Source organism: Cherax quadricarinatus, chromosome 62 (genome assembly GCF_038502225.1).
Source record: "Cherax quadricarinatus isolate ZL_2023a chromosome 62, ASM3850222v1, whole genome shotgun sequence".
Taxonomy (NCBI): Eukaryota; Metazoa; Arthropoda; class Malacostraca; order Decapoda; family Parastacidae; genus Cherax; species Cherax quadricarinatus.
The window spans coordinates 8,586,767-8,862,238 of record NC_091353.1 but is presented as its reverse complement, the minus strand read 5'-3'; the positions used below and the strand labels follow the sequence as shown (position 1 = coordinate 8,862,238).

The following is a 275,472-nucleotide window of genomic DNA, read 5'->3' as shown; positions in this document are numbered from 1 at the left end:
CCAGACAGCCACATACATCTAGACACTCTTACCTCCTCCCAAGAACTCGACACTCCTTTCACCAACACAGACATTAAAACTCTCCTCAGACACCTTCCTCCAAAGGCTCCTGGTGCCTCTGGCCTAAACCATATTATCCTGAAACACCTTCCTGACTCTATCATTACTGCCTACACAAACCTCCTCAATGCCTCCCTTGCCTCTGGATACTTCCCTTCCCTCTTCAAAGCTGCTACTGCTATCCTCCTTCCTAAACCCAATAAAGACCACTCTGACCCTAGAAACTATCGCCCTATCAGCCTCCTCGAAACTTTAGGAAAACTCTTTGAAAAACTCATTAATCATCGCCTTCGCAGATACCTGGAACATAATTCTCTACTTTCAGATGGCCAGTTTGGCTTCAGAACACACAGATCCACACAGGATGCCATTAACATCATTCTCAACTACATCCACATAAACACAAAACAAAGAAACAGGACAGCCCTGGTTGCAAAAGACGTTGAAAAAGCTTTTGACACTGTGTGGCACGAGGGGCTCAAGTACAAACTCTGCACTAACTTCAACCTGCCTCTCAATACTCGTAAACTCCTCTGCAACTTTCTAGACGGCCGTACCATGAGAATCAAATTCCAAGGCTGTTACTCTGACTACTTCACACTAAATGCTGGAGTACCCCAGGGATCTGTCCTTTCCCCTACCCTCTACATTTTATACACTAACGACATTCCAACACCTGTATACCACAACTCCATCACACTAGCCTATGCAGACGACATTACACAACTTATCACTCATGCCAATATAGATACACTCACACACAAAACACAAAATGAGGTTGACACGATAGCCATCTGGGAACAAAAATGGAGGATCAAAACCAATGCAGCAAAATCCAGCATTACGTATTTTAACTACAGGAAACGTGATCCTCCATTACCTGTCGAACTCAGAACAGCTGACACCCGCACTTACTTCCCTATCACACAATCTGTCACTGTCCTTGGCGTTAATCTTGACTACCTTCTTCGTTTACACGGACACATTCACTCAAGGCATGCAATAGCTAGTAAGGCCCTTGCGGGCCTCTACAAGCTGAAACATGCCTCTCAACGCACCAAACTACACCTCTACAAATCCCTAATACGTCCTCTGATAACTTACTCTCCTCTAGCCCTCTCTCTTGCAGCAAAAACAAACTTGCTTAAACTGCAGCGTGTCCAGAACAAGGCGCTGCGCTGGGTGCTTGATGTCAGATGGGAGGACTTCGCCACAAGCGAGTCTCTCCATGCCCAGTTAGACGTCCCTGCGCTGAATCTGTACTGGAAGAGGCTCAGTGACAGACAGATAGACAAACTTGAAACACGACATGACTACTGGACCTCTCTCCTTGACGAAGACATTCGCAGACCCACAAACCAACACAACCTTTTCTACTCCTTGCATGATCCTGCTCCTAACCCTACTTACAAATAACCTTGGATCCGCTGACAGGTACCTTCTAAGACAGGTACCATGGAAAAAAATGGTATAAAATACCGACACAATGGAAATATAAACACAAATGCAGTATAATGAGATCCTTTATTGACTACGTTTCGCCCACACAGTGGGCTTTTTCAAGTCACAAACAGAACTGTTTGTGACTTGAAAAAGCCCACTGTGTGGGCGAAACGTAGTCAATAAAGGATCTCATTATACTGCATTTGTGTTTATATTTCCAAGACAGGTACCATTCTCTGACCCACGTTCGCCTTAGCTTTTTTGGGTTAAGACATGACTCAGTTCTGCACTCCTCTCTAGCTCTAAAGGTCGCAAGTCCCTTACTCCCAGCTCACCCCACCGGAGTCCCAACAGAAGAACCGGAATTTCTCTTTTCAATATCTGTCCCACGATCGCCTTTGCTGCTGGGTTAAGCCCTGGCTCTATTTCTACGACTAAGAACACTCCTCTCCAGCACTATTCTTCGTCTGTCCCGTCTTCCCCGCTCATCCCATTTGGGATCTTACCTGAACTTTCGTTCGTTCGTACTTCAACTTCATATTGTTTCAGACAACGGAACAATGCTCTTCTCCAGACTGAGGGACTGACCACCTCAAAACTTTAAGGGTGATGGACTGATTACATCGTCTTCAAGTATCTTCTGCTTCTATCAACTTTTCTGTACTCGACTGAAGAAGCCTACTGTGTAGGCGAAACGTTTCAAATAAAGATACCTAACTGTTGCATATGTGTCTTACCTAACAATCTGTCGGTATTTTATACCATTTTAATGTTCAAGTCCACTCCTTCAAATTACCGTCCAATAAGCCTGACATCTATAGTGGGCAAGTTATTAGAATCAATTATAGCTGACATTATCAGAAGTCACCTTGAAGAGCATAACTTGATAAATGAATCTCAGCATGGATTCACGAGAGGTCGTTCCTGCCTGACAAACTTACTGACGTTCTTCAATAGAACATTTGAGGCAGTTGACAGTAATAAGGAATATGATATTGTTTATTTGGATTTTAGTAAAGCCTTCGACAGAGTACCTCACAAGAGACTCTTAAGAAAAGTGGCAGCTCATGGTATAGGAGGTAAAGTTCTAGCATGGATTGAGGCATGGCTTACCAATAGAAAGCAGAGAGTTACCATTAATGGAGTGAAATCTGAATGGGGATTAGTCACTAGTGGCGTTCCACAAGGATCAGTTTTAGGCCCTCTCTTGTTCATAATTTACATTAATGACCTTGATGAAGGGATTACTAGTGACATGAGTAAGTTTGCTGATGATACAAAGATAGGCCGTATAATTCACTCTGAGGAGGATATCAATGAACTCCAGGACGATTTGAACAAATTAATGTCTTGGTCTGAGAAATGGCAGATGAAGTTTAATGTGGATAAGTGTAAGGTACTTGCCCTTGGTAATGAAAATAACCCTCGAAGCTATAATCTAGGTGAAGTAGAGCTTGGTCATACAGAATGTGAAAAAGACTTGGGAGTCATGGTAAGCAGAAATCTAAAGCCAAGACAGCAGTGCCTCAGTGTGCGCAACAAGGCCAACAGATTACTTGGATTTATCTCAAGAAGTATAAGTAACAGAAGTCCAAAAGTTATTTTACAGCTCTATACATCACTAGTGAGGCCTCATTTAGATTATGCTGCTCAGTTTTGGTCCCCTTACTACAGGATGGACATAGACTCATTAGAGAACATACAGAGAAGAATGACTAAAATGATTTACTGTGTAAGGAACCTCCCGTATGAAGATAGACTTAAAGCCTTAAATCTCCACTCTCTGGAGAGGCGTAGAATGAGGGGAGATATCATTGAAGTGTATAAGTGGATGACGGGCATAAACAAGGGAGACATTAATAAAGTACTGAGGGTGTCGAACCAGGAATAATGGATTTAAGTTGGATAAATTTAGATTTAGAAAGGACATAGGTAAGTACTGGTTTTCTAACAGAGTTGTAGATGCGTGGAACAGTCTTCCCAGTGGGGTGATAGAGGCTAGGACCTTGGGTAGCTTTAAGAAGAGACTGGATGAACATCAAAATGGTATACAATACCGACAGGTATTGACTATGGAACTGAACTTCTCCAGGCCGAGGGACTGACAACCTCAAATTCTACGACTTTAAGGGTGATGGACTGATTACATCGTCTTCACATCTCTACTGTTCCTGCCTACTTTCTGTATTCGACTGAAGAAGCCTACTGTGTAGGCGAAACGTTTCGGAATAAAGTTGTCTAACTGTTGCATATGTGTCTTACCTAACAACAAGAAGAGACTGGACAAATATATGAGTGGGAGGGGCTGGGTTTGATTGGTGTTGGGGGGTGCGGGAGTTGTTTCTTGAGTAGCTTTAGGTAGAGATCGTTTTGATAAGGACCTGCCTCGTATGGGCCAGTAGGCCTTCTGCAGTGTTCCTACATTCTTATGTTCTTATGTTCTTATTAAAATGGTTTGTTAGTGGGATGAATTGTAAAGGACCTGCCTAGTATGGGCCAGCAGGCCTGCTGCAGTGTTCCTCCTTTCTTATGTTCTTATACCATTTTAATGTTCAACAGTTAGGTATCTTTATTTCGAAACGTTTCGCCTACACAGTAGGCTTCTTCAGTCGAGTACAGAAAAGTTGATAGAAGCAGAAGATACTTGGTGACGTGTACTTAGCTCAGTGGTGACGTGTACTTAGCTCAGTGGTGACGTGTACTTAGCTCAGTGGTGACGTGTACTTAGCTCAGTGGTGACGTGTACTTAGCTCAGTGGTGACGTGTACTTAGCTCAGTGGTGACGTGTACTTAGCTCAGTGGTGACGTGTACTTAGCTCAGTGGTGACGTGTACTTAGCTCAGTGGTGACGTGTACTTAGCTCAGTGGTGACGTGTACTTAGCTCAGTGGTGACGTGTACTTAGCTCAGTGGTGACGTGTACTTAGCTCAGTGGTGACGTGTACTTAGCTCAGTGGTGACGTGTACTTAGCCAGTGGTGACGTGTACTTAGCTCTGTGAAGACCTGTTTGTGTGCTCTTGAGTGGTGACCTGTACTTTGAGTGCTGACCTATACTTAACTCTGTGAAGAAGTGTCTTGTTTGCTCCCGTGGACTGAACCAAGATGCCCTCCATCGAGCAACTTTACCAGCAACTTAAGGAAGAATTGAGGGCAGCGAAGATGGAGATACGGCGACTGACCGAGGAAAACAAGAGGATTCGTAGTAGTCCTCCTGTTTCGAGTCCTCAGGTCAAGAAGGGATCGTGGTCAGTGGTTGGACAGCAGGGGACGACGAAGTTGACGATCAAGAAGACGAATGGAAAGCCAGAAACGATGAAGAAGAAAGAGACTGCTGTGGAAACTCCCGTGGAAACCTCCAACGCATTCTCGGTGCTACCCGACGAATGTGAGTCTACTACTGGGATCGTCACGACGAACGACAACAAGGAAGGTAAGAATATTGTTGTTGTTGGGGATAGCCAGGTTAGATACATGGATAGGGCATTCTGCTTGAAGGACAGGAGTAGGAGACAAAGGGTATGCTTTCCTGGGGCTGGGATGGAGGACATTGTTAGCCGGCTTGACAACATCATGAACGGTAATGGGATCAATCCTATTATTTGCCTCAGTGCTGGAGGCAATGATGTAGGCAAGCGTAGAAGTGAGGATTTAGTTAGAAAGTTCAGGACAGCTATAGACATGATTAGGAAGAAGGGGGGGCGCCCTGTTATATGTGGCATTTTGCCAAGAAGAGGTGTTGGTAATGAATGGTTGTCCAGAGCAATTGGTATTAATTGTTGGCTGGATAAACACTGTAAGGATAATGCAGTACCATTCATTGACAACTGGGACAACTTCTATGGCCGAAATGACATGTATGCCAGGGATGGGGTTCACTTATCCAGGGCAGGTGTGGGTTTTCTTGCTAACTCAGTTGAGGGGGTTGTTAGGACTTTAAACTAGGATTAGTTAGAGGTATGGGTTTAGAAATGATTAATAATGAGTATGGATATATTGACTTATGCTCTGATATTAAGAATCTTAATAGTAACTGTCATGGAGTAACTCTGGGTAATGATAATTTCAGAAATTGTGTAAAAACAAAGATGAATAGGAAAAATGTGCAGAAGAAAAAACATATGATGGTATTTTATGCTAACAGTCGAAGTGCAAGAAATAAAATTAATGAACTACGTTTGGTAGCATGTGCTGGGAACTTTGATATCATTGCATTAACTGAAACGTGGTATGATTTGTGTACGAAAGGTATATAATACCGACAAGATGAGAGTAAGACACATGTGCAACATCTGGGTATCTTTATTGTAGACGTTTCGCCATCCAATGGCTTTATCAATACAAATTCCAGGACATAACTTGAAGACAGTAGAACTATGTACAGAAGATGAGGTAATCAGTCCCTCAACCTAGGAGTAGGTGCGAACAGCACCATAGTCGTGGAGATTCTGATTCAGAATCTCCACGACTATGGTGCTGTTCGCACCTGATTACCTCATCTTCTGTACATAGTTCTACTGTCTTCAAGTTATGTCCTGGAATTTGTATTGATAAAGCCACTGGATGGCGAAACGTCTACAATAAAGATACCCAGATGTTGCACATGTGTCTTACTCTCATCTTGTCGGTATTATATACCTTTCGTACACAACTTGTCAGACACTGCAACATCATGGAATCTTAATTCTGAGGACATGTACATAACCTTCACAACTACGACTACTACTACAACTAACCCATTTCTTTGGGAAGGACCTACTTCCACTGGGGAATCCCGCCCACCAGTGAATTTGCCCTCGTCTGCTTCACCTGACGTTACTATATAAGCGCCAGGATTCTTTCTTCTGCTTCAGAATCTCCACGACTATGGTGCTGTTCGCACCTACTCCTAGGTTGAGGGACTGATTACCTCATCTTCTGTACATAGTTCTACTGTCTTCAAGTTATGTCCTGGAATTTGTATTGATAAAGCCACTGGATGGCGAAACGTCTACAATAAAGATACCCAGATGTTGCACATGTGTCTTACTCTCAACGTGGTATGATTTAAAGAGTCGGGATATGACTGCTGAGTGTAATATTCAGGGATTTAAGTTATTCAATGTGGATAGATGTAATGGGAAGGGGGGAGGAGTTGCATTGTATGTTCGAGAAAATATTAATTGTTGCATAAAAAAAGGTATAAAAATAGATGGAGCAGTAACAGAGTCTGTTTGGGTAGAGTTCGTGGAGGGTCAAGAAAAACTAATTCTAGGTGTAATATACCGACCTCCAGGCTTGGATCACGATAGAGGGAGACTTCTTTGGGACGAAATTGTTAGGGCTTCTGGACACAGTAACGCAGTCATAGTAGGGGACTTTAACTTTAGCCAAATTGACTGGAATTCTTTGACAGGTAATCTAGAGTCCAGTGACTTCATGGAAACAGTTCAGGACTGTTTTCTGAAACAGAGTGTAACTGAACCTACCAGGGGTAATAATTTGCTAGACCTAGTCTTGTCAAATAAGGAAACACTCGTGAATAATCTGGAGATCACTGAAGAGCTTGGCGCAAGTGATCACAAATCCATCACCTTTAGCATTAATTGGGAATGCAAGAATAATGATAATACAGTAAAAATCCCCGATTTTCGTTCTGCCGATTATAATGGACTTAGGGAACATCTGTCTAATCTTGATTGGGGTTATCTAGCTAATGATTTTATTGACGATAATCATACTTATGAATATGAAGGGATCTGCTTTTATGATTGTTTTCTTAATAATGTACACAGTGCCCAGAGTATATACATTCCCCAGAGAGAAATTAGGTCTAATAATAACGATCCCAAATGGGTTAACAGGAGGCTAAAGCATCTATTAGGGGAGAAAAGGGGAATTTATAGGCGCATCAGAAGAGGAGAGGTTAACCTTACTGACCAATATGTTCAGCTTAAAAGAGAAGTAAAAAAGGCGATTAGAAAGGTTAAACGTGACTATGAAATTAGAGTTGCTAATGAATCAAAGACTAATCCAAAGGGGTTCTTTCAAGTGTATAGGACGAAGGTGAAGGAAAAAGTAGGACCTCTGAAATCTGGGAATGGACAGCTGACGGATAATGAACTGGAAATGTGTTCCTTATTTAATGACTATTTTTTGTCAGTTTTTACACAGGAAGATGTAAATGAGATTCCAGTAATTAACAATTATTTAGTTCCTGATGAATTTAAGTTAACTAATATTACTGTCACGAGGGACATGGTTATTAAACAGATAGACAAACTGAAACAAAATAAGTCCCCGGGACCCGATGAGTTGTTTTCAAGGGTACTTAAGGAATGCAAGATGGAGCTTAGTCAGCCATTAACGAGTGTATTCAATGCGTCCATCCTTACCAGTGTTGTGCCAGAGATGTGGAAGATGGCTAATGTGGTTCCTATATTCAAATCGGGGGATAAGTCCACTCCTTCAAATTACCGTCCAATAAGCCTGACATCTATAGTGGGCAAGTTATTAGAATCAATTATAGCTGACATTATCAGAAGTCACCTTGAAGAGCATAACTTGATAAATGAATCTCAGCATGGATTCACGAGAGGTCGTTCCTGCCTGACAAACTTACTGACGTTCTTCAATAGAACATTTGAGGCAGTTGACAGTGATAAGGAATATGTGGAAAAAGACACTTATGTACAGTTCAGGACATTTATTAAAGGAAACGTTTCGCCACGAGTGGCTTCTTCAGTCCTAATACAGAGAAAACTAAGAAAACACACATATATATAGTGGTGGGAGTCAGGTGAGGTGAAGCGTGGGTAGAGGTGGTAATAGTAGTAGTAGTAGTAATGGAACTAAGGAGGTGAGGTTAGAGAGGGACCTGCTGGCATCAAGTAACACCAGTTCCCAGGATGGGTAATATCCTTTTGCTTAGTAATTTTGAAATACTGTAACTACCGGATTTTTGCTTTATAGTGTTACTGACAGAAATTAGTGCAGCTTCAATGCATTTTCTCCGTCTTAAGTCGTCTTCTTTAGTTATTAAAGAAGACGACTTAAGACGGAGAAAATGCATTGAAGCTGCACTAATTTCTGTCAGTAACACTATAAAGCAAAAATCCGGTAGTTACAGTATTTCAAAATTACTAAGCAAGAGGATATTACCCATCCTGGGAACTGGTGTTACTTGATGCCAGCAGGTCCCTCTCTAACCTCACCTCCTTAGTTCCATTACTACTACTACTACTATTACCACCTCTACCCACGCTTCACCTCACCTGACTCCCACCACTATATATATGTGTGTTTTCTTAGTTTTCTCTGTATTAGGACTGAAGAAGCCACTCGTGGCGAAACGTTTCCTTTAATAAATGTCCTGAACTGTACATAAGTGTCTTTTTCCACATCTTGTCGGTATCACCATACCATTTCCTCATAAGGAATATGATATTGTTTATTTGGATTTTAGTAAAGCCTTCGACAGAGTACCTCACAAGAGACTCTTAAGAAAAGTGGCAGCTCATGGTATAGGAGGTAAAGTTCTAGCATGGATTGAGGCATGGCTTACCAATAGAAAGCAGAGAGTTACCATTAATGGAGTGAAATCTGAATGGGGATTAGTCACTAGTGGCGTTCCACAGGGATCAGTTTTGGGCCCTCTCTTGTTCATAATTTACATTAATGACCTTGATGAAGGGATTACTAGTGACATGAGTAAGTTTGCTGATGATACAAAGATAGGCCGTATAATTCACTCTGAGGAGGATATCAATGAACTCCAGGACGATTTGAACAAATTAATGTCTTGGTCTGAGAAATGGCAGATGAAGTTTAATGTGGATAAGTGTAAGGTACTTGCCCTTGGTAATGAAAATAACCCTCGAAGCTATAATCTAGGTGAAGTAGAGCTTGGTCATACAGAATGTGAAAAAGACTTGGGAGTCATGGTAAGCAGAAATCTAAACCCAAGACAGCAGTGCCTCAGTGTGCGCAACAAGGCCAACAGATTACTTGGATTTATCTCAAGAAGTATAAGTAACAGAAGTCCAAAAGTTATTTTACAGCTCTATACATCACTAGTGAGGCCTCATTTAGATTATGCTGCTCAGTTTTGGTCCCCTTACTACAGGATGGACATAGACTCATTAGAGAACATACAGAGAAGAATGACTAAAATGATTTACTGTGTAAGGAACCTCCCGTATGAAGATAGACTTAAAGCCTTAAATCTCCACTCTCTGGAGAGGCGTAGAATGAGGGGAGATATCATTGAAGTGTATAAGTGGATGACGGGCATAAACAAGGGAGACATTAATAAAGTACTGAGGGTGTCGAACCAGGAATAATGGATTTAAGTTGGATAAATTTAGATTTAGAAAGGACATAGGTAAGTACTGGTTTTCTAACAGAGTTGTAGATGCGTGGAACAGTCTTCCCAGTGGGGTGATAGAGGCTAGGACTTTGGGTAGCTTTAAGAAGAGACTGGACAAATATATGAGCGGGAGGGGCTGGGTTTGATTGGTGTTGGGGGGTGCGGGAGTTGTTTCTTGAGTAGCTTTAGGTAGATGTCGTTTTGATAAGGACCTGCCTCGTATGGGCCAGTAGGCCTTCTGCAGTGTTCCTACATTCTTATGTTCTTATGTTCTTAATCAGTCCATCACCCTTAAAGTTTTGAGGTGGTCAGTCCCTCAGTCTGGAGAAGAGCATTGTTCCATAGTCTGAAACAATATGTTTCAGACTATGGAACAATGCTCTTCTCCAGACTGAGGGACTGACCACCTCAAAACTTTAAGGGTGATGGACTGATTACATAGTCTTCAAGTCTCTTCTACTTCTATCAACTTTTCTGTACTCGACTGAAGAAGCCTACTGTGTAGGCGAAACGTTTCGAAATAAAGATACCTAACTGTTGCATATGTGTCTTACCTAACAAGTGCTAGGGTGAACATTAAAATGGTATAAAATACCGACAGAAACAAGTGCTAGGGTATTGGACACCCCCGAGCATCAGAACGTTGCATTTATCTACATTGAACTGCATCTGCCACTTTTCTGACCTAAATCTGAAACTGCCCAAGGTTTTAGCTAATATAAACAGTTTAATAAACAATTTAACACAAACTTAGATTGCGAAAAAAATGGCTTGCAAAACCGACACGTTGATGAGAAAGTTGTGCAACATTTGGGTGTTCTTATTCAAGATTGATGGACTGACCACATCGACTCAAGGTTGAGGGACTGGTTACCTCATTCTCCTCCTATTCTTCAAGATTCTCCTTTGTATGGACTGATGAAGCCACTGTGTGGCGAAACGTTTCCTCAATAAAGATACCCAAGAGTTGCACATGTGTCTAATTTACCAACATGTCGGTTCTCTGAACCATTCATCTACAAATCTTATTCTGGAATAGAGATAGCCAGATGTTGCAGAATTGTGTCACCTTGCACTGGGACGGGCTATAATCATTGTGCGAACTCGTCCCATCCATGCCTATATAAACAAGCCTACACTGGCTCTCACATCAGTAGTCCAGCCTACGGGAACCCAGTAGATATTCACTAGATAGACTGCCATACGCCTATATAAACAGGCCTACCCCGGCTCTCACAGGAAACCAGTGTTATCGTGCTTAGGCCTTCAGAGGACAGGAATAATTCAAGTGTGCCTTATTGTAACTGATATCAACAGTACAGGTAAGAGGTTCTCCAAACAGTACCCCTCGTGAAATGAATGTGTGTGTGTGCCAAATATAGCTCAGATTATAAGAAGCCATCTGGATAAGCATAATCTGATTAATGATACTCAGCATGGATTCACGAGAGGCCGTTCTTGTCTTAACTAATTTATTAACTTTCTTCAGTAAAGCTTTTGAGGCTGTTAACATAAGAACATAAGAAAGGAGGAACACTGCAGAAGGCCTGTTGGCCCATACTAGGCAGGTCCTTTACAATTCATCCCACGATAAAGAATTTGATATTGTTTATTTAGATTTTAGTAAGGCTATTGATAGAGTACTGCACCAAAGACTGTTTTAAGTGGCAGATCAGGGCATTGGGGAAAAAGTGCTGTCATGGCTCACAGACAGGAAGCAGAGTGTGCATAAATGGGATTAAATCCGAGTGGGGATCTGTAACAAGTGGCGTTCCACAGGGATCTTGGTCCCGTTGTTGTTAGGTAAGACACATATGCAACAGTTAGGTATCTTTATTTCGAAACGTTTCGCCTACACAGTAGGCTTCTTCAGTCGATATATATAATATATATATATATATATATATATATATATATATATATATATATATATATATATATATATATATATATATATATATATATATATATATATATATATATATATATATATATATATATATATATATATAATATAATATATAATTATATATATAATATATATATATATAATATATATATATATAATATAATATATAATTATATATATAATATATATATATATAATATATATCAATGATCTTGAAGGGAATTACTAGTGAAATAAGCAAATTCGCCGATGACACAAAGATAGGTAGGATAATTGACTCAAACGTAGATATCAGGGCAGATGCAGTTCAATGAAGGTAAATGCAAGGTTCTGAAGCTCGGGAGCGTCCATAACCCTAACACTTATAAGTTAAATAATGGTTGGTAGGTAAGACACATAGGCAACAGTTAGGCAACTTTATTCCGAAACCTTTCGTCTACACAGTAGGCTTCTTCAGTCGAATACAGAAAGTAGGCAGGAACAGTAGAGACGTGAAGACGATGTAATCAGTCCATCACCCTTGAAGTCGTAGAATTTGAGGTTGTCAGTCCCTCAGCCTGGAGAAGTTCAGTTCCATAGTCAGGAACTATCTGAAGATCAGGCGAACGAACGAACGAAAGTTCAGGTAAGATCCCAAATGGGATAAGCGTTCTTAGTTGTCGATCGTGGGACAAACATTGAGAACACACATAGCAGGCTCTTCTGTTGGGACTCCGGTGGGTGAGTGGGGAAGTGTGGACAGACGATGAATAGTCGTGAGAGGAAGGTCTTGAGTTGTAGATGAAAGAGCCAGGGCTAAACCCAGCTGCTTGGCACTACGAGGCAGTGTAGAGAGGGCATGAACATCAAAATGGTATACAATACCGACAGGTTGGTAGGTAAGACACATAGGCAACTTTATTCCGAAACGTTTCGCCTACACAGTAGGCTTCTTCAGTCGAATACAGAAAGTAGGCAGGAACAGTAGAGATGTGAAGACGATGTAATCAGTCCATCACCCTTGAAGTCGTAGAATTTGAGGTTGTCAGTCCCTCAGCCTGGAGAATTTCAGTTCCATAGTCAGGAACTATCTGAAGATCAAGCGACAGTGCAGAGACTTAAATACTGTCGGAAGGAGAGGTGCAGAGTAGTAGTAGTAGTAGTGAGAATGTAGCAACTGAGAGGTCAGGTCCCTCTCAGATCCAACAGTTCTCACTTGAAAGGGTTGTCCAAGGTGTTTTCTGTACCAAGAGGCCATGTGTTGCAGTGTCTGACAAGAGAGGGCATGTTGAGGACAGTGCTCGCTGGCTGATATGCTTCAGGCTGAGGTGAAGAGCTGGTTTGGACGTCAGGTGTCGGGAGGCTCACGTTATGTGTTGCGGAAGTGTGTTGTGTGTTTGGCTACACTTCGCTGGTGATGGAGCCACTCTTGAGTCTTTTGAAGTCTCTCTTGGACATGTGGAATAGTTGCATTCTGAAGTTGGAGCAGTTCAGATTCGTCACGAGGTAAGATAGTACGTTTTCAAAAGGAATTTGGTGAGGTTTGGTGCAGGTGTACTTAACAGCTCCTTCTTTCATTAAGTGGAGCATATCAGCTGCGCTCATTTCGGTTGGGAGGTTGGGGGTGGTGTAGAAGGTTAGAGACCCATTAAAGGCTTGTTAGGTAAGACACATATGCAACAGTTAGGTATCTTTATTTCGAAACGTTTCGCCTACACAGTAGGCTTCTTCAGTCGAGTACAGAAAAGTTGATAGAAGCAGAAGATACTTGAAGACGATGTAATCAGTCCATCACCCTTAAAGTTTTGAGGTGATGGACTGATTACATCGTCTTCAAGTATCTTCTGCTTCTATCAACTTTTCTGTACTCGACTGAAGAAGCCTACTGTGTAGGCGAAACGTTTCGAAATAAAGATACCTAACTGTTGCATATGTGTCTTACCTAACAATCTGTCGGTATTTTATACCATTTTAATGTTCAAGTCCACTCCTTCAAATTACCGTCCAATAAGCCTGACATCTATAGTGGGCAAGTTATTAGAATCAATTATAGCTGACATTATCAGAAGTCACCTTGAAGAGCATAACTTGATAAATGAATCTCAGCATGGATTCACGAGAGGTCGTTCCTGCCTGACAAACTTACTGACGTTCTTCAATAGAACATTTGAGGCAGTTGACAGTAATAAGGAATATGATATTGTTTATTTGGATTTTAGTAAAGCCTTCGACAGAGTACCTCACAAGAGACTCTTAAGAAAAGTGGCAGCTCATGGTATAGGAGGTAAAGTTCTAGCATGGATTGAGGCATGGCTTACCAATAGAAAGCAGAGAGTTACCATTAATGGAGTGAAATCTGAATGGGGATTAGTCACTAGTGGCGTTCCACAAGGATCAGTTTTAGGCCCTCTCTTGTTCATAATTTACATTAATGACCTTGATGAAGGGATTACTAGTGACATGAGTAAGTTTGCTGATGATACAAAGATAGGCCGTATAATTCACTCTGAGGAGGATATCAATGAACTCCAGGACGATTTGAACAAATTAATGTCTTGGTCTGAGAAATGGCAGATGAAGTTTAATGTGGATAAGTGTAAGGTACTTGCCCTTGGTAATGAAAATAACCCTCGAAGCTATAATCTAGGTGAAGTAGAGCTTGGTCATACAGAATGTGAAAAAGACTTGGGAGTCATGGTAAGCAGAAATCTAAAGCCAAGACAGCAGTGCCTCAGTGTGCGCAACAAGGCCAACAGATTACTTGGATTTATCTCAAGAAGTATAAGTAACAGAAGTCCAAAAGTTATTTTACAGCTCTATACATCACTAGTGAGGCCTCATTTAGATTATGCTGCTCAGTTTTGGTCCCCTTACTACAGGATGGACATAGACTCATTAGAGAACATACAGAGAAGAATGACTAAAATGATTTACTGTGTAAGGAACCTCCCGTATGAAGATAGACTTAAAGCCTTAAATCTCCACTCTCTGGAGAGGCGTAGAATGAGGGGAGATATCATTGAAGTGTATAAGTGGATGACGGGCATAAACAAGGGAGACATTAATAAAGTACTGAGGGTGTCGAACCAGGAATAATGGATTTAAGTTGGATAAATTTAGATTTAGAAAGGACATAGGTAAGTACTGGTTTTCTAACAGAGTTGTAGATGCGTGGAACAGTCTTCCCAGTGGGGTGATAGAGGCTAGGACCTTGGGTAGCTTTAAGAAGAGACTGGATGAACATCAAAATGGTATACAATACCGACAGGTATTGACTATGGAACTGAACTTCTCCAGGCCGAGGGACTGACAACCTCAAATTCTACGACTTTAAGGGTGATGGACTGATTACATCGTCTTCACATCTCTACTGTTCCTGCCTACTTTCTGTATTCGACTGAAGAAGCCTACTGTGTAGGCGAAACGTTTCGGAATAAAGTTGTCTAACTGTTGCATATGTGTCTTACCTAACAACAAGAAGAGACTGGACAAATATATGAGTGGGAGGGGCTGGGTTTGATTGGTGTTGGGGGGTGCGGGAGTTGTTTCTTGAGTAGCTTTAGGTAGAGATCGTTTTGATAAGGACCTGCCTCGTATGGGCCAGTAGGCCTTCTGCAGTGTTCCTACATTCTTATGTTCTTATGTTCTTATTAAAATGGTTTGTTAGTGGGATGAATTGTAAAGGACCTGCCTAGTATGGGCCAGCAGGCCTGCTGCAGTGTTCCTCCTTTCTTATGTTCTTATACCATTTTAATGTTCAACAGTTAGGTATCTTTATTTCGAAACGTTTCGCCTACACAGTAGGCTTCTTCAGTCGAGTACAGAAAAGTTGATAGAAGCAGAAGATACTTGGTGACGTGTACTTAGCTCAGTGGTGACGTGTACTTAGCTCAGTGGTGACGTGTACTTAGCTCAGTGGTGACGTGTACTTAGCTCAGTGGTGACGTGTACTTAGCTCAGTGGTGACGTGTACTTAGCTCAGTGGTGACGTGTACTTAGCTCAGTGGTGACGTGTACTTAGCTCAGTGGTGACGTGTACTTAGCTCAGTGGTGACGTGTACTTAGCTCAGTGGTGACGTGTACTTAGCTCAGTGGTGACGTGTACTTAGCTCAGTGGTGACGTGTACTTAGCTCAGTGGTGACGTGTACTTAGCTCAGTGGTGACGTGTACTTAGCCAGTGGTGACGTGTACTTAGCTCTGTGAAGACCTGTTTGTGTGCTCTTGAGTGGTGACCTGTACTTTGAGTGCTGACCTATACTTAACTCTGTGAAGAAGTGTCTTGTTTGCTCCCGTGGACTGAACCAAGATGCCCTCCATCGAGCAACTTTACCAGCAACTTAAGGAAGAATTGAGGGCAGCGAAGATGGAGATACGGCGACTGACCGAGGAAAACAAGAGGATTCGTAGTAGTCCTCCTGTTTCGAGTCCTCAGGTCAAGAAGGGATCGTGGTCAGTGGTTGGACAGCAGGGGACGACGAAGTTGACGATCAAGAAGACGAATGGAAAGCCAGAAACGATGAAGAAGAAAGAGACTGCTGTGGAAACTCCCGTGGAAACCTCCAACGCATTCTCGGTGCTACCCGACGAATGTGAGTCTACTACTGGGATCGTCACGACGAACGACAACAAGGAAGGTAAGAATATTGTTGTTGTTGGGGATAGCCAGGTTAGATACATGGATAGGGCATTCTGCTTGAAGGACAGGAGTAGGAGACAAAGGGTATGCTTTCCTGGGGCTGGGATGGAGGACATTGTTAGCCGGCTTGACAACATCATGAACGGTAATGGGATCAATCCTATTATTTGCCTCAGTGCTGGAGGCAATGATGTAGGCAAGCGTAGAAGTGAGGATTTAGTTAGAAAGTTCAGGACAGCTATAGACATGATTAGGAAGAAGGGGGGGCGCCCTGTTATATGTGGCATTTTGCCAAGAAGAGGTGTTGGTAATGAATGGTTGTCCAGAGCAATTGGTATTAATTGTTGGCTGGATAAACACTGTAAGGATAATGCAGTACCATTCATTGACAACTGGGACAACTTCTATGGCCGAAATGACATGTATGCCAGGGATGGGGTTCACTTATCCAGGGCAGGTGTGGGTTTTCTTGCTAACTCAGTTGAGGGGGTTGTTAGGACTTTAAACTAGGATTAGTTAGAGGTATGGGTTTAGAAATGATTAATAATGAGTATGGATATATTGACTTATGCTCTGATATTAAGAATCTTAATAGTAACTGTCATGGAGTAACTCTGGGTAATGATAATTTCAGAAATTGTGTAAAAACAAAGATGAATAGGAAAAATGTGCAGAAGAAAAAACATATGATGGTATTTTATGCTAACAGTCGAAGTGCAAGAAATAAAATTAATGAACTACGTTTGGTAGCATGTGCTGGGAACTTTGATATCATTGCATTAACTGAAACGTGGTATGATTTGTGTACGAAAGGTATATAATACCGACAAGATGAGAGTAAGACACATGTGCAACATCTGGGTATCTTTATTGTAGACGTTTCGCCATCCAATGGCTTTATCAATACAAATTCCAGGACATAACTTGAAGACAGTAGAACTATGTACAGAAGATGAGGTAATCAGTCCCTCAACCTAGGAGTAGGTGCGAACAGCACCATAGTCGTGGAGATTCTGATTCAGAATCTCCACGACTATGGTGCTGTTCGCACCTGATTACCTCATCTTCTGTACATAGTTCTACTGTCTTCAAGTTATGTCCTGGAATTTGTATTGATAAAGCCACTGGATGGCGAAACGTCTACAATAAAGATACCCAGATGTTGCACATGTGTCTTACTCTCATCTTGTCGGTATTATATACCTTTCGTACACAACTTGTCAGACACTGCAACATCATGGAATCTTAATTCTGAGGACATGTACATAACCTTCACAACTACGACTACTACTACAACTAACCCATTTCTTTGGGAAGGACCTACTTCCACTGGGGAATCCCGCCCACCAGTGAATTTGCCCTCGTCTGCTTCACCTGACGTTACTATATAAGCGCCAGGATTCTTTCTTCTGCTTCAGAATCTCCACGACTATGGTGCTGTTCGCACCTACTCCTAGGTTGAGGGACTGATTACCTCATCTTCTGTACATAGTTCTACTGTCTTCAAGTTATGTCCTGGAATTTGTATTGATAAAGCCACTGGATGGCGAAACGTCTACAATAAAGATACCCAGATGTTGCACATGTGTCTTACTCTCAACGTGGTATGATTTAAAGAGTCGGGATATGACTGCTGAGTGTAATATTCAGGGATTTAAGTTATTCAATGTGGATAGATGTAATGGGAAGGGGGGAGGAGTTGCATTGTATGTTCGAGAAAATATTAATTGTTGCATAAAAAAAGGTATAAAAATAGATGGAGCAGTAACAGAGTCTGTTTGGGTAGAGTTCGTGGAGGGTCAAGAAAAACTAATTCTAGGTGTAATATACCGACCTCCAGGCTTGGATCACGATAGAGGGAGACTTCTTTGGGACGAAATTGTTAGGGCTTCTGGACACAGTAACGCAGTCATAGTAGGGGACTTTAACTTTAGCCAAATTGACTGGAATTCTTTGACAGGTAATCTAGAGTCCAGTGACTTCATGGAAACAGTTCAGGACTGTTTTCTGAAACAGAGTGTAACTGAACCTACCAGGGGTAATAATTTGCTAGACCTAGTCTTGTCAAATAAGGAAACACTCGTGAATAATCTGGAGATCACTGAAGAGCTTGGCGCAAGTGATCACAAATCCATCACCTTTAGCATTAATTGGGAATGCAAGAATAATGATAATACAGTAAAAATCCCCGATTTTCGTTCTGCCGATTATAATGGACTTAGGGAACATCTGTCTAATCTTGATTGGGGTTATCTAGCTAATGATTTTATTGACGATAATCATACTTATGAATATGAAGGGATCTGCTTTTATGATTGTTTTCTTAATAATGTACACAGTGCCCAGAGTATATACATTCCCCAGAGAGAAATTAGGTCTAATAATAACGATCCCAAATGGGTTAACAGGAGGCTAAAGCATCTATTAGGGGAGAAAAGGGGAATTTATAGGCGCATCAGAAGAGGAGAGGTTAACCTTACTGACCAATATGTTCAGCTTAAAAGAGAAGTAAAAAAGGCGATTAGAAAGGTTAAACGTGACTATGAAATTAGAGTTGCTAATGAATCAAAGACTAATCCAAAGGGGTTCTTTCAAGTGTATAGGACGAAGGTGAAGGAAAAAGTAGGACCTCTGAAATCTGGGAATGGACAGCTGACGGATAATGAACTGGAAATGTGTTCCTTATTTAATGACTATTTTTTGTCAGTTTTTACACAGGAAGATGTAAATGAGATTCCAGTAATTAACAATTATTTAGTTCCTGATGAATTTAAGTTAACTAATATTACTGTCACGAGGGACATGGTTATTAAACAGATAGACAAACTGAAACAAAATAAGTCCCCGGGACCCGATGAGTTGTTTTCAAGGGTACTTAAGGAATGCAAGATGGAGCTTAGTCAGCCATTAACGAGTGTATTCAATGCGTCCATCCTTACCAGTGTTGTGCCAGAGATGTGGAAGATGGCTAATGTGGTTCCTATATTCAAATCGGGGGATAAGTCCACTCCTTCAAATTACCGTCCAATAAGCCTGACATCTATAGTGGGCAAGTTATTAGAATCAATTATAGCTGACATTATCAGAAGTCACCTTGAAGAGCATAACTTGATAAATGAATCTCAGCATGGATTCACGAGAGGTCGTTCCTGCCTGACAAACTTACTGACGTTCTTCAATAGAACATTTGAGGCAGTTGACAGTGATAAGGAATATGTGGAAAAAGACACTTATGTACAGTTCAGGACATTTATTAAAGGAAACGTTTCGCCACGAGTGGCTTCTTCAGTCCTAATACAGAGAAAACTAAGAAAACACACATATATATAGTGGTGGGAGTCAGGTGAGGTGAAGCGTGGGTAGAGGTGGTAATAGTAGTAGTAGTAGTAATGGAACTAAGGAGGTGAGGTTAGAGAGGGACCTGCTGGCATCAAGTAACACCAGTTCCCAGGATGGGTAATATCCTTTTGCTTAGTAATTTTGAAATACTGTAACTACCGGATTTTTGCTTTATAGTGTTACTGACAGAAATTAGTGCAGCTTCAATGCATTTTCTCCGTCTTAAGTCGTCTTCTTTAGTTATTAAAGAAGACGACTTAAGACGGAGAAAATGCATTGAAGCTGCACTAATTTCTGTCAGTAACACTATAAAGCAAAAATCCGGTAGTTACAGTATTTCAAAATTACTAAGCAAGAGGATATTACCCATCCTGGGAACTGGTGTTACTTGATGCCAGCAGGTCCCTCTCTAACCTCACCTCCTTAGTTCCATTACTACTACTACTACTATTACCACCTCTACCCACGCTTCACCTCACCTGACTCCCACCACTATATATATGTGTGTTTTCTTAGTTTTCTCTGTATTAGGACTGAAGAAGCCACTCGTGGCGAAACGTTTCCTTTAATAAATGTCCTGAACTGTACATAAGTGTCTTTTTCCACATCTTGTCGGTATCACCATACCATTTCCTCATAAGGAATATGATATTGTTTATTTGGATTTTAGTAAAGCCTTCGACAGAGTACCTCACAAGAGACTCTTAAGAAAAGTGGCAGCTCATGGTATAGGAGGTAAAGTTCTAGCATGGATTGAGGCATGGCTTACCAATAGAAAGCAGAGAGTTACCATTAATGGAGTGAAATCTGAATGGGGATTAGTCACTAGTGGCGTTCCACAGGGATCAGTTTTGGGCCCTCTCTTGTTCATAATTTACATTAATGACCTTGATGAAGGGATTACTAGTGACATGAGTAAGTTTGCTGATGATACAAAGATAGGCCGTATAATTCACTCTGAGGAGGATATCAATGAACTCCAGGACGATTTGAACAAATTAATGTCTTGGTCTGAGAAATGGCAGATGAAGTTTAATGTGGATAAGTGTAAGGTACTTGCCCTTGGTAATGAAAATAACCCTCGAAGCTATAATCTAGGTGAAGTAGAGCTTGGTCATACAGAATGTGAAAAAGACTTGGGAGTCATGGTAAGCAGAAATCTAAACCCAAGACAGCAGTGCCTCAGTGTGCGCAACAAGGCCAACAGATTACTTGGATTTATCTCAAGAAGTATAAGTAACAGAAGTCCAAAAGTTATTTTACAGCTCTATACATCACTAGTGAGGCCTCATTTAGATTATGCTGCTCAGTTTTGGTCCCCTTACTACAGGATGGACATAGACTCATTAGAGAACATACAGAGAAGAATGACTAAAATGATTTACTGTGTAAGGAACCTCCCGTATGAAGATAGACTTAAAGCCTTAAATCTCCACTCTCTGGAGAGGCGTAGAATGAGGGGAGATATCATTGAAGTGTATAAGTGGATGACGGGCATAAACAAGGGAGACATTAATAAAGTACTGAGGGTGTCGAACCAGGAATAATGGATTTAAGTTGGATAAATTTAGATTTAGAAAGGACATAGGTAAGTACTGGTTTTCTAACAGAGTTGTAGATGCGTGGAACAGTCTTCCCAGTGGGGTGATAGAGGCTAGGACTTTGGGTAGCTTTAAGAAGAGACTGGACAAATATATGAGCGGGAGGGGCTGGGTTTGATTGGTGTTGGGGGGTGCGGGAGTTGTTTCTTGAGTAGCTTTAGGTAGATGTCGTTTTGATAAGGACCTGCCTCGTATGGGCCAGTAGGCCTTCTGCAGTGTTCCTACATTCTTATGTTCTTATGTTCTTAATCAGTCCATCACCCTTAAAGTTTTGAGGTGGTCAGTCCCTCAGTCTGGAGAAGAGCATTGTTCCATAGTCTGAAACAATATGTTTCAGACTATGGAACAATGCTCTTCTCCAGACTGAGGGACTGACCACCTCAAAACTTTAAGGGTGATGGACTGATTACATAGTCTTCAAGTCTCTTCTACTTCTATCAACTTTTCTGTACTCGACTGAAGAAGCCTACTGTGTAGGCGAAACGTTTCGAAATAAAGATACCTAACTGTTGCATATGTGTCTTACCTAACAAGTGCTAGGGTGAACATTAAAATGGTATAAAATACCGACAGAAACAAGTGCTAGGGTATTGGACACCCCCGAGCATCAGAACGTTGCATTTATCTACATTGAACTGCATCTGCCACTTTTCTGACCTAAATCTGAAACTGCCCAAGGTTTTAGCTAATATAAACAGTTTAATAAACAATTTAACACAAACTTAGATTGCGAAAAAAATGGCTTGCAAAACCGACACGTTGATGAGAAAGTTGTGCAACATTTGGGTGTTCTTATTCAAGATTGATGGACTGACCACATCGACTCAAGGTTGAGGGACTGGTTACCTCATTCTCCTCCTATTCTTCAAGATTCTCCTTTGTATGGACTGATGAAGCCACTGTGTGGCGAAACGTTTCCTCAATAAAGATACCCAAGAGTTGCACATGTGTCTAATTTACCAACATGTCGGTTCTCTGAACCATTCATCTACAAATCTTATTCTGGAATAGAGATAGCCAGATGTTGCAGAATTGTGTCACCTTGCACTGGGACGGGCTATAATCATTGTGCGAACTCGTCCCATCCATGCCTATATAAACAAGCCTACACTGGCTCTCACATCAGTAGTCCAGCCTACGGGAACCCAGTAGATATTCACTAGATAGACTGCCATACGCCTATATAAACAGGCCTACCCCGGCTCTCACAGGAAACCAGTGTTATCGTGCTTAGGCCTTCAGAGGACAGGAATAATTCAAGTGTGCCTTATTGTAACTGATATCAACAGTACAGGTAAGAGGTTCTCCAAACAGTACCCCTCGTGAAATGAATGTGTGTGTGTGCCAAATATAGCTCAGATTATAAGAAGCCATCTGGATAAGCATAATCTGATTAATGATACTCAGCATGGATTCACGAGAGGCCGTTCTTGTCTTAACTAATTTATTAACTTTCTTCAGTAAAGCTTTTGAGGCTGTTAACATAAGAACATAAGAAAGGAGGAACACTGCAGAAGGCCTGTTGGCCCATACTAGGCAGGTCCTTTACAATTCATCCCACGATAAAGAATTTGATATTGTTTATTTAGATTTTAGTAAGGCTATTGATAGAGTACTGCACCAAAGACTGTTTTAAGTGGCAGATCAGGGCATTGGGGAAAAAGTGCTGTCATGGCTCACAGACAGGAAGCAGAGTGTGCATAAATGGGATTAAATCCGAGTGGGGATCTGTAACAAGTGGCGTTCCACAGGGATCTTGGTCCCGTTGTTGTTAGGTAAGACACATATGCAACAGTTAGGTATCTTTATTTCGAAACGTTTCGCCTACACAGTAGGCTTCTTCAGTCGATATATATAATATATATATATATATATATATATATATATATATATATATATATATATATATATATATATATATATATATATATATATATATATATATATATATATATATATATATAATATATATATAATATATATATAATATATATATATATAATATATATATATATAATATAATATATAATTATATATATAATATATATATATATAATATATATCAATGATCTTGAAGGGAATTACTAGTGAAATAAGCAAATTCGCCGATGACACAAAGATAGGTAGGATAATTGACTCAAACGTAGATATCAGGGCAGATGCAGTTCAATGAAGGTAAATGCAAGGTTCTGAAGCTCGGGAGCGTCCATAACCCTAACACTTATAAGTTAAATAATGGTTGGTAGGTAAGACACATAGGCAACAGTTAGGCAACTTTATTCCGAAACCTTTCGTCTACACAGTAGGCTTCTTCAGTCGAATACAGAAAGTAGGCAGGAACAGTAGAGACGTGAAGACGATGTAATCAGTCCATCACCCTTGAAGTCGTAGAATTTGAGGTTGTCAGTCCCTCAGCCTGGAGAAGTTCAGTTCCATAGTCAGGAACTATCTGAAGATCAGGCGAACGAACGAACGAAAGTTCAGGTAAGATCCCAAATGGGATAAGCGTTCTTAGTTGTCGATCGTGGGACAAACATTGAGAACACACATAGCAGGCTCTTCTGTTGGGACTCCGGTGGGTGAGTGGGGAAGTGTGGACAGACGATGAATAGTCGTGAGAGGAAGGTCTTGAGTTGTAGATGAAAGAGCCAGGGCTAAACCCAGCTGCTTGGCACTACGAGGCAGTGTAGAGAGGGCATGAACATCAAAATGGTATACAATACCGACAGGTTGGTAGGTAAGACACATAGGCAACTTTATTCCGAAACGTTTCGCCTACACAGTAGGCTTCTTCAGTCGAATACAGAAAGTAGGCAGGAACAGTAGAGATGTGAAGACGATGTAATCAGTCCATCACCCTTGAAGTCGTAGAATTTGAGGTTGTCAGTCCCTCAGCCTGGAGAATTTCAGTTCCATAGTCAGGAACTATCTGAAGATCAAGCGACAGTGCAGAGACTTAAATACTGTCGGAAGGAGAGGTGCAGAGTAGTAGTAGTAGTAGTGAGAATGTAGCAACTGAGAGGTCAGGTCCCTCTCAGATCCAACAGTTCTCACTTGAAAGGGTTGTCCAAGGTGTTTTCTGTACCAAGAGGCCATGTGTTGCAGTGTCTGACAAGAGAGGGCATGTTGAGGACAGTGCTCGCTGGCTGATATGCTTCAGGCTGAGGTGAAGAGCTGGTTTGGACGTCAGGTGTCGGGAGGCTCACGTTATGTGTTGCGGAAGTGTGTTGTGTGTTTGGCTACACTTCGCTGGTGATGGAGCCACTCTTGAGTCTTTTGAAGTCTCTCTTGGACATGTGGAATAGTTGCATTCTGAAGTTGGAGCAGTTCAGATTCGTCACGAGGTAAGATAGTACGTTTTCAAAAGGAATTTGGTGAGGTTTGGTGCAGGTGTACTTAACAGCTCCTTCTTTCATTAAGTGGAGCATATCAGCTGCGCTCATTTCGGTTGGGAGGTTGGGGGTGGTGTAGAAGGTTAGAGACCCATTAAAGGCTTGTTAGGTAAGACACATATGCAACAGTTAGGTATCTTTATTTCGAAACGTTTCGCCTACACAGTAGGCTTCTTCAGTCGAGTACAGAAAAGTTGATAGAAGCAGAAGATACTTGAAGACGATGTAATCAGTCCATCACCCTTAAAGTTTTGAGGTGATGGACTGATTACATCGTCTTCAAGTATCTTCTGCTTCTATCAACTTTTCTGTACTCGACTGAAGAAGCCTACTGTGTAGGCGAAACGTTTCGAAATAAAGATACCTAACTGTTGCATATGTGTCTTACCTAACAATCTGTCGGTATTTTATACCATTTTAATGTTCATTAAAGGCTTGGCTTAGGTAACATAAGAACGACGGAACACTGCAGCAGGCCTACTCGTCCAAGTCTCCTACCGGCTTAAGCCAATGCACCCAACCCAGTCAGGTCAGGTCACATTGACTTAAGGGAGGAACACGGCAACCGACCTGGTAGCACAAGCTATCAGGTCCAACTAACACCAACCCACATCCTCTCATGTATTTATCCAACCTATTTTTAAAGCTACACAACGTTCTGGCCTCTATAACGGTACTTGGGAGTTTGTTCCACTCATCCACAACTCTATTAACAAACCAGTCCTTTCCTATATCCTTCCTGAATCTGAATTTTTCCAACTTAAAACCATTGCTGCGAGTCCTGTCTAGGCTAGATATTTTCAGCACACTATTTACATCCCCTTTACTTCGTCGTTGTCCGAGGGTTGTTCATAATGTCATGGTACTATTTCGTCTTCTGTGACTATGTTGAGAGGAAGCAGGGAGTGTTGGTCGGTTGTGGTTTGTTGGGCTGGTGGTGGGTGGTGAAAGGTGGCAGTAGACGGTGGTGTTGGTTCTGGAGTAGAGTCTTGGTCAGAGATACGAGTAGGACCAGGGGTTGAGGTGAAGTTAACAATGTCTGGAATTAGCTTGAGGAGGTCTTGTGATGGTGGCGAGTCTGGAAAGTTGAAGTTTGGCATGTTGTTAAGGCGAAACAGTTCATTGATTGTGGTGTTGAATGAGCCAGGGTTTGCAGCATTAGTGAGGTGTGTAGATGAATGGTTCAGAGAACCGACATGTTGATAAATTAGACACATGTGCAACTCTTGGGTATCTTTATTGAGGATAAAGATACACAAGAGTTGCATTTGTGTTTATATTTCCAGTTGCACATGTGTCTAATTTATCATTAGTAAGGTGTGCATACATCATACAGTATAGCACCTTGGATGGAGCAGAGAGGGACTGGCTGGGTGGAGATGATTGTTGTGTAGCTTGAAGGAGTTCGGTGGTATCTGATTGATTTTTTGCAATGGCGGCGTATGTTAGTGATTTAGGGTTGTTCTTCTTGGTTTCCTCAATGATTTTCTTAGACAGGACTACTTTACGTAGAGGGCATTTTGCTGCAAGGGTGTGGTGAGTACCCTTGCAGTTGAGGCAGGTAGGAGAGGTAGTGGTAGTTTACATGGAGTTTACATGGAGAGAGTTCCGGGGGTCAACGCCCCCGCGGCCCGGTCTGTGACCAGGCCTCATGGTGGATCAGAGCCTGACTTGTCTCTGGATGACCACCAGTACTTCTTCCCTTTCAGAGGACAGTCAGGCGTTGAGTGGTGATAGGAGTAGCAGGTCCAGCATGGCGAGATGTGGGCGAAACGTTCGGGTTCTATGTGACTTGGATGGATATGATATCTTGAAGACAGGAGAACTATGTACAGAAGATGAGGTAATCGCACCTACTGTTAGGTTGAGGGACTGATTACCTCATCTTCTGTACATATTTCTCCTGTCTTCAAGTTATGTCCCGGAATATGTATTGATAAAGCCACATGGATATGATAGTACGAGACAGCTAGGCCGTCAGACAGTGCTCTAGTAGCCATATCGATGTTGGAGAAGGTTAGCTTGATCATTGTAGAGGCGTTGGGGAGCTTGGTGATATGGTCAATCGACGCCCAGGTATTTTGTTCCTCGATAGAGGTCTTGAGATCCTCAGTCGATAAAGAAGTGACGAGTTTGTCCAGCCGTTTGACGAAAACGGAACGTTTCGCCAGCAAAAAAGGTGAAGGGGAGATGGTGAACTGTCGGTCTCTGAGGGTTTTCATAGAAGTGTCGGCGATCAGCTTTGAGGCTTCATAATCGTCAGTACAGATGACGATGAATGAGTCCTTCGTCGAGTGGATGGCCGTAAATTTAACCTGTAGGCAAGTCTTTACAGCGGCAGCAAGGGCAAGCTTAGTAGAGTCATTTATTACTCCACTGTTGGATTTGATCCATACACGGTTTGCAAACATCATGAAGGAGTAAGGCAGGCGCTGGTACGATGATTATAGGTTCCCCTCCCCGACGGGGATCGAAGGAACACTTCTTGAGGTGAGGAGCGACTGTGTCTTACGATGATGTGTTTGGAGTTCCATAGTCAGGAACTATCTGAAGATCAAGCGAACGAACGAACGAACAAGTTTAGGTAAGATCCCAATGGGATGAACGGGGAAGACGGGAGAGGAGTGTTTCTAGTTGTAGAAATAGAGCCAGGGCTTAACCCAGCAGCTGAGACGATCGTGGGATAGAGCTAGAGAGAACAGGACTTGGCTGAGAATATGGATGACGTGGGCATGCTGTGCAGGCTGCATCATGGTGGTTGATCTGAAGTTCTGGTCGGCGATTGGTTGCTGGAGATCGGCGGGAAGCGGGATGGAGAGGTAGGCATGTTTCAACATGATTGGTTAAGTGTGGAAAAAGACACTTATGTGCAGTTCAGGACATTTATTAAAGGAAACGTTTCGCCACGAGAGGCTTCTTCAGTCCTAATACAGAGAAAACTAAGAAAACATTATATATATATATATATATATATATATATATATATATATATATATATATATATATATATATATATATATATATATATATATATATATATATATATATATATATATATAAAATGTTTTCTTAGTTTTCTCTGTATTAGGACTGAAGAAGCCTCTCGTGGCGAAACGTATATATATATATATATATATATATATATATATATATATATATATATATATATATATATATAAATGTTTTCTTAGTTTTCTCTGTATTAGGACTGAAGAAGCCACTCATGGCGAAACGTTTCCTTTAATAAATGTCCTGAACTGTACATAAGTGTCTTTTTCCACATCTTGTCGGTATCACCATACCATTTCCTCATGATTGGTTAAGTATGCAGAGAGGAGAGAGGATCAGCGTTGATTGGTGGATAACACTCTTCATATCTGCGTTTTGTTAGTTTTTCGTTCCTGTCGTAGAGCCATTTTGAAGTCTTTTGAAAGCAGGTTTTGATAATAAACTAAGTTTGAGCAGACTTTTGCTGTCTTTTTCTACGTCTGCAATTATGGCAGTTTCAGTGTGGGGATCGCATCCAGGAGCAACAGTGTACTTGATACTACCATGGTGCATGGAATAGATGACCTGAGGTGCACACAGCGACGGGGTGTGAGGGTTGTATGTATAGAAGGTGAGGGGTTCAGTTGGTCTAAATATTGTTTCCTCTTCCATTTCTACAGATCTTCGAGTATCTTGAGGTGGATTTTCAGGAGGAAGTGTCTTAGCTTTCTTGGCTTTTGATGGTTGAGTTGGAGATGAAGCAGGTGGTTCGTTAGTAGTAGTAGTAGCAGAGGTGGAAGACTCAGGTGATTGGTCCACAGCGGTGGTGATGTTGGAAGTCGCTGATTGGTTGTTTCTTGGAGATGGAATTTCAGGTGTTGTGATGTTGCCTAATTCTTTGGTGAGCTTGATGATGTCGGCAGATGATGGAGAGTCTGGGAAAGTAAAATTTGGCATGTTGTTCAATCGGAAGAGCTCGTTAATAACAGTGTTGAAGGAGCCTGGTAACGCCATATTATGCATGTGTGCATATAGCATACAGTAATGAATTTTCGTAGGTTCATAAGCTGATGGAGTAGTGGTGGAGGGTTGGGTAGCTTTTAAACGTTTTGTTGTGTCGGCCTGGAGTTTGGTGATGGCAGCATAAGTAGGTGAGTTGTGGAAAAAGACACTTATGTACAGTTCAGGACATTTATTAAAGGAAACGTTTCGCCACGAGTGGCTTCTTCAGTCCTAATACAGAGAAAACTAAGAAAACACACATATATATAGTGGCGGGAGTCAGGTGAGGTGAAGCGTGGGTAGAGGTGGTAGTAGTAGTAGTAGTAGTAATGGAACTAAGGAGGTGAGGTTAGAGAGGGACCTGCTGGCATCAAGTAAGGTGACTTGGAAGGTGTCTTCTTCTGTTCTGCTTCTTGGCTTTTTCTCAGAATTTCACGACGAGTGGGGCACTTTGCAGCGAGAGTATGGTGATTGTTTTTGCACTTAAGTGGGGCAGTAGAAGTACAAGTCTTGGAATAGTGGCCTTCAGACCCGCAGGTAGAGCAGAACTTTTTGTCTTTTGTGGGGCAGTCTTTTGTAGAGTGTAGGTAAGAGTAGCAACTCCAGCACTGAGTAAGGGTGATGGACTGATTACATCGTCTTCACATCTCTACTGTTCCTGCCTACTTTCTGTATTCGACTGAAGAAGCCTACTGTGTAGGCGAAACGTTTCGGAATAAAGTTGCCTAACTATTGCCTATGTGTCTTACCTACCAACCTGTCGGTATTGTATACCATTTTGATGTTCATCAAGTTAAATAATCCAGAACTTAGCCATACAGATTGCAAAAACGACTTGGTGGTTATTTTTTTTAGATTTTGCCAAGCAATAACCTTGGTTTAGAAAGACACGTAAGCACACACTATGACATATTTATTAGAAAACGTTTCGGTCCTGGGACCTTGATCACTTCTAACATACAGATGTATTTATGGTAGGATAATTGACTCAAACGCAGATATCAGGGAACTTCAGGAGGATTTAGACAAACTCAGTACCTGGTCAGAAAAGTGGCAGATGCAGTTCAGTGTAGATAAATGCAAGGTTCTGACGCTCGGGAGTGTCCATAACCCTAATACATGTAAGTTAAATAATGTAGAACTTAGCCATACAGATTGCGAAAACGACTTGGCGGTTATGATAAGCAATAACCTTGGTTTAGAAAGTTCTAACATACAGAACGAACGAACGAACAAGTTCAGATAAGATCCCAAATGGGATGAGCGGGGAAGACGGGACAGTTAGTTTAATATGTTTATTATGCATCCCATACCCATCCTGTGGGCGGTAGTCAAAAGATTACAGAGGTACATAATTGGTCCAGGGACTGGACTCCAAAGTTTTGATAGCTGAGCAAGTTACAGAGGTAATGAACTCACAATTTACAAAGGTAATGAACTCCAGGTAGGTCTGGTCACAATCATGACAAGTTACAAAGGTATTTACAGATTACAGAGGTACGTAATGGGTCCAGGGACTGGGCCCCCAAAGTTTTGATAGCTGAACTAGGTACAAAGGTAATGAACTCACAAGTTACAAAGGTAATGAATACTGTAAGAATGGTTACTTACGTTTATACATGGCTACAATCATGAACAAATTATAGTGTAATGAGCAATTCACACTTCCACACCCGGTCACAACTGTAGTGAGTTATTGGTGCAAATATTGATTGTTGAGTCACACACACACACACACACACACACACACACACACACACACACACACACACACACACACACACACACACACACACACACACACACACACACACACACACTCACACTCACACACACACACACTCACACACTCACACACACACGCAACCACAAATAGGTGAGTACACACACACACACACACACACACACACACACACACACACACACACACACACAGTTTAGTTTAATATCTTTATTATGCACCCCATACCCATCCTGTGGGTGGTAGTCAAAAGATTACAAAGGTACATAATGGGTCCAGTGACTGGACCCCAAAGTTATGATAGTTGAACTAGTTACAAAGATAACGAACTCCAGGTAGATCTGGTCACAATCATGGCAAGTTACAGAGGTAATGAATCAGCTTCACTCCTATACATGGTTACAGTCATGAACAAATTACAAAGTAATGAACCACTGATACGTCCACACCTGGTCAGACGAAGAATAGTGCTGGAGAGGAGTGTTCTTAGTTGTAGAAATAGAGCCAGGGCTTAACCCAGTAGCTAAGTCGATCATGGGACAAACATTGAGAACACACATAGCAGGCTCTTCTGTTGGGACTCCGGTGGGGTGAGCGGGGAGGACGGGACAGGCGAAGATTAGCGCTAGAGAGGAGTGTAGAATTGAGCCACGTCTTAACCCAAAAGCTAAAGCGAACGTGGGTCAGAGAATGAACAGCGCAAGGTACCTGTCAGAGAATCCTAGGTTATTTGTAAATAGGGTTAGGAGCAGGATCATACAAGGAGTAGAAAAGATTGTGTTGGTTTGTGGGTCTGCGAATGTCTTCGTCAAGGAGGGAGGTCCAGTAGTCGTGTCTCAAGTTTGTCTATCTGCCTGTCACTGAGCGTCTTCCAGTACAGATTCAGCGCAGGGATGTCTAATTGGGCATGGAGAGACTCGCTTGTTGCGAAGTCCTCCTATCTGACATCAAGCACCCAGCGCAGCGCCTTGTTCTGGACACGCTGCAGTTTAATTAAGTTCGTTTTAGCTGCAAGAGAGAAGGCTAGAGGAGAGTAAGTTATCAAAGGACGTATTAGGGATTTGTAGGTGTAGTTTGGTGCGTTGGGAGGCATGTTGCAGCTTGTAGAGGCCTGCAGGGGCCTTATTAGCTATTGCATGCCTTGGGTGAATATGTCCGTGTAAGCGAAGAAGGTAGTCAAGATGTAAGGGATGCAAGTGCTGGTGTCAGCAGCTCTGAGCTCGACAAGTAATGGAGGATCACGTTTCCTATAGTTAAAATATGTAATGCTGGATTTGGCTGCATTGGATTTGATCCTCCATTTTTGTTCCCAGATGGCTATCCTGTCGACCTCATTTTGTGTTTTGTGTGTGAGTATATCTATATTGGCGTGAGTGATAAGTTGTGTAATGTCGTCTGCATAGGCTAGAGTGATGGAGTTGTGGTATACAGGTGTTGGAATGTCGTTAGTGTATAAAATGTAAAGGGTAGGGGAGAGGACAGATCCCTGGGATACTCCAGCATTTAGTGTGAAGTAATCAGAGTAACAGCCTTGGAATTTGATTCTCATAGTGCGGCCGTCTAGGAAGTTGTAGAGGAGTTTACAAGTAGTGAGAGGCAGGTTAAAGTTAGTGCAGAGTTTGTATTTGAGGTTTTCTTGTCTCTTGTGCTGAAACGTCGCGAACGAGGTCTGGGCGAAGCGTGGTCTTGTCTTTCTTGGGAAATTCTGCTTTCATTAAATCATCCTTAAGGGAGCTATCCTTCTCCCAAGCCAGCATCGGGGGACGTTTGGGAAAGTACTCTGCCCATGAGGCCTAGTCGAACTCGTCTCGTACCCATGTCCAGAGCTGGTCCAGCTCGTCCCTCAGTCCTGATGCCCAAGTTTCGTCGAATAGTGCCGTTAGGATCATTCTGTCATCCTCAGTTTTGATCTGTGGTACCAGCAGTTCCATTCTGTCACGCAGCTTCAGTTTTTCCTCTGCTGCTGTCAGGATAGCCGCTGGGTAGTCCCTCTGCCTGAAGAATTCCCACATTTCTTGCAGCGACTGTTGGTACTCTGTTTCTTCGCTGCAAATTCTCTTGATTCTGAGGGCTAGGGAGTACGGTAGGGACTGCTTCAGGCTCCTCGAATGCGAGGATTCTCAGGTTTGTAGTACGACTTACTGTGGATGAATCTTTCTGCATTCAGATAGACAACTGTATCAAGAAAAGGAAGGTTATTATTATGGAATTCATGTGTAAAGCGAAGTGATGGGTGAGCTTCATTCGCCCAGTTCACCAAGCCTTGTATGGTATCCTCCCCTCCCTCTAATAAACAGAAAAATGTCGTCTATGTAGCGTTTATACAGGACTAGAGCCGGAGCTTTTTCCAATCTCCCCAACTCTAGCTTACAGTGAACGAAGATTTCAGCTGTTCCCGTCCTCTGCCTGTATACTACGTTATCAAATTTGAGAATAGTATCTTGCATAATGTGTATTAATGAATCTTTAACTATGTTTTTAGATGATGGTGTTCTAATCCCCAACTGGGCTAGGTCTTCTCTGATCTCGTCCAAGTTGTCTTCATAGAAACTTGCCACCGTTTCTGCTGCTTCAAGCTGTGGAATAGAAGGGTATAAAGATTCAATGTCAAAAGATATTAGCCATAGGTTGTCTGCTGCTCTCCCGACTTTCGTTTTTACTTCTTCAAGGATCTGCAAAAAATGGGTGGTGTCCTTCAGCCTGTCTGGTAATAGTTTCAGTAGTGGCATCAGGACTGCAGTCATCATCTTGTCGACCGGTCTAGTCGGGGCTGCGCAGCCCGACAGTACCAGCCTTGTCTTGAATATCCCCAGTTCCTCGTCCAAGCTTTTGTGTGCTTTGGGTAGGAAGTACATGCTGGGGATCTTTGACTGAAAAGTAAGAAGTGAATCTTTTAATATTACATTCATAAAACCCTTCTGTCCCTCATTATTGCATAACCTGTATAACTTGTATAACCTCATTATTGTATGGCCTGTACATTGCAGAGCCACTTGTTTGCACAGAACTGCTTAATGCCTCAAATGATGTAGTGGAAGTTTTAGCAGTAAAGGTCGAGAACCAAAACCTAGTCATTGTGGTAGTCTACAAGACTCCGGATGCAACATCCCAGCAATTCCAGGAACAGCTGTTAAAAATTGACCACTGTCTGGAAAATCTTCCAGCTCCTGCACCCAACATCTTGCTCCTGGGGGATTTCAACTTAAGGCACCTAAAATGGAGGAATATAGCAAATAATATTGTTGCAGTAATAACACCAGGAGGCAGCTCTGATGCAAACTCACACTCACACGAGCTTTTAAATCTCTGCACAAAATTCAATTTAAACCAGCAAATAATAGAGCCTACTAGACTGGAGAATACACTAGACCTCATCTTCACTAACAATGATGATCTGATAAGAAATGTCACCATATCAAAAACAATATACTCAGATCACAACATAACTGAGGTTCAGACATGTATGCGTGGAGCCCCAGACCGACATAATGAGATTAGTCACGAGGGAGCATTCACCAAATTCAACTTCAATAACAAATACATAAAGTGGGACCAAGTAAACCAAGTCCTAACCGATATAAGCTGGGAAGATATACTAAGCAACACAGACCCCAACTTATGCCTAGAACAGATTAACTAGGTGGCACTCGATGTATGCACAAGGCTTATTCCTCTAAGAAAAAGGAGGAGTAGATGTAAAATAGAAAGAGACAGGCGCTCCCTTTACAGGCGACGGAAAAGAATAACAGAGCGGCTAAAAGAGGTCAATATATCTGAAATGCGTAGGGAGACACTGGTCAGAGAAATAGCAAGCATCGAACTTAAGCTAAAAGAATCCTTTAGGAGTCAGGAATCGCGGGAAGAACTAAAAGCCATAAATGAAATCGAAAGAAACCCAAAGTATTTCTTCTCCTATGCCAAATCAAAATCGAGAACAACGTCCAGTATTGGGCCCCTACTTAAACAAGATGGGTCCTACACAGATGACAGCAAGGAAATGAGTGAGCTACTCAAGTCCCAATATGACTCAGTTTTTAGCAAGCCGCTAACCAGACTGAGAGTCGAAGATCAAAATGAATTTTTTATGAGAGAGCCACAAAATTTGATTAACACAAGCCTATCCGATGTTATCCTGACGCCAAATGACTTCGAACAGGCGATAAATGACATGCCCATGCACTCTGCCCCAGAGCCAGACTCATGGAACTCTGTGTTCATCAAGAACTGCAAGAAGCCCCTATCACGAGCCTTTTCCATCCTATGGAGAGGGAGCATGGACACGGGGGTCGTCCCACAGTTACTAAAAACAACAGACATAGCCCCACTCCACAAAGGGGGCAGTAAAGCAACAGCAAAGAACTACAGACCAATAGCACTAACATCCCATATCATAAAAATCTTTGAAAGGGTCCTAAGAAGCAAGATCACCACCCATCTAGAAACCCATCAGTTACACAACCCAGGGCAACATGGGTTTAGAACAGGTCGCTCCTGTCTGTCTCAACTATTGGATCACTACGACAAGGTCCTAAATGCACTAGAAGACAAAAAGAATGCAGATGTAATATATACAGACTTTGCAAAAGCCTTCGACAAGTGTGACCATGGCGTAATAGCGCACAAAATGCGTGCTAAAGGAATAACAGGAAAAGTTGGTCGATGGATCTAAAATTTCCTCACTAACAGAACACAGAGAGTAGTCGTCAACAGAGTAAAGTCCGAGGCAGCTACGGTGAAAAGCTCTGTTCCACAAGGCACAGTACTCGCTCCCATCTTGTTCCTCATCCTCATATCCGACATAGACAAGGATGTCAGCCACAGCACCGTGTCTTCCTTTGCAGATGACACCCGAATCTGCTAGACAGTGTCTTCCATTGCAGACACTGCAAGGCTCCAGGCGGACATCAACCAAATCTCTCAGTGGGCTGCAGAAAACAATGTGAAGTTCAACGATGAGAAATTTCAATTACTCAGATATGGTAAACATGAGGAAATTAAATCTTCATCAGAGTACAAAACAAATTCTGGCCACAAAATAGAGCGAAACACCAACGGCAAAGACCTGGGAGTGATCATGTCGGAGGATCTCACCTTCAAGGACCATAACATTGCATCAATCGCATCTGCTAGAAAAATGACAGGATGGATAATCAGAACCTTCAAAACTAGGAGGCCAAGCCCATGATGACACTCTTCAGGTCACTTGTTCTATCTAGGCTGGAATATTGCTGCACACTAACAGCACCTTTCAAGGCAGGTGAAATTGCTGACCTAGAAAATGTACAGAGAACTTTCACGGCGCACATAACGGAGATAAAACACCTCAATTACTGGGAGTGCTTGAGGTTCCTAAACCTGTATTCCCTGGAACGCAGGAGGGAGAGATACATGATTATATACACCTGGAAAATCCTAGAGGGACTAGTACCGAACTTGCACACGAAAATCACTCACTACGAAAGCAAAAGACTTGGCAGACGATGCACCATCCCCCCAATGAAAAGCAGGGGTGTCACTAGCACGTTAAGAGACCATACAATAAGTGTCAGGGGCCCGAGACTGTTCAACTGCCTCCCAGCACACATAAGGGGGATTACCAACAGACCCCTGGCAGTCTTCAAGCTGGCACTGGACAAGCACCTAAAGTCAGTTCAAATTCAAATTCAAATACAGAAATTTGGTTATTGTTTGGTTTACATGTAGTAAAATTGTGATTACAGAGTGTACCACTAGAACGCTTAGCATGGCTAGGCATTTCGGGCAGACTTAGTTTTATTCTTAATTGTAAGTTGGTATTATGGCTAAGTGACTAAATACTAGTTTGTGAGTTTAGCAATGTGAATGCTTTTGTTTTGGCACAGTACATAGTTTCAGTATTGGAGTATCACAGGATTCATTATTTTAAGACTGAGATTAATATTTCTGTTTATGGTCAAATGGGTGAGTGAGTGTAAGTGTGAACCACCAGGTGGTATTCGTGTAGTTAGTTGACGGGGTGTATCAGGGAGATAAGATGTTTTCTAATGGTAGTTTTGAAGGTGATGAATGTGTCTGCAGTTCTAGAGTTCTCAGGTAGGGTATTCCAGATTTTAGGGCCTTTGATCAGCCGGGCTGTGGCTCGTACGTTGGTTTGCGTGCAGCCAGCAGCAACAGCCTGGTTGATCAGGCTCTGATCCACCAGGAGGCCTGGTCACAGACCGGGCCGCGGGGGCGTTGACCCCCGGAACTCCAGGTAAACTCCAGGTAAACCTGAGGATTAGGTTGCTGCTTGTGTTTTTGATTTCAGCAAATGTCTCCTCTGGGTTATCTAGTTTCTAATGTTTCTGTATTAGCTACGTGTTTCAGGCCTGCCCGTCTATAGTTTTCAGCCTTAAACACCACAATTTCAGACCCTTTATCTGCGTCAGAGACTACTATATCTTTTCTCTGTTTCAGGTTTTTCAAGCTCACCCTCTTCTTCAGGTTCGGGCGGTAGTGCTTAGGTCTGCTCTTTAACAAGTTGTCTTCTATTTCATTAATCTTGTTGTGTAGGCCTGGGAGCTTCCTCGCAGGTGCCGATTGCGGAATCGGCACTTTCATGTATTTTTGCGTCGTCGAAGCTTGCTCTCTTCTAACGTTCTTGCTCGGTCTCCCATCCATATCCTGTTGAAATGCTTGTTCAAATTCCTCATTCATTAGTTTCTCAAGTTGGTTACATGTCTTTTTAATATGTTTTTTCCCTGGTCTGTTTGTTTAGTGGCCCCGGTACAAAGGACAGTCCTTTACTAAGGACTCTTTCCTCTTCCCTAGTGAGCTCTACTTCTGAGATTACCAGCCGTTTGGGTTTGGGTAGTGCTGGTTCGGGTACCTTCAATTTTGATTCATGTCGTACCTGTACCTGTATGCCCCCCCCCCCATTCCAGTTTCCGTAAAAAAATTCCCATATAGTTATTTCTGTTTCTATTATTATAAAAGTTTTTTTTTTTTTGTACGTCTTCTGGGGCCCAGTGTCATTCTTAGATCGACACCATGCCCAGCCCTTCTAGGGTAGGGTAGGTGCCTGAGCCCGAGCCTTTAGCTCATAAGACTGTCATTCCCATTTGACCCCTTGGGGCGGGGATGGCAGACCAAAGAGGCCTAGCTTGTGGCTAGGCCTGGGGACAGTTGGTCCCAAAGATGAGGAGGTACTTGTGCCTCCTCCCATGGGAGACTTAGGTCTCAGACACTCCCTAAAGAGGGAGTCAAGGCCGGGCCACCACTTGGACAAGGCCCGGGCCGGGAGAATACCGGCTAATATTTAACTAACTAACTAATGTCATTCTTATTCTTATTGTTATCCTCTGTATTAATTTTTATGTTAGATTGAGTCTCTTTCTTCCTTTCCTTATTATTATTATTATCATTTCTAGTCTCATTCTTATTCTCTGACCTTATACTGTAAGGTTAAGTTATGACGAAACGTATTTAGGCAACATTTCGCTACTTGTGGCGAAAGGTTCCCCATAATTTTTATGCTGGTCATCGCCACGGGAAAAAATAATTCGCATGTTAATCTAATTAATAAAAAAAAGAATTGAAAGATTATTTTGTTGTGTTGTTGATCAGCTGATGACAACAACAACAACATGGCGGCCACCTGGGTGATGTTTGTCTCACATATTTAGCCTCAGCCTGGGCTCTACAGCCCAGCTACAACATGAATAGAGGTTTATGTTATAGTATATGTGGTCGGTTTATCTTTTTTCGTGGTTTAAATTTGGTTTATTGGTGATTTTGGGAGGGTTTCTTGCTTCCTCGGAGGGGGGTCTTCGCCCCCCCTTTGTGTAGGCCTGGGGGCCTATTTTATAATTGTGCTTTTGTATGCCTTAGTTGTGCATGTTTTATAGGCCTACTTGTGGTTTTTGGGTGTTTTGGGGAGGCTTTTGATACCTCGGGGGGTCAGTGCCCCCCTGGGGTGTGTAGGCCTTGTTTCTTGTAATTGTGGTTTTATAGGCCTTAGTTGTGGGTATTTATAGGCCTGCTTGGTCATTTGGTGTTTTTGGGAGGCCTCATGTAATACTTTTATAGGCCTTAGCTGTGGATATTTTATATGCCTATTTGGGATTTGTGGTTTATGGGATGTTTTGGGAGGCCTTATTTACCTAGGGGGGGTCTACCCCTCTCTGGGGTGTGTAGGCTGTACTTTCTGGCCTCTGTCAGCAGATTTAAGTATCAATTCCACAACAGTATAATTGCAAATTACTAATTAGGCCTATAAAAATACAACTAAGGCCTATACAAATATAAAAAAAGAGCCCAGTGCCTACACAGAGGAGCATTATGGGAGGGAAGCTAAAAAAAACTATAAAGCACAAATAAATCCCAAGTAGGCCTATAAAATATCCACAACTATATGAGCATCATTACAAAAAATTGGATTACCAATCATTTCTCAGGTGCCATTTGGTCCATGTGAGTTTTGAGCTTCTTGTGAATCTGTTACTGGTAGAAACTATACATAGATATTTTTATGATAACTTAACCTAGAGTATCACTAATTTCTCAAAAGTTAAATTGAATTGTAAAATCTGGTACGTTTTCTGGAAATGACATAATAAGTAATTTTGAATTGTACTTTTGGTCTTGTGATTCCAGTTTATTTTTTGGGGGCGTGAATAGTTTTATGTAATTTATTTTGGAGATTTAATGTCTCTTATTTTGTATTATATCATCAGATTCTCTAGGTAGTGAGCGTTTTCTATTTAAAGAGGAGTATAAAACCAGCTAACAAATGCTCGGGTAGTGTAATAATGTAATAATAATATCTATTTCTACCAGTACATGTACAAGGTATACAGGCCTTAGTTGACATCAATGACATACTACTATATAGAAAGTCCTTTTTTATGCTGAACATTTCCCGCAAATTAAGTCAGTTTTGTCCCAGGATGCGACCCACACCAGTCCACTAACACCCAGGATGTGACCCACACTAGTCCACTAACACCCAGGATGCGACCCACACCAGTCCACTAACACCCAGGATGTGACCCACACTAGTCCACTAACACCCAGGATGCGACCCACACCAGTCCACTAACACCCAGGATGTGACCCACACTAGTCCACTAACACCCAGGATGTGACCCACACCAGTCCACTAACACCCAGGATGCGACCCACACCAGTCCACTAACACCCAGGATGTGACCCACACTAGTCCACTAACACCCAGGATGTGACCCACACCAGTCCACTAACACCCAGGATGTGACCCACACTAGTCCACTAACACCCAGGATGTGACCCACATCAGTCCACTAACACCCAGGATGCGACCCACACCAGTCCACTAACACCCAGGATGTGACCCACACTAGTCCACTAACACCCAGGATGCGACCCACACCAGTCCACTAACACCCAGGATGCGACCCACACCAGTCCACTAACACCCAGGATGTGACCCACACCAGTCCACTAACACCCAGGATGTGACCCACACCAGTCCACTAACACCCAGGATGTGACCCACACTAGTCCACTAACACCCAGGATGTGACCCACACCAGTCCACTAACACCCAGGATGTGACCCACACCAGTCCACTAACACCCAGGATGTGACCCACACCAGTCCACTAACACCCAGGATGCGACCCACACCAGTCCACTAACACCCAGGATGTGACCCACACCAGTCCACTAACACCCAGGATGCGACCCACACCAGTCCACTAACACCCAGGATGCGACCCACACCAGTCCACTAACACCCAGGATGTGACCCACACTAGTCCACTAACACCCAGGATGCGACCCACACCAGTCCACTAACACCCAGGATGCGACCCACACCAGTCCCCTAACACCCAGGATGCGACCCACACTAGTCCACTAACACCCAGGTACCCATTTTACTGATGGGTGAACATAGACAACCAGTGTAAAGAAACACACAATGGTATGGTTTGTTTGCAATCGTGTCATTATGATTTCATGAGACACCCAATGTTTCTACCCTCGCTGGGAATCAAACTCAGACCATGTGAAGTGAGCTTTTTCCACCAGGCCACAAGACTATTTGTGGTTTATGGGATGTTTTGGGAGGCCTTATTTACCTCGGGGGGGGAGGGGTCCTCTCTCTGAGGTGTGTAGGCTGTACTTTCTGGCCTCTGTCAGCAGATTTATGTATCAATTCTACAAGTATAATTGGAAATTACTAAATAGGCCTATAAAAATGCAACTAAGGCCTATACAAATATATAAAAAGAGCCCAATGCCTACACATACCAGAGGAGCATTACGAGAGGGAAACTAAAAAAAAAAATTATAAAGCACAAATAAATCCCAATTAGGCCTATAAATTATCCACAACTAAGGCCTATATGAGCATCATTACAAAAAATTGGACACTGTGGGAGACACTGGACCTGTTTCTTGACAAGGGAAATACATACCACCACTTTGTAAAGGAAATACTTCAGTGGATGAGAGTTGCAGCTTTCGTAAGTTACAGTCTTAGAGTGCATGGACAGAGCAGTTTAGGGATGATCCACTCTTTTCTCTTCAGTGCGTGATTGTACAAGTATTTTTGAAATACTTGTACAATACGCAGATAACTGCATAAGTTGAACCAAAGCATCGTCGTGAAATTTCTTTCTCCCATGTGTGGGTTATTAAATATTTGCTTTAAGTTTTGGTTAGGTTAACGTATAACTTATTAACCTTGGATTTTGCTGCATGCAATCCCCTCTAGGGAGGTTCCTTGATGCTGGTGAGGGGCTCTTGATCAACGGATTTATTATTCTTTTCTTTGTTTGCCATCATCAGAATTTAAAATTCAAGCCTTTTCACACCTCTTTTTTATGTAGTAAGGTCTCCAGGTATTGTACTGTCCATGGCCATTCTTACTGGTAATCTTAACAACTTTAAGATACCTTTCATTTAGATAATGATATAACCATTGTTGTGCTTTCTGGCCTTATCTATCATGTTATCAAAGGTAATCTGTTGTATAGGCATTTGTCAATTAGAATTTATAAAGGTAATCTGCTGTATAGACATTTGCTGCTTAGAATTTATAGAGATAATCTGTTGTATTGGCACTTGTCACTTAGGAATGTTCACATTTTGCAGTCCCTATGTTATTTGTTAGAATGGAAGTTAATTAAACCTATTCAAATTTGATGGTTTATCTTTGGTTAAATGATCATCACTTACCATAACATTGTATCAATCGCAGCTGCTAGAAAAATGACAGGATGGATAATGAGAACCTTCAAAACTAGGGATGCCAAGCCCATGATGACACTCTTCAGGTCACTTGTTCTATCTAGGCTGGAATATTGCTGCACACTAACAACACCTTTCAAGGCAGGTGAAATTGCTGACCTAGAAAATGTACAGAGAACCTTCACGGCGCGCATAACGGAGATAAAACACCTCAATTACTGGGAGCGCTTGAGGTTCCTAAACCTGTATTCCCTGGAACGCAGGCGGGAGAGATACATGATTATATACACCTGGAAAATCTTAGAGGGACTAGTACTGAACTTGCACACGAAAATCACTCGCTACGAAAGCAAAAGACTTGGCAGACGATGCAACATCTCCCCAATGAAAAGCAGGGGTGTCACTAGCACGTTAAGAGACCATACAATAAGTGTCAGGGGCCCGAGACTGTTCAACTGCCTCCCAGCATACATAAGGGGGATTACCAATAGACCCCTGGCAGTCTTCAAGCTGGCACTGGACAAGCACCTAAAGTTGGTACCTGACCAGCTGGGCTGTGGATCGTACGTTGGTTTGTGTGCAGCCAGCAGTAACAGCCTGGTTGATCAGGCTCTGATCCACCAGGAGGCCTGGTCACAGACCGGGCCGTGGGGGCATTGACCCCCGGAACTCTCTCCAGGTAAACTCCAGGTACCACTTATGCCTAATTTAATTGTGGCTGAAAAATGAAATATCTGTTTAGCTTATAGCCTATGTTTTACAATGCATACCTAGAGTATACCAGGAGAGGGTTTCAGGGGTCAGTGCCCCCACAGCTCGGTCTGCGACCAGGCCTCGTGATGGATATCAACATTAACTTAAATATTTTTTTTATTTAGAAGCATCAAGATCTTCATATTGTATCAAACTAGGCAAGAGGATAAGGTTTTACAGACAAAAATACTACAGCCATATTAGCTATGGAAGACATATACGTGTATTTAGAAACTTGTGTAACACTGAAAACGATAGTGTTAAAGCATTAAAAACTGTGGTTTGAGGTGCTCCTATAGCTGTGCTCTGAATAACATATCAGGTACACTCAGGCTGTGTGGAGACGTATAGGGTTACGGAGGAAGGAGTCGCCTTGCAACTCACGTGAGCAGAGACTCAGGAAACAGATAAGGGATGACAGGTTGTTTCGTCTATCAAGGACTCATCTGAGTAGTGATTAATGTGTATCTCTAGGTGTTTGGCCTGTCTGAGAATGTTAGTGCATATCTAATTTTATCTGGTATCTAAACTAAGTGTTCTTTATGTTAAAGAGGGTAGTATGCTTCAGGTCAGTTGTGGTTTAGTCTTCATCCTGTAAGGATGTGCTAGGATGTGATTTTGCAATGTTAGCACAAACTGATCCCGTGGTGACAAAATTGTGGGTTTGGACTGTTTTCATTATGCATTGGTTTATATTGGGTGCTTTTTTGCATGCATGATTAAAGTAAATTAGTGATTTTTATAACAAAATTCACCTTAAAATATGTACTTTCCTGTAGTTGACTGCTGAAATTCTAGGTTCGTGTATTGTAGCAACGAGGAATGCTTGTTCTGTTGTCTTCTAAATTATTATACTGTGTCATTAGCATTAATTTTCAACTTTTGGTTCTTGTAAGTGGTTGTTTTTTACCTGATTTTGTAAATAAAATTCTGTATGAACGTTAAGTACTTATGTAGTTTTATCTTTGCAGGCAGATGCGAGGGAGAACGAGAGAAGGATGAGATTCCACACAGAAGTAGCATATTGGTAGAGCAGAAAACAGAGAAACAGTGTTGTCTTTATCACAGAAAATTCAGTATACACACTGCCAAATACTGTACTGAAAAGCTGCAATACGTAAAGGATTTGCTAAAACGAAATCATCTTCATGATAAGAATTATTGCTGAAGAATAGTCTATTGATACGGCACTCCAACACCAGTGGGTGGCACGACTCTGTAATCTGAATACAAAATACAAGCGCTTCAAAATCTAGTCACCATGGATCCTGCCTCTTTCAACATGACAGCCTTTTGTGGCACTTCAGATTTTAATCCCTGGGATAAGAAGAGACTCAACTTTGGTGTGTGCTTCCAGAAAGCTGTGATTATTGTGCCAGTTTTTGCTTTTCTGGCAGTCGTCTCGGCTTTCTTTATGGGCAGAGAGTCTGCATGGGTGGTCCGCAGACGCAAGCAGATCCTGATAATTTACATGAGGATGGCAATAAGTGTTCTCTCCCTTCTGATGGTTATTTTGGAGCCCATTCTGCTCTTCTATGTTGGCCACACCAACATATACTGGGTCGATGGCCTCGTTATTGGAGTCCAGGTAATTTTGAATTTATTTTTGTTTGAAGGACAGCACCTATATAATCATAATTTTAAAATACTTGTGCTATTATGTTCAGTCATATAGTGTAGGATTTTTTTGCATGTCTGCCCATCCAGACATGATATGTTCCCATTTTGTAATTTGAGATATGCTCATGATGTCCCATCTTTAATAATTTATTAATCCAGTTTTTTTTTTTTAAATTCAAATAATTTAATGTGTGTTTCAAAATGATGTCACACATTAGTGTTTCAGTTATTATAAATGGATCATAAGTAAGGGATGAGTATATTTCAGTCTCATTGAAAAATTAAACAGGTAACATCTGCTGTTACCTGTTTAATGGTTCAATATAAGTAGTTTTGACCTAAAATTGTTCACTGTAAGTGAACTATTCATGACACTATTATCCAGGCATTTCGGACTGTTTCATTGTACTGTATGAATTTTTAGAAAAATTATTGCATTCTCATGATTGGTTTAACCCTTAAACTGTCCAAGCAGATCTACATTCACATGCGTAGTGCTCCAAAAGTAGATCTACGTTTTTTTATGTATTTTCAAATACATACAGTGGACCCCCGGTTTACGATATCATTTCATTCCAGAAGTATGTTCAGGTGCCATTACTGAATGAATTTGTTCCCATAAGGAATATTGTGAAGTAGATTAGTCCATTTCAGACCCCCAAACATACATGTACAAACACACTTACATAAATACACTTACATAATTGGTCGCATTGGGAGCTGATCGTAAAGCGGGGGTCCACTGTATAACAAAAAAAAAGTAGATCAAAGTTTTTTACATGTTTTCAAATGTACAAAAAAAAAAGATCTACTTTTTTTACATACTTTCAAATGTTGAAAAAACATTTATATACGTTTGGACCGTTTGCGGGTTAAAGACACATGAAAAATTTTCAGGACATAGTTGGAAGCAATCATGGTCCCAGGGCCAGAATATTTTCTAAATACGTATGTCCCAGTGGACTTAGATTAAGTTGTAATAAACAACTGTCAATGGACACAGGGCACAGATCACTCTTTGATGTTCCTCGAGTCCATCTCACACTATGTAAAAACTCAATGCACATAAAAGGCCCAAAAATCAGGAATTCATTATCTGTGAATATAAAAGAAACAGTCTTTTTATCAATTCAAGACATCTTAAAAACCACTTACTCACCCACAATTAAATAAATACTGATAACTGTAGCTCATAAATGTATAACCTGTGACCCTATCAAACTGGTTTTTTTTTCTTGTAATTACATTACCTAATAGAATACTCCATTCTCTTGAATGCTCTTTAACTCATCAAAGGTGCTACAAATCTGTACAACTATAAAGCCTCTTATTTGAAATACTTATTTGTACTTCATGTTGTAATTTGTCTACTGTAATTTTTACCACTGAATATATCATTGCTTAATTAATCTTAAGTTAATTTTAAACCTGCCCACAGTGCTCTGCATACAAGGGGCTTTTGGCATGTACACTCAACCACTGTATTTCTTTTGTACAACTATGTATCATATCCAAATAATAATAATAATAAATAGAAGGGCGAACGAGGGGCTTGAAATGCATCAGACTGTCAATTTACAGACCACGGTTTGAACCCCCTGTCCACCCTTCTGTTTATTCATGTGTCCCAGTGTTTGCTGTCTTTTGAAATGTCAATTTCCAAGATTTATATTCTTTTTTATGATTCTCAGACAGTGTCATGGCTGGTTCACCTGGGTTACCTCAATTCATTGCTGAGTCGGCTAAGTATTGGCACCCGTGGCCCCACGATTGTCATCATTGCCTGGCTGCTTACCTTCCTCTGTGCCATTAACTTAGCAAGAACTGCTTGGTATGACATAAATGGCATGTCAAAAGTCACCGAAAATATTTCAAGATACATGGCTTTAACTCAGCTATGTTTGCAGGTAAGTGTCGTCTTTTGCAGGTAAATTGCAGCAATTTTTTTCTTTTGCATGCTGTCCGAGGCCTGATGATCTGAAAAAGAAATGCTTTCACCATCATTCACACTGTCACTGTCCTGCCAGAGGTATACAGATACAATAGTTTAGATGTCCCTCTAAACAGCAGATATCCCAAACCCCTCCTGTACTTCCCACCTCCAGGACTCCGGTCAGGCTAACCAGTTTCCCTGAATCCTTTCACAGAACATTAACCGGTTCACACTCCAACAACTCATGAAATCCCCAAAACCATGTCGCCACTCACTCCAATCAAACACGCTTACACGTATCTGCTGTATATCCAAGCCCTTTGCCAATTTTTTTTTTTTTTTTCAACAAGTCGGCCGTCTCCCACCGAGGCAGGGTGACCCAAAAAAAAGAAAGAAAATCCCCAAAAAGAAAATACTTTCATCATCATTCAACACTTTCACCACACTCGCACGTTATCACTGTTTTTGCAGAGGTGCTCAGAATACAACAGTTTAGAAGCATACACATATAAAGATACACAACATATCCCTCCAAACTGCCAATATCCCAAACCCCTCCTTTAAAGTGCAGGCATTGTACTTCCCATTTCCAGGACTCAAGTCCGACTATACGAAAATAACCGGTTTCCCTGAATCCCTTCACTAAATTATACCCTGCTCACACTCCAACAGATCGTCAGGTCCCAAGTACCATTCGTCTCCATTCACTCCTATCTAACACTCTCACGCACGCTTGCTGGAAGTCCAAGCCCCTTGCCCACAAAACCTCCTTTACCCCCTCTCTCCAACCCTTTTGAGGACGACCCCTACCCCGCCTTCCTTTCCCTATAGATTTATATGCTTTCCATGTCATTCTACTTTGATCCATTCTCTCTAAATGACCAAACCACCTCAACAACCCTTCTTCTGCCCTCTGACTAATACTTTTATTAACTCCACACCTTTTCCTAATTTCCACACTCCGAATTTTCTGCATAATATTTACATCACACATTGCCCTTAAACAGGACATCTCCACTGCCTCCAACCGTCTCCTTGCTGCTGCATATACCACCCAAGCTTCACACCCATATAAGAGTGTTGGTACTACTATACTTTCATACATTCCCTTCTTTGCCTCCATAGATAACGTTTTTTGACTCCACATATACCTCAATGCACCACTCACCTTTTTTCCCTCATCAATTCTATGATTAACCTCATCCTTCATAAATCCATCCGCCAACACGTCAACTCCCAAGTATCTGAAAACATTCACTTCTTCCATACTCCTCCTCCCCAATTTGATATCCAATTTTTCTTTATCTAAATCATTTGACACCCTCATCACCTTACTCTTTTCTATGTTCACTTTCAACTTTCTACCTTTACACACATTCCCAAACTCATCCACTAACCTTTGCAATTTTTCTTTAGAATCTTCCATAAGCACAGTATCATCAGCAAAAAGTAACTGTGTCAATTCCCATTTTGAATTTGATTCCCCATAATTTAATCCCACCCCTCTCCCGAACACCCTAGCATTTACTTCCTTTACAACCCCATCTATAAATATATTAAACAACCATGGTGACATTACACATCCCTGTCTAAGACCTACTTTTACCGGGAAGTAGTCTCCCTCTCTTCTACACACCCTAACCTGAGCCTCACTATCCTCATAAAAACTCTTTACAGCATTTAATAACTTACCACCTATTCCATATACTTGCAACATCTGCCACATTGCTCCTCTATCCACTCTATCATATGCCTTTTCTAAATCCATAAATGCAATAAAAATTTCCCTACCTTTATCTAAATACTGTTCACATATATGCTTCAATGTAAACACTTGATCTACACATCCCCTACCCACTCTGAAACCTCCTTGCTCATCCGCAATCCTACATTCTGTCTTACCTCTAATTCTTTCAATTATAACCCTACCGTACACTTTTCCTGGTATACTCAGTAAACTTATTTTTTATTTTTTTTTTTTTTTTTTATTATCACACCGGCCGATTCCCACCAAGGCAGGGTGGCCCGAAAAAGAAAAACTTTCACCATCATTCACTCCATCACTGTCTTGCCAGAAGGGTGCTTTACACTACAGTTTTTAAACTGCAACATTAACACCCCTCCTTCAGAGTGCAGGCACTGTACTTCCCATCTCCAGGACTCAAGTCCGGCCTGCCGGTTTCCCTGAATCCCTTCATAAATGTTACTTTGCTCACACTCCAACAGCACGTCAAGTATTAAAAACCATTTGTCTCCATTCACTCCTATCAAACACGCTCACGCATGCCTGCTGGAAGTCCAAGCCCCTCGCACACAAAACCTCCTTTACCCCCTCCCTCCAACCCTTCCTAGGCCGACCCCTACCCCGCCTTCCTTCCACTACAGACTGATACACTCTTGAAGTCATTCTGTTTCGCTCCATTCTCTCTACATGTCCGAACCACCTCAACAACCCTTCCTCAGCCCTCTGGACAACAGTTTTGGTAATCCCGCACCTCCTCCTAACTTCCAAACTACGAATTCTCTGCATTATATTCACACCACACATTGCCCTCAGACATGACATCTCCACTGCCTCCAGCCTTCTCCTCGCTGCAACATTCATCACCCACGCTTCACACCCATATAAGAGCGTTGGTAAAACTATACTCTCATACATTCCCCTCTTTGCCTCCAAGGAGAAAGTTCTTTGTCTCCACAGACTCCTAAGTGCACCACTCACTCTTTTTCCCTCATCAATTCTATGATTCACCTCATCTTTCATAGACCCATCTGCTGACACGTCCACTCCCAAATATCTGAATACGTTCACCTCCTCCATACTCTCTCCCTCCAATCTGATATTCAATCTTTCATCACCTAATCTTTTTGTTATCCTCATAACCTTACTCTTTCCTGTATTCACCTTTAATTTTCTTCTTTTGCACACCCTACCAAATTCATCCACCAATCTCTGCAACTTCTCTTCAGAATCTCCCAAGAGCACAGTGTCATCAGCAAAGAGCAGCTGTGACAACTCCCACTTTGTGTGTGATTCTTTATCTTTTAACTCCACGCCTCTTGCCAAGACCCTCGCATTTACTTCTCTTACAACCCCATCTATAAATATATTAAACAACCACGGTGACATCACACATCCTTGTCTAAGGCCTACTTTTACTGGGAAAAAATTTCCCTCTTTCCTACATACTCTAACTTGAGCCTCACTATCCTCGTAAAAACTCTTGACTGCTTTCAGTAACCTACCTCCTACACCATACACTTGCAACATCTGCCACATTGCCCCCCTATCCACCCTGTCATACGCCTTTTCCAAATCCATAAATGCCACAAAGACCTCTTTAGCCTTATCTAAATACTGTTCACTTATATGTTTCACTGTAAACACCTGGTCCACACACCCCCTACCTTTCCTAAAGCCTCCTTGTTCATCTGCTATCCTATTCTCCGTCTTACTCTTAATTCTTTCAATTATAACTCTACCATACACTTTACCAGGTACACTCAACAGACTTATCCCCCTATAATTTTTGCACTCTCTTTTATCCCCTTTGCCTTTATACAAAGGAACTATGCATGCTCTCTGCATGCATTCCTCTATAATTTTTACAGTCTCTTTTGTCCCCTTTCCCTTTATATAAAGGGACTTATTATTGTTGGTAATTCCTTGGGTAGCTTTATTATTATTATTAATGATAATAATAATTAATAGTAATAATCAAAGATTGATGATAATACCCAAAGATAGATGATAGTAATATCAGTAATAATTAAAAACAGGAATGTCTGCATTGTTCATTCTGGACCTTATTTTGAAATTGTCATATTTTTTATTTTTTGTGAAATTGGCCAAATTGCAAATATCTGACCATGTTATTGGGTAGTTGAAATTGGTAAATGGGCAGTTTCTTGTACTCAATTGATAGAAAAAATGGATTGCTAAAGAAATAGCTATGAATTTGGTCAACTGGAACAAGGGAATTAGCCAAAAATAGGGCTCAAAGTGGGTGAAATTGCTGATTTGTAAATATTGCCGAGGTCGCTAACTTCGCGAGAGCGTAATTCTGTCAGTTTTCCATCAAATTTCGTTTTTTGGTGTCATTACAGGATTGGGGTTGTAACAGTCAAGGGGTTAATGCTCAAGATGTCATTTGTGAAGAAGATAAAGACAACGTTAGAGGTTTATAAATGGTCACTAATGCAAATTCTTCATTTTTTTTTTTTCAGATTTTGTATCTGTTTACACTGTTCCCAAAAGGGAGTGCAGGAGTGTCCCATTACCAAGAGTTGTACAATGAAGCCACTGAGACCACCCCACTTATGGATACATCTTATAATGACTACAGTCGGTGTGTATTTTATCCTATTACATTATATTCTAAGCAGTAGAAAATTGGGAGGGGATGCAGAGGAAGTCAAAATATACAATATTTTTCCTAATTTTCTTAGTTTTTTAATGTTTCACTTATTTTTAAAAAATACAAATATTCAACAGTAATATACATTTTTACTGACTTGTGATTTATTTAAAATATATTCAGAATTTCAGTCTGGGGAAGATAGTTCTAAGGCATTATTTTAATCTTAGGGTTTATAGATCATAATAGTATTAGTGAAGGAAGGGTTACAGAAGGAGGTTTTGAACATCCTACAGTCTTGTGTAAGAGCATTAGATTGCAGTGAGTGGAGACAGGTTGTTCTTGTGACTTAATGTGTTGTTGGAGTGTGTGCAAGATCATGCATATGAAAGGATTCAGGGCAAACTGGTTAGCCTAATCGGGTTGTCATATCAGCAAACGTGGAATAGACGGTGATCGAGGGAATGATGGTGAGTGTTTTCTTCCTTGGGTCACCCTGCCTTTGCAGATGGCTATCAAATTAAAAAAAAAAAATACAAAATGCATGGCTTTATGAAAATATTAATACTGTACGTAGACTACATTAAGATTTCTTTTTATAATCTACATAATACTGTATGTAGATTACATTAGGATTTCTTTTGTACAATTATGTTTTTTTTTTCTGTCCAGTTTTCACGAAGCCGCTGACCCTTTCAACCTGGGTATAGCGGAAGAGAGAGTCAACATGCTGTCATACATAACCTTCCATTGGGTAAATGCCCTTATGCAGAAGGGCAGCCTGGGTAACCTCCGCACCCAAGACGATCTTCACGACCTTCCTGTACAAATGCGTACAGATGTTATAGCCCAGAAGGTACTTATAAATTTTTTCAAATATTTTTAGAAGTCTCATAACCTTTCTTTTGGTTTTTTGAAGTTATATGTTACGTATCCAAGCATTATGGAGTGGAGAGTTTCTAAAGTGTATTAAACAGTGATCATTGCAACATCATAAAAAAACTGATCCTTTAATTGTTTTCATCAGGTTCACAAAACTATGATGATCAGCCAGCCATTACCAAGTTATGAATCAGAGAGACCTCCTCAACAGAAGCACTTCTTCCTCAAAGCTCTCCACAAGTGTTTTGGCGTGCAGTTCTACAGTATTGGTCTGGTGAAGCTGGCTGGTGATTCTTTGAGCTTCTCAGGGCCTCTTCTGTTGCATGAACTAGTCACCTTCATCGAAAACAAGGACGAAGACATCTTGAAAGGTTATGCATATGCAGGAGGGCTGTGTGTGGTAGCCCTTATAGGTGAGAGTTTGAATTTTTTGGATGGTTCTTAATGATTTTTCCCTTGCACCTTTCGCTGTGAAAAATATCAAACATACTTTACTTTTTTTACACAATCATTACTGTACACAAATACCCTGCACACAGGAAAGAGCTTAGGACTGTTTTGGTACAACACAATATCATACTATATTTTGTCTACACAAATAACTTGCACATAGGAGAGAGAAGCTTATGATATTTTGGTCCAGCTTGGACCACATTAACACATGACAATGAGGGAGCCATTATATATATAGAGAGACAGGGATGGGACAGAAATAGCAAGAAAGGACATGCAGTAGTGGTAGAGATAATGCTGGTAGTGGTAAAACTTACATTTCTTTTCATATTAGCTAAATATCATCTCCTTGTGTAAAATAGGGGTCAGTTAGTACAGGACTAAATACACCTCTCTTATATAAGAATACAACACCATCACTACTTGCTACAAGGTTCATATTTTGAAGTTTGCCTAAAAGTACTCTTGGTAAATGTGATTTGATAGTAAGTCAATTAATGTTAAATATGGAGGGATAAATTGTAAGATTGAGTGGGGCAGTGTGAAATTGAGTGAAGAATTGTGTGATTGAGAGAAAATGTGAGATGTTGATTGAGAAAGGGATATATTAAGTGGGAGAGGAAAGAATCGAGTGGGAGCATGAGACTGAGTAGGATAGTGTGACGGACTCAATATATATGACTGTTGGCTTTTATTAATTTTTTTTTTTTCAGCCACTTTCTGCAGTATTCACTTCAACTACTTGCTGGCTAAGGTTAGCTTGCGTGTCCGCGCTGCTGTAATATCAACTGTTTATCGAAAGGTTCTTCAGGTGAGACACAGGATTAACTAAAGACGCATTTTCCATTACTTAAATGTAATGTAGGATTAATTTTGCATGCTTTGGCGGCCGACTTGTTGAAAAAAAAAAAAAATTGATTTGTGTGTTTTGTGTTTGTTTGCTAGATGAGTGAATGGAGACAACTGTTCATACATGTACAGTATATGTTTTTGTATTTTTTGTTTTTGTGTATGTTTGCATTTGTTTGCTAGATAGGAGTGAATGGAGACAGTGTTTTTATTAATGGATGTGCTGGTAGAGTGAGTAAGGCAAGCCAGTTACCGAGACTTGAGTGCTGGAGTAAGGAAGTGCTGTGCCTGCACTCTGAAGAATGATCGTGATTGTGATGTAAAGACAGTGATTGAATGAACAGTGAGTGGATTTTCTCCTTTGGATTACTCCTGCCTTGGCAGGAGATAACCATTGAGTTACATGAGCAAACATTAGAATATATTTATTAGAAATTTTTCTTTCCTGGGACTGTGATCAGGGTCCCTGCACCACAACATTTTCTAAAATGTCCTAGTGTTTGCTTACATGTCTTTCTAAACCAATTTGTCCGTTTATACCAAAAAAAGCACGTGTTTGTCCAACTTGTGTATATTTGCATGCATCTGATTATGTTGACCAGTTTCATTTTTGTTTAACTATACTTTCTTGTTTTAGGTCAACGCTGCTAACCTGAGCAAATTTTCAACTGGCGAGGTGGTCAATTTAATGAGCACAGATACAGACAGAATCGTAAATTTCTGCCAGTCTTTCCATGCCTTATGGAGTCTGCCTCTGCAGGTGAGCTGAAAAAGAAACAGTTTCACTATCATTCACATTATCACTGTCTTGCCAGAGGCACACAGATACGACAGTTGAGACGTTCCTCTAAACAGCAAATAGCCTGAACCCCATTTGCAAATGCGATTGGAAAAGTGGATATAAAATTGAATCACGTACTGTGAAGTCCTTTCTTGCACGTTATTCAATTTTGGATGTACCTTTTCAATAACATTTACAAAAACAAGAATTGCTCTCTAGATGAGCTATATAAAAGAACCGACTGTATAGTATTATTGATTGAGTGGGTGAGGTGCTAGTACTTCCCAGTGCTAATACTTTCCAGTGCTAATACTTTCCAGTGCTAATACTTTCCAGTGCTAGTACTTCCCAGTGCTAATACTTCCCAGTGCTAGTACTGGGATTGCTTAACTGCGAATATATACATTACTTATACAAATTGCATAGCTTAATAATTAGCACCGTAATTTCCCTCGAGTAGAGTTAGTTTCGTGCGTTATAATGTTGAAATTGACCAGATATAATTTCTACTTTAAATTTCACCTTTGTTAAGTTGGTCAGAAGTAAATGATTGAATAAGAAATAGGAACATGAATAAGAATAAGAAATAGGAACATGAATAAGAAAAAGAAATAGGAACTTTAATAAGAATGAGAAATAATGAATAGAAATAAGAAATAAGAACAAGAGATTACATAAGGAACTGTGTCTTGATAGTTGTTACAGAGATTTACACTGTTCTCATATAATTTCATATTTTTTATTGCAAAGGCCCTTTTTAAATTGACAAGTTGCTTCCTCACACTCACGCAACTCAATCTTGCAGCTTGCCGTGACACTCTACCTGCTCTACCAGGAAATTGGAATTGCCTTCATATCAGGTGTCGCAGTGATTATTATCCTAATTCCCATCAATAAATGGCTTGCCTCAAAAATAGGTACAGTGTATGTATTTTTTTGAGACAAAACCTAGATGATTAATTGGTCTGTATATTTTGATCCTCTTCTGGGATCGTCTTCAGCAGATCTGAAGAAGATCCCAAAAAGGGATCAAAATAGACAGACCATTTAATCATCAGGGTTTCTGTCTCCATGTGGGTTATTAATGAGTACTGACAAATGTTCATTACACTTTAGTTATCCATATATTTTTTTTAGTATAAAGGGTGGAATGCTAAAATGTACAATTGATACATAAGAGTAATGACCACTGGTTAATGGCACAATTGAACTGATGCAGAGATAATAAAACAAATTGATTGCTATAATATTTTGAAAAGTTTCTCTGCAGGCTTACTGAAGATGTTCATATTATAGTTTGGCCTCTGTTGTTCTGCCTGGCATGAATCCCAAATATGCATTATTCATCTCATATTTTCTCTTCATATGGGTTCATTTATTCCAAATAGTAGATTTGTTTTTTTTCAGTACACTGGTCATCTTCCACTGAAGCAGAATGACCAAAAAAAAAGAAAAAAAAAGTTTTTAATTTTGCATGTAGTAATTTATACAGAAGGTAAATTAGCTTTTGCATGATTTAACAATCCAATATTTTGCTGATGGTGAGTGATTGGTGGAATGATGAAGTAAAGGGTGTGATAAAAGAGAAAGAGTTAGCTAATGAGAGGTTTTTACAAAGCAGAAGTGTTATAAGAAGAGCAGAGTATATGGAGAGTAAAAGAAAGGTGAAGAGAGTGGTGAGAGAGTGCAAAAGGAGAGCAGATGATAGAGTGGGAGAGGCACTGTCAAGAAATTTTAATGAAAATAAGAAAAAATTTTGGAGTGAGTTAAACAAGTTAAGAAAGCCTAGGGAAAGTATGGATTTGTCAGTTAAAAACAGAGGAGGGGAGTTAGTAGATGGGGAGAGGGGGGTATTAGGTAGATGGCGAGAATATTTTGAGGAACTTTTAAATGTTGAGGAAGAAAGGGAGGCGGTAATTTCATGCACTGGTCAGGGAGGTATACCATCTTTTAGGAGTGAAGAAGAGCAGAATGTAAGTGTGGGGGAGGTACGCGAGGCATTACGTAGAATGAAAAGGGGTAAAGCAGTTGGAACTGATGGGATCATGACAGAAATGTTAAAAGCAGGGAGATATAGTGTTGGAGTGGTTGGTACTTTTGTTTAATAAATGTATGAAAGAGGGGAAGGTACCTAGGGATTGGCAGAGAGCATGTATAGTCCCTTTATATAAAGGGAAAGGGGACAAAAGAGATTGTAAAAATTATAGAGGAATAAGTTTATTGAGTATACCAGGAAAAGTGTACGGTAGGGTTATAATTGAAAGAATTAGAGGTAAGACAGAATGTAGGATTGCGGATGAGCAAGGAGGTTTCAGAGTGGGTAGGGGATGTGTAGATCAAGTGTTTACATTGAAGCATATATGTGAACAGTATTTAGACAAAGGTAGGGAAGTTTATATTGCATTTATGGATTTAGAAAAGGCATATGATAGAGTGGATAGGGGAGCAATGTGGCAGATGTTGCAAGTATATGGAATAGGTGGTAAGTTACTAAATGCTGTAAAGAGTTTTTATGAGGATAGTGAGGCTCAGGTTAGGGTGTGTAGAAGAGAGGGAGACTACTTCCCGGTAAAAGTAGGTCTTAGACAGGGATGTGTAATGTCACCATGGTTGTTTAATATATTTATAGATGGGGTTGTAAAAGAAATAAATGCTAGGGTGTTCGGGAGAGGGGTGGGATTAAATTATGGGGAATCAAATTCAAAATGGGAATTAACACAGTTACTTTTTGCTGATGATACTGTGCTTATGAGAGATTCTAAAGAAAAATTGCAAAGGTTAGTGGATGAGTTTGGGAATGTGTGTAAAGGTAGAAAGTTGAAAGTGAACATAGAAAAGAGTAAGGTGATGAGGGTATCAAATGATTTAGATAAAGAAAAATTGGATATCATATTGGGGAGGAGGAGTATGGAAGAAGTGAATGTTTTCAGATACTTGGGAGTTGACGTGTCGGCGGATGGATTTATGAAGGATGAGGTTAATCATAGAATTGATAGGGAAAAAAGGTGAGTGGTGCATTGAGGTATATGTTGAGTCAAAAAACGTTATCTATGGAGGCAAAGAAGGGAATGTATGAAAGTATAGTAGTACCAACACTCTTATATGGGTATGAAGCTTGGGTGGTAAATGCAGCAGCGAGGAGACGGTTGGAGGCAGTGGAGATGTCCTGTCTAAGGGCAATGTGTGGTGTAAATATTATGCAGAAAATTCAGAGTGTAGAAATTAGGAAAAGGTGTGGAGTTAATAAAAGTATTAGTCAGAGGGCAGAAGAGGGGTTGTTGAGGTGGTTTGGTCATTTAGAGAGAATGGATCAAAGTAGAATGACATGGAAAGCATATAAATCTATAGGGGAAGGAAGGCGAGGTAGGGGTCGTCCTCGAAAGGGTTGGAGAGAGGGGGTAAAGGAAGTTTTGTGGGCAAGGGGCTTGGACTTCCAGCAAGCGTGCATGAGCGTGTTAGATAGGAGTGAATGGAGACGAATGGTACTTGGGACCTGACAATCTGTTGGAGTGTGAGCAGGGTAATATTTAGTGAAGGGATTCAGGGAAACCGGTTATTTTCATATAGTCGGACTTGAGTCCTGGAAATGGGAAGTACAATGCCTGCACATTAAAGGAGGGGTTTGGGATATTGGCAGTTTGGAGGGATATGTTGTGTATCTTTATATGTGTATGCTTCTAAACTGTTGTATTCTGAGCACCTCTGCAAAAACAGTGATTATGTGTGAGTGTGGTGAAAGTGTTGAATGATGATGAAAGCATTTTCTTTTTGGGGATTTTCTTTCTTTTTTGGGTCACCCTGCCTCGGTGGGAGACGGCCGACTTGTTGAAAAAAAAAAAGAAGTATAATTCGGATGCTGTCTTAAATATATGCTTAATAATTTTAATAATTTTAACCATTTATTGTTTGTGTAGGTAAATTAAGTGTGGAAATGATGGCATTCAAGGACCGCCGTGTTGGCCTCATGTCCGAGATCCTGAGCATGATCAGGATGGTGAAACTCAATGCCTGGGAAGGAACATTTAAACACCGTATAAATGGCAAGTACACAATTTACGGGCAATATTTTGTTCCTTGTATTTCTTATGACAATACAGCATTTACACATTACATGATCATACAACAACCATATTGGTCATATCTGCACACTCAGAATGTTTCGGAAATATTTGCTAATCTTCAGAAATGTCAAACAGTTTCCTGATTCCTCTCACCATACATTATATCACCTAAATTCCTACTACACTTCTTCACATTTTTTATTCATTCTTGTTGTTTCACTGCCCTTGAAAATATTTTTTTTATATGTACTCATTTTTTTCCCAAACTTTTCAATCAGATCAAGTTTGTATCCAGCAGTACAAAGATCACCCCATCACATTTATTCTATTCTTTTCAGTCATAGTGCTCACAAATGTGCATTTGCAGTGCCATATTTCAACTTTATACAATTTTGCACTATTGCAGATGAGCGTTACGGTGAGGTGAAGGCTTTGGCCGGCCGCAAGTACCTGGATGCTGCATGTGTATACTTTTGGGCTGCCACACCAGTCCTCATACCCATTGTTACCTTCACAGTGTACATTGCTCTGGGTAATTATTTGTGACTTTTTTTCATTGTTTGAAATATTTGAATCTGTTGTTGTCTTGCTGTCCTGAGATTGCCAGTCAATCTATATGCTTTCCCTATAGCTCCCACTTAATTAACAGGCATTTTACATAATCTTTCTTTGCTTTAATTATTAATTCCCGCCATCTACCCAATTGTGACGAAACAGGCCTGTTTTGGAGGAAAATGCCAAACAGGACCTACATTACTCAGAAGGAAAAGGCACTGCCAGGACACAAGCCTATGAAAGACAGGCTAACTCTCATGTTTTGTAGTAATGCTAGTGAGGATTGCAAAGTGAAGCCTTTGCTCATGTATCAGTCTGAAACTGCCAGTGTTCAAGAAAAACAGTGTCATCAAGACTAAATTGTGTGTGATGTGGAGAGCAAACAGTAAGGCATGGGTCACTTGGGACATTTTCCTCGATTGGTTCTATGACGTGTTTGGCCCCAGTGTGAAAAAATACCTCCTGGAAAATAAATTGCCACTCCAATGCCTCCTGTTAATGGACAATGCTCCTGCTCATCCTCAAGACTTGGAAGAGCGAATTGTGGGGGAGTTTAGTTTTTGCCTCCTAACAGCACTCCTCTCCTCCAGCTCATGGACCAGCAGGTTATTTCCAACTTCAAAAAACAACTGTACACCAAAGCAGTGTTTTAAAAGTGCTTTGAAGTAACCTCAGACACTGAATTGACCCTAAGAGAGTTCTGGAAAGATCACTTCAGTATCCTCAGTTGCATAAACCTTATAGGTAAGGCTTGGGAGGGAGTGACTTCCAGGACTTTGAACTCTACTTGGAGAAAATTATGGCCAGAATGTGTACAAGAGAAGGATTTTGAAGGGTTTGGGGCTAACCCTGAGGAGCCTATGCCAGTTGTGGAATCTATTATGACATTGGGGAAGTCCATGGGGTTGGAGGTTAGTGGCGAGGATGTGGAAGAGTTGGTGGAGGATAACGATGAAGAGCTAGCCACTACAGAGCTGCAAGAGCTTGAGGTTCAACAGCAACAGACCACAGCTCAGGAATTTCCTACAGAGGAGGAGGAAGAGAGATGGAGGAAGTTGCCTTCGTCAAAGATTAAGGACGTTTGTACAATGTGGACAAAGGTGCAAGCATTTACCTTGACACATAGGAGGGAAAAACTTGACTTTGATAAAACTAAACTCCCCCACAATTCGCTCTTCCAAGTCTTGAGGATGAGCAGGAGCATTGTCTAATAACAGTAGGCACTGGAGTGGCAATTCATTTTTTGGGGGCCAAACACGTCATAGAACCAATCGAGGAAAATGCCCCAAGTGACCCATGCCTTACTGTTTGCTCTCCACATCACACACAATTTAGTCTTGACAGCACGGTTTTTCTTGAACACTCTGAGTTAGCCTGTCTTTCATAGGCTTGTGTCCTGGGAGTGGCATTTTCTTCCAAAACAGGACTGTTTTGTCACAATTGAACACTTGAGCTGCTGCTGTTTAGGACTTGTATACATGTATAGGGTTTGCTACTGTTCATGGTTTCAGTATCCACAGCAGGTACTTGGACCGTATTGCTACTGAATAACCAGCATTTAATTTATACCACGTATTGCCCGAATTATTAATTAATGCCATTTTAATTCATCATTGATAAATATCTTAAGGGTAAAATAACTGTCTGGGTTTATATGTGGTAAGTATCGACACACTGAGAAATTGCTGCAGTGAACAAATTATTTATAGCCTCTTCTTAAAATATGTACCATGTTTTTTAAAAATTTCAGGCAACCCCTTAGAACCAGCACGTGTGTTCACAGCTGTGGCACTATTCAACATGCTAATAATGCCACTGAATTCATTCCCATGGGTGATCAATGGGATAGTAGAGGCCTGGGTCTCCCTCAAGCGTGTGGAGCGCCTCATGCAGGTATGTCAAAAGAAATTGAAAATAGATAATACAGTTTTATTGAAGGCTATATTAAAATATTTAAAGCAAAACTAAAGATAAAAAGCAATATTAAAGAAAATTTGGGAAATACTATGAAGGCTGTGAAACATTTTTTCAGTACATATCAAAATCCACTCAGTAAGTGGGTGATATATGCACCACCTCCTAGTATTTCACCCACATGTATATTCAGCAACCAACCATATCCCACTGAGGCAGTGGGCTAATAACAGGGGTTACTAGCCCCTTGCTAGTCACCTTTAAATATTTTTATGATACTTTAATGATACTATTGTTAATTGGCTTTTACATTTCAGCTTCAAGAATTAGATTTGATGAACTACTATACAGTAGTGCCAGAGATGGGCCACAAGGACTCGGAACTGCAAGTTCTCATTAAAAACGGAGCCTTCACTTGGAATGGTTCTGTTAACCATGAGAACCAGGAATACAGGTACTACCAGACATCGGATGGAGCCTACAGGAGTTCACCCACAGAATCTGATGAGTCTCTTATTGAATCTCACAGCGGGAGTGATGATCAAGACCAAGCAATGCTACCTATACTTAAAGCAGTCAACATACAGCTCTCTAAGGTCAGATTAAAGTACTTAAATCTTGTGTGTTTGTATGAAAACTACATGCTGAATAACCCACATGGGTTATTATTGACAGGTGTTTATTGCACTTTTGTTACTTATTCATAAAAACACATCTTGTGTTTATAAAATTGTACATTTTTTTTTTCAACAAGTCGGCCGTCTCCCACCGAGGCAGGGTGACCCAAAAAGAAAGAAAATCCCCAAAAAGAAAATACTTTCATCATTCAACACTTTCACCTCACTCATACATAATCACTGTTTTTGCAGAGGCACCCAGATAAAACAGTATAAAGATATACATGTATAACATATCCCTCCATACTGCCAATATCCCAAATACCTTCACTAAATATTACCCTGCTCTCACACTAATAGCTCGTCAGGTCCTAAAAACCATTCGTCTCTATTCACTCCTATCTAACACGCTCACGCACGCTTGCTGGAAGTCCAAACCCCTCGCCCACAAAACCTCCTTTACCCCCTCCCTCCAACCTTTTTGAGGATGACCCCTACCCCTCTTTCCTTCCCCTACAGATTTATATGCTCCCCATGTCATTCTACTTTGATCCATTCTCTCTAAATGACCAGACCACCTCAACAACCCCTCTTCAGCCCTCTGACTAATACTTTTATTAATTCCACACCTTCTAATTTCCACACTCCGAATTCTCTGCATAATATTTACACCACACATTGCCCAAGCTTCACACCCATATAAAAGTGTTGGTACCAGTACAGTGGACCCCCGCATAATGGTCACCTCCCAATGCGACCAATTATGTAAGTGTATTTATGTAAGTGCATTTGTACGTGTATGTTTGGGGGTCTGAAATGGACTAATCTACTTCACAATATTCCTTATGGGAACAAATTCGGTCAGTACTGGCACCTGAACATACTTCTGGAATGAAAAAATATCGTTAACCGGGGGTCCGCTGTATACTTTCATACATTCCCTTCTTTACCTCCATTGAGAATGTTTTTTGTCTCCTCATATACCTTAATTATAGGTAGTAGGTTGGTAGACAGCAACCACCCAGGGAGGTACTACTGTCCTGCCAAGTGGGTGTAAAACGAAAGCCTGTAATTGTTTTAGATGATGGTAGGATTGCTGGTGTATTTTGTCTGTCTCATAAATATGCAAGATTTCAGGTACGTCTTGCTACTTCTACTTACACTTAGGTCACACTACACATACATGTACAAGAACAGATATACCTTATTTTATGGTGAACAAGACACTGGTGTCAAGGAATATCCCCCCCCAGATGCTGAGTAAATATATGAGACTTATTTTGGGAAACAAAATAGCATCTGAAAGAGAGGTGTTAGTGTTGCCTCTCGCAAGACAGTGATGGAGTGAATGATAATGAAAGTTTTTCTTTTTTGGGCCACCCTACCTTGGTGGGAAATGGCTGATGTGAAAAAAAAGGTGTGAAAAAAAACCTCTCCCATGCAATAAAATACAATATATCTCATATAAATATGAGTTTAGCATCACCTTAGCTCTGAAATATTTTGTTTATTGTAGACCATTTTTAATATTTACTATACTATTTATTATACTATTTATTTATTATACTTTAATGGTTATATTGGTAATGTGGTTAAAACTGTTTAATTCTGTGGTGATCCTGTATTGTTTTTTATTATTCAGGGCCAAGTGGTGGCTATTGTGGGTCGCGTTGGGTCAGGAAAGACGTCCATCATCAATGCATTACTGGCAGAAATGGCCAAATCTCATGGAGTTGTGGCAGTGGCAGCACTTCACAATGGTTAGTGTTTCTGTTATCCTGTTATCTGATATTTACATTGAGATGTTGCTAGGCAAAAAAGAATAAGAGTCAGCCAAATCCAAGCAATAGCAATAAATATAGAAATAGGGGAGATCCGAGCTGTGAAGCTCAGGTTACTGTATTCTAGTATGGGGCTCTGAGCCTAACTTGTGGATGTGGTGGCAGTCATCGGCAGTCATTATAAATGAGGCACTGCACTGTTGTGCAGTGCCTCATTTATAAAGAGATTCAGGTAAACCACTTTATCAGTCCTTAGTTCTGGAGGTGGAAGAGTAAGGATGTTAGAGCTCGGAGGGTCTGTAGTAGTGTACAGGTGCTTCTCGAATTACGATGGGGTTCCACTGAACCCAATATAAGTTGAAAATATTGTAAATAAATAACTACTTGCCACCTGGAGGTGGGAAGTACAGTGCTGTTTAGAGTTACATCTAAACTGTCATATCTGTGCACCTCTGGTAAGTCAGTGATAGTGTGAATGATGGTGAAATTTTTTTTTTTTTTGAGTCATCCTGCCTAGTTGGGAGGCAGGGTGACTCAAAAATGTACAGTACTGAATGGACAATGCTGTTGCACCATCGTAAAGTCAAAATATCATAAGTCGCACCATCGTAAAGTGAGAAGCATCTTTACGATTCCTTCACAGGGACACCCCATCTTGGTGGGTAAACTTAATGCATGTATATTTCTTAGTATCAGTTACTCTTTGACTGGATGTAACAGCTCAAATCATTTATTGTAGTTGCAAAAGACACTTGAGTTTAATGCGGATTAGTTTCTTTCAGGTTTTGGCCTTGCAACACAACGTCCGTGGATTCAAAATGGATCAATCAAAGATAATATTCTTTTTGGCAGCAGTTTAGACATCAGTCGATATAGGTAATTGGATTTGAATGTTTGTACAATTTGCATATTTGTGATAATCGTGGTCAGGTTTACAGTATAAAACATATGAAATGCAGTTTTGAATAAAAGGTAATTTTTTTCAGCAATTTTCATGTCCTGTTACAGCATGGATTTCATTGTAGCATCAATAGTGAACCTTAACTAATGTCAACACCTCTTTTACAGAACTGTGCTGTCAGTCTGTGCTTTGGATGAGGATCTCTGTGGTCTTCCTCTAAGAGACAACACACTCTGTGGTGAAAATGGATCATCATTAAGTGGTGGCCAGAAAGCTCGCGTTGCTTTGGCTCGTGCAGTCTACCAGGTAGGGTGTCCTTTACATTTTGTGTGGTTTATCTGGAGGTGGGAAGTACAGTGCTTGCACACAGGAAGGGTTGGAACCCATGGCAAGTGAATCATAAAACTCCAGGCCAGCGCATAAACCACTACTGGTGTGTTGAGCTGCTGGAGGGACATTGGAATTGTCATATCTGTGTGCTTCTGGCAAGACATTGATTGTATGAGTGATGGTGAAGTGTTTCATTTTCAGATCACCCTTCCTCAGTGGGAGACAGCATGTTTATGGAGCGTGTCTAAACAGTAATCTTTTGTTTTGCTTTGTACAGTTAGTCTTTTATTAATTTAAAGTGTGCACAAGATGCCAGAAATGCTTATTAACGATAACTTTTTTCACTTACAGAACAAAAGCATTTACCTGCTTGATGATGTTTTGTCTGCCGTTGATGGTCCAGTAGCCCAGCACATCATGCGACACTGTATCCATGGGTTCTTGGCAGGCAAAACAGTGTTGCTTGCCACTAACAATGTCAATCTCCTTACCAAGACTGACTGGATCATTAATGTACAGAATGGCACTGTTGAATCTCAAGGTAAGACTATTATTAAATAAAGGTGGGCCCCACTTTTAACCCCACAGTGGGTTAAATTTTGGGCTACTGTAGGGCCCCACTTATACAGCAGGTTAGGTTCTTGGCTATTGCTGTGAAACATGGCCTTTTTAACTTTCAAATGAATGTTTACACTTTCATATATTAAATGAGCAATATAGCTAGGCCTAAAAATTCATAGACAGTGCACATATTACTTACCTTAAAATATTTTTTGTCCTTAGCTTTTACTGAGTAGTGAATATATTTATTGTAGGAAGTCTGAATAAATGAAGAATGTGCATAATTGAAAACTGCTTCATTAGCGAAATGCTGTAAAGCGGGGCCCCTCCTGTACAGGTTTTAAATATGCACAAATTTTAATCATTGCAGTGAAATCAGTATACACCTACCATCCGACTTACGACCGCTCGACTTACGACCATGTTTTTTATGCCAAATTTCTGGGAAATAAACAACTGTTTGTGTTATGCACAGTGCTTATCCTAAACCCTACAGTATAAAATACAGTACTAACAGCATAAAAAGTAAAATAAAAAATGAAATACCAAAATAAAGCAATAAAATAAAATCATTACAAAAGTGTGATGTTGATATTCAGTAGTAAAGTTCGACTTAAGTTCATTTTGACTTACGACCGGTTGGTCGGAACCAAGCTTGGTCGTAAGTCGGATGGTACCTGTACAAGTTTGGAAGTAATAATTTTATAAGTTGGGAAGTAAAAATATCAGTTGGTTCAATTTTTTATCCTAGATAGGAAATGGCAAATGTGTTGAAAATTCTAACCACATTCCTTCAAACCAATTTCAATACTATTATTTGTTGCAGGACCTCCAGCAGTTATTTTACCAAAGCTGCTGTCAGGCGAGGAACTGTCAGATGACTGGTGGGACGAGGCAACAGATCCTAAGTTATCTGGAGCCATCAATCGCAGACTCTCGGTGGATATATTTGCTACAGGATATGGAAGGAGCACCGAATCATCACATAGGGTATGACAAATGATGTGTTCAGCATATTACGTACAATCATGATAGATAAGATAGACTCAAAGTAAAGCCATTGATCTTAGTTTTTCAAAATTGAATATGACAAACATTTTTTAGGTATTTCCTGTCAGTATTGTTTTCTGTTATATTATTTTTTTAAGCTCTAGGGTCACAATTACATTGGTATCAGTCAGCCCTCACAAGGAGAGGTGAGGATGTTACAGTTTAGAGAGTCATCTGAATTGTGATTTTAGCACTACTGGCAAGACAGCAATTGAATAAATAATGGTAGATGTTTCCTTTTTTTTGTCACTCTACCTATCTACCATCAGAAGAACAAACACAAATACAAGTTTATTTCAGCATGGGTGATGATTGTATGTTGAAAGCCCATAGTTATGCAGAACATTTCAGACAAGCTGAAGGGCATACCATTAAGCAAAATAATAATAACAAGTAGCATAATAGCAAGTAGTCACAGATAAATAATAATGCAACTAAGCATACCAGTACTCACAGAACATAAAATAAGCATTGTAATATACTTTACCAGAGTGATACTGAAGAAGAACGTGACTTTGGCGAGCTGAGCGGTGCAGTCTACTGGACTTACATTTCAGCAGTGGGTGGATTACTCGCGGTTGCAATCTTTATTGCCATTATACTAATGCAGACCTCCCGCAACCTCACTGACATGTGGCTGGCACACTGGGTGTCACATGCCACTGCTGGAAATAAGTACGTATGTAGTGTGTGTGTAAGCGGTGTGTATCATAAGATTTTTTATTTCTTTTTTATTAACACATTAGCCATTTCATAAAACTGCAACATCCCCACTCCTCCACCAGAGCGCCAGCACTGTACTTCCCTTCTCCGGGAATCAAATCTGGCCTGCCAGTTTCCCATTTGTCTCTATTTGCTCACAAACACTTGCTGGAAGTCCAAGCCCCTAGCACACTAAACATCCTTCACCCCCTCCCACCAACCTTTCCTAGGCCGACCCCTACCCCACCTCCCCTCCACTAGTCATTCTATTTTGTTCCATCCTCTCTATATGTCCAAACAATCTCAATAACCCCTCCTCAGCCCTTTGGATACGAGTTTTGGTAATCCCACACCTCCTCCTAGTCTTCAAACTACGGATTTTCTGCATTATATTCACACCACACATTGCGCTCAGACATGACATCTCCACTGACTTCAGCCTTCTCCTTGTTGCAACATTCACAACCCATGTCTCATATATAATTATACTCTCATATATTCCTCTCTTTGCTTTCATGGATAAAGTTCTTTGTCTCCACAGACTCCCCAGTGCACCACTCACCTTTTTCCCCCTCATCAGTTCTATGATTCACCTCATCCTTCATTGACCCATCTGCTGACATGTCCACTCCCAAATATCTGAACACATTCACCTCCTCCATATGAATATTTATGAGAATATTTAGATATAAATTAAGAAGACCTACCAGCCAAGTTATTATATGGTCACTGAAATTCAATTTGTATATGGAATAGGTAGTAAGTTACTAAATACTGTAAAGATTTTTATAGGTAGTAGGTTTGTAGACAGCAACCACCCAGGGAAGTACTACTGTCCTGCCAGATGACTGTGAAACAGAAACCTGTAACTGTTTTGCATGATGGTAGGATTGCTGGTTTCTTTTTCTGTCTCATAAACACGCTAGATAACAGGGATATCTTGCTACTCCTACACTTTGGTCACACTTCACAGACACGCACATGCATATATATATAAATACATCTAGGTTTTTCTCCTTTTTCTAAATAGCTCTTGTTCTTCTTTATTTCTTCTATTGTCCATGGGGAAGTGGAAAAGAATCTTTCCTCCGTAAGCCATGCGTGTCGTATGAGGCGACTAAAATGCCGGGAACAATGGGCTAGTAACCCCTTCTCCTGTAGACATTTACTAAAAAAGAGAAGAAGAAAAACTTTATAAAACTGGGATGCTTAAATGTGCGTGGATGTAGTGCGGATGACAAGAAACAGATGATTGCTGATGTTATGAATGAAAAGAAGTTGGATGTCCTGGCCCTAAGCGAAACAAAGCTGAAGGGGGTAAGGGAGTTTCAGTGGGGGGAAATAAATGGGATTAAATCTGGAGTATCTGAGAGAGTTAGAGCAAAGGAAGGGGTAGCAGTAATGTTAAATGATCAGTTATGGAAGGAGAAAAGAGAATATTAATGTGTAAATTCAAGAATTATGTGGATTAAAGTAAAGGTTGGATGCGAAAAGTGGGTCATAATAAGCGTGTATGCACCTGGAGAAGAGAGGAATGTAGAGGAGAGAGAGAGATTTTGGGAGATGTTAAGTGAATGTATAGGAGCCTTTGAACCAAGTGAGAGAGTAATTGTGGTAGGGGACCTGAATGCTAAAGTAGGAGAAACTTTTAGAGAGGGTGTGGTAGGTAAGTTTGGGGTGCCAGGTGTAAATGATAATGGGAGCCCTTTGATTGAACTTTGTATAGAAAGGGGTTTAGTTATAGGTAATACATATTTTAAGAAAAAGAGGATGAATAAGTATACAAGATATGATGTAGGGCGAAATGACAGTAGTTTGTTGGATTATGTATTGGTAGATAAAAGACTGTTGAGTAGACTTCAGGATGTACATGTTTATAGAGGGGCCACAGATATATCAGATCACTTTCTAGTTGTAGCTACACTGAGAGTAAAAGGTAGATGGGATACAAGGAGAATAGAAGCATCAGGGAAGAGAGAGGTGAAGGTTTATAAACTAAAAGAGGAGGCAGTTAGGGTAAGATATAAACAGCTATTGGAGGATAGATGGGCTAATGAGAGCATAGGCAATGGGGTCGAAGAGGTATGGGATAGGTTTAAAAATGCAGTGATAGAGTGTTCAGCAGAAGTTTGTGGTTACAGGAAAGTGGGTGCGGGAGGGAAGAGGAGCGATTGGTGAAATGATGATGTAAAGAGAGTAGTAAGGGAGAAAAAGTTAGCATATGAGAAGTTTTTACAAAGTAGAAGTGATGCAAGGAGGGAAGAGTATATGGAGAAAAAGAGAGAGGTTAAGAGAGTGGTGAAGCAATGTAAAAAGAGAGCAAATGAGAGAGTGGGTGAGATGTTATCAACAAATTTTGTTGAAAATAAGAAAAAGTTTTGGAGTGAGATTAACAAGTTAAGAAAGCCTAGAGAACAAATGGATTTGTCAGTTAAAAATAGGAGAGGAGAGTTATTAAATGGAGAGTTAGAGGTATTGGGAAGATGGAGGGAATATTTTGAGGAATTGTTAAATGTTGATGAAGATAGGGAAGCTGTGATTTCGTGTATAGGACAAGGAGGAATAACATCTTGTAGGAGTGAGGAAGAGCCAGTTGTGAGTGTGGGGGAAGTTCGTGAGGCAGTAGGTAAAATGAAAGGGGGTAAGGCAGCCAGGATTGATGGGATAAAGATAGAAATGTTAAAAGCAGGTGGGGATATAGTTTTGGAGTGGTTGGTGCAATTATTTAATAAATGTATGGAAGAGGGTAAGGTACCTAGGGATTGGCAGAGAGCATGCATAGTTCCTTTGTATAAAGGCAAAGGGGATAAAAGAGAGTGCAAAAATTATAGGGGGATAAGTCTTCTGAGTATACCTGGTAAAGTGTATGGTAGAGTTATAATTGAAAGAATTAAGAGTAAGACGGAGAATAGGATAGCAGATGAACAAGGAGGCTTTAGGAAAGGTAGGGGGTGTGTGGACCAGGTGTTTACAGTGAAACATATAAGTGAACAGTATTTAGATAAGGCTAAAGAGGTCTTTGTGGCATTTATGGATTTGGAAAAGGCGTATGACAGGGTGGATAGGGGGGCAATGTGGCAGATGTTGCAAGTGTATGGTGTAGGAGGTAGGTTACTGAAAGCAGTGAAGAGTTTTTACGAGGATAGTGAGGCTCAAGTTAGAGTATGTAGGAAAGAGGGAAATTTTTTCCCAGTAAAAGTAGGCCTTAGACAAGGATGTGTGATGTCACCGTGGTTGTTTAATATATTTATAGATGGGGTTGTAAGAGAAGTAAATGCGAGGGTCTTGGCAAGAGGCGTGGAGTTAAAAGATAAAGAATCACACACAAAGTGGGAGTTGTCACAGCTGCTCTTTGCTGATGACACTGTGCTCTTGGGAGATTCTGAAGAGAAGTTGCAGAGATTGGTGGATGAATTTGGTAGGGTGTGCAAAAGAAGAAAATTAAAGGTGAATACAGGAAAGAGTAAGGTTATGAGGATAACAAAAAGATTAGGTGATGAAAGATTGAATATCAGATTGGAGGGAGAGAGTATGGAGGAGGTGAACGTATTCAGATATTTGGGAGTGGACGTGTCAGCGGATGGGTCTATGAAAGATGAGGTGAATCATAGAATTGATGAGGGAAAAAGAGTGAGTGGTGCACTTAGGAGTCTGTGGAGACAAAGAACTTTGTCCTTGGAGGCAAAGAGGGGAATGTATGAGAGTATAGTTTTACCAACGCTCTTATATGGGTGTGAAGCGTGGGTGATGAATGTTGCAGCGAGGAGAAGGCTGGAGGCAGTGGAGATGTCATGTCTGAGGGCAATGTGTGGTGTGAATATAATGCAGAGAATTCGTAGTTTGGAAGTTAGGAGGAGGTGCGGGATTACCAAAACTGTTGTCCAGAGGGCTGAGGAAGGGTTGTTGAGGTGGTTCGGACATGTAGAGAGAATGGAGCGAAACAGAATGACTTCAAGAGTGTATCAGTCTGTAGTGGAAGGAAGGCGGGGTAGGGGTCGCCCTAGGAAAGGTTGGAGGGAGGGGGTAAAGGAGGTTTTGTGTGCGAGGGGCTTGGACTTCCAGCAGGCATGCATGAGCGTGTTTGATAGGAGTGAATGGAGACAAATGGTTTTTAATACTTGACATGCTGTTGGAGTGTGAGCAAAGTAACATTTATGAAGGGATTCAGGGAAACCGGCAGGCCGGACTTGAGTCCTGGAGATGGGAAGTACAGTGCCTGCACTCTGAAGGAGGGGTGTTAATGTTGCAGTTTAAAAACTGTAGTGTAAAGCACCCTTCTGGCAAGACAGTGGAGTGAATGATGGTGAAAGTTTTTCTTTTTCGGGCCACCCTGCCTTGGTGGGAATCGGCCAGTGTGATAATAAAAAATATAATAATAATAAAATAATATAATTATAATAATAGATGACTTCAAAAGCCTGTCACTAGATGGCAGTGTTTACCACAACAAAGCAGGAGTGGGTGTGGCTGCCTCCACCTGTTACATAATGACATATTTTATTCATTTTAGAGTATATATCAGGTTTCTGTGTTATTTATATTGTTTATTATGTCATATTAGATGAATTTTGATAGAGAAATAAGTTGTATAGATGATAAGTTGTATAGATTATTGAAGCATTTTCTCGTGCCTGGAATTCCACTGGAATGGATTAATTGCATTTCAGTTATTTTAAATGAGGAAAACTGACTCTGCAAACAAGCAAGTCCAGATGCGAGCAAGGTCACGGGACGGACTAAACTCCTGAGTGGAGGTTCCACTGTATTACCATGGGGTAGTGAAAAAGAATCCTTCCCCTGTAAGCCATGCATTTTATAAAATCTTTCTAAAATGCTGGGAGCAAGGGGCTAGTAACCCTGGCTCAGTGGGAGACAGCTGGTGTGTCAACCCTTTGACTGTCACAACCCCAAATCCTGAGGTGTCCCCTGGAGTCACAAAATATTTGAAAAAAATTATTTTTTTCTTATGAAATGATAGATAATCTTTTCCCAATGGTAATGACATCAGAAGTACGAAATTTGGCGGAAAACTCACGAAATTACGCTCTCGTAAAGTTAGCGACCTCAGCGATATTTTCAAATCGACGATTTCCCCCACTTTGAGCCCTATTTTCAGCTAATTCCATTGTTCCAGCCGATCAAACTCTTTTAGAACTCCATTTGTTCTATTGATTGAGTAGAAGAAACTGCCCATTTACCGATTGCAACTACCCAATAAAGCGGTCAGAAATTGGCAATTTAGCCATTTTCACGCAAATTAAAAAATATGCCAATTTCAAAATAGGTCCAGAATGAACAATGCAGACATTCTTGGCTCTAAAATAACATTTTCTTTGTTCATCAGTCATGTCTCCAGGCCCCTCTGATATTACTTTTGCTTTCTATTTTGAATTTTTATTCAAACAAAAAATAGAAGATTTACTGTTATGCAGACTACTGCAATATTGTAATAATTGTTTGAATAATGTCAACCCATTCATGACTGCATATTAGAATGGCTAGTTGGACATTTATTGGACAATGACGTCATTTGTTTACTTTTGAACATCGGCAAAAATCAAACATTTCCCCTAATTTGAGTTCCACTTCAAGGTCGTTTTTATAGTAAAACCAATCAAAGTCACCTCCATTTCTATAATATGTTCTTCATTCTATCAAATGTGACTATGAAAACAAGAATATAACCATAAAATCTATACGAAAATACACCTCAAATTCGGTGTTTTCTCATTATGCACTGCTTGCTGCAGGATTTTTTTTTATACTGCACACATTGACCATGCAGACCCATTCTCTCATTCTCTACATACAAGTGAATAATAGTGATGGATTCGCATTGTGCCATATACAGTTTATTGTTAATTTGCTACTTTATCATATGTGAATCATTCAGGGTATCACCACTGAGGCAGGGTGGCCCATAAAGAAAAACGAAAGTTTCTCTTTTTAAATTTAGTAATATATACAGGAGAAGAGGTTACTAGCCCCTTGCTCTTGGCATTTTAATAACCTCATATGACACCCATGGTATCACCTTTTCATTTTCGTAAATTTTTTAAATTTTATAAATTCATAGGGAAGTGCTAAACCTGTAAGGGTTATAGTGTGCATAGGGCATGCTTCAGATTATGTCTGAGGAGGGCTTGCACAAGTTTAACATTGCTATTTCTTTGCAGCTCTGGTTTGTCTTTGTTCGCTGATGGTAGTATAACTTCATGGACAGATACAGGAACTAAACCTCTTCCCTCAAAATTAGCCGGGTCGATTACGGATAATATACACTGGTTTACTTCCATCAACCCCATGAATCAGGTATTGATCATGACATTTGCAATTACAGACAAGATTATTAAATGAGTGAAATTTCAGTTTGTGTTTGGAACAATTCACAACAAAATTACTAACTTGACAAATAATTTTTTCTACTAAAATTGATATATTTTTCTCTGAGAAGCATGAATTAGGAGTAAAAGTGCTTATCATGTACATTTTAATAACTTTTAAATATATAACTTTAAAAATTTTTATAAAAGGACAAGAGAATACTAGTTTGACCATTTTCAAAAATTTTACCATTGATTACTTGTGAGTTTGTATAATGACTTGGGCCCCTCAAGTTAAAGTCTATATCACAAACTTAGCAACACATTTGTGTTCCACACTGCATATTCATTTTGCTCCTTTGAACTGATAAGAATATGCTTGCCAACAGTTTCTGGCCGCACAAGGATTATCCAAGTCTGATCCTTCCTCGAATGTAGATCCCAGCACCAAGTTCTACCTTACCGTTTATGGTATTTTGGCGGCTTCCAACTCTATCTTTACATTGATGAGAGCTTTCCTCTTTGCCTATGGGGGTATCTGCGCTGCTAAATTCCTCCACAGACAACTTCTGGATGCTGTTCTTTATGTAAGTGTTTGATGTGTTTATGTGATGAAACTATCTTATGGTGGTTATAGTTGAGGATTTCAAATTTAAAATTATGGTATGTAATATTAATGCTTAACCCTTTCAGGGTCCGTGCCGTAGATCTACGGCTTTACGTTCAGGGTGCAAACCGTAGATCTACGCCGTGAGCTCAGCTCACTCTCATAAGCTGTGAGCAGTAAATTTTGGCCTTGATATGAGAGAATACATCCATGTGGTATGTGTAAACATTAAAATGGTATAAAATACCGACAGGTTGTTAGGTAAGACACATATGCAACAGTTAGGTATCTTTATTTCGAATCGTTTCGCCTACACAGTAGGCTTCTTTAGTCGAGTACAGAAAAGTTGATAGAAGCAGAAGATACTTGAAGACGATGTAATCAGTCCATCACTCTTGAAGTTTTGAGGTGGTCAGTCCCTCAGTCTGGTGAAGAGTATTGTTCCATAGTCTGAAACAATATGGAGTTGAAGTGACAGGATGGAGCCTATATACCGCCAGGAGGTGAGATGTAGGCCACTAGTAGAGGTAAGAATGTTGTCGTTGGAAGGTCAGGTCCCTCTCAAATCCAGCCATTCTCACTGAGGGACTGACCACCTCAAAACTTCAAGGGTGATGGACTGATTACATCGTCTTCAAGTATCTTCTGCTTCTATCAACTTTTCTGTACTCGACTGAAGAAGCCTACTGTGTAGGCGAAACGTTTCGAAATAAAGATACCTAACTGTTGCATATGTGTCTTACCTAACATGTGGTATGTGTGCACCACATAAAACAAATCCTGGAGCACACAGTGCATAATGAGAGAAAATAAACTGAGACAGTAATTTTCGATTAAAACATCAACTTTACAGTGTTTTTTCGTATGTTTTTTATAGTTGTATTTGCAATTTCTTGGTCTCATTTGATAGAATGGAAGATATGTTACAGAAACAGAGATGATTTTGATTGGTTTTAGTACTGGAAATGGCTTGAAACTGAACTCAAACTAGCAGAAATGTGAAATTTTTGCCAGTGTTCAAGAGTAAACAAATGACTTCACACGTCTAATACATGACAGTTGATGGGTCTAATATATGTTCACAAATGTGGTGATATTATTTATACAATTATTACAATATTACATAACAGTAAATATTCTATTTTTTGGTTTGAATAAAAATTCATTATGTGATTAAAAAATCAAAATGGAATTTATTTGTAAAGCCTGAAAACATAACTAATGAACAGAGGAAATGTTAGTTTAGTGCCAGGAATACCTGCATTGTTTATTCTGAACCCTATTTTGAAATTGGAATATTTTGAACTTTGCATTAAATTGGCCAAATTACAAATTTCCGGTCACTTTATTTTGTTGTTGAAACAGTTGACTTGGTGATTTCTTGTGCTCAATCGATAGAATAGAAGTAATACTAATGAAATAGCTAAGAATTTGGTTGACTGGAATAATGTAATTGGCCTAAAATGAGAGTCAAAGTCGGCAAAATTGCCGATGCGTAAATATTGCCGACACATCAAAATTCGCAAGAGCATAATTTCGTCAGTTTTCCATCAAATTTCATACTTTTTCTTTTATTACCTTCAGAAAAAGATTCTCTACCATTTCATAAGAAAAAATAACAAAATTATTTTTTGAAAATTCTTGGACCCTGGTGCACACTTTGAAATTTGGCCTCTGGACCCTGAAAGGGTTAATGATGGTGGCCTGAAGCAAGCCTTCGTTACGAAGGACTTAGGAGTATGTCTGTAGATTGTATGTTATTTAAACACTTTGGTTACTGAATCAGCAGTTTTAGCTGCGATAGGTACTGACTTGCTTCATGTGTAATGGTCTATGATCACACACACACTAATTGATCAACCAGACTGTTGTTACTTGCAGGGCTACAGAGCTGTCACAGCTTGGCACTTTAAGCATCTCCTGCAAGGACTTGCATAATTTCTTTTTCAAAAAATATTCTAGAGATATTTTTTATCTTTATAAATAGAAGTTCAGTAAGGTATTTCAGTGTGCACATTAGGGATCTGACTCTCATCTCTTCCATGGAGAACAAGTGGTTTGTGGTGGTCCTAGTCATTATGATAATTGAATTCTAAATGTTAGTAAGATAATTGAAGTTTCTAACATTGAGTTTTAAATTTCTTTTCATTTTTCTACAGGCCAAGATTTCATTCTTCGATAACAACCCAATGGGTCGCATCCTCAACCGATTTTCGTCTGATCTCTACACAGTAGATGACTCTCTACCCTTCCAGATGAACATATTCTTTTCCCAGGTTTTTGGATTAATAGGTAAACATGAATATTGCTTATTGATATTAAGGATTTATATTTAAGTAATTACTGTATTACTCTTTCTTTATTGCAGATTAGAAAATGTGGGTATTATATCATGTTAGTGTTGCATATAGAAAAATAAAGAAGACGACATTGCGTGAGGGGTGTTAGATAGGTGTAAGTGGAAACAAATGGTTTTTATGGCTTGATGTGCTGTTGGAGTGTGAGTGAAGTAACATTTATGAAGGGATTCAGGGAAACCAGAGGGGTGGAGGTATGTTGCAGTTTTTGAACTGCAGTGTAGGTACACCTCTGGCAAGATGGTGTTGGAGTGAGTGATGATGAAAGTGTTTCTTCTTTTTCGAGTCACCCTGCCTCAGTGGGAAGTGGCTTATATGTTAACAATAATATAAAACATTGCTCTAGTTGATAATTAGAAAATTAGCATGATGTTGACAATTTAATTTTTTCTAATACAGTGGACCCTCCCTTTTCATCGATCTCCGTTACCGCCGATTTCCTTTTTCGCCGACTTTTTTCATCAAAATATTGGTTCCGTTTTCATTGATGGTAGGGAACTTGTCCAGTGCCCAGAGCACACACAAAGCCGCCTCCCAGACATATTCTCAGGCAGTGTCGTGTTGTTTCTCAGTGAGTGAACATATCCTGCGAAATCATACAAAACATTTCGTAATAATCCATTGTTTTTGACACTTGTTTATTGTGTGTGACTGCTAAATAAGTCACCATGGGCCCAAGGAAAGCTTCTAGTGTCAGCCCTTTGGTAAAGAATGTGAGAAAGACGATATAATTCAAGAAAAGTTCAAAAGTGGTGGTGGTAGAGGGTGGTAGTGGTTGTGATGGCAGTAGAGCGTGGTTGTGATGGTGGTAGAGGGTGGTAGTGATGGTGGTAGAGGGTGGTAGTGATGGCGGTAGAGCGTGGTTGTGGTTGTGATGGTGGTAGAGGGTGGTAGTGATGGTGGTAGAGGGAGGTAGTGGTTGTGATGGTGGTAGAGGGTGGTAGTGTGGTGGTTGAGAGTGGTAGGGGTTGTGATGGTGGAAGAGGGTGATAGTGGTTGTGATGGTGGTAGAGAGTGGAAGTAATGGAGATATGTGCAATGTGGAATACGATGGAAAGGTTTGTGGCATTAAAAAACAAAGAAGGGAAGTGACCTCAGATAAGGACTTGGTACCTAGAGTCCTTATGGAGGGGGATTCTCCTTCAAAAGAATAACCTCCCATCCCTCTCCCCTCCTCCCTGTCTTCCATCCACCAACAACAGTCTTCATATTGAATGTTCATTCTTTTGTGCATGTAAATCTATCTTTAAGCTAAAAAAAATTTTTTTTGTTAATACTTTTGGGTGTTTGGAACGAATTAATTGGATTTACATTATATCTTATGGGGAAAATGGTCTCCATTTTCGTCGATCTCTTGGGAACGGATTAAACACGAAAACTGAGGGTCCACATTATGTATAAGAGATGAATCAGTTAATTGATAACTATAAATTGTTGAAACTGAGCTTATAGATTGTAAAATTTATTGGAATAATTTAGTAATAAGGATTTTATTTAAATAATTCAAGCTGCATTTTTAGTTCCAGAATATAATTTCATATTTTTTATCGCATAGGTTCCGTAGTGGTGACTATATATGGTATGCCATGGATTACATTGTTGTACATTCCACTGGCCTTTCTGTATTACACCATCCAAAACTATTACCGTCATACTTCTCGGGATCTGAAGAGGCTTCATGCCGTTTCCCTCTCACCCTTGTATGCACACTTCACTGAAACACTGCAGGGTCTTCCTGTAATTCGTGCCATGAGAGCTGTGCATAGGCAAGTATTGTATACATTATTATTATTATTATTATTATTATTATTATAATTAATATTATAATTATTATTATTATAATTATTATTATTATAATTATTATTATTATTATTATTATTATTATTATTCAGAGGGCTGAGGGAGGGTTGTTAAGGTGGGTTGATCATTTAGAAAGGATGGAACAAGAGGGTGTATAAATCTGGGGTTCAGTGAAGGAGGGGTAGGGGTCTTTTCACTAGGGCAGATACGTGGTTTTTATAGCTTGACATGCTGTTAGTGTGGGAGCAAGGTAAAATTTATGAAGTACAGTGTACAGTGTCTTCACTGAAGGAGGGATGGGAATGTCTGTGCACTTATGACAAGACTGTTAAAAAATTGTGGGAAACAATGAACCCATATTTGTATATGTGAAAATCCTAGGCTTACAAGGACTATCCTTTATACTTTTCGTACTTTGCATATATTCTCAGACTACGTAGATTGCCCTAATGAACTTGATGTTGTATGCAGATTCAGCGTAAGAGCAGATAATCTTCTGGAGGTGAGCCAGCGTGCGCAGTTTGATATCCAGATTGCCTCACAGTGGCTGAACTTAAGACTACAGCTGATTGGACTCTCCATGTTGGCAGGGGTGTCAGTTCTTGCCCTCCTTCAGCACAACTTTGGAGTTGTTGATGCAAGTGTGTAATATTCATGCTTATACTCTTTGTTCATTCATGCATGTACAAACATAGGCTACTCATTACATTATTAGTTTGATCATGTAGAAAGAAGTGTGTGGGTTGCTTTAACCCTTAAACTGTCCAAACGTAGATCTACGTTTTTTCAACATTTGAAAATATGTAAAAAAAGTAGATCTATTTTTTTTACATTTGAAAAAGTGTAAAAAAAACTTTGATCTACTTTTTTTTTTTGGTTGTATTTGAAAATATATTTTGGAGCACTACACATGTGAACGTAGATCTGCTTGGACAGTTTAACCCTTTCAGGGTCCAAGGCCAAAATCTGAAGTGGTGCCCCAGTGTCCAAGAATTTTCAAAAAAAATTTTTTTATTTTTTTCTTATGAAATGGTAGAAAATCTTTTTGTGAATGTAATAAAACAAAAAGTACGAAATTTGATGGGAAATTGACGAAATTATGCTCTCGTGAATTTTGATGTGTCAGCGATATTTACGAATCAGCGATTTTGCCGACTTTGACTCCCATTTTAGGCCAATTACATTATTCCAGTCGACCAAATTCTTAGCTATTTCACTAGGATTACTTCTATTCTATCGATTGAGCACAAGAAATCGCCAAGTCAACTGTTTCAACTACAAAATAAAGTGACCGGAAATTGGTAATTTGGCCAATTTAACACAAAGTTCAAAATATTCCAATTTCAAAATAGGATCCAGAATAAACAATGTAGGTATTCCTGGCACTAAACTAACATTTCCTCTGTTCATTAGTTACGTTTTGAGGCTTTACAAATAAATTCCATTTTGATTTTTTATTCACATAATGAATTTTTATTCACACCAAAAAATAGAAGATTTACTGTTATGCAATACTGTAATAATTGTATAAATATCATCACCACATTTATGAATGTATATTAGACCCCACCAGCTGGCGTGTATTAGACGTGTGAGGTCGTTTGTTTACTCTTGAACATCGGCAAAAATTTAACATTTCCGCCACTTTGAGCTCAGTTTCAAGCCATTTCCAGTGCTAAAACCAATCAAAATTATCTTTATTTCTGTAATATGTCTTCTATTCTATCAAATGAGACCAAGAAATCACAAATACAACTATAAAAAACATACGAAAAAACACTGCAAAGTCGCTGTTTTAATCGAAAATCACGGTCTCAGTTTTTTTCCTCTCATTATACACAGTGTGCTGCAGGATTTGTTTTATGTGGTGCACACATACCACATAGATGTATTCTCTCATATCTAGGCCCAAATTTACCACTCACAGTTTATCAGAGTGAGCTGAGCTCATGACGTAGATCTACGGTTTGGACACTGAACGTAAAGCCGTCGATCTACGGGACGGACCCTGAAAGGGTTAAGGGTTAAGGAACAATTGTAAGGAGATGTTAGAGATATCCAGAGAGGGCGGTACGGACGTATGGACATACAGTGGACCATCCCTTTTCATCTATCTCAGTTATCGCCAATTTCTGTTTTCGCCGAATTTTTTCGTCAAAATATTGGTTCTATTTTCGTCAATGGTACGGAGCCTATCCATTGCCCAGCGTGCACACAAAGCCGCCTCCCACACACATTCTCAGGCTGTGTCGCGTTGTTTCTCATTGAGTAAACACATCCTGCGAGATCACACGAAACATTTCATAATATGTAATCCATTATTTTTGGCACTTGTTTATTGTGTGTGACTGCTGAATGAGCCATCATGGTCCCAAAGAAAGTTCCTAGTGCCAGTCCTTTTGTAAAGAGAGTGAGAAACACCGTAGAAATGAAATAAGAAATCGTTCAAAAATATGATATTATTGCCGACCTCGGCAGGATGTACAGGAAGGCGCCATCAACCATCAGTTCCATTGTGGTGAAGAGAAAAGAAATCATGGAAGCTGATGCTGCGAAAGGGGTTAATGCGATAACGAAACAGAGATTCCAAACAGTTGAAGATGTGGAGAAATTGTTGTTTGTGTGGATCAAAGAGAAACAGTTAGCAGGAGATGGTGTTGTGCAGTTGATAATTTGTGAAAAGGCCTGGCAGTTGCATGACGATCTCATATAGAAACTGCCTGGAACGAGTGCTGATATGAATTTAAGGCCAGCAAAGGCTGGTTCGAAAAATTCAAGAAACGAAGTGGCATACACAGTGTTATAAGGCATCGTAAGGGTGCCGGTTCAAACAAACTTGCAGCTGAAAAATTGGTGTGGGAATTCAAAGACTATGTAGAGACTGAAACAATTCCAACCCCAACAAGTATTCAATTGTGATGAAACAGGCTTGTTTTGGAAGAAAATGCCAAAGAGGACCTACATCACGCAGGAGGAAAAGGCGCTCCCAGGACACAAGCCTATGAAAGACAGGCTAACTCTCATGTTGTGTGGTAATGCTAGTGGGGATTTTAGAGCGTTCAAGAAAAACAGTGTTGTCAAGAGTAAATTGTGTGTAATATGGAAGGCTAACAGTAGGGCATGTGTCACGAGGGAAATTTTCCTGGAATGGTTCAATGAAGTGTTTGGCCCGAGTGTGAAGAAATACCCCCTGGATAATAAATTGCCACTTCAGGAGGAAATCAACGAAAACAGAACCAATATTTTGATGAAAAAACTCAGTGAAAATGGAAATCGGCTAATAATTACATGTACATTAGCATGTAATTAACAATTATATCTGTTTCAGGCCTGGTTGGTTTGGTGATATCTTATGCCCTGACGGTGAGCAGCTTTCTTAATAACGTTGTCGGGTCACTCACTGAAACAGAACGAGAACTGGTTAGTGTAGAGCGAGTCCACCAATATCTGAAGGGTACGGAACCAGAGCGACGGGAAGGCACCATCCTTCCACCACTTGGTTGGCCGAGTCATGGCTTGATCAGGTTCCACAACGTCTACTTGAGATATCAGTTAGTATAGTATCTTCATTGACGTACATGATAAAAAACGAGAAGGGAAGAAAATAAAAAATAAAAAAAAATAATAATTTTAAAATTTTCATAATGTTATAAAATATGATGAAATGAAGTGAAAATAAACACATTTTACTTTTTTAAACGTTCATAATTGTTATAAAATTAAGAGACTTTTATTTCATGCATATTCAAAAGCTTCTGGTTCAAGTTTCATTATTTGATTATTAAATGTAATTATTAAATATAATTATTATTTTATGGTAACAAAACTCCATACTGCTGTTGTGAATAGAAAATTAAACCCAAATTTAAAGAAACTTTCTCCTTTCAGGTCCCATAACCCATATGCACTCAAAAAAGTGAACTTTGAAATTGGTACATCAGAGAAGGTTGGAATAATAGGTCGAACTGGAGCTGGGAAGAGCTCCATATTTGTGGCATTATTCCGTTTGGTGGAGCTGAGCCGGGGACACATCTTCGTGGATAATGTGGACATCTCAAAATTGAGCCTTAAAAAATTAAGGTATTACAACTTGTCCTTGGAGGCAAAGAGGGGAATGTATGAGAGTATAGTTTTACCAACGCTCTTATATGGGTGTGAAGCATGGGTGATGAATGTTGCAGCGAGGAGAAGGCTGGAGGCAGTGGAGATGTCATGTCTGAGGGCAATGTGTGGTGTGAATATAATGCAGAGAATTCGTAGTTTGGAAGTTAGGAGGAGGTGCGGGATTACCAAAACTGTTGTCCAGAGGGCTGAGGAAGGGTTGTTGAGGTGGTTCGGACATGTAGAGAGAATGGAGCGAAACAGAATGACTTCAAGAGTGTATCAGTCTGTAGTGGAAGGAAGGCGGGGTAGGGGTCGGCCTAGGAAAGGTTGGAGAGAGGGGGTAAAGGAGGTTTTGTGTGCGAGGGGCTTGGACTTCCAGCAGGTATGCATGAGCGTGTTTGATAGGAGTGAATGGAGACAAATGGTTTTTAATACTTGACGTGCTGTTGGAGTGTGAGCAAAGTAACATTTATGAAGGGGTTCAGGGAAACCGGCAGGCCGGACTTGAGTCCTGGAGATGGGAAGTACAGTGCCTGCACTCTGAAGGAGGGGTGTTAATGTTACAGTTTAAAAACTGTAGTGTAAAGCACCCTTCTGGCAAGACAGTGATGGAGTGAATGATGGTGAAAGTTTTTCTTTTTCGGGCCACCCTGCCTTGGTGGGAATCGGCCAGTGTGATAATAATAAAAAAAAAACTTGTTTTATGTATCTGATATAATATCATGAATAATATTCAGTAGTTACTTAAGCAGGTTGTAGAAACTAATACACAGGTTCATCATCACTTGGTTATGCAGTCATAAAGAATGTGAGAAAGACAATATAATTCAAGAAAAGTTTGTAGAAAAATACGAAAGTGGTGGTGGTAGAGGGTGGTAGTGATGGTGGTAGAGGGTGGTAGTGATGGTGGTAGAGGGTGGTAGTGATGGTGGTAGAGGGTGGTAGTGATGGTGGTAGAGGGTGGTAGTGATGGTGGCAGAGGGTGGTAGTGATGGTGGTAGAGAGTGGTAGTGATGGTGGTAGAGGGTGGTAGTGATGGTGGTAGAGGGTGGTAGTGATGGTGGTAGAGGGTGGTAGTGATGGTGGTAGAGGGTGGTAGTGATGGTGGTAGAGAGTGGTAGTGATGGTGGTAGAGGGTGGTAGTGATGGTGGTAGAGGGTGGTAGTGATGGTGGTAGTGATGGTGGTAGAGGGTGGTAGTGATGGTGGTAGAGGGTGGTAGTGATGGTGGTAGAGGGTGGTAGTGATGGTGGTAGAGGGTGGTAGTGATGGTGGTAGAGGGTTTCCCACCAAGGTAGGGTGGCCCAAAAAAGAAAAGCTTTCATCATCATTCACTCCATCACTGTCTTGCCAGAGGCATGCTAACACTACAGATATAAAACTAACATTAACACCCCTCCTTCAGAGTGCAGACACTGTACTTCCCATCTCCATGATTCAAGTCCGGCCTGCCGGTTTCCCTGAATATTAGTAATTAATATTAATAGTAAATCTCCATGGGAAAGTGTAACAGAATTCTTCTTCTAAGAGGTGACTAAAATGCTGGGAGAAAGGGACTAGTAACCCTGTCTCCTGTATGAATTATTAAATTTAGTTTTTCTATTTAGGTCACCTGCCTTGGTGGGATACAGCCAGTTCATTAAAAAAAAAGTTGTATTAATGAGCACATGTGCATTTAACATTATATGAAGTCAGTATTGTCCTGTTGCTGTGATTTTTTTGTTGTACTAATACTTTTTGTACTAATGTCTCTCAGATCCATCATGGCCATAGTAACCCAAGACTCATTCCTGTTTAGCGGAACCGTCCGAGAGAATTTAGATCCCTGTGGGGATTCCTTAGATACTCAGATATGGCATGCCATACAGTTGTGTCATCTAACAACGCTGGTGCAAAACATGGGTGGATTAGAGGCTCGCATAGAAGAAGCAGGACGAGCAATGTCATCAGGGGAGAGACAGCTGTTCTGCCTGGCCCGGGCGCTACTCTGCCGCACCAAGGTACTACCACGGAATGACCACTGTTTGTGAACTTTACTTCAATTTGTCGTATATTTAACTTGTTATTTTTTGACGCTGTATTTGGAAGAAAGGGGTAAAAGAGATTTTAGGGGCTTGAGCATCCAGCAGGTTTGTGAGAGTATCTTAGGAGTGAATGTAGACAAGTGGTTTTAAATGGACAAGCTGTTCAAGCATGAGCAAGGTAACTTCAGTGAAACTGGTTAATCAGACTTGAAGGTGGGGTAGGTACATCAGCATACTTCTGAAAAGACAGCAGTAGAGTGAATGATGGTTAATATATTTTCTGTGGATTACTGTGCAGTGGTGAGAGATACCCGCAGACTTAAAAAAAATATGGGTTGAAACAAGCTTAGAGTGTAGGGCCTTGAACATCCATTTAGCATAGAAGAGTATTAGATCAGGCTGAGTTGAGATGAGTGGTCTTTTTTTATTTGATATGCTGCTAAGTGTGTTACCTAATTAATTTGGTGCTTTGGCTCCAATTCCTTGGAGCCAAGGGCATCAACCTTGAATGGTTGGGTGGAGATGTGGTGGCTTAGTGGATGAAAATCAGATGTCTGTACACTTCTAGAATGTTAAGTAGAGAGCAGTATTTTTCAATCACTTGGGTATTTATTAATTGAAATTTTCATCTATCTACTCTGCACAGATTGTCTGTATAGATGAAGGGACCTCACAGCTGGACAATGAAACTGATGAGCAGATTCAACAAACTATCCGTAGTGCCTTCCGTAACAAGACAGTTTTGATCATTGCTCATCGTGTACACACTGTCCGTGACTGTGATACGTGAGTTCAGCCAATTTTTTTTTTTTTAACAAGTCGGCCATCTCCCACCGAGGCAGGGTGACCCAAAAAGAAAGAAAATCCCCAAAAAGAAAATACTTTCATCATCATTCAACACTTTCACCTCACTCACACATAATCACTGTTTTTGCAGAGGTGCTCAGAACACAACAGTTTAGAAGCATATACGTATAAAGAGACAACATATCCCTCCAAACTGCTAATATCCCGAAACCCCTCCTTTAGAGTGCAGGCATTGTACTTCCCATTTCCAGGACTCAAGTCCGGCTATATAAAATAACTGGTTTCCTTGAATCCCTTCACTAAATATTACCCTGCTCACACTCCAACAGATCGTCAGGTCCCAAATACCATTCGTCTCCATTCACTCCTATCGAACACGCTCATGCACGCCTGCTGGAAGTCCAAGCCCCTCGCCCACAAAACCTCCCTTACCAGTTCCTTCCAACCTTTTTTGAGGACGACCCCTACCCCGCCTTCCTTCCCCTACAGATTTAAATGCTCTCCATGTCATTCTACTTTGATCCATTCTCTCTAAATGACCAAACCACCTCAACAACCCCTCTTCAGCCCTCTGACTAATGATTTTATTAACTTCACACCTTCTCCTAATTGCCACACTCCGAATTTTCTGCATAATATTTACACCACACATTGCCCTTAGACAGGACATCTCCACTGCCTCCAACCACCACCTCACTGCTGCATTCACAACCCAAGCTTCACACCCATATAAGAGTGTTGTACTACTATACTTTCATACATTCCCTTCTTTGCCTCCATAGATAACATTTTTTGTCTCCACATATATCTCAACACACCACTCGCCTTTTTTCCCTCATCAATTCTATGATTAACCTCATTCTTCATAAATCCATCCGCTGACACGTCAACTCCCAAATATCTGAAAGCATTCACTTCTTCCATACTCCTCCCCAATTTGATATCCAATTTTTCTTTATCTAAATCATTTGATACCCTCATCACCTTACTCTTTTCTATGTTCACTTTCAACTTTCTACCTTTACACACACTCCCAAACTCATCCAATAACCTTAGTAATTTTTCTTTAGAATCTCCCATAAGCACAGTATCATCAACAAAAAGCAACTGTGTCAATTCCCATTTTGTATTTGATTCCCCATAATTTAATCCCACCCCTCTCCCGAACACCCTAGCATTTACTTCTTTAACAACCCCATCTATAAATATATTAAACAACCATGGTGACATTACACATCCCTGTCTAAGACCTACTTTTACTGGGAAGTATTCTCCCTCTCTTCTACACACCCTAACTGAGCCTCACTATCCTCATAAAACCTCTTTACAGCATTTAGTAACTTACTACCTATTCCATATGTACTTGCAACATCTACCACATTGCTCCCCTATCCACTCTATCATATGCCTTTTCTAAATCAATAAATGCAATAAAAACTTCCCTACCTTTATCTAAATACTGTTCACATATATACTTCAATGTAAACACTTGATCTACACATCCCCTACCCACTTTAAAACCTCCTTGCTCATCCGCAATCCTACATTCTATCTTACCTCTAATTCTTTCAATTATAACCCTACCATACAATTTTCCTGGTATACTTGGAAAACTTATTCCTCTATAATTTTTACAATCTCTTTTGTCCCCCTTTCCTTTATATAAAGGGACTATACATGCTCTCTGCCAATCCCTAGGTACCTTCCTCTCTTTCATACATTTATTAAAAAAAAATACCAACCACTCCAACACTATATCCCCCCTGCTTTTAACATTTCTGTCAACATTTCAGCCAATTGTAGTACTATATTTTAATAATGATTATCATTAACTTTTTGATTGAATTCAGTAGAAACACTGAGAAATTTGTGTTCTAGAATAACATCCAAAACATCCTTGTATTTACTTCCCTTTATTCTGGTAGATCTCATGTAAACTCTTCTAATAACTTTCCACCCACTTAATTTCTGAAAAATCTAACGAGTTTACTAGATTGATTTTGTTATGCAGTTATGTGCTTTCAAACCCATGTATACCTTATATACATTAAGTATACAGTAGGGCCCCTATATCCACGGTTTACTTTGGCCCAAGATAACCCTTAATTTTGCTTAATAATGGCCTCAAAGTGCAAAGTAAGAGAAGCTGACAGTTCTTCAAAGTCTAAGAGAAGCTATGAAATGTTTATCATGAGTGAAAAGGTGTTAATTGTTGACATTGTGCATAATTCATCAATTTTAATTTATCATAGGTATGTAAAGGAAAAATAACTTGTATATAGGGTTCACTACTATCTGTGGTTTCAGTTACCCACACATCCCCTGCGGATACGGGGGAACTTTGTACTGCAGGATAAAAATCGAGTCAGGTTTCAAAAATCTCCAAGTGAGCCCATCTAGCAGGGAAATTTAAAAACTAGGAATTTTTATAATCAATTATGAAAGGCATCATAAACCATTTGCACAATGGTCATGCTAAATGATCATTTACCCTATTTTGGACATGTTAAAAATTCTACATGTAATGATGTTCACTTTTTTAATATATATTTTTTTTTTATTACAGAATTTTAGTGATGAGTGATGGAGAGATAGTGGAATGTGGACCCCCAACAGAACTGCTGTCTGATAGAAGCTCGATGTTCTACTCAATCGTTCAGTCACAGTGAGACCTGCTAACTGAAAAATTAAATAAAATTTGTGCTTAAGTATAAGAGCAGACAAAATTTTAATAAATTTTGTATGAGGATACATATGTTACATTATCCTTTACAAAATTCATTGCAAAATAGGAGTGCCAAACCATCCTGAACACAAGCACGTGGTATGGGACTTTTGATGGTTTGGCAGTCAGATGTCTGAAGCAAGTCATTTACTGTGTGAAATGTAAGTGACATCAATCTCTTCACCTTGTGCTCAAGTGGGAATAATGAAAAACAAAATTATAAATAAAATTCAGAATTACAGTATATTCGTATGTAAAATAACATTGTATGGTAATTTACAGCCGACTTTTAATAAGTTTTCATTCTTTGAATGAACAACTTTGATCAGTAGGCTCTGCAATATTGAATATTTCTTGAGCCTCTGAATTCTTTTATGTTATTTTCAGTAAATATTGTTTTATGTTGCTATTAACAATTGTGACATTAATTACTCTAGTGTATTTATTGATGATAATTGCTTTTATTTATGGTTTATTATTTTCTGTTGATAGTTGCTTGTACTGTTTAATATTTCATGAGGACCCAGATATATTTGTTTAGATGAGTAAAGGTAACAACTAGACATATGGAAATCTCACACTGTTGTGAACATGGTGTTGTGTGGATACACTGCCACTGAACCACCAGCTGTTCAAACATTACCCTTATGGGTTTAGTGCTTGGTTATAATTATATATGGTGTCCAAACGTTCTGAATGCAGACTAATAAAAGATCTGGCTTGGATTTTTGGTGGTACAGTGGTAGCATCTCTGCCTCCCATGTGAGCACAGTACGTTACTTACCGTTCAGTTGCACATTCAGATTAAATTGAAGTGAATACTGCCAATGTATACACGCCAGGTCTTGAGTTACTCAATGATACACGATCAGGCCAAAATTGTGGGCCTCATTAATAAAAGTGCATAAAGTTAGCCATTGCCCTTGAGCAAGCTAATTTTGGGGGGGTTTTCTACAAAAATATGTAAGCTATTATTTATTTTATTTATAGATATGAGTAAATCATATTTTTTTTATATTATCTATAGCATAGTGAAATATGCAAAACAGGTTCAGCTGCTTTGACTAAAAACCCATGACATTTCTAAGTTTGGGAGCAAGGGGCTAGTAACTCCTCCTGTATAAAGAAAAACTTTCGTTTTTCTTTTTAAATTTAAAAAGAATTTAGTGGGATACAGCTGTATAGCCCTTGTGGCTTAGCGCTTCTTTTTGATAATAATAATATTATTATTATTATCTTCAAAAAGAAGCGCTAAGCCACAAGGGCTATACAGCGCGATAATAATAATAATAGTGGGATACAGCTGGTTTATTAGAAAAAAATCTAAGTTTATCACCTTGTGACAAACTCATCATTATTATTATTATATTCATAACCATGTTGATGAATCTGCATCATTGGCAATACTGTAGCAATGTAAAAGAATTAAGCATTTTGAGAATTTTTTTCCCATTCCACCAAGCATTTGTGCCATGTGAAACTGTGTGTAACTATATCATAGCATATGCTACTCACATAAATTAAAAGTTTCACTGTTACTCAGTATTTATTTCATAACTGTATTAAGTAATAATTGCCTTGACCTGCCAGTGATAGTGTTACACTATATTATGCTTGTATTCTGTATAAAATACTGCATATATTAAATAATTTAAATTTATCCCAGAGTAAATGCGAGGAGCATTTGTGGATTTGGAAAATCTATTTAAGTGGATCAGGGACCAATGTGGCAGTGGTTGTATATATCTATATATATATATTATAGATTAGGTTATAAGTTGTTGAAAGCTGTAAATTTTTTTATTAAAGATTTAAAGTTTAATTTTTTTTTAAGGGAGGTTAACACTATATGACCCCTAAATACCAATGACTACTTGACTTCACTGATTGCTGGCCTCAAAGGTGATCATAATCTTATCTGTAAATTGTATTAACTACACCACCACTTAAGCAAGTGTAGTGGTTCCCAACTAACATTTTTTGCACGACTCTTATTTTATTTAACATGTCAAAATAAAATTTAATTGTGGGCAGTGGCAGCACTGCAGCACCCCATATTTTAACGCAATATTATCAATAATATTGAATATAATGAGTCTTTTTCTCTTTAATTGTTTCTTTATACTTTTACATTATATAATCCTTAAGCTTAATGTCAGTAGCCATCCTCTAGTACATGAAAAAATTACAAACATCCTTGTATGGAACTGTGTGCCAGGGCCTCTGTGTTTGGCTGTTGTGCGCATGCACACATGTCCAAGATAAAATGCTGCACGCTAGGTAGAGAGAGCACTGTCGCTGATGCAGTGCCGACCTTGTTGTGCAAGTGTAAGGTAGTGTTTCCTTTTAACTCAGCGACGTGTGTTGTGCTTAAAAACCATATACCATATTCTTAAATGCAAAGCACAAGAAGAAGAATGGATTTCGTTTTTAAATGAATGGATAAAGCTTGAACTGCATGCCCAAAATAACCTGCAGGCCCACAGCAACCTTCAGGCTCACAACAACCTTCAGGCCCACAGCAACCTTCAGGCCCACAGCAACCTTCAGGCCCACAGCAACCTTCAGCCCCACAGCAACCTTCAGGCTCAGAACAGCCTTCAGGACCACAGCAGCCTGCAGGCCCACAGCAGCCTTCAGGGCCAGAACAACCTTCAGGCCCACAGCAACCCTCAGGCTCACAGCAACCTTCAGGCCCACAGCAGCCTGCAGGCCCACAGAAACCTGTAAGCCCACATAAACCTGCAGGCCCACAGTAACCTGCAGGCCCACAGCAGGCTTCAAGCCCAGAGGAGCCTTCAGGCCCACAGCAACCTGCAGGTGAAGAGCAACCTTCAAGCCCACCAGAACCTGCAGACCCACAGCAACCTTCAACCAATTAAATTTTTTTTTTTTTTAACAAGTCGGCCGTCTCCCACCGAGGCAGAGTGACCCAAAAAGAAAGAAAATCCCCAAAAAGAAAATACTTTCATCATCATTCAACACTTTCACCTCACTCACACATAATCAATCTTTTTGCAGAGGTGTTTAGAACACAACAGTTTAGAAGCATATACGTATAAAGAGACACAACATATCCCTCCAAACTGCTAATATCCTGAAACCCCTCCTTTAGAGTGCAGGCATTGTACTTCCCATTTCCAGGACTCAAGTCCAGCTATATATAATATATATTAAAATATACAATAATAAAAATATGTATACAGGAGGAAAAACTAAGAGAATCAGTTTTGACACAAATACTATTCTCAGTTGGAGATAGAGATATACACATAGTCCAAAGAATAAAATAACTAATTTATAGGGGTAGAATTAGGCTACTTTAAGAGTTTTAGTAATGAAAACATATACAATTCTATAATTAATGGACAGACTGGCATTTTATTTAACGAGACTACAACAAATTCAGTATTGACTGATATACATGATGGACATATAATTACGTAATTAGAAGCAAAAGTCAGCCTGTAGGACATGCAAAGATGAGGATAGCTGCATATAAACAAGTGTATGTTTGGAAATATCTTAACAGATCAAATATTTCCTATATTTCAAGCAAAATCTCCAGTCATGTTATTCCACTATGGGCAAATCAAAATAATTTCTGGATTCATAGTATACCAAGCATTGCAAAATTGATAAAGCTTTCTTTGTATGCCATAAACATTCAAGATTCACCAAAGGGATTCAACTGAGAGTCATAATCATCTTTAGCAAAAGGGTTTTTCTCATCTGGACTCTTGCTATCAGGAGAGTCTTCAGCAAATGGGTTTTTAGATTCATCATATTCATCTGCAAAAGGATTGCCCTCCAACTGCTCTGTTTCAAACTCATTAGCAAAAGGATTACTACTACCCACATTCTCCTCCTGAAATGGGTTGTCAGTTAGAGTCTTTGGTCTTGAGAGGTGAGTGTTGGAAAGTGATGACGATATGCTCTCAACGGGGGAGCTTTTCGTGAAGTCTTTATCCATGCTGGGTGCCGGTGACCCAGTGATGTGATCTTGCAGGGATGGGCTACACTTACTGCTGCTTCCTCCCATTCTCACGGGCTCATTAGATATTAATTTTCTCTCAGCAACAGGAACAGCTATATTAGAAGTAACTCCCAGTCTCAGACGACCTTCTTGAGGACTCATTAAAATTGCACTTGGGGTTTCCTGACGGACTTTGTCATCTGCAGGAGGACTGGCAACTCTTGAGGTTCTATCTGGTGTAAATTGGGATAATCCACCACGGACCTCTGTTCGCAACCTGCTCTCTGGCTCAGATTCCATTACTCCCTGACCATGTCGCTCCCTCATCCTCAATCGTCCTTCCCCACCAACACCTGAAACAGAGTAACATGATATACTAAACAGTTCACAGAACAGGTGGGGCTCAAACTCATGGCAGAGCAAGTCACACTCCCAGGTTCTTTGGATAATAGATCAATAACTACACAATAAATATTCTAAGGTATCTTGACAAACTGACTGTATCCTTCCAAGGAAGGGTGACCTAAAAAGAAAAGCTTTTGTTTTTCTTTTTAAATTTAGAAATTTATACAGGAGAAGGGGTAACTAGCCCCTTGGTCCCAGCATTTTAGTCGCCTCTTATGACAGATAGCTTATGGAGGAAGGATTCTTCTCCACTTCCCCATGGAGTCTGAAGTATATGTAAGCAAAAAAGTAGAATATCATATCCTTCTTCATGCCATATTTTAAAATCTACCAGTCCAGCAGCTCTCCAGATTTACTTGATACAGTTCTAGCTACACATTGGCACCCCTCAAGGAAGGTTCCTTGATGTTGGTGAGGGGCTCTTGATTTAGGGAATTGGATCTGTGCTCCAGTTCCCCGAATTAAGCCTGAATGCCTTCCACATCCCCCCCCCAGGCGCTGTATAATCCTCCGGGTTTAGTGCTTCCCCTTGATTATAATAATAATAATACACATTGGCATAACTTATTATATTCAAGGAGAAGTATTAAACACTGGTAATACAGCACCATAAACTAAAGCAACCACACTATCTGTGTGATTATTATTTGGTAAGGAAACTTCAGATGATATTTTGGTCCATTCTGGATTATTATTATAAAGCAATCATAATAATCCTAGGTAGTAGGTTGGTAGACAGCAACCACCCAGGGAGGTACTACCGTCCTGTGGTAGTAGGATGGTAGACAGCAACCGCCCAGGGAGGTACTACCGTCCTGTGGTAGTAGGTTGGTAGACAGCAACCACCCAGGGAGGTACTACCGTCCTGTGGTAGTAGGTTGGTAGACAGCAACCACCCAGGGAGGTACTACCGTCCTGTGGTAGTAGGTTGGTAGACAGCAACCACCCAGGGAGGTACTACCGTCCTGTGGTAGTAGGTTGGTAGACAGCAACCACCCAGGGAGGTACTACTGTCCTGTGGTAGTAGGTTGGTAGACAGCAACCACCCAGGGAGGTACTACCGTCCTGTGGTAGTAGGTTGGTAGACAGCAACCACCCAGGGAGGTACTACCGTCCTGCCAAGTGAGTGTAAAACGAAAGCCTGTAATTGTTTTACATGATGGTAGGATTGCTGATGTCCATTTTTCTGTCTCATAAATATGCAAGGTTTCAGGTATGTCTTGCTACTTCTACTTACACTTAGGTCACACTACACATACATGTACAAGCATATACATGTATATACACACCCCTCTGGGTTTTCTTCTATTTTCTTATTAGTTCTTGTTCTTGTTTATTTCCTCTTATCTCCATGGGGAAGTGGAACAGAATTCTTCCTCCGTAAGCTATGCGTGTTGTAAGAGTTGACTAAAATGCTAGAAGCAAGGGGCTTGTAACCCCTTCTCCTGTATAAATTACTAAATTTAAAAAGAGAAACTTTTGTTTTTCTTTTTGGGCCACCCTGCCTCGGTGGGATACAGCCGGTTTGTTGAAAGAAGAAGAAGATTTACTTTTATGTAGGTAGTAGGTTGGTAGACAGCAACCGCCCAGAGAGGCACTACCGTCCTGCCAAGTGTGTGTAAAACGAAATTCTGTAATTGTTTTACATGATGTTAGGATTGCTGGTGTCCTTTTTTTTCTGTCTTAAACATGCAAAATTTCAGGTACGTCTGCTACTTCTACTTACACTTAGGTCACGCTACACATACATGTACAAGCACATATATACACACTTCTCAGGATTTTCTTCTGTTTTCTTTCTAGTTGTTGTTGCTGTATAGTCCTTGTGGCTTAGCGCTTCTTTTTGATTATAATAATAATAATCTAGTTCTTGTTCTTGTTTATTTCCTCTTATCTCCATGGGGAAGTGGAACAGAATTCTTCCTCTGTAAGCTATGCGTGTTGTAAGAGTTCACTAAAATGCCAGGAGCAAGGGGCTTGTAACCCCTTCTCCTGTATAAATTACTAAAGAGAAACTTTTGTTTTTCTTTTTGGGCCACCCTGCCTTGGTGGGATACAGCCGGTTTGATGAAAAAAAAAATCATGATAATGGATGAAACAATGTGCAGTATTTTTTGAGAGAATTATCATCATGCATGTTAAGCGCAAGATATGGGGGAGGCTTGATCCTCCACTGCTGAGTACCAGACAGACGTGCTTCCTATTCGTACTCACTTAGATGTACTATTTTCTGAGAGAGAGTGTTCAACTCACCCACTGGGCCTTGGCTGACCCTCTCCAGCACTCGCAGTCTGCCTTCAGGCTCCGGAACTGAAATGCATGAAACGTGGAACCTACAACAAACATTGATAATAAATTATTGAAATTTATTGTGACATAGTGTACTTATGCTATGCCATTTAGTTACAACTAAACCAGGAATGACAGGAAAATTAATGAAAATCTAGAATATTTCCTTGGCTATACAAAACAGTACAATAAAGCAAGTCTATAACAAAGCAGTATCTGACAGATACATTGATAAAACTATAGACTCATGAAATACTGATACAAAAGTTACAACAAATGTTAAGTATTTGAAGACAACTGCTATATTAATAAAAAACAGCCATATTAACAAAAAAACAGTTATATTAACTGAAAAAAAAGCCAAATGACAGAAAACAGTGATATTAACTAACAGACAACAGTGATAAAATAGAAAACCATTATATTAACCAATGGAAAACCAAGTTAATGGATGGCTCACCTTGGCTGCTCAATAATTGCCGAAGGAAACCGGTTTATCACTACAAATGATATAAATCCGGAAACAATTCAATTGCTATGTCTCATAAAATTACCAAATACACCTTTTACCTTTCAGTGCACGATTTAATTAATGATGGCCTAACTCCACTGAAACTGAAATCTAGCAGTGAGACTCACCAACCATCCCCTTGGCATGTTTGGGACGTATCTCAGTAGCCCTGATACGGGCCTCTGAGGCAAAGTCTTTCACATTCTGTTCTACATTTACTGCAACTGCATGCGGTGCAACTTTATTCTGATCTAGTAAAGTTAAAGAAAAGTAAATATCAAAATGATACATAATGCAAAAATAACATGGAGAAGTACGTACTACTGTTGCAGGGTACAGTACTGGTACTGTACAAAAATGTTACTTAGTAAAATCTCTACGATAAAATTAGTATTATGTGGTTCAAACATCTATACAAAATACTTTAAAATCACTTTACATAAAAAAACCTAAATAAAAATCTATTATTATTTAACAAAAGTGCTGCAATATTTTAAGGCAAATAAAAAAAAAATGAATATAGTAACTCGAAAATTAACAAAATATCTTTAAAAGAGAGTGAGAGAAAACCAGGGGTAACTATACAAAGGCAACTGCTTACTTTTAGTGGTATTAAGTGGAGGGTACATTGCAGCTAGGGAATGGAGATGGGTAAACACCCCTCGTCCTAAGTAGTCAGCCACCACTGAAAATGAATCTGCTGATCGCTCTAGCTGCTCGTGGAACTGATCATGTTGGCTGCGGTGCGTCTCCTAAGGAGTAACAATATAATCATAACTAAGTGCTAAACCCATAAGGATCTGGAGTTTACCTGGATCACCCTAAGGTGTAGCAAATTTTCATTCCAGAAATTTTAACATCCTTTGTCGACTTGTAAGTCTACCAATATACAAGGAAGGGTGACTGTGTTACATACCAGTTCTTGATACTTCATTTGGCAAGACAGTGATAACAGATAACTAGTTAACTACTTATGTTTAAGTACAAAAACACTTGTGCCACAATATGTATCAAAAGAGTTTACAAAGTAGTCATATTATCAAAGGAAGAGTAACATTCGTATCTTTAATCTTATATGAAGAGCCATACTTGTACTGCTTATTCAGCCCAAGGTATGTTAGAGGATCGATCCTCTGCCTACTAATTGTAAGATAGACATACTGCTGAACTGTGCTCACTTAAGTAGTAGGATGTGGGGTCCACGCTCACTGGTGTGGCAAACTGCGGTACAGTATCAGTCCTCTTTCTTAAAGATAGTAATACTGTAGCTGGAACAATTCAGAATTAACCTACACTTTAAAAAGGAAATTTTAATTCATATTCTGGTATATCCTGGACTATTACTTATTAAAAATGTGACTTGATTATGAAACAGAATGAACCAAAATAGTCTAAAATTTCCTCTCCAAAGCATAGGTTTTTTTTTTTTTCAACAAGTCGACCGTCTCCCACCGAGGCAGGGTGACCCAAAAAAGAAACAAAATCCCCAAAAAGAAAATACTTTCATCATCATTCAACACTTTCACCACACTCGCACATTATCACTGTTTTTGCAGAGGTGCTCAGAATACAACAGTTTAGAAGCATACACATATAAAGATACACAACATATCCCTCCAAACTGCCAATATCCCAAAACCCCTCCTTTAAAGTGCAGGCATTGTACTTCCCATTTCCAGGACTCAAGTCCAACTATATGAAAATAACCGGTTTCCCTGAATCCCTTCACTAAATATTACCCTGCTCACACTCCAACAGATCGTCAGGTCCCAAGTACCATTCGTCTCCATTCACTCCTATCTAACACGCTCACGCACGCTTGCTGGAAGTCCAAGCCCCTTGCACACAAAACCTCCTTTACCCCCTCTCTCCAACCCTTTCGAGGACGACCCCTACCCCGCCTTCCTTCCCCTATAGATTTATATGCTTTCCATGTCATTCTACTTTGATCCATTCTCTCTAAATGACCAAACCACCTCAACAACCCCTCTTCTGCCCTCTGACTAATACTTTTATTAACTCCACACCTTTTCCTAATTTCCACACTCTGAATTTTCTGCATAATATTTACACCACACATTGCCCTTAAACAGGACATCTCCACTGCCTCCAACCGTCTCCTCGCTGCTGCATTTACCACCCAAGCTTCACACCCATATAAGAGTGTTGGTACTACTATACTTTCATACATTCCCTTCTTTGCCTCCATAAATAACGTTTTTTGACTCCACATATACCTCAACGCACCACTCGCCATTCTTCCCTCATCAATTCTATGATTAACCTCATCCTTCATAAATCCATCCGCCGACACGTCAACTCCCAAGTATCTGAAAACATTCACTTCTTCCATACTCCTCCTCCCCAATTTGATATCCAATTTTTCTTTATCTAAATCATTTGACACCCTCATCACCTTACTCTTTTCTATGTTCACTTTCAACTTTCTACCTTTACACACATTCCCAAACTCATCCACTAACCTTTGCAATTTTTCTTTAGAATCTCCCATAAGCACAGTATCATCAGCAAAAAGTAACTGTGTCAATTCCCATTTTGAATTTGATTCCCCAAAATTTAATCCCACCCCTCTCCCGAACACCCTAGCATTTACTTCCTTTACAACCCCATCTATAAATATATTAAACAACCATGGTGACATTACACATCCCTGTCTAAGACCTACTTTTACCGGGAAGTAGTCTCCCTCTCTTCTACACACCCTAACCTGAGCCTCACTATCCTCATAAAAACTCTTTACAGCATTTAATAACTTACCACCTATTCCATATACTTGCAACATCTGCCACATTGCTCCTCTATCCACTCTATCATATGCCTTTTCTAAATCCATAAATGCAATAAAAACTTCCCTACCTTTATCTAAATACTGTTCACATATATGCTTCAATGTAAACACTTGATCTACACATCCCCTACCCACTCTGAAACCTCCTTGCTCATCCGCAATCCTACATTCTGTCTTACCTCTAATTCTTTCAATTATAACCCTACCGTACACTTTTCCTGGTATACTCAGTAAACTTATTCCTCTATAAGTTTTACAGTCTCTTTTGTCCCCTTTCCCTTTATATAAAGGGACTACACATGCTCTCCACCAATCCCTAGGTACCTTCCCCTCTTTCATACATTTATTAAACAAAAGTACCAACCACTCCAACACTATATCCCCCCCTGCTTTTAACATTTCTGTCATGATCCCATCAGTTCCAGCTGCTTTACCCCCTTTCATTTTACGTAATGCCTCACGTATCTCCCCCACACTTACATTCTGCTCTTCTTCACTCCTAAAAGATGGTATACCTCCCTGACCAGTGCATGAAATTACTGCCTCTGTTTCTTCCTTAACATTTAAAAGTTCCTCAAAATATTCTCGCCATCTACCTAATACCTCCATCTCCCCATCTACTAACTCCCCTACTCTGTTTTTAACTGACAAATCCATACTTTCCCTAGGCTTTCTTAACTTGTTTAACTCACTCCAAAATTTTTTTCTTTTCATTAAAATTTCTTGACAGTGCCTCTCCCACTCTATCATCTGCTCTCCTTTTGCACTCTCTCACCACTCTCTTTACCTTTCTTTTACTCTCCATATACTCTGCTCTTCTTATAACACTTCTGCTTTGTAAAAACCTCTCATAAGCTACCTTTTTCTCTTTTATCACACCCTTTACTTCATCATTCCACCAATCACTCCTCTTTCCTCCTGCCCCCACCCTCCTATAACCACAAACTTCTGCCCCACATTCTAATACTGCATTTTTAAAACTATTCCAACCCTCTTCAACCCCCCCACTACTCATCTTTGCACTAGCCTACCTTTCTGCCAATAGTCGCTTATATCTCACCCGAACTTCCTCCTCCCTTAGTTTATATACACTTTCACCTCCCTCTTACTTGTTGTTGCCACCTTCCTCTTTTCCCATCTACCTCTTACTCTAACTAGCTACAACTAAATAATGATCCGATATATCAGTTGCCCCTCTATAAACATGTACATCCTGGAGCCTACCCATCAACCTTTTATCCACCAATACATAATCCAATGAACTACTTTCATTATGTGCTACATCATACCTTGTATATTTATTTATCCTCTTTTTCATAAAATATGTATTACTTATTACCAAATCTCTTTCTACACATAGCTCAATTAAAGGCTCCCCATTTACATTTACCCCTGGCACCCCAAATTTACCTACTACTCCCTCCATAACATTTTTACCCACTTTAGCATTGAAATCCCCAACCACCATTACTCTCACACTTGATTCAAAACTCCCCACACATTCACTCAACATTTCCCAAAATCTCTCTCTCTCCTCTACACTTCTCTTTTCTCCAGGTGCATACACGCTTATTATAACCCACTTTTCACATCCAATCTTTATTTTACTCCACATAATCCTTGAATTAATACATTTATAGTCCCTCTTTTCCTGCCATAGCTTATCCTTCAACATTATTGCTACTCCTTCTTTAGCTCTAACTCTATTTGAAACCCCTGACCTAATCCCATTTATTCCTCTCCACTGAAACTCTCCCACCCCCTTTAGCTTTGTTTCACTTAAAGCAAGGACATCCAGCTTCTTCTCATTCATAACATCCACAATCATCTCTTTCTTGTCATCTGCACAACATCCACGCACATTCAGACTTCCCACTTTGACAATTTTCTTCTTATTCTTTTCAGTAATCTTTACAGGAAAAGGGGTTACTAGCCCATTGTTCCCGGCATTTTAGTTGACTTTTACAACACGCATGGCTTACGGAGGAAAGATTCTTATTCCACTTCCCCATGGATATAAAAGGAAAAGTAATAAGACCAAGAACTATTAAGATAAAATCAAAGAAAACTCAGATGAGTGTGTATAAATAAATGTGTACATGTGTAGTGTGACCTAAGTGTAAGTAGAAGTAGCAAGACATACCTGTAATCTTGCACATTTATGAGACAGACAAAAGACATCAGCAATCCTACCATCATGTAAAACAATCACAGGCTTTCGTTTTACACTCACTTGGCAGGACGGTAGTACCTCCCTGGGTGGTTGCTGTCTACCAACCTACTACCATAGGTATGTTGAGAATTCTTTCCTTGTCTCATTCCTAAAGCATGTGACCTCACTCAAAAATATGACACACCTGAGCCTTGATAACTTCCAACATCTTCTTGTTTTCAGGTAAGCAGACAGGGCAGTCAGAGTCACTCTCACTGTAGCTCTCAAAGCAACTGTGAAACAAATGAATACATTTTAACCAAGTGATCATAGTACATGTATATATATTAAAAATTTGTACTTATTGGGTAAATTCAGTAAACACTTATCTTTAATTCCTGTATGTTTCTTAAAAGCTCTTTTTTTTTTTTTTTTTGTAGTATTTTTAATTTAGGAGGCCTGGTCAGAGACTGAGCTATTATGTCAATGATCCCTCTGACCATTAATACATACAGGCGGCCGAACTTTACAGTGCCTCGCTTTACAGTGCCTCGCTTTACAGTGCCTCGCTTTACAGTGCCTTGCTTTACAGTGTTTCGCTAATACAGCGGTTTTTAATTATACGCATTCTTCACTTATTTAGCCTTCCTACAATAAATATATTCACCACTCACTGTAAGTTAAGGATGAAAATATTTTAAGGTAAGCAATGTGTGTACTGTATATGCATTTTTTAGGCCTATCTATATTGCTCACTTAATATATGAAAGTGAAAAAACCCATGATTCACTTTACAGTGATTTTTGCTATAAGTGTGGCCCCACCTGTATAATTACATATAGATATTAAATTCATAGAGAGATATTAAGTTCACAGAAAGATGCTAAGAAGTTTAGCAGTACTGTCCATTATCAAGAGAAGTCAAAAAGAAATCTATTATGAACGATAAACATAATTTGTAAGAATAATCCTTCAACAACATAAGCCTTTTTCAACACATTTTATTCTTCCTTCATTTAAAATGCTTATTCTATATACAGTACAGTATATCATATCTATTTATTAATAGTTCCAGTATTGCTGCCTCTATGCCTTAGTCTTAGATACAGTCACCTAAATTGAAAAGGAAATATAGAAAGAAAACTAGTGTAGAATAATAGGTCTCCCTCATACGTGTTTTCAACTTTCACGGGCTTCACACATTCGCAAATTCCCAACCGCCAAATTTCCAGCCGCCAAATCATGTTTAAGTTTCCCGCCACCTGTGAGTCCCTACTACCCTCCCTCCGACCCCGGCAACTGGTAGCCAGCCCTCCCACCACTCAGTGTGGTGAGTGTTTTGTTCATTATTTGCTATTAAACTACAGTATAAATAATGTAAACCCATTCATGACTGCATATTGGAATGGCTATTCGGACAGGTATTGGACGGTGACATCATGTGTTTACTCTTGAACACAGCAAAGAATCAAACATTTCTGCTACTGCTAATAACAACAACAGTAATAATAATACTAATAATAATAATAATAATAATAATAATAACAATAAATACGATAGAATTGAAGAAGGAAATTGTGCAAAAATACGAGGGAGTGGTTGACACATTGCCAGTGTGGCTTTGTTTTTCTGGAGTGAGCATTAGTCTCTGTGCTCTTCCAAACATTTCACAATAATTCATTGTGTTTGGTGCTTGTAGATTGAGTGCGATTGGAGTGGTAGAGGCAGTGGTTGAGGAAGCGGTTGAGGCAGTGGGTGAGGCAGCAGTTGAAACAGCGGTTGAGGCAATGGTAGAGGCAGCGGTTGAGGCAGTGGGTGAGGCAGTGGTTGAGGCAGCGGTTGAGGCAACGGTTGAGGCAATGGTAGAGGCAGCGGTTGAGGCAACGGTTGAGGCAGTGGGTGAGGCAGTGGTTGAGGCAGCGGTTGAGGCAACGGTTGAGGCAATGGTAGAGGCAGCGGTTGAGGCAACGGTTGAGGCAGTGGGTGAGGCAGTGGTTGAGGCAGCGGTTGAGGCAACGGTTGAGGCAATGGTAGAGGCAGCGGTTGAGGCAACGGTTGAGGCAGTGGGTGAGGCAGTGGTTGAGGCAGCGGTTGAGGCAACGGTTGAGGCAATGGTAGAGGCAGCGGTTGAGGCAACGGTTGAGGCAGTGGGTGAGGCAGTGGTTGAGGCAGCGGTTGAGGCAACGGTTGAGTCAATGGTAGAGGCAGCGGTTGAGGCAACGGTTGAGGCAGTGGGTGAGGCAGTGGTTGAGGCAGCGGTTGAGGCAACGGTTGAGTCAATGGTAGAGGCAGCGGTTGAGGCAACGGTTGAGGCAGTGGGTGAGGCAGTGGTTGAGGCAGCGGTTGAGGCAACGGTTGAGTCAATGGTAGAGGCAGCGGTTGAGGCAACGGTTGAGGCAGTGGGTGAGGCAGTGGTTGAGGCAGCGGTTGAGGCAGCGGTTGAGGCAATGGTAGAGGCAGCGGTTGAGGCAATGGTAGAGGCAGCGGTTGAGGCAACGGTTGAGGCAGTGGGTGAGGCAGTGGTTGAGGCAGCGGTTGAGGCAATGGTAGAGGCAGCGGTTGAGGCAACGGTTGAGGCAGTGGGTGAGGCAGTGGTTGAGGCAGCGGTTGAGGCAGCGGTTGAGGCAATGGTAGAGGCAGCGGTTGAGGCAATGGTAGAGGCAGCGGTTGAGGCAACGGTTGAGGCAGTGGGTGAGGCAGTGGTTGAGGCAGCGGTTGAGGCAATGGTAGAGGCAGCGGTTGAGGCAATGGTTGAGGCAGTGGGTGAGGCAGTGGTTGAGGCAGCGGTTGAGGCAATGGTAGAGGCAGCGGTTGAGGCAACGGTTGAGGCAGTGGGTGAGGCAGTGGTTGAGGCAATGGTAGAGGCAGCGGTTGAGGCAATGGTAGAGGCAGCGGTTGAGGCAACGGTTGAGGCAGTGGGTGAGGCAGTGGTTGAGGCAGTGGTTGAGGCAGCGGTTGAGGCAGGTATTTAATAACATACATGTTAATAATAATAATAATAATAATAATAATAATAATAATAATAATAAATGTTATTAATAATAACATGTACTATTATTATTTATAACATATATGTTATTAAATACCGCTGCTTCAACCGCTGCCTCAACCGCTGCCTCAACCGCAGCCTCAACCGCTGCCTCAACCACTGCCTCAACTTCTTCCTCAACCACTGCCTCTACCACTCCAGTCGCACTCAATCTACAAGCACCAAACACAATGAATTATTGTGAAATGTTTGGAAGAGCACAGAGACTAATGCTCACTTAAGCATAAACAAAGCCACACTGACAATGTGTCAACCACTCCCTCGTATTTTTGTACAATTTCCTTCTTCAATTCTATTGTATTTATTATTATTATTACTAATGTTATTATTAGCAGTAGCAGAAATGTTTGATTCTTTGCTGTGTTCAAGAGTAATCACATGATGTCACCGTCCAATACCTGTCTGAATAGCCATTCCAATATGCAGTCATGAATGGGTTTATATTTATACTGTAGTTTAATAGCAAATAATGAACAAACAAAACACTCACCACACTGATGGGAGGGCTGGCTGCCAGTTGCGGGGGTCGGAGGGAGGGTAGTAGGGACTCGCAGTGGTTGAGGAAGTGGTGGAGGCAGTGGTGGAGGCAGTGGTATTTAATAACATACATGTTATTAACCCTTTGAGGGTCGACAGGCCCTCTCCGAAACTCGTTCTCAGGGTCGGCCAAATTTAAAAAAAAAAAATTATTTTCTCTTATGAAAAGATAGAGAATCTTTTCCCGATCATAACGACACCAAAAGTTTGAAATTTGATAGAAAACTTACGGAATTATGCTCTCGCAAAGTTAGCGGTCTCGGCGATGTTTACGCATCGGCGATTTTGCCCACTTTGAGCCCCATTTTCGGCCAATTTCACTGTACTAGTCGACAAAAAACATGAATATTTCGCTAGAACTCCATTTTTTCTATCGAATGGGTGCAAGAAACCACCCATTTATAAATTCTACTATCCAGTACAGTGGTCAGAATTTAGCAATTTTGCCAATTTCACACAAATTTCAAAAGATGCCAATTTCCGAATAGGGTCCAGAATAAACAAGAAAGACATTCCTGGCACTAAAATGACATTTCCTCTAGTCATTAGTCACGTCTCAAGGCCCCTCTTATATTCTTTTGCTTTCCACTTTGAATTTTTATTTTCACAAAAAATATAAGATTTACTGTTATGCAGACTACTGCATTAGTGTAAAAAATGGTATAAATATTATTGGTGCACTTGTGAAAGAATATTAGACTCACCAGTTGACGTGTATTGCACGCTTGGCACGATTTGTTTACTTTTGAAGTTTGCTAAAAATCGAACATTTCTGCTACTTTGAGCTCAATTTCAAGGCACCTTTCATTGTAAAACCAGTCAAAATCATCTCAATTTCAGTAATATGTCTTCCATTCTATAAAATGAGACCAAGAAAACTAGAATACAACAATAAATACCATACGAAAATACACTGCAAAGTCGCTGATTTATTAAAAAAAAAGGGTCAAAGTTTTTTTTCTCTCATTATGCACTGTGTGCTGCAGGATTTTTTTTAGACTGTGCACACTGACCACATAGACCCATTCTTTCATATGAAGGCCTACCAGCTTTCTCCCACTAGATTTGAGGCCGCTAGAATTTATGAGTACTAGTACGTCAAAAACCCCTACGCGTAAGACGTACTAGTACGACGAAAACCCTCAAAGGGTTAAAGCATAACATGTATGTATTTAGTACAATTTACAACGTTTTCATGTATTTTATGATTGTTCATGGTTCAACAAGTTAAGGAAGCAGTACTGTATTATATTTCCCTACAATATACTGGGGCACCAAACATTCGTGATTTTTCAACATTCACGATGCTCTTGATCCCCTAACCCTCGCGAATGTTGAGGGAGACCTAATTCACATTAAGAACTAACCCATGTAAGTCATCCAGCGCAAGACGTGGTGGAGGCTTGATCCTCCATTTGCTGAGCACTAGATGCGCTTCTTATGTGTACTCGCCTACACAGGAAAATAAGGAAAATTACGTATATACTAAAAGTAAAAATTTGTAAGATGCACCTGTCATCTTGTTTTAAATTCCATACATAAAATAATCTGACCTAAAAAAATTTTTACCTCCTAATTATTTTTCAGTATACTTTTTTTTTTTTTTAACTAGTCGGCCGTCTCAAACTGAGGCAGGGTGACCCAAAAAGAAAAAGAAAGAAAATCCCCAAAAAGAAAATACTTTCATCATCATTCAACTCTTTCACCTCACTCACACATAATCACTGTTTTTGCAGATTATTATTATTATAATCAAAAAGAAGCGCTAAGCCACAAGGACTATACAGCTGTTTTTGCAGAGGTGCCCAGAATACAACAGTTAAGAAGTATATACGTATAAAGATACACAATATACCCCTCCAAACTGCCAATATCCCGAACCCCTCCTTAAGAGTCCAGGCATTGTACTTCCCATTTCCAGGACTCAAGTCCGGCTATATAAAAATAACCAGTTTCCCTGAATCCCTTCACTAAATATTACCCTGCTCACACTCCAACAGATCGTCAGGTCCCAAATACCATTCATCTCCATTCACTCCTATCGAACACGCTCACGCACGCCTGCTGGAAGACAAAGCCCCTTGCCCACAAAACCTCCCTTACCCCTTCCTTCCAACCTTTTCAAGGATGACCCCTACCCCGCCTTCCTTCCCCTACAGATTTAAATGCTCTCCATATCATTCTACTTTGATCCATTCTCTCTAAATGACCAAACCACCTCAACAATCCCTCTTCAGCCCTCTGACTAATACTTTTATTAACTCCACACCTTCTCCTAATTTCCACACTCCAAATTTTCTGCATAATATTTACACCACACATTGCCCTTAGACAGGACATCTCCACTGCCTCCAACCACCTCCTCGCTGCTGCATTCACAACCCAAGCTTCACACCCATATAAGAGTGTTGGTACTACTATACTTTCATACATTCCCTTCTTTGCCTCCACAGATAACGTTTTTTGTCTCCACATATACCTCAACGCACCACTCACCTTTTTTCCCTCATCAATTCTATGACTAACCTCATCCTTCATAAATCCATCCGCCGACACGTCAACTCCCATGTATCTGAAAACATTCACTTCTTCCATACTCCTCCTCCCGAATTTGATATCCAGTTTTTCTTTATCTAAATCATTTGATACCCTCATCACCTTACTCTTTTCTATGTTCACTTTCAACTTTCTACCTTTACACACACTCCCAAACTCGTCCACTAACCTTTGCAATTTTTCTTTAGAATCTCCCATAAGCACAGTATCATCAGCAAAAAGCAACTGTGTCACTTCCCATTTTGTATTTGATTCCCCATAATTTAATCCCACCCCTCTCCCAAACACCCTGGCATTTACTTCTTTTACAACCCCATCTATAAATATATTAAACAACCATGGTGACATTACACATCCCTGTCTAAGACCTACTTTTACTGGGAAAATATTCTCCCTCTCTTCTACACACCCTAACCTGAGCCTCACTATCCTCATAAAAACTCTTTACAGCATTTAGTAACTTACCACCTATTCCATATACAGTGGACCCTCGAGTTTCGGCAGCCTCAACTTTCGTGAAATTCGACCTTCGGCGAGTTTTTTTGGCAAAATTTGGCCTCGAGTTTCGTGATTAGACTCGTGTTTCGGCGACCATCTGGTACCCGTCTGCCTGTCACCACGCACACCAAGCCAGTCTCCCACGCCATTCATGCTCAGTGTGCCATTGTTTACCAACATGTGACCATCACCCCATGGGTTCATACAATACATTTCATAATAATCCATTGTTTTTTGTGCTTGGAACTGCTAAATAAGTCATCATGGACCCAAGGAAAGCTAGTGCAAGCCCTTTGGTAAATAAAGTGAGGAACACGATCCAGAGGGATTTTGAAGGGTTTGAGGCAGACCCTGTCCCTGCCGACCCTCTGCCTGTTGTGGAAGGTGTTGTGGCATTGGGGAAGTCCATGGGGTTGGAGGTGAGTGACAGGGATGTGGAAGAGTTGGTGGAGGACCACAGGGAAGAGCTAACCACTGATGAACTGCAAGAGCTTCAACTGGAACAGCATCAGGCCACAGCCGAGGAACTTGCTTCAGAGGAGGAGGAAAAGAGAGTGAAGGAGGTTCTTTCTTCAGTGATTAAGGACATGTGTGGAATGTGGAATGAGTTGCAAAGTTTTGTTGAAAAGTATCACCCTGACCAAGCTGAAACAAGCCATATCTGCAACATGTACAATGACAGTATTGTGTCCCACTTCAGGGAAATCTTAAAGAAACGCCAGAAAAAGACCTCTCTGGACAGATATTGTGTGCGACAGGGGTCCAGTGACTCTCAAGTTGTTCCCAGTGGCATTAAAAGAAGAAGGGAAGTAACCTCAGATAAGGACTTGCTACCTAAAGTCCTAATGGAAGGAAATTCTCCTTCCAAACAATAGTGTACACCTTCCTCCTATCCCCTCCTCCCGTCTTCCATCCACCCGGAAGTCTTCAGTAAAGGTAAGTGTAATGTTATTATTATTTTTTATATGCATGTACTTGATTTTTCATTGATTTCAGTATATAAATCTTTATTTAATTTAAAGAAAAAATATTTTATTTTAATATTTTTGGGTGTCTGGAATGGATTAATTTTATTTCCATTATTTCTTATGGGGAAAATGGTTTCGAGTTTCGTGAATTTCGACTTTCGGCAGGCTCTGTGGAATGGATTAATCACAAAACTCGAGGGTCCACTGTACTTGCAACATCTGCCACATTTCTCCCCTATCCACTCTATCATATGCCTTTTCTAAATCCATAAATGCAATAAAAACTTCCCTACCTTTATCTAAATACTGTTCACATATATGCCTTAATGTAAACACTTGATCTACACATCCCCTACCCACTCTGAAACCTCCTTGCTCATCCGCAATCCTACATTCTGTCTTACCTCTAATTCTTTCAATTATAACCCTACCGTACACTTTTCCTGGTATACTCAGTAAACTAATTCCTCTAAAATTTTTACAATCTCTTTTGTCCCCCTTCCCCTCTTTCATACATTTATTAAACAAAAATACCAACCACTCCAACACTATATCCCCCCTGCTTTTAACATTTCTGTCATGATCCCGTCAGTTCCAGCTGCTTTACCCCCTTTCATTCTACGTAATGCCTCACGCACCTCCCCCACACTCACATCCTGTTCTTCTTCACTCCTAAAAGATGGTATACCTCCCTGGCAAGTGCATGAAATTACCGCCTCCCTTTCTTTGTTGACATTTAAAAGTTCCTCAAAATATTCTCGCCATCTATCCAAAACCTCCTTCTCCCTATCTACTAACTCCCCTACTCTGTTTTTAACTGACAAATCCATTTGTTCCCTAGGCTTTCTTAACTTGTTTAACTCCAAAATTTTTTCTTATTTTCATTAAAATTTCTTGACAGTGTCTCTCCCACTCTATCATCTGCTCTCCTTTTGCACTCTCTCACCACTCTCTTCGCATTTCTTTTACTCTCCATATACTCTACTCTTCTTCTAACACTTCTGCTTTGTAAAAGCCTCTCATAAGCTAACATTTTCTCTTTTATCACACCTTTTACTTCATCATTCCACCAGTCACTCCTCTTTCCTCCTGCACCCACCCTCCTATAACCACAAACTTCTGCCCCACATTCTAATACTACATTTTTAAAACTATTCCAACCCTCCCCACTACTCATACTTGCACCAGTCCACCTTTCTCCACAGATACCTCAAAGTACCACTCAATTCTATGGTTAACCTCATCCTTCATAAACCCATCTGCTGACAAGTCAACTCCCAAATATCTGAAAACATTCACTTCTTCCATACTCTCTCTCTCCAATGTGATATCCAATTTTTCTTTATCTAAATCATTTGATACCCTCATCACCTTACTCTTACCTATGTTCACTTTCAACTTTCCACCTTTATACACCTCCCAAATTTATCTACCCAGATTTAAATGTGTGTGTATATCTATTATACTTTCTGAAAGCATTTACCCTTTTTTGGGTCACTCTGCCAGTGTGTTAAAAAAAATATCTATTACATTACCGTGACTATCTCAGATCTAAATTATCTATTCCCTAACCACTAAGAATAAGTAAATAATGAGACGGTGAATTAAACAATAATGAGGAATTTGGCAGAAAAGGTCAATAGTTGCAGAATTTTCCATGGTGGGTTGAACGTAAAAGTGGCAGAAGTCCAAAAACTGATGAATTAGGGAGGCAAAAAATGAACTGTACCCTAAAGGTTCATCACAACACACAATCTTGATGCTAGTGAAGGACTTTTAATTTGCAGAAATAAAGTTACTCTCCCCTCCTTTGAATCAAACCTCACTACCTCCCAGTCTCCAGGCACTGTAAGAACAATTTATTCTTATTCCTTCTACAATCTTTCTGAAATAATAACTCATTTAATAGTCTAACTCCACCAATTGATTTTTATCATATTACGTAAAATAATGCTAAAATATAATGTAATCCTACTGGAAAAGGAGGGTAGCTCCAGTTTCCTGGATTAAGAGACCTTTTCCAGCCTTAAAGCAATATCCCCCTTGAAGGAACCAGTAACATTACAACGCAACTTTCTCCATGGGGAAGTGGGTTAGAATCCTTTCTCCATAAGTCATGCGTGACTTAGAGGTGATTAGAATGCCGGGAACAAGGGGCTAGTAACCCCTTCTCCTGTATACATTACTAAAGTTAAAAAGAGAAACTTTTGTTTTTCTATTTAGGTCACCCTGCATTGGTGGGAGACAGCCGGTGCATTAAAAAAAAAACAAAAAATGCAACTTACTGTTGATGGAAGGAATGTCTACAGAGGAAGTGCACAGATGGCAGCTCTAGCTCATTGTTGCAGATGTTGCACTTTGTTGCTGTAAACTGGGTGGCACTGTAAGGCATCACAAAATGTCTTGTTACATTTCTAGTAAAATGCTTAAATAATTTTAGGTTGAAAACAAACTTAGACTAACTGATGCTGATGTTTGGAGAGACATCTATCATACACTAACACTCACCGCATAACACCACTCGCCAACATAAGTTGCACAAGTCTGTCCTCCAATTATGACATGCAATTTCACATGAATTCCCATTTGTGAACTTCTGCACCCTTGACATTTTGGTAAAAGCATTAATACTGCATTTCTTATTCTCTATAAATTTGATTAGTTATACAGTGGAATCTCTACTTACGAGTTTAATCCGTTCCATGACCTTGCTCGCAACTGGTTTTGCTCGTTTGCAGAGTCAATTTTCCTAATTTAAATGAAATGGAATTAATTCATTCCAGTGGAATTTCAGACACAAGAAAATACTTCAATAATCTGCTCTAATATCAACTCTACAGCTTATTTATCTATCACAATTCATGTAATATGACATAATAAACAATATTAATAACATAGAAACATGATACATACACTAGAATGAATAAAATACATGTCATTAGGTATGTGGCTAGTGGTGGTGACACCAGCCATTGTTGTTGGGGTTTATAGGGCCACCACAGCAGCCATTCCTGCTCCTGACTACATGTGTAGAGAACCTAGGATAACCCAAAAAAGTCAGACAGAGTGACTTATAAGTGCTACACTCTTAATGCTTCACTTAATTGCTACACTTTTAATGCTACACTTAATTGCTACACTCTTAATGCTACATTTAACTGCTACACTCTTAATGCTACACTTTGCCACTGCTGCTTCATGTTGTCAGTCACTGCTGCTTCATGATGTCTGCCACTGCTGTTTCATGTTGTCTGCCCACTGCTACCTCATGATGTCTGCCACTGCTGCTTCATGTTGTCTGCCACTGCTACCTCATGCTGTCTGCCACTGCTGCTTCATGTTGTCTGCCACTTCTACCTCATGTCTGCCACTGCTGCTTCATGTTGTCTGCCACTTCTACCTCATGTCTGCCACTGCTGCTTCATGTTGTCTACCACTGCTACCTCGTGTTGTCAGCCACTGCTGTTCCATGTTGTCTGCCACTGCTACTTCATGTTGTCAGCCACTGCTGCTTCATGTTGTCTGCCACTGTTGCTTCATGTTGTCTGCCACTGCTGCTTCATGTTGTCTACCACTGTTACCTCATGATGTCTACCACTGATGTCGCCAAAAAATCAAACATTTCTGCTATTTTGAGCTCAATTTCAAGGTACTTTTCATCGTGAAACTAATTAAAATCATATTTATTTTTGTAGTATATCTTCCATTCCATCACATGAGACAAAATAAAACCAGAATACAACCATAAAAACCATATGAAAATATACTGCTAAGGGGAGGCTAATGGCTGAGAAGTGAACTCCATTATTTATGGTCCAATTTCTTTCATTTTTGGTATACGTTAAGAAGCATCTTTTCATCATACATTGCCCAAGTTTCAATAAGATAGTCCAACAAACAACTGAGATCCAATTTCCTAGATCAAGAGCAAGAGCCCCCTCACCAGTGTCAATTAACCTCCCTTGAGGCCCGCTCGCATCTGGAAATTTTGCTCGCGTCTGGAAGCAAAAAATCGACCGAGCAGCTGCTCGTATCTGGAAAAACTCGCACATGGATGCACTCGTAAGTAGAGGTTCCACAGCATTAGGTTTGGTTAGGTTACCATGTGTCTGTATAATTACACAAGTAATAACATAATTAACAAAAAAGTCAGTGGCTTATGGGTGGCAGTGCAGAGCATACAGTATATTAAAAAAATTTTAGTTAATGTTCAAATGCAAGGTAAGATACATGGAGAATGAGTTTCACCACAATATACTAATAGACACAATCACTGCTCACCGCATGTAACTATCCAGAACAATCACATATATTGTATAAAGAGAAATCTTGCTCAAAGGGGTTGAAGGAATGGGGGATGAGTAATAGAAGGTTACACTTTTAGGTGAGGTGCCAGTGAGTCAGGGCTTTTATCCCCTTCAAAAACATTATATAATTCAAGATGAGTTCCAACTGAAAAATATTCCCCTCAAAATCCGATAAAAGCTTAACCATACACATTGTAATAATTATTATTAATTTTTTTTTTTTTCAACAAGTCGGCCATCTCCCACCGAGGCAGGGTGACCCAAAAAAGAAAGAAAATCCCCAAAAAGAAAATACTTTCATCATCATTCAACACTTTCACCACACTCACACATTATCACTGTTTTTGCAGAGATGCTCAGAATACAACAGTTTAGAAGCATATACATATAAAGATACACAACATATCCCTCCAAACTGCCAATATCCCAAACCCCTCCTTTAAAGTGCAGGCATTGTACTTCCCATTTCCAGGACTCAAGTCCAACTATATGAAAATAACCGGTTTCCCTGAATCCCTTCACTAAATATTACCCTGCTCACACTCCAACAGATCATCAGGTCCCAAGTATCATTCGTCTCCATTCACTCCTATCTAACACGCTCATGCACGCTTGCTGGAAGTCCAAGCCCCTCGCCCACAAAACCTCCTTTACCCCCTCTTTCCAACCCTTTCGAGGATGACCCCTACCCCTCCTTCCTTCCCCTATAGATTTATATGCTTTCCATGTCATTCTACTTTGATCCATTCTCTCTAAATGACCAAACCACCTCAACAACCCCTCTTCAGCCCTCTGACTAATGCTTTTATTAACTCCACACCTTCTCCTAATTTCCACACTCCGAATTTTCTGCATAATATTTACACCACACATTGCCCTTAGACAGGACATCTCCACTGCCTCCAACCATCTCCTCGCTGCTGCATTTACCACCCAAGCTTCACATCCATATAAGAGTGTTGGTACTACTATACTTTCATACATTCCCTTCTTTGCCTCCATAGATAACGTTTTTTGACTCCACATATACCTCAACGCACCACTCACCTTTTTTCCCTCATCAATTCTATGATTATTAATATTATTACAAAAAGGACTGAATGGCATAGAGGAAAGAGATGGAAGAGAGGGGAAAAAGAGAGAGATGTGTTGATGAAAGGGCATCAGCTGAAAGGACAGTGGTCACAGGCTCCCCATCCTCTTGAAAGGATGACATAACTAGAGTGCACACCTAGTCCTCAGTTCATGAATGGTGTCCCTCATCTTAGTGGTTTCCTGGGAGTACTGTTGAGTGCGGGCAGTCTCGGTGGAGAGAGTGGCAGAGTGCGTTGACACCACCCTCAACAGATAATCTCTTACTTGACCCAAGGTGATGTGTGGGGAGTTGGCAAGCTCATCAACCACCTCCAATGGAGGCAATAATCCCTTCTGTTCTGTAAAAGCAAATTGTATTACTTAATGTTTATTACAAAAGCAGAATTCAAAGATAAATTTACTTTAGAAAAGTTAATTTAGAAAGGTTAAAATTATTTCCTCCAGTTTTCCATAACAGAATAGTTGGAATTTGTCCTCATTGAACATTATATTTTTTTTCCATTGCCCACTGGAAAACTTGGTTTATATCAGCTTGGAGATTTACCATGTCCTCAGTGGATGACAGTCTCATGCAGATTCTGGTATCATCTGCAAAGGATGACATAATGCTATGGTTTACATCTGTCTGTGTCTGATATGAGGAAGAGGAACAGGATGAGGGTGAGTTCTTACCTATGTTGGTGAGACAAGTCATGAGGTGTTGTGGGTCTGGAGCAGAAACAGACGTAGAAGATGTCAGAAGCTTCAGGGCTGAGCACCAGAGGCGAGGATACTGCTGTGACTTCCGAGCACATACGGCCAACAAGCTCTCCATGTCCCCGCGTTCGGCATACCAAGACAGCAACTCCTCGTACCTTCCAAAACAAACAAATTGAATTCCCAACATAAACTTATATTTTCCAAAATGCACACACAAATTTCATTCCCAACACAAACAATGTTAATTCCCAACACAAACATAACGTTAATTTCCAACACAAACAAATTTAATTCCAAACCATGCCACATATAAATGAAAAGGATTTAGGAGTTCTGGTTAGCAGTAATCTGAAACCAAGACAGCAGTACATAAGTGTCCGCAATAAAGCTAACAGAATCCTTGGTTTCATACCAAGAAGTATAAATAATAGAAGTCCTCAGGTTGTTCTTCAACTCTATATATCTTTGGTTAGACCTCATTTAGATTGTACTGCACAGTTCTGGTCACCATATTACAAAATGGATATAAATGCACTGGAAAACGTACATAGGAGGATGACAAAGTTGATCCCATGTATCAGAAATCTTCCCTATGAGGATACACTGAGAGGCCCTGAATCTGCACTCTCTAGAAAGGTGTAGAATTAGGGGGGGATATGATTGAGGTGTATAAATGGAAAACAGGAATAAATAAAGGGGATGTAAATAGTGTGCTGAAAATATCCAGCCAAGACAGGACTTGCAGCAATGGTTTCAAGTTGGAAAAGTTCAGAGTCAGGAAGGATATAGGAAAGCACTGGTTCAGTAACAGAGTTGTGGATGAGTGGAACAAACTCCCGAGAACCGTCACAGAAGCTAAGACATTGTGTAGTTTTAAAAATAGGTTAGATAAATACATGAGTGGGTGTGGGTGGGTGTGAGTTGGACCTGACTAGCTTGTGCTACTAGGCCTTATGCCATGCTCCTTCCTTAAGTGGAAGTGACCTGACTAGGTGGGTCATTGATCTAAGCCAAGGAGTGACATGAACCTGCCTCGCATGGGTCAGTAGGCCTTCTGCAGTGTTCCTTCTTTCTTATGTAAGTTATCAATGTCATGAAAATAAGTTACAACCCTTCAAGGGGATTGCCTTGATGCTAGTGAAGGGATCTGGGTGCAAGGAAAAGGAGCCACATTTCCCTTCCTCGGATCAAACCTGATCACCTGCCATTCCCTGGGTAATGGAAAGGAAGGGGAGCTTGAATTCACTGGATTAAGAGAAGGTGAGTTTACAGTTCAACATGTAGTACTTACATTCCAGCTTGCTCCCACAATAGAAGCTTGCCATCATAAAACTTGAGCTTGTCACAGAGTAAGAGTGCGTGGTCCCGGCAGTACTCATTATCAGAGCTGCGTAAAAGCTCCATCACTTTCTCGCCGAGCGCCACTTGCTCCTGACCTGAATCAAAGGAACATATGCATCAAAAACTTCAACAGTCTTGGTGTATATCTACAGCTCCTGCAATTTTACACAATTTTTAATATGAAACAGGGAAACTGTAGCACATGTATTAACAATAATATCACACCTAAAATAAGTTTTTTCTCAACAAACCGATCGTATGAAACTGAGGCAGGGTGACAAAAAAAGAATAACAAAAGTTTTTCTTTTTAAATTTAGTAATTTATACAGGAGAAGGGGTTACTAGCCCCTTGCTCCCAGCATTTTAGTTGACTCTTATGACACAGGAAGAATTCTTTCCCATGGAGACTGGCGAAGGTATCAAGGGAAAAAATAAGACTAATAATTCACCTTCAGGAGCAAGACTGTACTGGTGAAGGTATTCAGCTAGCAAGGTGGTGTATAACTTGACAGAAAGCTTGCCAGGTATAGTGGCCATCTTCTCCAGGAATGTGATAGCTTGCTCACTGTGGCCCACCAGCAGATACTCAAAATCTTCGGGATCAGCATACACTGGCTCCTCTGGGGTGAGGTACCCATCCAAAGAGCCCTAAAAACAAGATTATGAAGTCGTATTAATAATTTCACAATGATGTATAAATAAAGCACAGAAAAACCACTGTTACAGACTGCAAATTTGTGTTTGAAGGTAAATATTATGCTCAAAAACAAGACATGGCCATGGGAAATCCCCTCAGTCCCTTACTTAACATTTTATATATAGAATTCTAAGAGACTGGACTCCTTAAAGATATTCTCTCAAATAAAGCTATAACCACTAATTTTTTTTTTTTTAACAAGTCAGCCGTCTCCCACTGAGGCAGGGTGACCCAAAAAAGAAAGAAAATCCCCAAAAAGAAAATACTTTCATCATCATTCAACACTTTCACCTCACACATAATCACTGTTTTTACAGAGGTGCTCAGAACACAACAGCATAGAAGCATATACCTATAAAGATACACAATATATCCCTTCAAACTGCCAATATCCCGAACCCCTCCTTTAGAGTGCAGGCATTGTACTTCCCATTTCCAGGACTCAAGTCCAGCTATATAAAAATAACTGTTTTCCCTGAATCCCTTCACTAAATATTAGCCTGCTCGCACTCCAACAGATCGTCAGGTCCCAAATACCATTCGTCTCCATTCACTCCTATCTAACTCGCTCACGCACACTTGCTGGAAGTCCAAGCCCCTTGCCCACAAAACCTCCTTTACCCCCTCCCTCCAACCTTTTCGAGGATGACCCCTACCCAGCCTTCCTTCCCGTACAGATTTATACGCTTTCCACGTCATTCTACTTTGATCCATTCTCTCTAAATGACCAAACCACCTCAACAACCCCTCTTCAGCCCTCTGACTAATACTTTTATTAACTCCACACCTTCTCCTAATTCCCACACTCTGAATTTTCTGCATAATATTTACACCACACATTGCCCTTAGATAGGACATCTCCACTGCCTCCAACCGCCTCCTCGCTGCTGCATTCACAACCCAAGCTTCACACCCATATAAGAGTGTTGGTACTACTATACTTTCATACATTCCCTTCTTTGCCTCTATAGATAATGTTTTTTGTCTCCGCATATACCTCAACGCACCACTCACCTTTTTTCCTTCATCAATTCTATGATTAACCTCATCCTTCATAAATCCTTCCGCCGACACGTCAACTCCCAAATATCTGAAAGCATTCACTTCTTCCATACTCCTCCTCCCCAATTTGATATCCAATTTTTCTTTATCTAAATCATTTGATACCCTCATCACCTTACTCTTTTCTATGCTCACTTTCAACTTTCTACCTTTACACACACTCCCAAGCTCATCCACTAACCTTTACAATTTTTCTTTAGAATCTCCCATGAGCACAGTATCATCAGCAAAAAGCAACTGTGTCAATTCCCATTTTGTATTTGATTCCCCAAAATTTAATACCATCCCTCTCCCAAACACCCTAGCATTTACTTCTTTTACAACCCCATCTATAAATATATTAAACAACCATGGTGACATTACACATCCCTGTCTAAGACCTACTTTTACTGGGAAGTAGTCTCCCTCTCTTCTACACACCCTAACCTGAGCCTCACTATCCTCATAAAAACTCTTTACAGCATTTAGTAACTTAGCACCTATTCCATATACTTGCAACATCTGCCACATTGCTTCCCTATCCACTCTATCACATGCCTTTTCTAAATCCATAAATGCAATAAAAACTTCCCTACCTTTATCTAAATACTGTTCACATATATACTTCAATGTAAACACTTGATCTACACATCCCCTACCCACTCTGAAACCTCCTTGCTCATCCGCAATCCTACATTCTATCTTACCTCTAATTCTTTCAATTATAACCCTACCGTACACTTTTCTTGGTATACTCAGTAAACTTATTCCTCTATAATTTTTACAATCTCTTTTGTTCCCCTTCCTTTATATAAAGAGACTATACATGCTCTCTGCCAATCCCTAGGTACCTTCCCCTCTTTCATACATTTATTAAACAAAAATACCAACCACTCCAACACTATATCCCCCCTGCTTTTAACATTTCTGTCATGATCCCATCAGTTCCAGCTGCTTTACCCCCTTTCATTCTACGTAATGCCTCATGCACCTCCCCCACACTCACATCCTGTTCTTCTTCACTCCTAAAAGATGGTATACCTCCCAGGCCAGTGCATGAAATTACCGCTTCCCTTTCTTCGTCGACATTTAAAAGTTCCTCAAAATATTCTCGCCATCTACCCAAAACCTCCATCTCCCCATCTACTAACTCCCCACTAAAAATATTTTGACTAAAATCCATTATTTTAGAGTTATATACCTAATCTATTGAATTTTATTGTACTCTTCATATGATTTTTGTACAATATATGAAAAATATAAAATTAAGAAATGTGTTCTAAAATGTCATTTTATTGCACTGATTTACAAAGACAAAGATCTAGTATCATAAAGAATAAAAAGGCACAATACCATGACTGGAACAATACATAAATAACCTGCTCATAGGAGAATGAAGCTAATGACATTTTGGTCCAACTTGGTCCACCGACTAGTCTATGGTCCAAGTTGGACCAAATCATCGTCATAAGCTTCTCTCTCCTGTGTGCATTATTTGTGTATTGTAACCTCTGCCCCCTTTTAACATGAAGGGTTCTAGTAAAGAAAAATTAGAGCAAATATTTCAAATACCATAGACAAAAAAGAAATGGAAATGGGACTTGATGATCTGCTGGAGTGTGAGCAGGGTAATATTTTGTGAAGTGATTCAGGGAAACCAGTTATCTGGAGGTGGGAAGTACAATGCCTGCACTCGCACTCTAAAGGAGGGGTTTAGGATATTTGCTGCCTAAGAGTGACATTTAAACTGTTATAGCATGCCTCTGGTACGACAGTGATAGTGTGAACGATGGCGAAAGTGTTTATTGGGTCACCTTGCCTCGGTAAGAGACAGCCATTACGTAGGATTATACAGTGCATGTGGGGGGAAGGATGAAAGGTATTCAGGCTCAATTCAGGGAACTGGAGCACAGATCCAATTCCCCAGATCAAGAGCTCCTCACCAGCATCAAGGAACCTCCCTTGAGGGAGACAGCCAGCATGTTAAAAAAAGAAGAGAAAAAGACACACCTCTCTAATAATTGGAGTATTACTGGGCTTGTAGTCTGTACAGAGTCTGATGAGCAGCTCTGTGGTGTCATCTGCCACATGACTCAGTAGAACTGACCCATAACGCAGCACATTTGCTTTGGCTTCTTCTAGCTCCAAAGTGGAAATATATCTGGATATATAAAGAACAAAGAGGCACAATACCGTGGCTGCAACAATACACAAATAACCTGCACATAGGAGAAACTTATGATGATTTGGACCATTAATAACACTGTGTGTGTGTGTGTGTGTGTGTGTGTGTGTGTGTGTGTGTGTGTGTGTGTGTGACTGACTAGTTAATAGTCCAAGTTGAACTGAAATGCCATCATAAGTTTCTTTCTCCTATGTGCAGGTTATCTTTGCATCCTATGATATATAATAATATTACTGAAACATATATGATACTGACCATTTCTTTCTACCAAGCTGAACACTAACTATGCCACAGGAATTATACTATACAGGGTAAGAGACACCCAACTTATCAACATTCACATTTATGAATGAGGCCCCAGAGAAATATTAATTAAGAAATAATAAATTTATATACACAAATCAACACCTGTGAACATGCTTTACACACAATAACCTTGGTACTATTCTTTTCTCTAAGAAAATGGTTTGAGTTACAAACAACCCGTACGTAAGTTGGAGTACTACGAACACAACTTGTAATACACTACTTGATCCAACTACATTTTTAAATTCAGGCCTTACTAGTGCTCAAAATGAATTTAAATCCTGCACAAAAATTAGATAAAGAAAAATTGGATATCAAATTGAGGAGGAGGAGTATGAAAGAAGTGAATGTTTTCAGATACTTGGCATGTCGGTGGATGGATTTATGAAGGATGAGGTTAATCATAGAATTGATGAGGGAAAAAAGGCGAGTGGTGCGTTGAGGTATATGTGGAGACAAAAAACGTTATCTATGGAGACAAAGAAGGGAATGTATGAAAGTACAGTAGTATCAACACTCTTATATGGGTGTGAAGCTTGGGTTGTGAATGAAGCAGCGAGGAAGTGGTTGGAGGCAGTGGAGATGTCCTGTCAAAGGGGAATGTGTGGTGTAAATATTATGCAGAAAATTCAGAGTGTGGAAATTAGGAGGTGTGGAGTTAATAAAAGTATTAGTCAGAGGGCTGAAGAGGGGTTGTTGAGGTGGTTTGGTCATTTAGAGAGAATGGATCAAAGTAGAATGACATGGAGAGCGTATAAATCTGTAGGGGAAGGAAGGAAGTACAATGCCTGCACTTTAAAGGAGGGGTTTGGGATATTGGCAGTTTGGAGGGATATGTTGTGTATCTTTATAGGTATATGCTTCTAAGCAAATGTGTTCTGAGCACCTCTGCAAAAACAGTGATTATGTGTGAGTGACGTGAAAGTGTTGAATGATGATAAAAGTATTTTCTTTTTGGGGATTTTCTTTCTTTTTTTGGGTCACCCTGCCTCGGTGGGAGACGACCGACTTGTTAAAAAAAATTTTTACCTTAAAGCAGCAACATAATCTTTCTTGTCATCGATGAGAATTGCCAGATGATGGTGATGAAGCTTATGTTTGGCTGCCAAGGCAAGAGCATGATCGAAGTAGCCTGCGCTGCGGCACACACGCACACCCAGCTCCACATCACAGTCAACAGCACCATCCTTGCTCTGAGTAACAGTGATTAAATCAAAGAACCTCAAATTAAAATGTCAAATAGAAGGTCTGTTGTGAATGTTTTTCCCTACATGTATTAACCCTTTCAGGGTTGGTGCCGTACTAATACGGCTTGCACGTCAGGGTTGGTGCCGTACTTGTACGCATAAATTCTAGCGCCTTCAAATCTAGCAAGAGAAAGCTGGTAGGCCTACATATGAAAGAATGGGTCTATGTGGTCAGTGTGCGCAGTATAAAAAAAATCCTGCAGCACACAATGCATGAGAAAAAAAAACTCCGACCATGTTTTTGGTTTAAAACAGCGACTTTGCACTGTATTTTTGTATGCTATTTATGGTTGTATTCTAGTTTTCTTGGTCTCATTTTATAGAATGAAAAACATATTATGGAAATTGAGATGATTTTGATTGGTTTCATAATGAAAAGTACCTTGAAACTGAGCTCAAAGTAGCAGAAATGTTCGCTTTTTGCCGAAGTTCAAAGGTAAACAAATCATGCCACACATCCAATACACGTCAACTGGTGAGTGTAATATTCTTTTACAAGTGCCCTGATATTATTTATACCATTTCTACGCTATTTCTACACGAATGCAGTCATCTGCATAACATAAATCTTCTAGTTTTTGAGAATAAAAATTCAAAGTGGAGAGCAAAAGAAATGTAACAGAGGCCTGGGGACATGAGTAATGAACAGAGGAAATGTTATTTTAGTGCTAGAAATGTCTGTCTTGTTTATTCTGGACCCTATTTGGAAATTGGCATCTTTTGAAGTTCGTGCGAAATTGGTAAAATTGCCTTCTGACCACGTTATTGGATAGTTGAAATTGGTAAATGGGTGGTTTCTTGTGCTCATTCGATAGAAAAAATGGAGTTCTAGCGAAATAGGTATGATTTTTGTCGACTGGTGCATTGGAATTGGCTGAAAATAGGGCTGCTCAAAGTGGGCGAAATCACTGATGCGTAAACATCGTCGAGACTGCTAACTTCGCGAGAGCATAATTCCGTAAGTTTTCCATCAAATTTCATACTTCTGGTGTCATTATGATTGGGAAAAGATTCTCTATCATTTCATAAGAAAAAATTATTATTTTTTCGAAAAATTTCCGACCCTGAGAACAAATTTAGGAGAGTTCCTGCCAACCCTTAAAGGGTTAAAAAAAACACAGAACACGGTGAGTGATTCATTTCGTGGTTTGCTTACAATCGCATTAATACATTTTTGTGAATCGTGATTTAGCCATTGCTGCATCATCTTAGATACAAAACATGCAGTAAATATGAATGTGAATTTCACTGCATCTTTAAAGTAACAAATAATGCAATGATTACTGAGGATTAAACCATGACCATATTGGCTTTAGTGAACCGTGTTTTCAAGAGAATTCTTCATAAGGAGCCCCAACTGTTGTTTAACCCATTTTAGTAAACAGCTTCCAACATCATACAGGCCTTTTAGATAAATAGCCAAGTCAAGAAAGTTGCACTGTTATTTTTGTAGTGGGGCAGTGTAGAACATTCAATAGTGTAACTTGTGTAAAATAAGTGAGTTGAACTTAGTGAAAGGCAAACACAAAGATTAGGAGTGGGCTGGATTAACTATAAGGTCAGTCATGAATATTAAAAGTAGGCTGGACTAACTATAAGGTCAAACATGAAGATTAGGAGTGGGCCGAACTTACTGTACTATGATTAGGAATGGCCTGGACTTACTATAAGGCCCAACACAAAGATTAGGAATGGGCTGGACTTACTCTAAGGTCAAACACAAAGATTAGGAGTGGGCTGGACTTACTATAAGGCCAAATACAAAGATTAGGAGTGGGTTAATTAATGGAAGGTGAAACTAATTTATGAAAAACCGAGTTTGAGGCACTACTGTATGATGCTGCAGAAATAAAAAGCAACACATCAATATTATGTTACATGGATAACCAGAATCCAGCATCTAAGTAGACATTTCCAATTAAACATATTTTACAAAAAGAACAAAAAGGCACAATGTTGTGACCGGAACAATATACAAATAACCTACACATAAGAGAGAGAGAAGCTTAAGGTGATGTTTCAATCCAACTTGGACCATTTACAAAGTCACACTGACTTTGTAATTAGTCCAAGTCTGATTGAAACGTCGGCATAAGCTTCTCTCTCTTATGTGCGGGTTAATTATGTATACTTTACAATAGCTCAAAAATGGATATGCAATGCATCATATATGCACACTATAAAATATTTCTTTGGTATCCATATTGCTCCAAATCTCTAAATCCAGTACAATATTTAGTACATATTAAAATGTTACATAAGTAGAGCATTCCCAATGAATTTACTCATTTTAATCTTTTTACAACAACCTCCTAAAAATTAAGAAAATTCACTATCTTATATACATGTACAGTGGACCCTCGGGTAAAGGCTTCACTGGTTAGCGCCAAAGTTGGCTAACGGCTCGCTTTGGCATAAAAATATTGGCTCGGCTAACGCCAAATAACTTGGCTAAGGGCTTTCGTCCCGAATGTGTCCGTGCGGACTGAGTGGGCCCGGCCACTCCATGACTCCATGTACAACCAGTGTGCCATTGTTTACAAGCCAGGGAGGGCAATTCCACACATACAAGCGATATATTTAATATTATTCCATTGTTTTTAGTGCTTGTAACTGCTAAATAAGCCACCATGGGCCCAAAGAAAGCTTCTAGTGACAGCCCTGTGATAAAGAAGGAAAGAAACACAATAAAATTCAAGAAAAAACTCATAGCAAAGTACCAAAATGGAGGAGGAAGAGAGAGGGGAGAATGTGCCATCTGCAGTGATTCTATGATATGTACGATACAAAAGTAGCAGGTATCGATAAAGGCTATAGTGCCAGCCAGCAATAAAGTGTAGAATTAACAGTGTAGCAAGTATGTTAAGTGAGTAAGCGATAAAAAAAATGACACGAAAGTAACTCTCCAGTGTTGTTGGATGTGTGTAGGGCCGCTGAACATATGCCGCCCTGCTATCTTCCACCACCCTAAACCTCTGCCAGCATCTCCTCCATCAAGCTAACTAATTAAACTAACATCTCCTCCAAGGTAAGTGTAAATATAAAAGTGTAAGTATAAAAGTAATTTTTTTTTTCAACAAACCGGCCGTATCCCACCAAGGCAGGGTGGCCTAAAAAGAAAAACAAAAGTTTCTCTTTTTAAATTTAGTAATTTATACAGGAGAAGGGGTTACTAGGCCCTTGCTCCCGGCATTTTAGTCGCCTCTTACAACACGCATGGCTTACGGAGGAAGAATTCTGTTCCACTTCCCCATGGAGATAAGAGGAAATAAACAAGAACAAGAACTAGAAAGAAAACAGAAGAAAACCCAGAGGAGTGTGTATATATATGCTTGTACATGTATGTGTAGCGTGACCTAAGTGTAAGTAGAAGTAGCAAGACGTACCTGAAATCTTGCATGTTTAAGACAGAAAAAAAGACACCAGCAATCCTACCATCATGTAAAACAATTACAGAATTCCGTTTTACACACACCTGGCAGGACGGTAGTACCTCTCTGGGCGGTTGCTGTCTACCAACCTACTACCTACATAAAAGTAAATATAAGTAGAAATATAAAAGGACCCCTATAGAAATACGTACATAAGTCACTCTGACTTTTTTCGGTGATCCTAGGTACTTTACACATATGCAACGTATGATAATCTATGTACATAACTGCATTTGTGTATAACCGAATAAACTTACTTATTTATAAATTAAAATGTAAATACAGTGGACCCCCGCTTAACGATCACCTCCAAATGCGACCAATTATGTAAGTGTATTTATGTAAGTGCGTTTGTACGTGTATGTTTGGGGGTCTGAAATGGACTAATCTACTTCACAATATTCCTTATGGGAAAAAATTCCGTCAGTACTGGTACCTGAACATACTACTGGAATGAAAAAAGTTCGTTAACCGGGGGTCCACTGTATTACTTATTTATAAATTAAAATGTATATATTTCTTATTTATAAATTAAATATATTGTTTAAGTGTGATAGTGGTGGTGGGTTCTGCTGGTGCCTCACACACCACCACTATGTACAGCTTCTCTCAGAGGCCCTTATAAACACAACACCACCACTTACTCCTCTCATACATTGACATATTTTATTCATTCTAGAGCATATATCATGTTTTTATGTTATTAATATTGTTTATAATGTCATATTCGATGAATTGTGATGGATAAATAAGCCATAGAGATGATATTAGTGTCATATTGAAGCATAATAAATTCGCCTTCCTCTTGCCTCCTACGTGTCTACCATACACCAACAAGTCAAGTCAATAAAGAAAAGTCAATAAAGGTAAGTGTGATGTTAAATGTTCATTTATCCATTTTATTAGTGCTTTTTATTTATTTGTCATTGTTTTCTGTATGTATATTTATATTTAATCTTTAAAAAAATATTTTTTGTTAATACTTTTGGCTGTCTGAAATGGATTAATTGGATTTCCATTATTTCTTATGGGGAAAATTAATTCGGCTAAAGGCTAAATCAGCTAAAGGCTAGCTCTCTGGAATGAATTAAATGCGTTACCCGAGAGTCCACTGTACTTTATACTTATACAGCATAGTTTGTCAAATACACTTGACATCTGACGGATAAAAATCAGTCCCATCGATGATTACCATAATGAATTCATCAAGTTGCTTCGTGTCACGCAGACGTGTGTAGCAGTTGAGGAGGAGACTGGTGTGGTCAGCCGTCGCCGATCCTGACCGATGTAATGCTTGCAGGTATGTTGTCAGGTTGTGGATGTGCTGGGTGTCCAGATACTGTGGAAAAAAAGATAGAATTTAGCATTAGGCTTTCACTATGGTCTGAATGAAGTCCTAGCTTTATGCTTTCACTATAATAATAATAATAATTGTCCTAGGTAGTAGGTTGGTTGGCAGCAACCACCCAGGGAGGTACTACCATCCTGCCAAGTGAGTGTAAAACTGAAGCCTGTAATTGTTTTACATGATGGTAGGATTGCTGGTGTCTTTTTTTTTTTGTCTCATACACATGCAAGATTTCAGGTACGTCTTGCTACTTCTACTTACACTTAGGTCACACTACACATACATGTACAAGCATATATATACACACCCCTCTGGGTTTTCTTCTACTATTTTCTTTCTAGTTCTTGTTCTTGTTTATTTCCTCTTATCTCCATGGGGAAGTGGAACAGAATTCTTCCTCCGTAAGCCATGCGTGTTGTAAGAGGAGACTAAAATGCTGGGAGCAAGGGGCTAGTAACCCCTTCTCCCGTATAAATTACTAAATTTAAAAAGAGAAACTTTCGTTTTTCTTTTTGGGCCACCCTGCCTTGGTGGGATACGGCCGGTTTGTTGGAAAAAAAAAAAGAATAATAATAATTGTAGGTAGTAGGTTGGTAGACAGCAACCACCCAGGGAGGTACTACCATCCTGCCAAGTGAGTGTAAAACGAAAGCCTGTAATTGTTTTACATGATGGTAGGATTGCTGGTGTCTTTTGTCTGTCTCATAAACATGCAAGATTTCAGGTACGTCTTGCTACTTCTGCTTACACTTAGGTCACACTACACATACATGTACAAGCATATATAAAGAGGAAGGCGTAAGGAGAGGAGGAGAATGAGGTAATCAGTCCCTCAACCTGGAGTCGATGTGTTCAGTCCATCAATCTTGTAGAAGATTGATGGACTGAACACATCGACTCCAGGTTGAGGGACTGATTACCTCATTCTCCTCCTCTCCTTACGCCTTCCTCTTTGTATTGGACTGATGAAGCCACTGTGTGGCGAAACGTTTCCTGAATAAAGATTCCCATATGCTGCATAAGTGTCTCAATCTTCAACATGTCGGTTTTTCAAACCATTCATCACAAGCATATATATACACACCCCTCTGGGTTTTCTTCTATTTTCTTTCTAGTTCTTGTTCTTGTTTATTTCCTCTTATCTCCATGGGGAAGTGGAACAGAATTCTTCCTCCGTAAGTCATGCATGTTGTAAAAGGCGACTAAAATGCCGGGAGCAAGGGGCTAGTAACCCCTTCTCCTGAATAAATTACTAAATTTAAAAAGAGAAACTTTCGTTTTTTTCTTTTTTGGGCCACCCCGCCTTGGTGGGATATGGTCGGTTTGTTGAAAGAAGAAGAAGAAGAATAATATCTTTATTTACTACAAGAACATGTACATGGTATACAGGCCATAGCTGACATCAATGACATACTACTATATAGAAAGCCCCTTGTTATGCTGAACATTTCAGACAAATTAGGTCAGTGTCCCAGGATGCGACCCACACCAGCCGACTAACACCCAGGTACCCATTTTACTGATGGGGAACATAGACAACAGGTAAAAAGAAACACACCCAATGTTTCTACTCTGGCTGGGAATCGAACCCTGACCCTCACCGTGTGAAGTGAGAGCGTTAACCACCAGGCCACCAGACCTGAATGAAGTCCTAGATTTATGCTTTCACTATGATTTGAATAAACTCTTAGCTTTTAACTATGACCTATATCAACTCTGAACATTCATTATTCTTCAGACCAGTCTTATATTTGAACATGATGATATAATGACTGATTCCTTACCTCTCTGACATCCTTGATGTTAGTCTGAGCATTTCTAAAAATTCTACTTTCATCCATATTGCCTAACATTTTTGCACCATACAAATACAGTATTGTGTGAGTGCAAGAGGTCAGCAACAATAACAAAAAAATAATTCAGTCTCCCAAACTTCATAAGTGAAAGGGAATCCCTTCCACAGGGGCATTCATTTACCTTCCGAATGACATACGAGGGTTCGAGATGGGGGATGGTCTTGATGTACTGGTCCATAGCAACCGGATGGTTGCCCTTACTGTACAGCCAATCTCCATACTGACGTAAAATTTCCGCGACTTCTTCCTGGTCGCAGCATTGTGTCTTGGCCAGACTGAACGTAGGTTAGAAACAATTAATAAATCTCAGTGAAATACTACATATTGCCATGCTTTACAAAATGATTATTAAATTATTATTACAGGGGAACCATTACTATTATTATTACAAGTATTATTATTATTATTATTATTATTATTATTATTCTTTCAACGTACCAGCCGAAAAGAAAAAACGAAAGTTTCTCCTTTTACATTTAGTAATATATACAAGAGAAGGGGTTACTAGCCCCCTTGCTCCCGGCATTTTAATTGCCTCTTACAACATGCATGGCTTACGGAGGAAGAATTCTATTCCACTTCCCCAAGGAGATAAGAGGAAATAAACAAGAACAAGAACTAGAAAGAAAATAGAAGAAAACCCAGAGGGGTGTGTATATACATGTATATGCTTGTACATGTATGTGTAGTGTGACCTAAGTGTAAGTAGAAGTAGCAAGACATACCTGAAATCTTGCATGTTTATGAGACAGACAAAAGACACCAGCAATCCTACCATCATGTAAAACAATTACAGGTTTTCGTTTTACACTCTCTTGGCAGGACGGTAGTACCTCCCTGGGTGGTTGCTGTCTACCAACCTACTTCTTCTTTCTTTCAACACACCGGCTGTATCCCACCGAGGCGGGGTGACCCAAAAGGAAAAACGAAAGTTTCTCCTTTTACATTTAGTAATATATACAGGAGAAGAGGTTACTAGCCCCTTGCTCAGGGCATTTTAGTCGCCTCTTACAACATGCATGGCTTACGAAGGAAGAATTCTGTTCCACTTCCCCATGGAGAAAAGAGGAAATAAACAAGAATAAGAACTAGAAAGAAAATAGAAGAAAACCCAGAGGGGTGTGTATATATGTGCTTGTACATGTATGTGTAGTGTGACCTAAGTGTAAGTAGAAGTAGCAAGACGTACCTGAAATCTTGCATGTTTATGAGACAGACAAAAGACACCAGCAATCCTACCATCATGTAAAACAATTACAGGCTTTTGTTTTACACTCATTTGGCAGGACGGTAGTACCTCCTTGGGTGGTTGCTGTCTACCAACCTACTTTCTTTCTTTCAACACATCGGCCGTATCCCACCGAGGCGGGGTGGCCCAAAAGGAAAAATGAAAGTTTCTCCTTTTACATTTAGTAATATGTACAGGAGAAGGGGTTACTAGCCCCTTGCTCCCAGCATTTTAGTCGCCTCTTACAACACTCATGGCTTACGGAGGAAGAATTCTGTTCCACTTCCCCATGGAGGTAAGAGGAAATAAACAAGAATAAGAACCAGTAAGAAAAACAGAAGAAAACCCAGAGGGGTGTGTATATATATGCTTGTACTACATGCATGTGTAGTGTGACCTAAGTATTAAGTATAAGTAGCAAGTCGTACCTGAAATCTTTCATGATTATGAGACAGAAAAAAAGACACCAGCAATCCTACCATCATGTAAAACAATTAGAGGTTTTCATTTTACACTCACTTGGCAGGACGGTAGTACCTCCCTGGGCGGTTGCTGTCTACCAACCTACTACCTACATTTATTACATGTATTATTATTATAATACAGCCTCTCCTTACTTATGACGGGCTCTCTGACCAGTATTTATACCTAATTTATACATGATTTCCTCTATTCTGTTTATTTCAATATACAGTAAACTACTGTATAAACATTTAAAAATATGTACAGCCATACCCTGAGTTTTGGCCATAATTCGCTCCAGAAAGCTGTTCAAGTGCCATTACCAAATGAATTTGTTCCTATAAGGAATAATGTAAATTAGATTAGTCCATTTCAGACCCCCAAAAATACACTTACAAAAGCACTTACAATTAATACACTTACATAATTGTTGGGAGCTGTACAAAACTTGGGGTACCTCTGTATACCAGAAATATTATAAATGGTGCAAAGGTGACATTAAAACAATATCAAAGATGGTTTACACAAACTCACTGCCATTATAGTATGCGCCCCACTTAGTGATGAATTCATTTAACGACATGGTCTCGGGAACAGAACTCTGTCATTAAGTGAGGAGAAGCTGTACAGTATTATCATTATCATAATTAGGTGGATTAATTTTATTACATTCATGGGAAGCACCAAACTCATAAGGGTCATGCAGTGCCTGAGGAAGGGGAGGTAATCTGGCTTGATCCAAGGAAGGGGAGAGCAGCTCAAATTCCTTGGATCAAGAGCCCTTTATGAGCCCTAGGGTACTCTCCCTCCACCCCCATTGAAAGGTATGTAGACCAAGGCAACTGACATGAATTACATTGACATGAGCTACACTGACATGAACTACACTGACATGAACTTCATTGCTGAAAGGATTCAGTATAAGCATTAATCTTTCTAACACAGGTCAAACATATTACATTTACCAAGTCCCAACGTTAAAATTTCTTAGTACAGTTGCTCCTCGACATACGATGGTTCGACTTACTATACTTCAACTTTACGATGGTGCAAAAGCAATTACTTTGGAGATAAAGCTTGAGATAATTACCCAACATGAAGTTATTAACTTGTATTCATTTATTTACTTCTTAATGCTTGTATTTAGTTACGGTAATTATTTATTTACTTATTCAGTGACAGTTATTTATTTACTTAATTTATATATTTAACATAGCATATTCACATCCAACTTACGATGTTTTCGACTTCCGATGGGTTTGTCAGAACTTAACCCCATCGAATGTCAAGGAGCTCCTGTACAAATAACTCATTACAATTGTAACCAGATATAAACGACGTGTAAATAGTTCATTACCACTATAACTTGTTCAGCTATCACAACTTTGGGGCCCAGTCCCTGGACCCATTATGTACCTCTGTAATCTTTTGACTACCACCCACAGGATGGGTATGGGGTGCATAATAAACATGTTAAACTAACTTATACAGTAGAACCCCTGTATCTGTGGATTCGGTTTTTGCGGTTTCAGTTATCCATGGTTTACTGTGGCCCCAAAATAACCCTTATTTTTGCTTAAAAATGGCCCAAAAGCACAAAAGTAGCAATGGTGGCCATTCTTCAGAGCCTAAGAGGAGCTGTAAAATGCTTCCCATCAGCGAAAAGGTACCATTTCTAGACTTATTTTGCATAAAATATCACAGTAGGTCTTGAAACATATCCCCTGCAGATATGGGGGGACTACTCTGTATTATAAACTTACCTAATAGCAATATCAAACTGATTCTTCTTGAAAAGAAGTTGAAATTTGCTGTGGAGATCTTTCTCAGACATGTGTATGAGGGCAGGTTGTGCGGTGACCAGATACAGTCCTCCCCATTCACTCACAACACCAGCCAATCCCTGTACCTTGGTGCTCAAGGCCACTAGCTTGTTCGTCAGATCATATATAGTGATGTTTTGGTCGCTGACCCTGAAAATGTGAGAATAATGCAGGCGATGTTAAAAAGAAATACTGTAAATCTCTCTCCACTGGAAAATAAATTTTAGTATTATCCATAATGTTATTAATACGATTGAACTTGAAAACAAATTCTGTATATTATTTAAAAGGACTGAAGTGGAAAATAAATTTTGGTATTAGCCATAATGTTATTTAGTAAGATTGTAGTGGAAGGAAATTTACCAAGAAAGGAAAGGTAGAAAGAAAAACCACAATGTGTGAGTGGTTATTAACCCTTTCAGGGTCCGTGCCGTAGATCTACGGCTTTACGTTCAGGGTCCAAACCGTAGATCTACGCCATGAGCTCATCTCACTTTGATAAGCTGTGAGCAGTAAATTTATGCCTAGATATGAGAGAATATATCTATGTGGTATGTGTGCTCCACATAAAACAAATCCTGCAGCATACAGTGCATAATGAGAGAAAAAAAAACGAGACCGTAATTTTCGATTAACCCTTTCAGGGTCCAAGGCCAAAATCTGAAGTCACGCACCAGTGTCCAAGAATTTTCCAAAAAAAAATTGTTATTTTTTCTTATGAAATGGTAGAGAATCTTTTTGTGAAGGTAATAAAACAAAAAGTACGAAATTTGATGGAAAATTGACGAAATTATGCTCTCGCGAATTTTGATGTGTCAGCGATATTTACGAATTGGCGATTTTGCCGACTTTGACTTCCATTTTAGGCCAATTACATCATTCCAGTCGACCAAATTCTTAGCTATTTTACTAGTATTACTTCTATTCTATCGATTGAGCACAAGAAATCGCCAAGTCAACTGTTTCAACTACAAAATAAAGTGATCGGAAATTGGTAATTTGGCCAATTTAACACAAAGTTCAAAATATTCCAATTTCAAAATAGCATCCAGAATAAACAATGTAGGCATTCCTGGCACTAAACTAACATTTCCTCGGTTCATTAGTTACGTTTTGAGGCTTTACAAATAAATCCCATTTTTATTTTTTATTTACATAATGAATTTTTATTCACACCAAAAAATAGAAGATTTACTGTTATGCAATATTGTAATAATTGTATAAATATCATCACCACATTTGTGAATGTATATTAGACCCACCAGCTGGCATGTATTAGACGTGTGAGGTCGTTTGTTTACTCTTGAACATCGACAAAAATTTAACATTTCCGCTACTTTGAGCTCAGTTTCAAGCCATTTCCGGTGCTAAAACCAATCAAAATCATCTCTATTTCTGTAATATGTCTTCCATTCTATCAAATGAGACCAAGAAATTGCAAATACAACTATAAAAAACATACGAAAAAACACTGCAAAGTTGCTGTTTTAATCGAAAATCTTGGTTTCATTTTTTTTCTCTCATTATACACAGTGTGCTGCAGGATTTGTTTTATGTGGTGCACACATACCACATAGATGTATTCTCTCATATCTAGGCCCAAGTGTACCACTCACAGTTTATCAGAGTGAGCTGAGCTCATGACGTAGATCTACAGTTTGGACACTGAACGCAAAGCCGTAGATCTACGGGACGGACCCTGAAAGGGTTAAAACAGCGATTTTGCAGTGTTTTTTTGTATGTTTTTTATAGTTGTATTTGCAATTTCTTGGTCTCATTTGATAGAATGGAAGATATTTTATGGAAATAGAGATGATTTTGATTGGTTTTATTACTGGAAATGGCTTGAAACTGAGCTCCAAATAGCAGAAATGTTAAATTTTTGCCAGTGTTCAAGAGTAAACAAATGACTTCACACGTCTAATACATGACAGTTGGTGGGTCTAATATATGTTCACAAATGTGGTGATATTATTTATACAATTATTACAATATTGCATAACAGTAAATCTTCTATTTTTTGGTTTGAATAAAAATTCATTATGTGAATAAAAAATCAAAATAGAATTCATTTGTAAAGCCTGAAAACATAACTAATGAACAGAGGAAATGTTAGTTTAGTGCCAGGAATGCCTGCATTGTTTATTTTAGATCCTATTTTGAAATTGAAATATTTTGAACTTTGCATTGAATTGGCCAAATTACCAATTTCCGGTCACTTTATTTTGTTGTTGAAATAGTTGACTTGGCTATTTCTTGTGCTCAATCGATAGAATAGAAGCAATACTAGTAAAATAGCTAAGAATTTGGTTGACTGGAATACTGTAATTGCCCTAAAATGGGAGTCAAAGACGGCAAAATCGCCGATGCGTAAATATCGCCAACACATCAAAATTCGCGAGAACATAATTTCATCAATTTTCCAGCAAGTTTCATACTTTTTGTTTTATTACCTTCAGAAAACGATTCTCTACCATTTCATAAGAAAAAAATAACAAAATTATTTTTTGAAAATTCTTGGACCCTGGTGCACACTTTGAAATTTGGCCTCTGGACCCTGAAAGAGTTAATATTACAGGATTATAGTCGGCACGCCTCTGGCAAGACAAGTTTTTTTGGTCACTCTGCCTCTGTGGGAAACAACTGACGTGTTAATAAAAAAATACATATACAGTGGACCCCCGCCTTACGATATAATTTCATTCCAGAAGTATGTTCAGGTGCCGTTACCGAACGAATTTGTTCCCATAAGGAATATTGTGAATTAGATTAGTCCGTTTCAGACCCCCAAACATACACGTACAAAAGCACTTACATAAATACACTTACATAATTGGTCGCATTGGAAGCTGATCGTAAGGCGGGGGTCCACTGTATATGGGGAGGTGTAAAACCCAAGAGGGTCATACAGCACCTATGAAATGGGTGGGATAGGGAGAAATCAGGTTTGATATGAGGAAGAGGAGGGCAGTTCTAACTGCTTAATTCAAGAGCCCTTCAACAGCAGTACTAAAGAACTAGAAGTGACACACACACACACACACACACACACACACTATGAAATGGGTGATTTTCGTTAACCACCACAGGTAGGTTCCAAACACCTGCTACTGTATAGGTAGATAGGTACTTACCTGGAGTACACCTGAAGAGGGTTTCGGGGGTCAACACCCCAGCGGCCCGGTCTGGGACCAGGCCTCGTGGTGGATTAGGGTCTGATCAGCCAGGCTGTTACTGCAAGTTGACGTAAGAGCCACAGCCCGGCTGCTCAGGTACTGATTTCAGGTGCCTGTCCAGCGCTTTCTTATTCTCTGCTACTGTATAGGTAGTTAAGTACTAATTCTCTGCTACTTTATACTGTATAGATAGGTAGGTACTGATTCTCAGCTACTGTATACAACATACTGAAATTATGCAGTTAACATTGTTCTGCATAATTATGTATTGTACATTATACAGAGCACTGTAGAGATTTGTGTGTGTCTGGATGAAGACTACTATTAATATTACTACTACTACAAAAAGTGACATTACTTTTTATTTATATTTTCATATGATACAGTACAAGAGAGTTCTTGTAATTTTTTTTAACACAATGGCCATCTTCCAAAAAAAGAAGAAGCAAAGTTTTTCTTTTTACATTTAGTAATTTATACAGAAGGGGTTACTAGTCCCTTGCTCCCAGCATTTTGGTAGCCTTTCAAGACACACATGGTTTACAGAGGAAGGGTTCTTCTCCATTTCCTTAGGCCATACAACAATAATTTTTTTTTTTAACAAACTAGCCATATTTCACCCAGGCAGGGTGACCTAAAAAGAAAAGAGAAAGTTTCTCTTTTAAAATTTAGTAATGAATACAGGAGTTACTAGCCCCTTGCTCCTGTCATTTTGGTCACCTCTTACGGCATGCATGGCTTATGAAGGAAGAAACAACAATAATTATAAACGACAAATAACAGCACAAACTACGTTACAACAATTCTGATGGAAATTAGTAATTTCACAACCAACCTGCCGACTGGTCCTCCCTTGTCTGTGGAGGCAACGATGAGGTATCCCCTGAACCAGGCCACCAGTGATTTCTCTCCCTCAAACACATAACATGATCCTCGACTGTCACTTGTATAGCTGTAGATGGCCTGAAAGATTTTTTTTATTATTATTAACACACTGGCCGATTCCCACCAAGGCAGGGTGGCCCGAAATAGAAAAAACTTTCACCATCATTCACTCCATCACTGTCTTGCCAGAAGGGTGCTTTACACTACAGTTTTTAAACTGCAACATTAACACCCCTCCTTCAGAGGGGTGTTAATGAAAGATATACATACTTAAGATGTGCAATGGGAGTGGAATCCTTAACACTGCTACTGTGTTGATAAAGTACTGAATACTTTGGTGCAGTGTGTGCAGGTTTGAATCCTGCTGTGGATTGAGACATAATGCCTGTAAATAATTTTGCCCATTTGTAAATTGTTAAGCACAACTACTAACATGTAATGAAAGGAAATATAACTGCATTCCCATTTTCTGTCAAACCACTGTCTCCCACTGAGGTAGGGTGACCCCAAAAAAAAGAACACTTTCACCATCACTCACTCCATCACTGTCTTACTAGAGGGGCACCAATACTACAGTTCAAAACTGCAAACGTTCCCACCCCACCTTCAAAGTGCAGACACTGTACTTCCCACCTCCAGGACTCCCTGAATACCTTCATAAATGTACTGTATATAAAACAACTGAAATGTATTAAGACAATCATTATAGTATTGTGTCACATCACATATTCTTTTTCAACAGATGAAACCTTCCTCAATGATGTACTGGTTCTGTCTCTTCTTAATAGTATTGTAGTTTTCTATTACAGTGGTACCCTGAGTTTCGTAGAACTCCCAACTCGAACAATTATGTAAGTGTATTATTGTAAGTGCTTTTGTAAGTGTAATTTTGGGGGACTGAAATGGACTAATCGAATTTACATTATTCCTTATGGGAACAAATTCATTCGGTAACAGTACTCGAACAGCTTTCTGGAACAAATTATGGCCAAAACTCGGGGTACCACTGTATTTATTTTCACCCCACTGTAAAATTACTTAAATACATGTACTTTTATTGTAAAAATTAAATAATATTGTACTGCAATTCATTAATCTCATACACAAGCCCATCAATGGATACTCTCTCATCTCTCTTAAGAGATGAGAATTTCCCAATCTGAACATCAAGAACTTTCTTCCCTCTACTCCCAGGAGCATCATGGGCTGGAGAAATGCTTACACAATGATTTGAGATTGGCATCCTTGGTACAACAGTACAGACAGTATGTTAAGTACAGCAGAAACAATAGCACAACAGGTGGACTGGGTCTTAAAACCAGCCCGGGCATCCGTCACTTATCAGGTGGGCTCATTAACTGCTGAGGGCCACAGGGTTGTTTTCACTGCTCAACTAAGGCACACTCCATTTTTATTTCAGTGTTTCAGTTTTTCATGACTTTTCTCAGCTTTTTTTTTTATCCAGCCCAGCAGCCCACCGGGCATTGCCCAAATGCCCGTATGGCCAGTCTGCCGCTGGGTACAGTTGCTGTACCCAAGAAAGATGATAATCTGGGGCATGATGAAGTGCCTACATCCATCAAAAGATGTAGAAATTGAGGTGTCCCATGGCTTAGTTGGTAGCACGCTTGGCTCACACACTGAGTGTCTGGGGTTCAATCCCAGGTACAAGTGGAAACCTTAGGCATATTTCCTTACGCCTGCAGTCCCTGTTCACCTAGCAGTCAGTAGGTACCTGGGTGTTACTCGACTGTTGTGGGTGGCATCCTGGGGGGTGGTAGTATACCTTAGATAGGGCTGCATCTTGAAATTATCTGAGGTAACATAACATTTAATCTGTAAAACTGAATGTGTAAAAAAAAAGTGTTTTAGTTAAGAACTATCACACAGTGAGCCATAAAAAAAAAAAAAAGATATCCACTCCCAACTAGGGCCAGTCCCTGACTTTCACAGACTAATAAGATAGTGTTTGGGTAGCAGTGCCTAATACAGTACAGCACATTATTATACTTAAAACTAAGCACTAAACCAGCAGGGCCATTCAGCACTGCACAGTACAGTATGGTCCCGCTTTATGGTGTTTCGCTTTACAGCATTTCACTAATGCCGCGGTTTTTTAATTATACCCATTCTTCATTTATTCTGACTTCCTACAATAAACACATTCACACTCACTATAAGCTAAGGACTGTATATGTATTTTTTAGGCCTACCTCTCTTGCTCACTTAATACAGTGGAACCTCTACTTATGAGTACATCCACGTGTGAGTTTTTCCAGATACAAGCAGTTGCTCAGTCGATTTTTTGCTTCCAGAAGCGAGCGAAATTTCCAGATACGAGAGGGCCTCAAGGGAGGTTCCTTGACGCTGGTGAAGGGCTCTTGTTCTTTATCTAGGGAATTGGATCTCAGTTGTTTGTTGGACTATCTTATTGAAACTTGGGCAATGTATGATGGAAAGATGCTTCTTAACGTATACCAAAAATGAAAGAAACCGGACCATAAATAATGGAGTTCACTTCTCAACCATTAGCCTCCCCTGAGCGGTATATTTTCGTATGGTTTTTATGGTTGTATTTCTGATTTTTTGGTCTCATTTGACAGAATGGAAGATATACTACAGAAAAAGATACCATTTTGATTGGTTTCATGACAGAAAGTACCTTGAAGTTGACCTCAAAGTAGCAGAAATATTCGATTCTTTGGCGATGTTCAAAACCTGTCTGACTGGCACTGCCCCTCAACCTTCACATATTGGAAAACTCTTCAACATGCTAGCAAAAGTGGGAGCAGATATCATGAGGTAGCAGTGGCAGACAACATGAAGCAGCAATGGCAGACAACATGAGGTAGCAGTGGCAGACAACATGAAGCAGCAATGGCAGACATGAGGTAGCAGTGACAGACAACATGAAGCAGCAGTGACAGACAACATGAGGTAACAGTAGCAGACAACATGAAGCAGCAGTGGCACACAACATGAAGCAGCAGTGGCAGACATCATGAGGTAGCAAGGAAGACAACATGAAGCAGCAGTGGCAGACATCATGAGGTAACAGTGGCAGACAACATGAAGCAGCAGTAGTAAATTATAGCATAAAGAGTGTAGCAATTAAGTGTAGCATTAAGAGTGTAGCACTTATAAGTCACGCTGTCTGACTTTTTTGGGTTATCCTAGGTTCTCTACACATGTAGCCAGGAGCAGGAATGGCCACTGTGGTGGCCCTATAAACTCCAACAACAACAATGGCCGGTGTTACCACCACTAGCCACATACGTAATGACATGTATTTTATTCATTCTAGTGTATATATCATGTTTCTATGTTATTAATATTGTTTATTATGTCATATTACATGAACTGTGATAGATAAATAAGCCGTAGAGTTGATATTAGGGAAATTATTGAAGTATTTTCTCGTCCCTGGAATTCCACTGGAACGAATTAATTTCATTCCAATTAATTTAAATGAGGAAAACTGACTCTGCAAACGAGCAAATCCAGATGCGAACAAGGTCATGGAACGGATTAAACTTGTAAGTAGAGGTTCCACTGTATATAAATAACAAAAAAAGGCACAATACCGTGACTGGAACGATACACAAATAACCCGCACATAGAAGAGAGGAGCTTACGACGACGTTTCGGTCCGATTTGGACCATTTACAAAGTCACAGTGTGAGTTTGTAAATGGTCCAAGTCGGACCAAAATGTCGTCGTAAGCTTCTCTCTTCTATGTGCGGGTTATTTGTGTATCATTCCACTATATATGATAGTGTAAACATGTTATCAGGCTTTTATATGCATTTGAAACTGAGAAAAGTCTATTTTTCGCTTTACAGCAATTTTTGCTTTACAGCAGTAGCAAAGAGCCTAACTTGCTGTATAAACAGGGCCCTCCTGTATGCAAGGCTTGGAAAAATCATACAAACCTCTAGGATCTCAGACCATTCACTATTAATCCCCAATTTAGTTACTGAGGGAGTGAAGTTAAGTATTAAAAATGCAAATATAATATAATACTCACATCAGATCTGGCCACAAGAAAGTGGTGTTCCTGCCGACCATCAGCCAGGGTGGCACAGCCTGGCTGGCAACCCACCGAGTCCAGTTCTACCTAGTGACATAAACACCCACCATCTTAAATTTTCATTTTTTAAAAAACTACCTTTATTTTTTAAGTTTATGTTGTAAATGGTTCAGAAAACCTAGGTGATGAAAAATGGAACACTGGTGCAGCATTTAAGAATCATTATTATAGAAACATTTTCCCAGCCAAGGGCTTCTACAGTCCATTTCAGAGAAGAACGGTGGAAGATGAGGAGGAGTTTGAGGTCATCAGTCCCTCAGCCTGGAGTTTATGAGTTCGGTTTATCAATCTTGAGGGAATGACTATCTCAAACTCCTCCTCATCTTCCACCATTCTTCTCTGTAATAGACTGAAGAAGTTACTTTGTTGCACTACTGTCTCATTCCTTTTTAGAGTACAAGATGCCCATATTTTTGCAAAGTACAATTAACCTAATAAATCACCACCTCTATGTACAATACAGTGGTCACCAGTGTATGGAATCCCCTTATATTCCCCATATTCCTTCCATGTACAGTACCTTGTACTCCCCTCTTAATCAACATGTTATTCATAATCAATTACAACCATTTATTTCCTAGTAACCTATTCTTCTACAGATGCAACTCAAAATCTAATATAAGGCTTTGCCTTTTCCTCTATAAGACTTTTTTTATTTTTATCACATCAGCTGCCTGATACCAAGGTACAGTGACCCCCAAAATTTAAATACATTTACAATAACTTGTTCAATACCTATCTTGCAAAAATAATTCAAACATACAAATACAGAATCTAAATGCTCTGCATAACTATGGGCTTTCTGCATGCATAAATGTCACCCATCACTGTAAAACATTGTATTTATTTTATTTATTTATTTAGTAATTTAAGCATACAAACAGAGGTACAAAAAATACAGGTAAGAGCAGTATGCCAAAGCCACTTATATGCATAGCATTACGGGTTGGCTTAAAATTAACTTAAGATTAACTAAGCAATGATGAAATCAGTGATAAAACATTATTGTAAACAGATAACTATAAAGTACAAATGAGTATTACAAAGACAGGTCATATGGTTGCATGCATTGCTGTAGTGTAGTGTATTTAAAAAAAATAATAAAGTTAGATTGGGTCCTAGGTTTAACATTTGTGTGATATAATTGTGAGTAACATATAGGATATACAATTTATAAGGTTCAGTTATTCAGTATTTATTTGGTTTTGAGTGAGTAAGTGATCTTTGAGAAGAGACTTGAATTTATAAACAGGTAGTGTTTCTTTTATATTTACAGGTAATGAATTCCAGATTTTAGGGCCTTTTATGTGCATAGAGTTTTTGCATAGCGTGAGATGGACACGAGGAACATCAAAGAGTGATCTGTGCCTTGTGTTATGGTCATGTGTTCTGTTGAGGTTGGCAAGGAGATGTTTGAGGGGAGGGTTAATATCAGAGTTAAGTGTTCTATGTATGTAATAGGTGCAGTAATAAGTATGGATGTTTTGTATGGTGAGTAGGTTGAGTGTTTTGAATATTGGTGGAGTGTGTTGCCTGTAGTGAGAATTTGTTATCATTCTAACTGCAGCCTTTTGTTGGGTAATTAGTGGTCTGAGATGGTTAATTGTTGTTGAGCCCCATGCACAAATTCTATAGGTGAGATAGGGGTAAATAAGAGAGTGATAAAGGGCCAGGAGGGCTGACTGTGGAACATAGTACCGTATCTTCGATAGTATGCCTACAGTCTTGGAGATTTTCTTAGAAATTTGTTGTATATGTGTATGAAATTTGAGTCTATTATCGAGGTGGATTCCTAGGAATTTTCCCTCTGTTAGCTCTGTGATAGGTGATCCGTTTATTGTTATGTTAAGAGGTACATCTGTAGCTCTGTGACCAAACTGAATGAAGTAGGTTTTGTCAATGTTTGGTGTAAGTTTGTTAGTCCTCATCCAGGTAGATATTTTCTGTAATTCGGTGTTTACAGTATTGGCTAGCGTGACTGGGCTCGGGTGAGAGAAGACATATGTAGTGTCATCTGCAAAAAGTGTGGGTTTGAGTAATTGCGAAGCATTTGGTAGGTCATTTATGTATAGGAGAAAGAGAAGAGGGCCAAGGACACTTCCCTGTGGGACACCAACTGTAATTGGTTGTGCGGAAGAGCTTGCCCCATTTGCGTACACATATTGGCTTCTGTTGCTGAGGTAAGACTTGAGGTAGTTGAGGGAGTGCCCTCTAATACCATAGTGTGACAATTTTACGTGGAGCAAGTCATGGTCAACTGTATCAAAAGCTTTACGTAAGTCAATGAAGATCCCCAGTGGGACTTCTTTTTTCTCTATTGCAGTGTATATATGTTCTAGCATGTGTATAATAGCATCATTAGTATTTTCATTAGGCCTGAATCCAAACTGGTAGGGGTTGAGAATGTTTTGGGAGATGAGGTAGGAGTAGATTCGTTTATGAATTAATTTTTCGAAGATTTTTGAGAGAGGGTGTAAATTGGATATTGGCCTATAGTCATGTGGAGATGTCATGTCTGAGGGCAATGTGTGGTGTGAATATAATGCAGAGAATTCGTAGTTTGGAAGTTAGGAGGAGGTGCGGGATTACCAAAACTGTTGTCCAGAGGGCTGAGGAAGGGTTGTTGAGGTGGTTCAGACATGTAGAGAGAATGGAGCGAAACAGAATGACTTCAAGAGTGTATCAGTCTGTAGTGGAAGGAAGGCGGGGTAGGGGTCGGCCTAGGAAAGGTTGGAGGGAGGGGGTAAAGGAGGTTTTGTGTGCGAGGGGCTTGGACTTCCAGCAGGCATGCATGAGCGTGTTTGATAGGAGTGAATGGAGACAAATGGTTTTTAATACTTGACGTGCTGTTGGAGTGTGAGCAAAGTAACATTTATGAAGGGATTCAGGGAAACCGGCAGGCCGGACTTGAGTCCTGGAGATGGGAAGTACAGTGCCTGCACTCTGAAGGAGGGGTGTTAATGTTGCAGTTTAAAAACTGTAGTGTAAAGCACCCTTCTGGCAAGACAGTGATGGAGTGAATGATGGTGAAAGTTTTTCTTTTTCGGGCCACCCTGCCTTGGTGGGAATCGGCCAGTGTGATAATAAAAAAAAAAAAAAAGTTATTCAACTCTGTTTGGTCTCCTCCTTTATGGATCGGGGTGACCCTTGCTATTTTGAGAACTGTAGGGAAGGTGGAGGATTCAATGGATTTGTTAAAGAGTGTTGCAATGATTGGTGATAGTACTTGTGACACTTTTTTGTATATAAAGGGTGGTAAGGTATTTAAATCTCCTGCCTTGTTTTTCAGTGCGTTGATAATAAGGGAGACTTCGTATGGGTTAGTCGGAGCTAGGAACAGTGTGTTCGGGTAGTTGCCAGTGAGGTAGTCATTTGGTGGGGTATCTGAGCTTGGGATTTTATTGGCAAGGTTTTGACCTATAGTGGAGAAGAAATCATTGAGTCTGTTTGCTGTTTCTGTTGGTGGGAGTTGGGGTTCATCTGATTTTGCTAATTTTATTTCGCTATGTCGTGATATCTTTTTTGTTCCCAGAATTTCTGATAGGGTCTTCCAGGTCTTTTTTATATCACCTTGTAAGTTGGATAATCTGTTCTCATAATACAATTTTTTTGCCCTTCTTATCAGGCTGGTTAGGATTGACGAGTAACGTTTTGTTTGGTCTCTGGTTATGTGACCCATTCTGTACTGTTTTTCATATCGGTGTTTTGTATTTATGGATTTGAGAATGCTGGGTGTTAGCCAGGGACTGTTCAGTCTCTTAGCTGTCATCTGTTTAGTTTTTTTAGGGCAGTGCTTGTTATAAAGGTATTGGGTCTTTTTTAGAAAATTATTAAAACATTCGTCAATATCTGTATAGATTTCTAGCTCAGTGTGCCAGTCAATGTTTGTTACTGCTGTTGTGAAGTTATTAATGGCTGCCTCATTGTGAAGTCTGAAGGTGACTTTAGTAGTGTCTTGGGGTATTTTACCAAGAGTTGTTATGAGGAAAGTAGGGTAGTGGTCTGTGGTATTATCTGTAATTATGCCTGATTTTAAAGGGGATATGGTGTTGGTCCAGATGTGGTCAAGTAGGGAAACACTAGTCTCTGTAACTCTTGTAGGTTTTGTTACTGTTGGTAGCAACATGCAGTTACTCATTGTGTTTGTGAATTCAGTAACGTGTGGGTCCTGGTCTTGCAGGAGATTTATATTGAAGTCACCTGAGAGTAGTAAGTGATCTTTGTTCATGTGTGCATCAGTTATCATACTTCCTAGGTTTTGACTAAATTGGTTAATGTTTGATTGTGGAACTCTGTAGATCTTTATCACTGTGAGAGGTTTTTGTAGGTATTTGGATTTGAATTTAGCTATTATATATTCCCCATGTTCATCCCTTGTGCAAGTATTAGTGATACATTCTAGTTGGTCTGAGTAGTATATAGCAGTGCCACCCCCTTGTTGGTCTGGCCTACAGTTGTGTATGGCTGTGTAACCAGGAATGGCATAGACATCTGTACTATCAGGCTTTAGCTAGGTTTCAGTTAGTGTAATGATGGACATATTGGCATGCAAGGAATTTAGTAATGCTAGGAGGTCATCATAATGCTTGCTTAAAGATCTGATATTGTAGTTAAAGATAGTTATGTTGTTGTTGGCTCTGAGAAGTGCCTTTGATTGTTCTGCTGTGTAGTAATTACAGTAACTGTTTGAATCATTTAAGTCATTAAATAAGAGGTTGGTATCAGGATCAATGCTTGTAATCATAAGATTTGTAGTGAATCTATAGTTAGAATTAAGTAAAAAATAAAGTAAATATTCTAAAGCTAAAAAAAAAAATAGCACCTGAATTATTTAACAAATGTAAAAATAATGAGCTAAGGTAGTTTTTTAAAGCTAAAATAAAGGAGACAATATAAAAGGGACTAAAATAATTTGTGGTGAACAAATAAAGTGATGATCAAATAATGGAGCTTGGGAATATGATAGTAGGTAGTACTTTAAAGGTAATTCTTTAAAGTTAGAATTATAGTATAAAATTATAATATAAAAGGGACTAATATAAGTTGTGGTGAACAATAAAGTGGTAATCAAATAATTGCACTAAGGTCTAATATAATGACTTTTGTGGAGTCTATGTTTTGAGCTGAAAGAAAATATTATTTTTATTATTTTTTAACACACCAGCCATCTCCCACCAAGGCAGGGTGACCTGAAAAAGAAACACTTTCACCATCATTCACACTATAACTGCCTTGTCAGAAGTCCACAGATACAACAATGTATTATTATTAGTATTATTTGTAGTAATATTACTATTATTATTATTATTATTATTATTATTATTATTAGGGGTGATAGTGTTGCAGTTTTATAACTGTAGTGTAAGCATGCCTCTGGCAAAACAGTGATGGAGTGAATGATGATGAAAGTTTTTCTTTTTCGGGTCACCCTGCCTTGGTGGGAGATGGTCAATGTGTTAATAAAAAAAATATTCTTATTATTATTATAAATACAGACAGAGCACTAGAAAATATGTGTTCACTTACAGTGTAACACTGCAAGACTGAGTATCAATAAGAGATAACACTTTTGTAGATGAATGGTTCAGAGAACTGACATGTTGATAAATTAGACACATGTGCAACTCTTGGGTATCTTTATTGAGGAAACGTTTCGCCACACAGTGGCTTCATCAGTCCATACGTAGGAGAAACTTGAAGAACAGGAGGAGAATGAGGTAATCAGTCCCTCAACCTTGAGTCGATGTGTTCAGTCCATCAATCTTGAATAGAATATGGCATACGAGCGGAGAAGCAGCTTATAAACCGTATGGCAGGAGAGGTGTAGCAGTCATAGGTGGTGTCACATTTGTTCAATGTGGAAGTAGGTCGTGCCCAAGAATTAGGCAAGCGAAGAATTCCTAAGTATTAAGATCCCAAGAAGTTGCAGTGTCTGACAGGTTTGTAGATGAATGGTTCAGAGAACCGACATGTTGATAAATTAGACACATGTGCAACTCTTGGGTATCTTTAGTGAGGAAACGTTTCGCCACACAGTGGCTTCATCAGTCCATACGTAGAAGAAACTTGAAGAATGGTTCTCTGAACCATTCATCTACAAACCTGTCAGACACTGCAACTTCTTGGGATCTTAATACTTAGGAATTCTTCGCTTGCACGACCTACTTCCACATTGGACAAATGTGACACCACCTATGACTGCTGCACATCTCCTGCCATACGGTTTATAAGCTGCTTCTCCGCTCATATGCCATATTCTATTCAAGATTGATGGACTGAACACATCGACTCAAGGTTGAGGGACTGATTACCTCATTCTCCTCCTGTTCTTCAAGTTTCTCCTACGTATGGACTGATGAAGCCACTGTGTGGCGAAACGTTTCCTCAATAAAGATACCCAAGAGTTGCACATGTGTCTAATTTATCAAGAGATAACACTACAAGACTGGGTATCAATAAGAGATAACACTACAAGACTGGGTATCAATAAGAGATAACACTGCAAGACTGGGTATCAATAAGAGATAACACTACAAGACTGGGTATCAATAAGAGATAACACTACAAGACTGGGTATCAATAAGAGATAACACTGCAAGACTGGGTATCAATAAGAGATAACACTGCAAGACTGGGTATCAATAAGAGATAACACTACAAGACTGGGTATCAATAAGAGATAACACTACAAGACTGGGTATCAATAAGAGATAACACTACAAGACTGGGTATCAATAAGAGATAACACTACAAGACTGGGTATCAATAAGAGATAACACTGCAAGACTGGGTATCAATAAGAGATAACACTACAAGACTGGGTATCAATAAGAGATAACACTACAAGACTGGGTATCAATAAGAGATAACACTACAAGACTGGGTATCAATAAGAGATAACACTACAAGACTGGGTATCAATAAGAGATAACACTACAAGACTGGGTATCAATAAGAGATAACACTGCAAGACTGGGTATCAATATGAGATAACACTACAGATAATGACTGTGCTACAAATGGTAGAAACTCTTACAAAATTACATTACAAACTGAACACTCAAGATAGGTCACTATGAGCAAGAGTTGACACCTGTAACTACAAGCATTAAAAAAATAAATAAATACAAAAACAAAGATTTATTTCTGCAAGACACATACAGTGGAACATCGGTATGCGACCTTAATTCATTCCAGAAGGCTGTTCGAGTGCTGCTCCATTTGAGTATCGAACAAGTTCTTCCCAACCAGTTTTCTTTTTGGTTGGCTGTTATTACTAACCTTCGTAGGCCCCATGGTGACTTATTTATACAGATAATACAAAAAAAAAAAAACACTACAAAGTGCAAAGCACAAAATAGTTTACAGCGAAGTTCTGGCAAGTCATATTTGTTTGGTCGAGTGCTGAGCTTTGTTCAAGTAGGGAGCTGGTTGTATACTGAGGTTCCACTGTACAAGTCACTGTACAAGTCACTGTACAAGTCACTGTACAAGTCACTTCTGCATCCTGCAATTGAGACATTTGGATGTGGACATAGAGAGCCCCTGGTTATGCAGAGTATTCCAGGTAAATAAAAAGAGAACGATCCAGCCACTTACTGTAGTTTCCTTGTCCTTGACAGTGCAGTTGAGACAATAAATATTGGTACAGGACGTGATGAAGAGGTGGGTGGCGCGGGTTGTGTGGCGGATGTGGAGAGATGTGACACCGCTCGACACAGTCAACAGAACCCTATGTTTGCTGCCTCGTTCCCGACTTACTTCACCTGTGAGAGGCATCAAATATTATAGTACTGACAATGCCATAAAAAACAGATATTTAAAAAAATAACAGTACTAAAGATGCAATAAAGTCATAAAAAAAAGATAATCTAAAAAATAATAGCATTAGAGATGAAATAAGATCACAAAAAACAGGTACTATCTTAATATGCAATATAACTACAGTGAAAAGAAGCAACTCCATGGGGACTCCGTAAGCCATGTGTGTCATAAGAGACAACTAAAATGCCAGGAGCAAGAGGCTAGTAACCCCTTCTCCTGTATACATTACTAAATTTATAAAGAGAAACTTTTGTTTTTCTTTTTGGGTCACCCTGCCTGGGTGGGATAAAGCCAGTGCATTGAAAGAAAGAAAGAAAGAAAGAAAGAAAAGCAATACTTCAATAGCTTTCATGATCTCTCTCACATTATCAAGAAACACTAAAGTATTAAAACAAGTTTTATATAGCAGAAATGTGACCTAACATGTAAAGTCAATAGGTTACTAGTTACCTCACTCACTGAATGATCATCATGAAAGTAGTTACCTCACTCACTGAATGATCATCATGAAAATAGTTACCTCACTCACTGAGTGTAAGGAATACTTTTCCTGAATGATCATTATGAAAGTAGTTACCTCACTCACTGAGTGTAAGGAATACTTTTCCTGAATGATCCTCATGAAAGTAGTTACCTCACTCACTGAGTGTGAGGAATACTTTTCCTGAATGATCATCATGAAAGTAGTTACCTCACTCACTGAGTGTAAGGAATACTTTTCCTGAATGATCCTCATGAAAGTAGTTACCTCACTCACTGAGTGTGAGGAATACTTTTCCTGAATGATCATCATGAAAGTAGTTACCTCACTCACTGAGTGTAAGGAATACTTTTCCTGAATGATCATCATGAAAGTAGTTACCTCACTCACTGAGTGTAAGGAATACTTTTCCTGAATGATCATCATGAAAGTAGTTACCTCACTCACTGAGTGTGAGGAATACTTTTCCTGAATGATCATTATGAAAGTAGTTACCTCACTCACTGAGTGTGAGGAATACTTTTCCTGAATGATCATCATGAAAGTAGTTACCTCACTCACTGAGTGTGAGGAATACTTTTCCTGAATGATCATTATGAAAGTAGTTACCTCACTCACTGAGTGTGAGGAATACTTTTCCTGAATGATCCTCATGAAAGTTTGCAATGCTATTGCTTTTCACATTGGTTAAACTGCATAACAGTACTAATTTTTTTTTTTTTTCAACAAGTCGGCCGTCTCCCACCGAGGCAGGGTGACCCAAAAAAGAAAGAAAATCCCCAAAAACAAAAATACTTTCATCATCATTCACCACTTTCACCACACTCACACATTATCACTGCTTTTGCAGAGGTGCTCAGAATACAACAGTTTAGAAGCATATACGTATAAAGATACACAACATATCCCTCCAAACTGCCAATATCCCAAACCCCTCCTTTAAAGTGCAGGCATTGTACTTCCCATTTCCAGGACTCAAGTCCGACTATATGAAAATAACCGGTTTCCCTGAATCCCTTAACTAAATATTACCCTGCTCACACTCCAACAGATCGTCAGGTCCCAAGTATCATTCATCTCCATTCACTCCTATCTAACACGCTCATGCACACTTGCTGGAAGTCCAAGCCCCTCATCCACAAAACCTCCTTTACCCCCTCTTTCCAACCCTTTCGAGGACGACCCCTACCCCTCCTTCCTTCCCCTATAGATTTATATGCTTTCCATGTCATTCTACCTTTATCCATTCTCTCTAAATGACCAAACCACCTCAACAAACCCTCTTCTGCCCTCTGACTAATGCTTTTATTAACTCCACACCTTCTCCTAATTTCCACACTCCGAATTTTCTGCATAATATTTACACCACACATTGCCCTTAGACAGGACATCTCCACTGCCTCCAACCATCTCTTCGCTGCTGCATTTACCACCCAAGCTTCACATCCATATAAGAGTGTTGGTACTACTATACTTTCATACATTCCCTTCTTTGCCTCCATAGATAACGTTTTTTGACTCCACATATACCTCAACGCACCACTCACCTTTTTTCCCTCATCAATTCTATGATTAACCTCATCCTTCATAAATCCATCCGCCGACACGTCAACTCCCAAGTATCTGAAAACATTCACTTCTTCCATACTCCTCCTCCCCAATTTGATATCCAATTTTTCTTTATCTAAATCATTTGATACCCTCATCAACTTACTCTTTTCTATGTTCACTTTCAACTTTCTACCTTTACACACATTCTCAAACTCATCCACTAACCTTTGCAATTTTTCTTTAGAATCTCCCATAAGCACAGTATCATCAGCAAAAAGTAACTGTCAATTCCCATTTTGAATTTGATTCCCCATAATTTAACCCCACCCCTCTCCCAAACACCCTAGCATTTACTTCTTTTACAACCCCATCTATAAATATATTAAACAACCATGGTGACATTACACATCCCTGTCTAAGACCTACTTTTACCGGGAAGTATTCTCCCTCTCTTCTACACAACCTAACCTGAGCCTCACTATCCTCATAAAAACTCTTAGCAGCATTTAGTAACTTACCACCTATTCCATATACTTGTAACATCTGCCACATTGCTCCTCTATCCACTCTATCATATGCCTTTTCTAAATCCATAAATGCAATAAAAACTTCCCTACCTTTATCTAAATACTGTTCACATATATGCTTCAATGTAAACACTTGATCTACACATCCCCTACCCACTCTGAAGCCTCCCTGCTCATCCGCAATCCTACATTCTGTCTTACCTCTAATTCTTTCAATTATAACCCTACCGTATACTTTTTCTGGTATACTCAGTAAACTTATTCCTCTATAATTTTTACAATCTCTTCTGTCCCCTTTCCCTTTATATAAAGGGACTATACATGCTCTCCGCCAATCCCTAGGTACCTTCCCCTCTTTCATACATTTATTAAACAAAAGTACCAACCACTCCAACACTATATCCCCCCCTGCTTTTAACATTTCTGTCATGATCCCATCAGTTCCAGCTGCTTTACTCCCTTTCATTCTACGTAATGCCTCACGTACCTCCACCACACTTACATTCTGCTCTTCTTCACTCCTAAAAGATGGTATACCTCCCTGGCCAGTGCATGAAATTACTGCCTCCCTTTCTTCCTCAACATTTAGAAGTTCCTCAAAATATTCTCGCCATCTACCTAATACCTCCCTTTCCCCATCTACTAATTCCCCTACTCTGTTTTTAACTGACAAATCCATACTTTCCCTAGGCTTTCTTAACTTATTTAATTTACTCCAAAACTTTTTCTTATTTTCATTAAAATTTCTTGACAGTGCCTCTCCCACTCTATCATCTGCTCTCCTTTTGCACTCTCTCACCACTCTCTTCACCTTTCTTTTACTCTCCATATACTCTGCTCTTCTTATAACACTTCTGCTTTGTAAAAACCTCTCATAAGCTACCTTTTTCTCTTTTATCACACCCTTTACTTCATCATTCCACCAGTCACTCCTCTTTTCTCCTGCCCCCACCCTCCTATAACCACAAACTTCTGCCCCACATTCTAATACTGCATTTTTAAAACTATTCCAACCCTCTTCAAACCCCCCACTACTCATCTTTGCACTAGCCCACCTTTCTGCCAATAGTCACTTATATCTCACCCGAACTTCCTCCTCCCTTAGTTTACACACTTTCACCTCCCTCTTACTTGTTGTTGCCACCTTCCTCTTTTCCCATCTACCTCTTACTCTAACTGTAGCTGCAACTAAATAATGATCCGATATATCAGTTGCCCCTCTATAAACATGTACATCCTGGAGCCTACCCATCAACCTTTTATCCACTAATACATAATCTAACAAACTACTTTCATTACTCGCTACATCATACCTTGTATATTTATTTATCCTCTTTTTCATAAAATATGTATTACTTATTACCAAATTTCTTTCTACACATAGCTCAATTAAAGGCTCCCCATTTACATTTACCCCTGGCACCCCAAATTTACCTACTACTCCCTCCATAACATTTTTACCCACTTTAGCATTGAAATCCCCAACCACCATTACTCTCACACTTGATTCAAAACTCCCCACGCATTCACTCAACATTTCCCAGAATCCCTCTCTCTCCTCTACACTTCTCTCTTCTCCAGGTGCATACACACTTACTATAACCCACTTCTCACATCCAATCTTTATTTTACTCCACATAATCCTTGAATTTATACATTTGTAGTCCCTCTTTTCCTGCCATAGCTTATCCTTCAACAGTACTAATATATGACAAAATAAACAGTACATTAAGAGTGCGAGGAGTACCTCATTGAATGTACACTATAAGAAATACAAAGATTTACCATAGATAAAAAATTAATGTCCAAGATAAACAAAGTAGTACATACTTGGAAGATAAAATAAGGAGCACTAACAGAAGCTTACTCCATACAGGTTTAAAAATTGGTACAAAAAGGCAATGAAGACAGCTGGTTGAAAGTCATGGGTAAGAACTATGAGCTAGAGTTCACCACCCCTCCCTCCCACTCCTGCAAATTAAAACAAGCGGTAATCACATTTACGAGCGGTAATCACATTTACATGTTAATCTTTCACACCATGCAACTAACCTCTATAGAGCATGATTGCACCATCAGAGAAGCCAACAGCCATCATGGACAAGTTGGGATGAACTGCTATAGCAGTCACTCTGGGTACCTTCATTGCTTGCTGGGGCACTGAGCTTGACCTTGACCCTGAAGCAGGCCTTGGGTCCGGGATGATGGTGCGCAGACATGCTGGATGCCCATGAACATCTGGCTTATCTGGAGCCCAAACCTTGATCTGTGAAAGGCCGTCTTTGCCATCCTAACAGGTAAAAAGAATTAATATTAGAAAATAATTATTCGTGGCTGTTTGGAGGAACATCTGAACTGTCATACCTATTTGCCTCTGGCAACACAGTGATAAAGTGAATGAGGGTGAAAGTGTTTCTTCTTTTTTTTTTTTTGTCACCCTGCCTTGGTAGGAAACAGCCATGTCTTAAAAAATATTACTCTTACTGTATAAACCATGGAATGAGTGGGATTTGAACCCCACGACAAGCGAGTACTAAAAATCCAGGCCAGTGTGTAAGCCACTCAGCCAGATGGCTTACACACTGGCCTAGAGTTTTAGGACTCACTATGGGTTCAAACCCCATTAATTCCATGGTTTGTTTACAATCGTGTTATTATGATTTCACGAGTCATTACTATATATGAAACAAAGTACCAAACTCTACAGTCTTTTTTCTTGACACCAACAAACTTTTGTATACAAAGTAGACTCATACACACACACACAGATGGTACTCACAGCCACGGTTATTACAACACTGGTATGATCAAAGGCAGCGATGGAGTTCACCGCCTGATCATGGGCTTGGAAAGAATCCAGTTTAAGTTGACGTGTGAGGCTGTGGACCCATCCACTTGTGTCTCCCACATAAACATGGCCACGGCCTGCTGCTGTACAAGTCACTTCTGCATCCTGCAATTGAGAGAAACTCTTTGAATGTATTTGTAAAGTATCTTTTTCAAATGTCCATTGTAATTTTTCATGGAAGTCATTGGGAAGTTCTAAATCCATAGAGGCCATTCAGTGCCTACAGAACGAGAGGTAAGAGGTATGTGGGTAGGCAAGTCTATCAGAAGGGTGTTTTGGGGGTCAACGCTCCCACGGCCCAATCTTTGACCAGTTCTGTGATTAAGTACATAATTTTCTCACCAGTCAGTCTGAGGTAGGTAGTTCTGTGAACAAATATATGAACACATGCAGCAGCCAGACTCACACTCTATGGAGACACAGATGTTCATTTAGATCATTACATACTCAGCGAACATTGCTTTGAACAAGACCTTATATTGCATTTATCTGTGCCTTGTTTACATAAATTCATATTCTCCTTTCATTTGTGTATCTGCTGAAGAGTACCTCAGAAAGGGGTCGAAATATACAGATCAATTAAATTTCCAAGTTTCTGTATCCATGTGGGTTATAACTGAGCATACTACAGTATGTTTAATCATAGTCAATATAAATTAATTCCAAAAGGTAATCAAGAGATAAGAAATACAGTGTAAAGATTAAGAGGAAAACCATTTGTAAACATATAGCTATTTAAAAAAGAAATCAAATTAAGTGAAAAACTGTTCAGTGGTACAATAGATTCGCAACTGGCACTTCCATACAAATGTATGACTAAAAGGAAGAGAAAATATTGGAAATTATTTCCAGGTACAATACTATATGTTTCTGATTATGTATACATTGGATTCACATTCGTAGCAAATACAGCAAGACTAATATAACATACCTTAACTGCTTCAGCTAACTTCCCACCATCGATATTAGCCTTGACATCGAAGAAGCTGAACTTCCTCCACTGTGATAAAAAAAATGCACTAAGTAAAATATACAACCACAATGGTACTGTCTATATATCTGTTATAACATACAAATTACTAATCAGGCTGCACTGCAGTGAGTCAAATCCTAAGCAAAGGACCTAAAAAACCCAATGGAAATAAACCACACTACTCAACTTTCTTAGGGTTTTGTGATTTATTAGTTTATTATCCCTTCTGCGGTTAATAATTCAAAAAAAACTCACCAAATTACCTAACATATAATATCCTATTCATGAAGAAATTTCTATAGGTACTGTAACTTGCTTAAGAATGTAATAAGAAAAGACAATATGTATTATGATTCTCCATTGGGAAAGTGGGAAAAAATCTTTCCTCCGGAAGACAAGCGTGTCGTAAGAAGCAACTATAGTGTCGGGAACAAGGGGCTAGTAACCTCTTCAGTGGGTGATGACTGGTGTGTTGAAAAAAATATTATAAAATCATCAGCAATCAATTACGTTGAGTCAGATCACTCTAGGTTGGGTCAGATCACTCTAGGTTGGGTCAGATCACTCTAGGTTGGGTCAGATCACTCTAGGTTGGGTCAGATCACTCTAGGCTGGGTCAGATCACTCTAGGATGGGTCAGATCACTCTAGGTTGGGTTAGATCACTCTAGGTTGGGTCAGATCACTCTAGGTTGGATCAGATCACTCTAGGTTGGGTCAGATCACTCTAGGTTGGGTCAGACCACTCTAGGTTGGGTCAGACCACTCTAGGTTGGGTCAGACCACTCTAGTTTGGGTCAGACCACTCTAGTTTGGGTCAGATCACTCTAGGTTGGGTCAGATCACTCTAGGTTGGGTCAGATCACTCTAGGTTGGGTCAGATCACTCTACGTTGGGTCAGATCACTCTACGTTGGGTCAGATCACTCTAGGTTGGGTCAGACCACTCTAGGTTGGGTCAGACCACTCTAGGTTGGGTTAGACCACTCTAGGTGAGTCAGATCACTCTAGGTGAGTCAGATCACTCTAGGTGACAGTGTCTTCCATTGCAGACACTGCAAGGCTCCAGGTGGACATCAACCAAATCTTTCAATGGGCTGCAGAAAACAATATGAAGTTCAACAATGAGAAATTCCAATTACTCCGATATGGTAAACACAAGGAAATTAAAACTTCATCAGAGTACAAAACAAATTCCGGCCACAAAATAGAGCGAAAAACCAATGTCAAAGACCTGGGAGTGATCACGTCGGAGAATCTCACCTTCAAGGACCATAACATTATATGAATCGCAGCTGCTAGAAAAATGACAGGATGGATAATGAGAACCTTCAAAACTAGGGATGCCAAGCCCGTAATGACACTCTTCAGGTCGCTTGTTCTATCTAGGCTGGAATATTGCTGCACACTAACAGCACCTTTCAAAGCAGGTGAAATACTGACCTAGAAAATGTACAGAGAACCTTCACAGCGTGCATAACGGAGATAAAACACCTCATTTACTGGGAGCGCTTAAAGTTCCTGAACCTGTATTCCCTGGAACGCAGGCGGGAGAGATACACGATTATGTACACCTGGAAAATCCTAGAGGGACTAGTACTGAACTTGCACATGAAAATCACTCACAATGAAAGCAAAAGACTTGGCGGACAATCCAACATCCCCCAATGAAAAGCAGGGGTGTCACTAGAACGTTAAGAGATAATACAATAAGTGTCAGGGGCCCGAGACTGTTCAACTGCCTCCCAGCATACATAAGGGGGATTACCAATAGACCCATGGCAGTCTTCAAGCTGGCACTGGACAAGCGCCTAAAGTCGGTACCTGACCAGCCGGGCTGTGACTCATACGTTGGATTGTGTGCAGCCAGCAGTAACAGCCTGGTTGATCAGGATCTGATCCACCAGGAGGCCTGGTCACAGACCGGGCCGTGGGGGCGCTGACCCCCGGAACTCTCTCCAGGTAAACTCCAGGTAGGTTGGGTCAGATCACTCTAGGTTGAGTCAAATCGCTCTAGGTTGGGTCAGATCACTCTAGGTTTGGTCAGATCACTCTAGGTTTGGTCAGATCCCTCTAGGTTGGGTCAGATCACTCTAGGTTGGGTCAGATCACTCTAGGTTGGGTCAAATCACTCTAGGTTGGGTTAGATCACTCTAGGTTGGGTCAGATCACTCTAGGTTGGGTCAGATTGCTCTAGGTTGGGTCAGATCGCTCTAGGTTGGGTCAAATCGCTCTAGGTTGGGTCAAATCGCTCTAGGTTGAGCCAGGTCACTCTAGGTTGGGTCAGGTCACTTTAGGTTGGGTCAGGTCACTCTAGGTTGGATCAGGTCACTCTAGGTTGGGTCAGATCACTCTAGGATGGGTCAAATCGCTCTAGGTTGGATCAAATCGCTCTAGGTTGGTTCAGATCACTCTAGGCTGGGTCAGATCACTCTAGGTTGGGTTAATCACTCTAGGTTGGGTTAGATCATTCTAGGTTGAGTTATATCATTCTAGTTTGGGTTAGATCACTCTAGGTTGGGTCAGATCACTATAGGTTGGGTCAGATCACTATAGGTTGGGTCAGATCACTATAGGTTGGGTCAGATCACTATAGGTTGGGTCAGATCACTATAGGTTGGGTCAGATCACTATAGATTGGGTTAGATCACTCTAGGTTGGGTCAGATCACTATAGGTTGTGTCAGATCACTATAGGTTGGGTCAGATCACTATAGGTTGGGTCAGATCACTATAGGTTGGGTCAGATCACTATAGGCTGGGTCAGATCACTATAGATTGGGTTAGATCACTCTAGGTTGGGTCAGATCACTGTAGGTTGGGTCAGATCACTATAGGTTGGGTCAGATCACTATAGGTTGGGTCAGATCACTATAGGTTGGGTCAGATCACTATAGATTGGGCTAGATCACTATAGGTTGGGTCAGATCACTATAGGTTGGGTCAGATCACTATAGGTTGGGTCAGATCACTATAGATTGGGTTAGATCACTATAGGTTGGGTCAGATCACTATAGGTTGGATCAGATCACTATAGGTTGGGTTAGATCACTCTAGGTTGGGTCAGATCACTATAGGTTGGGTTAGATCACTCTAGGTTGGGTTAGATCACTATAGGTTGGGTCAGATCACTATAGGTTGGGTTAGATCACTCTAGGTTGGGTCAGATCACTATAGGTTGGGTCAGATCACTATAGGTTGGGTTAGATCACTATAGGTTGGGTTAGATCACTATAGGTTGGGTTAGATCACTCTAGGTTGGGTCAGATCACTATAGGTTGGGTTAGATCACTATAGGTTGGGTTAGATCACTCTAGGTTGGGTCAGATCACTATAGGTTGGGTTAGATCACTCTAGGTTGGGTTAGATCACTATAGGTTGGGTTAGATCACTCTAGGTTGGGTTAGATCACTCTAGGTTGGGTTAGATCACTATAGGTTGGGTTAGATCACTCTAGGTTGGGTTAGATCACTATAGGTTGGGTTAGATCACTTTAGTTTATGTTCTAGATAGCGACTTCATTTACTATTTTTTTTAACTATGGGCGATGACACCAATAAAAAAAATCTTTTTACTCTGCTTTACTTAACCTAGTTACAAGGTTCCATTTACTAACCAGTCGTGTGAACCACACAGGCTTGAGCTACCCACCTAATGAGCTCCTCATTAGAAACATGAATTAATTGGCACCATACCTGGAGGAGTCCCACCATGAGGGTGAGTGACAAGGACAGTGACAGTATACCTGGAGGAGTGCCACCATGAGGGTGAGTAAATAGGTAAGTGACACAATACCTGGAGGAGTGCCACCATAGAGGTGTCAAGGAAATTGGCACTATACCTGGAGGAGTGTTACCATGAGGGTGAGTAACAAGGAAAGTGACACTATACCTGGAGAAGTGCCACCATGGGGGTATCAAGAAAACTGGCACTAAAACTGGAGTGCCACCATGAGTGTAACAAGGAAAGTGGCACTATACTTGGAGGAGTGCCACCATGGTGTGTCAAGGAAAGTGGCACTATACCTGGAGGAGCATCATCATGAGAGTGACAAGTAAAGTGGCATGATACCTGGAGGAGTGTTATCATGAGAGTGACAAGGAAAATGGCACTATACCTGGAGGAGTGTCACCATGAGGATGAGTAACAAGGAAAGTGATGCTATACCTGAAGTAGTGCCACCATGGGGGTGTCAAGAAAAGTGGCACTATACCTGGAAGAGTGCCACCATGAGGGTAACAGGGAAACTGGCACTACACCTTGAGGAGTGCCACCATGAGGGTGAGTGACAAGGAAAGTGGCACTATACCTGGAGGAGTGTCACCATGAGGGTGACAAGGAAAGTGGCACTATGCCTGGAGGAGTGTCATCATGAGTGACAAGTGGCACTATACCTGGAGGAGTGTCACAATGAGGGTGAGTGTCAAGGAAAGTGGCACTATACCTGAAGTGTCATCATGACAGTGACAAGGAAAGTGGTACTATACATGAAGGAGTGCCACCATGGGGGTTTCAAGGAAAGTGGTACTATACCTGGAGGAGTGCCAGCATGAGGGTGTTATATCTTGGAGATTGGTTATCCTTTGATATTTAACTATTGTAAGAGAATATGATCATCACTTAATATTATAGCGCGAAAGTCCCCGTTTATAGCTAGAGTAGAGACTTTCGGCGTTATAGTATTATTATCTGTTAAAATATATAAAAAATACCATGGTATTGTCCCTATTTTATTATTATTGTTAGATAGGATTTCTTATGTATATAGAGCATAAGTCTCGGAACCATCCGGTGAATTGTTCAATTGTTTGTCCGGCTGACTGACGTTTGGGTGAGGTGATCCAACCTGACGACGGGTCAACAGACTAGCAGGTAGTCAGTCCGCTCCCTGTTCTAGCCTTGACAACTGATCGTATATTGGTTCTCTCTTACGGTGTACAGTTTGAATGGGTTTGAGAATTAGGTTCTAGAGCTGACTCAGTTTGTTCCTCATTGCTCTGAAAGATTCTTTTGATATTTATATTCTTGGTCAGTTCAGTAATCCATAGAGATACGTCTTCTCAGACAAACTCTTGCTTTCTACTTACTTTACGGCCGGATTCAAAAGTCTTGTTGAATCTTGTATATTTTGTAGTTTGAGTTTACACAGTCTTAAGACAAAGACGTAAATGTCAGTGAAGACTTAATTACAGGAAGAATAATTAATCTTCCCTATTAATGTGATATTTCCATGATTTTGAACTAAATATGTATATTGTAAATTTATTGTACAAAGTATTAAGATATAATATTAGGTACAGAGAAAAGATAAAGTATTGTATTTAAATACTTTAATAAATTTGAATATTATTCTATGGAGATTCCCAGTTGAAATTATTTCCCCTAGACTTTAAAATACCTTTAAATAACTCGGATCCAAAATCTTGTTGCATAAGAAAAAAATAGTAACAGACCACATTCTGAAGTTCTTTATAAAATTTCTTATTAGCAACAAATGGGGGCCTGTCCGGCATCGCTGTTGTTCTAAGACATTGATCAAAAGAACAATATTAAAGCTATATACTGGGAATTTATCTTTAGTTAATTTCAAAATTTTGATCATGGAAGATCACATTAAAGAGTTATTTGAAGATTTAACATTGTCAAAGCTGGACTCCTTGAAACTTCAAACGTGCTGGCAGATAGCCCATAAATTGGGAGTACCATACGATAGATATTACACAGCCAATACCGTAAGGGCAATAATTAGAAACTAATTGTTTCCGGGGGCCTCTGATGATCATGTAGCAGAAGATTCTGACTCTGAAAGTTTAGTTTCTCAAGTAAGCTACCAGTCGAGATTCCAAGTATTAGAAGAACAATTTCAAGGAGTTGATCTTGAAATTGAACCTGATAGATTAGGTCCCGCTTTGGCTTCTAGTAAAGTAGATGAAGTATTGCAGGGTGCAGCCGCTGTTCCGCATTCGCCCGTTACTGAAGGAATTCCTATTAATGGTCAGTCTGTCCCTCACCAAGGTGCACGTCCAAAGGAATATCCACGTACCGCCAGTTCAATTCCCTCATTTTCGATACCGTCGGGGCATATTTCTCAAAGTCAGTTTGAGAAATTAGAGAGACTATTTATTTTACAGACTGCTCAAATTGAGGCTCAACGTAAATTAAATGAAGAAGACTTTCAAAGGGAAACGCTCCACTATATAAGACAACAACAACAAGGTAATGTGAGTGAAAGATGTACTGAATCCTCAAATGATGCTTTTAATATACAAAAAGCTGCATCTATGGTTCCAAGGTTTAACGACATTTTTTTTATGAACCGATTACGTTCATTTTTGGTGTACTATTAGAAGGTTATATCGAGTATGCTGTGCTGAAGTTTCAATCATATCGGCCAAAAAGGAAATGAAATATGCAAAATTTACGAAAAATTGCATTTGGCATTACACATTTTCTGAGTGGTACTTGGACAAGTGGTTTTGACACTTGCTGCTGATAGAACACCTCTAATTCCATCACTTGTCGATTTCAATTCTAAAATAAACCTTATCTTCATGCTAAAAAAAAATAAAGTTTCATAACTTTTTTGATATATTGGAAGATGTCGGCCTTGTTGTCCACATAAATCTAAAAATATTTTGGATAGTTCGGAAACACGAACGCTACCTCGTAAAACAATCATTCTCCTATGTTTGTTGTGAGAAATCAAGTCAATTCAATCATAAATAAAGGTGATGTTCCCCTAAATAGGTAAATAACTTACTTTCGAGATATAGGCCGCAGCGCGCGGCACCCCCGCTGCCCGGGAAAAAATTTTTTCCCCGAAAAATTCGCTTTATTTTACACTTTTTCCGCGGCCTACGAGTGTTTATTACAGTTAACCATTGTAAATCCGTTTTCTCTCATCACTGATGAGAGAGGTCGGACCCTCTCTTCACCTTCAGGGGAAATATCGATAGAAATTTATTCCTTGGGGCGTCATATTATGCTATATATTTTTTTTTGAGGTGTACTTTTTATGTTTATATGCTATTATTATATTGCATTATATCATAATAGATCAATTGTGATAGATAAATAAGCCTTATAATTGATATTAGCGTGGGTATGGAATATTTTGTTGGCTGGAGGTGTCGGCCATTTTGTGCACTATTCCCAGGGGTTCCCGATTGGTTCCGTGACCATATTAGCTCCGCCCGCTCGGGAATGATCTCAGATGGTGAATTTTTGTATTATATTAGACATAAAGATATACGAAAACGATAAAAATAACACGGGGAAAAACGTAACAAAAACGTCAACAAAGCTGAGTCAGCACTTCTTACGCAATATGTTGCGTCAGCGCTGTCACCATGCCTGTTATAAATGGCTGTAATTCCTTTTAGAAACATCGTACAAGGATAATAATTATACCAGCGTGTAGCCAGAAAGTTCAGCTATTTTTTGGTAACAATAACTCAGTTTTCATATATTTTCGAATTTTTTTTTGCTCCGCGCGCGGGAACCCTGAATCTCCCCTTAAGAAGGCTATCCTTGAGGCTTATGATCTCCTCCCAGTAAGTTATCAAAAAACCTTTAGAGCATTAAAATGCCAGCCAACTCAGTCGTATGTAGATTTTGCACGTGAAAAGAAAATCGCTTTTGAGAGATGGTGTAGAGCTTCTAACTGTAAAACTATGGAAAATCTTTCCCAGTTGATCCTGCATGAGGATTTCTATAATAATTTACCAGAAGACTTGCATAGGTATTTGATTAGTTGCCCCTTAGTAAATATACTAGAAACAGCCTCGCTCGCCGATAATTATGAAATATCTCAGCAATTGATTGGCGAAACAAAAAGTGAGGAAACAGTGACTAAATATGTCCCTAAGAAAGGACGATCCAATTTTACAGAGATGCGTCACATACAGAATCCTTGCCCGACCTCCTATGATGCCTCCACACCCATTAATAATAAATTTAGATCTAACTCCAGGAAAAGTTCAAAACCACTAAGGTATAACAGTGAGTTGAACTGCACTTATTGTAATAAAATAGGGCATTTAAGGAAACACTGTTATTGGCTAGAGAGGGATACCAGGAACGAGCGACTTCGTTTCCCAACTCAGGTAATATCTTCATCGACAACTCAAAAGAAACTGAACCCTAGTACCGAACAAGGTTCGCAAGAACGAATCAGTAGTCATTCTAGATGACTCAATACTAGAGCTTTCAGAACAAGATATTCACTCAGCTATGAGTCCCTACTTTGCTAAAGTGAAAGTTGGAATAGACGAGACTCAATTAGTTGAAGTTAATTCCTTCCGTGATACTGGAAGTTATTTAACCTTATTGAAGCAGGGCATACTTCCCGTAAGTAGTATGACTCACACCAAGCTAGATGTGTTATTAGAAGCCTATGGAGGTGCCATTATAAGAGTGCCTCTTCACAGAATATACATCCAAACGCCAACCTATACTGGCTTTGTGTCGGTAGGTATATCCAGTGAAACTTTTCCTATTCAGGGCGTTGACTTACTCATAGGCAATGATCTAGACTATCCGGGTATATATAAGCCGAGAGCCTCTAGTTATTGATAATTCTACTGACATTAACTATGCCATAGAAGCTCGAAAAGAGGCTCCTACCTTATTTCCTCTCAATGTTATAACTAGAGCAATGTCTAGAGCGCCTCAAAATCCTTTGTCAACTGAAGTCCTAAGTGAAGGCGAGGATTTAGGTCTCGGTTTGTTGTTCAGCCGATCCTTACAACCTGGATCTTCAAATCTGAAATATTCTATGATAGGCCCTTTTCAAGATTCTGATATTAAAAGGCTATCGAAAGAAGATTTAATAAGGGATCAGTTCCTTGATCCTTCCCTAGAGAAATTACGAGAGATAGCTACTACAGAAGACGACGCCCAAGACCTGGACAATTGTTACTATCTTGCCAATGGTATATTAATGAGAAAGGAAAAGTCTCTTTTGTCTTCCGACGATCATCTGTCTACCAGCAAACATCTAGTAGTGCTACCTAACACCTTTAGAGAATTGGCTATTAGTTTCGCCCACCATAGTCCCATGGGAGGACATTTGGGAGTAAAGAAAACACTGGGCAAAATAGCCAAGCATTTTCATTGGCCCAGAATGAAGGAGACTGTGGAAAGCTATCTAAAAAGTTGTCAAGTCTGCCAAGTGACCGGCAAACCTTCGCACACACCTCCACCAGTTCCCCTCATTCCGATTCCCGTCAGTGGTGAGCCCTTCTCACGCCTGATAATAGATTGTGTTGGTCCGTTACCCAGGACTAAACAAGGGAATCAATATCTGTTTACAATTATGGATGTCGTTACTCGATATCCGGAGGCTATCCCTTTGAGAAAAATTAATTCTCGCATCATTGTTCGAGCTTTGCAAAAATTTTTCTCACAGGTGGGGATTCCCCGAATAATTCAATCCGATCAAGGTTCAAATTTTACCTCTAAGATGTTTCGCGATGCCTTATCTCGCCTCGGAATTAAGTCCGTATTTTCTGTTGCTTATCACCCTCAGTCACAAGGAGCCCTCGAACGATTTCATCAAACATTAAAATCAATGTTGAGAGCGTACTGCGAGCAGTTTTCCCGAGATTGGGATGAGGGAATACCATTTCTCTTGTTCGCCTTAAGGGAAAGCGAACAAGAAAGCACTGGGTTTAGTCCATTTGAATTAATTTACGGACACCAAGTATGCGGCCCCCTCGCCGTACTGAAAGATTCATGGACCGGAAAATCAGAACCATCGTTTAAAACAACTCCAACTCTAATGCAAAAGCGTTTGTCACAACTGAGGGAATTAGCCTCAAAAAACTTAGCTAAGGCCCAATCCAAGATGAAGCATTGTTATGACAAACACACACGCTCTCGATTCTTTAAACCAGGTGACAGTGTGATGGCACAGAAATTTTTACCTGGACATGCTCTACAACCTAAATATGAAGGTCCTTTGGAAGTGATTGAGCGGCTCAATGAGGTAAATTATGTACTACGAACTCCAGGAAAGAGAAAAGCAAAACGTACTTATCACATAAACCAACTTAAGGCTTACCACCCTAGTCTCGTACCAATTACGACAGTTCTTCCTTTAGCTGAAACTGAAAATGTACGTCTGCCCAGCATTTCTAAAGCCATAGAAGTACGTTTAAAAAATTCAGAGACATTGCAATCTCTTGATACCTTTCTTATGGACCTTGATATGAAGAAAGCAAAAGATATCAAAGACTTGATATTACGTTATGAGGTTTTATTCGATGACATCCCTAGGTGTTGCACATTGGGAATTCACGACATAGATGTACAAGGAGCTAAGCCTTGCAAACAGTCACCTTATAGGGCAAGTCCACTCAAACAAAAAGCATTAAACAAAGAAGTAGAATTCTTGTTGTCCCATGGACTCATAAAACGAAGTATAAGTCCGTGGGCCTCACCCTGTACAGTGGACCCCCGCATACCGTCGCCATCACATAACGTACAATCCGCATACCGCTCGCTTTTATCGCAAAAATTTTGCCTCGCATACCGCTCAAAAACCCGCTCACCACTCTTCGTCCAAGACGCGTCCAATGTGCGCCCTTAGCCAGCCTCACATGTGCCGCTGGTGGCATTGTTTACCAGCCTGCCTCCGCGGTAACATCCAAGCATACAATCGGAACATTTCGTATTATTACAGTGTTTTTGGTGATTTTATCAGCCAAATAAGTGACCATGGGCCCCAAGAAAGCTTCTAGTGCCAACCCTACAGCAATAAGGGTGAGAATTACAATAGAGATGAAGAAAGAGATCATTGATAAGTATGGAAGTGGAGTGTGTGTCGCCGACCTGGCCAGGTTGTACAAGAAACCCAAATCAACCATCGCTACTATTGTGGGCAACAGAAAGGCAATCAAGGAAGCTGTTCTTGCCAAAGGTTTAACTGTGTTTTCGAAACAGAGATTGCAAGTGATGGAAGATGTTGAGAGACTCTTATTGGTGTGGATAAATGAAAAACAGCTAGCAGGAGATAGCGTTTCTCAAGCGATCATAAGCGAAAAGGCTAGGAAGTTGCATGAGGATTTAATTAAAAAAATGCCTGCAACTAGTGATGATGTGAGTGAATTTAAGGCCAGCAAAGGTTGGTTTGAGAGATTTAAGAAGCATAGTGGCATACATAGTGTGATAAGGCATGGTGAGGCTGCCAGTTCGGACCACAAAGCAGCTGAAAAATATGTGCAGGAATTCAAGGAGTACATAGACAGTGAAGGACTGAAACCTGAACAAGTGTTTAATTGTGATGAAACAGGCCTGTTTTGGAAGAAAATGCCAAGCAGGACCTACATTACTCAGGAGGAAAAGGCACTCCCAGGACATAAGCCTATGAAAGACAGGCTTACTTTGTTGATGTGTTCCAATGCTACTGGTGATTGCAAAGTGAAGCCTTTATTAGTGTATCACTCTGAAACTCCCAGACCGTTCAGGCAAAAGAATGTCCTCAAGAAGAATTTGTGTGTGCTGTGGAGGGCAAACAGTAAGGCATGGGTCACTAGGGACTTTTTCTATGACTGGTTACACCATGCAATTGCCCCCAATGTGAAAGATTACCTAACTGAAAAGAAATTAGAACTTAAGTGCCTCCTGGTGTTAGACAATGCCCCTGGTCATCCTACAGACGTGGCAGAGCAACTTTATGGGGACATGAAATTCATTAAGGTGAAGTTTTTGCCTCCTAATACCACTCCTCTCCTGCAGCCCATGGACCAGCAGGTTATTGCAAACTTCAAAAAACTGTACACAAAAGCTCTGTTTGAAAGGTGCTTTGTAGTGACCTCAGAAACTCAACTGACTCTAAGAGAGTTTTGGAGAGAGCACTTTAATATCCTCAATTGTGTAAACCTTATAGGTAAGGCTTGGGAGGGAGTGACTAAGAAGACCTTGAACTCTGCTTGGAAGAAACTGTGGCCAGAATGTGTAGACAAAAGGGATTTTGAAGGGTTTGAGGCTAACCCTGAGAGGATTATGCCAGTTGAGGAATCCATTGTGGCATTTGGAAAGTCCTTGGGGTTGGAGGTTAGTGGGGAGGATGTGGAAAAGTTGGTGGAGGAGGACAATGAAGAACTAACCACTGATGAGCTGATAGATCAACTTCAACAGCAAGAGGCCAGACCTGAGGAAACTGGTTCAGAGGAGGGGAGAGAGAAATTGAAGAAGTTGCCTACTACAAAGATTAAGGAAATCTGTGCAAAGTGGCTTGAAGTGCAAACCTTCATGGATAAAAATCACCCTCACACAGCTATTGCAAGCCGTGTTGGCAACCTGTACACTGACAATGTTGTGAAACACTTTAGGGAAGTCATAAAGGAACGAGAGGTACAGGCCACTATGGACAGATATGTTGTGCGAAAGAAGTCCAGTGACTCTGAAGCTGGTCCTAGTGGCATTAAAAGAAGAAGGGAGGTAACCCCAGAAAAGGACTCGACACCTCAAGTCTTAATGGAAGGGGATTCCCCTTCTAAACACTAACACTCTCTCTCCCCTCCTCCCATCCCATCAATCATCACCAGATCTTCAATAAAAGTAAGTGTCATGTAATTGTGCATGCCTTTTTCAGTTTGTGTGTATTAAAATTAACATTTCATGTGGTAATTTTTTTTTTTTTCATACTTTTGGGTGTCTTGCACGGATTAATTTGATTTTCATTATTTCTTATGGGGAAAATTCATTCGCATACCGACCATTTCGCATAACAAAGAGCCCTCTTGCACGGATTAAAGTCGCTATGCGGGGGTCCACTGTATATTAGTTCCCAAGCCTGATGGAACTTCTAGAATGTGCACTGATTATCGTAAGGTTAATGCTCTCACGGTACCGGATGGTTTCCCACTGCCCCGTATTGATGATCTAATAGACAGAGTATCAGGAGCCGCCTATGTTACCAGCCTGGATTTATTAAGGGGCTATTACCAAGTGCCGCTTACCCAGCGAGCCCAAGAAATATCCGCATTTACTATACAAGGCGGATTATTCAATTATCGTGTTATGCCCTTCGGGTTGTGTAACGCGGCCTCTACCTTTCAGCGCCTGATGAACCTGCTGACCAATGATTTAGAAGGAGTGGATGCATATCTAGATGATCTTGTTATATATAGCAATGAATGGGAGCAACACTTAATTTGCCTGGAAACCTTATTTAAGAAGTTGGAAACGTACAACTTCACCATAAATTTAGCCAAGTGTCAGTTTGGACAAGCCAAGATTAAATACCTCGGTTTTTGTATAGGCCAGGGCGAGGTACGTCCTGTTGATGTAAAAGTTAGAGCCTTTGCCGAGTTTCCTATCCCTCAAGATAGAAAGTCTGTAGAGAGGTTCCTTGGAATGACTGGTTATTATCGATGTTTCTGTCCTAATTTTTCTCAGGTTGCGTCTCCTCTTACTGAGTTGACCAGTAGTAAGATGAAGTTTTGCTGGTCGAAAGATTGTGAGATAGCTTTTAATCGGTTGAAGCGGTTGCTTTCTTCGTCACCCGTATTGAAAAGTCCTGACTTTAATCAACCCTCCTATTTGCACATTGATGCCAGCGGTTATGCAGTGGGGGAAGTGTTACTTCAGAAATCCCCCTCTACTGATATTTTGCATCCTATATCTTATTTTTCTTCAAAGTTGAAACGTCACCAAAAGAATTACGCCACTGTAGAGAAAGAAGCTCTTGCCCTAGTAATATCTTTGGAACATTTTGACATTTATCTGGGAACCTCCCCCCAGAAAATTATGGTATTTTCTGATCACAACCCTTTAATTTATATTAATTCTATGAAATCAAAGAACACCCGGATCCTCAGGTGGGCTCTGAGGATCCAACCTTATTTGATTAGTATTCAACACTTGAGTGGAACTCTTAACATAATTGCTGACGCCCTTTCTCGCTCCTGAAAAAAAAAAAAAATACCTTAAATTGTAAAGTTAAGAAATGAGTACTCTTAGAGCCTAATTTATATATATATATATATATATATATATATATATATATATATATATATATATATATATATATATATATATATATATATATATATATATATATATATATACATACATACATACAGTGGACCCCCGGTTAACGATATTTTTTCACTCCAGAAGTATGTTCAGGTGCCAGTACTGACCGAATTTGTTCCCATAAGAAATATTGTGAAGTAGATTAGTCCATTTCAGACCCCCAAACATACACGTACAAACGCACTTACATAAATACACTTACATAACTGGTCGCATTCGGAGGTAATCGTTATGCGGGGGTCCACTGTATATATATATATATATATATATATATATATATATATATATTATATATTTTTTGTTAATGATTTTCTTTTATATTGACAGTATGATTATGAAAACCGTTTCGTTGATGAGACGAAGTATTAAGTCCACATGGATGACCCTGACAGTCATATGTCTGAGACTCCTATTCTCGAATTGTGATGGATGCCACTCCAGATAGTTCTTCCGGCCATTCTTCCAGAAGCTCATCCTCTGGCAAATAACCATGCAGATCGAGTTCTTTCATCTTCATTCTCCCGTCGTCCTACATGCCTTATTTACCAAAAGGACGCTTACTATAAAGAAGATATTACCGAGAACGCTTGCAAACTCCCTACTGCGACCTATTGTCTTACGGGGAAGGGGGGGTGTTATATCTTGGAGATTGGTTATCCTTTGATATTTAACTACTGTAAGAGAATATGATCATCACTTAATATTATAGTGCGAAAGTCCCCGTTTATAGCTAGAATAGAGACTTTCGGCATTATAGTATTATTATCTGTTAAAATATATATAAAAAATACCATGGTATTGTCCCCATTTTATTATTATTGTTAGATAGGATTTCTTATGTATATAGAGCACAAGTCTCGGAACCATCCGGTGAATTGTTCAATTGTTTGTCCGGCTGACTGACGTTTGGGTCAGGTGATCCAACCTGACGACGGGTCAACAGACTAGCAGGTAGTCAGTCCGCTCCCTGTTCTAGCCTTGACAACTGATCGTATATTGGTTCTCTCTTACGGTGTACAGTTTGAATGGGTTTGAGAATTAGGTTCTAGAGCTGACTCAGTTTGTTCCTCATTGCTCTGAAAGATTCTTTTGATATTTATATTCTTGGTCAGTTCAGTAATCCATAGAGATACGTCTTCTCAGACAAACTCTTGCTTTCTACTTACTTTACGGCCGGATTCAAAAGTCTTGTTGAATCTTGTATATTTTGTAGTTTGAGTTTACACAGTCTTAAGACAAAGACGTAAATGTTAGTGAAGACTTAATTACAGGAAGAATAATTAATCTTCCCTATTAATGTGATATTTCCATGATTTTGAACTAAATATGTATATTGTAAATTTATTGTACAAAGTATTAAGATATAATATTAGGTACAGAGAAAAGATAAAGTATTGTATTTAAATACTTTAATAAATTTGAATATTATTCTATGGAGTTTCCCAGTTGAAATTATTTCCCCTAGACTTTAAAATACCTTTAAATAACTCGGATCCAAAATCTTGTTGCATAAGAAAAAAATAGTAACAGACCACATTCTGAAGTTCTTTATAAAATTTCTTATTCGCAACAGAGGGTGAGTAACAAGTGGCACTATACCTTCAGGAGTGCCACCATGAGGGTGAATAACAAGGAAAATGGCACTATACCTGGAGGAGTGCCACCATGAGGGTGAGTGACAAGGAAAGTGGCACTATACCTGGAGAAGTGCCATCATGAGTGAGTGACAAGGAAAGTGGCAGTATACCTGAAGAAATGTCACCATGAGGATGAGTGTCAAGGAAAGTGGCACTGTACCTGGAGGAGTGTCACCATGAGAGTGACAAGGAAGTGGCGCTATACCTTGAGGAGAGCCACCATGAGGGTGAGTAACAAGGAAAGTGGCACTATACCTAGAGGAGTGTCATCATGAGAGTGACAAGGAAAGTGGCACTATACCTGGAGGAGTGCCATCATGAGTGAGTGACAAGGAAAGTGGCATTATACCTGGAGTGCCATCATGAGGGTGAGTGACAAGGAAAGTGGCACTATACCTGGAGTTTACCTGGAGAGAGTTCCAGGGGTCAATGCCCCCGCGGCCTGGTCTGTGACCAGGCTTCCTGGTGGATCAGAGCCTGATCAACCAGGCTGTTACTGCTGGCTGCATGCAAACCAACGTACGAGCCACAGCCCGGCTGGTCAGGAACCGACTTTAGGTGCTTGTCCAGTGCCAGCTTGAAGACTGCCAGGGGTCTGTTGGTAATCCCCCTTACGTATGCTGGGAGGCAGTTGAACAGTCTCGGGCCCCTGACACTTATTGTATGGTCTCTTAATGTGCTAGTGACACCCCTGCTTTTCATTGGGAGGATGTTGCATCGTCTGCCAAGTCTTTTGCTTTCGTAGTGAGTGATTTTCGTGTGCAAGTTCGGTACTTGTCCAGGTGTATATAATCATGTATCTCTCCCGCCTGCGTTCCAGGGAATACAGGTTCAGGAACCTCGAGCGCTCCCAGTAATTGAGGTGTTTTATCTCCGTTATGTGCGCCGTGAAGGTTCTCTGTACATTTTCTAGGTCGGCAATTTCACCTGCCTTGAAAGGTGCTGTTAGTGTGCAGCAATATTCCAGCCTAGATAGAACAAGTGACCTGAAGAGTGTCATCATGGGCTTGGCCTCCCTAGTTTTGAAGGTTCTCATTATCCATCCTGTCATTTTTCTAGCAGATGCGATTGATACAATGTTATGGTCCTTGAAGGCTAGATCCTCTGACATGATCACTCCCAGGTCTTTGACGTTGGTGTTTCGCTCTATTTTGTGGCCAGAATTTGTTTTGTACTCTGATGAAGATTTAATTTCCTCGTGTTTACCATATCTGAGTAATTTAAATTTCTCATCGTTGAACTTCATATTGTTTTCTGCAGCCCACTGAAAGATTTGGTTGATGTCCGCCTGGAGCCTTGCAGTGTCTGCAATGGAACACACTGTCATGCAGATTCGGGTGTCATCTGCAAAGGAAGACACGGTGCTGTGGCTGACATCCTTGTCTATGTCGGATATGAGGATGAGAAACAAGATGGGAGTGAGTACTGTGCCTTGTGGAACAGAGCTTTTCACCGTAGCTGCCTCGGACTTTACTCTGTTGACGACTACTCTCTGTGTTCTGTTAGTGAGGAAATTATAGATCCATCGACCGACTTTTCCTGTTATTCCTTTAGCACGCATTTTGTGCGCTATTACGCCATGATCACACTTGTCGAAGGCTTTTGCAAAGTCTGTATATATTACATCTGCATTCTTTTTGTCTTCTAGTGCATCTAGGACCTTGTCGTAGTGATCCAATAGTTGAGACAGACAGGAGCGACCTGTTCTAAACCCATGTTGCCCTGGGTTGTGTAACTGATGGGTTTCTAGATGGGTGGTGATCTTGCTTCTTAGGACCCTTTCAAAGATTTTAATGATATGGGATGTTAGTGCTATCGGTCTGTAGTTCTTTGCTGTTGCTTTACTGCCCCCTTTGTGGAGTGGGGCTATGTCTGTTGTTTTTAGCAACTGTGGGACGACCCCCGTGTCCATGCTCCCTCTCCATAGGATGGAAAAGGCTCGTGATAGGGGCTTCTTGCAGTTCTTGATGAACATGGAGTTCCATGAGGAATGTCACCATGAGGGTGAGTGTCAAGAAAAGTGGCACTGTACCTGGAGGAGTGTCACCATAAGAGTGACAAGTGGCACTATACCTTGAGGAGTGTCACCATGAGGGTGAGTGACAACAAAAGTGGCATTATACCTGGAGGATTGCCACCATGAGAATGAGTTTACCTGGAGTTTACCGGAAGAAGGTTTGGGAGGTCAACATCCCCGTGGCTCAGTCTGAGACCAAGCCTCATGGTGGATCAGGGCCTGATCAACCAGGCTGTTACTGCTGGCCACACACAAGCTGACGTACGAACCACAGCCCGGTTGGTCAGGTACTGACTTGAGGTGCCTGTACAGTGCCTTCTTGAAGACAGTCAGAGATCTATTGGTAATCCCCTTTATGTATGCTGGGAGGCAGTTGAACAGTCCTGGGCCCCTGACACTTACTGTGTTGTCTCTCAGTGTACTCGTGGCGCCGCTGTTTTTCATCTGGTGAATGTTGCATCTCCTGCCGAGTCTTTTGCTTTCATAGGGAGTGGTTTTCGTGTGCAAGTTTGGTACCAATCCCTCCAGGACCTTCCAAGTGTATATTATCATGTATCTCTCTCGCCTGCGTTTCAGGGAATACAGATCAAGGACCATCAACCGTTCCCAGTAATTTAGGTGCCTTATCGTACTGGAGGAGTGCCACCATGAGGGTGTCAAGAAAAGTGGCACTATACCTGGAGGAGTGCCACCATAGGGATGAGAGTGCCACTGAGTGCCAAACAATACCTCGTATGGAGGAATTACACGATCTAAAAAAGGAGGTCACCAGGAGCCTATACCTTCCTTCCTGTACTTACAAATGAGTTACTACCTCGAGAAGCAGCGCCATGGAGGCAAGTGACAAGGAAAGTGGCACTATACCTGGAGAAGTGCCGCCATTGAGGGGTAAATGTGGCACTGTTAAAGTGGCACCAGAGCAGATCCTCCGCCCCTCACCACCACTGTGTTGTGGGTTATAAGGGACACTGACGACTTATCTTTCCAACAAGTAAGTTTATTCAGGTACACATAATACATTATTATTATTATTATTATTATTATTATCAAAAAGAAGCGCTAAGCCACAAGGGCTATACAGCTACACATAATACAGTTACATAGATTATCATACATAACAACATATGTGTAGAGAACCTGGGATAACACAAAAAAAGTCAGAGTGACTTATTTCCATTGGGGCCCTTTATATTAATATTAATAATAATCTTCATGTCTACCAGTGCATGATATAACTTATACAGACCATAGCTGACATCAATGACATGCTGTATAGAAAGTCCCTGGTTATGTAGAGCATTTCCCGCAACTTAGGTTAACCACCCACGCCAATCTGCTAACACCCAGGTACCTACTTATTGCTAGGTGAACAGGGACAGCAGGTGTCTTAACACAAAATAAACATAGAGTTTCCCGTAGCTGGGTTGGTAGCGCACTTAGCTTATACACAGAGGTCCGTGATTCGTTCCCCGGTACGGGTGGAAATATTAGGACGTGTTTCCTTAAGACAACTGCTGTCCATGTTCACCTAGCAGTAGGTAGGTACCTGGGTGTTAGCCGACTGTTGTGGGTCGCATCGTGAGGGGAAAAGATTAACTGTAGCTGCCAGAAATGCAAAACCAGGGACTTTATAAAGTATGCCAATTATGTACTTGTAGAAATAAAGATTATTATTATTATTATTATTATTATTATTATTATTATTATTATTATTATTATTATTATTATTATTATTATTACAACTTACTTGCTTACTTGAGTTCAGGAACCGGCTTCACATAAAAACCGTGGTATACTCGCAGGAGAGAGAAATATGGGGCAGGTGTTATTTTTTGTTTATTTTGGTACAGGTACACATAAGTACAATTATCATACACAGTTTAACATGTGTAAATTACCTAGGATAACCCAAAAAAAGTCCAAATGACTTGTTTTTATTGGAATCCTTGTGTTTCCATTGGGGTGAATGTCCCGGCCTTCGATGTGCCCAGATGACAGGTAAGAAAAAAGACGAAGTTTACTTAGGCACAGTTACACATAAGTACAATTATCATACATAGTGTAAATGACATAGGGAAAATTTGTTACCGATATTCAGGCAAGAATGAGACGTCCACCTACATAATCACACCCAGGATGAAGCAGAAGTCTGAGGGACCTCTAACCTTTGTAGTGAAGGGCGGACGTACCTTTTTCTAAGAAATTGGATACATCGGCAGTGTGCTGCAACCTGATTGTCTATAATAATTCCACAGTGGGAACGAAAGCTGTTTTCCCTGTCATATTCCATCACATAGGGTGTGATGGAATATCACATAGGATGTATCAACCTGAAATGGGAGACTTCAGTGGAACACAAAACACGTTCTCTAGCTTCCACGAGCCCCTAACTCAATAATCTAATTATCATTGTTTTTAAAGGTACTGGACCTCCTCCACCAAGGTAGATTATTATTATAATCAAGGGGGAAGCGCTAAACCCGGAGGATTATACAGCGCCTGGGGGGGGGGATGTGGAAGGCATTCAGGCTTAATTCGGGGAACTGGAGCACAGATCCAATTCCCTAAATCAAGAGCCCCTCACCAACATCAAGGAACCTTCCTTGAGGGGTCCACCAAGGTAGAATGACCCATAAACAGGAACCACATTTAGCATCACTCATTCAATATTATTATAATTAGCATTATGTTCAGGGGGATTAGATTAGATTTTGCCACCTTAGTGGCTAGTTTATTGTGCACCCCATATCCATCCTGTGGACGGTAGCGCGAGAGCATATACCTGGAGTTTACCTGGAGAGAGTTCCGGGGGTCAACGCCCCCGCGGCCCGGTCTGTGACCAGGCCTCCTGGTGGGTCAGAGCCTGATCAACCAGGCTGTTGCTGCTGGCTGCACGCAAAATATGGATACACAAAAGGCCTAGGAACTAGGCCCCAAAGGGTTAACAGGAATACATATGGATTTATATCTACATATCTATAGTTCACTTATCTGTTACAAGCAAATTTAGGAAATTTGCTTAGTATATCTGGTATCTTATTTTCATTAATAAGATATCTTAACATGTCACATAGGTTATTATACTGTCTGTCTGTATTCCTCAGTAAGTGGACAATTAAGCACATAGTGTTCAAGACAGTGACCATATGCCTGATCACATAATTTACATTTAGTTTGATCATCATCTGTGTGTCTCCCAAACTGCCAGAAGTACTTGTAACCAAGCCTAAGCCTGGCCACTACAACATCAGTCAGTACTTGTAACCAAGCCTAAGCCTGGCCACTACAACATCAGTCAGTCTGTTCACATTGCAAGTTGCTCCATAAACATACTTATCTATGTTCATGTTATCATAGTGGGTTATAGATCTACTCAGGCTTCTAACTGCATTCCTATAACAATCATTTTCATTATTTACTTCTCTCCTAACATTATTCCTAATGCTTAGACACAGATATACCAAAGTTATATTCTACATTCTCCTTCTCAATACTCTTCTTGGCTAACATATCAACTTTATCATGAAGGAGTAATCCAATGTGTGATGGGATCCATAGCAATTGTACATTAATTTCTTTGTCCCTAATTTTTGAGTATCTACACCTGGCTTCCCCAATGAGCATGTTGTTGGAGTCATTATATGAGTCAAGAGCCTTCAATGATGACATAGAATCAGTAATGATGATAGAGTCAAGCTCAGTGTCATAAGTTAGCTTTAGCGTCATTAGGATGGCAAACAATTCAGTTTGAAGTGTAGACGCCCAGTTGTTAATTCTTATGCCTAACTTAAATTTATTATGGTTCTTAACTAGGGAGGTGGCAACAAGAGCAGATGCAGCCCTGCCAGAAGACTCCTGTTTAGATCCATCAGTGTATATAACTTGTGATAACTTGTTACTACCAGCTAGGTGAGAAATTTCTTCTTGAGCAGTTGCTTTAACAAGTGATTTAAGGAAGGGATTATTAGCATGTTCAGGGGGGTGAGTGCTAAACCCTCATTTTCCCTGGAATGGGAATTCAGGTTCAATTCCTTAGATTAAGCCCCTTCACTGGGATCAAGGAACCCCCTTGAGGGGTTCACTGGGATCAAGGAACCCCCTTGAGGGGTTCACTGGGATCAAGGAACCCCCTTGAGGGGTTCACTGGGATCAAGGAACCCCCTTGAGGGGTTCACTGGGATCAAGGAACCCCCTTGAGGGGTTCACTGGGATCAAGGAACCTCCTTGAGGGGTTCACTGGGATCAAGGAACCCCCTTGAGGGGTTCACTGGGATCAAGGAACCTCCTTGAGGGGTTCACTGGGATCAAGGAACCTCCTTGAGGGGTTCACTGGGATTAAGGAACCTCCTTGAGGGGTTCACTGGGATTAAGGAACCTCCTTGAGGGGTTCACTGGGATCATGGAACCTCCTTGAGGGGTTCACTGGGATCAAGGAACCCCCTTGAGGGGTTCACTGGGATCAAGGAACCTTCTTGAGGGGGTTCACTGGGATCAAGGAACCCCCTTGAGGGGTTCACTGGGATCAAGGAACCCCCTTGAGGGGTTCACTGGGATCAAGGAACCCCCTTGAGGGGTTCACTGGGATCAAGGAACCCCCTTGAGGGGTTCACTGGGATCAAGGAACCTCCTTGAGGGGTTCACTGGGATTAAGGAACCTCCTTGAGGGGTTCACTGGGATTAAGGAACCTCCTTGAGGGGTTCACTGGGATCATGGAACCTCCTTGAGGGGTTCACTGGGATCAAGGAACCCCCTTGAGGGGTTCACTGGGATCAAGGAACCTACTTGAGGGGTTCACTGGGATCAAGGAACCTCCTTGAGGGGTTCACTGGGATCAAGGAACCTCCTTGAGGGGTTCACTGGGATCAAGGAACCTCCTTGAGGGGTTCACTGGGATCAAGGAACCTCCTTGAGGGGTTCACTGGGATCAAGGAACCTCCTTGAGGGGTTCACTGGGATTAAGGAACCTCCTTGAGGGGTTCACTGGGATCATGGAACCTCCTTGAGGGGTTCACTGGGATCAAGGAACCCCCTTGAGGGGTTCACTGGGATCAAGGAACCTACTTGAGGGGTTCACTGGGATCAAGGAACCTCCTTGAGGGGTTCACTGGGATCAAGGAACCACCTTGAGGGGTTCACTGGGATCAAGGAACCTCCTTGAGGGGTTCACTGGGATCAAGGAACCTCCTTGAGGGGTTCACTGGGATCAAAGAATCTCCTGAGGGGTTCACTGGGATCAAGGAACCTCCCCTGACAGATATCACTCAGTCAATAACTGTCTTCCCAGAAATGGCTCCCAATGTGCAAGATTTTATTGGGTAATCCTAGGTAATATACATGTTTCTGTGTAAAACAAGTGTAAAAATCTAAACTTCCGTATTGCACCTGAATAAACTTAACATCTCCACCCTTCCTGAGTGCAGCACTGTACTACACAACTCCAGCTAATTGGTTTTCCCTGATACTCTGCACTGTATCTGAAACTATATAACCATTTGTTTCCACTGAATCTGATCTAACATGCTCACACTAGCCTGCTGGATGCTGAAATGCCAAGCACTCATTATTATAATAATCATGGGGGAGCGCTAAACCCGTAGGATTATACAGCGCCTATGGTAAGGGGGATGGAAGGCATTCAGGGAACTGGAGCACAGATCCATTTCCCTAGGTAAAGGGCCCCTCATCAGCATCATTGAGGAGCTTACCACCTTCAAACTATTCCTGGGATGACCCCTATGCTTTCTTCCTTCAACTTCAGATTAATAAACCCTCTTGGTTATCTTATTCTGCTCCATCCTATCCAAATGCCTTAACTCCAAATCTAATTTCTACACTCCAAATTCTCTGCATAATATTCATATTACATATTGCTCTTAAACATGACATGGTATCATTATACTCTGGTATATTCCCCCTTTTTTTCCTCCATCAATACACCAACATATCACCTACTTTTTTTTTTCATTTATTCTGTAGTTCACATCTTCCACAGATCCATGGCCTTAAGCCCATAGGGGCCATATACATATACCTGGTGCATATGTCAGTATTATTATTAAAAACTTTATAAGAATGCACTAAACCCATTGGGGTTATGTAGCACTTAAAAATAGAATGCAATCAGTTTTGATCCAATAAAGTGGAGTAACTCTAATTCTTTGGATGAAGAGCTTACATGGCATTAAGGCACCTCGCCTCCCATGAAGGACATATAAAAGTGACAAATACAATCAATGAGTATTGTGCAATAACTTTATTGATTAACGAGTCATGAAAAATAAAAATCCACACACAAAAAAGGAAAAAATCACAATTTACAGTGCAAGGATTAAACAATACAAGAAACGACGATGGTTCAAATAAATGAAATTAACTTGTCTAAAAGCAAATTCTGCTAAATGCTTAAAATATCCTATTACAGTGGAACCTCCACTTGTGAGCGCATCCACGTGCGAGTTTTTCCAAATACAAGCAGTCGATGGGTCGATTTTTTGCTTCCATACACGAGCGAAATTTCCACAAGCGAGCAGGCCTCAAAGGAGGTTCCTTGATGCTGGTGAGGGACTCTTGCTCTTGATCTAGGGAATTGGATCTTATTTGTTTGTTGGACTATCTTATAAAAACTTGAGCAATGTATAATGGAAAGATGCTTCTTAATGTACACAAAAAATGAAAGAAATTGAGCCATAAATAATGGAGTTCACTTCTCAGCAATTAGCCACTTCTTAGCGGTGTATTTTCGTATGGGTTTTATGGTTGTATTCTCGTTTTTTTGGTCTCATTTGAGAGAATGGAAGATATATTACAGAAAAAGATATGATTTTAATTGGTTCCATGATGAAAAGTACCTTGAAACTGAGCTCAAAGTAGCAGAAATGTTCGATTCTTTGGCGATGTTCAAGAGTAAACAAATGACATCACTGTCCATTCCAATATGCAGTCATAAATGGGTTGACATTATTTATACAATTATTACAATAATGCAGTAGTCTGCCTAACAGTAAATCTTCTATTTTCTGTGTGAATAAAAATTACAAATTACTTATATTGCAATAATAATAATGGTATATATGTTGGTAGAATTACCGACAATATGTAAAGTAAAAGAACACAAGTGCAAATAATGTGACATTTTATTGTGGCAACGTTGCGAAACGTTGCCACAATAAAATGTCGCATTAGTTGCACTTGTGTCCTTTTACTTTACAAATAATAATAATAATACGTATCATAATAATAGTATAATAATATATAATAATAATAATAATATAATGCATGAGCATGTTTGATAGGAGTGAATGGAGACGAATGGTATTTGGGACCTGACGATCTGTTGGAGTGTGAGCAGGGTAATATTTAGTGAAGGGATTCAGAGAAACCGGTTATTTTTAAATAGCCGGACTCGAGTCCTGGAAATGGGAAGTACAATGCCTGCACTCTAAAGGAGGGGTTTCGGGATATTAGCAGTTTGGAGGGATATGTTGTGTATCTTCATACGTATATGCTTCTAAACTGTTGTGTTCTGAGCACCTCTGCAAAAACAGTGATTATGTGTGAATGAGGTTAAAGTGTTGAATGATGATGAAAGTATTTTCTTTTTGGGGATTTTCCTTCTTTTTGGGTCACCCTGCCTTGGTGGGAGACGGCCAACTTGTTAAAAAAAAAAAAAATGTACCATATAATAAAAATTATAATAACAGACGGCTTCAAAAGGCCGTCACTAGATGGCAGTGTTTACCACAACAATGCGAAGTGGTTGTGGCCACCTCCACCTGTCACATAATGACATATTTTATTCTTTCTATGTTATTTATGTTGTTTATTATATCATATTAGATGAATTGTGATAGATAAATATGCCGTAGAGCTTATATTAGCGAAATTATTCAAGGAGTATTTTTTCCTGTCACCAGACAAACTCTCGTCCACCACCGATGCCGCCCATACCACTACATGAATGACATATTTTATTAATTCTAAAGTATGTATCAGGTTTCTATGTTATTTATATTGTTTATTATGTCATGATAGATGAATTGTGATAGATAAATAAGCCGTATAGATTATATTAGTGAATTATTAAAGTATCTTGTGGTGCCTCCAGAGAGCCGGGAATGGATTAATTGCATTACAATTAATTTAAATGAGGAAAACTGACTCTGCAAATGAGCAATCCAGATGCAAGCAAGGTCAGGGAACAGATTAAACTCATGAGTGGAGGTTCCACTGTATTTCAAAAGCTGGCAAGTTTAGATCAATATTTAGATGAGAAATTAAATAACACAAAGACTGCAAACCCTAAAATAAGATAACATACACAAACACTGTAGTAGAGACACTGCCAGTCACCATCTAGAGAAGACCTGGGCTGGGACAACATCAGTGAACCTACAAGTAGACACACTAACATAGTTATATGGAATCTTTCATTAACAACATTTCATCTGTAGTGAACTTTATCCAAACAGAGAGACAATTTTTTAAAGAGAAGGTGGAAAAGTAAAATGGGTAGTGGTGATATGAAATAAAAGTGGAGTGCACACTGTCACACTGCCTCCAAGCATCTGCTTGTTCCTTGCCTCACCACTACTATTTATATGTATATTCATTCCTCTTACCCGGCTTACCATCTTGCAAGTTGATAAAGCCCCAAACATTGGTATAAGTCATTAATAAGGATTCCATGTAACTACATTTATCTTATTTATATCATTTCAGTATTTCATACAATTAACTATCCATACATACACACTCAGAACATCCATTCTCACTCATACCCTATATATGAAAATTTAACTAATTTTAGAACAAAAAAAAAAAATGAAATCTTGTATAAAAAAAATTAAGGAATGTGTTTCCAACTTATCTTAATTAATAATGTTGATAGTTTTATGCTAATCATATTTTAACAAACTGCAGTTCATACTAACAATGTTTGAAACTAAATTCCTACTAATGTGATTACCTAATAGGACAATAATCACAAATAAATAAAATAAATCTGCTGATAATGAGTACTGTACGTCAAAGTTATACCACAATGGAATACACTAGGGATTCCTACAACCCCCTCAGGCTAGATGCGACTAGACCCCAGCAAGCACAAAAAAAAGTGAGTCCAGTGCATGGAGGTAACAGTTGCCTGTCAGCTAACATGTGCCTAGTCAGAGCCTAGGCTGCAGTACGAGTCTTGCAATTCTCAATCTTCCACAGTTTTGGGCAGCGCTGCTATTTCTGCCTTCGTCACTACTTCCTCCATCTTGATGAAGGTCTCTGTGAGAGTATGGAGCTGAGGAGCTGTTAAGGGATACAACAAAACCAAAGTAAAGCAATGAAAATATACATAATTACAAACCTTAAGGGCCATACAGCTCATGTGGAATATGAAGTAATCTAGAATATGAAGTAAGCTAAAGCTTATGTAAAGCTTTTGATACAGTTGACCATGATTTGTTGCACATAAAATTAACACACTATGGTATAAGAGGGCACTCCTTCATCTACCTAGTCATACCTTAGCAACAGAAGCCAATGTGTACACAAATGGAGCTAACTCTTCCACACAACCAATTACAGTCAGGGTCCCACAAGGAAGTGTCCTTGGCCCACTCCTCTTTCTCATTACCGAATGCATCACAATTACTCAAACCCATATTATTTGCAGGTGACACTACATACGTCTTCTCTCACCCAAACCCAGTCATACTGGTCAACACTGTAAATGCTGAATTGAAGAAAATATCTACCTGTATGATGACTAACAAACTTACTCTCAATACTGACAAAACCTATTTCATTCGGTTTGGAAACAGAGCTTCAAATGATCCACTTAACATAATGCTAAACGGATCACCTATCACAAGACTCACAGAGGGAAAATTCCTAGGAATCCACCTTGACAGCAGCCTCAAATTTCAGACACATGCACAACAAATTTCCAAGAAAATCCCTAAGACAGTAGGCATACTATCAAAGATACGGTACTGTTCCACAATCAGCTCTCCTTGCACTGTATCACTCACTCATTTACATCTATTTCACCTATGAAATCTGTGCATGGGGATCAACAACATTAAATCACCTAAGACCACTAATAACCCAGCAAAAGGCTGCAGTCAGAATGATAGCAAATTCCCACTCCAGACAGCATACTCCACCAATATTCAAAAGCCTAAAACTACTCCGTAAAAAAATCCATACTTATTCTTGTGCATACTACATACATAGAACACTACACTCAAACATAAATCCTCCACTCAAACTTCTCACCAACATTAGCAGGTCACATGACCATAAAACAAGACACAGATCACTCTTTGATGACCCCGTGTCCATTTCACACTGTAAAAACTCTATGCACATAATGGGCCCAAAAATTTGGAATTCATTACAAGTGAATACCAAAGTAACCCAGTCTGTACATAAATTAAAGACTCTTCTCAAAAAACACCTACTCACCATAAACTAAATACTCAATACCTACCTTTACCTAAAAATCTCCCAATTACCTAAATCTCAAAACTTCAAAACTAGATGTCCAAAGTTCATTACATTACTTAATATTCCCATAATATAATTTAAATAATTATTGTGATATGTACAACCTATAAAATACTTTCAACTTGTCCCATTGTAATATTCCCATACTGTAATTTGAGTAAACTTACTGTTTGCTATATAGAAAAACAGATGTATAACTTTAACAACTATGATTTATTTGTCTAGTATTCAGCAGTCTGTAAGCCATTAAAGTTAGTCTGCCCATAATGCCAAGGCATGATAGTGGCTCTCTTTGCACTGCAACTCATTTTTGTAATTACATAATCACAATGTAAACTTGAAAGGAAATAAAAATTTGTATTTGTATAAAAGGGGAGGGTAGCATGAATTCCTTCAATTAAGAGCCCTCACCTAGTATCAAGGCACCCTTTTGAAGGATCTATAGGTTTTACGCTATTTACTTGGAGTATACCTGGAAGGTGTTTCAGAGGTCAATGCCCCTGTGGCTTGGCCCATGACCAGGCCTTGATCAACCAGAATGTTTTTGTTGGCTGAATGCAAACCAGTGTACAAACTACAGACCAGCTGGTCTGTAGTTTGTTCAGTTCACTCTTGAAGACAGCCAGGGGTCTTTACAAGCTTTCTTTTCTATGTACACGGTACATCACTGTAAATAAAAACCTGATTATGACCAAGGTTCTGCATCACCATCATTTCATCATTATGCATTCCTACTACCTAATACCTGTTATTACCATTCCTACTACCTAATACCTGTTATTACCATTCCTACTCCCTAATACCTGTTATTACCATTCCTACTACCTAATACCTGTTATTACCATTCCTACTCCCTAATACCTGTTATTACCATTCCTACTCCCTAATACCTGTTATTACCATTCCTACTCCCTAATACCTGTTATTACCATTCCTACTCCCTAATACCTGTTATTACCATTCCTACTACCTAATACCTGTTATTACCATTCCTACTACCTAATACCTCTTATTACCATTCCTACTCCCTAATACCTGTTATTACCATTCCTACTACCTAATACCTGTTATTACCATTCCTACTCCCTAATACCTGTTATTACCATTCCTACTACCTAATACCTGTTATTACCATTCCTACTACCTAATACCTGTTATTACCATTCCTACTCTGTAATACCTATTATTACCATTCCTACTACCTAATACCTGTTATTACCATTCCTACTCTGTAATACCTATTATTACCATTCCTACTCCCTAATACCTGTTATTACCATTCCTACTACCTAATACCTGTTATTACCATTCCTACTACCTAATACCTGTTATTACCATTCCTACTCCCTAATACCTGTTATTACCATTCCTGCTACCTAATACCTGTTATTACCATTCCTACTACCTAATACCTGTTATTACCATTCCTACTCCCTAATACCTGTTATTACCATTCCTACTGTAATACCTATTATTACCATTCCTACTCCCTAATACCTGTTATTACCATTCCTACTCCCTAATACCTGTTATTACCATTCCTACTCCCTAATACCTGCTATTACCATTCCTACTCTGTAATATCTGCAATGTGCATTCATACTCTCTGGAATCTGTCATGTGCACTGCTACTCCCAATACCTGTGATGTGCATTGTAACTGTCCAGTATCTGTGATGTTCATTCTTACTGTCCAGTACCTGTGATGTTCATTCTTACTGTCCAGTACCTGGGATGTTCATTCTTACTGTCCAATACCTGGGATGTTCATTCTAACTGTCCAGTACCTGGGATGTTCATTCTTATTGTCCAATACCTGGGATATTCATTCTTATTGTCCAGTACCTGGGATGTTCAATCCTACTCTACAATAACTATTGGTAGGCATTCCATATTTCACTTCAACCTTCATCTTCTCTAAGTATTCACTGGTTATAACCTTAAAAAGTGCACTTATACAACATTCTTAAGTTGCATACTGTAGCAAGATGCTAAATTCAATTTATCGTATTCAAGAAAAGCACTCTTATCATAATCAAAAAAGAAGTGCTGAACCTACAAGGGTCATGCAGCACAGCAAGAAAAGCACTAGTCCTGTACGGGTCATGCTGCTCTACACACAGGAGTCAAATGACATAGTATGGAAAAGGTGATTATTATATAACTGTATTATCTGTGCACCTCTGGCAAGATAGTTATAGTGTAAATGATGAAAGTGTTTCTTTTTCGGGTCACCCTGCCTTGGTTGGGAGACGGCCAGAAAAAAAAGTGCTAAACTCATTAGGGTCACTGGGAAAGAGAGGCACTGGTACTGCAGAATTAATATTTACAGGAAATGGAAGGAAAAGGGAGGAAAAACGGTTGAAGTAGGAAACGGGAGTCCACTTGTTCTGGTCACTGATGAAGTAGGAAATGGGAGTCAGTTTGGAAATCAGTCTCAACATTAATGTAGGAGTGTGAGAGTGGATGATAAAGTATTGGGGAGGTGTTGAAGGTGGCAGCATCATCCTCTGATTAAAAATCAAACTTACTATGACCTGATAATTCTTGCACCCTATTGAGGCCAGCTGCTATATGAATATTACGCTTTTTTAAACTTCCAAGAGGGTCAAGAAGCCACAAAGCTATAAACTGACTTTCCTGTATGAAGATCCAATGCATATGGCACTATATCCCAGAGTCCCTTCCTCCCCTTCAGCTCTGACCCTTACTGGAAAAAGATTCATTGGCAGCTTATGGCACAATAAGCTAAAGATTTTACTGAACAGTTAGATAAAAGGAATATATACTATGTTTTATAGCCACATATCCAAAAGATACTTTTTGTTTTAGTAGCCTTGGTACTAATGCTTCCAAAATTACATTGAGAGAAATAATTGCTCAAAGGCTTTCACAGAAGTGGATCTTTAATATCATACACTTGGACTGGGGTGAAAACTTACATTTCAGTATTCTAACTTTAGCTTTATTGAGTTCGGAAAACATATAGTTGTCTGAATTCCTGCAATTAATTCATGGGAAGCAGACATGTAATGGGGTTTTCATTCTTACACTCTCAAGTTTAAATTTTTCTGAACCCAGACTGAATCTACGTACAGTTCAGCACTGATGCTGGTGGTAACTAATAAAATTTGTGGGAAAATGAGAAACCCATAAGGGGGTCATGCAGCATCTAGGGAGTAGGAGGTAATCAAGTCCAATCCAAGGAAGGAAAGGGTAGCTCCACTTCCTCAGATCAAGAGCCATTCAACGTCAAAGCAACCCCCCCACCCCCTTACCCATAAAGAATGATGGCGGCTGGATATTCACCACCTGTTCAGAGCTGAAGGGGATAATAAAACTTTCTTAACAAAACTTGATATCTTTATGCAAATATTAACAATACAAAATGAGTACACATTCTTAGAACATGAATGCCGTCTTGTATTAGATAAACTTCTCAAATTTTAAAGTTTATACAGTTGTCTTTGATATTACAACTTCCATAATTAAATATAGCAATGCTGATGTTTCACAAAGCTTATATATTTCCAACTTTGGTCACTAAATTATTTTGGCTGATATAGAATAGAAATTCAAGTGTAAAGCTAAGTTACTTGTATACATACTTGAATTGTAACAACAGCATTCGGCTACTGCCTATTTAAAACCCAAGATCAATACAATACAGCCTCTCTTCACTTAGCGACATACTCATTTACCGACAACTCTGACTTATGATGGGCTCTCTGGCCAGTGTGCATACCTAAATAATATTTTTTTTTTTTTTCAACAAGTCGGCCGTCTCCCACCGAGGCAGGGTGACCCAAACAGAAAGAAAATCTCCAAAAAGAAAATACTTTCATCATCATTCAACACTTTCACCTCACTCATACATAATCAGTGTTTTTGCAGAGGCACCCAGATACAACAGTTTAGAAGCAAAAATAAAGATATAAAACATATCCCTCAAAACTGTCAATATCCCTAACCCCTCCTTTAAAGTGCAGGCATTGTACTTTCCATTTCCAGTACTCAAGTCCAGCTATATAAAAATAACCGGTTTCCCTGAATCACTTCACTAAATATTACCCTACTCACACTCCAACAGCTTGTCATGTCCCAAAACCCATTCATCTCCATTCACTCCCATCTAACACGCTCACACATGCTTGCTTGAAGTCCAAGTCCCTCACCCGCAAAACCTCCTTTACCCTCTCCCACCAACCTTTTCAAGGGCTACCCCTACCCCTCTTTCCTTCCCCTACAGATTTATATGCTCTCCATGTCATTCTACTTTGATCCATTCTCTCTAAATGACCAAACCACCTAAACAACCCCTCTTAAGCCCTCTGACTAATACTTTTAGTAACTCCACACCTCCTCCTAATTTCCACACTCCGAATTCTCTGCATAATATTTACACCACACATTGCCCTTAGACAAGATATCTCCACCACCTCCAGTCGCCTCCTCACTGCAGCATTTGCAACCCAAGCTTCACACCCACATAAGCGTTGGTAACACTATACCTTCGTACATTCCCTTTTTTGCCTCTATGGACAACGCTTTTTGTCTCCACAGATACCTCAACGCACCACTCACCTTTTTTCCTTCATCAATTCTATGGTTAACCTCATCCTTCACAAACCCATCCACTGACAAGTCAACTCCCAAATATCTGAAAACATTCACTTCTTCCATACTCCCTCTCTCCAGTGTAATATCCAATTTTTCTTTATCTAAATCATTTGATACCCTCATCGCCTTACTCTTATCTATGTTCACTTTCAACTTTCTACCTTTGCACACCCTCCCAAACTCGTTAGAGCTAATTTCCTCTATTCTGTTTATTACAATATACAGTACACTGCTGTATAAACTTTTAAAAATACACCAGAAATGTTATAAATGGTGCAAAGGTGACATTAAAACAATACCAAAGATGGTTGAGAAACCCACTACCATTATTGTATGCTCCTCACTTAGTGACAAATTCATTTACCGACATGGTCTTAGGAACGGAACTCCATGTTAAATGAGGAGAGGCTGTAGTTCCTCTTGCTTTGCTCATACTTGCACAATTAACCTCTATCTATACAGGAATAGTATGTTAAAAAAAATTTCACCCAAAATCTTCTTGATACATTAATACATTGATGTATCTTATCATAATTAACTATTAATAAATCAAATAAGTAACAAAAAACAGCAAGAGGTCTCGCTAATGTGAAAATTATTGATGTTACAATGAAAAAAATGAAAAGGTTGTGGCTAACACCTGAGATGCACACTCCTGACTCACTGAACAATCACGTTTAGACAAGGCAAATGTAATATGTATACTATGCTATACATAAAGAACAATGTAAGTCACAATACTGTGTCTAGTACAATTCACAACAAACCCACAAATCAGAGGTAATCTTCATATGACATTTTAATCTGTCCTAGAGCATTATCGAGTGATCCAGGTCCAGGACAGATCAAAGAAAAGTCATCAAAAGATTAACCTCCGACTTGTGGATTAGTTGTGTATTCTGTACATGAAGTGATACTAAATTGAAGTACAAAACCTTGCATACCACTTAAACTAATCAGAATGATTATCACTATAACCAAACCTGGCCAACACAAACTTTTAATTCCATTAATGTTGAAAAATAACCAGGGATGGTGTAAAATATACATCATTAATTATCTTAAAAAGATATCTTAAAATGCAAAATGCAAGTATGACACAATCTGTATTTTCTAAGGCTTATATACACACTCAATTATATGTATCTTGTATGACCTTATGCAGCATTATGAATGTGTTGGCAACATCATTCAGGATTGTTTGGTAAAAGGACACTAAGTGCAACTAATGCGACAATTTTATTGTGTCAATGTTTCCCTCTGAAGGAGCTTTGTCATGCTATCCGGCTTGACAAAGCTCCTCGAGAACAAAACAGTGCCACAACAGAAATGTTGCATTATTTGCATGTGTCTATTTACCTAGCATATTGTCTGTAATTCTACAAACATTATTTCATTGCTCAGGGTTAAAACCGCATCACTTATACATGGGATGCATACAGTTCTGCATAACTATTATTACATTCAGATCGCAAAATACTGAAAACACATTTACATGGTTTGTACACGCATAAGAAAGTATAGACTTCACATGAAACACTAAAATGAGGATATTCCAGCCAAATTTTTGAAAATGTGTAACATTTTCAACATGCTTGTTAAATCTCCAATTATGTCTTTCACGATTTTAAATCATTCAGACACACACATTAATAACTAAATGTACAGATTTGTACCCTAACATCACAATTCTCTCTTAAAAAAATAACATCCTTTTTTTGTATGCCCAAGCTAGAAAAATGGTTGTGGGATGTATGCGTTTACAACACATGAGAACGGTGCTACAAACATACATCTAGCAGAGCCTTCCTCATATTAAAGGATACGATAGCATTATATTGGTCTAACATCTGCTTGATCTGGATGCTCTGCTGAGTGGCTGCCTCCTCATCCTGGTTGTGTCTGTTGGTTATCTGAATCAACTCGTCACCCAAATTGGCAGTATCTGTAAAATTCCATGGTGAAAAAAGTACAGCACTGTTTTTTTTTTTTCAACAAGTCGGCCGTCTCCCACCGAGGCAGGGTGACCCAAAAAGAAAGAAAATCCCCAAAAAGAAAATACTTTCATTATCATTCAACAATTTCACCTCACTCACATATAATCACTGTTTTTGCAGAGGTGCTTAGAACACAACAGTTTAGAAGCATATATGTATAAAGATACACAACATATCCCTCCAAACTGCTAATATCCCAAAACCCCTCCTTTAGAGTGCAGACATTGTACTTCCCATTTCCAGGACTCAAGTCCGGCTATATAAAAATAATTGGTTTCCCTGAATCCCTTCACTAAATATTACCCTGCTCACACTCCAACAGATCATCAGGTCCCAAATACCATTCGTCTCCATTCACTCCTATCGAACACACTCATGCACGCCTGCTGGAAGTCCAAGCCCCTAGCCCACAAAACCTCCCTTACCCCTTCCTTCCAACCTTTTCGAGGACAACCCCTACCCCGCCTTCCTTCTCCTACAGATTTAAATGCTCTCCATGTCATTCTACTTTGATCCATTCTCTCTAAATGACCAAACCACCTCAACAACCCCTCTCCAGCCCTCTGACTAATACTTTTATTAACTCCACACCTTCTCTTAATTTCCACACTACGAATTTTCTGCATAATATTTACACCACACATTGCCCTTAGACAGGACATCTCCACTGCCTCCAACCGCCTCCTCGCTGCTGCATTCACAACCCAAGCTTCACACCCATATAAGAGTGTTGGTACTGCTATACTTTTATACACTCCCTTTTTTGCCTCCATAGATAACATTTTTTGACTCCACATATACCTCAACGCACCACTCACCTTTTTTCCTTCATCAATTCTATGATTAACCTCATCCTTCATAAATCCATCTGCTGACACGTCAACTCCCAAGTATCTGAAAACATTCACTTCTTCCATACTCCTCCTCCCCAATTTGATATCCAATTTTTCTTTATCTAAATCATTTGATATCCTCATCACCTTACTCTTTTCTATGTTCACTTTCAACTTTCTACCTTTACACACACTCCCAAACTCATCCACTAACCTTTGCAATTTTTCTTTAGAATCTCCAATAAGCACAGTATCATCAGCAAAAAGTAACTGTGTCAATTCCCATTTTGTCTTTGATTTCCCATAATTTAATCCCACCCCTCTCCTGAACACCCTAGCATTTACTTCTTTTACGACCCCATCTATAAATATATTAAACAACCATGGTGACATTACACATCCCTGTCTAAGACCTACTTTTACCGGGAAGTAGTCTCCCTCTCTTCTACACACCCTAACCTGAGCCTCACTATCCTCATAAAAACTTTACAGCATTTAGTAACTTACCACCTATTCCATATACAGTGGACCCCCGCATAACGATATTATTTCAATCCAGAAGTCTGTTTGGGTGCCGTTATAGACCGAATTTGTTCCCATAAGAAATATTGTGAATTAGATTAGTCCATTTCAGACCCCTAAAAATACACCTACAAAAGCATTTACAAAAATAAACTTACATAATTGGTCGAGTTGGGAGCTGATCGTTATCCGGGGGTCCACTGTACTTGCAACATCTGCCACATTGCTCCCCTATCCACTCTATCATATGCCTTTTCTAAATCCATAAATGCAATAAAAACTTCCCTACCTTTATCTAAATACTGTTCGCATATATGCTTCAATGTAAACACTTGATCTACACATCCCCTACCCACTTTAAAACCTCCTTGCTCATCCACAATCCTACATTCTGTCTTACCTCTAACTCTTTCAATAATAACCCTACCATACACTTTTCCTGTTATACTCAATAAACTTACTCTATAATTTTTACAATCTCTTACTGTTACTGCAATAATTATCACATTCCAAATGCTAGTATCCATAAAATTCCCCATTAAAAAAGTACAGCACTACATTGTTGCTGTACTGCCAATTTGGAATGTGATAACATTTCAAATTGGTAGTACATATCTGTAAAATTTCACATTGCAACAAGTATAGCCAATACATTTTTGCCACAGTAATTATCACATCCTAGTCTTTACCTACTCAGAGACGGATGCAATCCACTAATTGCATCCCACTCTCTGAGTAGGTAAAGACTAGGTTGCAATAATTACTGCGGCAAAAATGTATTATCTCTGACCATCCCACGCTGAAGGCCCCACATGGGTTTAACCCTTTCAGGGTTTCAGCCGTACTAGTATGGCTTACGCACCAGGGTTTTTGACGTACTAGTATGCCTAAATTCTAGTGCCCTCATATCTAGTGAAAGCTGGTAGGCCTACATATGAAAGAATGGGTCTATGTGGTCAGTGTGCACGGTATAAAAAAAAATCCTGCCGCACACAGTGCGTAATGAGAAAAAAAAAACTTTGACTGTGTTTTTGGATTAAAACAGCGACTTTGCACTGTATTTTCGTATGGTATTTATTGTTGTATTCTAGTTTTCCTGGTCTCATTTTATGGAATGGATATTTCATAAATTGAGATGATTTTGACTGGTTTTACAAAGAAAACTACCTTGAAATTGCGCTCAAAGTAGCAGAAATGTTCGATTTTTACCAAAGTTCAAAAGTAAACAAATCATGCTATGCGTCCAATACACGTCAACTGGTGAGTCTAATATTCTTTCACAAGTGCGCTGATAATATTTATACCATTTCTACACCAATGCAGTAGTCTGCATAACAGTAAATCTATTTTTTTTTGTGAGAATAAAAATTCTAAGTGGAAAGCAAAAGAATGTAAGAGGGGCCTGGGGACATGACTAATGAACAGAGGAAATGTTATTTTAGTGCCAGGAATGTCTTTCTTGTTTATTCTGGACTCTATTCGGAAATTGGCATCTTTTGAAACTTGTGTGAAATTGGCAAAATTGCTAAATTCTAACCACTGTATTGGATAGTTGAAATCGGAAAATGGGTGGTTTCTTGTACTCATTCGATAGAAAAAATGGAGTTCTAGCGAAATAGTTATGATTTTTGTCGACAAGTACACTGGAATTGGCTGAAAATAGGGCTCAAAGTGGGCAAAATTGCCGATGCATAAACATTGTCGAGACCACTAACTTTGCGAGAGCATAATTCCGTAAGTTTTCCATCAAATTTCATACTTTTGGTGTCATTATGATCGGGAAAATATTATCTATCTTTTCATAAGAAAAAAATATTTTTTTTTTTTTTTTGAAATTTGGCCGACCCTGAGAACAAATCTCTGAGAGGGCCTGTCAACCCTGAAAGGGTTAACACTCCAAATACACAGAAAAGCATCATTCAGGAAAATCCACAAATATTTCACACATTGGATAAGTCACACTTTCACTATTGGATAACCCAATAGTGAAAGTGATGTATTTTTACTGATGTATCTAAACTAAGAATACATCAGCTGAGAAGTGTAATGAAAGTGAAATAAATCTCAGTTCTTTTATACATTCACGTACAAGTTAGCCAGATTATACATGGAACAATTAATGAGCATATACAGTGGACCCCCGCATAACGATGGCATCACATAGCGATTTTTCCGCATAACGATTACTTTTATCGCAAAATTTTTGCCGCGCATACCGATTAAAAACCCGCTTACCGATTTTCGTCCGAGACGCGTCCAATGTGCCCTCAGCCAGCCTCACATGTGCCGCCCCGTCCCATTGTTTACCAGCCAGCCTCCGCGGTAACATCCAAGCATACACTCGGAATATTTCGTATTATTACAGTATTTTCGGTGCTGTTTCTGGAAAATAAGTGACCCTGGGCCCCAAGAAAGCTTCTAGTGCCAACCCTACACCTCAAAGGGTAAGAATTACTATAGAGATGAAGAAAGAGATAATTGGTAAGTATGAAAGTGGAGTGCGTATAGCCGACCTAGTCAAGCTGTACAAGAAACCCCAATCAACCATCGCTACTATTGTGGGCACCAGAAAGACAATCAAGGAAGCTGTTCTTGCCAAAGGTTCAACTGTGTTTTCGAAACAAAGATCGCAAGTGATGGAAGATGTTGAGAGACTCTTATTGGTGTGGATAAATGAAAAACAGATAGGAGATAGCATCTCTCAAGCGATCATATGTGAAAAGGCTAGGAAGTTGCATGAGGATTTAATTAAAAAAATGCCTGCAACTAGTGATGATGTGAGTGAATTTAAGGCCAGCAAAGGTTGGTTTGAGAGATTTAAGAAGCGTAGTGGCATCCATAGTGTGATAAGGCATGGTGAGGCTGCCAGTTCGGACCACAAAGCGGCTGAAAAATATGTGCAGGAATTCAAGGAGTACATAGAAACTGAAGGACTGAAACCTGAACAAGTGTTTAATTGTGATGAAACAGGCCTGTTCTGGAAGAAAATGCCAAGCAGGACCTACATTACTCAGAAGGAAAAGGCACTCCCAGGACATAAGCCTATGAAAGACAGGCTTACTTTGTTGATGTGTGCCAATGCTACTGGTGATTGCAAAGTGAAGCCTTTATTAGTGTATCACTCTGAAACTCCCAGAGCGTTCAGGCAAAAGAATGTCCTCAAGGATAATTTGTGTGTGCTGTGGAGGGCAAACAGTAAGGCATGGGTCACTAGGGAATTTTTCTATAACTGGTTACACCATGCATTTGCCCCCAATGTGAAAAATTACCTAACTGAAAAGAAATTAGAACTTAAGTGCCTCCTGGTGTTAGACAATGCCCCTGGTCATCCTACAGACGTGGCAGAGCGACTTTATGGGGACATGAGCTTCATTAAGGTGAAGTTTTTGCCTCCTAATACCACTCCTCTCCTGCAGCCCATGGACCAGCAGGTTATTTCCAACTTCAAGAAACTGTACACAAAAGCTCTGTTTGAAAGGTGCTTTGTAATGACCTCAGAAACTCAACTGACTCTAAGAGAGTTTTGGAGAGATCACTTTAATATCCTCAATTGTGTAAACCTTATAGGTAAGGCTTGGGAGGAAGTGACAAAGAGGACCTTGAACTCTGCTTGGAAGAAACTGTGGCCAGAATGTGTAGACAAAAGGGATTTTGAAGGGTTTGAGGCTAACCCTGAGAATCCTGTGCCAGTTGAGGAATCCATTGTGGCATTGGGAAAGTCCTTGGGGTTGGAGGTTAGTGGGGAGGATGTGGAAGAGTTGGTGGAGGAGGACAATGAAGAACTAACCACTGATGAGCTGATAGATCAACTTCAAGAGCAAGAGGCCAGACCTGAGGAAACTGGTTCAGAGGAGGGGAGAGAGAAATTGAAGAAGTTGCCTACTACAAAGATAAAGGAAATCTGTGCTAAGTGGCTTGAAGTGCAAACCTTCATGGATGAAAATCACCCTCACACAGCTATTGCAAGCCGTGCTGGTGATTATTACACTGACAATGTTGTGAAACACTTTAGGCAAGTCATAAAGGAACGAGAGGTACAGGCCACTATGGACAGATATCTTGTGCGAAAGAAGTCCAGTGACTCTGAAGCTGGCCCTAGTGGCATTAAAAGAAGAAGGGAAGTAACCCCAGAAAAGGACTTACTACCTCAAGTCCTAATGGAAGGGGATTCCCCTTCTAAACACTAACACACTCTCTCCCCTCCTCCCATCCCATCAATCATCACCAGATCTTCAATAAAAGTAAGTGTCATTTAATTGTGCATGCCTTTTTCAGTTTGTGTGTATTAAAATTAACATTTCATGTGGTAAAAAAAATTTTTTTTCATACTTTTGGGCGTCTTGCACGGATTAATTTTATTTCCATTATTTCTTATGGGGAAAATTCATTCGCATAACGATTATTTCGCATAACGATGAGCCCTCTTGCACGGATTAAAATCGTTAACCGGGGGTCCACTGTATTCTCCATGTGAAGCTGCAACCAATATTAGGGCTGTGTCAAAATATCAGCATTTGTGATTATCAGCTAATTTTTATGGTATCATTATCTGCCTACAATTGAGTATCAGCATCAGTGGGTATTAGCCAATTTTTTTTATGGTACTAGTATCAGCCTAAACCCAAGTACTATCAGTATTTGAAAAGAATTTTGGTCGTCCTATCCCTGGCCAGGACAGAGCTTAAACTTGCTAAAATCTTTTATTCATTCAGATTTCTTTTAAGCATTTTAAGATATTTAACTGTTTACTTGGTGGACTGGTAAAACAGCAGAAGACCTCTATCAAATGACCAAAATCTTCACTGAATGAAAGATTTTAGACTAGTTTCAAGAGTATGTACTGGCTGATAGGGTATGATCTGAAGGGGAGGGTAGTTTCGGTTCCTTGGATTAAGACCCCGTCACCACAGGATAGGGGGGTTTAAGGGCAGTATCAAAGCCAAGATACTAAGGCACAGCTTACCTGAGATGTGCTGAGAGTCCAGGACACTCTTGAGAGAGTTCATTGTATTGAGGTGCTGGTACTGGTTACGCAGCTGCTCCTCACGGGCCAACACCAAATCGAGCTTAATACTGTCTGTCAACTCGAGGGATTCACCGTACGAGGGGTCCAAGTAACGTTCCAATTCTTCTACTGAGGGGCATGACATTGGGTAGTGTGAAGATTAGTGTCCATGTAAAGCCACAAGTCTTCTTTCCCTAGCAAATTGAACATTTTAGCTATTTGTAAAATAACCACTGTGAAAAAATAGCAAACATCTGAACAATTTCGTGAATTCTCACAAAAGTGTTTGCCCTTGATAACACAAGAAATCACAAAAGCGCTTGGATGTTTGCTATTTTCTAACAGTGGTTATTTTGCATATTGTGTCACCTATTTACTGTGATCTTATTACATTTTAGCTATGTATTCTAACTTTTCCCACAGACTGGACACTTAGCAACCTGTTCTTACTTTTCTAGTACACTAAGCATTCTTCACTGTACTGTGTATTACAGAAAAAGTTATTGTCAAAAGAAAATTATGATACCAATGTATCCTTATGAAAAAAATCTAACATTTTCTAACTTGAACTACTAATCTTATTTCCAATTTATTATAGCATTTTTGCTACTTCTATGTAGTAGGTTGGTAGACAGCAACCGCCCAGGGAGGTACTACCGCCCTGCCAAATGAGTGTAAAATGAAAGCCTGTAATTGTTTTACATGATGGTAGGATTGCTGGTGTCTTTTTCTGTCTCATAAACATGCAAGGTTTCAGGTACGTCTTGCTACGTCTACTTACACTTAGGTCACACTACACATGCATGTACAAGCACATATATACACACCCCTATGGGTTTCCTTCTAGTTTCACATTACTCAGAAACTGCAGTAAACCTTTTTCCATCACTTACAGTGTATAAAATAATAAAAGATTATGCTCACATCTTTTCATCACCATCATCATGCGATCTCGGGTGCCCAGTGCACTGCCTAGCTGCCCACCTAGCGAAGCCAATGTTGAAACAACCTGCAAGACAGAATGGGGTCATGCTAGCAACTGTATAAATATAGGGTCCCCCAAGGACCCCCAATGGAAATAAGTCACTTGGTCTGACCTTGTTGGGTTATTGTATGTAATTTACATTATGTATGATAAATGTATTAATTACCAACTTACTTATGCCTTCTGCTGTTGTGTACCCTTGAAAAAAGGTTCCTTGATGCTGGTGTGGGGCTCTTGATCTAAGCCTAAGCCTGCGCTTTACTCAAATTTAGCTTAAATGCTTTCCATTACCCAGGTACAGTATAACCCCTATGGGTGTAGTGCCTACCCCACCTCTTGATCTAAGGAACCAAGCATGAGCCTATGCTTCAATTTCTCGAATTTAATCTAAATGCCTTCCAGTTCCCCAGATATTGTATGACCCCTATGGGTCTAGTACTGCTCCATCACCACATATAACAATATAACCAGTAGCAATGCAATCAAAAGTAAGCAAGGTTCTGTTGTGTGATGGCTACAATAACTTTAACATAACCAATTATCAGATGATGTCTACGGATGTCCATCACATGAGGTTCAAACCTCGGACAACTTGCAGTACTGTAAAAATATTGGTAGAATTACCAACAGTATCTCAGGTAAAAGGGCACATGTGCAACTAATGTGACATTTTATTGTGGCAATGTTTTGCTCTCCAAGAGCTCCTGGAGAGCTAAACACTGTCACAATAAAATATCACATTAATTGCACGTGTCCTTTTATGTAACAACTTGCAGTACATTGGACCCCCGGTTTACGATATTATTTCATTCCAGAAGTATGTTCAGGTGCCAGTACTAAACGAATTTGTTCCCATAAGGAATATTGTGAATTAGATTAGTCCATTTCAGACCCCCAAACATACACATACAAACGCACTTACATAAATACACTTACATAATTGGTCGCATTGGGAGGTGATCGTGAAGCGGGGGTCCACTGTACTTATGATCTGGGGAGCTATTACATAATAATTTTATTTTTACGTTCAAGGGAAAGTGATAGACTGGAATGGGTTATATAGAGCAATAAACCCACAGGAATGGGAGGTAATCACATTTGATCCAAAATAACAATGGGTAAAAAAAAAAAAAATCGCACGTTGGCCAGAATAATACACTAACAACCCACACATAGAATACAGAAAAAACTTGTATGCCTGGAGAGAGTTTCGGGGGTTAATGCCCCCGCGGCCTGGTCTGTGACCAAGCCTCATGGTGGCGTTTCAGTCCAACTTGGACCAAGTCGGACTGAAACATCGTCATAAGTTTCTTTCTCCTATGTGCGGATTATGTGTATTGTTCCAGTTGCAGTATTGTGCGTTTTTGTTCTTCTTTTCAATCCATCGTGGACCACTGACAAGTGACTTGTTAATGGTCCAATACAGTTAGACTAGTTAGACTTATTGGGACAAGCCAGGCCCATGGCCAGGCTTCGACAGTAGTGAAACTCTCCAAAGGTATATCATAGTCATAGATAGCCATACCCAACAAATAATATCTCTTAATACAAAGGTTGAAGAAGCAGTAAAAGAATGGAAGAACAACTTAGATAACCAGTTCAGTGACTACTTTGCTCTCCAAGAAGATAAAACTGAACAAGATAAACTATCGGACGCAGTAATAGTTAACAGTCCACTTTTTCCCAGTGATATGAACCAAACAAACAGTAAAGAAATTACTCTGCAGATCATAAAGGACCAAACAAGTGTTATTGTACCAGAGTCAGAAATAAAAGAAGCCAGGTTACTAGGATCCCATGGTAGAAAAAGTGTTATGCTTAGATTCCACTCACATGACAGGAAAAAAGACTTAATTATAGCATCTATTAAAGTAAAGAAAGAGGTATACATAAACGAGTGTCTTACCAAAAAACGTCAGAACCTCCTGTATAGAGTCAGAAAACTTAAGCGGGAGAATAATGACACAATACACCAATGCTTCACACGGGATGGGAAAATTCTTGTTAGGAAAACAAATGTAGGTCAACTGTACACAATAACGAACGAGAATGATCTATCACGATTTCTCAGGGATACTAATCTTACAGAGAATAACTAAACAATGTCCAACTTAAAAGCCTACGTAGTGTAGTGTATGTTTTGCTCCATTGTTGTTCAAATTTCATTGTACAATCTCTTAGTAATTAAATAATCAACTACCTCATTTTGTGATTTTACTAGTAAGCATAAGTCACCTTATGTAATTTTCTTATTTACTATTGTTTGCTTAAACATTAGCTGAATTGATACTTTCTCTGTCCATATTACTACCTCATATTTTTTTAAATACTATCAATTGATATTACTTACTAAAATTAATAATTATCATTTTTACTATAATTTCAATTTACTCTTAACATTTTTGACATTTAATAACCATTACTTGTCTAATTACCTTTACCTGTTTTAATACCACATTTACTATCTTAGAGTACTCTTAATTACCTTGTACTGCCATATAACCTCTAGTATAACTACCAGTGCAATATTGAATGAAATAAACATTACTTTTTCACTTTTTTGTAATCATTATTACTTACTAAAATTTTATTAAACACCATATTTACTACCAGTCAATTTTACTTTTGTACATTAAACATTATTTTATACTTCCCATAACATTTTGTTGCCAAATTTTCAAGTTTGTATATTCAACTCCAACTTTTATATTATCCATTGTACCTGTGTACCTGTCCACCATCTTACTATCATATTATAACCAAGACATTACCCTGGTTATTTTTTACTATTATTCTTTTGGTACTTTAATTGTGAATTATATTTTGTCAATTTAAATCTAGTTATACTCCTGATCTTGTCAACAACCTATACCAGACTCTAGTGCAATTGCAAGTACCATTTCAATTTGTATTTTTATATTATAAGTTTATATTATAATTCCTACTCTAAGATTGTTTTCATATCTTAGTGACTATATTGTGTGTGCAATTAGTGTATATTTCAATTATATTATTGTTCAAGGCCCTTAACTATCTTTTGCTAACTAGTACCAACTACCTCATATATTTTTTTTTTCTACTTTTTTTATTCTTTTGCTACCTTAACTTGTATATTTTATCTTGTCAATTTAAATCTAGTTATACTCTAATTCTTGTAAACAACTTATATAACACCTTAGTGCAATTACAATTGAGAGTCTTGTGCCTTTTTTATATTATTAGATTAAACTCAGTTGTACTATAGTCAATACCAAATTCATTATATTAGACCATATTGCAATTACTAGTGAGAGACTGGTGCTATTTTTAATTTGTATTGTTATATTATTAGATTAAATCTAGTTGTACTATAGCTCATTCTAGCTCAAAACATAGACTCCACAAAAGTCATTATATTAGACCTTAGTGCAATTATTTGATTACCACTTTATTGTTCACCACAACTTATATTAGTCCCTTTTATATTATAATTTTATATTATAATTCTAACTTTAAAGAATTACCTTTAAAGTACTACCTACTATCATATTCCCAAGCTCCATTATTTGATCATCACTTTATTTGTTCACCACAAATTATTTTAGTCCCTTTTATATTGTCTCCTTTATTTTAGCTTTAAAAAACTACCTTAGCTCATTATTTTTACATTTGTTAAATAATTCAGGTGCTATTTTTTTAGCTTTAGAATATTTACTTTGTTTTATACTTAATTCTAACTATAGATTCACTACAAATCTTATGATTACAAGCATTGATCCTGATACCAACCTCTTATTTAATGACTTAAATGATTCAAACAGTTACTGTAATTACTACACAGCAGAACAATCAAAGGCACTTCTCAGAGCCAACAACAACATAACTATCTTTAACTACAATATCAGATCTTTAAGCAAGCATTACGATGACCTCCTAGCATTACTAAATTCCTTGCATGCCAATATGTCCATCATTACACTAACTGAAACCTGGCTAAAGCCTGATACTACAGATGTCTATGCCATTCCTGGTTACACAGCCATACACAACTGTAGGCCAGACCAACAAGGGGGTGGCACAGCTATATACTACTCAGACCAACTAGAATGTATCACTAATACTTGCACAAGGGATGAACATGGGGAATATATAATAGCTAAATTCAAATCCAAATACCTACAAAAACCTCTCACAGTGATAAACATCTACAGAGTTCCACAATCAAACATTAGCCAATTTAGTCAAAACCTAGGAAGTATGATAACTGATGCACGCATGAACAAAGATCACTTACTACTCTCAGGTGACTTCAATATAAATCTCCTGCAAGACCAGGACCCACACGTTACTGAATTCACAAACACAATGAGTAACTGCATGTTGCTACCAACAGTAACAAAACCTACAAGAGTTACGGAGACTAGTGTTTCCCTACTTGACCACATCTGGACCAACACCATATCCCCTTTAAAATCAGGCATAATTACAGATAATACCACAGACCACTACCCTACTTTCCTCATAACAACTCTTGGTAAAATACCCCAAGACACTACTAAAGTCACCTTCAGACTTCACAATGAGGCAGCCATTAATAACTTCACAACAGCAGTAACAAACATTGACTGGCACACTGAGCTAGAAATCTATACAGATATTGACGAATGTTTTAATAATTTTCTAAAAAAGACCCAATACCTCTATAACAAGCACTGCCCTAAAAAAAACTAAACAGATGACAGCTAAGAGACTGAACAGTCCCTGGCTAACACCCAGCATTCTCAAATCCATAAATACAAAACACCGATATGAAAAACAGTACAGAATGGGTCACATAACCAGAGACCAAACAAAACGTTACTCGTCAATCCTAACCAGCCTGATAAGAAGGGCAAAAAAACTGTATTATGAGAACAGATTATCCAACTTACGAGGTGATATAAAAAAGACCTGGAAGACCCTATCAGAAATTCTGGGAACAAAAAAGATATCACGAAATAGCAAAATAAAATTAGCAAAATCAGATGAACCCCAACTCCCACCAACAGAAACAGCAAACAGACTCAATGATTTCTTCTCCACTATAGGACAAAACCTTGCCAATAAAATCCCAAGCTCAGATACCCCACCAAATGACTACCTCACTGGCAACTACCCGAACACACTGTTCCTAGCTCCGACTAACCCATACGAAGTCTCCCTTATTATCAACGCACTAAAAAACAAGGCAGGAGATTTAAATACCTTACCACCCTTTATATACAAAAAAGTGTCACAAGTACTATCACCAATCATTGCAACACTCTTTAACAAATCCATTGAATCCTCCACCTTCCCTACAGCTCTCAAAATAGCAAGGGTCACCCCGATCCATAAAGGAGGAGACCAAACAGAGTTGAATAACTATAGGCCAATATCCAATTTACACCCTCTCTCAAAAATCTTCGAAAAATTAATTCATAAACGAATCTACTCCTACCTCATCTCCCAAAACATTCTCAACCCCTGCCAATTTGGATTCAGGCCTAATAAAAATACTAATGATGCTATTATACACATGCTAGAACATATATACACTGCAATAGAGAAAAAAGAAGTCCCACTGGGGATCTTCATTGACTTACGTAAAGCTTTTGATACAGTTGACCATGACTTGCTCCACGTAAAATTGTCACACTATGGTATTAGAGGGCACTCCCTCAACTACCTCAAGTCATACCTCAGCAACAGAAGCCAATATGTGTACGCAAATGGGGCAAGCTCTTCCGCTCAACCAATTACAGTTGGTGTCCCACAGGGAAGTGTCCTTGGCCCTCTTCTCTTTCTCCTATACATAAATGACCTACCAAATGCTTCGCAATTACTCAAACCCACACTTTTTGCAGATGACACTACATACGTCTTCTCTCACCCGAGCCCAGTCACGCTAGCCAATACTGTAAACACCGAATTACAGAAAATATCTACCTGGATGAGGACTAACAAACTTACACTAAACATTGACAAAACCTACTTCATTCAGTTTGGTAACAGAGCTACAGATGTACCTCTTAACATAACGATAAACAGATCACCTATCACAAAGCTAACAGAGGGAAAATTCTTAGGAATCCACCTTGATAATAGACTCAAATTTCATACACATATACAACAAATTTCTAAGAAAATTTCCAAGACTGTAGGCATACTATCGAAGATACGGTACTATGTTCCACAGTCAGCCCTCCTGGCCCTTTATCACTCTCTTATTTACCCCTATCTCACCTATGGAATTTGTGCATGGGGCTCAACAACAATTAACCATCTCAGACCACTAATTACCCAACAAAAGGCTGCAGTTAGAATGATAACAAATTCTCACTACAGGCAGCACACTCCACCAATATTCAAAACACTCAACCTACTCACCATACAAAACATCCATACTTATTACTGCACCTATTACATACATAGAACACTTAACTCTGATATTAACCCTCCCCTCAAACATCTCCTTGCCAACCTCAACAGAACACATGACCATAACACAAGGCACAGATCACTCTTTGATGTTCCTCGTGTCCATCTCACGCTATGCAAAAACTCAATGCACATAAAAGGCCCTAAAATCTGGAATTCATTACCTGTAAATATAAAAGAAACACTACCTGTTTATAAATTCAAGTCTCTTCTCAAAGATCACTTACTCACTCAAAACCAAATAAATACTGAATAACTGAACCTTATAAATTGTATATCCTATATGTTACTCACAATTATATCACACAAATGTTAAACCTAGGACCCAATCTAACTTTGTTATTTTTTTAAATACACTACCTAACAGAATACTCCATTCGACTGAATGTACAGCAATGCATGCAACCATATGACCTGTCTTTGTAATACTCATTTGTGCTTTATAGTTATCTGTTTACAATAATGTTTTATCACTGATTTCATCATTGCTTAGTTAATCTTAAGTTAATTTTAAGCCAGCCCATAATGCTATGCATATAAGTGGCTTTGGCATGCTGCTCTTACCTGTATTTTTTTGTACCTCTGTATGTACGCTAAAATTACTAAATAAATAAATAAATAAATAAATAAAGGTACTACTTTCCTAGTAAGTTTATTCAGGTACAGATACACATAAATACAGTTACATACATAGTTACATAAATTATCATACATAGCAGCATGTGTAGATTACCTAGAATAATCCCAAAAAAAGTCAAGGTGACTTATTCCCATTGGGGTCCCTGCATAGAGGAAAAGGCTAGCTCATATTCCTTGGATGAAGAGCCTTCCAAGCACCAAGCACTCCTTGAGAGATTAAAGAAACGATTAATATTATTTCATCAATCATGGGGGTAGAGTGCTAAACCCACAAGGATCACTCAGCTACTGGGAAAGGTATGGGGAAACTGCTATATTTAATCCTGGGTAGGTGTTGCTTTGGATCAAGAGCTCTTCCTCAACATCCAGGCACCTCTACTGGAAGACGAAACAAAAAGACACAATTATCATAACAAAAGAAAAAATAACGATATGCAAAGCAAAAAAAAAAAAACTGTCTTTTGTCTAATTACATATATATAAACATTAGTACCCGAAATTCTGTTAAATAAAGCACAAACAATGAAAGGAAAGAGAGTATTATGGGGAGCGCTAAACCCGTAAGGATTATACAGTGCCTGGGGAGGGATTCTCTATAAGGATTACAATGCTGAGTTTACAGAAATTTGGTTATTGTGTGGTTTACATGTAGTAAAATAGTGATTACAGAGTGTACCACTAGAACGCTTAGCATGGCTAGGCATTTCGGGCAGACTTAGTTTTATTCTTAATTGTAAAATATTACAAATTATGAGGTAAGTTGGTATTGTGGCTAAGTGACTAAATACTAGTTTGTGAGTTTAGCAATGTAAATGCTTTTGTTTTGGCACAGTACATAGTTTCAGTATTGGAGTATCACAGGATTCATTATTTTAAGATTGAGATTAATATTTCTGTTTATGGTCAAATGAGTCAGTGAGTGTAAGTGTGAACCACCAGGTGGTATTCGTGTAGTTAGTAGACAGGGTGTATCAGGGAGATAAGATGTTTTCTAATGGTAGTTTTGAAGGTGATGAATGTGTCTGCAGTTCTAGAGTTCTCAGGTAGGGTATTCCAGATTTTAGGGCCTTTGACATACATTGAATTTTTGTAAAGGTTTAGTCGGACACGGGGAATGTCGTAGAGATGTTTGTGTCTGGTGTTATGCCTGTGGGTTCTGTCACAACTATCAAGAAAGCGTTTTAGGTCAAGGTTGATATTAGAGTTTAAGGCCCTGTAGATGTAGATTGCACAGTAGTAAGTGTGGATGTACTGAACAGGGAGTAAGTTTAGGTCTATGAAGAGTGGGGGGGGGGTGTTGCCAGGGATGGGATTTAGTGATTATTCTTACTGCAGCTTTTTGTTGGGTTATTATTGGCTTTAGGTGTGTTGCTGCAGTTGATCCCCAAGCACAAATAGCATAGGTGAGGTATGGATAAATAAGTGAGTGGTATAGTGTGAGAAGGGCATTTTGCGGCACGTAGTATCGTATCTTGGAGAGGATCCCAACCGTTTTGGATACTTTTTTGGTTATATGCTGGATATGGGTGCTGAAATTCAGGTTGTTGTCAAGGTATAAGCCTAGGAATTTGCCCCCATTATTTCTGGTAATTAGAGTGTTGTCAATCTTAATGTTAATTTATGCATCTCCTGCTCTGCTACCAAACATAATATAGTAGGTTTTGTCAGTGTTAAGCGTAAGTTTATTGGCTGTCATCCAAGTCGATATTTTGATCAGCTCCTCATTCACAGTGGTGTTGAGGGTGGCAAGATTAGGGTGAGAGATGACATAAGTCGTGTCGTCAGCAAAGAGAATGGGTTTCAGGTGTTGGGATACGTTTGGAAGGTCATTGATGTATATGAGGAAGAGCAGGGAACCAAGGACACTTCCCTGCGGAACTCCAGTATCAAGTGGCCGTGTTGCTGATGCTGTGTCTTTAATGGTGACATACTGATACCTATTAGTAATGTAAGATTTGAAATAAGCAAGCGCATGGCCTCTTATACCGTAATGATCAAGTTTGTGGAGTAGGATGTCGTGGTCTACTGTGTCAAAAGCTTTTCTTAGGTCAATAAAAATTCCTAGTGGATATTCCTTATTTTCCAATGCTGTGTAAAGCAGATCTAGCATTTTTATGATTGCATCATTAGTGCTTTTATTTTTCCTGAATCCAAATTGGCAGGGGTTGAGTATGTTTTGAGCCGTTATAAATGAATACAGTCTCCTGTGCACGAGTTTCTCAAAGATTTTGGATAGCAATGGTAAGTTAGATATTGGCCTATAGTTGTTTAAGTCTGTAGGGTCACCACCTTTATGTATTGGTGTAACCCTTGCCATCTTGAGTAGTTTCGGGAAGGTGCTAGTCTCTAGTGACTTGTTAAAGAGTAATGAAATAGCATGCGAAAGGACATGGGCCGCTCACTTGTACAGTAATGGTGGGACATGAGACAGATTCCCCGAGTTATTTTTAAGTGACTTTATAATCTCGGTGACTTCTGTGGGCTCAGTTGGTGCAAGATAGAAGGAATTAGGGAAATTCCCATCTAGGTAGTCCCCGGCATGGGCATTGGTATGTGGGATTTTACTGGCGAGATTAGATCCTATGGTTGAGAAGAAGTCGTTTATCTTGTTAGCTGTGTCAGCGGGATGTAGTGGTGTTTCATTAGGTTTAGTTAGGACAATATTCTTGGTTTTTCTCAGTTTGTGGGTCCCTAGAATCTGAGAGAGTGTTTTCCAGGTCTTTTTTATATCTCCTCTAGTGTCTGTGAATCTACTGGAGTAGTATAGTTGTTTGGCTTTCTTTATTACTTTGGTGAGAGCTGATGAATAGTGTTTAAGAATATCTTTGTGTATTAAGCCTTGTCTATATTGCTTTTCATATTGGTGTTTCTTGTCAATGGATTTCAGAATGGTGCTGGTTAGCCATGGGCAACCAAGCCGTTTGTTTGTGATCTGTTTTGTTTTTATAGGACAATGTTTGTTGTATAGTCTAAGTAATTTGTTAAGAAAAATGTCTGTCCAGTCATCAATACCATTGGCCTTGGAGAATTCTGTAGGCCAGTCAACAGTCTCTAGGTCAGCTGTGAACTTCCTTACTGAGGCCTCGTCATGGAGTCTAAATGAGACTTTGTTGTATTCAAGTCGTGGTTTACTAATGTTTGTCAGGAGGAAGGTAGGGTAGTGGTCTGTAGTGCTATCTGTGGTTATCCCTGATTTAAGGGGGGATAGTGGTATAAACCTTGGTAATAAATACCGACAAGTTGGTTTAGAAAGACACGTAAGCAAACACTATAACATATTTATTAGAAAACGTTTCGGTCCTGGGACCTTGATCACTTCTAACATACAGAGGTAGAAAGACATTATATATAGGCGGAGAGTGAGATGTGACGCACGTGACCTGAGGAATGTCATATGACATTATGACATTCCTCAGGTCACGTGCGTCACATCTCACTCTCCGCCTATATATAATGTCTTTCTACCTCTGTATGTTAGAAGTGATCAAGGTCCCAGGACCGAAACGTTTTCTAATAAATATGTTATAGTGTTTGCTTACGTGTCTTTCTAAACCAAGGGGGGATAGTATATTGGTCCATATGTGGTCTATTATGGTTGCACTTGTCTCAGTGAGCCTGGTTGGTTTAGTTATTGTTGGTATGAGAAATGTGTTGTTCATATTGTTGATGAAATCAGTTACAGGTTGATCATCTAGTAAGCCAAGGTTGATGTTGAAGTCTCCAGCTAAGAGAAGGTGGTGCTTATTCATTTGTCTGTTTGTTATTAGTGACTTTAATTTCTCACTGAAATTTGGGATGTTTGTGTGAGGTATCCGGTAAATGGCACCGATTGTTATAGGCGTCTTAAGGTTTTTTACAGTTAAATTAGCAAAAATGTATTCCCCATATTCATCACTAAAGCAAGTGGTGCTAATACAAGATAATTGGTTAGAGTAATAGATTGCAATACCACCCCCAACTTGGTTTGGTCTGCAGTTGTGAATTGCTGTGTATCCTGGTAGAGGGTAGATATCTATTGTGTCCTGCTTAAGCCAGGTCTCAGTAAGAATAATGCAGGAGAAGGGTGTCTTTAGTGATTCAAGGAGTGCTAGGAGGTCATCACAGTGTTTGCTTAAGGACCTGATGTTGTAGTTAAGTACTGATAGACTTTTAGCATTGTTTAGGATAGTGCTGGCTTGTGATGCTGTGTAATAAAGGCAGTTACTTTCCAATAGGTTTTGATTGGGTGTCAGATTATGGAGGTTTAGATCAGGGTCAACGTGATCAATCATCTTCTAGGTTTAAATTATGGTTATTTATATCCTGAGTTGTGTGTTGAGTTCTAGTACTGATATCTGTAGTGGTGGGAAGTTTGGACAAGTATATAGCTAGAGTATTTTGGTCATGTAGAGTATAGTCACTACTACACATAATGAAGTTGATGTTGTCTATGTGTTGTGCTGGAATGAACTAAAGTACAACTAGGTATAAACTAGTAATATAAAAATACAAATTAAAAATAGAACAAGACTCTCACTTGTAATTGCACTAAGGTCTAATAATGACTTTTGTGGAGTCTATGTTTTGAGCTAGAATGAGCTATAGTACAATAGGTTTAATCTATAATATAAAAATACAAATTAAAAATAGCACTAGTCTCTCACTAGTAATTGCACTATGGTCTAATATAGTGAATTTGGTATTGACTATGTATTGAGTTAGAATGAGCTATGGTACAACTGAATTTAATCTAATAATATAAAAATACAAATTAAAAATAGCACCCGTCTCTCACTAGTAATTGCACTATGGTCTAATATAGTGAATTTGGTATTGACTATGTATTGAGCTAGAAAGAGCTATAGTACAACTAGGTTTAGTCTAATAATATAAAAATACAAATTACAAATAGCACCAGTCTCTCACTAGTAATTGCACTATGGTCTAATATAGTGAATTTGGTATTGACTATGTATTGAGCTAGAATGAGCTAGAGTAAAACTGTGATTAATCTAATAATATAATAAAGGCACAAGACTCTCAATTGTAATTGCACTAAGGTCTTATATAAGTTGTTTACAAGAATTAGAGTATAATTAGATTTAAATTGACTGGATAAAATACACAAATTAAGGTAGCAAAAGAATAATAAAAAAAATGATAAAAATAAAAATGGCAATGACTTGGTTATAATATGCTAGTAAGATGGTAGAAAGGATAATATAAAAGTTGTAGTTGAAAATACTAGTTTAAAAAAGTATGGAATAAAAATGGTCAATAAAAGAAGTTTACAATAAGTTTGATCAATATAGTTTAAAGTAAAATTGGGCAATAATAGGGATTTAGAATAAAATTGGGCAATTGAGTATTTTTTAAAGTGAGGTAGAATTATTGAAGACAAGTTATGGTTAGTTTATAATAAAATAAGATGGAACAGTGATGTGGTAAGTTGTAAAAAAGGAGATAGATTCTGTAGATATTAAACACAATTAAGACTATGAGGTAGAATGGTCGTTGAATACAACAATGATAATCAAAAGTAGTTGGGGTATTAGAATTTTAGGGGGGCACAAATTTATGACAATATAACACTAACGGTGGACTATGGGTATTATCTGCACTTTACTCTGATTCTGTTAGTCCAGCCTCACTTAGGAATGTTTTAAGGTCATGTTCTGTAGAGATGAATTATCTCTTCCCAGTGGGCTGTTTCCTAACTGGGATTTTTCCATCCCTCACAAAGCACTGGTGGATTTTTTGGTAGGTATTGGGGCTTAATTCAGGGAACTGGAGCACATATCCAATTCCCTAGATCAAGAGCCTCTCACCAGCGTTAAGGAACCTCCCCTAAGGAATCTAAAGTGAACAAAAACAAGGGCAATGCAGAAAATAAATAAATTAGCTACAAATACGACAAAAACGTCATGGTGGAGGCTGAGTGACGGCCATGCCAGTCACCCCCAACCCTTCACTCAACCCACCAAAACCCCCTCCATAGCACTCCAACTCCACCCCTAGCCACGCCCACTGGGTACCAGGATACCTCACCCACCTCCGGATACTCAGCATCCTTTGGCAAGGGCCCGAATATCTTCTCCTCGAGCTTCTTAACCCGCTCCTCCAGGACCTGGATGCTCTCCTCCGCCATGTTTACATCAGCCTCTGATGCCTCACTTAACATTCGTATTTATCATTTTTATTAGGAAAATACATTAAATTGTAGGTTTATTGTTATATTCTTTAAGGTATATATATATATATTATTTTTAAGTGAATGTTAAGAAATGGAGAAGCTACAGTCGTTAAATATATTAAAATGCATTAAAACTGAAAGAGATTCAAGGACTCCAGTGAAAATGGAAAAGACCCCAATGGTAATAAGTTACTTTGTCTGACCTTTTTTTGTTATCCCAGGTTCTCTACACATATGCTGCTATGTATGATAATCTATGTAACTGTATTTATGTATACCTGAATAAACTTACTTACTGACCCCAATGGAAATAAGTCTGACTTTTGGGGGGTTATCTTTGGTAAGTAAGTTACCTATACCTGAATAAACTTACTTATTTACTTCTCCTAGTCTTCCTCACAGCAAAATCATCCAAAAGTTCATCAAAATCTGTTTCTCTAAGTTTGTCACTTAATGGTTAGTGTGGACAACCTCTCTTGAGATAAGCCCTTGATTCATTTTTAATTATTTTGAGGCTTGAAAAGGGCCTCTCTTTCGAGCGGTTAGTGTCCATTATGCTAAGATTTAGCCACAAGATTGCTTCCACATTAGGGAAGGCCATCTGAACTTTTTCCTTGCATATAATTTGATAAAGGTGTGTATGAGACAGTGACTGCTCTGCTGTAGGCCTATGGCTTTGTCTCACTTACAAGTGAAAGTGCAAAACATCATCCGAAAGTTTGAAGTCAACATCTTCTGGGTTTTGCTGCCATCAACAGTTCAACACACTGCTGAATTTCTTGCTTAAATGCTGCCAGATTAACAAGAAAGGAAAACATTCGTGCATTATCACTGTACACAGTAGCTCTTCTTAAATTGGTATCAAGTGCGTCTTAGTATAGGAATAAAGAATTTTATCCTAAATTTATCTCTTGAAGAGAGTTCATCTAATGCATCAGGACCAGGTGCACTTCAATCATTTCCTTGCTGTTTCCTTACTGTTTGTTTCCTTGTGGCCTGGTGGCTAAAGTTCACGCTTCACACACGGAGGGCTGATAACAGTCCTTTAATGGTAACTGAGAATGAGGCCATCCAGTCTACCACAGCTAGATCTGAGACTGAACCTCTGCAAAGTGTGGAAGAACCCAACCTCACTGCAAAGGATTCTGGTGATACCAGAATGCCATTACACACACTAGCTGTGGAGGAGCTAGCCATCCTGGAGTTTACCTGGAGAGAGTTCCGGGGGTCAACGCCCCCGCGGCCCGGTCTGTGACCAGGCCTCCTGGTGGATCAGAGCCTGATCAACCAGGCTGTTACTGCTGGCTGCACGCAAACCAACGTACGAGCCACAGCCCGGCTGGTCAGGAACCGACTTTAGGTGCTTGTCCAGTGCCAGCTTGAAGACTGCCAGGGGTCTGTTGGTAATCCCCCTTATGTATGCTGGGAGGCAGTTGAACAGTCTCGGGCCCCTGACACTTATTGTATTATCTCTTAACGTGCTAGTGACACCCCTGCTTTTCATTGGGGAGATGTTGCATCGTCTGCCAAGTCTTTTGCTTTCGTAGTGAGTGATTTTCGTGTGCAAGTTCGGTACTAGTCCCTCTAGGATTTTCCAGGTGTATATAATCATGTATCTCTCCCGCCTGCATTCCAGGGAATACAGGTTTAGGAACCTCAAGCGCTCCCAGTAATTGAGGTGTTTTATCTCCGTTATGTGTACCGTGAAGGTTCTCTGTACATTTTCTAGGTCAGCAATTTCACCTGCTTTGAAAGGTGCTGTTAGTGTGCAGCAATATTCCAGCCTAGATAGAACAAGTGACCTGAAGAGTGTCATCATGGGCTTGGCCTCCCTAGTTTTGAAGGTTCTCTTTATCCATCCTGTCATTTTTCTAGCAGATGCGATTAATACAATGTTATGGTCCTTGAAGGTGAGATCCTCCGACATGATCACTCCCAGGTCTTTGACGTTGGTGTTTCGCTCAATTTGTGGCCAGAATTTGTTTTGTACTCTGATGAAGATTTAATTTCCTCGTGTTTACCATATCTGAGTAATTGAAATTTCTCATCGTTGAACTTCATATTGTTTTCTGCAGCCCACTGAAAGATTTGGTTGATGTCCGCCTGGAGCCTTGCAGTGTCTGCAATGGAAGACACTGTCATGCAGATTCGGGTGTCATCTGCAAAGGAAGACACGGTGCTGTGGCTGACATCCTTGTCTATGTCAGATATGAGGATGAGGAACAAGATGGGAGCGAGTACTGTGCCTTGTGGAACAGAGCTTTTCACCGTAGCTGCCTCGGACTTTACTCTGTTGACGACTACTCTCTGTGTTCTGTTAGTGAGGAAATTATAGATCCATCGACCGACTTTTCCTGTTATTCCTTTAGCACGCATTTTGTGCGCTATTACGCCATGGTCACACTTGTCGAAGGCTTTTGCAAAGTCTGTATATATTACATCTGCATTCTTTTTGTTTTCTAGTGCATCTAGGACCTTGTCGTAGTGATCCAATAGTTGAGACAGACAGGAGCGACCTGTTCTAAACCCATGTTGCCCTGGGTTGTGTAACTGATGGGTTTCTAGATGGGTGGTGATCTTGCTTCTTAGGACCCTTTCAAAGATTTTAATGATATGGGATGTTAGTGCTATCGGTCTGTAGTTCTTTGCTGTTGCTTTACTGCCCCCTTTGTGGAGTGGGGCTATGTCTGTTGTTTTTAGTAACTGTGGGACGACCCCCGTGTCCATGCTCCCTCTCCATAGGATGGAAAAGGCTTGTGATAAGGGCTTCTTGCAGTTCTTGATGAACACGGAGTTCCATGAGTCTGGCCCTGGGGCAGAGTGCATGGGCATGTTATTTATCGCCTGTTCGAAGTCATCTGGCGTCAGGATAACATTGGTTGGTAAATTAAGCTAATTGGCCTGTACAAAAGGTGTATATTGCTCCTGTTGAAATTACTGTGACCACCACTCCAATAGTTTGTCCTCCCTTAGCCATTGATATAAATAGGTATTCTTCTTTACCCAAACTAATTAATGTAACTAAGTTGGTGTTTAAATTTCTAAACAAGATGAATATATCATGTAAGTTTTCACATCCTCTTGAATATTGGATAAAGGGGGTACAGGAGGAAATCTATGGAAATGATATTAAATTGATGATGGAAAGAAAAATTGTGAAAGGTTCTATAATAGAGAAATTGGGGCTGTATTTAGAGAACAATGTAATTAGGTGCAGAGGTAGGTTACAAAATGCTGAATTGGATGATTATGCTAAACACCATATCTTACTGCCCAAAACTCTATCATCTAACAAATTTAATTGTTCTAAATGGCCATAAAAATGTAATGCATGGTGGGGTACAAGATACCTTAAATTGTATTAGGGAAACTTTCTGGATTCCACAAGGACGGCAAAGTGTAAAAAGGGTGATTAAATCTTGTGTAATATGTCGCCGTGTGGATTAGTGTTTTTAGTTTAATATGTTTATTATGCACCCCATACCCATCCTGTGGGCGGTAGTCAAAAGATTACAGAGGTACATAATTGGTCCAATGTGTGGTGTGAATATAATGCAGAGAATTCGTAGTTTGGAAGTTAGGAGGAGGTGCGGGATTACCAAAACTGTTGTCCAGAGGGCTGAGGAAGGGTTGTTGAGGTGGATCGGACATGTAGAGAGAATGGAGCGAAACAGAATGACTTCAAGAGTATATCAGTCTGTAGTGGAAGGAAGGCGGGGTAGGGGTCGGCCTAGGAAAGGTTGGAGAGAGGGGGTAAAGGAGGTTTTGTGTGCGAGGGACTTGGACTTCCAGCAGGCATGCGTGAGCGTGTTTGATAGGAGTGAATGGAGACAAATGGTTTTTAATACTTGACGTGCTGTTGGAGTGTGAGCAAAGTAACATTTATGAAGGGGTTCAGGGAAACCGGCAGGCCGGACTTGAGTCCTGGAGATGGGAAGTACAGTGCCTGCACTCTGAAGGAGGGGTGTTAATGTTGCAGTTTAAAAACTGTAGTGTAAAGCATCCTTCTGGCAAGACAGTGATGGAGTGAATGATGGTGAAAGTTTTTCTTTTTCGGGCCACCCTGCCTTGGTGGGAATCGGCCAGTGTGATAATAATAATAATAAAAAAATAATTGGTCCAGGGACTGGATTCCAAAGTTTTGATAGCTGAGCAAGTTACAGAGGTAATGAATTCACAATTTACAAAGGTAATGAACTCACAATTTACAAAGGTAATGAACTCCAGGTAGGTCTAGTCACAATCACGACAAGTTACAAAGGTATTTACAGATTACAGAGGTACGTAATGGGTCCAGGGACTGGGCTCCCAAAGTTGTGATGGCTGAACTAGGTACAAGGTAATGAACTCACAAGTTACAAAGGTAATGAATCCTGTAAGAATGGTTACTTACGTTTATACATGGCTACAATCATGAACAAATTATAGTGTAATGAGCAATTCACACTTCCACACCCGGTCACAACTGTAGTGAGTTATTGGTGCAAATATTGATTGTTGAGACACACACACACATATACTAATTCATACACACACACACACACACATAAACACACACACACACACACACACACACACACACACACACACACACACACACACACACGTGAGAGAGGGGTGGGTTGATTGCATCTTCTTGGACTGCAAGAAGGCCTTTGACACAGTTCCTCACAAGAGATTAGTGCAGAAGCTAGAGCATCAGGCGCATATAACAGGAAGGGCACTGCAATGGATCAGAGAATACCTGACAGGGAGGCAACAACGAGTCATGGTACGTAATGATGTATCACAGTGGGCACCTGTGACGAGCGGGGTCCCACAGGGGTCGGTCTTAGGACCAGTGCTATTTTTGGTATATGTGAACGACATGACGGAAGGGTTAGACTCAGAAGTGTCCCTGTTTGCAGACGATGTGAAGTTAATGAGGAGAATTAAATCTGATGAGGACCAGGCAGGACTTCAAAGAGACCTGGACAGACTGGACACCTGGTCCAGCAAATGGCTTCTCGAATTTAATCCTGCCAAATGCAAAGTCATGAAGATAGGGGAAGGGCACAGAAGACCACAGACAGAGTATAGGCTAGGTGGCCAAAGACTGCAAACCTCACTCAAGGAGAAAGATCTTGGGGTGAGTATAACACCGAGCATGTCTCCGGAAGCACACATCAATCAGATAACTGCTGCAGCATATGGGCGCCTGGCAAACCTGAGAACAGCATTCCGACACCTTAGTAAGGAATCATTCAAGACACTGTACACCGTGTATGTCAGGCCCATACTGGAGTATGCAGCACCTGTTTGGAACCCGCACTTGATAAAGCACGTCAAGAAACTAGAGAAAGTACAAAGGTTTGCAACAAGGTTAGTTCCAGAGCTAAGGGGAATGTCCTATGAAGAAAGATTAAGGGAAATCGGCCTGACGACACTGGAGGACAGGAGGGTCAGGGGAGACATGATAACGACATATAAAATACTGCGTGGAATAGACAAGGTGGACAAAGACAGGATGTTCCAGGGAGGGGACACAGAAACAAGAGGCCACAATTGGAAGTTGAAGACACAAATGAGTCAGAGAGATAGTAGGAAGTATTTCTTCAGTCATAGAGTTGTAAGGCAGTGGAATAGCCTAGAAAATGACGTAGTGGAGGCAGGAACCATACACAGTTTTAAGACGAGGTTTGATAAAGCTCATGGAGCGGGGAGAGAGAGGGTCTAGTAGCAACCGGTGAAGAGGCGGGGCCAGGAGCTAGGACTCGACCCCTGCAACCACAAATAGGTGAGTACAAATAGGTGAGTACACACACACACACACACACATACACAAACTCATACACACACATGCACACACACTCATACACACACACACACACTCATACACACACACACACTCATACACACACACACACTCATATACACTCATACACATACACACGCACACACAAACACACACAAAAACACAAACTATTTGTGTGAGTGTGTCAGCGTGCCTCGTTGTGCTCCGGGTTTTCTGGTGTTTTCACGGTCGCTCTTACGTGCTAGAACTTTAATTTGTGTCATCAATCCTATATGATACATCCCTCTAGCGCCTGGAACCAATCTTGGGCGGAAAACATTATATACTGAGTCAAAAAAGGAGAATTAGTGTGCACTACCTAGCAGAGTTTACTGTCCCGTGTGAAAAAAAATAATAATAATTGAACTTTTCGTGTCAGAGGAAAGAAAGTCTCCCTGATAACATTGAGTATACATAGTGTATAGTGTATACTACAGTGGCTCCCTAGTATATTGTTGATAAAGGCTAAAGTGTCATTTGAAAACAGGTGAATTTGTAAATGAAGTGATAAGCCTATAGAGGCTGGTGCCAGAAGTCGCCAGAAACTTACCACAGGTCAGCAGTTTTTAATAATCTTCCTGGCTTGCTAGTGTACTCGCATATAATCTAGTGATACCAGTGAATAGCAGAATACAGTGTTGTAGTAGCAACTAACCAGTATTATAATGGTACTTAGTGGAGTGGAGTGACTTTCATTAGTTTCTTTTTTCTTGAAATACCAGACGTATACTGTGAATTTCATATAACCTGTAGTTACCAGCGGTCGCAATATACACAACCAGAAGCAAATATTACTACAGAAAAAGCGTCCTTCCTCCAAAATTTCCACCAGTCAACTATAGTGATAATATAGCATTTATTGTGGTGGAGACGGAAAAAAATAGAAAAGCTAGATACAGCGATTGATAAACATGGGTTGAGGTCGACCGTTCGTCATTGTAGGAGCTGCCAGAAATCACCGGCTCTTCAACACGCAAGTTATACTTTTGTATCAATCAAATCACATATTACTCGGGTAGATAATTTCCAGTAGATCCTTCATGTGTTAGCCCAAATCACCGACCAGTATGTTTTAAATAAGCGACCCACTGATCAGATCAGATCGACTGGTCCGAACCCTTGACTGGTCCGAACCCTTGACTGGTCCGAACCCTTGACTGGTTTCAAACGGTTTCGTTGGACAATAAAGCAGACTGTAAACGGATGGGGTTGTAGGCGCCCTTATAAACACAAACATTAAATATATATCAGGCGCGCATAACGGAGATAAAACACCTCAATTACTGGGAGCGCTTGAGGTTCCTAAACCTGTATTCCCTGGAACGCAGGAGGGAGAGATACATGATTATATACACCTGGAAAATCCTAGAGGGACTAGTACCGAACTTGCACACGAAAATCACTCACTACGAAAGCAAAAGACTTGGCAGACGATGCACCATCCCCCCAATGAAAAGCAGGGGTGTCACTAGCACGTTAAGAGACCATACAATAAGTGTCAGGGGCCCGAGACTGTTCAACTGCCTCCCAGCACACATAAGGGGGATTACCAACAGACCCCTGGCAGTCTTCAAGCTGGCACTGGACAAGCACCTAAAGTCAGTTCCTGATCAGCCGGGCTGTGGCTCGTACGTTGGTTTGCGTGCAGCCAGCAGCAACAGCCTGGTTGATCAGGCGCTGATCCACCAGGAGGCCTGGTCACAGACCGGGCCGCGGGGGCGTTGACCCCCGAAACTCTCTCCAGGTAAACTCCAGGTAAACGTGCACGGTAAGCTGTCCAATATACAAAAACAGTTAGAAACAGAAATACAAATAGCTAGCTTCATTTAAGGAGGTTATTAATAGAATATTCAAGAGGTTGCTAGTAGAATTGCAGTAAATCAACCCTTCAAATCATTATGAAGCTGTGTGTAGTCTGTGGTCAGTCAAACAAACGGGCTTCCACATGGATAAATTGTCATTTGTGTGGAAATTGGTGTCACGCCCCTTGTGCAGATATCCAAGAACTAGCTACAAGCAGTGTTAAAACAGGGAAATGTTTTTGGGTATGCCCAAATGAGATAAATCTGTGGACTAAAATCACAAGGGTATTAAAAGAGGACAACATCAAAGCTGCTTTCATAGACAACCTGGAAGCTTTCTACAACAGATGGGAACATAAAAAGTCTGTGCTGAATGGTACTGCCCTTGATACTGGCCATGTAGTCAGAAACTGTAAGGCTGGAGATGAAGTCCTGGTAGTCAGTAAATGTGGGGCTGATAGTGCTGTCCTGGGAGACAGTAATGGTGAAGCTGGAGGTGCTGTCCTGGGAGACAGTAATGGTGAAGCCGGAGGTGCTGTCCTGGGAGACAGTAATGGTGAAGCTGGAGGTGCTGTCCTGGGAGACAGTAATGGTGAAGCTGGAGATGCTGTCCTGGGAGACAGAAATGGTGAAGCTGGAGATTTTGTCCAGGTAGTCAGGAACTATACGCAGGAAGGAATACATATAAATGACCTCATAGGGGACAGGAGCCATAGTAGGGAAACAAGTGTAGTCAAAGATAAGATAAAACCAATATTGCAAACTAGAAATACCGCAGGAAATAGCAAACAAGAGGACTCCACTAGCAATAGTGAGGATATATTACCAAAAACAACTGGTGGGAGCTCCATTGTTGGTGCTAGGGAGGATAGAAGTAAGACAGGGAAACATGCACCAACAGGGAATACAGTCACAGAAACCCAAGGCAAACGGAAACCAAGCCTGTGCACATACTTTGCACTTGGTATCTGCTGGCATGGGAAATCTGGAAAAACAGATGGGACGTGCAACTATGACCACCCTAGAAAATGCCATGCCCATATGACAACAGGAAAATGCAAACTCCCTTCCTGTAAGCTTTTTCACCCTGAACTGTGTACCTCTTCAGTACAGGAAAGACTGTGCTATAACCTAAATTGCCAGGCATACCATCTAAAGGGGACAAAAAGATACAAAACATCCAGGCCATGGGAAAACCTGGGTAGCCACAGCCACTCAAGAGGGAGAGGTTTTTTAGTGCCAGGAAGGAAAAAAACTGGCAGGAAATGGCAGAAATCGTACACCAAATCCAGTCATTCCTGGAGTGGAACCACAGTCGATGGCCTCCATTCCAAACCAACAGATACAGATACTAATGCCGGAAAAAAAATCCCCCCCCCAGTACCAACAATACCACCAGTCCGATAACATTCTTCTTTGCAAATATACAGGGTCTAAAGCCAGCAACAAACAACAAAATACCTTTCATCCGTGGACTGCCTGCAGAGGCAAAGGCAATGTTCGCGGCTTTCACTGAGACCCACATAAAGGATCACTTGGACAACGAAATATGGATCCCAGGTTACAACCTATACAGATGTGACAGAGTGAACAGGCAAAAAAGGGGGGGGTTGGCCTGTACATTGCAGAGTCACTTGTTTGCACAGAACTGCTTAATGCCTCAAATGATGTAGTGGAAGTTTTAGCAGTAAAGGTCGAGAACCAAAACCTAGTCATTGTGGTAGTCTACAAGCCTCTGGATGCAACATCCAAGCAATTCCAGGAACAGCTGTTAAAAATTGACCACTGTCTGGAAAATTTTCCAGCTCCTGCACCCAACATCTTGCTCCTGGGGGATTTCAACTTAAGGCACCTAAAATGGAGGAATATAGCAAATAATATTGTTGCAGTAATAACACCAGGAGGCAGCTCTGATGAAAACTCACACTCACACGAGCTTTTAAATCTCTGCACAAAATTCAATTTAAACCAGCAAATAATAGAGCCTACTAGACTGGAGAATACACTAGACCTCATCTTCACTAACAATGATGATCTGATAAGAAATGTCACCATATCAAAAACAATATACTCAGATCACAACATAATTGAGGTTCAGACATGTATGCGTGGAGCCCCAGACCGGCATAATGAGACTAGTCACGAGGGAGCATTCACCAAATTCAACTTCAATAACAAAAACATAAAGTGGGACCAAGTAAACCAATTCCTAACCGATATAAGCTGGGAAGATATACTAAGCAACACAGACCCCAACTTATGCCTAGAACAGATTAACTCGGTGGCACTCGATGTTTGCACAAGGCTTATTCCTCTAAGAAAAAGGAGGAGTAGATGTAAAATAGAAAGAGACAGGCGCTCCCTTTACAGGCAACGGAAAAGAATAACAGAGCGGCTAAAAGAGGTCAATATATCTGAAATGCGTAGGGAGACACTGGTCAGAGAAATAGCAAGCATCGAACTTAAGCTAAAAGAATCCTTTAGGAGTCAGGAATCGCGGGAAGAACTAAAAGCCATAAATGAAATCGAAAGAAACCCAAAATATTTCTTCTCCTATGCCAAATCAAAATCGAGAACAACGTCCAGTATTGGGCCCCTACTTAAACAAGATGGGTCCTACACAGATGACAGCAAGGAAATGAGTGAGCTACTCAAGTCCCAGTATTACCTGGAGTTTACCTGGAGAGAGTTCCGGGGGTCAACGCCCCCGCGGCCCGGTCTGTGACCAGGCCTCCTGGTGGATCAGCCCCTGATCAACCAGGCTGTTGCTGCTGGCTGCACGCAAACCAACGTGCGAGCCACAGCCCGGCTGATCAGGAACTGACTTTAGGTGCTTGTCCAGTGCCAGCTTGAAGACTGCCAGGGGTCTGTTGGTAATCCCCCTTATGTGTGCTGGGAGGCAGTTGAACAGTATCGGGCCCCTGACACTTATTGTATGGTCTCTTAACGTGCTAGTGACACCCCTGCTTTTCATTGGGGGGATGGTGCATCGTCTGCCAAGTCTTTTGCTTTCGTAGTGAGTGATTTTCGTGTGCAAGTTCGGTACTAGTCCCTCTAGGATTTTCCAGGTGTATATAATCATGTATCTCTCCCTCCTGCGTTCCAGGGAATACAGGTTTAGAACCCTCAAGCGCTCCCAGTAATTGAGGTGTTTTATCTCCGTTATTCGCGCCGTGAAAGTTCTCTGTACATTTTCTAGGTCGGCAATTTCACCTGCCTTGAAAGGTGCTGTTAGAGTGCAGCAATATTCCAGCCTAGATAGAACAAGTGACCTGAAGAGTGTCATCATGGGCTTGGCCTCCCTAGTTTTGAAGGTTCTCATTATCCATCCTGTCATTTTTCTAGCAGATGCGATTGATACAATGTTATGGTCCTTGAAGGTGAGATCCTCCGACATAATGACTCCCAGCTCTTTGACGTTGGTGTTTCGCTCTATTTTGTGGCCAGAATTTGTTTTGTACTCTGATGAAGATTTAATTTCCTCGTGTTTACCATATCTGAGAAATTGAAATTTCTCATCGTTGAACTTCATATTGTTTTCCACAGCCCACTGAAAGATTTGGTTGATGTCCGCCTGGAGCCTTGCAGTGTCTGCAATGGAAGACACTGTCATGCAGATTCGGGTGTCATCTGCAAAGGAAGACACGGTGCTGTGGCTGACATCCTTGTCTATGTCGGATATGAGGATGAGGAACAAGATGGGAGCTAGTACTGTGCCTTGTGGAACAGAGCTTTTCACCGTAGCTGCCTCGGACTTTACTGTGTTGACGACTACTCTCTGTGTTCTGTTAGTGAGGAAATTATAGATCCATCGACCGACTTTTCCTGTTATTCCTTTAGCACGCATTTTGTGCGCTATTACGCCATGGTCACACTTGTCGAAGGCTTTTGCAAAGTCTGTATATATTACATCTGCATTCTTTTTGTCTTCTAGTGCATTTAGGACCTTGTCGTAGTGATCCAATAGTTGAGACAGACAGGAGCGACCTGTTCTAAACCCATGTTGCCCTGGGTTGTGTAACTGATGGGTTTCTAGATGGGTGGTGATCTTGCTTCTTAGGACCCTTTCAAAGATTTTTATGATATGGGATGTTAGTGCTATTGGTCTGTAGTTCTTTGCTATTGCTTTACTGCCCCCTTTGTGGAGTGGGGCTATGTCTGTTGTTTTTAGTAACTGAGGGACGACCCCCGTGTCCATGCTCCCTCTCCATAGGATGGAAAAGGCTCGTGATAGGGGCTTCTTGCAGTTCTTGATGAACACAGAGTTCCATGAGTCTGGCCCTGGGGCAGAGTGCATGGGCATGTCATTTATCGCCTGTTCGAAGTCATTTGGCGTCAGGATAACATCGGATAGGCTTGTGTTAATCAAATTTTGTGGCTCTCATAAAAAATTCATTTTGATCTTCGACTCTCAGTCTGGTTAGCGGCTTGCTAAAAACTGAGTCATATTGGGACTTGAGTAGCTCACTCATTTCCTTGCTGTCATCTGTGTAGGACCCATCTTGTTTAAGTAGGGGCCCAATACTGGACGTTGTTCTCGATTTTGATTTGGCATAGGAGAAGAAATATTTTGGGTTTCTTTCGATTTCATTTATGGCTTTTAGTTCTTCCCGCGATTCCTGACTCCTAAAGGATTCTTTTAGCTTAAGTTCGATGCTTGCTATTTCTCTTACCAGTGTCTCCCTACGCATTTCAGATATATTGACCTCTTTTAGCCGCTCTGTTATTCTTTTCCGTCGCCTGTAAAGGGAGCGCCTGTCTCTTTCTATTTTACATCTACTCCTCCTTTTTCTTAGAGGAATAAGCCTTGTGCATACATCGAGTGCCACCGAGTTAATCTGTTCTAGGCATAAGTTGGGGTCTGTGTTGCTTAGTGTATCTTCCCAGCTTATATCGGTTAGGACTTGGTTTACTTGGTCCCACTTTATGTTTTTGTTATTGAAGTTGAATTTGGTGAATGCTCCCTCGTGACTAGTCTCATTTTGTCGGTCTGGGGCTCCACGCATACATGTCTGACTCAGTTTTTAGCAAGCCACTAACCAGACTGAGAGTCGAAGATCAAAATGAATTTTTTATGAGAGAGCCACAAAATTTGATTAACACAAGCCTATCCGATGTTATCCTGACGCCAAATGACTTCGAACAGGCGATAAATGACATGCCCATGCACTCTGCCCCAGGGCCAGACTCATGGAACTCTGTGTTCATCAAGAACTGCAAGAAGCCCCTATCACGAGCCTTTTCCATCCTATGGAGAGGGAGCATGGACACGGGGGTCGTCCCACAGTTACTAAAAACAACAGACATAGCCCCACTCCACAAAGGGGGCAGTAAAGCAACAGCAAAGAACTACAGACCAATAGCACTAACATTCCATATCATAAAAATCTTTGAAAGGGTCCTAAGAAGCAAGATCACCACCCATCTAGAAACCCATCAGTTACACAACCCAGGGCAACATGGGTTTAGAACAGGTCGCTCCTGTCTGTCTCAACTATTGGATCGCTACGACAAGGTCCTAAATGCACTAGAAGACAAAAAGAATGCTGATGTAATATATACAGACTTTGCAAAAGCCTTCGACAAGTGTGACCATGGCGTAATAGCGCACAAAATGCGTGCTAAAGGAATAACAGGAAAAGTCGGTCGATGGATCTATAATTTCTTCACTAACAGAACACAGAGAGTAGTCGTCAACAGAGTAAAGTCCGAGGCAGCTACGGTGAAAAGCTCTGTTCCACAAGGCACAGTACTCGCTCCCATCTTGTTCCTCATCCTCATATCCGACATAGACAAGGATGTCAGCCACAGCACCGTGTCTTCCTTTGCAGATGACACCCGAATCTGCATGACAGTGTCTTCCATTGCAGACACTGCAAGGCTCCAGGTGGACATCAACCAAATCTTTCAGTGGGCTGCAGAAAACAATATGAAGTTCAACGATGAGAAATTTCAATTACTCAGATATGGTAAACATGAGGAAATTAAATCTTCATCTGAGTACAAAACAAATTCTGGCCACAAAATAGAGCGAAACACCAACGTCAAAGACCTGGGAGTGATCATGTCGGAGGATCTCACCTTCAAGGACCATAACATTGTATCAATCGCATCTGCTAGAAAAATGACAGGATGGATAATGAGAACCTTCAAAACTAGGGAGGCCAAGCCCATGATGACACTCTTCAGGTCACTTGTTCTATCTAGGCTGGAATATTGCTGCACACTAACAGCACCTTTCAAGGCAGGTGAAATTGCCGACCTAGAAAATGTACAGAGAACTTTCACGGCGCGCATAACGGAGATAAAACACCTCAATTACTGGGAGCACTTGAGGTTCCTAAACCTGTATTCCCTGGAACGCAGGAGGGAGAGATACATGATTATATACACCTGGAAAATCCTAGAGGGACTAGTACCGAACTTGCACACGAAAATCACTCACTCGAAAGCAAAAGACTTGGCAGACGATGCACCATCCCCCCAATGAAAAGCAGGGGTGTCACTAGCACGTTAAGAGACCATACAATAAGTGTCAGGGGCCCGATACTGTTCAACTGCCAGCACACATAAGGGGGATTACCAACAGACCCCTGGCAGTCTTCAAGCTGGCACTGGACAAGCACCTAAAGTCAGTTCCTGATCAGCCGGGCTGTGGCTCGTACGTTGGTTTGCATGCAGCCAGCAGCAACAGCCTGGTTGATCAGGCTCTGATCCACCAGGAGGCCTGGTCACAGACCGGGCCGCGGGGGCGTTGACCCCCGAAACTCTCTCCAAGTAAACTCCAGGTAAACACACACACACACACACACACACACACACACACACACACACACACACACACACACACACACACACACACACACACACACACACACAGGAGCTTGGACTCGACCCCTGCAATCTCAACTAGGTGAGTGCACACACATACACACACACACACACACACACACACACACACACACACACACACGAAGGCCCTATCAGACCCACGTGGGGCCAGGGAAAAGACGATGAGCACACTAAGATCAAGCGACAGGTCCGAAGACAATGAAGGTTTGTTATATGCAGAGATTCTAACAGCCAACTGCAGTAGCAAGGGACAGCTGGCCAGGAAAGACAGTCCACTGAGAATAGAAGTTTCAGATATGACAGGGACTGAAGGCAAGAACATGTCAATGGAAGGAAATAAAATGCCTCAGAGGAAGCAGATGGAGACTCAGTGGGAGGAGGAAAGGGCGAGGTCAGTTTTTGTGTACGGGCTCCAAGAAGCCAAGGGGGCCAACTTTGAAGAAATAAAACAGGAGGAGAAAAAAATGATTGAAGGCATCATGAAAACAATAGGGGAGGGCAATATGACCCAGGTGACAAATTTTCAGAGAATTGGGTGGTTTGCGAGTGGAAGGATACGGCCTGTCAGAGTAACTTTCAAGGAAGAATCAGTTCGAATCAGGATTCTGCAAGAGAAAGCAAGACTGAGGGACAAAGAGGGGTACCAGAGAGTATACCTCGACCGCGACAGAACACAAGAAGAAAGGACTACACTGAAAGAGAGGGTACAGAGACGCAAGGAGGAACGAGAAGCAATGAAAATGAGCAGGACCCAGACACAGGAGGAAGGGCAAACACACCCCACAGAATCTCCCACCAAAAGACCCCACCCGGGACATTCCCAACGCAACTGAGCAACCTATACTACAACCCACTCACTGTTCCCTCTGCCACCAACCCCCATATCACAAACCTCACCCCAACAGCTGTCCCTTATGGGCATTCTGACCCCACCCCCATCAACACATACCCCACCTACACCACAGCCCCATATAGGCCCCCACCAAGGCTCTCGCTCCCCCAACCCCAATATACTTGCATGACCACAATGATAGAAAAGAAACTAAAGGTTTGGTACACAAACGCGGATGGAATAACGAATAAACATGAGGAGTGGAATGAAAGAATCAGTGAAAAATCCCCAGACATCATAGCAGTCACAGAAACAAAACTCGCTGAGACAATAACAGACACAATCTTCCCAACAGGATATCAGATCCTGAGGAAAGATAGAAGGAGTAGAGGGGGAGGAGGGGTTGCACTGCTCATAAAACACCAATGGGGATTTGAGGAAATGGAAGGCATGGAGATGATTGGAGAAAGAGACTACATTGTAGGTACAATTCAGTCCGGAGAACATAAAGTAGTCATTGGAGTGATGTATAACCCACCACAGAACTGCAGGAGGCCAAGAGAGGAGTACGAAGAAAACAACAGGGTGATGGTGGACACACTGGCTGAGGTGGCAAGAAGAGCTCACTCGAGCAGAGCAAAGTTACTGGTAATGGGTGATTTCAACCACAGGGAGATCGACTGGGAAAACCTGGAGCCACATGGGGGTCCCGAAACATGGAGAGCCAAGATGATGGATGTGGTACTTGAAAACCTCATGCATCAACATGTCAGGGACACAACCAGAGAGAGAGGGGAGGATGAGCCAGCAAGACTGGATCTTGTGTTCACCCTGAGCAGTTCAGACATCGAGGACATCACTTACGAGAGACCCCTTGGAGCTAGCGATCATGTGGTTCTGAGTTTTGACTATATAGTAGAGTTACAAGTGGAGAAGGTAACAGGAACTGAAGGGGACAGGCCAAACTATAAAAGGGGGGACTACACAGGTATGAGAAACTTCCTGCAGGAGGTTCAGTGGGACAGAGAAATGGTAGGAAAATCATTAAACGAGATGATGGAATATGTGGCAACAAAGTGCAAGGAGACAGAGGAAAGTTTTGTTCCCAAGGGAAACAGAAATAATAGGAAGACCAAAACGAGCCCTTGGTTTACCCGAAGGTGTAGGGAGGCAAAAACTAAGTGCAACAGAGAATGGAAAAGGTACAGGAGGCATAGGACCCAGGAAAACAAGGAGATTAGTAGAAGAGCCAGAAACGAGTATGCGCAGATAAGGAGGGAGGCCCAGCGACAGTATGAAAACGACATAGCATCGAAAGTCAAATCTGACCCGAAACTGCTGTATAGCCACATTAGGAGGAAGACAACAGTCAAGGACCAGGTGATAAGGCTGATGAAAGAAGGTGGAGAACTCACAAGAAACGATCAAGAGGTATGTGAGGAGCTCAACACGAGATTTAAGGAAGTATTTACAGTAGAGACAGGAAGGACTCTGGGGGGACAGACCAGATGGGGACACCAACAAGGAATACACCAACAAGTGTTGGACGACATACATACAGATGAGGAGGAGGTGAAGAAACTGCTAAGGGACATCGATACCTCAAAGGCAATGGGACCGGACAACATCTCTCCATGGGTCCTTAGAGAGGGAGCAGATATGTTGTGCGTACCACTTACCACAATCTTCAACACATCCCTGGAAACTGGGCAACTACCTGAGGTATGGAAGACGGCAAATGTAGTTCCCATTTTCAAAAAAGGAGACAGAAAAGAGGCACTAAACTATAGACCTGTGTCATTGACGTGTATAGTATGCAAAATTATGGAGAAGATTATCAGGAGGAGAGTGGTGGAGCACCTGGAACGGAACAGGAGTATAAATGCCAACCAGCACGGATTCACGGAAGGCAAATCCTGTGTCACAAACCTTCTGGAGTTTTATGATAAAATAACAGAAGTAAGACAAGAGAGAGAGGGGTGGGTTGATTGCATCTTCTTGGACTGCAAGAAGGCCTTTGACACAGTTCCTCACAAGAGATTAGTGCAGAAGCTAGAGCATCAGGCGCATATAACAGGAAGGGCACTGCAGTGGATCAGAGAATACCTGACAGGGAGGCAACAACGAGTCATGGTACGTAATGATGTATCACAGTGGGCACCTGTGACGAGCGGGGTCCCACAGGGGTCGGTCCTAGGACCAGTGCTATTTTTGGTATATGTGAACGACATGACGGAAGGGTTAGACTCAGAAGTGTCCCTGTTTGCAGATGATGTGAAGTTAATGAGGAGAATTAAATCTGATGAGGACCAGGCAGGACTTCAAAGAGACCTGGACAGACTGGACACCTGGTCCAGCAAATGGCTTCTCGAATTTAATCCTGCCAAATGCAAAGTCATGAAGATAGGGGAAGGGCACAGAAGACCACAGACAGAGTATAGGCTAGGTGGCCAAAGACTGCAAACCTCACTCAAGGAGAAAGATCTTGGGGTGAGTATAACACCGAGCATGTCTCCGGAAGCACACATCAATCAGATAACTGCTGCAGCATATGGGCGCCTGGCAAACCTGAGAACAGCATTCCGACACCTTAGTAAGGAATCATTCAAGACACTGTACACCGTGTATGTCAGGCCCATACTGGAGTATGCAGCACCTGTTTGGAACCCGCACTTGATAAAGCACGTCAAGAAACTAGAGAAAGTACAAAGGTTTGCAACAAGGTTAGTTCCAGAGCTAAGGGGAATGTCCTATGAAGAAAGATTAAGGGAAATCGGCCTGACGACACTGGAGGACAGGAGGGTCAGGGGAGACATGATAACGACATATAAAATACTGCGTGGAATAGACAAGGTGGACAAGGACAGGATGTTCCAGGGAGGGGACACAGAAACAAGAGGCCACAATTGGAAGTTGAAGACACAAATGAGTCAGAGAGATAGTAGGAAGTATTTCTTCAGTCATAGAGTTGTAAGGCAGTGGAATAGCCTAGAAAATGACGTAGTGGAGGCAGGAACCATACACAGTTTTAAGACGAGGTTTGATAAAGCTCATGGAGCGGGGAGAGAGAGGGTCTAGTAGCAACCGGTGAAGAGGCGGGGCCAGGAGCTAGGACTCGACCCCTGCAACCACAAATAGGTGAGTACAAATAGGTGAGTACACACACATGCACACATGTGGTAATGCTTTATTTACAGCTAGCAAAGTCAGGGTATTTCTCCAAAATGGTCTGCAATATACCACTGTGGATAAAGTACTTTGCCATTTCTTGAACATTTCTGAGCGAGTTGTTTCTAAATTCATTAATTTTATCACACTCCAGTACATAATGACGCAGGATGTGACAATAGTCCATCTGGCAAAGTTTACATTTCGTTTGGTCTACATCTGGTGGTGGTGATTTAACCTGCCAAAGATACTTGTAACCCAGCCGGAGCCGGGCAGTAGTGATATCCAAGAGTCTGCTTATTTTGTTGGATGCACCATAGACATGTGGCTCCTCCTGCATGATAGAATGATGATAGATGGACTCACTGGTGTCAATCTCCCTGAGCCTTAAGTCCATAAAATTCAGTTGAAGTTCTTTTCGTATTATTGTTCTCAAACTACTACCTGACAAGCCAAGATTGTAATCTACTCTCTCTTTGAAAGCATACAGCTTAGCCAATTTATCAGTTCTATCATGCATCTGAAGACCAATGTGAGATGGAATCCACAGCATGTGCACTCTGACTCCACTGTCCACAATCCTACCATACCTGTGTCTGGCTCCTGACACAAGCATGCAACAATTTATGCTTAATGAGTTGAGAGCATTTATGGATGACAGAGAATCAGTTACAATTAAACTGTCAATCTTTGATACATGGATGCATTTCAGTGCAAGGAGTATGGCAAACAGTTCTGTCTGAAGGGTAGAGGCCCAATTATTGATGCGTGCTCCAATTTCTTTAAGAGAGCCATCACTCTGTACGACAACAGCAGCACTACCAGCTGCACCAGTGGATTGGTGAACAGAACCATCAGCATAAATAATTTGCGAGAGTGTGTGCTGTGTGACTAAGTTATCAATACAGCTTAAGGCCTCATGTTTGGCTTCAAGGCGAAGTTTTGGTTGTGATTTAAGAAGTAGTTTGGGGGGAAATGGAGGAATGGTAGTGTGGATGCCAGATCCTATATGTACGTAGGTCCTCCACCATTGCCAAAGGAGCGTGTACAATTAGTGAAACCGTTTGATGTAACAGGTATAGACTATAGTGGTCCAATAATTTTAACAGGTACTTCAGATGGTGTTCCACTGAAAGTGTATGTTTGTTTGTTCACCTGTACTGCTACTAGGGCAGTTCATTTAGAAGTGGCACAGGACTTGTCTGCAGAACAGTTTATATAGCTGTTTCGAAAATTTGCAGCTAGGAGATCCTGTCCAAGATTGATGATTTCGGATAATGCCACAAATTTTGTTGCAGGTGCTCAACATTTGATAGAATTAAATAATAGTAACGATGTTCAATCTCTGTTAACCCAACGAGGGTGTACCTGGAAATTTATTACTCCTAGAGCCCCTTGGCAGGGCGGGCTGTACGAAAGACTGATAGGCACAGTGAAGAGGTGTCTCCGTAAAGTACTGCACCGGAAGAGAATTTGGAAGAATTCCGTGCAGTGTTAGTGGAGGCGGAGAATCGTATAAATAATAGGCCTCTCTCGTACATGAGTGATACACCTGATGCAGATGTATTAACACCTTCTCACCTAATATGTGGAAGGAAATTGGAAGCTGCCCCTGTCTATAGAGATAATCCGGAAGAAAGTGATGAAGATTACAATGATGCGGCAGTGTTGTGTGATAAATTTAAAATGTTAAATAAAGTAATTGATCATTGGTCTAATGTGTGGCGTAAGGAATATCTTCTTACACTACGTGAACACTTTTATGGTGCAACAGAGGCAGTAAATCGACAGAACATTCAACCAGGTGACATTGTGTTGATTGATACTGAACAACATCGAACATTGTGGCCTCTGGGCAAAGTATTGACATTGTACGCAGATGCACAAGGTGTTGTCAGGAATGTCAAAGTGTTGTGTCGTGGCCAGGAAAGTTTACGCACAATTAATAAATTGATTCCCTTGGAATTAGGTGTTCAGTCAAACGTAAATGAGAATCTGAGGGAAAGTGACACGAGTGATATGGAAGATAACGCTGACCAAGTGATGCCGGAAAATGAAATCGTAGTAAGACCTACTAGGAGAACAGCCACTCAAGCCAGAACTGGCTGGAATCGTCTCCTAAAGGAAGGAGTAATTTGAGTCGTTTAGCAACAAACTCCGCCCGGCCGCAGTGTGGAAAATACTGTATATATTTTCCAGAAATGCAGTAGTTATATGTAAATAGATGGCCATACTGTATTTAATAATATTTGTCATAGAAAATGGAAAGCCTGCATCTGGGCAGAAGGACACTTGCCATTGCTGTTTGAACTGGTCAACTGTTAGTGAATATTGGGAAGAATTTTTCGTGCTCTAGAGGTTAAAATTGGGCTGACACCTCTCAAATAGGAGACGAAATTGTTGGATGTGCATTCCTGCATAACTTGAGTATCAGGCGACAGGACAGGACAACTCCAGGAACCTCAGATAAGCTGTCTAATTTATGTTTAAATTCTGGCCAGTAAATTTTTTCATAAATGTAGGCAAAAGGGGGGGTCCTGTACATGACACATTGATCTCCAGTCAAATTGGTGAGTGATATTAAGATATTCTCTTTCTGTTATGTAAATGTTTTTATATATCATTTTTTAATTTAATATACAGTCTACAAATTTATATATTTACCAGAATTCCTGGTGTGTATATTTCATTTATAATTAATAGGTCCAGAGCAACTTGTGGATGTGACAGTGGTAGGTATCGAAGGGGGACATTTTTTGCGACCTAGGTGTCCCAAATTCCTACTTGTCTAACTGATAAATAATAATTATCTTTGTTCATTTACTGTTATGTACATAATGATACATTCAGCTAAATGTAATTTTCCACATCCACCTTGTTCAGCAGCCTTACATTCGCTTTCGGAAATCGTGACACTTGTTATTGGTACACTCTACACATATTTCCTTGTGCTGCTCAAGTTGTTGTTTCAGGAGAAATTGTTGTGTTTCCAGTAGCCTTATACGCGACATCAGGTTGTATACCACAGGAGCAAGACTTGGAACATCTGGAGAGGTGAAGCCCCTGTCAGCTGAGCTCCTTGGCTGACTGTTAGCTGACTCAGCTAGGCTGGTATTGACAGCCGACGTGATGGAGGTCTGTTGACGTGCTCCCCAGGTGAGGTGCTCAACCCCATTGTCTGAGGGCATGCATGAGCCAGTATTCAGACTCGAGGTACCTGGTAGTCCTGCGGGGTCATGATGAGGGGTACATAGTGAGGTGCGGGTGGCTGTGATGTGGGCAGCCCTCACACTGCAATCAGCATGAGCTGCTGTAACTCCTGACGTCTTACAATTGATACATTGTTTAGCAACAGTCTGTTGCTATTTGAGCAGCGCTGTATAGCCCTTGTGGCTTAGCGCTTCTTTTTTATTATAATAATAATAATGTTGCTATTTGATCATAACACCGTTCAGAAGGATGAGCGTTGGCACACACTGCACACCAGTGTGACTTAGCTGGGCATTTCCTGGCAATGTGGCCCCAGTTGTTAAGTTTAATATGTTTATTTTGCACCCCATACCCATCCTGTGGGCGGTAGTCAAAAGATTACAGAGGTACATAATTGGTCCAGGGACTGGACTCCAAAGTTTTTGTAGATGAGCAAGTTACAATGGTAATGAACTAGATCTGGTCATAATCATGACCAAGTTACAAAGGTAATGAGCTCCAGGTTGAGCTGGTCACACTCATGAATAATTGCAAAGGTAATGAATCATAAACACATTAATCATGAGAATTTACAAAGGTAATGAGCTCCAGGTAGAGCTGGTCACAATCATGACAAGTTTCAAAGGTAATGAATGATAAACACGTTATGACATGATTACAATCATAGACAAATTACAGAGTAATGAGCAGTTAACAAACAATAAGAACATAAGAACATAAGAAAGGAGGAACACTGCAGGAGGCCTGCTGGCCCATACTAGGCAGGTCCTTTACAATTCATCCCACTAACAAAACATTTGCCCAATTTTCAATGCCACCCAAGAAATAAGCTCTGATGTGAAAGTCCCACTCAAATCCAACCCCTCCCACTCATGTACTTATCCAACCTAGATTTGAAACTACCCAAAGTCCCAGCCTCAATAACCCAACTAGGTAGACTGTTCCACTCATCAACTACCCTATTTCCAAACCAATACTTTCCTATGTCCTTTCTAAATCTAAACTTATCTAATTTAAATCCATTACTGCGGGTTCTCTCTTGGAGAGACATCCTCAAGACCTTATTAATATCCCCTTTATTAATACCTATCTTCCACTTATACACTTCGATCAGGTCTCCCCTCATTCTTCGTCTAACAAGTGAATGTAACTTAAGAGTCTTCAATCTTTCTTCATAAGGAAGATTTCTAATGCTATGTATTAATTTAGTCATCCTACGCTGAATATTTTCTAACGAATTTATGTCCATTTTGTAATACGGAGACCAGAACTGAGCTGCATAATCTAGGTGAGGCCTTACTAATGATGTATAAAGCTGCAGTATGACCTCTGGACTTCTGTTGCTTACACTTCTTGATATAAATCCCAGTAATCTATTTGCCTTATTACGTACGCTTAGGCATTGCTGTCTTGGTTTAAGGTTGCTGCTCACCATAACCCCCAAGTCCTTTTCGCAATCTGTATGGCTAAGTTCTACATCATTTAACTTATAAGTACTAGGATTATGGGCACTCCCAAGCTTCAGAACCTTGCATTTATCTACATTGAACTGCATCTGCCACTTTTCTGACCAAGAATGGAGTTTGTTTAAATCCTCCTGAAGTTCCATAACATCTACGTTTGAATCAATTATCCTACCTATCTTTGTGTCATCGGCGAATTTGCTCATATCACTAGTAATTCCCTCATCAAGATCATTGATATATATTATAAACAACAACGGGCCCAAGACTGATCCCTGTGGAACGCCACTTGTTACAGATCCCCACTCGGACTTAACCCCATTTATGGACACTCTCTGCTTCCTGTCAGTGAGCCATGACTCGATCCACGAGAGCACTTTTCCCCCAATGCCATGAGCTGCCACTTTCTTTAACAGTCTATGGTGCGGAACTCTATCAAAAGCCTTACTAAAATCTAAGTAAATAATATCAAATTCTTTATTGTGGTCAACAGCCTCAAAAGCTTTACTGAAGAAAGTTAATAAATTAGTTAGACAAGACCGGCCTCTTGTGAATCCATGCTGAGTATCATTAATCAAGCTATGCTTATCGAGATGGCTTCTTATAATCTCAGCTATAATTGACTCTAGTAATTTGCCTACAATTGAGGTCAGGCTTATTGGGCGATAATTTGACGGTAACGACTTGTCCCCTGTTTTAAAAATAGGAATTACATTAGCCATCTTCCACATATCAGACACTACACCTGTTTGAAGAGATAAATTAAAAATATTAGTTAATGGTTCACAGAGTTCCATTTTGCATTCCTTAAGAACCCTTGAAAAAACCTCATCAGGACCCGGCGACTTATTTTGCTTCAGTCTGTCTATCTGCTTCACAACCATCTCACTAGTGACTGTGATGTTACATAATTTATCTTCTTCTAGCCCACTGTAAAAATTAATTACTGGAATATTGTTAGTGTCTTCCTGTGTAAAAACTGAGAGAAAATAATTATTTAAAATCAAGCACATTTCATTCTCTTTGTCAGTAAGGTGCCCATAGTTATTTTTAAGGGGACCTATCTTATCTCTAACTTTTGTTCTATAGACCTGGAAAAAACTTTTTGGGTTAGTTTTAGAATCCCTAGCAACTTTAATTTCATAGTCCCTTTTAGCTTTTCTTATCCCCTTTTTAATGTCCCTCTTAATGTCAATATACTGATTCATAAGATGACCCTCACCTCTTTTGATACGCCTATAAATTCCTTTCTTATGCCCTAGTAGATATTTGAGCCTATTATTCATCCATTTTGGGTCATTTCTATTTGATCTAATTTCTTTATATGGGATAAACGCTCCTTGAGCAGCATGTATAGTGTTCAGAAAACTGTCATATTGATAGCTCTCTTCGTTACCCCAGTCAACAGATGATAAGTGTTCTCTAAGCCCATCGTAATCTGCTAAGCGAAAATCTGGGACTGTTACTGAATTATCGCTACTATCGTACTTCCATTCAATGCTAAATGTAATTGATTTGTGGTCGCTAGCACCCAGTTCCTCTGAAATTTCTAAATTATTAACAAGGGATTCATTGTTTGACATAACTAAGTCAAGCAGGCTATTTCCCCTTGTAGGTTCTGTCACAAACTGCTTCAAAAAACAATCCTGAAATACTTCTAAGAAGTCGTATGATTCTAAATTCCCAGTCAAGAAATTCCAATCAACATGACTAAAGTTAAAGTCTCCTAGAATTACTACATTATCGTGCCTTGTGGCCTTAACAATTTCCTCCCATAGTAGTTTCCCTTGGTCCCTATCTAAGTTTGGGGGACGGTATATCACTCCTAAAATCAGTTTTTCATGCCCCTCTGAAAATTCTATCCAAACAGACTCTGTATGTGTTACTTCAGACTTAATACCCGTTTTTATGCAACAGTTCAAGCGATCTCGGACATACAATGCCACCCCACCCCCCCTCCCAATACTTCTATCTTCTTGGAACAATTTAAAACCCTGAATATGACATTCCGCAGGCATGTCCCGACTTTTTGAATTAAACCACGTCTCAGTTAAGGCAAATACATCAATGTTACCTACACTAGCAACTAATCTCAACTCGTCCATCTTATTCCTAGCACTACGGCAATTAGCATAATAAACATTGAAAGACTCTCCTTTCTCTTTACCCTTCCTGCTCATTTCTATTTTTCTACTAAACCTATTACTGTCCTTATCACCCAAGGTCCCTGGCTTTTCAATATCTATCTCGTTCTTATTATTACTAGTTCCCCTAGAACTCGTAATATTACTACACTGGGACTTCACTGTTTTCCTGCCAAAACCCATACCACTAACTATTCCTAGTTTAAAGTCCTAACTGCTCCCTCCACTGCAGTTGCCAGTGCTCCCACCCCACACCTAGATAAGTGAATCCCGTCCCTAGCATACATGTCATTTCTGCCATAGAAGAGGTCCCAGTTGTCTATGAATGTTACCGCATTTTCCTTACAGTATTTGTCCAGCCAGCAATTGACACCAATTGCCCTGGACAACCATTCATTTCCAACTCCCCTCCTTGGCAAAATACCACATATGAGAGGGTTCCCACCCTTACTTCTAATTATTTCTATTGCTGACCTATACCTGCTAATCAGGTCCTCACTCCTACGTCTGCCAACATCGTTGCCTCCAGCACTGAGACAGATAATAGGATTGCTCCCATTACCTCTCATGATGTCATCCAGACGGCTAACAATATCCTCCATCCCAGCCCCAGGAAAGCAAACTCTCTGTCTCCTACTCCTGTCCTTCAAACAGAACGCCCTATCCATATACCTAACTTGGCTATCCCCAACAACAACAATATTCTTACCTTCCTTAATGTCTTTCGTCGTGTCGTTCCCAGTAGTCAACTCACATTCGTCGGGTAGCACTGAGAATGTATTGGATGTTTCCACAACAGTTTCCACGGCAGTCTCTTTCTTCTTCATCGTTTCTACCTTTCCATTCGTCTTCTTGATCGTCAACTTCTTTCCCTGCTGTCCAGCCACTGACCAGTTTCCCTTCTTGACCTGAGGACTCAAAACAGGAGGACTACTCCGAATCTTTTTGTTTTCCTCGGTCAGTCGCCGAATTTCCATATTCGCCAACCTCAGTTCTTCCTTAAGCTGTTGGTAAAGTTGCTCGATGGAGGGCATCTTGCTTCAATTCTAGAGAGCGCGCAAACAGGTCTTCACAGAGCCAAGTACACGTCAACACTGCGCAAAAGCCAACTCAATCAGGAGCTACTGCGCAGCACGTCCGCACGGCCCAATAGCGGGTGGCGCTGGGAGTTGGGTGGGTGAGGCGGGGGAGACGCGCAAGGGTGAGGCGTTATGAGAGGGTCACTCTTTACTACACACGCCCTCCCCCTCCCCCCCAGCGGAGAGGGGGGGGAGGCGCTGACTGGTCCTGACTCAACAACACCAAACCATCTAAAACTGCACAACACTTCAACTATTTACGCTGAAACGATGCACTGGGATGTCCGTTCGCTGCTCTGGTATCTTCTCAAAGCATTCACACTGAGTTCTGTTAAGTAGGGACCTGGTCAGCCTCTTTGACCAGGAGCTATCCTTGAAAATCCCGCAGCTAGCCCACTACACAACCTGCCGCGTCGGCCATGCCAACAGCTGTGAATGTGGCCCCAGCGTTGACACTTATAACATCGACGTTGAGGTCTGTACAATGCAATGTTATAGCGTCTGTTGAGGGCTGCGCGGGAGTGAATATAGCGTGGCAGAGTCCCCTGGCCAGTCCACTCAGCTAATATTAGATCGTTGGAAAGTCGACGAGGGCTTGCAACTTGCTCTGACGCCAGATATTGAGGATTCAAGTGCTTGTTGATGTTGTAGTTGACAATAAGCACTTTAGGTGCTCCGTAGAGCTGGAGGGAGGGTTCAGTACGGCCTTGACCATCAGTATCCCTATAAACCTTCACCAAAACGAAAACAGAAGAGGCTGAGAAAGCAAATTCAACGTTGCCAATTCAGCGTCTTTGTCGCTCGATTTAGCAGCTTCTGGTGTGATTCTGCGGCATTGTTTTGCATTCAGCGATTTAGCAACGTTCAATTCAATCCAGAGATATATTTTTTGCGAGTTTTCCCATCAAGACTGTTAATAATTTTTCAGAATAATTGGTAAAATATGTTCTAAGGGTAAGCAGTAAAATTCTTGACAAGTATAATGGGAGAATAATAAGTGGACCAGTCTTGTCCCCGTCCAGTGATTTTAGATTAAGCTAATTTGTTTGTTTGGATGAAATAAACTACAACTCGTTTCCCTGAGCGAATCTACCTGGATTTCCTACTCTATTTCTGCAACATTGTAAGGTCCTGATGACGTGATTGCAATACGAAAGGCCTACAGCTATCATTCCCCTAGCTCGATCGGTAGTGCACTCAGCTCACACACTGAGGTCCGGAGTTCTAATCTCCTCAGGTACGGCTGGAAAACATTAGGGACGTGTTTCCATAACACACCTGCTGTCCCTGCTCACCCATCAGTAATTTATTTATTTATTCATTTATTAATTTGAACATGATACAGAAAATTACAAAAGAATACAATTGAGTGCAGCATGCCAAAGCCCCTTGTATGCAGAGCATTACGGCAGGCTTAAAATTAACTTAAGATTAACTAAGCAATCCTAAACATTATTGTAAACAGATAACAATTAAGCTGTAGTGTGTATTACAAAGACAGGTCATATGGTTGCATACATTGCTGTACATTCAGTAGAATGGAGTATTCTGTTAGGTAATGTAATTAAAAAATAACAAAGTTTGATTGGGTCTCAGGTTAAATATTTCTGTGATACAATTATGGGAAACATTTAAGATATACAATTTATAAGATACAATTATTCAGTATTTATTTGGTTGTGGGTGAGTAAGTGATTTTTGAGAAGAGACTTGAATTTATAAACAGTGTTTCTTTTATATTCATTGGTAATGAATTCCAGATTTCAGAGCCTTTTATGCACATTGAGTTTTTGCATAGTGTGAGATGGACACGAGGAACATCAAAGAGTGATCTGTACCTTGAGTTATGGTCATGTGTTCTGTTGAGGTTGGTAAGGAGACGTTTGAGGGGAGGGTTTATATCCGAGTTAAGTGTTCTATGTATGTAATAGGTGCAGTAATAAGTATGGATGTTTAGTATGGTGAGTAGGTTTAGTGTTTTGAATATTGGTGGAGTGTGCTGTCTGTAGTGGGAATTTGTTATCATTCTGACTGCAGCCTTTTGTTGGGTAATTAGTGGTCTGAGATGGTTTATTGTTGTTGAGCCCCATGTACAAATTCCATAGGTGAGATAGGGGTAAATAAGTGAGTGAGTGAGTAATAATGTGCACCTGGGTGTTAGTGGACTGGTGTGGGTCGCATCCTGGGACAAAACTGACCTAATTTGCCGGAAATGCTCAGGATAACAAGGGACTTTCTATATAGTAGTATGTCATTGATGTCAGCTATGGTTTGTATACCTTGTACATGTACTTGTAATAAATAAAGATTATTATTATTCAACTTCCCCTGTTGGCTAATTTGCATCTTTTTATCGCTCGCTCGCGATTATTACAGTATGTTACTATGTATGATAATTATACTTATGTGGACCTGTACCCAGATAAGCTGGGTTGGGAGCGCACTCAGCTCACACACTGAGGTCCGTTTACCTGGAATTTACCTGGAGAAGGTTTCGGGGGTCAACGTCCCCGCGGCCCGGTCTGAGACCAGGCCTCATGGTGGATCAGGGTCTGATCAACCAGGCTGTTACTGCTGGCCGTGGTTCGATCCCCGGTACGGGTGAAAAAATTAGGGCGTGTTTCCTTAAGACACCTGATGTCCATGTTCACCTAGCAGTAAGTAGGTACCTGGGTGTTCGCCACCTTACACCTGCTGTCCTTGTTCACCTAGCAGTAAGTAGGTGCCTGGGTGTTCGTCACCTGACACCTGCTGTCCCTGTTCACCTAGTAGAAAGTAAGTACCTGAGTGTTACTCACCTTACACCTGCTGTCCCTGTTCACCTAGCAGTAAGTAGGTACCCGGGTGTTAGTTACCTTACAGTTGCTATCACTGTTCACCTAGCAGTAAGTAGGTACCTGGGTGTTAGTCACCTTACACCTGCTGTCCATGTTCACCTAGCAGCATGTAGGCACCTGGGTATTTGTCGACTGGTGTGGGTGGCATCCTGGGGAACAAAATTAATCTAATTTCCCAGAAATGCTCTGCATGTCAGCTATGATCTGTTTACACTGTACATATAGAAATAAAGATATTATTATTATTATTATTATTATTATTATTATTATTATTATTATTATTATTATTATTATTATTATTATTACTATTGTGGAAAATTAAATTTACCTGGATGTAACTCATAAGATCCATACCAGTAAATGGTAACAAAGATAATTATTATTTATCATGGTTACAGAGACAAATAGGAATTTTAGGACACGTAGGTCGCAAAAAATGTACTTCGATACTTACCATAATCTATCTCTCCACAAGTCACTCTGGACCTATATTAATTTCAAATGAAATATACATCACCAGGAATTCTGATAAAAACATTAATATAAATATGTGGACTGTATATTAAATTTAAAATGTGAATACATATACATTGAAGGAGAATTTATAATAATAAGACTCACCAATTAGTCTGGAGATTACGGTGAGTCATACCAACCCCCCTGACTAAATTTATGAAGAAAATACTGGCCTGAATTTCAACATAAATAGACATCGACTTAGCTGGGGTTCCTAAGCTGTCCTGTCTATCTGTTTAATGTTCACGTTATGCAGGACTGCAAATCCAACAATTTCGGCTCCTATTTGGGAAGTTTCAAACACAATTTAACTTCCAGAGCGACGAAATTTATGCACATTTCATTAGCGTGCCTGTACCACATTAAAAAACAATGGCGTCTCTGCCCTGCTCGTCAGCACAGGTGCAGAGCTTCCCTGTCGGTTCACTTCTTTAAAATACACTTTAGAGCAATAGTAATGTATTAATCAGGTATATTTGCATTATAAAAATATACAGCATAATTTTGGAAAATTATTTTCCACAATTATTATTATTATTATTATTATTATTATTATTATTATTATTATTATTATTATTATTAAGTCCCATTTAACATAAGATCACTGGAATCAGCTTAAAACATTAATACATACTTAAAATTATACTATTTATGCCGCCTCTCATTTTTTGTAATAATGCATACTTAAAAATGAGCCTCTCATTAACGTATGTTTAGTAAATATTAGTAAGTAATGAGGGCAAATTCCTAGGCCTACACCTCGACAGCAACCTGAATTTCAGCACCCATATCCAACATAAAAAAAAAAGTATCCAAAACAGTTGGGATCCTTTCCAAGATACGTTACTACGTGCCACAATCTGCTCTTCTCACACTATACCATTCACTCATTTATCCATACCTCACCTATGCTATTTGTGCCTGGGGATCAACTGCAGTAACTCACCTAAAGCCAATAATAACCCAACAAAAAGCCACAGTGAGAATAATCACTCACTCCAATCCCAGGCAACACATCCCCCCTCCATCCTTCAAAGATCTAAACTTACTCACTGTACAGAACATCCACACTTACTACTGTGCAACTTACATTTACAGAACCTTAAATTCCAATATTAACCTTGACCTAAAACGCTTGATAGTTGTGACAGGACTCACAGGCATAACACCAGACAAACATCTCTATGACATTCCCTATCTCCGGCTAAACCTATACAAAAATTCAATGTACATACAAGGGCCTAAAATCTGGAACCCCCTACCTGAAAACTCTAGAACTGCAAACACATTCATCACTTTCAAAACTACTATTAGACAACATCTTATCTCCCTGACACACCCCACCGTCAGCTAACTACATGAAAACCACCAAGTCTCTTGTATCATACACACATAAAACACAACCTCGACCTACTCTCGATATCTGTGATTCCCCACAATTCAATTCAATTCAATTCAATTCAAAGTTTATTCTCTATAAGGATTACAATGCTGAGTTTACAGAAATTCGGTTATTGTTTGGTTTACATGTAGTAAAATTGTGATTACAGAGTGTACCACTAGAACGCTTAGCATGGCTAGGCATTTCGGGCATACTTAGTTTTATTCTTAATTGTAAAATATTACAAATTATGAGGTAAGTTGGTATTATGGCTAAGTGACTAAATACTAGTTTGTGAGTTTAGCAATATGAATGCTTTTGTTTTGGCACAGTACATAGTTTCAGTATTGGAGTATCACAGGATTCATTATTTTAAGACTGAGATTAATATTTCTGTTTATGGTCAAATGAGTGAGTGAGTGTAAGTGTGAACCACCAGGTGGTATTCGTGTAGTTAGTTGACGGGGTGTATCAGGGAGATAAGATGTTTTCTAATGGTAGTTTTGAAGGTGATGAATATGTCTGCAGTTCTAGAGTTCCCAGGTAGGGTATTCCAGATTTTAGGGCCTTTGACATACATTGAATTTTTGTAAAGGTTTAGTCGGACACGGGGAATGTCGTAGAGATGTTTGTGTCTGGTGTTATGCCTGTGGGTTCTGTCACAACTATCAAGAAAGCGTTTTAGGTCAAGGTTGATATTAGAGTTTAAGGCCCTGTAGATGTAGATTGCACAGTAGTAAGTGTGGATGTACTGAACTGGGAGTAAGTTTAGATCTATGAAGAGTGGGGGGGTGTGTTGCCAGGGATGGGATTTAGTGATTATTCTTACTGCAGCTTTTTGTTGGGTTATTATTGGCTTTAGGTGTGTTGCTGCAGTTGATCCCCAAGCACAAATAGCATAGGTGAGGTATGGATAAATAAGTGAGTGGTATAGTGTGAGAAGGGCATTTTGCGGCACGTAGTATCGTATCTTGGAGAGGATCCCAACCGTTTTGGATACTTTTTTGGATATATGCTGGATATGGGTGCTGAAATTCAGGTTGTTGTCAAGGTATAAGCCTAGGAATTTTCCCCCATTATTTCTGGTAATTAGAGTGTTGTCAATCTTAATGTTAATTTGTGCATCTCCTGCTCTGCTACCAAACATAATATAGTAGGTTTTGTCAGTGTTAAGCGTAAGTTTATTGGCTGTCATCCAAGTCGATATTTTAATCAGCTCCTCATTCACAATGGTGTTGAGGGTGGCAAGATTAGGGTGAGAGATGACATAAGTCGTGTCATCAGCAAAGAGAATGGGTTTCAGGTGTTGGGATACGTTTGGAAGGTCATTGATGTATATGAGGAAGAGCAGGGGACCAAGGACACTTCCCTGCGGAACTCCAGTATCAAGTGGCCGTGTTGCTGATGCTGTGTCTTTAATGGTGACGTACTGATACCTATTAGTAATGTAAGATTTGAAATAAGCAAGCGCATGGCCTCTTATACCGTAGTGATCAAGTTTGTGGAGTAGGATGTCGTGGTCTACTGTGTCAAAAGCTTTTCTTAGGTCAATAAAAATTCCTAGTGGATATTCCTTATTTTCCATTGCTGTGTAAAGCAGATCTAGCATTTTTATGATTGCATCATTAGTGCTTTTATTTTTCCTGAATCCAAACTGGCAGGGGTTGAGTATGTTTTGAGCCGTTATAAATGAATACAGTCTCCTGTGCACGAGTTTCTCAAAGATTTTGGATAGCAATGGTAAGTTAGATATTGGCCTATAGTTGTTTAAGTCTGTAGGGTCACCACCTTTATGTATTGGTGTAACCCTTGCCATCTTGAGTAGTTTCGGGAAGGTGCTAGTCTCTATTGACTTGTTAAAAAGTAATGAAATAGCATGCGAAAGGACATGGGCCGCTCGCTTGTACAGTAATGGTGGGACATGAGACAGATTCCCCGAGTTATTTTTAAGTGACTTTATGATCTCAATGACTTCCGTGGGCTCAGTTGGTGCAAGATAGAAGGAATTAGGGAAATTCCCATCTAGGTAGTCCCCGGCATGGGCATTGGTATGTGGGATTTTACTGGCGAGATTAGATCCTGTGTTTGAGAAGAAGTCGTTTATCTTGTTAGCTGTGTCAGTGGGATGTAGTGGTGTTTCATTAGGTTTAGTTAGGACAATATTCTTGGTTTTTCTCAGTTTGTGGGTCCCTAGAATCTGAGAGAGTGTTTTCCAGGTCTTTTTTATATCTCCTCTAGTGTCTGTGAATCTATTGGAGTAGTATAGTTGTTTGGCTTTTTTTATCACTTTGGTGAGAGCTGATGAATAGTGTTTAAGAGTATCTTTGTGTATTAAGCCCTGTCTATATTACTTTTCATATTGGTGTTTCTTGTCAATGGATTTCAGAATGGTGCTGGTTAGCCATGGGCAACCAAGCCGTTTGTTTGTGATCTGTTTTGTTTTTATAGGACAATGTTTGTTGTATAGTCTAAGTAATTTGTTAAGAAAAATGTCTGTCCAGTCATCAATACCATTGGCCTTGGAGAATTCTGTAGGCCAATCAACAGTCTCTAAGTCAGCTGTGAACTTCCTTACTGAGGCCTCGTCATGGAGTCTAAATGAGACTTTGTTGTATTCAAGTGGTGGTTTACTAATGTTTGTCAGGAGGAAGGTAGGGCAGTGGTCTGTAGTGCTATCTGTGATTATCCCTGATTTAAGGGGGGCTAGTATATTGGTCCATATGTGGTCTATTATGGTTGCACTTGTCTCAGTGAGCCTGGTTGGTTTAGTTATTGTTGGTATGAGAAGTGTGTTGTTCATATTGTTGATGAAATCAGTTACAGTCACCCAATTGACTATAAACATAGAAATACATAATACAACTGTTACCTCATGAATCTTCACTAGTCATAAGTTTACCTGTGATACTCCAATATAGGAGCTTCAATATAAACTATATATTGTACCAAGACAAAACCATTCACATTGCTAAATTTACGAACTATAATGCAGCTACTTAGTCTTAATATCAAAATGCTCCATAATCTGTACCATAATTTGTTTGGGTAGCATTGAAAATTGGGTTGGTCAAATGCTTGTTAGTGGGATGAATTGTAAAGGACCTGCCTAGTATGGGCCAACAGGCCTGCTGCAGTGTTCCTCCTTTCTTATGTTCTTATGTAATCTTAGTCTGCCCGAAATGCCTCGTCATGAGGCGCGATAGTTTCCCCCTCTGTAATTAGTATTTTATAATATGTAAACCACACATTGTAAACAATATCCATAATATGTAAACCCCGCACTGTAATCTTTATAGAGAATAAACTTGATTGATTGATAAGTAAGTAGGTACGTAAATAAATAAGTAGGCACGCATAAATAAGTACGTAAGTAAATAAGTAAGTTTTTTTGGGTATAGATACACATGAATAAGTTACACATATTATCATATTCATGTATAGTAAAATACGTGTAAATTACCCACCAGGATAACAGAAAAAAGCCAAAGTGACTTATTTCTATCATAAGCCTCAGGATTAGTCTGCCGGAAATGTACACACATGCCAGCGGCTTTCTTCTGTACTTAACAGCATCTTATTACATGCAAACTACATCAAACTACATTAAAAAAACGCAAAAAAAGAGAGAAATGAAGCTTAATTTAGGTGTTGTTTTACGCTAAACTTAGCGAACTTTCAGAGTGCCAGCGTTGGCAACGCTGAAGCAACACAGTGCTGAGGCTTGGAGAGGCGAGATAAACTTCGTTTATTTGGCGATTTCTAGACTTTTTCTTCATATTTGCGAAGGGGAATCGTGTTCATTTTCATTTTATGGAAAAACTTTGGCTAATATCTCAATTCCATACGTCGACAAGAAGGATTTATTACTGTGTAAGCTGTTAGTGACTGCAAACGTGAGGAGGAGGTCGTGTGTCGTCTGTAATACTTCTGGTGGGGATATTTAGGGAGTGTGGGGATGACTGGGAGTGTGTGGGGATGACTGGGAGTGTGTGGGGATGACTGGGAGTGTGTAGGGATGACTGGGAGTGTGTGGGGATGACTGGGAGTGTGTGGGGATGACTGGGAGTGTGTGGGGATGACTAGGAGTGTGTGGGGATGACTGGGAGTGTGTGGGGATGACTAGGAGTGTGTGGGGATGACTGGGAGTGTGTGGGGATGACTGGGAGTGTGTGGGGATGACTGGGAGTGTGTGGGGATGACTGGTAGTGTGTGGGGATGACTGGTAGTGTGTGGGGATGACTGGGAGTGTGTGGGGATGACTGGGAGTGTGTGGGGATGACTAGGAGTGTGTGGGGATGACTGGGAGTGTGTGGGGATGACTAGGAGTGTGTGGGGATGACTGGGAGTGTGTGGGGATGACTGGGAGTGTGTGGGGATGACTAGGAGTGTGTGTTGATGACTGGGAGTGTGTGGGGATGACTGGGAGTGTGTGGGGATGACTGGGAGTGTGTGGGGATGACTGGGAGTGTGTGGGGATGACTGGGAGTGTGTGGGGATGACTGGGAGTGTGTGGGGATGACTGGTAGTGTGTGGGGATGACTGGTAGTGTGTGGGGATGACTGGGAGTGTGTGGGGATGACTGGGAGTGTGTGGGGATGACTGGTAGTGTGTGGGGATGACTGGGAGTGTGTGGGAATGACTGGTAGTGTGTGGGGATGACTGGGAGTGTGTGGGGATGACTGGGAGTGTGTGAGGATGACTGGGAGTGTGTGGGGATGACTGGGAGTGTGTGGGGATGACTGGGAGTGTGTGGGGATGACTTGGAGTGTGTGGGGATGACTGGGAGTGTGTGGGGATGACTGGGAGTGTGTGGGGATGACTGGGAGTGTGTGTTGATGACTGGGAGTGTGTGGGGATGACTGGGAGTGTGTGGGGATGACTGGGAGTGTGTGGGGATGACCGTGAGTGTGTGGGGATGACTGGGAGTGTGTGGGGATGACTGGGAGTGTGTGGGGATGACTGGTAGTGTGTGGGGATGACTGGTAGTGTGTGGGGATGACTGGGAGTGTGTGGGGATGACTGGGAGTGTGTGGGGATGACTGGGAGTGTGTGGGGATGACTGGGAGTGTGTGAGGATGACTGGGAGTGTGTGGGGATGACTGGGAGTGTGTGGGGATGACTGGGAGTGTGTGGGGATGACTGGGAGTGTGTGGGGATGACTGGGAGTGTGTGGGGATGACTGGGAGTGTGTGGGGATGACCGTGAGTGTGTGGGGATGACCGGGAGTGTGTGAGGATGACTGGTAGTGTGTGAGGATGACTGATAGTGTGTGGGGATGACCGGGAGTGTGTGGGGATAGCCGGGAGTGTGTGGGGATAACCGGGAGTGTGTGGGGATAACCGGGAGTGTGTGGGGATAACCGGGAGTGTGGAGTGTGTGGGGATGACCGTGAGTGTGTGGGGATGACCGGGAGTGTGTGGGGATGACTGGGAGTGTGTGGGGATGACCGGGAGTGTGTGGGGATGACCGGGAGTGTGTACTCACCTATTTGTGGTTGCAGGGGTCGAGTCACAGCTCCTGCCCCCGCCTCTTCGCTGATGACCGGGAGTGTGTAGAGAAGACTGAGAGTGTGTGAGAAAGACCAGCAAGGTTATTTAGGTACAGGTACTCAGAAATACAATTATCATACATAGTAACATATACGTAAATTATGCACCAGGAAAAAAGAAGTCGAACTGTGGCATATTTCCCATGTTTTGCATAATTTTTATTCCCCCTAATATTTTTTTCCCCAATTTATAAGTGTCAGACTTATTTCTAAAATATTCACTGTTGACACTTTATTAGTAATAATGGTAGTATTACCAACAAAGTGTTAGGTAAAAGGACACAGATGCAAGTAATGTGACATTTTATTATGGCGATGTTTTGCTCTCCAGGAGCTTTGTTAAGCCAGCTTGACAGAGGTCCTGGAGAGTGGAACGTTGCCATAATAAAACGTCGCCACAATAAAACATCACATCAGTTGCATCTGCTCTTTTACCAGACACTTTATTGATGATGTCCTCTACAGATGTGAATCTCCAATGATTGGGGACAGAATGGAGAAAGACGGCCTCATCAGAACACTGCTGACGTCTTCAGGGCCGCACTCTTCAGCTTCTATACCTAGTTCTCCTAGCATATCTCCAGGCAGGGTGTGTTTCTCTTCTGTTGTGGCTATCAGTATGATACATTTTTTGAATTACAGTACTTTAGTTATAGTTGCATTGATTTCTCCTGTGTCCAAATGATATCATGAATGTCTTTGTAAATCCTGTAGCTAATACATGCATTGAAAGAAAAGATAAGGGGAAACTGAAATTCAGTATACTTATATCCAAAATGCAGTTAAGATAATTTCTAAGACAGTGGGTATTCTTTCAGAAATCTGTTGCCATGTACCACAAACATTATTCTCTCTGAACTAATCTAATCCACTCATATCTTATTTATAGTAAGCTCTCAATATATCGCCTGAAACATATTTTAACATTAGCTTCCTCCATACTCCCTCTCTCCAATCTGATATCTAATCTTTCATTGTCTTGTCTACTACTTTCATCGCCTTGCTTTTTTTTATATAATCACTTTTAACTTATTTATTATACACACCCTCCCAAACTGTTTCATTAGTAAGCTCTCCAACCTCTCAAAAAATACCGAGTCATCAGCAAATAGCAGCATATCACTGGTATACAATACTGACAAGATGATGAATTAGTCGCCTATGCAACATCTGGAGGGTGTTCTGGGGGGTCAGCACCCCCAAGGCCTGGTCCATGGGTATTTTTTATTTTATAGACGTTTTGCCAACCGGTGGCTCTACCAATACAAATAGCAATTGTGATAATTCTCACTTCATAAATGAAATCAAAAGAAACCCAAAGTATTTCTTCTCCTATGCCAAATCAAAGTCGAGAACAATGTCCAGTATTGGGCCCCTACTTAAACAAGATGGGTCCTACACAGATGACAGCAAGGAAATGAGTGAGCTACTCAAGTCCCAATATGACTCAGTTTTTAGCAAGCCGCTAACCAGACTGAGAGTCGAAGATCAAAATGAATTTTTTATGAGAGAGCCACAAAATTTGATTAACACAAGCCTATCCGATGTTATCCTGACGCCAAATGACTTCGAACAGGCGATAAATGACATGCCCATGCACTCTGCCCCAGGGCCAGACTCATGGAACTCCGTGTTCATCAAGAACTGCAAGAAGCCCCTATCACGAGCCTTTTCCATCCTATGGAGAGGGAGCATGGACACAGGGGTCATCCCACAGTTACTAAAAACAACAGACATAGCCCCACTCCACAAAGGGGGCAGTAAAGCAACAGCAAAGAACTACAGACCAATAGCACTAACATCCCATATCATAAAAATCTTTGAAAGGGTCCTAAGAAGCAAGATCACCACCCATCTAGAAACCCATCAGTTACACAACCCATGGCAACTTGGGTTTAGAACAGGTCGCTCCTGTCTGTCTCAACTATTGGATCACTACGACAAGGTCCTAAATGCACTAGAAGACAAAAAGAATGCAGATGTAATATATACAGACTTTGCAAAAGCCTTCGACAAGTGTGACCATGGCGTAATAGCGCACAAAATGTGTGCTAAAGGAATAACAGGAAAAGTCGGTCGATGGATCTATAATTTCCTCACTAACAGAACACAGAGAGTAGTCGTCAACAGAGTAAAGTCCGAGGCAGCTACGGTGAAAAGCTCTGTTCCACAAGGCACAGTACTCGCTCCCATCTTGTTCCTCATCCTCATATCCGACATAGACAAGTATGTCAGCCACAGCACCATGTCTTCCTTTGCAGATGACACCCGAATCTGCATGACAGTGTCTTTCATTGCAGACACTGCAAGGCTCCAGGCAGACATCAACCAAATCTTTCAGTGGGCTGCAGAAAACAATATGAAGTTCAACGATGAGAAATTTCAATTACTCAGATATGGTAAACATTAGGAAATTAAATCTTCATCAGAGTACAAAACAAATTCTGGCCACAAAATAGAGCGAAACACCAACGTCAAAGACCTGGGAGTAATCATGTTGGAGGATCTCACCTTCAAGGACCATAACATTGTATCAATCGCATCTGCTAGAAAAATGACAGGATGGATAATGAGAACCTTTAAAACTAGGGAGGCCAAGCCCATGATGACACTCTTCAGGTCACTTGTTCTATCTAGGCTGCACACTAACAGCACTTTTCAAGGCAGGTGAAATTGCTGACCTAGAAAATGTACAGAGAACCTTCCCGGCGCGCATAACGGAGATAAAACACCTCAATTACTGGGAGCGCTTGAGTTTCCTAAACCTGTATTCCCTGGAACGCAGGCGGGAGAGATACATGATTATATACACCTGGAAAATCCTAGAGGGACTAGTACCGAACTTGCACACGAAAATCACTCACTACGAAAGCAAAAGACTTGGCAGACGATGCAACATCCCCCCAATGAAAAGCAGGGGTGTCACTAGCACGGTAAGAGACCATACAATAAGTGTCAGGGGCCCGAGACTATTCAACTGCCTCCCAGCATACATAAGGGGGATTACCAACAGACCCCTGGCAGTCTTCAAGCTGGCACTGGACAAACACCTAAAGTCGGTTCCTGACCAGCCGGGCTGTGGCTCGTACGTTGGTTTGCGTGCAGCCAGCAGCAACAGCCTGATTGATGAGGCTCTGATCCACCAGGAGGCCTGGTCACAGACCGGGTCGCGGGAGCATTGACCCCCGAACTCTCTCCAGGTAAACTCCAGGTAAACCTCTCCTTAATGTGCAAGAAGAAAGGCAGACAATTTAGTGTAAATGTTTGTCCTTTGAATACTGTAAATTGAGGATGTTTTAGTGTGTGTGTAAATTTTACTGGATTAGATTACAAGTTAAAGATGATAAGAAATACGTAATGTGATACTGTAGTGGTTTGATATACTGTACGTGCCTTGTTGCTTAGTAGTAATGCATTCAGTTTACAACCAAAGTTTTAATTATGAGAGGGAGCAAATCTTAACACCTCCGCTTCATCACCTAGCAGTAAATAGGTACATTGGATGCAACTGTTTGTGAATTGCATCCTAGGGTAGAGGACCTTGGGTACCCTCACTGAAAATACGTAAAACTGCTGGACTTCCTTTGGTTATCTTAGGTTATAAACCCTTCACGTATAATAATCCACATACAGCCTCTCCTCACTTAGCGACGTACTTGTTTACCAACAACTTGGACTTACAATGGGCTCTCTAACCAGTATGCATACCTAAATAATGTATATTAGAGCTGATTTTCTCTATTCTGTTTATTTCAGTATACAGGAGGGCCCCGCTTTACGGCGTTTCGCTTTACGGCGTTCCGCTAATACGGACATTTCAAATTATGACCAAAACTCGCTATATGGCTCCCCCCACCTGTCTTTCTAATACGGTCTCAGCGGCCCACCGAGTTTGTTTACATTCTCCCTGAGCACATCTCCTTATTATGTCTGGAAACTTTCCAAAATTTCAAGTGTTTTAAAGTTATTTTATATTTTATATGTATTGTACTTGATAATTAAACTTGTGTACACCTGTACCTAAATAAACTTACACACTGTGCTGGCATGTAGGTACACATTAAAATCACTAAGAGTCTCTCTACTCTTGATGCAATAATAATAATAATAATAATAATAATAATAATAATAATAATAATAGTAATAATAATAGTAATAATAATAATCTCTTGGGCGCATTAATGTCGCATATTACGTTAATATAGACATTTCCCTTAATCTATCTATGATATTTTTTTCAAAATTATATAAGAAACACATTATGTAACACACAAACATGATACATGCACCCACAGTATAAAAATTTATACAAATATATACGAGATGTTTACCAAACGGTTTGTAGAAGTGTCGGAAGAATTACGTTTTCTCTAGCCCGTCACCTGTTACTAGGGATAACTGTAGAAAAATATTCCTTTCGTATGCCTTCACTTTATAGCTATAATTCTGTACTAACTTGTACACAGTGTAAGAGTATTTGTTTCGTGATTTAATTATTATAATAATAATAAAAATATTATAAGGTAAAAGTTTCACAAACTCTTACAAATGTACATGAATGAACTAAAACTGGACACGTATTAATACCGTCTATTTCGCCTGACTGAGTGATCGTCCACAACCTGTTCAGTTTGTTTGTTTACGCTGTCTGAGCTCGGTGTATCATTAAATGTTGTATATTACATTAATATACACATTTTCATTAATCCATCCGTGATATTTTTTTTCAAAATTATATAATAAACACGATACATAACATAAATACATAATAACATATGTGTAGAGAACCTAGGATAACCCAAAAAAGTCAGAGTGACTTACTCCCATTGCTTTCACTCAGAGCATCATTTCTTCTCAAAATGATGTTACATGAGAATGGGAGTGTTCTTCTTTATTTATTCTACCGTATCAATGTAGAGACAACCTGTACACAATGTAACTTGTACACAAACCTGACGTGTACACTGTTTACAAAACTTACCTTCGCCTGGTTTGTTTACATAACTCTGTGCCTGTCCTCTCTCATGCACTCATTCTTTCTCTCTGGTATGGTAGCCTGGCTGACTACCATACATACCACACTTGATATTTTACAATAAATACTACTCATCTCACCCTATATTTTAAGGTAAGTAATGAGTGAACTGTATATACATTTTATCACTCTGGGATGCTTAAATATCATAGAATAGTATGTGTGGGTGGGGTGGCCTGGTATGGTAGCCTGGCTGACTACCATACATACCACACTTGATTTCTTACAATAAATACTACTTGTCTCACCCTAGATTAAGACTATAAATATTTTAAGGTAAGTAATGAGTGCACTATGTGTGTATTGTACTTTTTTATTGTTTTTTGATGCCTGGTTCTATTGCTAACATAATATATGTTAGTGTAAACTTGTTATCTAGTGTTTGTATGCATTTGTAAGTGGAAAAAAAGGGTGTTCCACTTTACGGCGATTTCCGCTTTACGGCGGTAGCCTGGAACCTAACCCGCCGTATAAGTGGGGCCCTCCTGTACAGTATGCTGCTATATAAACATTTAAAAATATACCAGAAATGTTATAAATGGTGTAAAGGTGACATTAAAACAATATCAGAGATAATTGACACAAACCCACTACCATTATGGTATGCTCCTCACTTAGCGACAAATTTGTTTACTGACGTCTTAGGAACAGAACTCTGTCATTAAGTGAGGAGAGGCTGTAGTCATTCCTTCATGACTGATATAAATGTTAATGGAAAGTTAAAAGTGATAAATGGGCCAGAATTAAAATCTGTTGCACAGATGATACACTTCATTAGCACTAGCATTAATGATGAAGAAAGTTTGCAGAGAATTTTAAAGACATCTCTCAATATAGAGATGCTCCTTGCTTTTCGATGGTTCAGCTTACAATATTTCAACTTTACGATAGTGCGATACAGATGCACATTCAGTAGAAATGTTGCATGTACATTGTTGTACATTTATTGATAGAGTAAACTTGTATTCATTTACAGTGGATCCCCGGTTAACGATATTTTTTCACTCCAGAAGTATGTTCAGGTGCCAGTACTGACCGAATTTGTTCCCATAAGGAATATTGTGAAGTAGATTAGTCCATTTCAGACCCCCAAACATACACGTACAAACGCACTTACATAAATACACTTGCATAATTGGTCGCATTCGGAGGTGATCGTTATGCGGGGGTCCACTGTATTTACTTTTCAGTACTGGTATTTAGTTAGTTACAGTAATTATTTGTTTACTTATTCAGTGACAGTATATATTTTTATTTTTTATCATATATTCAGTGACAGTAGTTATTTACTGTATTTACTTATTTATCATATTATTTTCATATTCGACTTATGATATTTTTAACGTACGATGGGTTCATTGGAACCTAACCCCATAGTATGTCAAGGACCACCTATTTACAGTGTTCTTTTCCTATATAGAGCCATGCAGGATCATCAGGTCTCACTTCCTCCTCCTTCCGTCGCCCATGCCCATCCTCGCGCCCTGGGTCTCCACGAGCCCCAGGGAGCACTTCAGCATTCAGTGACAGCTTTATGGAATCTAAAGCAAGATGTTTAAGTGATCCCCATGCTCGGTTTGCCTCTGTGCTGAGGCTGGCAAGTGGACAAGTATGTTGTGTGCATGTTGCAAGTTCTTTTGGGTGTGGCTCTACTCTGAACAATTTTTGTTACATCTGAAAATTTTTTTCTGCTGTTTAATGTTCTGAGTCACGAAATCGTAATGACACGATTGCAAACAAACCATACCACGGGTGGGGTTTGAACCCGCGGTCAAAGAGTCTCAAAACTCCAGACCGTCGCGTTAGCCACTGGACCAGCTAGCTTCAATAAGTTTCGTCCAACTAGGTATATTTCTACACCATAGGAAGGTTAGCATAGGCACCACTGTATCCACAAATGCAAGTTTTTACAGATGAATCTCCCGCTAGCATGGCTGTGATGAACTCTAGCTCAAGTCCCCTCAAAGCCGTCAACATGACTCACGAAATCATAATGACATGATTTTAAACAAACCATACCACAGGTGGGGTTTGAACCCGCGGTCAGAGAGTCTCAAAACTCCGGACTGTCGTGTTAGCCACTGTGGACACAGTGGTGCCTATGCTAACCTTCCTATGGTGTAGAAATATACCTAGTTGGACGAATCTTATTGAAGCTAGCTGGTCCAGTGGCTAACGCGACGGTCTGGAGTTTTGAGACTCTCTGACCGCGGGTTCAAACCCCACCCGTGGTATGGTTTGGAATGTTCTGAGTGCTCTGTGGTACCTTGAATTTATTGGCATAAAGCTTAAGTAATTTAGCCTTTCAAGGAGGATGGGGTGCCTTGATATCAGGAAAGGGCACTGCCCAACCTTGATGGGATATGGCCAGTGTGTTAAAAGAAAATAATAATTCAACAGTTAGATTGGAGCTAATGTAGACAAGTGGTTTTATTGGATGTGCTATTGTAATAGCACGAGCAAAGTAACATTTATAATTTTTTTTTTTCAACAAACCGGCCGTATCCCACCAAGGCAGGGTGGCCCTAAAAGAAAACGAAAGTTTATCTTTTTAAATTTAGTAATTTATACAAGAGAAAGGGGTTACTAGCTCCTTGCCTCCAGCAGTTTAGTCGCCTCTTACAACACGCATGGCTTACGGAGGAAGAATTCTTTTCCACTTCCCCATTGAGATAAGAGGAAATAAACAAGAACAAGAACTAGAAAGAAAATAGCAGAAAACCCAGAGGGGTGTATATATACGTATATTCTTGTACATGTATGTGTAGTGTGACCTTTGAGGGGACCTGAGCTAGAGTTCATCATGGCCATGCTAGCGGGAGATTCGTCTGTAAAAACTTGCATTTGTGGACACAGTGGTGCCTGTGTGATGAATGGTTTGAAAAACCGACAAGTTGAAGATTGAGACACTTATGCAGCATATGGGAATCTTTATTCAGGAAACGTCTCGCCACACAGTGGCTTCATCAGTCCAATACAAAGAGGAAGGCGTAAGGAGAGGAGGAGTATGAGGTAATCAGGCTGAGGGACTGATTACCTCATACTCCTCCTCTCCTTACGCCTTCCTCTGTGTATTGGACTGATGAAGCCACTGTGTGGCGAAACGTTTCCTGAGTAAAGATTCCCATATGCTGCACAGTGGTGCCTATACTAACCTTCCTATGGTGTAGAAATTTACCTAGTTGGACAAATCTTATTGAAGCTAGCTGGTCCAGTGGCTAATGCGACGGTCTGGAGTTTTGAGACTCTTAGACCGCAGGTTCAAACCCCACCCGTGATATGGTTTGGAATGTTCTGAGTGCTCTGTGGTACCTTGAATTTATTGGCATAAAGCTTAAGTAATTTAGCCTTTCAAGGAGGATGGGGTGCCTTGATATCAGGAAAGGGCACTGCCCAACCTTGATGGGATATGGCCAGTGTGTTAACCCTTAACCCTTTGAGGGTCGACAGGCCCTCTCCAAGACTCGTTCTCAGGGTCGGCCAAATTTAAAAAAATTTTTTTTATTTTTTCTTATGAAAAGATAGAGAATCTTTTCCCGATCATATTGACACCAAAAGTATGAAATTTGAATGAAAACTTACGGAATTATGCTCTCGTGAAGTTAGCGGTCTTCGACGATGTTTACGCATCGGCGATTTTGCCCATTTTGAGCCCTATTTTTGGCCAATTCCAGTGTACTAGTCGACAAAAATCATAACTATTTCTCTAGAACTCTATTTTTTCTATTGAATGAGTACAAGAAACCACCCATTTACTGATTACAACTATCCAATACAGTGGTCAGAATTTAGCAATTTTGCCAATTTCACACAAATTTCAAAAGATGCCAATTTCCAAATAGGGTCCAGAATAAACAAGAAAGACATTCCTGGGACTAAAATAACATTTCCTCTGTTCATTAGTCACATCCCCACGCCCCTCTTATATTTCTTTGGCTTTCCACTTTCAATTTTTATTCTTACAAAAAATAGAAGATTTACTGTTATGCAGACTGCTGCATTAGTGTAGAAATGGTATAAATAATATCAGCGCACTTGTAAAAGAATATTAGACTCACCAGTTGACGTGTATTGGACGCTTGGCATGATTTGTTTACTTTTGAACTTTGGTAAAAATGGAACATTTCTGCTAATTTGAGCTCAATTTCAAGGTACTTTTCATTGTAAAACCAGTCAGTATCATCTCAGTTTCTGCAATATGTCTTCCATTTTATAAAATGAGACCAAGAAAACTAGAATGCAACAATAAATACCATAGGAAAATACAGTGCAAAGTCGCTGTTTTAAACCAAAAACACGGTCAAAGTTTTCTTTTTCTCATTATGCACTGTGTGCTGCAGGATTTTTTTTATACTGCACACACTGACGTCATAGACCCATTCTTTCATATGTATCCCTACCAGCTTTCTCCCACTAGATTTGAAGGCGCTAGAATTTAGGTGTACTAGTACGTCAAAAACCCTGGGTCGTAAGCCATACTAGTACGGCCGAAACCCTCAAAGGGTTAAACTGTCCAAGCAGATCTATGTTCACATGCGTAGTGCTCCAAAAGTAGATCTACGTTTTTTTTACATATTTTCAAATACAGTGGACCCCCGGTTAACGATATTTTTTCATTCCAGAAGTATGTTCAGGTGCCAGTACTGACCGAATTTTTTCCCATAAGGAATATTGTGAAGTACGTTAGTCCATTTCAGACCCCCAAACATACACGTACAAACGCACTTACATAAATACACTTACATAATTGGTCGCATTTGGAGGTGATCGTTGAGCGGGGGTCCACTGTATAACAAAAAAGAAAAAGTAGATCAAAGTTTTTTTACACGTTTTCAAATGTTAAAAAAAAGAAAGATCTACTTTTTTACGATCTACGTTTGGACAGTTTAAGGGTTAAAAGAAAATAATAATTCAACAGTTAGATTGGAGCTTATGTAGATAAGTGGTTTTATTGGATGTGCTATTGTAATAGCACGAGCAAAGTAACATTTATAATTTTTTTTTTTCAACAAACCGGCCGTATCCCACCAAGGCAGGGTGGCCCTAAAAGAAAAACGAAAGTTTCTCTGTTTAAATTTAGTAATTTATATAAGAGAAGGGGTTACTAGCCCGTTGCCTCCGGCATTTTAGTCGTCTCTTACAACACTCATGGCTTACGGAGGAAGAATTCTGTTCCAATTCCCCATTGAGATAAGAGGAAATGAAGAAGAACAAGAACTAGAAAGAAAATAGCAGAAAACCCAGAGGGGTGTGTATATATATGCTTGTATATGTATGTGTAGTGTGACCTATGTGTAAGTAGAGGTAGCAAGATGTACCTGAAACCTTGCATGTTTCTTCTTCTTTCTTTCAACACACCAGCTGTATCCCACCGAGGCGGGGTGGCCCAAAAGGAAAAACGAAAGTTTCTCCTTTTACATTTTGTAATATATACAGGAGAAGGGGTTACTAGCCCCTTGCTTCCGGCATTTTAGTCGCCTCTTACGACACGCATGGCTTACGGAGGAAGAATTCTGTTCCACTTCCCCATGGAGATAAGAGGAAATAAACAAGAACAAGAACTAGAAAGAAAATAGAAAAAAACCCAGAGGGGTATGTATGTATATATATGCTTATACATGTATGTGTAGTGTGACCTAAGTGTAAGTAGAAGTAGCAAAATGTACCTGAAATCTTGCATATTTATGAGACAGAAAGAAGACACCAGCAATCCTACCATCATGTAAAACAATTACCGGCTTTTGTTTTACACTCACTTGGCAGGACGGTAGTACCTCCCTGGGTGGTTGCTGTTTACCAACCTACTACCTAAACATTCATAAATGGATCCAAAAAAATTGTTTAGCCGGACTCGGGTAATGGAGGTAGGAAGGGCAGCAACTTCACCCTAAAGGTGGGCGAGGTGTTGCAGTTTGGAGTGCCTTCTGAATTATGAATGTCATCATACTTCTGGCAAAACAGTGATTGAATGAATAATGGTGAATGTGTTTCTTTTTATTTTGGGTTACCCTGCCTTAGTGGTAGATAGCCAATGAAGTAAAAAAAAAATTGAACAAGAGTTCAGAGCATTATGATATGTTGTGCAAATTATTGAACACCCCTTTGATTAATTGTAATTATGTAATGTATTGTGCCTTTTAAAATGTTCATGATTCCTGTGACCTTTCGTATGCATCTTTCATATTTACCATTTTATGTAGAATAGACTATTCAAGCACTTTGGTAATTTTTTTTATATTGTTTGGTCTTCACCTAATAAAAGTGTAAAATATGGTTACTATGATATGATTGTCATTACAGCTTAACAGACTATCTGGTCATCAGTGGTTATTAATAATTTTTCCTTCAGGAGAGTGAGCCAGACATAGTGATGCTGGATCATCCATATGCACGACCCTGGAACTGGCGCCCAGAAGCTTCACATGCTCGTCCCAGGAAGATGCTCTTCATGGCCAGATCTTTTCGCCATAGTCGTTGCAGCTCCAGGTGTTTGTTATGCTTATGCTTATGTAGAAAGTTGAGTGTGAACATAGAAAAGAGTAAGGTGATGAGGGTATCAAATGATTTAAATAAAGAAAAATTGGATATCAAATTGGAGAGGAGGAGTATGGAAGAAGTGAATGTTTTCAGATATTTAGGAGTTGACGTGTCAGTGGATGGATTTATGAAGAATGAGGTTAATCATAGAATTGATGAAGGAAAAAAGGTGAGTGGTGCGTTGAGGTATATGTGGAGACAAAAAACGTTATCTATGGAGGCAAAGAAGGGAATGTATGAAAGTATAGTAGTTTTTTTTTTTTTTCAACAAGTCGGCCGTCTCCCACCGAGGCAGGGTAACCCAAAAAAGAAAGAAAATCCCCAAAAAGAAAATACTTTCATCATCATTCAACACTTTCACTTTCGCACATTATCACTGCTTTTGCAGAGGTGCTCAGAATACAACAGCTTAGAAGCATATACGTATAAAGATACACAACATATCCCTCCAAACTGCCAATATCCCAAACCCCTCCTTTAAAGTGCAGGCATTGTACTTCCCTTTTCCAGGACTCAAGTCCGACTATATGAACATAACCGGTTTCCCTGAATCCCTTCACTAAATATTACCCTGCTCACACTCCAACAGATCGTCAGGTCCCAAGTATCATTCGCCTCCATTCACTCCTATCTAACATGCTCATGCACGCTTGCTGGAAGTCGAAGCCCCTAGCCCACAAAACCTCCTTTACCCCCTCTTTCCAACCCTTTCGAGGACGACCCCTACCCTCCTTCCTTCCCCTATAGATTTATATGCTTTCCATGTCATTCTACTTTGATCCATTCTCTCTAAATGACCAAACCACCACAACAACCCCTCTTCTGCCCTCTGACTAATGCTTTTATTAACTCCACACCTTCTCCTAATTTCCACACTCCGAATTTTCTGCATAATATTTACACCACACATTGCCCTTAGACAGGACATCTCTACTGCCTCCAACCATCTCCTCGCTGCTGCATTTACCACCCAAGCTTCACATCCATATAAGAGTGTTGGTACTACTATACTTTCATACATTCCCTTCTTTGCCTCCATAGATAACGTTTTTTGACTCACATATACCTCAACGCACCACTCACCTTTTTTCCCTCATCAATTCTATGATTAACCTCATCCTTCATAAATCCATCCGCCGACACGTTAACTCCCAAGTATCTGAAAACATTCACTTCTTCCATACTCCTCCTCCCCAAAAGTATAGTAGTACCAACACTTATATGGGTGTGAAGCTTGAGTTGTAAATGTGGCAGCGAGGAAGCGATTGGAGGCAGTGGAGATGTCCTGTCTAAGGGCAATGTGTGGTGTAAATATTATGCAGCAGAAAATTCGAAGTGTGGAAATTAGGAGAAGGTGTGGAGTTAATAAAAGTATTAGTCAGAGGGCTGAAGAGGGGTTGTTGAGGTGGTCTGGTCATTTACAGAGAATGGATCAAAGAAGAATGACATGGAGAGCGAATAAATCTGTAGGGGAAGGAAGGCGGGGTAGGGGTCATCCTCGAAAAGGTTGGAGGGAGGGGGTAAAGGAGCTTTTGTGGGTGAGGGGCTTGGACTTCCAGCAAGCGTGCATGAGCGTGTTAGATAGGAGTGAATGGAGATGAATGGTATTTGGGACCTGACGAGCTGATGGAGTGTGAGCAGGGTAATATTTAGTGAAGGGATTCAGGGAAACCAGTTATTTTTATATAGTCGGACTTGAGTCCTGGAAATGGGAAGTACAGTGCCTGCACTTTAAAGGAGGGGTTTTGGATATTGGCAGTTTGGAGGGATATTTTTGTATCTTTATACGTATATGCTTCTAAACTGTTGTATTCTGAGCACCTCTGCAAAAACAGTGATTATGTGTGAATGAGGTGAAAGTGTTCAGTGATGATGAAAGTATTTTCTTTTTGGGGATTTTCTTTCTTTTTGGGTCACCCTGCCTCGGTGGGAGACGGCCGACTTGTTAAAAAAAAAAAAAAAGTTGGTACCTTATCCAGACAAATGCAGCATGAAATATACACATGCTCCTTGACTTAGGATGGTTTGAATTATATTTCGACTTTTTGAAGGATGGTTTGAATTATATTTCGACTTTTTGATGTTGGAAAGGCAATTACTTTGGAGATGAAACTTGAGATTAATAACTAAACCTGACAAATTGGTGGTGATGAAGTATTTGAAGGAGTTATTTTAATTGTGATGTCTGCATACTTCTGCCAAGATTTATTTATGAAAACTTAACCTTTCTAAAATCTTGCCAACAGTTACGATGAACACATTGATGTTGATGGCGAACCTTCCCCTCCACCTCCATTGCTGTATGACTTGACAAAGGCCCAGCAAGTGATGAGTGAGTGTGAGCGGCATGTTGTGTTTGCTCGGCTGGACCAGATCAAACCGGAGTTGCGTCACGACAAGAAACCATCTTCAGAAGAGGAAAATGAAGACTGGGAAGAAAAAATATCAAAGTAAGATATTTGTTTTGCATTTGTAGTATCATTTGTACATAATTAGTAAACGGTGTCAAACTATCATAAAGCGAGGACGTTCTGTATAGAAAATTGTGAGGAGAATGCTTTGGTTGCTTACTTTTGTACATGCTTATTTCAGGATTGGGTGGACGGAGGCACAGGTGGCCCTTTTTGCAAAGGTGGTTCAGATTCTTGATGCGGATCGCCTGGGTCGTCTTGCTCTCAGAGACTCGCACAACGAACCTGTCACTCGTAGAGCATTAGTCGGTAGGTTACAGTGGGTTTGTGTAGATAATGTACATCATCATGGTCATGCGTTATAACCATTCACCTTGTTCTGGAGATATTTATTATTTATCCAAATAGAGAGCTCTCACTATTGTTGGGTGCCCTAGACAAGCAAGCACATGGTCATTAATTCAAGAGCTGTCTTAATAGGAGTCTAACTAGTTAATGGTCAAAGTTGGACCAAAGTGTCATTACAAGTTTTGTTCTCTATGCAAGTTATTTGTGTAATGTGCAGACAGTGTCTGAGTTATCATTCATAAGTCTCTCTCATTATTTCTCAAGAATTTTTATGGTTTCAAAGGTAAAGCAAAAAAAGTATTTTGAAAATTGGTGTAGTACAGTGGACCCCCGCATAACGATTACCTCCGAATGCGACCAATTATGTAAGTGTATTTATGTAAGTGCGTTTGTATGTGTATGTTTGGGGGTCTGAAATGGACTAATCTACTTCACAATATTTCTTATGGGAACAAATTCGGTCAGTACTGGCACCTGAACATACTTCTGGAGTGAAAAAATATCGTTAACCGGGGGTCCACTGTATTGTATAAAAAATATTTTCAGGACCATTCTTTGTACTGTTTTTCTACAGCAAAATACCAACTTAATAAATTTGTTTGTAAGTTGGAGCTCCAGGAATGCAGCTTGTTTGTTAGTCTGGGGACTCCCTGTACTGTATACAATGCTGTAATGGTATCAAGGAATGATAATGGATGGTTGATATTTGTTGTTTCTTTGCTCATGTATGTACCTAGCCATTATCCTCAACATTTTTTTTTTTTTGACAAACTCTCATTTCCTATTTCTCAATATATTCCTTGTAAGTTATGAGCACTCTTGCCCACAGATAAAACGTCTGCTAAGTTTCGACAGGCGCTTGCACGGGTCAACTGGGACTCCAAATTGACGCAGTGGCTCCATTCCATCCTATTACAGCATCTCAGTCTTTCCTACTTGACTGCTTACCTCGATATTTTACAGGTACACTCTGGCTGTGAATTCTTTTGTGCCTATAGTTGTCCACCTTATGGTGTGTGTGTCTACCTGTATTTCCTCTTTCAACAAACTGGCCGCATCCCACCGAGGCAAGGTGGACCAAAAAAAGAAAAACAAAAGTTTCTCTTTTTAAATTTAGCAATTTGTAGAGGAGAAGGGGTTACTAGCCTCATGCTCCCGGCATTTTAGTCACCTCTTACAATATGCATGGCTTACGGATGAAGAATTCTGTTCCACTTCCCCATGGAGATAAGAGGAAATAAACAAGAAGGAGTAAGAAAATAGAAGAAAACTCAGAGGGGTTTATATATATATATATGCCTCAGTGGGAAATGGCCGATGTGTTAAAAAAAAAATGTATGTGTAGTGTGACTTAAGTGTAAGTAGAAGTAGCAAGATGTACCTGAAATCTTGCATGTTTATGAGACAGAAAAGATACCAGCAATCCTACCATCATGTAAAACAGGTACAGGCTTCTCAGTTACTTTGCAGGATGGTAGTACCTTCCTGGGCAGTTGCTGTCTACCAACCTAGTACCTAGCCTACCTGTATTTGTTGGATAAATAATGAAGAAATCTTGGAAAGGTCATTATGGTGTCATTTTTGCATGTCTTAGATGATAGTGCAAAGAATGATTTTGTTTCATGTTTTTGTATTGTCAAATGTTAATTAGAAAATGAAAATGAAAAATCCTTATTTCCTTAGAATCGCACAGAAATTACAAAGAATGTATTTGCAATTTGTTTACTTGCAGTTTTATTATGATTATTATGCAAATACAATTTGATGCATTTACAGGTGGTGGGAAGTACAGTGTCTGCACTCTTAAAGGAAGGGGTTTGGGATATTTGTTGTTTAGGGGAACATCTAAACTGTCGTATCTGTGTGTGTGGAAAGAGACACTTATGTACAGTTCAGGACATTTATTAAAGGAAACGTTTCGCCACGAGTGGCTTCTTCAGTCCTGACTGAAGAAGCCACTCATGGCGAAACGCTTCCTTTAATAAATGTCCTGAACTGTACATAAGTGTCTTTTTCCACATCTTGTCGGAATCACCATACCATTTCATCATTGTCGTATCTGTGTGTGTCTGGCAAGACAATGACAGTATGAATGATGGTGAAAGTTTTTCTTTTTTGGGGTCACCTTGCCTCAGTGGGAGATGGCCAGTGTATTAAAAAAGAAATTGGTTCCAAAGTTTTTTGTTTGTAAGACTGTGTATATATGTATGGTATGTTATTGTGGCTATTTATATGCTGGGATTTTCTTGTATATTGTGTAAAATGATATGTACTCAATGTACTCTTTAACCTTACAGACATTAAAATCCAAGATTCCAACGTTGATAGACAAGATGGTATCACTGAGTAGTACACACCGAGGTGCAAGTGTTGAGGCTCTCAACCTGCTGCTTAAGCGTCCCTGGGATCCTGCGGTGCCTTCCTTAAACCACCACAAACCGGTAATTATCACACTCCACTTTTGATTTTTTTTTTTTTTTGTCTTCAATTGTCGGCTGTCTCCCACCTAAGCAGGGTGACCCAAAAAGAAAGAAAATCCCCAAAACCAAAATACTTTCATCAACATTTATCACTTTCACCTCACTCATACATAATCACTGTTTTTGCAGAGGTGCCCAGATACAACAGTTTAGAAGCATATATAAAGATACAATATAAAAAGTGACCTGAAATAATATAATAAACTCTCTATAAAATATAATATCAGGTTATGTTGGAAAAATGCTGAGCTGAATCTGTTGAGTGCTTATTGATCCTTCTTTAATGGCATCTGGTCATGTAAGTGCTTTACAAAGTACAGTAGGGACCCACTTGTACAGCAGGTTAGGTTCTGGGCTGCTGTAGGGCCCAGCTTATTCAGCAGGTTAAGTTCCGGGCTACTGTATAGCCACGCTTATACAGCAGGTTAGGTTCCGAGCTACTGTAGGGCTTTGCTTATTCAGTAGGTTAGGTACCAGGCTACTGTAGGGGCCCACTTTTTCAGCAGGTTAGGCTCCAGGCTACTGCTGTAAAGTGAAAATTGCTCTCAAGTGAAACATAGCCTAATAACATGTTTACACTATCATATATTAAGTGAGTGACTGAGGTAGGCCTAAAAAATGCATATACAGTACACACATTATCTTAAAATATTTTCATCCTAAGCTTATAGTAAGTGGTGATTATATTTATTGTAGAAAGTCTGAATAATTGAAGAATGGGTATAATTGAAAACTGCTGTATTAATGAAACACCATAAAGCAAAATGCTGTAAAGTGGGGCCGGCCTGTAGTACAAGAATGGTATACTATACTGACAAGATGAAGAATTAGATGCATGTGCAACATTTGGGTATCTTTATTTGTAGACAATGAATTTGTATTGATAAAGCCACTGAATGGCAAAATGTCTACAAACAAACTTTCGTTTCCCATGCTTTGTATGATTCCTACGGGCTCAGCGCTCTCCCCTGATTGCAATAATCTACTCCTACCTCCAAGTTTCACCTGCTGCTTCCTCCTTCCTTCCCTACATCCCATCTTCCTTAATCTGATACCCAGATGTTGTGTGTGTGTAATTTTTGCAAGAGTAGTAAATTTGTTTTTTAACATGTTAGCCATCTGCCACTGAGGTAGGGTGATCCAGAAAACAAGGTAACACATCATTCATGCAGTTGCAGTCCTGCCAGAAGTGCACAAACATTACAGTTAAAATAGCCCTACGAACTGCAGTATTAATATTATGGAGGGGGTATTGATTGTTCCTGGATGGATTGGAGGGATGGGTGTGAAATAGGTTTTAAGTGGTGGGGAGCTTGAGCATCCAGTGGGCTTTGTTTGTGTGTGTGTTAATTGGAGTGGGGACAAGCAGTTTTTTGTCTTGATGTGAGTCTTGGAGGTGGAAGGTACAGTACCTGATCTCTGAAGGAGGTTGGAGAGTGGGGATGTTACAGTCTGGAAGGTCACATGAATTGTGATGTCAGTGAACTTCTGGCAAGCCAGCCATTGAATGAATGATGATGAATGTGTTTCCTCCTTTGTCATTCTACCTTGGTGGGAGATGGCCAGTGTACTGAAAAAAAAGTTAGGCTATCTCAAAGAAGGAAACACATTCACCATCACTTGTTCTTTGCTGTCTTGCCAGAAGGTCATGGAAACTGTATCACAGTTTCAGTGACCCTTAGTTGTAACATACCCTTGAGAGTGCAGTCACCATATTTCCCACCCCCACGACTTGAAGTCCTTCTAATTAGTTTGCTTTATTTTTTTTTTTAAAAACATTGACCATTTCCCACTGAGGCAGGGTGACTCAAAAAAGAAGAAACACTTTCATCATCACTCACTCTATCACTGTCTTGCCAGAGGTATGCCTACACTACAGTTCAAAACTGCAGCATACCTCCACCCCTCCTTCAGAGTGCAGCACTGTACTTCCCACCTCCAGGACTCAAGTCCAGCTAACTGGTTTCCCTGAAGCCCTTCATAAATGTTACCTTGCTCACACTTCCTCACAATATGACAGAACATTAAATTGTGGTTTCATAATTTTTTATTTTATAGAATGTGCTTCATTTTTTCTTCCTTTCAGAGAAAATTAGATGGTTCTGTGATCATCGTTCAGGTGCCCAACGGTCCACCCTCCAGCATCCCCCAAGCTCCTCGTCGCATTCGCTTCTTCAATGCTCAACTGCAACACATGGCCAAGACTGTTCCAGTTATGATTACCCCAGGTATGTTACAGCCCATGGATAACCCACACTTAGGAAAATGAAACTTATGACAAAATTTTTCAGTCCAACTTGGACCTGTCAGTGGTCTAAGTTGGACTGAAATGTCATAGAAATTTCAGTTTCTTGTGTGCAGGTTATATGTGTATTGTTCTAGTCATGGTATTGTGCCTTTTTATACTTTCTATATTACAGGAGGTGGGAAGTACAGTGCATGCACTCTAAGGAGGAATTTGGGATATTTGATGTTTAGAGTGACATCTAAACTGTCATATCTGCATACCTTTGGCAAGACAGTGGTGTTGAGAGGATTCATGGAGATATGATGGTTGAAGTTAAACACACTTTCTTTTTTTTTCAACAAACCGGCCGTATCCAACCAAGGCAGGGTGGCCCAAAAAGAAAAACGAAAGTTTATCTTTTTAAATTTAGTAATTTATACAGGAGAAGGGGTTACTAGCCCCTTGCTCCTGGCATTTTAGTCGCCTCTTACAACACGCATGGCTTACGGAGGAAGAATTCTGTTCCACTTCCCCATGGAGATAAGAGGAAATAAACAAGAACAAGAACTAGTAAGAAAATAGAAGAAAACCTAGAGGGGTGTGTATATATATACATGTACATGTATGTGTCCTAGGTAGTAGGTTGGTAGACAGCAACCGCCCAGGGAGGTACTACCGTCCTGCCAAGTGAGTGTAAAACGAAAGCCTGTAATTGTTTTACATGATGGTAGGATTGCTGGTGTCTTTTGTCTGTCTCATAAATATGCAAGATTACAGGTAAGTCTTGCTACTTCTACTTACACTTAGGTCACACTACACATACATGTATAAGCATATATATACACACCCCTCTGGGTTCTCTTCTATTTTCTTTCTAATTCTTGTTCTTGTTTATTTCCTCTTATCTCCATGGGGAAGTGGAACAGAATTCTTCCTCTGTAAGCCATGCGTGTCGTAAGAGGCGACTAAAATGCCAGGAGCAAGGGGCTAGTAACCCCTTCTCCTGTATATATTACTAAATTTAAAAGGAGAAAATTTAGTTTTTTCTTTTGGGCCACCCCGCCTCGGTGGGATACGGCTGGTACGTTGAAAGAAAGAAGAAGAAGATGTATGTGTCCTAGGTAGTAGGTTGGTAGACAGCAACCGCCCAGGGAGGTACTACCGTCCTGCCAAGTGAGTGTAAAACTAAAGCCTGTAATTGTTTTACATGATGGTAGGATTGCTGGTGTCCTTTTTTCTGTCTCATAAACATGCAAGATTTCAGGTACGTCTTGCTACTTCTACTTACACTTAGGTCACACTACACATACATGTACAAGCATATATATATATATACACATCCCTCTGGGTTTTCTTCTATTTTCTTTCTAGTTCTTGTTCTTGTTTATTTCCTCTTATCTCCATGGGAAAGTGGAACAGAATTCTTCCTCCGTAAGCCATGCGTGTTGTAAGAGGCGACTAAAATGCCGGGAGCAAGGGGCTAGTAATCCCTTCTCCCGTATAAATTACTAAATTTAAAAAGAGAAACTTTAGTTTTTCTTTTTGGGCCACCCTGCCTTGATAGGATACGGCCGGTTTGTTGAGAGAAAAAAAAAATGTATGTGTAGTGTGACCTAAGTGTAAGTAGAAGTAGCAAGACGTACCTGAAACCTTGCATGTTCATGAGACAGAAAAATGGACACCAGCAATCCTACCATCATGTAAAACAATTACAGGCTTGTGTTTTACACTCACTTGGCAGGACAGTAGTACCTCCCTGGGTGGTTGCTGTCTACCAACCTACTACCTATTTAAACACACTTGTTGGATGTTAATACTTATATTTGCAGAGTGTGAGAAGGAGGAGCCCAGCCTGCCATGTTACCTGTTGTTAGACCTAAGCGTGAAGTGAGAGAGAAGCATCAAGTCTCATGCTCACATGCGGAATCATGTGACGTCACATGCTAGTCACTGAGCCTAGCAAGGGGTCAACTATGTAAAACATATGGATGGTACTATGATACTCAGATAACATATACATGTACAGGGGATCAGCAACTATGCTGACAGCTCGGTCATGTTACTTATGTCATCTCAACATACAATACAGTGGACCCTCGCCTAACGCTATTAATCCGTTCCTGAGAGCTAAACGTTAGGCGAAATAATCGTTAGGTGAATTAATTTTCCCCATAAGAAATAATGGAAATCAAATTAATCCGTTTCTGACACCCCAAAGTATGAACAAAAAAAAATTTTTACCACATGAAATATTAATTTTAATACACACAAACTGAAGAAGACATGCACAGTTACATGACACTTACCTTTATTGAAGATCTGGTGATGATTGATGGGATGGGAGGAGGGGAGAGTGTTGATGTGTTAGTGTTTAGAAGGGGAATCCCCTTCCATTAGGACTTGAGGTGGCAAGTCCTTTTCTGGGATTACTTCCCTTCTTCTTTTAATGCCACTAGGACCAGCTTGAGAGTCACTGGACCTCTGTCGCACAACATATCTGTCCATAGAGGCCTGTACCTCCCATTCCTTTATGACAATCCTAAAGTGTTTCACAACATTGTCAGTGTACAGGTTGCCAACATGGCTTGCAATAGCTGTCTGAGGGTGATTTTCACTTCAAGCCACTTTGCACATATTTCCTTAATCTTTGAAGTAGGCAACTTCTTCAATTTCTCTCTCCCCTCCTCCGAAGCAGTTTCCTCAGGTCTGGCCTCTTGCTGTTGAAGATGATCTAGCAGCTCATCAGTGGTTAGTTCTTCATTGTCCTCCTCCACCAACTCTTCCACATCCTCCCCACTAACCTCCAACCCCAAGGACTTCCCCAATGCCACAATGGATTCCTCAACTGGCATAGGATTCCCAGGGTTTGCCTCAAACCCTTCAAAATCCCTTTTGTCTACACATTCTGGCCACAGTTTCTTCCAAGCAGAGTTCAAGGTCCTCTTAGTCACTTCCTCCCAAGCCTTACCTATAATGTTTACACAATTGAGGATGCTAAAGTGATCTCTCCAAAACTCTCTTAGAGTCAATTGAGCTTCTGAGGTCACTACAAAGCACCTTTCAAACATAGCTTTTGTGTACAGTTTCTTGAAGTTGGAAATGACCTGCTGGTCCATGGGCTGCAGGAGAGGAGTGGTATTAGGAGGCAAAAACTTGACCTTAATTAACCTCATTTCTGCAGAAAGTCGCTCTGCCAAGTCTGAAGGATGACCAGGAGCATTGTCTAATACCAGGAGGCACTTAAGGTCTAATTTCTTTTCAATTAGGTAATTTTTCACAGTGGGGGCAAATGCATGGTGTAACCAGTCATAGAAAAAGTCCCTAGTGACCCATGCCTTACTGTTTGCCCTCCACAGCACACACAAATTAGCCTTGAGGACATTGTTTTTCCTGAACACTCTTGGAGTTTCAGAGTGATACACCAATAAAGGCTTCACTTTGCAATCATCACTAGCATTGACACACATCAACAGAGTAAGCCTGTCTTTCATAGGCTTATGTCCTGGGAGTGCCTTTTCCTCCTGAGTGATGTACGTCCTGTTTGGCATTTTCTTCCAAAACAGGCCTGTTTCGTCACAATTAAACACTTGTTGAGGTTTCAGTCCTTCACTGTCTATGTACTCCTTGAATTCCTGCACATATTTTTCAGCCGCTTTGTGGTCCGAACTGGCAGCCTCACCATGCCTTATCACACTATGTATGCCACTACGATTCTTAAATCTCTCAAACCAACCTTTGCTGGCCTTAAATTCACTCACATCATCACTAGTTGCAGGCATTTTTCTAATTAAATCGTCATGCAACTTCCTAGCCTTTTCATATATGATTGCTTGAGAGATGCTATCTCCTGCTATCTGTTTTTCGTTTATCCACACCAATAACAGTCTCTCAACATCTTCTATCACTTGCGATCTCTGTTTCGAAAACAAAGTTGCACCTTTGGCAAGAACAGCTTCCTTGATTGCCGTTTTCTTGGCTACAATAGTAGGGATATAGTTTTGGAGTGGTTGGTGCAATTATTTAATAAATGTATGGAAGAGGGTAAGGTACCTAGGGATTACCTGGAGTTTACCTGGAGAGAGTTCCGGGGGTCAACGTCCCCGCGGCCCGGTCTGTGACCAGGCCTCCTTAGGTCAGTGTCCCACGATGCGACCCACACCAGTCGACTAACACCCAGGTACCCATTTTACTGATGGGGAACATAGACAACAGGTGGAAAGAAACACGTCCAATGTTTCTACTCTGGCTGGGAATCGAACCCAGGCCCTCACCGTGTGAAGCGAGAGCGTTAACCACCAGGCCACCAGAGCATGCATAGTTCCTTTGTATAAAGGCAAAGGGGACAAAAGAGGGTGCAAAAATTATAGGGGGATAAGTCTGTTGAGTATACCTGGTAAAGTGTATGGTAGAGTTATTATTGAAAGAATTAAAAGTAAGACTGAGAATAGGATAGCCAATGAACAAGGAGGCTTTAGGAAAGGTAGGGGGTGTGTGGACCAGGTGTTTACAGTGAAACATATAAGTGAACAGTATTTAGATAAGGCTAAAGAGGTCTTTGTGGCATTTATGGATTTGGAAAAGGCATATGACAGGGTGGATAGTGGGGCAATGTGGCAGATGTTGCAGGTGTATGGTGTAGGAGGTAGGTTACTGAAAGCAGTGAAGAGTTTTTACGAGGATAGTGAGGCTCAAGTTAGAGTACATAGGAAAGAGGGAAATTATTTCCCAGTAAAAGTAGGCCTTAGACAAGGATGTGTGATGTCACCGTGGTTGTTTAATATATTTATAGATGGGGTTGTAAGAGAAGTAAATGCGAGGGTCTTGACAAGAGGCGTGGAGTTAAAAGATAAGGAATCACACATAAAGTGGGAGTTGTCACAGTTGCTCTTTGCTGATGACACTGTGCTCTTGGGAGATTCTGAAGAGAAGTTGCAGAGATTGGTGGATGAATTTGGTAGGGTGTGCAAAAGAAGAAAATTAAAAGTGAATACAGGAAAGAGTAAGGTTATGAGGATAACAAAAATATTAGGTGATGAAAGATTGGATATCAGATTGGAGGGAGAGAGTATGGAGGAGGTGAATGTATTCATATATTTGGGAGTGGACATGTCAGTGGATGGGTCTATGAAGGATGAGGTGAATCATAGAATTGATGAGGGGAAAAGGGTGAGTGGTGCACTTAGGAGTCTGTGGAGACAAAGAACTTTGTCCTTGGAGGCAAAGAGGGGAATGTATGAGAGTATAGTTTTACCAACACTCTTATATGGGTGTGAAGCATGGGTGATGAATGTTGCAGCGAGGAGAAGGCTGGAGGCAGTGGAGATGTCATGTCTGAGGGCAATGTGTGGTGTGAATATAATGCAGAGAATTCGTAGTTTGGAAGTTAGGAGGAGGTGCGGGATTACCAAAACTGTTGTCCAGAGGGCTGAGGAAGGGTTGTTGAGGTGGTTCGGACAAGTAGAGAGAATGGAGCGAAACAGAATGACTTCAAGAGTGTATCAGTCTGTAGTGGAAGGAAGGCGGGGTAGGGGTCGGCCTAGGAAAGGTTGGAGGGAGGGGGTAAAGGAGGTTTTGTGTGCGAGGGGCTTGGACTTCCAGCAGGCATGCGTGAGCGTGTTTGATAGGAGTGAATGGAGACAAATGGTTTTTAATACTTGACGTGCTGTTGGAGTGTGAGCAAAGTAACATTTATGAAGGGGTTCAGGGAAACCGGCAGGCCGGACTTGAGTCCTGGAGATGGGAAGTACAGTGCCTGCACTCTGAAGGAGGGGTGTTAATGTTGCAGTTTAAAAACTGTAGTGTAAAGCACCCTTCTGGCAAGACAGTGATGGAGTGAATGATGGTGAAAGTTTTTCTTTTTCGGGCCACCCTGCCTTGGTGGGAATCGGCCAGTGTGATGATAAAAAAAATAATAAATAATAGTAGCGATGGTTGATTGGGGTTTTGTGTACAACCTGGCCAGCTCGGAGACATGCACTCCACTTTCATACTTAGCAATGATCTCTTTCTTCATATCCATAGTAATTCTCACTCTTTTTGCTATAGGGTTGCCACTAGAAGCTTTCTTGGGGCCCATGGTGACTTATTTTGCAGGTGCAATCACTAAAAAGGCTGTGATAATATGAAATGTTCCGATTGTATGCTTGGAAGCGACCGCGGTGGCTGGCTTGTAGACACTGGCACCCACGGAACAAGTGAGGCAGGCTCAGGCCACACGTGGACGCATCTCGAACGAACCGCGTTGAGCGAGTTTTTTAGCGCTAGCCGAGGCAAAATTTTTGCGTTAAAATGTATCGCTAGGCGGATTTAACGTTATGCGATGCATTCGTTATGCGAACTTCCACTGTACTATGCTATAGGCTGAACAAGCAGGTGGCTCTGGGCTGATTCTATACAATAGCAAGGACATATGTAGCTTAGAACTAATGGATGGTATCGTAATGGGTGGTAACGTAATACATTACAAATTAGAAGAACAAATCATAGTATAATAAGAGATGGAATTGATCGATCGATCTGTATTCATGCACTCTACGGATTCTGAGGAAGAATAAATATTTACAAAGGTGAAAGTAATTAACAGCAAAGACAGACCAGGCATGCACAGGTCATGCTGCTAAAATCTCAGAATTCAGAACGTGAACACAAAAAAAAAAAAAAATTCTGAAAACTGATCACCTAATAATAAACACACAGTTGACAACTTCATTCAACTTGAACATTTAATTATACAGGCTATGTACATTTAATCCCAACTCTGCGAGGGTAAGATTTACATGTGCAGAACGGTTATTGTCTTTGGGTGGATCGAATTCTTTTGCAATGGCTAACACATGCCTTGACTGAGGGAGATCTGAACTAGTATCTACAAAAGATAACTGGGGGTTTCTCATTACTTGTCGTGTACGCAAAGAATAACGACATTCAGGTTGATTGTCTGACTGAGTGTTAGAGGTAGAGGGTACAGACTCAGGAGGATTGTCAGCATCTGTCACATTAGTCTGGGTAGAAATATCATCCTCAACATCACATACTAACTTCATATGATCTAAATGCGATTCTTTATACTGACCAGTACTAATTTCTCTAACCTTATACACCTACCATCCGACTTACGACCGAGTTCAGTTCCGAGAAACCGGTCGTAAGTCGAAATGGTCGTAAGTCGAACTTTACTACTGAATATCAACAAAACATTTTTGTAATGACTTTATTTTATTGTTTTATTTTGGTATTTCATGTTTTACTTTACTTTTTATGTTGTTAGTACTGTATTTTATACTGTAAGGTTTAGGATAAACACTGTGTACAACACAAATAGTTGTTTATTTCCCAGAAATTTGGCATAAAAAACACGGTCGTAAGTCGAGTGGTCGTAAGTCGAGCAGGTCGTAAGTCGGATGGTAGGTGTACTTATTGCCATTGATATGTTCAACTACTTGATAAGGACCAACAAACTTTTGATCGAGCTTAGGCATTGCGGATGTTTTGTTGAAGTTAGTCAGCATTACTCTTGAACCAACTTTAACTTTGGTTGGCTTAGCACGGCTATTAGTTACTCTTGTGAATTCTGCTGTTGACTTATGAAGTGTCTCACGGATTCTTCTAAAAACACTTTGAGCTAAGCTGGTACGAGTTGCTATGAAATCATCAGGTTGTAATTGGGTTTCGGTGCAGAATATAACAACTCATAAGGCAAACGCTTGTCTACACCATACTATGCATAATGTGGAGTGTCACCTATCGAAGCATTGTAAGCAGAATTTATGGCACATTGAACATCAGGTATAACTTCATCCCAGGTTTCACTCTTGGGATTGATAGTGGCTCTCAAGACATCAAGTACAGTGGAACCTCTACTTGCGAGCGTGTCCACGTGCGAGTTTTTCCAAATACGAGCAGTCGATGGGTCGATTTTTTGCTTCCATATGTGAGCAAAATTTCCACAAGCGAGCAGACCTCAAGGTAGGTTCCTTGACACTGGTGAGGGGCTCTTGCTCTTAATCTTGAGAATTGTATCTCATTTGTTTGTTGGACTATCTTATTGAAACTTGGGCAATGTATGATGGAAAGATGCTTCTTAACATACACCAAAAATGAAAGAAATCTAAGCATAAATAATGGAGTTCACTTCTCAGTAATTAGCCACCCCTTAGTGGTAATTTTGAATGTTTTTTATGGTTGTATTCTCATTTTTTTGGTCTCATTTGACAGAATGGAAGATATATTACAGAAATAGATATGATTTTGTCTAGGTAGTAGGTTGGTAGACAGCAACCGCCCAGGGAGGTACTACCGTCCTGCCAAGTGAGTGTAAAACGAAAGCCTGTAATTGTTTTACATGATGGTAGGATTGCTGGTGTCCATTTTTCTGTCTCATAAACATGCAAGGTTTCAGGTACATCTTGCTACTTCTACTTACACTTAGGTCACACTACACATACATGTACAAGCATATATATACACACACCCCTCTGGGTTTTCTTCTATTTTCTTACTAGTTCTTGTTCTTGTTTATCTCCTCTTACCTCCATGGGGAAGTGGAACAGAATTTTTCCTTCGTAAGCCATGCGTGTTGTAAGAGGCGACTAAAATGCCGGGAGCAAGGGGCTAGTAACCCCTTCTCCTGTATATATTACTAAATGTAAAAGGAGAAACTTTCGTTTTTCCTTTTGTGCCACCCCGCCTCGGTGGGATACGGCCGGTGTGTTGAAAGAAAGAAAGATATGATTTTGATAGCTTTCATGACAAAAAGTACCTTGAAATAGAGCTCAACCTAGGAGAAATGGTCCATTGCTTGGCTGTTTCAGTGTAAACAAATGATGTCACAGTAAATCTTATATTTTTTTATGTGAATAAAAATTACAAATTATTTCTTTCTTTCTTTCAACACACCGGCCGGATCTCACCGAGGTGGGGTGGCCCAAAAGGAAAAACGAAAGTTTCTCCTTTTACATTTAGTAATATGTACAGGAGAAGGGGTTACTAGCCCCTTGCTCCCGGCATTTTAGTCGCCTCTTACAACACGCATGGCTTACGGAGGAAGAATTCTGTTCCACTTCCCCATGGAGGTAAGAGGAAATAAACAAGAACAAGAACTAGAAAGAAAATAGAAGAAAACTCAAAGGGGTGTGTATATTTATGCTTGTACATGTATGTGTAGTGTGACCTAAGTGTAAGTAGAAGTAGCAAGATGTACCTGAAATCTTGCATGTTTATGAGACAAAAAAAAAGGACACCAGCAATCCTACCATCATGTAAAACGATTACAGGCTTTCGTATTACACTCACTTGGCAGGACGGTAGTAACTCCTTGAGCGGTTGCTGTCTATCAACCTACTACCTAGTTACAAATTATTTATATAATAATAATGATAATAATGCTAATAATAATAATAATAATAATAATAATAATAATAATAATAATAATAATAATGAAAGAAATCTAAGCATAAATAATGGAGTTCACTTCTCAGCAATTACCCACCCCTTAGTGGTATTTTCGTATGGCTTTTATGGTTGTATTCTCGTTTTTTTGGTCTCATTTAATAGAATGGAAGATATATTACAGAAATAGATATGATTTTGATTGCTTTCGTGACGAAAAGTGCCTTGAAATTGAGCTCAACCTAGGAGAAATGGTCCATTGCTTGGCTGTTTCAGTGTAAACAAATGACGTCACTGCCCATTCCAATATGCAGTTGTGAATGGGTTGACATATTTATACAATTATTGCAGTAAGGAATAACAGTAAATCTTATATTTTTTGTGTGAATAAAAATTACAAATAATTTATATAATAATAATAATAATAATAATAATAATAATAATAATAATAATAATGATAATTATGATTGTGTGAGTGAGGTGAAAGTGTTGAATGATGATGAAAGTATTTTCTTTTTGGGTCACCCTGCCTCGGTGGGAGACGGCCAACTTGTTGAAAAAAAAAAATAATAATATGTATGATAATAATATGAATAATAACAATACGTATAATAATAATAGTATAATACAATAATAATAATAATATAATATGTATAATAATAATACATATATAATAATAATGTACTACATATGATAATTATAATAATAGACGGCTTCAAAAGGCCGTCACTAGATGGCAGTGTTTACCACAACAAAGAGGGAGCGGTTGTGGCCGCCTCCACCTGTTACATAATGACATATTTTATTCATTCTAGAGTATATATCGTGTTTCTATGTTATTTATATTGTCTGTTATGTCATACACCTACCATCCGACTTACGACCGAGTTCGGTTCCGAGAAACCGGTCGTAAGTCGAAATGGTCGTAAGTCGAACTTTACTACTGAATATCAACAAAACATTTTTGTAATGACTTTATTTTATTGTTTTATTTTGGTATTTCATGTTTTACTTCACTTTATGTTGTTAGTACTGTATTTTATACTATAAGGTTTAGGATAAACACTGTACAACACAAATAGTTGTTTATTTCCCAGAAATTTGGCATAAAAAACACAGTCGTAAGTTGAGTGGTTGTAAGTCGAGCAGGTCGTAAGTCGGATGGTAGGTGTATTAGATGAACTGTGATATATAAATAAGCCGTATAGATGATATTAGCGAAATTATTCATGAAGAATTTTGCCCGGTCTCCAGACAAGCTCTCGTCCACCACCACCACCACCCATACCACTACGTGAATGACATATTTTATTCATTCTAGAGTATATATCATGTTTCTATGTTATTCATATTGTTTGTTATGTCATACTAGATGAACTGTGATAGATAAATACACAGTATAGATGATATTAGCGAAATTATTCATGAAGAATTTTACCCGGTGTCCAGACAAACTCTCATCCACTGCCGACACTGCCCATACCACTACATGAATGGCATATTTTATTCATTCTAGAGTATATATCAGTTTTCTATGTTATTTATATTGTTTATTATGTCATATTAGGTGAAGTGAGATAGATAAATAAGCCGTAGAGTTGATATTAGTGAAATTATTGAAGTACAGAATTCCACAGGAATGGATTAATTGCATTTCAATTAATTTAAATGAGGAAAATTGACTCTGCAAACGAGTAAATCCAGTTGCGAGCAAGGTCATGGAATGGATTAAACTCGCAAGAAGAGGTTCCACTGTACTTTCTTATTGGTTCGTTCTGCTAACCCATTGCTGGCAGGATGATGAGGAACAATGGTGGATTTAGAGATCTTGTACAAGGTACACAAATTTTCAAGAATCTCATTACAGAATTCACCTCCATTATCTGTTACCACGGACTTAGGGGTGGTATGCCTACAGATTATATGCTCCTTGAAAGCTTTAGCTACAGTCTCGGCAGTCTTATCTGCAATAGGAACTAACTCACAATATCTGGTGAAATGATCTACCATAACACACAGATACTTGTTACCTTGGTGGGAACATTGGACATTAGTTAACAGATCTATGGCAACTCTTTCCCGTGGTTCACTTGTGGTGGGATACACCTGGATAGGATTTGGGCCATTGACATTTCCTTTATGTTGCATACAGACACTACATTTCTTAACATACTTGGAAATATCAGTTGCCATACGTGGCCAAAAGTATTTCATTCTGGCTTGTTTTACTGAACGATCCATACCAGGGTGTGCAACACCTGGTGCATCGTGGACTAGCTGTAGAGATACATTCACTAGTGACTGTGGAATTACTAATTGGTATACCCTTCTGCTTGGGGTACCCAACTCGGCTGTTCGGTACAGTAATTCTTGGCTCATTACAAAGTCACTAATGGGTGCTGGTGGCTTCACAGTCAGAACAAGATCTTGTTGGAGCAGGAACCGAATCACATCAGACCACAAGGGATCGGTTCTTTCTTACTGGAGGAATGAACAAACTTGGAGAAGTGGATGACTCTCCCTTGTTGAAAAAAAGATAACGCTATAATACGCAATACGAGCAAGGGAGAACGGATCTGCTATCTCTCACTCCAAGCACAGGGGAAAAGAAATGAACATGGTCGACAATACTGGTATTCATTCTGAGTCACACACAGTGACACGAGGTATCAACTATAAAGAAACTGCTCTCATAAACGTTAACAACATGTGAAGATTATTAAAGAAACAACTTTATACATTGCACAGATTACTGTCAACGAGGATAGTATCACCATCTGAAACACAAGGAACAACAACAACACTCAAGTGAGTACACTAGCCACAGAAACGTCTTTCTGCAACGGCTTGTGACATCAGCAAGAGATGGCATAACTCATTACAAGTAACATTCTTCACAAAGCGTCCCCTGGAAGGAACGACTACTTGAACAAGTCGCCATCGCAGGGATAGTAGTCTCAGCACCCAGGGTTGCCTGAGGTTCCTCTGAAACCCAAGGTAACTGTACACTATCCTGCGTGCACGATATTGTGGCTGGATTCCAGACAGGAGTGACAGTATTACTAGTGCCTGACTGCTTGGCTACGTTAATAGGCGATTCACGGATCTATAGGAATTTAATCTGAACTTCACATTTCGCAGCACTTTAACAAATCTCACATACAAGCTGTGAGAACAAACATATTGCTCAAGGGCTAGGTATTGTCTTTCAGTCAGTAAGGGAATATTGGGACTGTGGACTGATTCATCTTTACTTGGACTGGCATGATACACTAAGTGAGCATTCAAAAGTGACTGGGACATCTTCTCAGGGAACTTACTCAAGGACATAA

At 40.2% G+C, this 275,472-nt stretch overlaps 4 protein-coding genes across 14 annotated transcripts in view; 2 read left to right on the top strand and 2 right to left on the bottom strand.

The window, feature by feature from the left end:
* The first annotated feature begins 38,002 nt into the window (after positions 1-38,002).
* On the top strand, positions 38,003-86,500 carry LOC128687258 (ATP-binding cassette sub-family C member 10). Its single transcript, XM_070098377.1, has 29 exons — positions 38,003-38,120; positions 43,352-43,968; positions 45,692-45,907; positions 50,161-50,282; positions 50,964-51,147; positions 51,319-51,586; positions 52,340-52,437; positions 53,113-53,235; positions 54,062-54,173; positions 57,171-57,296; positions 57,724-57,849; positions 59,623-59,765; positions 60,104-60,382; positions 62,046-62,163; positions 62,967-63,060; positions 63,253-63,391; positions 63,767-63,956; positions 64,803-64,966; positions 65,517-65,701; positions 71,905-72,040; positions 72,441-72,638; positions 74,818-74,950; positions 76,571-76,781; positions 77,287-77,456; positions 80,144-80,366; positions 80,704-80,895; positions 82,675-82,918; positions 83,589-83,728; positions 86,316-86,500. The coding sequence occupies exons 2-29, from the start codon at positions 43,642-43,644 to the stop codon at positions 86,416-86,418; spliced, it is 4,764 nt and encodes a 1,587-aa protein (XP_069954478.1). The 5' UTR covers positions 38,003-38,120; positions 43,352-43,641; the 3' UTR covers positions 86,419-86,500.
* A 3,198-nt stretch (positions 86,501-89,698) lies between these two features.
* Positions 89,699-170,782, bottom strand: Vps11 (vacuolar protein sorting 11). Of its 4 annotated transcripts, none has more exons than XM_070098379.1 (22): positions 170,204-170,307; positions 151,604-151,672; positions 150,604-150,777; positions 149,877-150,114; positions 145,041-145,207; positions 137,379-137,468; positions 133,302-133,429; positions 129,231-129,440; positions 125,899-126,052; positions 123,766-123,912; positions 118,925-119,088; positions 117,415-117,565; positions 114,116-114,314; positions 113,617-113,761; positions 112,299-112,480; positions 111,763-111,964; positions 108,510-108,605; positions 98,822-98,909; positions 94,257-94,407; positions 93,784-93,906; positions 93,109-93,165; positions 89,699-90,803 (listed from the first exon to the last, which is right to left on the bottom strand). In XM_070098379.1, exons 1-22 carry the CDS (start codon positions 170,219-170,221, stop codon positions 90,142-90,144), a joined length of 3,615 nt encoding a protein of 1,204 aa, XP_069954480.1. In that variant the 5' UTR covers positions 170,222-170,307; the 3' UTR covers positions 89,699-90,141. The 4 variants fall into 4 exon arrangements, with proteins under 4 accessions (XP_069954480.1, XP_069954479.1, XP_069954481.1 ...); XM_070098378.1 differs by lacking the exon at positions 170,204-170,307 and adding an exon at positions 170,586-170,782 and having other exon boundaries at positions 90,004-90,803; XM_070098380.1 differs by lacking the exons at positions 93,784-93,906; positions 170,204-170,307 and adding an exon at positions 170,586-170,782 and having other exon boundaries at positions 90,004-90,803.
* A 6,773-nt stretch (positions 170,783-177,555) lies between these two features.
* Positions 177,556-207,025, bottom strand: DCTN3-p24 (Dynactin 3, p24 subunit). The gene is made up of 5 exons (XM_070098375.1): positions 206,910-207,025; positions 193,741-193,825; positions 192,775-192,945; positions 186,286-186,404; positions 177,556-178,629 (listed from the first exon to the last, which is right to left on the bottom strand). Exons 1-5 carry the CDS (start codon positions 207,003-207,005, stop codon positions 178,540-178,542), a joined length of 561 nt encoding a protein of 186 aa, XP_069954476.1. The 5' UTR covers positions 207,006-207,025; the 3' UTR covers positions 177,556-178,539.
* Positions 207,026-241,864: 34,839 nt separating this feature from the next.
* Positions 241,865-275,472, top strand: part of Rcd1 (Reduction in Cnn dots 1) — a 130,250-nt gene continuing 96,642 nt past the window's right edge. For 6 of the 8 annotated variants that reach the window (XR_011393737.1, XM_070098371.1, XM_070098372.1 and 3 more), the window contains exons 1-9: positions 241,865-242,037; positions 244,181-244,304; positions 250,171-250,359; positions 255,100-255,236; positions 257,534-257,737; positions 257,880-258,007; positions 258,876-259,009; positions 260,344-260,487; positions 262,613-262,754. Coding sequence is in view for 7 of the 8 variants with exons in the window: in XM_070098371.1 (XP_069954472.1) it covers positions 244,194-244,304; positions 250,171-250,359; positions 255,100-255,236; positions 257,534-257,737; positions 257,880-258,007; positions 258,876-259,009; positions 260,344-260,487; positions 262,613-262,754 (1,189 nt within the window). In the remaining variant the exon portion in view is untranslated. Of the gene's footprint in view, positions 242,038-243,667; positions 243,766-244,180; positions 244,305-250,170; positions 250,360-255,099; positions 255,237-257,533; positions 257,738-257,879; positions 258,008-258,875; positions 259,010-260,343; positions 260,488-262,612; positions 262,755-275,472 lie in introns of all 8 variants that reach the window. The other 2 variants (XM_070098367.1, XM_070098370.1) reach the window with 2 other exon arrangements.

Bases quoted from the DNA above. Each gene is read 5' to 3' on its own strand.
- DCTN3-p24 (XM_070098375.1), bottom strand. From the start codon at position 207,005: ATGGCGGAGGAGAGCATCCAGGTCCTGGAGGAGCGGGTTAAGAAGCTC. The intron at 193,826-206,909 runs GTGGGTGAGGTA...TCTGTCTTGCAG, and splicing joins AGGATGCTGAGTATCCGGAG to GTTGTTTCAACATTGGCTTC. The intron at 192,946-193,740 runs GTGAGCATAATC...CATGCCCCTCAG, and splicing joins GATGATGGTGATGAAAAGAT to TAGAAGAATTGGAACGTTAC.
- LOC128687258 (XM_070098377.1), top strand. From the start codon at position 43,642: ATGGATCCTGCCTCTTTCAACATGACAGCCTTTTGTGGCACTTCAGAT. The intron at 53,236-54,061 runs GTGAGCTGAAAA...TCAATCTTGCAG, and splicing joins TATGGAGTCTGCCTCTGCAG to CTTGCCGTGACACTCTACCT. The intron at 59,766-60,103 runs GTATGTCAAAAG...TTTACATTTCAG, and splicing joins GTGTGGAGCGCCTCATGCAG to CTTCAAGAATTAGATTTGAT.
- Vps11 (XM_070098378.1), bottom strand. From the start codon at position 170,639: ATGCTCTACATAACCAGGGACTTTCTATACAGCATGTCATTGATGTCA. The intron at 113,762-114,115 runs GTGAATTATTAG...CCTTTGATTCAG, and splicing joins GTACAGTCTTGCTCCTGAAG to GTCAGGAGCAAGTGGCGCTC. The intron at 98,910-108,509 runs GTAAGTTGCATT...TTTGTTTCACAG, and splicing joins AGACATTCCTTCCATCAACA to TTGCTTTGAGAGCTACAGTG.